Here is a 288,358-nt window from a genome sequence, read left to right on the forward strand (position 1 = left end):
TCTTTTCCTTCTTTCGCATTTTCTTTCTCTCCTTATTTCTTTCGTTCACCCTTCCTTCCCATTCTTTATATTTTTTTCACAAGTGTATAACACTGTACATGTGTAGCCTTCTATGTTGATTATTTTGTCGATTGTCCCGTATTTCATTTTGTGAAATCTGGTCACCCTGCTGCCCCCTTCCCCCGAGTTTTCCAGTCCATTATGTCTTCAGCATCACCTTGTTAATTTTTCGTGTTCCCATATTCCTTATTTGCCTATTTTCCTCTTTATTTCCATTTTTCATTCATCGGTGAGTAAATCAAGTCTCTATAATTCATCACATTAATTTTCAATAAAAAAGTGGAATTCATCTAGAATAATATTAATGATAATGCCAGACAAACCAAAATGGGGGATCTATCATGAAGCTCTAAACCAAAGAGAAGAAATTACATTAGATTCATTATCATTTCTTCCGGACCTAGGCTAGTTTGTCGACAATCAATTATGATAATAGCGATGATTGCCAAATAATTGCATGTGCGCGCAGAGGGAACTAATCAGCCCCCCATGGCTGACCTTTGACCGCGCGTATCCTGTTTTCAGTGCGCGTGTCGCCACTCTGTCTATTGATAACTCTGGAGATCAGCAGATCAGTGGTTGCTGCCCTCTACGTTCGTTGGTAGTACGGTATCGGTATTGTACAGTACGGTATACGGTATATACGGTGCAATTCGCATAAATTATAACATGAATCTTTGTACTTGGTGCTAACAAATAAGAGTCGTGGTGAAAGATCCCAAGCAACATCCATGGCAGTAAGTTTTAATAATGATTAATCTGATTTCTAATATGTAGTATCAATGACAATTTTTATGGTAATCCTTAGTTTTATGGCATAGGACTGTTAAGAGGACATAGTCTGGAGGAGGAAGAAAAAGGAAGAATAAAAAGTTACTCGGCCTCACTTGTTCACTGCAACCATCCCTGCCTGTGGGGAATCTACAGTACAGGTACCGTAGGTCTATGGCATGCCAATGATGTACAGAGCACACACTTCAAAAAATCATTAAAATATCACTTTTGTGACCAAAATTACTAATTTCTAAACAGTTGCAATTTATTTTTCATTAGTAACTTGGGAATAATTTTTGTATTCACTAGGGCGCTCAAAACCTTGAATTCTGGGCATATTTTTGTGTACGCCCTCTATTGGTGGAAAGTAATATGGCAAGAAAATTATATTTTTTTTATCTCTAATTATTTTTATCTTTAATTAAGAAAAAAATAATGTAAAGAATCAAATTTACTTAAGGGCCAAGTTGTATGATGAATAAGTGTAATGGAAACTGTCAGTGTAAAAAAATCAAGCATTTGTCCCAAAGAAAAAGAGAAAATAAGCCAAACATTGCCACCCTTATTTTGCCACACATGGAGATATAACTGAGAACAAGGTTATATCATAACCTTGTTCATTGAATGAGTGCTCGGCCTCAGGCTCTGCTCAGCCAGCTCAGTCAGCTCAGTAAGGTATCGTAAGGGCACTAGTATTCAACCCGTTTGGAGAGTTTCCTCAAATATATAGAAATATGGATTCTACCTTAATTTCAGACCTGTGTTATTTCCAAGACCAAATGCTGGTTATTCTTTTTGCGTTATTTTTTTTTTTTTTCAACCAGTCGACTGTGTGTGCGGGCGATCGAATTATACGGCAATGGTTTTTGGCACTAGTATTCAACCTAGCAACGAAAGATGGCCCTGTCTCTCAATCTGTCCTTGTCCCATCCAACTAAGGACTAGACCATTTGAGATGAGACCGAACAGGGAATTAGTCAAAGCCAGAGACTTACATAGATCTAGATCTAGTATTGCAGTCTAAACCATTTTTAAATTTGCTGTCTATCATCACTAGGTTGAATACTAGTGCAATTCAGTGCAAAAGGTCATTGCCGCATAATTCGATCCTCCGCGCATACAGTCGACAGATCGATAAAGAAAATACCGACAACAGATTACCCTGGAAATAACAGAGGTATGAAATTAAGATAAATTCCCTATTTCTAAATATTTGGGGGAATTTGTAAAAATCTTTGAATTATGCCGGGTTGAATACTAGTGCCCATACGGTACGGTAGCTCAATATAACGTGTCTGTAACCCAGAGAGCTCCGGACTGCGAATTAAGCCAAGTGGGCCGGCCGCCGCCGGGGCCCGGAAGGTAACCATACTAGCTGGCATAGCTATAATACGTCGGCGACTACTAGTAGCAAGAGGGTAGACTCAATGTTTTGGGTAGCCTGGAAGCTCCTAGAGAGTAAAAGTCATTTACTGACGTAGGCTTACTCTCCATGGAGCCTGGGACGGGATGGAATAGGCCAGTGACAGTGTCTTGTAGTCAAGCCAAGGGCCAAGGCTCAAACCAACGAACGTAGAGGGCAGCAACACACAAGCGTGTTGCTCTAAGGAAGGTCAACTCCGCTCGAATTTTGTGACCACTTTAAAAAATAAGGTGGTGTTTTGGGAAATTTGTCGAGTTGATTTTTTTTCATTTGTTAATTTCAAATATTTTTTAATGAACAATTATTAGATCGGTTATTCTGGGTATAAATATTAAAAATATTACTTTCATTTTTAAAGAAAATATTTAGCTTAAATAATCATGATTTTGACATTTTTCCTCATTTTGGAATATTAAGCCTGTGACGAGGATACCTCATATCTCTTATTTTCTTCTGCTGAATTTCGCTGCACCACTAATAAATGCATAGACAACCACCGTAATAATCGAGGTCATTTTTCTGGCCTGGGTGCGCCGAGTCTGGGCCGGTCGCGCAGCTAGCTAGTGACGTTGATGATGCGCTGGGGCTTCAGGCGACTCGTCATAGATCTAGCAACTTAGACAATGACATCTAATTTGCCTGGCCTGATTTGAAGTGTAATGGCTTCAGGGCTGATGTTTATCAACGATGATTGTTCAAGGTTAGATTTCAAATTTTAAATGTCATTTGACTTTTAAGTCTATAAATCTGAAATAAAGGCGCTGTATCCCCGAAATCCGGGTCTAAATTTCAACTCTGAGTCCGAGACCATGGCATGGACGGCGAAAAAACAACCCATGCATCGGATGCATTGTATTGGCTGCGCGCTGCGCTGCAGCTGCACTGTGATGATGGGTTCAGCGAAGAGCTCAGAGAAAATAAGGTGGTTATATTCAATCCCGAAATGCTTTGCGAGTGGTCACAAAATCGTCTCGACGCAAATCACCTAATACAGCCGTCTGGTGAAATCGCTGATAACAACAATCACCGATTTGGTAATGATTTTAGTTTCTTGAAACTTATATTTGTAAAGTTTTAAATATCAAAGTATGTTTTTATATGTATGTATATTCCTCAACATATTTTTTAAGTTATCTTTGATATTGTTGTAGTCATATTCTTTCATATTCGTTTTTTGATCGCTACTAATTTGTTGTTGTATTGGATCGGCATTTGATTTCGTTGGCATGAACAATAAAATACGCGCGCAGCTCAGCTGCATGCGCGTATCGAGTTGACCTTCCTTATAGCAACACGCTTGTGTGTTGCTGCCCTCTACGTTCGTTGGCTCAAACCTCCAAGCCAAGGCCAATGCTTTAATATAATACCCAAGGCCAAGGCTTCAATCCCCAACCAAGGCCATGACATGGCAACCCAAGGCCAAGGCCTGAAAACCTCAAGGCTAAGGCCAAGGCATTTCAAACTTTCGATATATGGAACAATGAGCCAACAATGCTTAGGCGGCAGACATGGCACACAGGGCAAAATGTATAAAAGGTGGGAGCGAGTGAGCGATCTGAGCGAGCAAACATTTTGACCCTTGTACATGTAAAACAAAAATAATTTCCTGATAGATTTAGACATAATATCAAAGTAATAATACTTTTTTTATTTTTCTAGGCGATTTACATTGCAATAATTATTATTACCACGATCATCTGATCCTGGCATGCCCATTCTCAACGTATGTTTTTCTCCACTACCTGGGACAGGGGCGGCAGAAAGTATTTTTGCCATTGACATAGCCCATTTGGATATGACAAAATTGAAAATTGTGTTCAAGTTTATCAAATCTTTTCAGAATATCATTAAGACTTAAAACATTCTTGTCGGCCAAAGAAAATAATAGAAGGAAAATCCTAATGGAATAGAAATCAACCTTGTTATAATTTTTAGAGATAGCTTTTTTTTAAGTATGAAAATTGGTATCAAAATCGCAGTCACATCTGTCAGAATTATTCCTGTCATCAAATCACTATAATCTTTATCATAATATTACTATTATCATTATTATTAATATTGTCAAATTATTAGTCATGATTACAACACATTACCAATAAATAATGTTATTTTTCATCATTGCAGCTGTTTTCTTTGTTACATATGAGATGTTGATTCTTGATAATGGTGATAATGATGGCACTGTAATCATACATACTAATGCTGCTGCTACTGCTGACTGGTAGTATCAACTGACCATTAGTGTCATTAAATAAACAGAACAATTGAAACATTTATAATTACTTATATAAAACAAATGAAAGTGCAAAATACAAAATGCCTTGAAAAAGCCTTGAAAATGCCTTCAAATTTCAAGGCTCAAAATCCTCAAGGCCAAGGCCCTCTCAAGGCCAAGGCTTGAATGTTCAAGGCCAAGGCTTTGAAAAAGAAGGCCTTAAGGCCAAGGCCAAGCATCAAGGCACTACAACACTGGACATACAAGTCATAATGGCCACTTCCATCTTGTTGAAAGGAATACCATTTGTTGATTTCAGGGATGGTCACAAATAGAGGTGAGTTCAAAATGAATGGCCATTATTAGGTCACTAGCAGTCAACCATGAGGCTGAACTGTTGTACAAAATTTAAGTAAACCTACAATGTAATTTTTATTGACTTTGTATCTTTATCGTAATAGCAACAGGAGCAACAGAAGAAGAAGAAGGAGAGTATTTTAGATTTGTCAAAATATATTGACAAACAAATACGTGTCAAATTCCAAGGAGGCAGAGAAGGTCTGTATATTATAAGATTCACATTCCGGGCTCCACACTAACCCTTTTTTTCTACTGGTCCAACCTATTCATGTCGGACCAGTAGATACCCAGTTTTTCAATTTTTTACTGGTCCGAACCTAAAATCTACTGGTCCCAAAAAATGAAGAAATGTTTTTAAAAGGCGCGAGTTTATTTTGCTGTCCTTTCTTGTTATCCCCCCCCCCCAAAAAAAAATGAAGGAATGAAAGACAAAAAGAAAGCAAGACAGACCTAAGGTTAAGTTTTTGAAATGTCATCATAACTTAGAAAGCATATGGACCTAGTTCACGAAACTTGGACATAAGGTTAATCAAGTATTACTTAACATCCTGCATGAGTTTCACGTTACATGACCAAGGTCAAAGGTCATTTAGGGTCAATGAACTTTGGCCAAATGGGGGTATCTGTTGATTTATCATCATAACTTTGAAAGTTTATTGATCTGACTCATGAAACTTGGACATAAGAGTAATCAAATATCACTGAACATCCTGTGCGAGTTTCAGGTCACATGATGAAGGTCAAAGGTCATGTAAGGTCAATGAACTTTGGCCAAATTGGGGTATTTGTTGAATTACCATAACTTTGAAAAATCATTGGTTTAGGTCATAAGACTTGGACATAAGAGTAATCAAGTATCACTGAACATCCTGTGCGCATTCAGGTCACATGACCAAGGTCAAAGGTCAATGAACTTTGGCAATAATGGGGGTATCTGTTGATTTACCATCATAACTTCAAAAGTTTATGGATCTGACTCATAAAACTTGGACATAAGAGTAATCAAGTATCACTAAACATCCTGTGCGCATTTCAGGTCACATGACCAAGGTCAAAGGTCAATGAACTTTGGCCAAATGGGGGTATCTGTTGATTTACCATCATAACTTCAAAAGTTTATGGATCTGACTCATGAAACTTGGACATAAGACTAATCAAATATCACTGAACATCCTGTGCGAGTTTCAGGTCACATGATGAAGGTCAAAGGTCATGTAAGGTCAATGAACTTTGACCATGTTGGGGGTATTTGTTGAATTACCATCATATCTCTGTAAGTGTATTGGTCTAGTTCATAAAAGGTGGACATAAGAGTAACCAAGTATCACTGAACATCTTGTGCGAGTTTCAGGTCACATGACCAAGGTCAAAGGTCAATGGACATTGGCCATGTTGGGGGTATTTGCTGAATTACCATTATAACTCTTTAAAGGGGAATCCAACCCAAATAAAAACTTGTTTTTATAAGGAACAGAAAAATCAGACAAGAAAGTTTGAACAACATTGGACGAGCAACAAGAAAGTTATGAATTTTTAAAAGTTGTAAATATTGGTAATCGCTGTACCCATAGGGACTTCAAATTGGCCGCATATGGGATGTCATGGTGATGTAAGGCAAGGACTACTCTTCCATGTACTCCAATACATATTGTGGCTAAAATGTCATTTTTCCTAAAAGTTTTATTTCAAATTATATTTTTCTTTGATGAGGACATAAAACAATATACTACCTGGGTTATATTTAGATTACTGCCCCAGGGAATGGGTACTTAGAAGAAAACCACAAATCCCTGATAATAAAGTACATGGCCTATGGGAAAGTTGTCCTTGTCCCTTGTCATAATTTACTTACTCAGTTGCCAATTTGAAATCTACATAGTATTAGTGATCTCAATTTTAAAGCAGCTATAACTTTCTTCTTGTTTGTCCGATTTCTTTCAAGCTTTCACCATTCTGTTTAAATTATTTTTCTCCTTCCCAACACAACATTTTATGGCCAAGGCTGGATTCCCCTTTAAGTATATTGGTCTAGTTCATAAAACTTGGACATAAGAGTAATCAAATATCACTTAACATCCTGTGCGAGTTTCAGGTCACATGATCAAGGTCAAAGGTCATGTAAGGTCAATGAACTTTGGCCATGTTGGGGGTATTTGTTGAATTACCATCATATCTCTGTAAGTGTATTGGTCTAGTTCATAAAACGTGGACATAAGAGTCGTCAAGTATCACTGAAAATCTCATGTGAGTTTCAAGTCACATGACCAAAGTCAAAGGTCATTTAAGGTCATTGAACTTTGGCCATTTTAGAGGTAATTATTAGATTACTGTCATAACTTTCAAAGTTTATAGATATAGTGTATAAAATGTGGATATAGGGGTAATCAAAGTATCACTGACAAGTTTTAGGTCACATGATCAAGGTCAAATGTCAATGAACGTAGTATTGTATCATTATATGAATGGTGTGTTTTGTGAATAATTATTTTATAGTAGTTTTCAAAGTCAGCACTGCTGCTATATTGAATTGCGTGATGCAGGTGAGACCGCCAGAGGCATTCCACTTGTTACTTTCAGATCTCGCGCAACATTTGAGACCAAATTTGCGATGCCCAAGTACATGGTTACGAAATTACGCAACATTATGTAAGTGCATGTCAGACCCAAAACTGCTCAAAACGTGAATTCATGTACAAATCCAATGCAAATTGTGTATTTAACCAAAATTCATAAATGTATCATTATTTCTACTTTTACTGATTGAACTTAATTGATTTTGTCTTATTTATTATTAGAATTAAGTCTGCAACAATTTGCATGGAAAAACATTAAAAAACAAATAAATACATAAGAAATAAAAATAATAAAATAAAATAAGAAAAAAATTGCGATGCCAAATTTTTTTTGAAGTATATTTGATTTGGATCTTACAAAGAGTCTGTGAATAGAAAATTAGCAGTTTTGAGGCAGTATGATAGTTGATTAGAGCAAATGTTTTATTTCATGAATGAATTAGCATAATTCATTAAATGAAAAATCTTATTCTTTCAAAAAAATTAACCATACAGCCTTGTAGATTATATTGCACACTGAGCGGCACTCGCACGATTGAAGGTCAAGATCTCGAGGGGGGATGGAATCCGCCCCCCCCCCCCTTGGCTTTGAGATGGGTCCAATTAACCCGGCTCTTTGGTTTTAAAGCAATTAGCCCTGCCTACAACTAGTCTGCTGTGAAAACCCTTCACTCGAGTTAAGGGTCTGAATTGCAGCCTACTCATGCCTTGTGTAAACAGCAAGTTCTGTATGTGCTAGTCTTTGTGTGGAGACACTCTTTTGATCAAAGTTTCAATCAGGGTCGGTGCCTGCAGACTAGCCTACAACTATGCATATTAGCAACAACAAAAAAAAGCTTTATAAGCTAATAGCACCAGGTTATGGTATTTTGATCATCAATCTTTTTAAGATTTACAAGATTGTGAAAACCATATTTCCTCCAAATTTCCTTGGTAGAGAACCCTTCCCATTATGTCATGACTCGGTTGACCTGCAAGATGGAATATATGTCCCCCACACATCTGTTAATAGTTATCAGAAAAATTCAGCAAAGGTTGAATCTGGATAAAAATTACTTTTATTTTTGATTGGGTGAGATCCAACTCATTTTCAAACTTGACTGGCAATTACAAGAGATGTGGTATGAATTTTGTGATGCTACCTCAAAATCAAATCTCCAGGTGAGACAAGCTTAAGCCAAAGGTGATCACTACCAAGACAAAAGAGATTATGTCTGATGAAGTCTGCTAATGACAATGATGTTGTGTGTTGATGATAGTTATGATGCTTTTGCTTTAGTTCTTTTTCAATTATGTCCCACTTGTACAGTGAAGGAGACGAGATGACTCTTTTTTTTTTCATTTTCACTGATGGCGCTGTCGCTGTCAAAGACGTGTTGTAATTACATAATTTGTTTCTTTCACATTCCATAATTCACTATTATTTTTTACATTCCCTTTGCTTATTACAGTGACAGGGATTCTGAAAGGATTTGATCCACTCCTCAATTTGGTACTAGATGGAACAACAGAGTTCATGAGAGGTAGGTCCTTTTCAAAATATATTTTGTTAAGGACTTTTTTTAACAGTATCATCTCTTAGGGCACTAAGTAGCAGTTTTAAGTATCTGCTCTCCCCCCCCCCCCCCCAAGTTTAAAGTATCTGCTCTCCCCCCCCCCCAAGTTGCAGTTGTTATCCTATTTTTTTTTATACAAGTTAGAGTAAATTGATACAAACAATACTCTCTGTCCGGAGAGAATATAGGAAAACACTTTCAAAATTACTCCTTATTCTGTCATACTCATAAATATCTTTGAAAGCAATGCCCATGTATATGTCATCCTGACTTGGATTCTTCCAAAAAAAAAATCATATGCTCATTGATTGGGCTCAGAGGACGTTACATTGATGTTTCTTATTCCCAAGACTTGGCTCATGGAATGATTTGTGTGTAGAGCTAGGAAGTTCACTTCATTACAAATATATGTAGTAACAGAATTTTGGATGTAATTAAATCTATGCATATCAATTTTCTTTATTGCAGATCCAGATGACCCATTTAAACTGACTGATGATACAAGGAATCTTGGTATTGCTGTGTGCCGAGGGACGTCAGTAGTCCTTATATGCCCAGCAGATGGCATGGAACCTATAGCCAATCCTTTTGTACAACAAGATGGGTGACATATTAGAAATAGGGGTTGTTAGGGTGCTACAAGTAGGCAATGTATATATTGGGGATGGAGATGTACAGGAGGGTTGGGTTAATCTTTGTTCAACAGCTCCAGTCCTTTTTCTTGATTAAGAATTTGCTAAAGATTATCACAGTTTGTAATAATTCAATCATTATCATTCCTTCTGATTTTACTCAAATAATTTTTTGCTGTAAAATACTTCTCAGTAAGTTTTTTCCTCATGCTTGACGTTTCCCAAATGACAGATTAAAAAAAGAGAGAGGGGTAGTTTGAATGGTATTCTTACCTGATTTAAAGTGTTATAGATGATGAAAGCCACACCCTTCCCCGTATTCATTTACAATGGAAGAGTTCTTTGGTCAATCACCAAAGATGATCGTTTAAGATTGCCCAAATGACAAGGGTACAGAAAATATGTTGCACATTAATTTGAGCATCTAATGATGTGAGGATTGTGGGTTATATCTATTTAAGGAGGTATTCATTCTTATCTAATTGTCTCTCACAAATAGCAGCAAGGATTATTTGACTGTTCATTTTATCTCTTCCTGTCCTGATCAAGAAGAATGCTTTGAAAGTCCTTATACGAAGTGTTGATATCACAGACCATGCATTTTGTCTTTGGAGCATAACTTTCTTGTGGAAAGAGCAGAAGGTAAAACAGTTTGTTTGCATTTCAAGTTCAAAAGCTGCATTTGTTTACAATTAAATGTGTAATCAGTAAAGAGAATGCACTTGAAAAATAATTAGCAAAACCAGGATGATTTCCTTTTTTGTTTCGCCTAAATGAAGTTCGGCAGAGACAGTGATCAGTTTTCCTGTTGATCTGTTCGAAATTGTTAAAGTTTTGGTTCATCTTGTTCTCATTTCTTTATTTTTGCAATAATTATATTCATATTTGGTACAAATGATCCTTGGCTAATACCACATGTAACCTTAAAGTTGAATTAAGAAGGGGGGTGAGTTTCCATAAATATAGGTTCTACATACAATATATAGTATATATAAGTTGTTCAAACACATAGCATGTCACAATAATCCTCTGCCTTCTCAATATTTTGCTTTGAAAGTCTATGAAATTAGCCACCTGTCAGAGCCCGAGAGACGAGTGTACAGAAAAGTCACTCGGAGTGTGACGTCACCGGGGGGAATTTAGTATAAGAGGTGCCTGAATGTCATACAGAAATGCTATGCAGAGAGAGAAAGATATTTTACAATTTTTTTTCAAAGCAACTCAAATCAAACAAATAGGACTGATATGTACAAATCTTTACTTTCCCTGTATAAAAAACAGTATGAATAACCACCATGAACTCTTCAATCATGATGTAAGATAGCAAACAGTGAGTTATTGAATGATATTTTCACTATTTCTCATTTATTTTATCACGATGTTCAATCAAGTGAGTAGCTGGAAAGTAATTCCGGCGGCTAGCTCAGCGCGCGCTGAACGCATAATACTAGTACACACAACACCCAGGCATTGAGTGTACTGTTATGGTCTGGTATGTCGACTTAGTTCATGGCCGTGCAGCGATCCCCTGGCGTTTTTTCTTCTTTTCTTTTGTCTTTGACTCCACTTTTATATCCTCTGGATCATTTCCACTCATAGCTCATTCCACAGAACAATCTTGAACCAAACGTATAGTATTCTTTCTCGGCCTTCTGAGTTGTTTTCTATATTTAATTACGCTAGGGGTCACCGTCACACATACAAACGCAATTCGGAAGTGAGTTGAAGACAGAAAGATATATAGTAATTAGTATACATCTCTATGGTTGAAGACAACAAGAACGGTACGGTAGCTCGACAGCTAGCTGCGCCGGAGCGGGCGGCCGGTCGGCACAAAGCAATTCCGCAACCAACTGTGTTTTTTTGCAAGAGCCGCGTCACACGCGGATAAATATGTCATAATAACACGTCTGCTACGTTATCGACTGGTGAGAAGATCTCGATCAAATTTCATATTATTCACCTTGAAATTATTCCTTTAGGGTCTATTCTGAGGGAATTCACATATTTGGAATAATAGTACGGCCACAAATATTTTAATCATTTCCTCTTTGCAAGTTCTATGGCTCGCAGATACAACTTCAACTGCAGTTATTCCATAGTAGTACACAAAACGGCACTGCCTTGTTTACTAAACCGGGACCGAATACCCCCCGGTGACGTCACACTCAAAGAACACCCGTCTCGGTAGGCATTGCAGGAGCGAACTCAGGGAAAATGGGTAGGGATAAATCGTTCAAATTCACTATTTTGAAAAAAGAAAATGGGGGGTCGAATCACCTATTAGTGTTTGGGGGGTTGTAAGGTTGCTATTAATGTAAATATCTCAATATTTGGAATCGTCTTCTTAATTCAACTTTAAGAGATTGATGGGGTCAAAGGTCATCTAGGGGTCAAAAGATCAAATGATATGAGGTCATGCTCATCCTTTCTTTTAAGTTTTTGTTCAAATTGCTCTCATCTCTTTTTTTTTGCATCAATTATGTTCATACTTGGTACATATGATCCTTGGGTAATACTAGTTCAATTCAAATTGGTTTGTTATATGGAGACTTAAAAACAGTCTAAAGTTAACAGGAAAAAAACAGAAAAAAAAGAAATGAAATAATATACCTACGAATTAACAAAAGATAATCAAATAAGAAACATAAGAGTAAGATTAAATATGGTACTCGAGGTCATACCCATTACAGAATTATCATTAAGAGGGGATAATGCTATATAAATAAGGAGAAAATAGAATTACCCCCCAAAAAAAAGAATTTAAAAAAATAACAAAACAAAAAAACATTGGGATATGTTGATTGATTTCATTGTAAATTGAGGAAAAAAAAAACTTGTAAAACAGCAGAAATATATTTGTGCATGACAAGAAAACGGTTAAGATTAAACGAAGGATAATTGGAAAGTACATTGAGAGTCAGCGATCTATGACAGCAACGGGGCCAGAACAATGAAGTCACTTGACCATTTCATTGTTCCAGCTCCGAGTACCACATCTGACAATATGATAATGATGGGGTCAAAGGTCATCTAGGGGTTAAAAGGTCAAATGACATGAGGTCATATTCATCCTTTTTGGAAGTTTTTGTTCAACTTACCCTCATTTCTTTATTTTTGCATCAATATTGATCACACTTGGTGAAAATGATCATAGGGTAATACCACATGTGTGTTGTTGAGAAAGATGGGGTCAAAAGGTCGAGTTTTTGTTCAGATTGCTCTCATTTCTTTATGTCTGCATCACTTATATTCACACTTAGTACAAATATTCCTTGGGTAATACCACATGTGTGTCCTTGAGGATGATAAGGTCAAAGGTCATCTAGTGGTCAAAAGATCATATTGCATCTGTTATTGATCATGAAATCAGGCGAGACTCGTGGTTCATGAACCACCTTGTCTTCAGAGTGCAGACTAGCTACATTAAACTTGAAATAAAGGAATTGAAAACCACCTTGGAATACCACCCTGGCTTATAATTATAACCAAACTTTTCAAAATGTAAAAAAAAGAAGGTTGAAACCATTGTCTTTGATTCTGATAATGTAACTCTGTATCAGCATATTAAATTTTCATGCATGTGTGACCAGTGTTTCCACTTTGAAGGAAATTACCTGAATTCCGGATCATTTTCAGGTAATTTTCGGGTAGTGAAAAATTCCAGGTAATCTGAAAATTACAATAAAACATTGCAACTTTTAATATTAATGTTATATTTAAAGAATTTTTTACCTTGAAACGTAGCTCAAAATTTTCCGCTTGCGCTTGGATTTTATAATTTTGTTCCTATTTTTAAAGAGGGCATGAACAAAAAAATGTTAAATTCCTTGATTTTGGTCACTTGGACCTAATTTAGGCTTGCTGAATAATTGTCAGATTTAAAAAAAAATTGAACTTGAAAATTCCAGGAAATGTCTATGAATTCCGGGGAAATTTGGGATTCAGTTTTGGGAAATTTGTTTTGGATCTGTGGAAACACTGTATGTGACCATTTATAGGACTTGTCAAAGCAGTAATACATGTATGTCTCCCTCTCTTGTTGGTATTAGTGTTATTATTTTTGCCATGAGGTGCAGGGTGTTGGTCAAAACTTGGCACTTTTGCTGTGTGACAGCCAGTATGAATTTCATCCATGATAGGAATACATGTTGAATAGGTACCATTAATTAGGCAGATATATTCAAATGCATGAAAAGATGGCACATTGAGTGATATATGTAAAGTATAAAGAGCAAGGAAGTGTTCCTTTACATTATAGAAAGGGAAGTAATGCCCTTTCATTTTTAGATTTTTGTTTTCTATGTGGATAATAAGGACAATATATGACACAATGCAAATACAATTTGCTTTAAAACAATTATGGAAAATGCCAAGTTAATGATTTATTCAATCATGATTATGTTAGTAAAAATTACTTTTTTAAAAGTCTATAAGGAAAGATGAAGTAAGTTCAACTTCAATCAGTGAGGGCAGAAAACTAAGGTTTTGATGTCACTTGTTTTACCATTCTAACTGCATATGCAGGATACTCTTTAAAGAATTGGAGCTGAGCAAAACGTTTTATAATAAAATGTTGAAAGCCGATATGCTTTGTCAATTATTCTAATTTGCATCAGAATGAAATTATGGTTGAAGAAAGATAATAAATATGCAGAGAAAGAGAGCAGTGAGAGAGAGTGAGAAAGAGAGAGGGGGTGGGGGAGGAAGGGAAAAAGAGTAGTGAAAGGGAGGTCAGTTATTCTGGTAGTGTTTATAAGATTTATTTTAAGATAATTTGGAGCCAATTTTCAATCCTTTTTTTTTGTAGGCCCATGAGCCATTAAACTTTGTACTTCTACTATCCAAATTGGTTAAAAACATACTTATGAACATTTCTGAATCCTACAACATGTCAACTGAAAGTGTGATTGAAATGAAACCTTTAAAATATTAATATAATCTGCAATTAAGTCCATGATGCATAGTAAAATGTTTGTTAATTTCTGGTATCAATCACAAAAGGCTCCCAAAATACTTAAAGTTTCCCTTCTTGGTGAATATTTCTATTCCTGTATTATCCTCTTGGTCTGATCAAGATTGCTAAGTGCAGATGTGTACACAGGGTAAAGGAAGTCAAGAACTTCCTCTCCTGAATGACAAAAATCCCTATGGCAACTGGGTAATAATCAAGTTGACCTCCTATTCATGACGACATGGCCCCTCTATATCATGCCAAATCCATCACGGAAATACAACCCTCCACAAAATTTGCCATTTCCCTTTCAAATCGGAACCGCTCACTCCTTTAACATATCTCCCAGCCCCTCAAAGGCTGGCCCCAAAACAATGTTTTTCATACAAAGGGATAAATATCCAAATTGGTTAAAAACATACTTTTGAACATTTCTGAATCCTACAACATGTCAACTGAAAGTGTGATTGAAATGAAACCATAAAAATATTAATATAATCTGCAATTAAGTAATTAGCAATACGTGGTGCACCTACATTGAACAAATTTAAGTTTGAGTTTAAGCATTCCATTATTAGCACTTATTTGAGTTAAGATATTGTTCTATCATCAGTTTCATCATATTGCATACTATATTTTTTGTATTATTTTATACGACGTATCTATGTTAAACATAGTAATATTAATCGATACACGGCTGGTGTGTTATTATCATTTGATTTATTCTTTCCTTTTGGCCCTGCTTTAATTGTTTAAATATGACTTATATTGATTTTATTCAGGGCCGTAGTCTTTCTTGAGGGGCGTCCTTTTTCAAGCCTTTGTGCTTATGACTGGCCCCTCCCATGCAATGATTGTTTATTGTTATTTTACCGTGAAATATTGTCAATATATTTTCTGTTGTATGATTTATCTTTTGAATGGAAATAAAGAATCAATCAATCAATCAATAAATGGCAAAGAGAAAAGAAAATTCAGCTTCCCCCTCCCCCAAGCACCCATTGGGAACAAGTATGTGCAACCAAATATGGCACAGATTATGCAAATGAGTATGGGGTTAGAGGGTAAGGATGATTAGCTTACTGCTGAATGGAACCAACACTTGCACATAGAGGATGTGCTCGTTCAACTCGCTTCCTTCTTGACGTCTATGTACATTGGTATGGCAAATAGGCTACTGCATGTAATGCATGGTTGTTAACCTCTCGGAACTCGTGTCGCAAACTGGATTTCGACATCAGCATAGTTTCAACATTAAAACTAAAATATAATAGGTTGAAAAGTTTTAGAAAATAAATTAGAATCAATAGATGTGGTACACTGTATAAGGATGATGACATAATACATGCATAGAGGGTAATGGAAAGTTCATTTATGCTTTCATTCTCTTCGGCTACTGTACCAATGAAGGGTTTATGCCAATGTTGGTTTATACACATAAATTTGAAGTTACTTTTTTATTTGTCTTAGAATGAATCGCTTTCTTAACGTTGATTGTTCCATTCATGATTATGCAATATACAAAGTAACATGATTAAGCATCATTTTTGTTTTTAAATACAGGAAGAAATAGAAATGGTGATACGTAGGAAGCATGAGCAGATTCAATTCAAGGCTTCATGACTGAATGCTATGAAAACAAGAGAAGGAAACAAACATTACACAAAGGGAAGAGGAAGCAAGGAATAGATTATAAATTAACCATTCAGCAGACACTTGTGAGTCAGATTACACCAAACAAAGGATCATTAATCCTGTCAAAGATTGCGAAACATTCATTCCTTCATAATTACGCTTGATGGATATTAATCATCAAACCTACAAACTTTTAATAATTCTTTCCTGTGTGTATAAAGACTTATTTCTTTTTAAATAAATTATCAGCAGGTTTTGACTATTTATTTCCTAAAACAAAACATGTGGTAGGGGATGTGGGTATTTTTGGTCTCAACCAATTATTTTGCCATGACTTTTTGGCTGGAAATGACAAGATGGATGACCACGTATTACGATTGCTACATCAATGTTCAATCATAATAGCAATACTTCCTTCTCTTCCAGAATGAATGACTTAATAAATGTTACCACACCCTCTTAATGGCGCCAAGCATTAAGAGGGTGTGGGAACATTTTTTTTTTTTTTTCAATTTCATTAATTAAATTGATGACCATTTATTTATGTTCGTTTTCAAGCCAATGAGGAACCATGGTGAAAGTTACGGTAACTTTCACCATGGTTCCTCATTGGCTTGAAAACGAACATAAATAAATGGTTATCAATTTAATTAATGAAATTGAAAAACAACATTTTTGACAAAGTGGACATGCATGGAATTATTTTACTTCTAAATTTCGATGAGCAGTTTTGGATGTTGGAGAAAAATTACAACAAAATCCTATAGTCTTATGTAAAACCTGCTACACAAAGCTCAGTCTTAAAACAAGTGGAGCGCCTCTGGCAGTCTCACCTGCATTACGCGATTCAATATAGCAGCAGTGCTGACTTTGAAAACTACTATAAAATAATTCACAAAAAATACCATTCATATACAATACTACGTACATTGACCCTAAATGATATTTGACCTTGATCATGTGACCCAAGACTTGTCAGTGATACTTGATTTCCCCTATGTCCACATTTCATAAGCTATATCCATAAACTTTGAAAGTTATGACAGCAATTTAATAATTACCTTCAACATGGCCAAAGTTCATTGACCTTACTGTGACTGGTCATGTGACCTCAGTGAACTCAGTGATACTTGATTACTCTTATGTCCAAGTTTATGAACTAGATCCATACACTTTCAGAGTTATGATGGTTATTCAACAAATACCCCCACATGGCCAAAGTTAATTGACCTTAACTGACCTTTGACCTTGGTCATGTGAACTGAAACTCGCACAGGATGTTCAGTGATACTTGATTACTCTTATGTCCAAGTTATATGAATCAGATCTATACACTTTCAAATTTATGATGGTAATTCAACAAATACCCCCAACTTGGTCAAAGTTCGTTGACCCTAAATGACCTTTGACCTTCGTCATGTGACTTGAAACTCAGGCAGGCTGTTCAGTAATACTTGATTACTCTTATGGCCAAGTTTCATGAACTAGGTCCATATATTTTCTAAGTTATGACAAAATTTCAAAAACTTAACCTTAGATTAAGATTTTGATGTTGATTCCCCCAACATGGTCTAAGTTCATTGTCCTTAATGACCTTTGACCTTGGTCATGTGACCTGATCTCAGGCAGGATGTTCAGTAATACGTGATTAACCATATGTCCAAGTTTCATGAACTAGGTCCATATACTTTCTAAGTTATGCTGTCATTTAAAACACTTAACCTTCGGTTAAGATGTTGCGCCGCCGCCGTCAGAAAAGCGGCGCCTATGCAGGTGAGACAAAAACTGCAGAGCAAATTGCAAGAAAATAACAGGAAGTTTATTCCTTGAAATGATAGATAAATCATTGGAATGTTATCTTACATGAGTCCCTACATTGTGCCAAGGTTGGAATAGGACAAAGAACTGCAAGCGCAAATAAGTCTTTAAAAAACTTTGTTCAAACTCCATTTCCAGACTACGATCTATTTAATTCCTAATTAGTAAGATCATTTTGATAACTTTTGTGTCTAAATACACATAAATTATGATGTTGAATTATTGATTATGTAATCATTTTTATTAGAATATTATAAGACTGCCCTAACTTGTGAAGAATCAGTGTCTTTTTGCAAAAATTTATTACCAATGGTTACTTTTCTTACCATCAGTGGTTAACCCCCGTGGAAACCGTAATTAGTCATTATTATGGTTACAATGTTACCATGGTAGCTACCATCATTGATAGCAGAATTATCATTAATAAAACTGTTTCTGTAAAAGGCACAGGATGAACAATGGACGAATCAAAACATACATTACAAATGCAGGTTTTCACCTTCGTATACACTCAGCATCAACATATAACTACTATTCATAAAATATTCAAAAGAGAAAACTACATGCTTAAACTCACACAAAGCATTCAACCATCTCTTTTCACATTCTGAATAATTGCACATTGGAGAAAAATTCAATGACTTGTTTCAAAATATTATTGCATTAAAAAGCAGCTTAGTACAGAAACAAATGAATCATTTGACAGTACAACAAAAACCTACAGAAACAAAAATAGTCTACATAATACTTCATCACACTAACGCAGGAAAGCTATTTTATCATAACAAGCCTCTAAAATTAAGACAATTAAAAACACAACATTATAGAAGGAATAGATTCTCTGTCCAGAATTACTATGGCTTTGTTAAAAAGAAAACAAACAAGGGGGACAGGCACAGAGCTTATTTTGGAAGCTTAGGACAAGAAAAATTTAAAGGAACAGACAAAGTAAAACAGATTTAAGTCCAGAAGCTTTTGTTCTTTAATTTTATTAATTTGAGTAAAAGTTTGAATAGATGAATCTTGGCAAGGCAACATATATGGATTAAATATATTCCATTTCAAATGTGGTCCCAATATTTCTTCGTGTTAAAAGACACACCCATTAATTTTTTTCTATTCAATGTTTCTCACTCAGAATATGATCAAATTCAGAAGTATTGGTCAAGTGTTTGTTAGTCTCAATTCAAAATTCAATATGGCTTGAAATTCAAAAATTCAAAGAAAATATACACTATCCCTAAACCCAAAATATCATACACGAATTAACACATGTATAGCTGGTGCTGTATATGGTCATATGTAAATAGAACCTGGGTATGTGGCAGAATGTACATATCAATGGCATATTGCAATTTTAATTATTTCTCAAAAAGCCAAACTATATACATGACCTTCTTGCACCCATGCATCGTTTTTCTTGCAAATTATTCATACATCAATCAAAGCTAATTCTTTATACACATATCTCCACACAAATTATAATGATATATATATATTTTCCTATTTTTCATTTCTTGGTTGGAGTAAGTACACTTAAACATTTACATATATAGATAAGATTACAATCAGTGCTAAAGATAGATTTTAAAATTTCTCTTCATTTCCAAGATTTTCAGTGATATATTATATATTTACAAATTTCCTAGCAAAACAATAGTATGAAAACAGAATATACAAAAGTAGATATGAGCAATGAATATATGATCATTGTCATGAGATGTTGGAAGTAATATAATGATTATTTTCTGACAAGACTTTAAAATGACAAGCCAGCATCCATAACATCATGATTTGTTTTCTGACTCTCTTCACATAAAGAGGATCAATGAAGCAGAATCTTCAAATAAAATTTTTGTTGTTTCCTTGGAGAATGAAGTATATTAACAGGGTGTAGTGAAGTGCAGTGGACACCAAACAAATTTATTGATTAAGCACACTCAAAAGATGGACTGCTCCCCATTTTCATTTTATTGATTTTGATGCCTTCAGGTTCAGTACATGGTACAACATATTACAGTCAGAACAATTTCATCAGTATCTGTATCTTTGTTTCAGCTCTTGAGTGCACAAATTATTTGTCGGGTATCATCATTACATGAAAGAGGGAACTGACCTGCTTAAAGTATTGGGGCCTAGTTAAGACCAGTATATTTTTCAAAGATTAAAGGGGAAATCAAAATGGAGGTGTTAATAAGGCTGGATCCTCTCAGGAACAATAATGAACACACTGATAAAAAGTGCTAGGTGGTGTTTGATAAAGCTGTTTGTAAGATTCACACAACTGGAGCATGTTCTTAGGTGTCATAGTGAGTTCTACATAGGGATATACCATTTAGCACAAGAACAGGGGGGTGTTTCACAAAGATTTAAGTATGACTTAGAGTCGCACTTAAATATGCAATAGGCGATCTTATTGATTGATACACCGTAGTGTGCATCCTCTGCATGATCTGACCAATGCGGTCATGTCTTTTATACCGCACACAATTTAAGTGGGACTCTGTCATACTTAAATCTTTGTGAAACACCCCCAGGTCACCAGCTGTGCATGCATATCTTATGAACAGCTTTCTGAAGTGGCCCCCTGGTTCTGAGATTGGTTGTGTCTCAAACTAATTTATTTTTCATTACTTAACAAAAATTATGTGTAAGATGTTAGAATAAAAAGTTCTAAGAAACTCCCTCATGTGACATGTGATGGGAATATGCATGTAGGGGATGTTTTATCATTTCTGAAATTCAGAGTATTCAGAGGAGTATTATAAGGATGTGAAGGCTTTTGAAAAGCAAACCTTTGCATTCTCTTCCTTTCCCTGCAACTATAATTCCTTTCAGAGTAAAATTAAATATCAAGAAGTGTGAACCTCCTGTTGTCAAGAAATTAAGTAACTGAGTTAACTATTAGCATATATATATATACACACTCATGATTTACCAGCATTCATTAACTCAGGAAAGAAGTACCTCTATACTTTCCTTACATCATGTTGTCAAAATTTGTACAATCCTTTCCTGTAGGATTTGGCTATAATCAATTACATCCATGCTTCTTACAATTCAAGAAATTCAAATAAGCTGGAAAGAATTACATTCTGGTTCTGGTCCAATCTTAAAAGATAACCAATTTCTTTATGAAAACAATCTTTAAATGAAAGATAAAACACAAACCTTTGTATAACATTTTAAAAATAGCCTATATAACCCCATTTTAACTTTTAATTTCAGTTATATATCATCTTCTTTAAAAGGGGGAAATATAAAGGAATTTAAAAACACAAATTTGAATTAAGACACATCTACTATTGGGCTTGTTTACTTGTTTAAATTTTCATAAATTTTGCACTGAATAAAACAATATGGTCCCTCAAATCTTTGCTCAGTGTACTGCTATGAAGACCAACAATATACATGTACCAACAAAGAAAAACAAGTCAAGCATTGTACAGACAGGTTCAGTACATTTAAACAAGAGAATGCAATTCGAAAAAAAAAACAGCTTTATCTTTTCTGTGTTGATTCATAAACAAATACTACATTCATTTATCATAAAAGAATTCTCTATTCATTGTACAAACTGTCCACAGCAGGGGCCGCGGAACGGTTTTCAAAGGGGGGGGGGGCTGACCATGCAAAAAATCACAATCATATGGTAATTTTTACGTTTTTGTACACGGTTTTGGAAAAAAGTGGGGGGGGGGGGCTGAAGCTTCCACGGCCCCTGCACAGTATTTGTGAAACAAAATGGATATTATTTCAATTGTGTGCAAATACCTGCATTTGATTCCCTATGAAATTCATAAACAAAATTCTGTAAAATGATTTGAAAGAGCAAAGTATGTACAAATAAAGACCTCCTTTGATGTATATGAGAGTTCAAATAAAAAACAACCCGTGGTAACCAGTCTCTACAAAGTTGAAGCATCAGAGATTGCAAAAACAATTGCAACAGAAACAAGAAATTACATGATGAATATAGAATGAGCAAATATGATCTCACAGCCATGAGTAGGCATGACTTTCACTTTCCAGTCAAGTTTGGCTCATTAAAATCACCATTGTGGCAATGTGTCATTCACTCCTGATAAAAATATAACTTAGATCATTAAAAAACATTTATTTTAGAAAAGTGTCTTATTGGTTCAAGGTTTGTGTAATCACCAAGTACAATATTGAGTGAATCAACTAAAATCAATGAAACCCAATGTTAAAACTATAAAATTAAATCAATGATGATGATACAAGTTGAAGTACTACATGTACTTATCAGCAATCTAAAGATACGCTGATACGGTTTCTTGGACCCTGTATCACAGGACACCACTGTTCTTAAAAATGTTCTTATTAGGTCAACTAAAATTGCAGATGAATCACTCTCAATGTACTGTACATAGTACAGGCAAATTGCTTCAAGGAACTGCCATTTCGGTTACACTTCGTAATTCCGAAGGTTCTTTATTCCGAAGGTTCGTAATTCCGAAACACGCAAATTGCCTATACCTCGATGTTCGTTAATCCGAAAACGTAAAAGGGTTCGTTAATCCGAACATTTGTGGCGTTATTCCGAAGGTTCTTTATTCCGAAGGTTCGACAATCCGAAAACGAAATAAGGTTCGATGTTCCGAAGGTTCGTTAATCCGAAAACGAAAGAAGGTTCATTGTTCCGAAGGTTCGTTTATCCGAAAACGAATTAAGGTTCATTGTTCCGAAGGTTCGTTAGTCCGAAAACGAAATAAGGTTAGTTAATCATTTAGTTTTCGGACAAACGAACCTTCGGAATTACGAACCTCATTTCTTTTTCGGATTAACGAACCGTCGGAATTACGAACCTCACTTTGTTTTCGGACTAACGAACCTTCGGAATTACGAACCTCATTTCGTTTTCGGACTAACGAACCTTCGGAATTACGAACCTTCGGAAATACGAACCTTCGGAATAACGAACCTTCGGAATATTCGAACCTTCGGAATAACCGAACCTTCGGAATAACGAAGCTTCGGAATTACGAATGTATGCGGCCATTTCACATGCTTGAATTGAAATTTCCTCAATATTCTTGCAAGCAAAATTCTGAAGTAAAATAAAAATCAGAGAGAAAATCTGGAGAAAGTCAGAAGATTTTTGTTTTTGTTGTCCCATTTCTTTCAGTTTTGAATGTTCACTTGTGACCTGCAGCTTTGCATAATTTACTAAATGAGAACTTAAAGACAATTCCAAGTCTTTTCTATTTCATATTGAAAAAATGCTAATAATTTCAATATAATCATTGGAAGCACTATTGATCAACTACATATTAAAGAGATTTAAAGATATATTTTCATAATAAAATGCCACTTGATAGTCAAAATATATTTGTATGAAGGTGGAAGTCTGTGACATATTTCAAAATATTGTTTGTATCAATCAATATCTAAATACATTAAATTTGAAAATATTCAAAATCATCAATAAAAGAAACGAATATTAATACGACCTCAAAAGATATGAGATTGGGGGAAAGGTTTATATCTGTGTACATGAGAAGCTTGTGACCTAAAAAATGTGGGATGAAATAAAGACAACTTTATATAACTTTAAATGAGAATGAAAGACATCCAATTCACAATAGACAATTTAAAATTTGATCAAGAAGGAAGATACGTTGAAGTGAAATGTTCTCTTTTACAGTGGTTCTTAACCATCAGTAATGTACATGTATATGTAGAAAAGGAGAAAAAGCACATGTACATAGAGTAAATGAAATTGATAAAAATGATTAAAACCTACCCAAACTTCTCCTGCATGTAGCAATTGTAAAACATGGTATGTCATATGACATGTTGGCACACAAGCTCTGCATGTATATCAATGTTAATTTGATAACAAGACTCCTTTTGCATTTTTTTTATTGAATATTGAATTTCTATGTATCAAATAACATAATCGACACAAAGTGGGCCAAAATATTAATTTTATTGCTATTACAAAGGTATATTCATTGAGAAACAAACCACAATACAGTTCTTTCCATTAACCCTATCTTAACTGGGCTATTTCTTTACCAACATATACTGGGGGGGTCAATTTGACCACCCCTCAGATCTCGGCCATTGATGTAAACTACAAGAATGTATAGTAAAATTTTCAAAAAATTGATTGCTTATAATTTTTCAATTTATTATTCAAATAAGCGTATGAAGTTTGCCCTAATTTTGGTTTACTGTGTATGTTATTGATTTAAACTCACTTAATATAGTTAGTAGAATGCTAATTTTTGGTGGACATATATTTATACATTTCTAACAAAAATCTCCAAAAAAATTGCAGAAAAATAATTAATTTCCTTTGTATCTTATTGTTTTTTAATTGTTATGTATTTCTTTGTTTTTTATTGTTTTTCAATGAACTTTGTCGGGGACGCTTTTGCGATCATAAACAACATAAAATAAATCCATCTAAACCAACATAAGTGAAAATAATCATACATTTATGATTTTTGGTTGAAAAACACAATTTGCTTTGACTTCAAACACATAAACACGTTCTTTAGCAATTTTGGGACCAAAATGCGCTTACAAAATATTGTGTAATTTCTTAACCACATACCCGGGCGTCGCAAATTTGGTCTCAAAAGATGCACAAGACGAAAAAGTAAAAAGTCAGCGAGTGGCGCGGTCAAAAAATTTTGTGTGGCGGCATAGCGGTGAAATTTGTCGAGGAAAGTGACCCCTCCCCCAGTTTTAATAAGGGTTAAGCTAATCAATACACCATTTTATAATAAAATTATATCCTTTTTGTGGTTGATGTAAGTCCTGTCTCAATATTCAACATGCAAATTGTTCGCCATAGCTGGAGTATGCTAGAAATATGAAAGTTAAAGATATTTATCAGCTTTATCTAGAAAAATTCAGAGCATTAACAGAATGAATGACTTAACCACCAATTTCCAATAAAACATTACATATTATATCCATCATTAGACTCTACCAACTAGTTGAAAGCCTGATCATGGATTTGGATTATGAGTTAATGTTATTCACGCTCCAAACATACATTTTTCCAGCAATACCAGTAAAACACATTGTTATTGGCATTTAGGTTTATATTTTACAATGTATCCTGTTGACTAAAAGTAGAGCAATATCTATATAATGGTTTTGTCTAAAATGTTAATAACCTTTACTTTGATTTCCTGTGTAAAAACGAATGATGTTATCACATGCGTTCAGTTCAATATTGCTGGTACTTTTGATGTTCAACTTTGCTCTTATACTATGGGTAGTTCCAACTTCAAAATGGCAGGTGCTCACAGATTAAAAAAATCATATCGTTGCACTTTCCAAAAAGGTGAAGTCAAAAGGCTTTACTCCATACAGATCATCACTAGAAGCATTCCACTTGATGCTTGACAAGGTACATGTAGGTTTCCAAGTCCATCATGGATTTCCTGAATGAATTCCACACACATCATCCTGAATTACACTCCTCTATTGTCTCTGATTGCATATGCTTCCAAGAATTCAGCAATGATACAGAAAGTCATTTCATTCTTTACATATTTACACACACACACTTTGATTTCTGTTGCTCTTCATGATTTCTCAGTATCACCAATAATATGAAAATAAAGTTAAAGAAATTTTTCTACCATCTTGATTGCTGTAATATATAATTCTTCTCTCTCTCGCTCTCTCCCAAATTTTAAAAAATAGTGCTCAGTCAGTTTTGGCCTTTATCAGACCATTCAGGATACGAACTGTACAGGTTTATATAAAGGTGTCCTATGATGTGCATATTGCGTCACTCTTCTGTTGTATCTGCTGCTGAAAAAAAAAACACAGAGATAAAAACAATGTGTTATAGGACAGTAATAATGATATAATCTTAGTATAGTGAGAAAGTCAAAATAGGGTCCTTTAACATTGTCAGACCACTGTAACGCTAAAAAATCACCTGAATAGGTATTTTATGATTTGATAGAAAATCAACCAAACCAACTTAATCTTCAATTAAATGTAAAATGGTGAAAGGGTTAGAGAAATTTGTTCAACGGGGACAAAACCTGGTTTAAAAATACAATGGCCTGAATTCACAAAGGTGGTTTTTAAAACCATCGGTTGAACCAATGGTTTATGCAGATTTCCTGTACTAATTACGCTTATTTACCGTGTATATAAAAAAATGTCCATTGTTGATGCGCGCTTTTGGCACAGTGCGTGAAATTGACGCCTGTTGCCGTGGTTATCTACACTTCATGAGTCTACTGTTTTGCATTAATGAGTCCACTCTTTAAATAGTGGACTCATGAGTAAAATAGCGTACTTAACCATGGCAACAGGTGTCAATTTGGCGCATTGTGACAAAAGCGTGCATCAGCATTGGACATTTTTTAATATACGCAGTAAATAAGCGTAATTTATACAGGAAATCTGCATAAACCATGGGTTCAACCGCTGGTTGAGAATTCGGGCCTAAGAGATTGATCAGGCCTCCCTCAGTAGTTATCATCTGTAAAAAAAAATCTTGAATCACTTGACCAATCCCACAGTTAGTACAGATTTTAGTATGGTTATGGAGGTACATCCTAATAAAAGATTAAAACTTCATAAAAGAGGCAACAATTCAATCGTAACTAATGACAGAACCCATCCATTTCATAATCTCATAATTGTGTGAACACATCTGAGCTCCATCTTAAGAGTTGTGATTGACCCATTCTCAACTATTGACTTCTTCTTGGAGAGCACTAGTAGTCTCTATCCCTATGTTCACAAAATGAGCAAAGCTGATTGGTCAGAACATGGACCTATTCGTAATAGGTCCATGGTCAGAACAACAACACATGTTTGCAGTATATGTCATATTATGTGAGCATTTTGAAGAGACATAGATGCATTCTACTTCATGGTGTCGCTGGTTTTTCATAGATGAGATTGAATGAATTAGAACTCTTGGTTGGACAGGGAGGTAAGAGGCATGTTGTTAAAGAGAAATTCCAGTAGTTGCAGTAAACACTGATTTCATGAGAATTAGGCTTAATTGTCAGTATATCATCGAGGATCTAGATCTGGTACAGTTACATAAACTGAACTTTGTGAAATCTTGAAATCTACGCTGAAAAATGTTCAGACTGAACTTCCCCAACACAGATAAGCGCACGTGGGACAGTGTATAATTATTGCTTTGAGCGTCGGGCCCGACGCTCTACCCGAATCCTGTGCTTATTTGCTGATTTCTCAGCAATTACACAATTTCTTCCAGAATCCTTTGGCACATGCGTTTTATTTATACAAACAAGACACTTTGGTGGTCATTTCATTGGATTCTGTATGAACTCATTTTGATATCGTTACCAAAACTAGCATTTACCTTTAAATTGGTGACACAACATTTGCTCTAGTCTTTATCTCAGAGGGCATAGGGTTAGAATTAGGATTGTAATAGTTTGTGGTTCAAAATAATATAAAGAAAAAAATTACATGTAGGGTTCATTTAAGGAAGTTAGGTTTTATGTACATGTATGGCTTAACACACAGAATTTTCATAAGAATTGTCGCCTGAGCAAATGTCATGGAACTGTATTGTTGTTATGAAACCAGTAAAGCACAGATTTATTGATGCATCGTACATGACCATTATCAATGAGGTCAGGCCTTACAAAAGGAAGGATGTTAGGTCCCAGTTAATGTGTGTCTTCTTTTTCTACAAAGCTAACAACTTACATGTAAATAATTCCTGATATACAAGTACAAAATGATCTTTGGAAGTGGTATACTAAAAGCAACATGTATTCAAACCATGAAACTTTTGAAATTTGACAATTTTTCTACATAGCAGCATATGTACACGTATGATAAAAGAATATTTATTTCACAGGAGAGTCTAGATGTCACTATTATGATTAAGACATTATCTAACACCTGTGAGTATTTGAATCCATAGCCAATAATGGCACGTACAGTGTACATATTCCTCTAAATCAACAACTATTTCTAAGAAAAAAAATCATTTATCACTTTAAACATAATAGTGTTTAGAAAAATAAAATGCTTTTCAAAAGTATGAGATTAATAACATTGTTGGGAAATACATGTAGTACTGTAGGTTCATGGTATACATGTACATGGACAATACAGTACATGTACTTTAACACAGCCCCATCATGTTGAAACTCATGTCATCAAAATTAATTATGATGATAATTTGGTGTTTCCTTTCCCGAGTAGTATTTATAGAAATACCTGGAGATACACACTAACTATTACATTGTTTCATTCACACTGTCTTCATTAAATCATGGGGAACAAAACTAGGGTACAAACTGTGATTGCTATTTTTATGGTCCAATTTAAATGATTAATATTTTTCAGAGCTGGAATTTGAAGAGGAAACTGTTGCAGAGTTTGGGAAAGGGTTCACCCACTCCCAGAGAATGCTGTTTGATTTTGGGAATCACTGAATGAAAAAAAAAATTGATTCTTTCTGTTGAGAGTCACAAAAAATGCACCTGGACCCAACACACATAATCAGCTTTACATTTTAGCATCTTATATTCATTTATTCATTTTATTGAAATGGTGGTAAAAAAAAGAAGCAAATTTGAGATGAACATAGATTATTATGTAGGTATATGTATATGGTTTGTGTCTTTCCTTATTTTGCTATCCTTTTACAATGAAAATAAGCTGTAAAATGAGCTGGTCTGAATGAAAGAGAGGAATTTCCTCATTATAAATGAGTATGAATTATTAACATTAAAGGTCAAGTCCACCCCAGAGAAAAGTTGGTTTTAATAAATAGTGAAAAATCAAACTAGCATAATACTGAAAATTTCATCGAAATCGGATGTAAATTAAGAAAGTTATGACATTTTAAAATTTGGCTTATTTTTCACAAAACAGTTATATGCAAATGAGACAGTCGATATCCCTCACTCACTATTTCTTTTGTTTGTTTTTTTCAAATCATACAATATTTCATTTTTAACAGATTTAACAATAAGGGCCAACTTGACTAAACAATATAATATTAAAATAATGCTAATTTCACATGTTCAGGGAGGAATTAATCTTTGTTTCAATTGACAGTGAGGAGAAAATGAGAATATTTGATATTTCATATAAAAAATACAAAATAAATAGTGAGTGGATGACACCATCGGTCTCCTCATTTGCATACCGACCAGTATGTGCATTTAACTGTTTTGTGAAATCAAGCGAATGTTCAAAAGTCATTACTTTCTTATTTTACATCCAATTTTGATAAAATTTTCAGTGTAATGCTTGGATTTTTCTCTTTTTACTCATTTCAATTTTTCATTGGGGTGGACTCGTCCTTTAAATACATGAGCATGAATTTCTTGTTGCGCCTCGAAATTGCACTGGCATTGGGAGATATCCCATCTGATTTGTCTTTGATTCTTTCTTTCCTTATACATAGCATCTGAATTAAGAATGAGAATGAGTGAGAATGACAGGTCAGGAATTTCATCTGAAGTCAATCTAATAGCTACATGTAACTTCACATGACACCAAGCTTCCTGGTTAAATTCAGAAGGGTATGTTGTGATAACACCTATCCTTCATGTATTTCCTGGGTATCAAAGCAATCTAAGTACCGGTACACGATACAATATCTTAGCTGAAATATACTAATTTCTAATCACTAACTATTCTGCTGCCATTTGGTTTAAACTAGAATTATGAATCCTATCAATTCTCTTTATAAAGTTGGTAAAGGTATCAATAGAAATATATATAAAAGGGTTATTTGCAAAATCAGACAACATAGGAGTAAGGACCTAAGTTTTAATACCAACATGTGACAACCAACATTATTTTCATGGTTCATAGCTGATTATGTGACCCTTTAATTTGAAAACAGTAACAGGAATCAAACTAGAACTAGTCATGATGACCAAAACTTGTTAACTTTAATGAAAGAAAAAACTGAAATATTTCAAGAAAAAAAATTAGAGTTACTTTATTTTGTCAGAGGATGGCAGTATCTCTCCCTATTTTCTTTACTTTGTAGTCCAAAATACAATTGCTAGAGCACTGCTAGAATTTTAAAAAGAACATAATCTCATAGCAATATTTGTATAATTTTTCTCTTTTTTTTCTTTAATTTGTACTCTTCAAGTACCAACTACAACTCATTTGGCAATGACTTTCTCATTCCTGCCTTCATTGATTTGTAACAAAAACATTGGAGATTAGACTAAATTACCCCCCCCCCTTTTTAAAGCAATAAAAAACAATATCAAACCCTCTAAAATTATATTGAACTATTTGACATACATTAAAAAGTACACCAGTCATAAGATTTATTGTGATAGATACATTTACATGTCTATCAATGGATACTTGTAAGTATAATGGAAAGATAGTCTAAAGACAAAGTAAACTTTTCTTTGCTCAAACCATGACCCTTTAAAACACTCAGTATTGCCTCTAAACACATTAAATGCAAAGGGTGCTCTTAGTTCACAAGATCATAGGTCTTGGATAGCTGGGGTGCATACTGTTACCTTTCTTCCAATTACCATACTGACCTAACTGTCATACCTCATTTCAACATAGATTTTGTCACTGAGAAGCTTCAGTCAAAGTTACACTGTAATTGGCACCGATGTATTTACCATATTTATCTATTGTAGTTTTCTTAATTTGCAAAAAATCCAGCATGATACCAAGTTGGTTGTAATTGGGATAGAAAAGAGGTCCGTAAAATATTCATGAGCAAATTTGAAATGTCCCTTACAATACATTGTTTAAAAATGTTTTGTCCAACAAAGAGAACTCAGTAACCGATCCCCCAGGGGTGTGAGTGGTCACAAATAAAAATATCTGAAAAAAGCTGAAGAAAGTTGAAAAAGTCTGAAATAGAAAGAGCTCCCATACTTTTTGTACAGAGGAAGGCCAAAAATAAGCTGAAATTAAGCTGAAAATCAAAACAAAACAATCTGAAATCAGATAAAAATCTGAACTCTCACACCCCTGCTATCCCCTACCATTTTTGCTCTTAAATGCAAAGGGAAATACGAACAAATGTGTGATGTGCTACAACTGTACATAAAGATCTTTAATCATTACACTACGATTTTGACCATACCATACACAATAATTAAAGCACATTAGTCAATCTTTTAGCCCTTAGTTTTACCCTTTGCTATTATTTTATAATTAACTCTGAGTACTCTTATCTTCCCTTTTATAGTACATTACCTGATCTTTGAACATCTATTAGTTTTCTGTTGACAGCTATGGGGGATAGATGTTCATAACCACCTTTCGATGACATTTGTACTTGGATTGAGTTTAACTGTAAGGAAACAAAAACAGATGGATTATAAAAAATACTTAAAGGGGAACCCAGCCTTGGCCATAAAATGTTGTGTTGGGAAGGAGAAAAATAAATTAAACAAAATGGTGAAAGTTTGAAAGAAATCGGACAAGCAATAAGAAAGTTATGGCTGTTTTAAAATTGAGATCTCTAAGACTATGTAGATTTCAAATTGGCAACTGAGTAAGTAAATTATGACAAGAAGCAAGGACAACTTTCCCATAGGCCATGTACTTTATTATCAGGGATTTGTGGTTTTCTCTTAAGTACCCATTCCCCTGGGGTAGTAATCTAAATATAACCCAGGTAGTATATTGTTTTATGTCCTCATGAAAGAAAAATATAATTTGAAATAAAACTTTTGGGAAAAATGACATTTTAGCCATAATATGTATTGGAGTACATGGAAGAGTAGTCCTTGCCTTACATCACTATGATATCCCATATGCGGCCAATTTGAAGTCTCCATGGGTATAGTGATTACCAATATTTACAATTTTTAAAAATTCATAACTTTCTTGTTGTTTGTTCAATATTGTTCAAATTTTCGCCTATCAACCTTTCTGATTTTTCTTTTCCTTATAAAAACAAGTTTTTATTTGGGTTGGATTCCCCTTTAATGAGCCAATTAGAGTTACATGTAACATAGGGAATTTCACCATATCATATATTCCTGAAATCCTGAATACATAAAGTGTGATGAGTTATTTTTCTAACTACACTGTAATTTCGCAAATAAAGATTTCACATTCACACAAATTTGGTATTTAAAGTGCTCTTTGCTTCAGAATGGACATAGTAATAATACAAATTTTCTGATGCTGTATTCATCATAAATTAACTGCAAAAAAACAATATTGATGCTTAGGCTTAGCCTACTGAATTTCTGATTAAACTGAATTGAATAGATTGGAGGTAGAAGAACTGACCATTAAAGTGAAAATAAAAGGGAGACATGCCTAAATGCAGTTTACTACATTTACATTCTACAGCAGTTTATGTTTGAGTTTGGTATACACTTCAAATTCACAAGATCATATTACTTTGAAAGTTGAGATCAAAACTAAAAGTTAGTTTCATGATAAGTTTGGTGTATAAATGCTTAACACACATGTAGATACAGATATGATACCCTTGTTCAAAGAATGCAGATGTTAATAGCATGAGCTGTTCTACACCATCTGGTTCTAGTATATAACTCACATTGCTTTGTAATGTAAACCCCTTCATAACATTTTTTGTTTGTTGTGTTTTTTAATGCTATAAAAATCATGCTGTAATATAACAAGGCAAACACCAAGCGTTGTCTCGCCTGCATATTGCAGTCATGAAGAGACTGCATGTCAAAACTACATGTATACTATATGACTTAGATGGACCTCTGTTACGAGTTTGGCGATCCCACCTCGAAGCTATAGAAAGTTATTGTGTGTACAACACAGCAGTGCCAGTCATGGAAAGTTCATTGACCTTTGACCTTAATCAAATTCAACTCACATTCGAACTTGACCTGCACCTTCAAGAGATGGACCTCTTGTTTGAATTTGGCAATCCTACCTCAAAGATATAAAAAGTTATTATGTGTACAACACAGCACAGTGCCAGTCATGGAAAGTTCATTGACCTTTGACCTTAATCAAATTCAACTCACATTTGAACTTGACCTGCACCTTCAAAAGATGGACCTCTTGTATGAATTTGGCAATCCTAACTCGAAGATATAGAAAGTTATTGTGTGTAAAGCACAGTGCCAGTCATGGAAAGTTCATTGACCTTTGACCTTATTCAAATTCGGCTCACATTTGAACTTGACCTGCACCTTCAAGAGATGGACCTCTGTTATGAATTTGGCGATCTCACCTCGTAGCTATAGAAAGTTATTGTGTGTACAACACAGCACAGTGCCAGTCATGGAAAGTTCATTGACCTTTGACCTTATTCAAATTCGACTCATAATCGAACTTGACCTGTACCTTCAAGAGATGGACGTCTGTTATGAATTTGGCGATCTCACTTCGAAGCTATAGAAAGTTATTGTGTGTACAACACAGCACAGTGCCAGTCATGGAAAGTTCATTGACCTTTGACCTTATTCAAATTTGACTCATATTTGAACTTGACCTGTGCCTTCAGGAGATGGACCTCTGGTATGAATTTGGTGATCCCACCTCGAAGATATAGAAAGTTATTATGTGTACAACACAGCACAGTGCCAGTCATGGAAAGTTCATTGACCTTTGACCTTATTCAAATTCGACTCATATTCGAACTTGACCTGTGCCTTCAGGAGATGGACCTCTGGTATGAATTTGGTGATCCCACCTCGAAGATATAGAAAGTTATTATGTGTACAACACAGCACAGTGCCAGTCATGGAAAGTTCATTGACCTTTGACCTTATTCAAATTCGACTCATATTCGAACTTGACCTGTGCCTTCAGGAGATGGACCTCTGGTATGAATTTGGTGATCCCACCTCGAAGATATAGAAAGTTATTATGTGTACAACACAGCACAGTGCCAGTCATGGAAAGTTCATTGACCTTTGACCTTTGACCTTAATCAAATTCGACTCATATTCTAACTTGACCTGTGCCTTCAGGAGATGGACCTCTGGTATGAATTTGGTGATCCCACCTCGAAGATATAGAAAGTTATTATGTGTACAACACAGCACAGTGCCAGTCATGGAAAGTTCATTGACCTTTGACCTTATTCAAATTCGACTCATATTCGAACTTGACCTGTGCCTTCAGGAGATGGACCTCTGGTATGAATTTGGTGATCCCACCTCGAAGCTATAGAAAGTTATTGGGTGTACAACACAATTGTTGACGATGACGCCGACACCGGAGGTCATAGAATCATGATTGTAATCACGATATCGTTTATTCGAACATTTTTGTACGTGATTCTGCAGAAACGTCTTTCCAAACGCCCCTTTTTTCGTGTTTCATGTTTGTGATTCTAATCATGATTATATTCAATTTCGACTAAACGCAATCGTGATTCTGCAGAATCATGGTTTGAATCATGATTCAGATCATGATTCTAGGGTAAAAAAGTGGCGGACAAACGCACCCTATTCGTCGAAAGTGGAAATAATGTCTTTCAAATCACAAACATGAATTACGGAAAAAGGGGCGTTTGGAAAGACGTTTCTGTAGAATCACGAACGAGAAAGGTCGTATAAACGAAATCGTGATTTGAATCATGATTCTAAGACCTCACTGTGTCTGGCTTTTTACGGTTTGACTCTTGCCAAGCTAAAGGAATGATGCGCTATTCACGTGCTATGCAAGCATTTCTTGTCACATGCATTTACTTCAAGTTTTGTGTTGGTCATCGCATCGTCCACTGCTTTTCATTTTTTTGTCATGGCTTTAACTCCCGCTTTAATTTCAAGTTCTAGTAAATGAACTAACTGTGGACAATGATTTCAGTTGTTGTTGAGTTAACAGTGTCAATGGGATCTACGCTGAAATTCACTTCCGAGCACCATTTTCGATAAACCAACAAAATTAATAGGACAAAGTGAGGTACTAGTAACAGACTGAATTCTGGAAACAAGATTGATTTTTTTTTAGAGCCGATAAAAGCGCGAAAAAGTTGACCTACATGTATACTTCAGGTGTCAAACTACGCACTGTGATGCGCACTGGATTGGCTGAATCCGACGAGAAACAGCATTAGAATGAAGGTCGTCTAAACCCTGATTCTGTGGTATCGTGATTCATGTTTGTGTTTTGAATCATGATTCAAATCATGATTCTGGCTTGAGGTCGCATAAACACAGCCTAAATCTATTTACATAATTTTGAATATGATATGATATTTAACACCTACATGTACCCGCCCCCCCCTGAAATATTTGGTTTTTGTTATGGTGTACATGTACATACAGGTACTATTATTTTTTTCCTTTCAGTCAGACGGCAGGTCCCAAGAAAGTGGCTTCTTTCATCCAAATGATATTCATGACTTGAGATGTTTTGCATATTTAATGAGCTTGATGCGGACCAAAACACCTCTTTTCATTCGGTCATTACTGCTCCAATTGTGCATCGAATTTCATGAATTTGGTATCGTTGTAAAGAAGAATAATCACTCTTTCAGGTCATGTGTTTGAATTTACTCAAAGATTTTGTAATATAGGTTAAAATTTTGATCAAAAATATGCTACAAAATAATTATTTTTACCTAACAAAAGCTACTATTTTCACACTTTATTTTTGTTTGAGCCCATATGATTTTTAAATCATGATAAAGCTGAATATGTATGCTTTAAAATGGTTTAGGTTTCAAAATAAGAATTGGTTTAATCGGGTCAAGGGCACACTTTTCATTGGCCAAGTACATAAAGCAGCTTGAAAACAAGAATACTGCACTCTGATTGGTCAAAGAGACCACACACTGGCAAATTCCAACGGTTCCAGTGCCTGGGTTCATGGGAAGGTCACACTTCCCAAGCGGTAATCTCCTCAAAAACCCCGCGCCTGTTGTTCTGTGAACCTTATCCAGCCAATCAGAACTCTGGATTTCATGCAAGTACAAAATTTCAGAAATCTCGTCTTGTACCTTGGTGGGAAAAGTGTGATCTTGACCCGATAAAAGGTGCCGCATATTAAGAGTGGCATTGTGAGAAAGTACAGAAGTTCAGCTTTATGGTGATATAGATATCATTGAGGCTCAAAATAAAAAGTTTTGCACTATTTGCAAAAGAAAACAGAGGAAGAAAATTCAGTTTTGAGGCACATTTTCAGGCCAGAAATTTACTTATTTAACAAAATATTGTATACAAAATAAATGACCAATATGAAAGAGTAACATTTACTCTATCTGATGGTGCAATAATATTTCATTTAACTTGAGGTTAAAACAGGTAAATTCTTAGAGAAAGAAAATCTCACGAATCACGAGATCTTGCAAGAAGGAGGATTCAGCCACGAGATGATTTGGATGAATCTGGCCTTTTTGCTCATTAGCATAGGGACCTGCGGTCTGACTGCCTTTCTGTCTGTCTGTATACATAATAATATGAATTTCCATTTCTACACGAAGGTGACACCAGGGTATAATGATAAGGGGGATGACCAAAAGTTGACATCATTTATATTCCTCAATCATGGAGTTACACAACCAAGACCACTTAAAACATATTTTATCTTCTAGTTCTATCTTCCTTTTTCCCCCTTATTTTTCACTATTTGAAAAATCATAAAGAGATAGTTGCCCCCCCCCCCCCCACCCCAGCATCGCCCCTGTTCACATATACCTATCTCGTCTAAAGTTTGATACTTACATGATTATTTTCTGTTCCTGGTGCCATGTCACCTGAGCCTATGTGCCCAGTGTGAGTGAAATTTGTTGGAAGGCCTATCATACTCCTGTCAATCTTCCGCCTCCTCTGTACACAAGACAAAACAAATCAAACCAAATTCAAAGAGAAGGCTATATATACACTTACTATATATGCACCACAATTTTCCTTTACAAAATGTATGATTAAGTACTTTTGCTTCATTCTGATTTTTTCTTAGGCAAGGTATACTGACAACATTTCATTAACCTCTAGATTGACACAATGAACAACTCCCGGGGGGGGCCACTTACATTGACGAGTGGATACCATGCGCGACCAAAAAAACACGTAAAAAGGATGTCTTTTTCACGATAGGGCACGTTACGTACGTAACGTGATAAGGGTGTCAAAAACACAAAAATAATGAAAAAAGGGTATCTATTTCGCTAGGAAAATTACGTGTTTAGGGTCGAATTCGCGGGGATGATAAAACAAAATTAAAATGTTTTATAAAGGATGTCCTTTTTGCCCCAACACTTCGTGTTTAGAGTCCGATTTGCGCGAGGTGTAGAAGGTGGGGTCGTACTAAACCAAATAAGGTAAAGCCGACGACCGAAGGACCCGTAAAAATAAAACATTCCTGTACTTGTTTAGGGGTTCATTTCAGGGAACATTTGCCTACAGTATCGTTTTGTTACCAATACTTGTTAAGGGTAGGGTTTCACACGCCAATACTTGTTAAGGGGCGCATTTTCAGAATATGGAAATTACGTGTTTAGGGTGCTTTTCGAGACCCAATGGTCGCGCATGGTATCCACTCGTGAATGGAAGTGGCCCCCCCGGGGAACAACTACATGTATTCGAGGTTACACTGCAATTTGCAAATATTTTTTCATCAAATAAAACAAAAAATGAATCTGAAGATAATCAAATATTGCCATGTTTTGGGGTGCAAAATACAAAATAACCATTCATGAAAGAAAATATAAAATTCTGACAGAATTGCCCCCCCCCCCAAAAAAAAAAAAAAATGAAATAAAATTAAAATAAATAAAATTAAAAAGCAGGGAACTGTAACTTCAAAATTCATCAATCATCTTGCAATGAATCACATCACACACACAAATTCAGAGTGCAATATATACTAGTCAGGGGGGGGGGGGTGAGGCTCAAATCACATGATGGTGCAGTAATGATAATTCTGAAGTGAAGTGATGATGTACATGTACATATACAGAGCACTCAGCAGTGACAGCAAGTCCATAAAGGACAAGAGTACTATACATGTAGTAGTCAGTGGCAGTGTACATGTACAGGGCCTAAAATATGGACTTCCATTTCACAATAATATACGTATCTCAATTTTCAAAAATATTTTGAGAAGGTACATGTAAACGTATGTACATATGTACAAAGCTGTTTCAGAATCTAAAAATCTAATTAATCTCTGTATTTTATTACTCATTTCATGTGCATTCACAAATTTCAACGAACCACTGATATTGCTTTAGAAATTTACAGGCCCGAAGCCATTGGTTCCTCTTCTAGATAGAGCACAGAAAATAGTATCATGAATCACATCTGATTATTTGACATCTAGATCATAAATTGCTCTGTTTCCATATACATGTAGCATGACTAGATGTCACAATGGACTTTAGACCATGTCATGCTACATGTACATGTAGTTACACAGAGCAAGATGCAAGGTAAATTATGATAATGAATAGAAAGAAAGGCAACTATTTATGTACAAGTAAGGTGTCTTGACAACTGGGCGTGAAGAAATAACAAAATCATTTGTTGATCTTGTGTATTAAAGTTGTGTCATTCAAGAAATTGATATCACAGACAGCCAACTACATATACGGGTATGATTATTGTTGTTCATTTTATGTTTCCTACATGTATGGGGGGGGGGGGTACATATAAACAATTGTCATCACAAGAGCTTCAAACCGATACTTAAGGGGGAATTCCACCCAAACAAAAAGTTGATTTTAACAAAAAAAAGATAAAAATCAAGCAAGCATAATGCAAAAAATATGACATCTTGAAATTGTGCTTATTTTTTCACATAACATTATCCTCAACACAGTGATGAAAATGAGACAGCCAATGATGTCACCAACTCTCTTCCAAGAAAACCAAATCTTTCAAATCATGAGAAAGTCACAATATGCATATTTCATATAATAAAATTCAAAAGAAATAGTGAGTGGGTGACATCATCAATTCTCTCATATTGACTAGTATGTGCATACAACTGTTTTGTGAAATTAAGTGAAAATTAAAAATGTCATAACTTTCTTATTTCATGTCCAATATCGATTATATTCATTTATATTTTTTTAATCAGTATATTTATTTATATACATGTACATGTATAAGGGTGGACTTCCCCTTTAGACTTCAAGTACATCAAGATTGTTTTATTTAAATTAAGAGAAACTTAGGCAATATAAAGAGTAGGCCTATTAGTACATGTACACAATGTTTCAAAGAGAAGAAGCCAAATTTAAACTTGAATAAGGATGAAGTATCATAATTATCAATCTATTAAAAATAACAACATAATTCTAAACTTGGTTGAAATTATTATTTGCAATTAAGAGAAGAAGAGCTTTGGAATGGTATTGGAGGCCATTCTTTCTCATTAGCCTTAACTGTAATTTGCAGAATTCAGACCAGGAAAAAGGTCTAGTTTGAATACTTGTTTGCAAATTTTGAACAGACACCAAATCAACATTTGGGACATACTTGTAATACCCTAACTGAGCTGTTGCTAAAAACAAAAGTAATAATTCATTACATATAAGCATGAACAAAATGTTAATTTATTCTGTTCATTGTTAAATTAATAGAATGGGAATTTGCAAAATATTACTAACAAGTGGAATGCCTCTGGCGGTCTCACCTGCATCACAGGATTCAATATAGCAGCAGTGCTGACTTTGAAAACTACTATAAAATAATTATTCACAAAAAACACCAATCATATAATGATCAATACAATACTACATTCATTGACCTTTGACCTTGATCATGTGACCTAAAACTTGTCAGTGAAACTTGATTAGGCCTACCCCTATATCCACATTTTATACACTACATCTATAAACTTTGAAAGTTATAACAGCAATCTTATAATTACCTCTAAAATGGCCAAAGTTCAATGACCTTTGACTTTAATCATGTGACCTGAAACTCGCACAGGATGTTCAGTGATACTTGATTACTCTTTATGTCCAAGTTTCATGAATCAGATCCATAAACTTTCAAAGTTATGATGGTAATTCAACAGAACCCCCACTCTGGCCAAAGTTCATTGACACTAAATGACCTTGGTCATGTGACCTGAAATGCGCACAGGATGTTCAGTGATACTTGATTACTCTTATGTCCAAGTTTTATGAACTAGACCAATAAACTTTCAAAGTTATGATGGTAATTCAACAAATACCCTCAACTTGGCCAAAGTTCATTGACCCTAAATGACCTTTGATCTTGGTCATGTAATGTGAAACTCAAGCAGGATGTTCAGTAATACTTGATTAACCTTATGCCTGGCCAAGTTTCATAAACTAGGTCCATATACTTTCTAAGTTATGATGGTAATTCAACAGATACCCCCACTATGGCCAAAGTTCATTGACCCTAAATGACCTTGGTCATGTGACCTGAAATGCGCACAGGATGTTCAGTGATACTTGATTACTCTTGTATGTCCAAGTTTTATGAACTAGACCAATAAACTTTCAAAGTTATGATGGTAATTCAACAAATACCCTCAACTTGGCCAAAGTTAATTGACCTTAAATGACCTTTGACCTTAATCATGTGACCTGAAACTTGCACAGGATATTTAGTGACACTTGATTACACTTATGTCCAAGTTACATGAATCAGATCTATAAACTTTCAAAGTTATAATGGTAATTAAACAGATACCCCCAATTTAGCCAAAGTTAATTGACCTTAAATGACCTTCGACCTTGGTCATGTGATGTGAAACTCAAGCAGGATGTTCAGTAATACTTGATTAACCCATGGACCTATTACGAATGGACATTCAACGAGAGTATTTTATGACCACCACCTGTTTCCAGCTGTCAAAATCGCTGTCTAACCCTTAACTTTCTCTTTACGCGGTTTTTACGACCACCGCCCGGGGCGATTGTTTACACAAGCTCCTTTCGCCCATTGATCGTCACCGATCGATCACTGGCCCTCTTTCGACCAAAGGCGGTCATGTTTTAGCCCCGATTGCCAAAAGGGAAAGTCCCTACATTACCTAGAATGCAATACGCAATTCATATCCGGTTTTTCAGTACATTATTTTAGGCTGTCTATAATGTGCGATTGTCGTCTGTCCATCAAAAAAAATCCTGTTAAATTTCATCAATCCTGTGGAATTTTATGCCCAAATGAAAATCAACTTCTGACCGAAGGTAAGCGCTACTATCGACATCAATACTGTCCGAAAAAGATGAAATTTTAACGTTTTTCCGCAGATTTTTTCGTCGAATTTCAAGTGCTTTTTTGCCATAGATATACGGATCTGCAAGGTGATGTCAATGCATTTCATTTCCGGTTGTTAGCGATGTACGTAAAAAATACGTTTATGCACGCCTGTTTTCTTGTTTCTGCTATCATTTTCATAGCGCTAACGTTCGCTGCTGTGCGTTGCTGTTGATAAAGTGAACGAACAACATCGCAATGTGTAGGAGCAGCGTACAATTGATTTCCGCTGTCCATCAGTGAGAGCATGGTGAGAGCGTTTTTTACGACCGGCTTGATGGGTGTCAGCTGCCAGCGCTCTGTTTATAAAAGGATTAGCGGCGACGGTCTTTGTGTCAAAGGAGGGGATTCGTTGAATGTCCATTCGTAATAGGTCCATGATTAACCTTAAGTCCAATTTTCATGAACTAGGTCCATATATTTTCTAAGTTATGATGACATTTCAAAAACTTAACCTTAGGTTAAGATTTTGAGGCTGATGCCCCCTACATGGTCTAAGTTCATTGACCCTAAATGACATTTGACCTTGGTCATATGACCTGAAAGTCAGGCAGCATGTTCAGTAATACTTGATTAACCTTATGGCCAAGTTTCATAAACAAAGTCCATACACTTTCTAAGTTATGCTGTCATTTCAAAAACTTAACCTTTGGTTAAGATTTGGTGTTGACGCCGCCGCCGTCGGAAAAGTAGCGCCTATAGTCTCACTCTGCTATGCTGGGGCCCGTTGCAGAAAGAGTTGCGATCAATTGCAACTCAAAAAATCTTGCGCAACTTGATTTTCAGCCAATGAAGCGTCGTATTCTGGACTTGCGCTTGATATTTTGACTTGCGTTTAAACGCAACTCTTTCTGCAACAGGCCCCAGGTGACTTAAAAAGACATGACATCATGTACATGTATGAGCTTATACATTACATACATGTACATGCTTTGCAGATCAATACTACGGTACCTTTTCATATAAAAATACAGATATATTAAGCTCCTGGAAACTTTGAAATGCATTTTTTTTCCAAATACAGTAACCGTATAGAATCCCCAATCACCATAACAGTCATTATTTTCAACATGCTTTATGTGTAGGGGAGACCGGGTTAGTTGGAATGCGGGGTAAGTTGAAACATTGTAATTTTCTTTAACGTCTTTAAATAAATTTCTGCAATACTGCCCTCAATTTATTGTCATTATCAACAGCCATCCACCATATTACAGACAACACAAGTGCAACAAGCCTGGTGAAGTTAGAAAGGATTTTTTGTTTTTTGACCTTCTGAGTAATTTTTCATTGTTTTATTATCTCAGAGAAGTTTATAGATCAAGTTGGCCAGTTTGGGGGTATAATAGACACTTGTACCAAGCTACAAAATTAGGTTATTAATACGCCATGGTGAAGTCCATTTTTTGTGCTATAAGCTTATAATTTACGTCAAATGGGCCTCCGGGGGTTAGTTGGAACAAAATTGAAGGGGCTATTTGGAACATGTTCCAACTTACCCCAAGCATAATTATGAATAAAAACATTGGATATGAGAAAAAAATATATAAAGTATTTCACACTCTTCTGAACATATATTGTATACCATGCTTGTTTTGTTTATCAGTTAGGTCCGAGTGTGCATTTAAGGCCTATTGTAATCCCCTAATGCAATATTAACCCTTATCAAACTGGGGGGAGGTCAATTTGAGCCCCCCCCCCTCGAAAAATTTCGTCACTACGCCGTCGCGTGAATTTTTTTTACTACACCGCTCCTCGCTGACTTTTTACTTTCAAGTCTTGCGCATCATTTGAGACAAAATTTGCGATGCCTGTGTGCACGTTTCGAAATTACGCAACATTTTGTATGTGCATGTCAGACCCAAAATTGCTAAAAAATGTGATTCCCTGTACAAGGTCGATGCAAATTGTGTTTTTCAACCAAACCTCATAAATGCATGATTATTTTTTACTTTTGTTGGTTCAAATAGATTTATTTTATGCTATTTATGATCGCAAAAGAGTCCCGACAAAGTTCATCAGAAAAAACAAAGGTTAAAAAAAACAAAGAAATACATATAAAAAAAACAGAAAGTACATAAGAAATGATATTTTTTGCAATTTTTGGTGGATATTTGTTATAAATGTGAAAATTGATACTCTCACCAAAAATTAGCATTCTACTAGCTTAACAAATAGAGTTAAAGGCAAAAACATACAAGAAAAAAAAATTAGGGCAAATTTCATATATGCTTATTTGCATAATAACTTAATGAAAAAAATATGAACAATTAATTTTTGTCTTGTAAATTTGATGCAGAAGTACATGATATTGCTGATAGTGCACTTAATTGCATGTAAAATCAAACGCACCCAAATATGCGGAATTCTACTACACAGTCTGCTTGCGTGAGTGGCTGTATAATAGAAAACTTAAAAGTTCAACAAATCCACACTTTAAATATTTTGAACTTGAAAAAAATAAAGTAAATAGGCTAAAACCATGTAATATTACAGTTTTAAGTAGTTTTAGTATAATTCTTAATTGACCATGCAGTGTTCCAACTTACCCCATACCATGTTCCAACTTACCCCATATTGGGGTAAGTTGGAACTCTTGCGATGGTCTTGTTCAAGGTGGAATTTTTCAGTAACCATAATAGAGTTACAAATTTTATGGGGTACATTTGAAGCCCTTAGATATATGCTTCAAGCTGATATATTGTTTCTCGAATAAAATCTATTTGGATTTTACAGCCATTTTTGTCAAAAATGTTCCAACTAACCCTGGTCTCCCCTACATTTTACTAATGATAAAATGAGTGCAAACAAATAGAACCTTTAAAACATATATCCCTTTTGAGAAAGTGCAGATTACCCAAACCCATAACAGTATCCTACTTACCGGAGGGGGCTGTTCGGGTATACAGCAGGTAAAACACACCAACATGTCGCTCATGACTGTCTTTCGTTTCGCCACTTTTGCACTCTGCTTGTCTCAGTGTTCAAGCGACTTGTAATATCTCTTTCTTCTTTCTTCTCCTTTTCGCTGTTATTACCTCTCTTTAAGTTTTTATTCTTTAAAATTATCTCCAGTAAGATCTAAGTTGTCCTGTCAATGGAAGTGATAACAAGCTGTTTCCTGACCTGCAGAAGATTGAAAAATGCATGATATACAGTATCTTCAATTAATTTCATGCTCAAAATAATTAGAGACTAACAACAGTAAGGTCTGAATCTGCTACAAAAGTGATAACCCTATATCAAGGGTCAGTTTTTTGGTGGAAAGTCATATCTATAGGTAAGAATAGATTAAGAAAACATGAAGTGTATATGTACATGCCCTGAACATGAATAATATCTGGATAAGTTCAAATTGCCACATGAATTAAAACAGAGAGGCACACTTAACAACCTCTTAGTCTTGGCATCAACTGCTCATTTTTGGTTGCACATGTGGTGATTTCTTCAAATTTGTTGTTTACTTTCCTTCTGAAATAAAATAAAATAAATTTTACCATTTTCTTCACGTGTATTTAGTCTTAGATTAAATACAAACAAATATCAACAGCAATAAATTGGTGCTTACTAGAGTTTCTCACACTACAAATAACTAAACAAGGTGCTCCATAGCCACTGCTCAGGTAAGTATCCATGTATCACTATCAAGTTCAGCACATTTCAGTCTTCAGTAATAATGAAAATCATACTTGGCAAGTCAAAAGAATATCCTGTATCTTCCAATGAGAGGAATACTAATTTCAATGTGTTTTTCACTTCATGATGAAAGCACTCACTTGTGACTGTGACTCTTTGCTAATCAATGAACAAACACACACTGCTTGGATAGACCATGAAGGTACCTCCATGGATAGACTCACAAGAAACCTATGTTTATTCTCACATGCATGACTAATTATTTTGTCCCACATTCAAATAATACCCTCCACTGTCTATTGTGACAATCAAGCAAACGTCTCTAACATGTAGGCATGCAAAAGTAGTACGTATTCAATTTCCTTGTTGAGGAAATCATAAATGGTAGATAAAACCGGGAGATAAAATATGCAATTAAGAAGTCAAATCAATAACTGATGAGGGTTGGGTGCAAATGTATTTTTACCCCCATTTTACACATTTTAGTTCTGGTTGTGAGATAAAAGAGATTATTTCAAACTGAGAAAGAGAAATGTTGATTGTAATTTAGAATCACCAAAAGAATACGAAAATGACTCAAGACTTAATTCCCCCAAGAGCTGCCACATGCACTGCAGAATGCATACATTGGACCATACAAAAATATTTGGCCCTAACATCTTGGTTGAGTTTGCTTTTTTGTTTACATTTTCAATTCAAGGGCATCTGTAGAGTACATGTATACCCCATGGATCTTTTTATAAATTCTTTCTAAATTATGATCTCAAAAATATTAATTTTGCCTAATTATTGATTATTGGCTACTATTTCCCCACTCCCCAGGGTAGATGACTTAAAAATAGTGATTTTAAATGCATGTATACACATTGACAATTTTTTTTTTAATGAAAATATGCAAATATACATGTAAAGTATGATTTGCATGTAACTTCAACATCAGGATTCAGGCATACATGTTTGTGCTTCTGAATTAAAAATATCTGAACATGTGTTGTACATTATTCCAGTTTGATACTGGTTTCATATACGGTACCAGTTGACTATAAAAACAGAAAATAGAAATGGGCTCTGTATAAACAGGAAATGATACACAACACTCGGAACTCAGATAAAGAATGTTGCTGAAGCTCACAATCTGTTCCTGGCCTGTAATAGCACAATGTACATATGCCATAGTATATGCCATGTAATGTTTTCAGTCAAATGTCATATTCAAGTTAATGTATTCTGCAATAACATTGTCTGTATGAAGTATTGACAAAGTGCTTGTCATGGTTAAAGTTGTTTACCGATAGGATCAACCAGGCCTCATAAAAAGCAATCACTCCCACTCACTATCCATGCATTCATGATTATAATAGAAATCTTTTCAGATAGTTCAGCTATTTAATATGACCTTGATTTTTATATTGAACTTTGGTTCTTTACCAGTGTGGAGTGTTCACATCACACTGGGTCATCACGTGATACAATAGTGGGGGAATTATTCTCCTTAAAGTGTTTGTTTTCCGCTTTTGATTCCTGTGTACTTAACTTTCAGTGATCCCTTTTTCTTACAATTCTCCTTTTCATCTCAATAAGCTCCAACACGTTTTCAACTGCTTAGATGAATAACTTTACTTTTGTTTGGCTCTGAAACAAATGTTACATTAAGCATACAAATTTAATTGTAATTTCCATGCCCATATTCAAGTCAGTGTATGATATGGTATTCAGGATGAAACAAACAAGTGGAACACCTCTGGGAGTCTCGCCTGCATTACACGATTCGACATAGCAGCAGTGCTGACTTTGAAAACAGATATTGAATAATCATTCACAAAAGAAAACACTCATATGATAATAAAATACTATGTTCATTGACCAACAATGACGTTTGACCATGATCATGTAACATAAGATGTGTGCAAAACAATCATTTATACTTGATTACCCTTATGTCTATGTTTCATGAACTACTGTAAAAGTGGAAATTTTCGCAGTGTTGAAATTTTCGCGGTTTTTGCGGCAAGATCAACAAGCGCAAATTTAAAAACACACAAATTTATGAGCATCTAAATTTAATGCAATATTTGGCAAAGAGACTGCATAATTTGACCTATAGAGGGCGACAGTTAAGGAAGCAAGCTGGAGCTCCAAAATCATATGCATCGCGATAAATTGTTCCAATGCGATAATTTTTTAACAGTCACAGATCGGTATCTAAATTATGATTTTGCTTGAAATATTGCTTTTGCCGTTTGATTGGTAAATTAACCCCGCGAAAATAACAGCGTACAGACAGTGCAGATCCATAACCTTCCTAAGTTATGATGCCAATTCAGCAAATACCCTGAACATGGCCAAAGTTAATTGACCTTAAATGACCTTTGATCTTGGTCATGTGACCTGAAATGTACATAGGATGTTCAGGGATACATGGATACTCTAGTCTCTTATGTCCAAGTTTCATGAACTAGATTACTAGATCCATACAATTTTTAAGTTATGACGACAATTCCACAAATCACCCAACATGGCCAAAGTTCATTGACATTGACCTTTGACCTTGGTAATGTAACCTGAAACACAGGCAGGATCTTCAGTGATACACTATTACCCTCATGTCTAAGTTTCATGAACTACATGTAGGTCCATACTGGATGTCTCCAGATCACTTATTAATGGACTTCGTAGTGTTTCACTTGTAAGCATCATTTGTACATTGCCTACCTCTTTCACAATGTGTACCCTTCATTTGCAATCTCAGCTTTGTCTCATAAATCATATTCAATATAAAATATGTACCTTTGTACATGTATACTCATTTAAGTGTAAGACTAAGTTATTGGCATGGAAATAGAATTAATGAATAGTTCCTGCATTAATCTAGAAAAGAAAAGTGAGTCCAAGAAAATACAATTAGAAGGCCAATCGCCAGATCAAAAGCGAAAAATGATGGGAGAACAAATAGCAAAGATTGAACTTAAATTTCATGATTAAAGTATAACAAGTGGAGCGCCTATATTAGTCTCGCTTGCATAACACGATTCAATATAGCAGCAGTGCTGACTTTATTGAATAGTTAATTTACCAAAAAAAATCAAATAACAATAAAATGCTATGTTCTTGACCCTAAATGACCTTTGACCATGGTCATGTGACCTGAATCTCGCACAGGATGTTCAGAAATACTTGATTACTCTTATGTGTAAGTTTTATGAACTAGGTCTATTATGATGACATTTCAAAAACTTAACCTTGCATGGGTTAAGATTTTGTTGTTGATTCCCCCAACATGGTCTAAGTTCATTGACTCTAAATGACCTTTGACCTTGGTCATGTGACCTGAAACCAAGGCAGGATGTTCAGTAATACTTGATTACTTTTATGTCCAAGTTTCATGAACTAGGTCCTTATACTTTCTAAGTTATGTCATTTCAAAAACTTATCAACTGATGTTGATGCCGCCGCCGCCACCGCGGTTGGAAAAGCGGCGCCTAATAGTCTTGCTCTGCTATGCAGGCGAGAAAAAACTACCTTTCAAAGCTTTAGACATGCTTTTTGTGCTCATGTACATGGACATATATACATGCATACGTACAAATGTCATAGTTATAGAACAATACATCAAATCAAGTTTGCTATTAAGCCTTTAAAGGGGAATCAAACATTCAATAAATTACATGCCATTTACTGTAGGGGAAGGCAGGGTAAGTTGTGACACTTTTTGCTTTTTTCATGTTAGAATTGATATGATTAATAATCTTGTAGAAATAAGTAACTTGCCTAAAAATTTAATTCTGAAATATTTTTCACCTATATATAACTTTCTACCCCCACACTGAAAGTCATTGTCACCTTTGAAAAAAGAGATGTCAAATGGCTCAACTTGCCCCATCTGTGGGGTAAGTTGAGCCACAAAAACTATGTACAAAATGTATGGGGGGAGAACCAGCATGTCAATATTTTTCCTTAAAGTATTTTCACTTGCTAATTATAAACATCCTCTAAAAGGAAAAGAACAGTCATGTAAATTTGCTCCTTTCTGCCTGCATATCGATGGCTTTTAAGGTTTTTTTTTTTATATATATACATTACCATAAGAATTACCATGGCTCAACTTGCCCCATGTTGGCTGCCACAACTTACCCCAGTCCGAACTTAATGCGATAATTTCACATCCACACATTTCTTATGCATCCCTCATGTAAAAGACTATGACAAGAATGAAGATCCATACCTGGACTAACAATGTTGTTCTTATGTCTTTATTATATTCAAAGACGTGTGTGTGTGTGTGTAAAAAGCACATCTATTTCACACCCTTTTTACTTTTTTGGCTGAAATTTGTATTTTCCCTCTAAAAAAGTACTTTATGTTTCAAAGTTGAAAACAATGTGGTGGGTTTAGGGGTTATGCAATGGGTCATCAATACATGACACCACCAAAATGTCTGACTCATTCATTATTGGCCTGGGGGTGGTGGCTCAACTTGCCCCTATGCTCAACTTACCCCACCTTCCCCTACATGTATGTGTAATGAAGTGACTATCACTGATTGATGTGATAAATTTTATTCAGATTGATTATGTTAGATTGGAGAAAATTTGGATCCTCCGCGGGGCACTCAAATCTATTGGTGATACAGGGACATGCCGCTTTGATGACCCCCTTTTTCAGACCTAATTTTCAGTTCTCTAGATCTCGGGAAGGGGGGGGGGGGCAGTCAAATATATTGCTGTACCCATGCATGACCAAAAAAACATGTTTAAAGAGGTGTTTTTCAGTTTAGAAGCGGGCCGCCCGTGCACTCGTTAAGGGTTTTTAAAAACACTGATTTAAAAAAAAATGTGGTATTTAAAGACTGGTCAATGGTCAATCGCGGGGTCAAACGTATTTAGGGTATGTTTTTTCCCCGAGCTTTTTCCTCGTTTTTGAAAAGTGTTCAGGTTCTTCCTGATGGGGGGCATGCAATACCCAGCATGAATATAGTTTTGTCTGTTTAAGCCTATTGTTAGCAAATAGACACAACTTGTTTAGGGCTCATAATTTGGCAAACACTTGTTTAGGGGCCAAAATGTGTAAATGAAGCCCGCAAAAAAACTTGTTTAGAGTGTCATTTTGCACACAGAGAAAAACTTGCTTAGGGGGTGTTTGGAAATAATTTGGTCACACATGTGTACAGCAAGACATTTGACTGACCCCCCGGCTCTAGATACTTTGAATGACAAAAGTTTCGTTCAGAAGCCGCCCCGCTCGCAAGACTCCCATTACGACACATCTCAGTTCCCCAGCCCAAAAATTGTCCAGCGCGAGCACAGCATGGGAGAGCTGCATGCTCGGCTTCAAACTTCCTCCTAAGTAGCCGCTAGCAGCCCCATGCACTGGTATTGCCCACATATAATACATGCATGCACAGTGCTATGGTGCATCGTACCTACAGCCCGGGGGGGGGGGGGCACTCACATATATTGGTGGTACAGGGACATGCTGTTTTGATGACCCCCTTTTTCAGACCTAATTTTCAGTTCTCTAGATACTAAGAATGACAAAAGTTCAGTTCAATAGCCGCCCAGCCTCGCTTGCAATTCCCCCGTTACGAGACATCTCAGTTCCCCAGCCCTGCCAAAATTGTCAAACGCAAGCACTGCATGCGAGAGGATGCAACTCCCTACATGGCTAGCGCATGCACAGCGCCATACCTACAGTGCCACGATCCTGTTCCGTAGAGCCTGTTATTCACACACCGCAGTATATATTTAGTTCCCAAGACCCCATACTTTACCCTTTTAGTAAGTTCCTTAGACCCCAATTTCAGAGTTTCGTGAGGCACACCCCCCATCAAAAAAATAATTTGAGTGCCCCCCCCCCCCCCGGACCTACAGTACCGTGATCCCATTCTGTAGACCGTTCTTCATACCGCCTGGTATATATTTAGTTCCCAAATCCCAAGACCCCATATTTTCCCTTATAGTATGTTCCTTTAATAGACCCCCATTTCAAGGTTTTGTGAGGCACACCCCCATCAAAATATAATTTGAGTGCCCCTCTGTAGAGCCTCCCATTCATGTAGTCCATGTACCTCTTTTCACTTTCATATAGATGTTGCTAATGGAACCCATCAAGGATACAACCGGAAGTTCAATCAAATCTCCTTTCTCCTTTTTACTTTGTATTTCCATTTAAGCATCCTACAGTACACACAATTAGAGTGCGTGTGCACGGTCATCCTTGCAGTGAACTTTAAAACCACACGTGTGCAAAGATTTAAAACTAGTTTGTATTGATCTTCTACCTTTTCAATCAATACAGATGCTCTACTCTAGAAAAACTTCATAAACAAATCAATATTATCAGACTAGTAAATTACTAAAACAACTGTATATTTGACCCTACTTGTCTGGTCAGTGACCAATGGTCAATGCCCATACAAATTACAATCACAATTAGCATATGAACACATCTCATTCTTTTTATCATTTACTTTATACTTTTTTTTTTTAAACATCTAATTTGAAAAATCCACTCACATTTTGGTTTCATTGTAATAAATGTAAAAGCCTACAATATACTTCGGAGTCCTATCCTTTTTTAAAAAGGATGGAGCCCAGGGGGTGGGGGTGGGGGGGGCACTCAAATTATATTTGATGGGGGTGTGCCTCACAAAACTCTGAAATGGGGGTCTAAGGAACTGACTACTACGGTAAAGTATGGGGTCTTGGGAACTAATATACCGGGCGGTGTGAAAAACAGGGTCTACGGAAAGAGATAGCGGCACCGTAGGTACGGTGCATGCTCTGGCCATGCATTATATTAGGAGCGGCTACTAGTAAATGTACTGTACATGTACATGTAGTTATGATATGGAGGGAGTTGCGAAGCCGTGCATGCATGTCTCGCATGCCGTGCTCGCGCTTGACAATTTTGGCAGGGCTGGGCCATGGGAACTGAGATGCCTCGTAACAAGGGTCATGCGAGCGGGGCTTCTGAACTGATCTTTTGTTATTCGGAGTATCTAGAGAACTGAAAATTAGGTCTGGAAAAAGGGGGTCATCAAAGCGGCACATCCCCATACCACCAATATATGTGAGTGCCCCCCCTCACCGGAGGATTGAGATTCCACAAGAAGAATATCACACCATGAACATACAGTAATGTACATGTGTATCTTCGTGAAATGTTGCCCATACATGTAGAAAGTATCATAAGGTGAAATGTTTACAGGTATTGTAGTAATACTTTGATAATTCATAGCTTTCCAAAAATTTATCATATGTTTTTTTTTTTTTCCTTTGGGTGTTTAATGACATGGAAGTGATGGAACATCTAGGGCTTACATGTATGGACAGTGTACGGTACACATTGAGCAAGTTTTACATTTTACCATCTTTCAGGATCTTGGTTCTATCCTTGTCATGCACACACCTCCTACCTCTCAAGTGATTATCTTTGTTAGCTTGATATTGCAAAGGTGATCCAGCAGACTCTATTATTGATATGAACTTTCTAATGAGATTACAATGATCCCATATCTCATAATAAGATCACACCCTTGACTGCTCATCCCTGCCAAATGTCTTGCTAATCACCATGGGTTGTCTCAAGTGATTGGAGGTGTTCACACTTCATATTAGAGAGCTTTCGTTTTCTGTGACGTGCCATGTGAACGTACGAGATTAAGGAATTTTGGGAGCGCTGCGCATGCGCGAAGTAATCTGTGACGAGCCTTCTCGTTCACTGCCCAAATCTGTGACTCGTATTTGAGGGTTTTGACGTTCGGTGTCATAGTGCTCGAACGAGCGTTTGTTCGTACATGATGACGTCATCCCAGCTTAGCAAAAATGAACGAAGCCGCATCAACACTTGAGTTTCGTTGATTCAGCAGGGCTGGTAAACTGCAAATTACTGCTTGTTACCTGCTTTTCCATTACATTTAGTGTGTCCTGTTTTCAGACACTACATATCCGATAGGTAACTGATGTTCTATTTCCAAACAACTGTGTTTTTTCGGCTTTTTGCGCAAGAGTGCAAATGTTGCACCCACAGTCGCCCCACTGGTTCGTAGCGTGATGCTACGCCTGATTTTCCGGCCGAGCATCGGCCCGCGGCCCGCTCGCTATCACGCTGGTATATGCTGTGGCCTGGTACGGGTATACGTCGACTTAAATCGAAACTGTTTTCATCAATGTACGAACGTAATACTGAACGAGCTGTGTCACCACTTCCGGTGAACTAGGAATACGTTGCAGTCGCAGACAATCGAAAGCTACCTATTCTCATCAGTCACACAGGAATGTGTTTCTACTATGTATGAAGTTCCAATTAACCAAAATTAAAATATCGCACAATTCAAATTAAGTTGTAAAAATGGAAATAAAAATTATTCATAGGAAAGTCATGAAACTAGATAATATCAAGAAGATTTTTGGTTAGTTTTTTTTTCAATCAATACACTATAAATTTGGAGTTTCATATCTGGGATTGGTTGATTATGAAATGTAGGCTATAGTAATATACACAACAAAAAAAGTAAGTCCCCCCTAAATCAAATTGCTGTAACTTTTGAACGGAATTATTTTGAGATATGATATTTCGTAGGTGGATTTCTACACTCATTCAGCAACTCCTGGGGAAAAATAAGATTGATCGGTTGAGTCATGCATGAGTAATAAAAGATTGAATTAAAAATGACAATTTTTGAAAGTCACAAGAGTCGTTTTTCAGATTGTGCAAATATAAAGTTGGGCAAATGTTGTCTTTAGGTGAATTTTATGGTGTTATGCTGTTTTACTATCCATCATTTAGCCACTCCACACACAATTTTGATATCATTATGTTCATGGTTGAGTGAGCACAATGTATTGCAGGGGCCACGGAAGCGGGGGGGGGGGGGTTGGGTGGGGAGCTTCAGTCCCCCCCCCCCACTTTTTCCAAAAGCATGTACAAAAATGTAAAAATGACCATACGATTGTGATTTTTTGCATGGTCAGCCCCCCCCCCCCCCACTTTGAAAACCCATCCCCGGCCCCTGTATTGTGACGTATCATCATAGGGGTTTATGGTAGTATCCTCTACAATTTGTTAGATCATGTTTAAATTTGAAAATGTTGGTGGCTCCCCCAATTATAGGCCCCTCCCCCATTTTAAAATTCTGGACCCACCACTGATTTTCCATACATTTGTAAATTAAACTGATCATGAGAAATTGTTATTCACTTTATTACCCTTTAAAATGAGTCTGTGACATTGAAAATACCAATTTTCCCACTTTGATGCGTGCTCACTCATCCATAAATAAACAAAGTGATTTCATTTTTGCACAGAATTCTGCCCATAGGTTGATAAACATTACTGCCTAATGACAATGCTAAAGACAGCCGTGAAAAAAAGTTCCACCATATTGAGTAAGGGGTTACTTATTCTTAAACATGTGCACCCATAATGTACACAAGTCTATGGGAGACGAAGTCAAAATTTTAACAAATATGAAATGAGGGTTTGTTTCATGGACGGTTTTTGTTACTTCTGCCAATATTTATTTCATGAAACTTCGTACATGGCTTCAGAGTAACACTATCCAAAAGGCGCGCACACCAAAATAACCATTCGATACGACACAGAGTGGGGCCAAGGCCTTGAACTTTCTTCTCATTTGCATAATATTCGAATATTGTATGCTCACTGATGCATTAAACATCGGGATTTTCATAAAAATCAAATCAAATGAACTATGCAAGGTTTGTGACAGATATCCATAGTACTTAACAAATTGCATTTTTTCCGATAACGTAAAAAAGAGCTAATCGCATTCCACATGTTCATTCAAGCGTGGATATTTAGTTAAACGCCTTTGAATCATTGAAGCATGTTAATTGGTCATGAACATAACGAAAAAGTTGAGAAAAGATAATTTTCAGCTCCCAAAATAAACCGATACTTGCCTATGATATTTGAAAATCGTATTTTTTGTTTTCAATAAATGCTCATTGAACCGTGAAACGATGAATATTGTTGAAGAAACTCTTCCAAAAATAACTGTCATTTTTATTGATATAAATGTGTAAAAATCCAATTATAGCAAATTTTGACTTGTGTTTATTCAACCGTGAAATTTAGCCAAAAAAATTGTATCGTCTTTTAGAGAGTACCTTTTACAAGCCTTCTGACTATTTTTTATGATGAGAATGTGGAATTAGTTCCAATAAAATGGAATCAAAGTCATGATATTTGGCTTGTGACTTTTGAAAAGTGACTATTTTGCCTTCTGACGGTGCTCACTGAAGCATGAAGTGAAATACGTCCATAACGTTTACTCAGAGGGTAGCTTATAAAATTACCTACACGCTCATGTAGAAATACATTAAAAACTCGCATTGGTTCGGAAATTATTGATGTTTGTTTAAGGGGGGACTTACTTTTGTTGTTGTGTATAGTTTAATGGCTAGTATCATGATCTACAACTGTAGCAAAACAATATACTTTTCACTCAGACTGCATTTTTCCCCCTTTACCCTGGACAACACTATACATTAAAGTAGGACTGGGGGGGGGGGGGGGTCTTTGTAATAGGTCAACGGCCCAACCAAGTTTTACAGGGATTGGCTCAGACCACTTTGGTTTCAGAATTAATTTACAAAAGTGGAATAGCAAAATACTGCTGTATCTGGCCCTGCTGAAAAGCAGGGTTAGCTGGCTTATTGCAGGGGTTGCAGGGCGTAGTCTGGAACCAAACTGGGCTGAAGCATTAACCAATCACCAGAGTCCAAAATTCATTTCAAATGCACATTATGTGGCAGAATCATCAACAATCAAATAACATTGATACTTGATTACCCTTAAATCCACAAACTTTCAAAGTTATAAAAACTTGTACATGGTCATAGAGTGCACAATGACATTTCCAAAAACTAATTAACCATGGTTAAGATTTTCAACATTGATACCACAACGAGGTCATAGTTCTTTCACCCTAAATGACCTAGACCTTGTATCCTGAATCTAATCTAAAGCAAGATGATAAGATGTCCAAGTTTCATGAAATAGATCCATATATATACTTTCAAGTTTTAAAGTTCTGAAATTGCAAAAACTTAACCTTTGTTAAATAAAGATTTCAATGTTATACAGTGCGTCCCACAAAAAACGAAACCGAGATTTATCATAACTTAATCACAAATACAATAGACAAATGACCTACCATTGTAAAGCTTAGAATCTCCTCTTTCATCTGAAATTACTAAGATTATTTCTCATTCGTGAATGCGTGAATGAGGAATAATCTAAGTAATATCAGATGAAAGAGGAGATTCTAAGCTTTACATTGGTAGGTCATTTGTCTATTGTATTTGGGATTAAGTTATGATAAATCATCGCTAAATCTCGGTTTCGTTTTTTCTGGGACGCACTGTACAACATGGTCAATGTTCCCTGACCTTTCATATGACTGGAAACTCTACATGCAGGTCTACAACCAGTTGTAAAGAGTAGAAATCACATCAATAATAGTACATGTAGATACTATATACTATTTACCTCAATAGATCAGTCTTTACTTGCACAATAATCCAACGTAATCCTTTTATACAAGTGCATGTAGTTCAGGTTCAGATATCACTCTTATTCCTCCAGTATGCTGCATCTCACAAGAAACAACTCGCAAACTGATCTACAATATGAATCAATCCATTCTCTATAAGGTGCACAACACATGAACGTCCTTCCGCTGTGAAAGAATCACTTCTCACTCCTATACTCAGGAAGTAGGAGAGACTCTGTACCAAACAGGGGTCGTTAACTTTTAGTGCAGTCAAACTCTATACATGCATGTGAACGCAGATTTAAAAGATTTTTAGAAAAATGACATAAAACACTGTTAATTTGAGAAATCGTTGTCACCTTGCAAAATATAGTTGACATGTATGTCAGTCAGGCAGAACAAGTTACTGCACACTGTTCAGGAAAATTTTAACTGAAATGACCAATTCTGTAATTGTCTACAAATAGTGGCTAGACAGACAGATAGACAGCAAGTGAGCTTGTCGGCTACTGGGGTCGATAATGACTGTGTCCTGTTATTGCTCTTAGTTTGTATCTCAACATGTGTACCATACAACCATCTTAGTCATCACATGACTACAGGCATCACAGTTTCCCGCTTCTCTGCAAATACCTCAGTCGTCATTTCCTTGTTTACTGCCTTCGTTTCAGTGCATACTGTAGCCGCCCATTTAAAATGGATAAATAATACCTTTAGTAGCCAAGAGTGACTTGTACATTTTGTAATGCATCAACATCAAATAAAAGATAAGGTGCATGGGTAGAAAACCTCAAGAAAGCAGAAGATCAACACTCACAGCTCTGTAGATTATTGATTAAACATAACTAATAATCTACACGTAACTTGTTTCAATTGTATACAAATAGCGAATAGGCATGAGTGCGATGGTGCAAGATTTCGCATGAGGTGGAAGAAAGATGCTCTATTCAACGAGGCGTTAGCCGAGTTGAATAGAGCGTCTCTTTCTTTCACCAAATGCAAAATCTCGCACCATTGCACGAATAAGAATATTCGCTATTTGTGTTGTACAACGCCTCGGAAATTAGCGAAAATATGAAAAAACAAGAGTTTTTCCCTGCAGTAATCAATGACAGGGAGCACAAATATTGGAAGCAAAAAGCAAATCCCACAAGCGCACATGACCTTGGGCAGCTTTGCGCATTTAATCAGTTTCTTTCTTGGCAAAGTTCATCCTATTTTAAGTCATCTACATTTAAAAAAATTAAAATTCCGTCAGTAGGAAAACATCCAGAGAAACCATTTGACTGATATCCTCAGCGGAAGAGATGAGAATATCACTGCCAATTACTCATCAGCCTGTTTTCAAATTACTATTACAAGGGTCAAGCAGGCTGCCATTACTCTTTCACATGGTGAAATGCTAGAGCATGTCACTCCAAATTTGATGCCTAACTAAATTATTGATGATGAAATTAAAGGTAAAGATAAAGGAAAAAAATATTCTTAAATCAACATTTTGAAATCAATTCAACATTTTGAAATCCCTGAACCAAAGTATTACACATGATAAATTTCAGCCAATAAAAAACAGCTTTTCAATAGTCTGGCTGCTCTGACAACCAAGGAGAGATACATTGGAACAGAACATGGACTCATATTATAACATGTAGGACAATTCCTGTTCATCAGTCACTTATTAAACATTTCCATCTCTTTGAAGGCATGGGCCTTATCAAGTCTTATCAGCTATATTATCTTTCAAACATACGATGAGTATAATTAGCCTCATAGAATACAAACTAAAAACATACCCTAAATGAACCTGTAAAATGCAAAAAAACTCAAATTCCAAAAAATAAAGGCCTACAACAAAAATGTTAGAGTCTTTGAATGCCTCAGCAGTACTAATTTTGAAAATAACTAATATGCTTTTCACACTGCACATATTTTCCTTAACCCCAGGAAATTGGTGGGGCTAGGGGGGGTCTTAGCCACACCAATTCTCGGGGTTAAGCTTAGCCCACTTCGTTTTCACACTACGTTTTAGCAAAGTGGGCTAGTACGGTACCATCTGGCCCTTAAAAAAAGTAGGGTTAGCTGGCTAATTGCGGTGCTAAGAGATGCAGTGTGAAACAAAACCAGGCTAAGGAAAAGTGGGGCTACATGTAAGCATTAGCCAATCACAGCAGTCAAAATTGCAAGTTAATCACACTCTGTGTGTCAAAATCATCAATATTCATGAGCTGTACGATAGTCCAGGGTTAAGGTGTAAACCCCGGCTACGCACATAGTATGGGGTTAAGAAAGACAGTGTGTAACAAAAAAAAGATAGTATGGGGTTAAGTAATTGAAGTGTGAAAAGCATATAATATACTTTTCACACTGCACATATCGTCTTTAACCCCAGGAAATTGGTGGGGCTAAGGGGGGGAGGTCTTAGCCCCACCAATTTCCCAGGGTTAAGCTAACTTTGGTTTTACACTACGTTTTAGCAAAGGGGGCTAGCACAGTAAAAAGTATGGTACTATCTTGCCCTGCAAAAAAGCAGGGCTGGCCAGCTAATTGCGGTGCTAGCCCCATAATTGCAGCGCTAAGAGATGCAGTGTGAAACGAATCTAGGCTAAGAGAAAGGGGGGCTAAGCATTAGCCAATCACAGAAGTCAAAATGCACGTTAATCACGCTATGTGTGGCAACATCATCAATATTCATGAGCTGTGGGAAAGTCCGAGGTTAAGGCGTTAACCCCGGCTAAGCGAATAGTATGGGGTTAAGAAAGAAGTGTGAAACAAAAAAATGATAGTACATGGGGTTAAGGATAGTATGGGGTAAAGGAAATGCAGTGTGAAAAGATTAAAGCATATTAATGACTAATTTTTACAAAGGGGGAAAAACAAACATTCAAAAAATTTGATAAAATACTAGTTCATTGAGCTCAAAATCAAATGACCTTTGACCCTGACTGAGATGTAATTTTTGATAGTACCCAATAGCAATCTCATGTACATGTAAGTTTCATAAATTTGATCAAATATTTTTTAAGATAATGAACAAAATACATTTTCTCATCAAAATGAATTGGTCTGAAATGACCTTTGACTTTGACAAAGTAGGCCTAATCTGAAATTATACTAATCTAATTCCTGATAGCCAATAATCATCTAAATTTAGACTTATAATTTTAGAATAACCTTGACTTTTTTTTTTTAAGTTGATGATCATAAATGATCTTTGACCTTCCACTATTGTTCTGAAATTTCATTCATATATTTGCCAATTCTTGGTAACCATTATAAGTTTTACAATAGGGATTTATCTTGACAATTTAAAATCATTACCTTGATTAAGATTTCAATGTTTATGACACTGAAACATGGCCAAGTTCATTGACCCTGTTTATGACCCCAAATTCATGCAAAATGATCTTTGATATTCAATTTCCCAACTGTTTAAGTTTCATGAAGCAGATACATTTACTTTCAAACTTATTTACATTTTAAACACTTAATCTTGGCAGAGATTTCTATGTTAATGATGCCACTATCGCAGCCACCAAAAAAGTCTATAGTCTCGCTCAACTACATGTATGCAGACGAGATGAAAAAAAAATAGCACATCAATGATGTGGAGCTCATCCGGCATCTTGCAACAAAATTTAACACAATTTTTTATTTCAGCCCAGTTAACATTGTAGTAAATTATATTGGTGACATAAATTGAGGAAACAGAATTAAAACTGATGAAGAAATGACAGGGAAGAAGCGATTTTTGTGATTTAGAATAAATTTTATATAAATTTGCATAAATAATTTTCTAGTCAAAATTTCTAAATTCTGTGTAGAACCTTGGTAATCTCAAAATCAGTCAATAAATAGATAAGAAGCATTTTTTGTAAGTTTTGAAAAATATACATGAATTAGCATATTTAATGAGTTTCAAACTTCATAATTTTGTATAAATCAGCATAATTTTCTAGTCAACATTTCTAAATTCTGTGTACAAGTTTGGTGAACCTCATGCAGCTCTACCAGATGGAAGAAAAATCAAAATCAGTCAACAAATGTAGCAGAAGAGGCATTTTCTGTGATTATGAATAAATTTTGCATATATTAGCATAAAAAATTTCTACTAAAAATTTCAAAATTCTGTGTACAAGTTTGGTGAACCTCATGAAGCTCTACCAGATGGAAGGGGAAAAAATAAAAATCGGTCAACAGATAAAGTAGAAGCATTTTTGTGAATTTTTAAAAATGCGCATGAATTAGCAAATTTAATGAGTTTCAAATTTCTGTGTAGAAGTTTTGAAGCCCCCACCTAGCGCTATCATGTAAAGCAAACAGAATTGAAATCAAACTTGAAATGACGAAGTAGAAGCATTTTGAAATTGTGGACGGACGACAGACGACGGAAGCCACGCCACGGCATAAGCTCATCTGACCCTTTGAGCAGGATGAGCTAAAAATTAACTCCTAATCAGCAGCAAAAATTGTTCCAAGCTTACAACATGCACATTACTCCAAATACTGTCGTGAATAGGGACCAGACAATCTCTTAATGAGATAGGGGCCTCAGAATGGGAAAGCAATGTAGATGCTTATCAGTTATCAATCACCATGAAGATGAGGCAAGAACCAATCCAGTCTTCAAAATGAAGTGCTATATTGAAACACTACCACTCAGGGGCCTGTATGGCCTATTATATATAAAAAAAAGGCACAATAAAGTGCAAGTTTTCAAAGGAGAAAATTAAAGATTATTATACCTTACGTGGTCCTTGCACCCTTATAGATAAAGAATTATGAACATTTGATTTTTTAGAAAAAAGTTCAAGGAAATTAAGTAAGCTTTAAGCCACTTAGACATGTGATGTATTTATAAGTAAAATCACCCTGATCAAGAGATAAATACTGGACACCATGTACATCATAAGATGAGTTGGGACTTGGGTAGCCTCTTGTTGAGGCCCTGTCGGCTGCTTTCCGAGCGCAGCGAGGGATATAGCGAAGCAGAGCGCAGCGAGACAGGGCCTCTTGACATCTGAGCCGAATTTCACAGACTTCCTTTTGTTTATTGTTTTTACCAATATTCCGACCAAAAACTGGTCGGTGAATATCATCCAATGAGAGCGCGGGCTGCTATGACCTCATGTTGAATATATATGAGCTAATCTTGAATTGACCGATTTAAGGATTTGCAAGTCGATGAAATTAAATCTGCACTGAAATGACGAGATGTTTTTGTAAATCTACCCACAGGATATGGAAAAATGTAATCTTTCATGCGATTCCACTATGCGCCGATTATCGATCTCCACGTGGAATGCTGGAGTCGAGTTGTTCAGTTAGTGCTTCCCCTTGACTCCAGTCTGACCAGGCCGATCTCCCGGGAAGTTTCGGAGCAGTGATGGGTCAGTTACGGCTAGTACTAGTAGTAGTAGTAGTACCACTACTTGTAGAATTTTGCTTGTTATATCCCCTTTAGTGTCCCGCAATTAAATGAGTCCCCTGCAGAATAGTCGCTGAGAATAGTGGACTACTAGTATTCTGAACCCCGGATGAAACAGCTTTGACATTTCATTGTACTAGGTGACCCGTAATATTTATGACTCATGTATATTCATTAGGAAGACGTTCCTCATGAATATATAATTCAACTCAGATGTCAAGAGGCCCTGGCTCGCTGCGCTCGCCAGGCCGAATTAGGAAGCAACAGTCAGGGCCTCGACAAGAGGCTAGGACTTGGGAGACCTACTGACCATGAACATTAAAGATGCCACTCATGATTTCATTCTCATTTGCATAATTTTTTCTATTTTGTCAGGGCATGACAGAGCAGTGACAGCACTCAACTTCAAATCCAATACGCATGAAGCCTGGCCCTAAAAGCTCGCACAGAGATAAGCCTAGCCAAGACAAAAAAAAACCCGTCAATTTTAGTCGGGATATGCTCTGCTTGCTTCGCAGCATCCCACCCCTCCATAGACAGAAGTATACCATACACACCCCAATGGTGGAAGATATCATGCATGAACGTGATTGGCTGGCGCACGTATTGGTAATCCGGTATGTTAGCTGCGCATTAGATATATGACGATGAACAGACCTGACAATGGGTCTTTTGAATCAATTTTTTTTATTTTACATCACATATTATCAGAAACTGGTAAACTGATTGTATTCTTAAAATGTTAATTTTCATTCCAGCACTTTGTTTCTCCCATTAAAAGAGGGATTTAAAGAAAGTGAGGTGTCATAGTCTGACACCCTGTAAGCCTCGAGCGAACTACATGTACCCCTAGGGGGCCACTTCCATCGACTAGTGGTTACAAGGCACGACCAAAGAAACACGTAAAAAGGATCTCTTTTTCAAGATTGGGCACGTTACGCACGTAATGTATTAAATAAGGGTGTCAAACACACTAAAATACTGAAAAAAAGGGTACATATTTCGCAGGGAAAGCTACATGTTTACAGTAAAATATGCGAGGCCAAATAAAAAGACTAAAATGCTTTATAGGGCAAGTCCAAGAAAAGGTCACCCTAGAAGGCAAAATTTCATCATTAATTTAAGAAGTTATCTTTGGTGGGGTAAGAAAGCCCAAATGTTAAATTTTAAATGTCATTAAGAAAAAATGGATAATATGCATATTTATGCTAATTTTGGGCACCTAATTTGCATAATTGGTAAAATGGGCATTACGTATGGGACAATTATAAAAACTCATAGAAAATTAAAACAAAACTTGTGAGATTTAGTCATAGGTGGGACATGGACCCCCTAACATCTTATTACTTTTGGGGGTAAAAAATTGTGTCATCTAATTAAATATGCAAATTACATCTTTTCCAAGGATGTAATGTCCCATACGTAACATTTTGAGGATGTTTTTTTAAAGTTATTTCTCGTAATACAATACTTGTATTGTTGCATCTCTGGGAAGTTATTATTTATTAAGTATGAAAATGTTATACCACAAAAAGTTTCAAAAATATAGTTTACTGTTTAATTTAAAGTCACCGGTAATTAAAAAATTGTTATGTATGGGACAACATAATACATATGGGACATTTACACACAATGTCAATGGGGAGATTTGTGTACAAAGTGAACGGAGAAAAACAAATTTCAAGAGTGTTCTAAAAGTGATTATTTACCTTTTCTTTAGTTTTAAAGACTGTTTTGTTATGAATACTGATTAATGAAAACAATCGAAGAGAAAAAATTGTGAAAATTGAAAAATATGAAAAAAATAAAATCAATAGAAATACATAAGAAATTCATGAAACCATGAAAAACAAGAAAAAAAATTGTTGAAATGGCTAATTTCCTTTTCAGTCATAAAAAATATGTCTCAATAGAACATTTTAAAAGAAAAAAAATTGTTATTTCCATATTTTAAATTATTTTAATTTTTCAAATTATGGGGAAAATTGTGTACGTTCTCTATGGGGACAAAATGTCCCATACATAACATGTCATTAATTTGTTTTTAGAGTCTGTAATTAGATGGTTTTGGCTTATGACATGAAACTTGCCTTAGATATACTAGAATGCTGTGAGTTCTATCACACTAAGTTACAAGTTGTCAAATGAAATACTTTCAGAGAATTCTCAACTTGAAAAAAATGTTTGAAAAATTGTTTTTTTTTCTGCGTCCCATACGTACCGGCACATTTTTTCTCTCTAAAAGGTCAAAGTCATATGTCACCATTTTTTGCATGATTATTCTTCTCCTAGATATCTACCACCATGAGGGTATTCAATCTAATCAAAGTTATTTAACACTATTTTTCAGGTCATTAAAACTTCTGAAATGTCCCATACGTTACGCATGCGAATTCTTGGACTTGCCCTATAAAGGATATACTTTTTGCCCCAACACTATAAACTTTACTGAAGTTTACTCTGAAGTAAATTGAATTTTTTAAATTATTTTTTCTAGATAAAAAAAAATAGAGATTGAAAAATTACAATTTCTTTAAATTTCACTTTCCAACAATAGAGGGCTACACAAAAATATGCCCAAAATTCAAGTTATTGAGCATCTGGTGAATACTAAATGATCCCCAAGTAACTAACGTTAGTTAGATCTCACTCACACAAGTGCGAAGTTAGTATGCTATACTAACCTCGTACACTGAACCGCATTTGGCCCTGGATTTCTATTCTAGTTGGCAAACATCGCTTCATTACAGAAGTAATATTTGCCGAAACTCCTCGCTACTCACCGGGGCTCTTTCCGGTGAGTAGCAATACAATCATTTTTTTTTAATTCAAAAATAAAAATCATACAAAAAAGAGCAAATTTGCTTACCTCGGCCTGGAAAGTGACTTCGCATGTCTCTTCTACGGAAATAAAAGGAAGCCCGATGGTGGCGCTAATAAATTTCACAGCCTTGATTCAGCTCCTCTGTAATTTACTGAGTCTAAATTCTTTGAATGCGCAATTCTTATGATTATATGATTAAATATGGGCACCAATAAATGAAATACCTTCAAAAACATAATTTAAGATTATTTGGCAATGATTACATTTTGCAAATAATTAAAAACGATGACTAATTCAAAAATAGAAAAAATCTACTTACCTTGAACGAAACCAGCAGTACAAGCTTTATTCGTTTGTCAATAATACCGTCTACCAAAGTCTTGTATCATAATGAAAAAATTGGACACTTTACGGACTTCGCATAATGCTTTGCAACGATTTGCGTGTAAAATAGTTAAGGTGCCTAGGCGCTAGGCCTAGGCCCTAGCCTTTCCCTTGTCGTGTCTTTGAATTGATATGAATAAATCACGCGTCGTGCCCTTTTTAGGCAAAAAAATTGATGTTGTCACCGTGGAAAAGGCAGCGACATCAAGAGCAAGAAAATATGAGGAACAGGTATAGTGAGTGATTGTATTACCGAATGCGCGCATCATACGCATCAGAAAATAATTTCATACGCTCAAAACTTTGCAACATCCTTCCATAGAGAACTTGAATAGAAAGATGATGAAAAATGGTAAAAAACACATTTTCAAAGTCTTAATATTCTAAAAATAATAAAATATGGTCAAAATAGCTTATCAGTGATTTTGTTGTTTTCTCAACTTTTCCCATAGAAAACACACGTTCAGTAATACGATACCTTTTTCAAGTGACCAAAATATTTCACATGCGAAGAGGGGTCCGATTGGAAGCTATCGTAAAAAGGAAAAACGATTTCGGCAAAATTTTTAAATATTTATATTTTGTAGGTAATTGTGTATTTTATAGTGATGTGTTTGATATGATTGAATTCATGAAAAGTGTTTGCTAAGATCCACTACCATACTAGTAGGCCTAGATGATAGATCGATTTAAGGTAAAGGTATAAAAAGTAGACCCTCCACTACACAGAACGTTTGTGAACTTTGTCATAGTCATATAGCCACATGAATCCCCAGCCACATACCCCGGTACCGGTAGACCTGTATTTTAATAACCCAGGGAGCTCCCCGGGTTACATTAGTACCGGTATATAGACTATAGCCTAGTACCGTACTAGTAGTAGTAGCACTTGTTCACTTCAACCATCCTGCCTGTGGGGAATCTACAGGTAGGACTATGGTATGCCAATGCTGCATGATGGGGGGACCTAAAGCTACGCACTTTGTTTTCAAACGATAAAAACTATGCCAATTATAATATTTGAACAATTTGTCTTTCACTAATTTGTAATTAATATTCTAATAATCCTTAACCAAGAAGAAAATATCACAGAATTCACTAATACGAAAATCCCGCCGGGTTTTCCGAACACCTCTTAATTTTGCCACCCGATGTAGAAAGGGTCCTAAAGCTACGCACTCGATTTATCATGCAAAGAAAGAGTATTTCCTGTGCCTCAATTTCTAAAAAATGTTCGTATTATAGGGAAATATGAAATTAAAGTGAACATAAATAAAAAATTCCAAAGACCAAACATTTGCTGGTTTTCTCTGCATTCAAGAATTTATTGCAGCCTCTGCAGAAAAATTGAATAGGATCGTTCGTCACTCTGCAGTCACAGCTTCACACACAGAGCTCGAGTGCGCATTTATTTTCCCATTGAAATTGCATGCGCAATGGAGTGGTGCGTAGCTTTAGGAACCCCTACCATACACAGCACACACTTTAAAAAAATCATTAAAATGTCACTTTTGTGACCAAAATTACTAATTTCTATACATTTGCAATTTATTTTTCATTAGTAACCAGGGAATAATTTTTGTATTCACCAGAGCGCTCAAAAACTTAAATTTTGGGCATATTTTTGTGTACGCACTCTATTGGTGGAAAGTAATTTGGTAAGAAAATTTTCATTTTTCAATCTCTACAGACTCTATTTTTAACTAAGAAAAAATAATTTAAAGTCGAATCAAATTTACTTTAGTTAAGAGTCAAGTTATATGATGAATAGCTGTAATGGAAACAGTGTAAAAAAATCAAGCATTTGTCCCAAAGAAAAAGAGAAAATAAGCCAAACATTGCTACCCTTATTTTGCAACACATGGAGATGTAACTGAGAACAAGGTTATATCAAAACCTAAACCAGGGAGCTCCCGCCCGCACAGCGGGCGGTAGCCCAGGGGCTTACCGTGTATTTTACCATACTCACAGGACTAGGGTGATTTATGGTCTAAATATTTCTCCAAATGAATTGTGAAAACAGAAATTATGCAATTCATAACAAAAATGGCCGATCGAGACGGGTAGTAGGAGAGAACTTTTCGTTTTTTGAGGTTCCAGTCTGTGCCCAGATGTCAGGAAACTGCCACTCGTTAGACCTTCATCCATATAATCGTGGTAAGTCATGTAAGTGCATAATTTATGTTTTCACAATTCATTTGGAGAAATATTTAGACCATAAATGTTTTGAAATCGGCCGTGAATAATACGTGTGAGGAAAAAGATATTGGCCCAAAATCACCAATTTTGAGGATAACCGGAGGATGGACACGGAGTGAAATACGGGTGTAAAGTAAGATATTAAATTAAGTCATTCATATCCCTCTTTATATTTTTTTCTTTAATTTTTACGATAACCATGATTGCCATCCCACCTTTTATAACTCGGAATATCCGATCTAGTTCACTGTCCCGATGTTCGTGTAGGTGGAGCGTAGTGTAGCGGTAGTGAAGTGGAGTGGAGCCTGCACGAACATCGCCTGAGGTAGATGGGGGAGGGGGGGGGGGTTGGGTGTCCAGACTCCGGACACGTAACAGAAATGAAGCCTTGTTTTTATCTCAGGAATAAACCAAAAAATATAGGTTGAATAGTTTTGTTCACCATCAATATTTGTTCTTTATAATATTTTCTTATATTCTGTGCTAAAAAGAATTAAAGACATTGCTTGTAAACTTTTCAAAATTGAGAGTAAAAGTCATGTGTCCGGACACCCAACCCGTCCGGACACACAACTGGGTATTACTACTACTACTAGTAGTACCGGTACTACTAGGCCTTGGTCTTTTGATTTTGTGAATCCAATTGTGGAAAAATCTACCCCTCGTGTAAAGACATGGTGTTTGAACAAACTTACCTCCTGATAATATTTTGATATTCCTTGAACCAAGAGCCAATATGCATATATCAGTCTCACCACTGAGTTCGCTTTTGCTTGAATGTAGTTTTATTAGGGTAGATGCATATAGGCTAGGCCAGGCAATCCCGGAAGTAAACGTGCGCTAAATACCGGTACCGTATACCGTATATATTTTTTGTCAGCGCTCGCGTACAATACGAGCTAGGAGGCCGAGCGACTCAAGATCTACAAAATCTACCGGTACCGGTTTTTTATTGATCTTTTTTAGATTTCAACCTAGTAAATTCTTCTTGGATTTGGCATATAGGCCTATGCATAATTACTTCCATGTCAAATTTATGACAAAATTGATAATGTATTTTGAAATATCCGTAGTTTTATATCATTTATGTGATGTTTGTTTATTTTCTTCGGGGATTATTTTATTCTATTCACTTGTATTTAAACAAAATTATAATTTTTGCCATTCATGTGATGAACGAAAAAGAGTCCATATTTTACCTCGCTCACTCTGCAGTAGATATAAAGCACAGACAGGGTCCATGTGAAGTATTTTGTAATAGAGGGTGCTGGTTTGGAGGATGAAAACTTAGTATTATTATTTAACCATTTGTTGTATTTATGTACCGGTACTGTACATTGATTATTTTTCATTTATAGACCATCCTTACAATACGAGAAATAGAAATAAGCGAAATGTTAATGACAAAAATAATACAGAAAACAATCAATTTCATTTTCTGGTCCTACTTTATGGAATCATCTGCCAAGTAATATTAGGAACATCCCGAGTCGCAAGATATTTAGCAATCGTTAAAACTAATGCTACTGGAAGATTATAATTAATTTAATGGTAAATACTGCCTGAAAAAAAATAATTCTATATCAAAGATTTAGTGAATAATTAAGATATTTTTTCTTGTAAATATTGTAAATATGTTCACTGAAAATGATCGCAATTTTCTGCAACAGTAATAAGTAGAATTAGTACTGAATTTGATGTACAATATTGAGATTTAGATAAAATTATTGTTTAAACTATGATAATGACATTATTTGGGGCTATAACCTCGATTAGCATCTTGCTATTATGTTAGCTCAAATTACCAAATGTTTTGTTTACATGTGATGTTCTATTCCTTGTAATTGTACCTGAAAGTGATATTTGGTAATAAATTCAATTCAACTGTGCTGTAATTATATTATTTTCTTCTTCTTAATTGTTATCTTACTGTGTATGATCGTGTTTGATATGTTTTGCTATATGCATGCATTCTCATCGTCATCTTTTTTTTTTTTTTCTTTTTTTTTTACTTTTCGACATGCACTGTTAATATTATGCTTATTTTCATTTACATTATTTACCTTTTTACTTGGTTCTGTTTATGAAAAAAATGGACAAACATTTGGAAATGAATATCATATCATCAGAACAGAAATGCGCAATTAATGCACCAGTTTGTATAGACTATAATGATCTGACCATAAATGGCGCTACATGACTTTTAATTCATAAAATTTTATAATGGGTTGATTCTCAATTTTAAAAAAGAAAATCATGCCACGGTTATCTTTAAAACGAGAAAAGGGATTTCTCTTATGCCATGTATTTCATTTGATGGCGATTGAGACTCTTATCAAAACTATGCAAGTTTCTTAAAATTTATTTTAGCAACTATAATGTTTACAACTACAGTTGGCGCTATGCTTCTTTCGAACACAGGACCATGTCGTTTTAACTGACCGTTATTATTCATCAAGTCATCATATTCTATAGCTTGACTGCACACTTTAACCTTTCTCCACTCCCTGTGCAGCATTCCAGAAAGAGTCATCACATTCGTTTAAACTCTTGTAAAGCTTGTCATAATGTGGTGAGAGTCTGTGGAGGGGGTCCACGAATTCGTTCTTCGGAAGACTTCTCCATTTCCAGCTGCAAACATGAGATTACTACATTCTGTCCCGTATTCTGAATTCAGGTTTAATTCAAACTCTGGTTTAAAATTTTGAAATTTTTAGGTTTAACTATGGAATGCCAAAGGTGACACAAAATCTCTCAGAGTCCGATTTCATTTGTTCATCACTTTTTACATGGTAAAATTATTCATAATTAAATGGGAATGAGATTCACCAGCAAATCATGAGGAAAAACCCGGGGGGGAAACCGCAGCAAACATAATAATGAATATTGACATTTTTGGTTCTCCACAATTTTAGAACAGATTTAGACGAAGGCCTAATTCAAACTGAACTGTAGAATACGGGTAATAATTATAGAGGCCTAGTGCTTAAATTCTGATTTTTTAAAAATACTGTATGCATTGATCTTTGAATGTTTTTTTGTTTATATACTTTTGTATTTATTAGTTGGAAATATGAAGAAAAACAAATGAAACCGAAACTGAAGCCAGACGAGAAAATAAAATAAACCCTATTAATACAAACTTTGCAGGACGTTTACTTCTCAGGATTTAATGAATGACATTTTTTCCCTCTCTCTTTCATTCTTCTTATAGTTTCATTTTCATATATTCTTTGCTTCGTAATTTTATTCCTAAATAATCCTTTTCATTATGTATCTACTACACGTCAAACTTTATCCAGCCCTAGACCATTAAAGTCTTTATCTGCAGGCATATGTTAGTTATTTGATTTTTGTATTTATCAATACTACCTTCTATTTGACGTTAACATTGCTGATGGATGAATTATTTAATCATTCAAGTTATTCATGTAATCAAGAAGATAAGAAGGAACAAATATATTGAGATTTTGTCATTGTAAGATATCTGTTAATCTGTCTGTAGATTGCATCATTTTTTGCATCTAGTCAATATACCTGATGGCAAACATGGCAGTGTAATCATGAACGGGTTTTAATATATTTCTTTATTCACGAAATGGAATTAATACATTGGAAAAAAGTATGTTTAGCTTTTGATATTTGAAGACTTCCAATACTGAGCGGGGTAAAAATAAATCTAACACTGGACAAAGATATAGTTAATCAATGTAAACCCACACCTCAAATCATCAGATTTGAAAAATTTGATCGCAAACAATTTCAAGGAATATAATAATAATAAATAATGATAATAACGTTTTATTTACCCAGGGTAGCACTTCAGTATAGGAAACTGCTTTATCAGCGGACCCTGCATTATAATATGTTATCATTACCCTTATTATGTCATGAAGTAGGCCTATGTAAATATCTTTAACCATATTCGCTTTCTTATAACAAACTTCATTGCTTACCAGAAATATGTAGAAGTATACCATGTGTAAACAAACAAGCCAAAATAATGTATTTTCATTATTTATTTCCGACAGCATAAAAACTTGAATTAAAATATGGAGATTCAGTTAAACTGTAAAAAACACCGAACATAATGTTCCTAACTAGAGATGGCGCTAGACCGTTTTTTTTCCTTTCATACAATTTCCCGTTTTCGCTTGTTTGTATAATGCAAGAGAGAGATACATATCGGAATGTGATTTTGCTATCATTGTAAAATGAAAAGAAAAATCGAATTAAATTAAATACGAATTTTGGGTATTTTGATTTTCAATTAAGTGGTGAAATGATAAAGAAATATTTAACTTGAAAGAAAGAAAAACCACCTCAAAGAATATTTAACATCTTAAAGAACCAAGAATATCGATTTGGTATGTACACCTGTTCTGAAATAATCACTTAAACTGATCTGGACGATGTGTTAAAATATATTTAATTGTTTTGATATTTGAAATTGTGGGGTTTGATTTTGCATTGTAAATCGAATTCATGAAACAAAATCACGTTATGATTGATTGAAAATAAACTGGGAAAAACTAACAACTTCTCCCCCTATTTTCTAAATCAAATCATTATCATGATTTCTGTCGATGGGGATCTTATTTAGTTTATGTGTTCCCTTGAAGAGAAACAAGAATTCTTTTTTAAAGTCCCTGAATATTTTCTTAAATAATTGATTTTGGACCAAGTCCCATTTTGATTTGAATGTATGCTAATATATTTTGTAATATGTGAATTCGTTTGATAGGATGAAAACAAAAATCATTGAAATGTTGAGTGAAGATGATTATTGGGCCTTTTTCTAAAATGATAATTAAAATAATTTCATAAAAATACTTCTCCCGAAGAATCTTTATTCAACATTTTCCGGGAAGTAATGTTACACCGACTTAGTCAAGCTTTCTTTACAAAACTGACAAAACTGGTCTAGCGCCATCTCTCGTTACAAACATTATATTGTTTTAATAAACAGTATCAAAAGTGCTACTTTAGTCTGATAATTGTTTTCTCAATATGAAAATTGTACTTAATGATGAAAAGCAAGGTGATTTACCTCTTATATACCTTTGTTATATTTTATTGTTTATTTTGCATTAAATATTAAAATTAATCACATTACTGGTCTGAAAAGTGATTTATTTGAAAGAGACTTGATTTTTTTTTTAAATCAAGGTTTGTGAAATAAATACGAGTTTATCGTTGCGCTCTTTTCCAATAGAAAACACTGTGAGATTTTTTTTTTTGGGGGGGGGGGGCGGGGGATGGGGATCCCTGAACATTTTTTTTTCTATTTTATTTCTTTGTTGACCGAATTGAGTATGGATTAAATATAATTTTAAAGGGGGATCCAGCCTAATTGGTCATAAAATGTTGTGTTGGAAAGGGAAAAAAAAAAAAAAACAGAATGGTGAAAGTTTGCAAGAAATCGGACAACCAATAACAAAGTTATGGCTGCTTTGAAATTGAGATCCGTAAATGGCAATTAAGTGAGTAAATTGTGACAAGGGGCAAGGACAAATGAGGTCATGTGCTTAATAATCAGGAAAAGTACCCATTCCCCTGGGGCAGTAATCTACATATAACCCATATTGGTTTATGTCCTCATTAAGAAAAAATCTATAATTTGAATTAGAACTTTTGAAAAAAATAATTTTTTAGCGATTTAATGTATTGCAGACATGGAAGAGAAGTCCTTGCCTTACATCACTATGACATCACATTTGTGGCCAATTTTAATTCTCCATAGTGATAACCAATATTTACAACTATTAAAAATGCATATCTTTCTTATTGTTCATCCGATATTGTCCAAATATCTGCTATCAACTTGTCTGATCTTTCTTTTTTGTCTAAGAATAAGTTATTTGGGTTGGATTCCCCTATAAGTTTGAAAATAATTCTTCTAGATTTTGTAATTCGAAATTCGTGAATTCATTTGAGTATATAAATAGAAGATCTGTTAAATTTTGGGTGAAGTTGGTTATTAATTGTACTTTTACTTCAAATTATTGAAATAATATTTTCACGCGACGAATTTCCATTCAAAATTCAACGGGAAGCATTGTCACAACGCCTTAGAGAAAGGAGAAACACAATTCTCATTCAAATCTTCAGAAAATTGTATATAGCGCCAACTCTAGTTACAATCATTATATTGTTTCCATAAACAATATCAAAAGAGATTTATCTGTATGAATGGTTTTCATAGTAATAATGATAATGATAATAATAATGATAATAAAAATAACAACGTCATATTTTACCCAGGGTATCCACTTCAGTTCCGAAAACTGTTCTTCCAGCGGACCCTGCTTAACACGATAATGTTTAGGTTTTCTCAAGATGAAAGAATGGAGTAAATGATGAAAATAAGGCGATTTAGCTGTCCTATACCATCGTTGTAGTTTTTAAATTGTCTTTTAGTAACTTCTGCTTTAATTTACTTTAACTGAAAGTTTAAAATGGTATACCGCTAGCTACATCGTGTGCAAAGGACAGGTTGAATGTAAAGGGTTGATATTCTGAGATCATTTAATCTACAAATTTTAAAATTACCTTAAAAAAAATGAGCATTTTGCTAGCTTTACGTTGATATCTAACTTGATTTTGTCGTCACGCCTTACAAAAAAAATCAAAATTAAATTAAATAGGTACGAAAATTAGCTATTATTTTTGTTAATAATTATTTTGGCAATTTGTCATTTTTCAGTGAGACATTCCCAAGAATACATCTAAAAAATATAATGTAGCTTAAATGAAAATGCATGTTTTATATTATTTTGGCCGACATGAAATTACTTTTCCACTTGATGTATGTAAGGATTTATTACATCTAATTGTTTTGAAAATTATTATCAATATTGATTTAATAGATTGATTTGAAAAAAAAAAGAAAACACAATAAACATAAAAATATTTAAACAGAATTACACTGTTATTCATAAAATAAACTAAAAAATATAACCTGTTTGTTGTTTCCATTCAAGCTTTGTGCAAAAATTTTGGTTACACTTCGTAATTCCGAAGGTTCGTAATTCCGAAACACATAAATTGCCTATACCTCGATGTTCGTTAATCCGAAAACGAAAAAGGGTTCGTTAATCCAAACATTTGTGGCGTTATTCCGAAGGTTCGAAGTCCGAAAACAAAACAGGGTTCGTTATTCCGAAGGTTCGATAATCCGAAAATGAAATAAGGTTCGTTGTTCCGAAGGTTCGTTAATACGAAAACGAAATAAGGTTCGTTGTTCCGAAGGTTCGTTAATCCGAAAACGAAATAAGGTTCGTTGTTCCGAACGTTCGTTAATCCGAAAACGAAATAAGGTTCGTTAATCATTTCGTTTTCGGACTAACGAACCTTCGGAATTACGAACCTCATTTCGTTTTCGGACTAACGAACCTTCGGAATTACGAACGTTATTTCGTTTTCGGATTAACGAACCTTCGGAATTACGAACCTTCGGAAATACGAACCTTCGGAATAACCGAACCTTCGGAATAACGAAGCTTCGGAATTACGAATGTATGCAAGATAGCTTATCTTGTTTATAACAATAAAAACTACCATATACTTAAAACTTCAATCTTTAGTTAGGACTACCCCCTGAAAAACCAACAAAAAAAGTCAAATTATAGCGGCCAATCGAGAAAAATGTTGATGAAAATATTTTTTGGCCCCCCCCTATTGGCGAAAGCTGGATCAGCCCCTGTTATATGCAGGGCCGTAGCCGGGGGGGGGGGGGGGTTCCTTGAGGAAAAAGTGAAGGAGAGGAGGAAGGTACAGAAAATAATAAAAAAGGTATATCCCATTTTCTAGTCAATTTAAACAGATTATTATGCTCACGATTCGATTTTTGTAGCTTTCAGCGAGATACGCGATTACGCATCCTGTTCATGATTACAAAAACAATCTTTGAAATATCCACTTTTCATGTCAGTCGGCCACTTTGCCTATATATTATATCAAATATTTAAAACTATTTGCATTCGCACTAATTGGTTAGTTAGATACTCACCCTATATTCATGATTACAAAAGGAGTTTAAGTTGCTAGAGCTAAATCGCCCATGCACCAAAATTCTGCTCGCTTCACTCAGGGGTGGCGGAACCAGGGGCAGGGGGGGGTACTTGCCCCAAAAAATCCCGTAGGAAAAAAGTGCCCTTTTTCAAAATGGAAAATACCCTTTTTTCAGAATAAAATGTACCTTTTTTCAAAATGGAATACCCTTTATGAAGTAAAACATAATCATTTTAGGTCAGAAAATCACAAAATTTTGGGCTCGCGCTTATTAGCACTCGCATCAATTATTTTTTTTAGAAGAATGCTTAGAATGTCCAGTTTTCAGGTTGGAAAATCGGAAAATTTTGGCTCACGTACATCAAGTATTGTTTAGTAAGGAACTCATTCTATTCCTGGTTACCAAAAAATGCATAAAATGTCAAGTTTTCAGGATGGAATATCACAAATTCTAAGCTTGCGCTTCGTGCTCGCATTATTTGACTCGTTCTCTATTAAAAGTGTGCCCAAAAGCACGGTTTTCACATTGAAATATAAAAAAAAAATCAGAGCTCGCTTCGCGCTCGCATCATTTCTTAGCAAGAAATTCATATTTTTCATGATTAAAAAGTGAATAGAATGACCCATTTTTTAGTTCTCGCTTCGTATTTGCAACAACTGTTTATTGTTCTTTATTAAAAACGTCCATAAACTGTCAATTATTTTCAGATCGAAAAAAAAAAAAAATAAGTTCGTGCTTTGTGCTCGCATCAATTGTTCTTTTAGATACTCATCTTGATCATAGGTACCAAAAATGCTTAAGATATCAAGCTTTCAGATCAGAATATAAAGAAATATCAGCTCGCGCTTGCTTTATCTGTTTGATGAGATACGCCTCTTTATCCCTCTCATGAGTCACTATAAACAATCTGAAACTCTTTTCCTGTCTTCAGGTCAGTACATTACAAATTTTAGCTTCTGCCTTCTGCTCGCAGTAATTGCTTACTTAGATACGCATATACAAAAATTACTATGAGAGTTAAAATTATTGTTCAGGTGTGAATGCATACAATATCCAAAAATTTGACCTTGCCCTGGCATTATTCATTTAAGCGGCCGATCGGGGAAAATGTAAAGGAAATCCCCCCCCCCCCCCGCATTGGGGAAAGCTGGATCAGCCCCGGGAGTTAAGGGAACTGATCATGAACTACAAAGGGTTCACTCTTTTTTTTTTTTATTAGGAACCCCCTCATAGAAAATCATGGCTTCGGCCCTGATATGCACGAACACACAGCACCAATATATGAGCATCCCTCACGCAACCTACACACACATAGGCCTACTGTTCGGTGGATACGAATTGAAATGCATTCCATTTTTAAATTTTACATGGATTATGATTTAAAAAAAAAGAACATTAAATGTTAAGCTGTTATCATTTTTATCGTCATTAACATTGTCAACACTAGGCGTAACGATCAATAAAATTTTATCAACATTTATATTCTTTATTACCATTTTTATTTTGATCATCGTTTGGATTATTATGATCATCATTAGTATTATTACCAGCAGAAGATGTTAGCTGTTATTAAAAATAACATCCCCTCCAATACAAATCCTATTATCTGGAGGTTATACTCACACTTAATCCCCTGCATCCTTAAACCATTTGCTTAGGCAGCAATTGCTCAGATAAAATCGAAATTAAGCCTATGCTTGATCCGGGCGCCTATTCTATGCTTTGGCCACAACACACACACATGTATCATCGTTCGTTATTACTATTATTGCATAATATCGTGTTATCTTGTAATGACAACACCGTTTTTGTTACCAAAATGAATTAATTTCATTTTCGGAAATACGAACCTTATTTAATTTTCGGATTAACGAACCTTATTTCGTTTCCGGACTAACAAACCTCATTTCGTTTTCGGATTGACGAACCTTCGAAATTACGAACCTCATTTCGTTTTCGGACTGACGAACCTTAGGAATTATGATTCTCATTTCGTTTTCGGACTAACGAACCTTCGGAATTACGAAACCTTATTTCGTTTTTGGATTATAACGAACCTTCGGAAATACGAACCTTCGGAATAACGAACCTACGGAATACCCGAACCTTCGGAATAACGAAGCTTCGGATGTATGCGAATTTTTGTTTTGTTTTGTCGTTGCGTCTCTATTGAATATAATATACTAACCATTTACTTTTGGAAATCCATCAACACTTTTTATCAAGATCGTTCTGGATCAAAACTATTTTGATTATCAAGATATGCTTCTAGATTTTATAATTCGAAATTCATGAATTTATTTGATTGTATAACAGGAAATCTTTGAAATTTTGGGTGAAGGTAGTTATAAATTGTACATTTCCTTCAAATTATTAAACTAATATAATCACGTCATCTCCGTTTAAAATTTATCGGGAAGTATTGTCACAACGCCATGGAGAAAGAAAACAAGTGGAACGCCTCTGGCAGTCTCGCCTGCATTAAGCGAATCAATATAGCAGCAGTGCTGACTTTGAAAACAGCTATTGAATAATAATTCACAAAAGAAAACACTCATATGATAATAAAATACTATGTTCATTGACCCAACATGATCATGTGACCTATTAGACGTATGCAAAACAATCATTCATACTTGAACACCCTTATATCTATATATTTATGAAAATAGTTTTCTCAAGATGAAATAATGAAATGTATGATGACAATAAGGCGATTTAGCTGTCCTATACATTTGTTGTATTTTTAAAATTGTCTTTTAGTCATTTCTGCTTTTATTTACTTTAACTGAAAGTATAAAATGGTATAGCGCCAGCTACAATCCAAAACATTATAGCAATTTAAACAGCTATAATGATATAAACATCTTATTTTTGTTTTTAGTCTTTTAGTGGTTTTCATGGGTTTTGAGACTTGAGCAAGTACAGTCATAGAGCATGTACACAGAGATAACAAATTTCGGAGACTGATGAAAGAATCAGGGGAGCGTTTCATCAATATTTTCATCCGACAAGTTGTCAGATCTGACATCTTTCCATGATTTTGATTGGCAGAGAGGCACTGTTCCTATGGTAACTGTCGGATAAAATGGGACTTGTCGGATAAAACGTCCGACAAGTCCTTTCATGAAACGCCCTCCAGACCTTGTCAATTTTTCGCTTTTTCTTTTGTCATTAAAGGATCTCCATCCTATGAAGGCCCAATTTCATTTTATTTTTTACAAATGAATTATCGGAGTAATATTGGGTTAGACAGTACAAGCCTCCCCTTTTTATACTCTTCCTCCTTTTATCTTCCCTTCTCCCTCTCCCCATTTTTTGGTCACTACTTGAAAAGTCTTAGGGGGTGCTTGCCCCCTACCACCCCCCCCCCCCGTAGAACCGTCCCTAAATTGCAAATATTTATGCTTATATTGAACAAATTTACATTTATATTGATTGTCTTCATCACTGGTCCGATAACCTTATATCAAAAGTCACTTGAATTACATTATTTATAATAAATGATTAAAGGACGAGTCCACCCCAACAAAAAGTTAAATTGAGTAAAAATAGAAAAAAATTCAATCAGCATAGGCCCTAATGCTGAAAATTTCATCAAAATCGGATGTAAAATAATACAGTTATGACATTTAAATTTCGCTTAATTTCACAAAACAGTTATGTGCACATCTTGGTCGGTATGCAAATGAGGGGACTAATGACATCACTCGCTCCATATTTTTTTTGTATTAAATTTTCTCTTCATTGTCAAGTGAAATAAAGTTTCATTCTTCCCTGAATATGTGGAACTACCACTGTTTTAACATTTTTTTTTGTTCAGTCAAGTTGGTCACTTTTGTCAAATCTGTAAAAATTGAAATATTTTATAAAATTCAAACAATAAAAATAAACAAAAGAAATAGTGAGTGAAGGATATCATCGACTCTCTCATTTACATATCACTGAGTTGTGCATATAATTGTTTTTTTTAGCGAAACTTTAAAATGTCAAAAAGTTCATTGACCCTAAATGACCTTTGATCTTGGTCATGTAACGTGAAACTCAAGCAGGATGTTTAGTAATACTTGATTAACCTTATGTTCAAGTTTCATGAACTAGGTCCATATATTTTCTAAGTTATGATGACATTTCAAAAACTTAACCTTAGGTTAAGATTTTGATGTTGATTCCCCCAACATGGTCTAAGTTCATTGACCCTAAATGACCTTTGACCTTGGTCATGTGACCTGAAACTCAGGCAGAATGTTCAGTAATACTTGATTAACCTTATGGCAAAGTTTCATGAACTATATGTCCATATACTTTCTAAGTTATGCTGTCATTTCAAAAACTTAACCTTCGGTAAAGATTTGGTGTTGACGTAGCCTCTTGTCGAGGCCCTGGGGGCTGCTTCCCGAGCGAAGCGAGGGATTTCCTAATTCGCGAAGCGAATTTGGCCTGGCGCGGCGCTCTGCTTCGCCCTCTCCCTTGCTTCGCTATGTTCGCTCGGAAAGCAGCCGACAGGGGCTAGACAAGAGGCTAGTGTTGACGCCGCCGCCACCGTCGGAAAAGCGGCGCCTATAGTCTCACTCTGCTATGCAGGTGAGACAAAAACAGATGACACAATGTTTTAACAAACCAAACGTATTTATGCAGTGATATGTAACGTAGAATTACAAGTTAAATGTAAAACAAAGTAAAGAATAATAATCCGGCTGTGTAAAAAATACAAACGAACTGTCGTGTTTTTACGTTAATTGCAGTGCATCGATCCTATAAATAGTGTTCGTATTTTTAAATTAACGGCGATTTTCATTTTAATGAATGTTAAAATGGTGTGTGTGTGTGTGTTTTTTCTCAGTTATCCAGTAGTTATGCATTTTTACAGCCCATCGTAATTTAACAGTTCATACTGTTTGTGAGTCCCAGCTGCCAGTAATAAATACAGTTTTTTTTACAGCTTTATTTTTAACAGTGTGTGTTCTTTTCAACAGGAAAAGATACATGGAATGTGAAAACTTTGAAATTCAGCGTTTGTATAACATTTGTCATCCGACAAGTTGTCAGATCTGACAACTTTCCCTTTTTTATTGGCTAGTAGAAGCAATGTTACTATGGTCACTGTCGGCTAAATACGTCCGAAAAGCCCGCCGACAAAGCCTTTCATTAAACGCTCCCCAGGGGTGACCTGCATGGGACCATTCATGGTTGTGCTATCATGCCACTGTATTTTTCCTACATTTTTACATCCTCACTATAATCATTCACAATAATAAACAGACTTGCTGATACAAATGAAGGTAAGTAAAGAGATCGACATGAATTTACTAATGTGACTGTTTTTATTTCAGCGCATTGGTTCAAATTAAATTCAAACTGCTAATTTTGCAAACATTATTCTTTATACAATGACACAGGTACATTTTCACTTCGGTATAATTCTTTCAAGATAAATATAATATTGTGTATATAAATATTCATTCAAATATCATCTAAATAAAAATAATCTGTGCTATATTCTTGAAAACTTTCATCATGATATAATATGCCTGTAAGACCTTCATACTTTATAATATAACAGACCTCATAAATCAAATTATATCTTCATTCTGGTCCATTCCTTGGTCTTGTGAGATCGATTTTTATTTTCTGTCGTGAATGTCATTCTAATTGTTTTCTTTGAAAAGTTTTAAATCCCTATATCTCGAATGTTCAACAATATTTCCTAATTTATTTTCTTCAATTTGAGTATACTAATCCATCATAAACAAACAATTCTAAGTGTATATTTCACAGGGTAGTCAATATTATAGTCACACGAGGTATCAATAATTACTATTTAAAAAGCGGTTTATCTTTTACATCTACATTATTCTTGTTTTGTCAGAATTTTGTAAAGTATTGTTAATCAATGTTCCTGATTCTGGCTTTAATACGATGTATATTGATCGGATGAACTAGGTGATGTTTATTTAGGCATCAAATGCTCGATGGAGCGGTTTTTCTCCAAGAGTTTTTCCATCTTGATAAGAAGATCGACACCATCTATTACGCGCTGAACTAACTGGACCTGAAATTTAAAAAAAAGAAGAAAAAAAGGAAGATTGCTTGATGAAATTATCTCAGGATAAAAATCATTATCATAATCCAAGACGGTTTAATCTGCATCAGTTGCGTATCAGGGCAGAGACATAAAACTAACTTGAAATAACAATCACCCCCTAAATAAGCTTTCAAATTAATTTATAAATTCTGTCGTAGGTATGACATGTACAAAATAAACTAATACAGATATTCAAAGAAATAATATGAAAACACTATGGTATTGAAAACAATACATTTCACAAAATACAATAAAAATTATTCTTTTCGGGAGAGGGATCCTCCATCTCCGTATTTTTACACCAGCGTTCTAAATTTGAATAGACAAAAACAATAAGTGGAGCGCCTTTGGCAGTCTAACCTGCATCGCGCGATTCATAGCAGCAGTGCTGACTTTGAAAACTACTATAAAATAATTATTCACAAAAAACACCATTCATATAATGATACAATATACTACGTTCATTGACAATAATTGACATTTGACCTTGATCATGCGACCTAAGACTTGTCAGTGATACTCGATTACCCCTATATCCACATTTTATAAACTATATCTATAAACTTTGAAAGTTATAACAGCAATCTAATAATTACCTCCAAAATGGCAAAATTCAATGACCATAAATGACCTTTGGTCATGTCACCTGAAACTCGAATGAGATGTTCAGTGATACTTGATTACTCTTATGTCCAAGTTTCATGAATCAGATCCATAAACTTTCAAAGTTATGATGGTAATTCAACAGATACCCCATTATGGCCAAAGTTCATTGACCTTTGACCTTGTTCATGTGACCTAAAATTCGCACAGGATTAGTGATACTTGATTACTCTTATGTCCAAGTTTCATGAATCAGATCCATAAACTTTTAAAGTTATGATAGTAATTCAACAGATACCCCCTACATGGCCAAAGCTCATTGACCTTTGACCTTATGTTACCTGAAACTCGCACAGGATGTTCAATGATACTTCATTACTCTTATGTCTGAGTTTCATGTATCAGATCCACAAACTTTTAAAGTTATGATGGTAATTAAACAGATACCCCCAACATGGCCAAAGTTCGTTGACCTTTGACCTTGGTCATGTGACCTGTAACTCGCACAGGATGTTCAGTGATACTTGATTACTCTTATGTCCGATTTTCATGAATCAGATCCATAAACTTTTAAAGTTATGATGGTAATTCAACAGATACCCCCAACATAGCCAAAGTTCATTGACCTTTGACCTTGGTCATGTGACCTGAAACTCGCACAGGATGTTCAGTGATACTTGATTACTCTTATATCCAAGTTTTATGAACTAGACCAATAAACTTTCAAAGTTTTGATGGTAATCCAACAAATATCCTCAACTTGGCCAAAGTTCATTGACCTCAAATGATCTTTGAACTTGATCATGTGACCTGAAACTTGCACAGGATGTTCAGTGATACTTGATTACTCTTATGTTCAAGTTTCATGAATCAGATCCATAAACTTTTAAAGTTATGATGGTAATTCAAGAGATACCCCAAACTTGGCCAAAGTTCATTGACCCTAAATGACCTTCGACCTTGGCCATGTGAATTGAAACTCAGGCAGGATATTCAGTAATACTTGATTAATCTAATGTCCAAGTTTCATAAACTAGGTCCATATATTTTTTAAGTTATGACATTTCAAAAACTTAACCTTAGGTTAAGATTTTGATGTTGATTCCCCAACATGGTCTAAGCTAATTTACCCTAAATGACCTTTGACCTTAGTCATTATTAACATTGAAATGTCGAAATCACTTATGCAATGGAGCATTATGGAGATCCTCTTCTTGGCAATGGCTCGAAGATTTGTGATGCCATACAAGTCATGTACAATTCTCCTCTTTGTACACTGATAATATACCCCCAAATATCTATTCTTGCTCATTCTCTTTGTATGTACAAAAAGTAATGAGGGAATGTTACATCACATAGCTTGGTGGTAATGCCTATTTGAGAATGTCCATTACATCAGTGATCTCTGCATTACAATGATGATATAAAGTTTCTTATTACTGAATCGATTTCTCTCAAACTTTGATTTGTTTCTTTGATTTTCTTTTGTGAATACTTGCCAACTAGCGTGAGGGGCTTCGTTCTACTTTTAAAATAACATATCTTTTCCAAAATGATCGAATTAAAATTGTGAGAAGGAAATTATATTTTACAGAACTAGCATTATTGATACCTCTGATTGCCCAAGTCGATCATTGTTTGAGATGTCAAAGGTATCACCAACAGTTGCCGTATCAACACCTCCAGTTCCACGCTTTTGAAGACGAAGTTTATCAAGGATATCATCTAGTCGTTTGACATCCTAATACAGATGAGAAAGTGGATTGTCAGCGTTATGGAAGATTATATCAAAATTATTGATTTCACAAGTGACGGAATCGGGATCAGGGGATTCGAAATATGGGAGTTCCCGCAAATAGGGCCTACAAGTACGGACGTTTTTAACAAAATTTTTATGATGGGACTGTTTTTTTAAATGGGGGGGGGGGGGGTAGACGATAGCCAGAAAACAAGGGGCGTCGATCCATTTTTCAGATTGGGGGGGGGGCAAAATCATGAATTAAAGATCCAAAGGCGCTCGATCACACAAAACAAACAAACTCACCCACACACACACATAGATCTATGTATATATATATATATATATATAGTGTGATGATAAGTTTACTTCTACCAATCGCTGTTGAGTTGTGAATATTAAACAGAGATGAGGCGAGGCCAACTCAACAGATGACGCAGGACACCATTATATATATAATTATATGACGCAGGACACCATATATATATATATATTATATGACTCATGAGAAAGAGACAGATATCTCACCAACAAATTAATGCGAGCGCGAAACGCGAGCTAATTTTTTTAATATACTGACCTGAAAACAGGAAAAATGTACCTGTATACAGGTATAGGACTGTGTGTAGTAACTCATGAGGAGGATACATATCTCACTACACAGATAATGTGAGTGCCGAGAGCGAGCTGAAATTTCGTTATATTCTGACCTGAAAGCTTGATATTCTAAGCATTTTTGGTACTAATGTTTAAGATGGGTATTTAAAAGAACAATAGATGTTCGCGTGAGCTGAAAATTTTGATATTTCGATCTGAAAATAATTGACAGTTTAATGGACGTATTTAAAAAAGAACAAGCTATAATCCAACAAAAGATTATTGCAAATCAAAGCGGGCGTCCTTTTGAGGTTTAGAACTGAAAACGGGACATTCTATTCACATATTTAATCATGAAAAGTATTCGTTTTTGCTACAGAAATGATGCGAGCGCGGAATTATTGGGGGGGGGGGGCAAAACGATAGTTTGCCCTCCCCCAATATTTACATGGGAGAGGCGATTGCCCCCCCCCCCCCCCGGATCGACGCCTCTGCAGGAAACAACAGTATAAGGGAGATTCGCGCCCTTGTCCGGACGTGTTATTTTTATACAAGGGTTTTTAAATTAATTATAATTCAGCAATTCATTTGTTCAGACGATAAGTCATAGTGATCGCTAGTGCCAATTCAGTCGGCATTGTCAGCCATCTTAAAAAATGTCGCAAAAAAAAAATGCTGCCATGACCGGCAATTGGGTGAGTATCTGGGGAGTGTTTCATCAACATTTTCATCTGACAAGTTGTCAGATCTGACATCTTTCTCTGATGTTGATTGGCTGAGAGGTACTGTTACTATGGTAACTGTCGGATAAAATGAGACTTGTCGGATAAAACGTCTGACAAGTCCTTTCATGAAACGCCCCCCCAGGAGTATTGATCACAAGCATCTAATGAATGCCCTCTTTGAAATTGTTTACAGAAATTTTACACCACTATTAATAGTAGTATTATTTCTGCATAATGAGCAAAATAGCAGTAATCTATTTTAACAATTCAATAAAACACGTTTGAGGATTTGTATCACGTGTATTTTTAACGAGCATCAATGTATAAGGCTTGAGACCATCACCCGTCTTTCGATGTAAAGCAAATATAGGCTTATTTAGTATACCTTCGAAAGATGGGGAATTTTGAGATGTACTCCAGCTCGAAGTCCAGTACCAAGATTAGAAGGACAGCTCAGGATGTATCCAAGATGCTCATTCCACATGAACTCCCATCCTTTAGATTTGATCAACTCCTCAACCTGTTAATTCCGGGAATATAATAATGGAAGAAAGAGAAAAGTCTAAAAATAACGATCGTTTAAAATCGAAAATGTCAAACAGTACCGGGGGGGGGGGGGGCACTCAGTATATAATGCATAGTGGGTATGTGCCGCGGAGGGGACCCCCATTTTTACACTCAAATTTCCGTTCCAAGGCATAGCATTTTTGTCTTATTGAGAAAAAGAACAAAGAAAGCCGCTCCAAGGCATAGCATTTTCTTCTTATCGAGAAAAAAAGAAGAAAGAAATCCGCTCCAAAGCTTCGCAGATTTTCCGTTACGCCGTTCCGGTCGCATTGATCTGCTACGATGAGCCGCAATTTTGGTGAAAAGCGGCCGGAGAGCGCTTTCCGACCACCGCCTCTGCGCTGGCGCAGCCGGCGCCCGTGCGCCGTGCTAGCTGCATGCACGTATGCTCGTTCCATTGGGATGCACACGCAGGCGACCCGTTCCAAGGACCCCCGTTTTCACAAACATTTGTAGTTCCGAAGCCCGTTCCGAGGACCCTCCTTTTTACAATAAGCCCGCTCCAAGGCCCCCGTTTTTTGTCTCGTCCGCGGCACACCCCTACCACTTTTTTGGTCGAGTGCCCCCCCCCCCCGGGAAACAGTAGGCCCATCATGAGAGTTATACCACCCTGTACCATTATTGGGCAGAAGTTTGGAGATCATTAATGTTACAAGTATTGTACATGTATAATGAGATTCTCAAAGGTATTTCATCTTTATTAAACCCAATCAATTGAAGATTTAACAAGAATTGCATATAGAAACTTGGGTCCATATAACACAGCGTATAGCACAAAACTAAACAATTCCATTTAAAGGGTAAATCAGATAGAAGAAAAACGTTAATAAAGAATAAATGACAAAGATTCATCCAAAGTAATTTACAGTTAAAATACATCGAACGCGATCAAGTACAAGTTGTGACTACTAGTACGTATCATAATATATCATCGTTGATGTAATTTTATATTTCTTTTATCATTGATATAAACATAAATATACAAATACAAATACGCTATATAATCATAGCGGCATAAGTTTATTTCATTTTTTATTCTGATGCTTGAATCAAACTTGGGTTTACTTGGACCACACTTTAATGGGGTACCAGTTGTATATCAATTAAAAATAATTCTTATCCTTCTGAAAAAAAAATCTCAAAAAATTAACTGAGTCGTGAAATGGGAAGAATGGAAAATACAAAAATATAATGAATTTTAATGATTTATCATAATAATAGCCACAGATATTGAAGAAATATTATGAACTCAGTACTCCATAAGTGCGGTTTAAAATGCTAGGTTTAGCCAAGGGTAAACCTAGGTTTTCTAATTAACAGAATACCGCATATTTTGTTTAATACTATTTGTTTCTGTTCTCAAAACAAACTAATGAATGCTTTATTTCAAGCCATGATATTATTTCAAGGAATTGATTATCTCCAATGTTATTCATGGGACCCTGTGCTCAAAACAATTTTGTTATTTGTTCTTATGATTTTGTATGGTAAAAAATAAAACAAACACAAGCGAGAACAAGGTAAATAGAATACATTCGGCAGTTTTACAAATAGCATTTTAAAATCTTAAAATTTCAAATTTTAAAATGTAACTGAAGTACATTAAATTTAATAGTGCTTTCATTATTTTATTACAGTTTTTCTTTATCATTGATGAGCATTCAATCGTGGAATATAAAAGAGAATGTACTAAAATTTGAACTAACTCCAGTCATGTCTCTCAATTTGTAATTTAACTGAAAACACTGAAATTGATAAATTGCAAATTTGTATATTTTCAATCACCTCTTGTAATTTCATTAATCCGATTTGAGCGCGTTATATAATTGATATTTTTATAAACCGGGTAACATTTTTATGTTTTTTTTCTTTTACTTTGGATTATTAACTGATATAGTTTCTCCTACATACTTTTCCCCATTTTGACTTAAACTATTATACCTGATTAAGACCAGAGCAGAATCTATCGAAGACCCGTTTCATGTTACCGCCCTTTTCCATCGAAATAACTCGAGTATGATCCTCTTCGTTGATCCATACCAGGAAGTTCTTATTGTTGTTGTGCCTATTAATATAAGAGTCAGTGGTGCACATGTAATGATGAAAACACAATAACATGGAAATCGGAGGGAAAATAATTATTAGTCGCGAGGTAGCGAAGCGATGATGGGCCGTTTCTTAGATAAAAATCTTATTTTGTGACAGATTTCTAACATAGTAAGAGAGTAATAATTCCTAATATTTATTCCCTTTTCTTTCTTGTATGTTTTTTTTTTCGGCTTGGTCGTGGATTTTTTTTTCGGCTTGGTCGGGGGTTGGGGGAAACTGCTCCCTGGGCCAACTCTCCATCTGTACGCCAGTGAATAAAGACATCACCACCTACAGCCGAACTATTTCTTCGTTTTAGTACTCTTCTGCTTTCGTGTTAAGGGGCCGGGGGGGGGGGGGAATTAACGATAACCAAAATAATATAAACATTAACAAATAACATACCATATGCCTCGTGCGTCGGGCCAATCTCTTGCCATTCCTGCACATGTTAGAAGAGGAGAGACTGGTTTGTCGAAGAGGAAATGATCATCAATGAGCAGTTGTTGGTCTTCTTCTGACATGGTAACCAATGAGTAATAATGACCAGCCAACTCGCCTTTCAGACCGCCAAGAGCATCCGCGACAACCTGATTTATCAACAAACAAATTTATTGAAATGTTGCATTTTACTTTTTGTGAAAGCGAGAAATGCTTTCAATTCACAATTTCTCAATGATTAAAAAAAAATCGTCATCCTTTTACGTGATCTTTAATTCCCTGTTTATACTCCGATGTTTAGTGTTACATTTTCTTTTATTTCATATTCTTTTTTTTATTTATGAAAATAAAAAAACAAAAAAATATTCTAAAAATTACAACACATTCATTTGGAATGGGATAAATCATGTAGCATAATGATCTTCATTGATATCTATTTGTTTCAGTTCGTTTTTGTTTTATCGCAGTGAAAATATGACATATATGGATGTTACATTCCAGCTAATTCTATCATTGTCATACTACATACGCGTATAAATTTATTTTATCGAATGGAAATAATACTGTATCGACTACTGTACCTTTAATTTACATACCAGTGGGGTATAACATGCTTTATGACAATTCCCCCAAATAATGGCACTCATTGTCGGCACAAGGGGAGTGTTTCATTAAAGGACAGTCAAACGTTTTATCCATTGACAAGTCCTGTTTTATCCGATGGTTCCCAAAGTAACAATGCTTCTTAACAAATCAAAATCAAGGAAAATTGTGAGATCCGAAAACTTGTCGGGCATAAGGTTGATGAAACGCTCCCCTGGATTTTAAGGGGGGGGGGGGGAGTGGAGGGCAAAAGAAATGTTCAAGGGGGGCTTGGAGATACAAGAAAAAATGTGTACCGCAAAATCATCATTTTTTAACACCCCCCCCCCTTCCCCGTACCGCAACTTAAGGCATTTGATCGTCCTATCACCAATGACATCTGTATTTCTCAATTGTATTGGTTCAGATAAATCATTTGTTTGTATTCAATATATTTTTCTTTATGATGACAAGGATGTAAACATCATGAGAATAGGCCTATACCTGCTCAACCATACGTCTCTCAGCCCTGTTGCATGCTGGGGGAAGGCTGAGTCCTCGGATACTGCGGCCTGTCCTCACACGAGAAGAAAGGACATACTTTGAGTCCAATACCCCACCACGAATCTTGGAAGAATCCAGATCTGTTGAATGTATATCGTCTGGACCGTATCCATTGTGTCGTTCGTCGATGACGGGGTCCATCAGTTCTTTGAACACCTTTTAATAATCCACAGAATAATAAAATCGTATGAAACTCAGACTATAATTTGATATTTTCACGTTTTATATTACAATTATGTAGTTTTGTATTTTATAGGCATTTGACTAGAAATCTCATTGAAGGTGATTAATACCCCGCCCTACGTCGTTACCATAATAACAACACAATTTCCCAACGCGTTTGGAAATGGGTCTTGCATGTCTTTACTTCAAGACCGTGCACTGTGTGTGCTAAAGTTCATGAGCATTGGTCAAAATCTGAGAAAGTTTTTCGAACCGCAACATATAAAACACATTATACGAATTTGTTTAATATTTCATCATTCAAGAAGAATGAAGGATTTATCGCCAAATACTGTAAATGATATTTCTTTAAAGTACTCTTCATGATTGAGTTGCATGATGTTTTGTATTTTATTCAAGATGCAAATTAAGCCCAGCACACAATATGCGATCAGATGCGACGCGTATTTTTGATAACTCACAGTTTGCATTAATGTGGAAGTTCCAAGAAGTAAGATTATTTCATTTTAAGTTCGGCATAATGTTAGGAATAACAAAATCATAATTTTGCTTTGCGGCAAGCCCTTTGGTCGGAGTAAAGTCCTAATCGGCTTCATGTCGCAGCCGATGATGACGTCATTACGATTTGGATTTGAATTTGTTTTATTCCTACAAGGAAAGGCTCACACTAGATTGAATTTCGATTTCAGTAGTCCTACCACTATTCTGAACTCTGATCGTTAATATCTTATTGTTTGGAATGTCCATACCCAATGTTATTACAATTTATTTGAAATTTGGATCGCGACGAATCGCAAAGTGTGCGCCGGGCTTTAAATGGGAAGTTTCCCTTGTGGTAATGCTGGTTTTGATAAAAGCAGAAATATTATAGAAATATATTGAAGGTTTGATGAAAATCAATCGAAGAATAAGAGTTATCAAATCTGCAAGTCTGCAGTATATACTCTATGATATAGAAATAGATGTCGAACAAAAAAAAATGACCGACCTGAATTGAATTTGCAGAGCTATACACTAAAAGGCATGATGGGCAGAAAGAATGAGGAGGAAAAAATAGACTACCACATTTGATAAGAGCTGAAAATAAGTTGATGGGAGGTGGATGAAAAAAATTGACTAAAAATGGCTTTCCAAGAATGAATTGTGTACCTCGTATGATTCCTCGTCTCCTGCTACCATACCAACGGTCTTGATGAAAGGATGACCAGGGTTATCTACTCCTGTTTGAATACACTGATCAAGGGTGAAGCCATTGGGTGTGGATAAGGGACTTAGACGGCTGTAGATGCCTGGTGTCAGATGGGATGCCATCACGTTATTGTGCTTCGAGAGGTCTGGGAAGTTAGCTGAGGGCGGAAAGTTGGACTTCTGGCCAAAGATTGGGGTGTACGTGCCATCCTCGCACAAGGTGCAGTTGACAGCAGCTTGGGTGTCCCGTTGGGGTGATGAGAAATAGGTCATTCCGATTCCCACTCCAGTGGCCGCAGCTGCCATGACAGCCAGGCCACGGGGTCCAAGTTTCTGCCACACTGCGGATGCCATTGATGATATTGAATCCACGACTGCTGTTCTGTTCACACATGCAAAATAGACTCTGGTTACTTCCACAGGGCATACGTTCGTTGTTTAATCATTAGTAATTTTTTTTTCTCTCTCTCTTAAACGAATTAATTAAATTTGAATTAGAAATTTGGTAACTTTCTTAAAGACGAAATAAAATAAAATCAAGTACCTAGAATGCACATTTACCAATACAATTTAAGTTCAAAGCCTTTCAAAGCTTAGTCAATGACCTTTTTGCATTATATACCATACTGTATAATGGTATCTCTGAGATGAAAATGTGCAGGTCGGCGATCATGGTATCAAAATGCACAAATTCTTATGGCAAGAAGATAAAAAAAAATTAAGTACCTAGAATGCACATTCACCAATAAAATTCAAGGTCAAAGCTTTTCAAAGGTCAATGACCTTTTTACATTATATACCATACTGTATAAGGGTATCTCTGAGATGAAAAGACGCAGGTTGGTGATCATGGTGTCAAAATGCACAGATTCTTACAAGAAGATGAAATAAAATAAAATTAAGTACCTAGAATGCACATTCACCCACAAAATTGAAGGTCAAAGGTCAATGTATTTTTTTAGCATTAGATACCATATAATGGTATCTCTGAGATGAAAATGTGTAGGTTGGCGATCATGGTGTCAAAATGCACAGATTTATACAAGAAGATTAAACAACACAAAAATAAGTATGAAGAATAAACTTTCACCCTTGAAATCCAAGATCAGAGGAAAAATATATATATATATAAAACCAGAAATTTATCCTTTATGTTCATATTTTATTTGTGAATGATGTTAAGAAAGATGGCAAATTTTTTATGAAAACATAATTTCAGTATGAAATCATGGAGAATGTATTTAGGGGTCAGAGGTCAATGAACTCTTTCCAAATTGTCAGTGGAAATTAAGTTAAAAAAAGGTTGATAACCAAATAACACTTCTTCATAATTAGATTGCGATGTGTTGCCAAAAACAATGAAATAATAAATGAAATCAAGTATATAACTTGAAATTATTTCATCTTAAATAGCAGCATTGAATGCAATATAATATCTAAATCAAGGTTGTCATGTCTTTTTCTCTCCAGCGATATGCCACTCACCTCAATGCTATAATAAATACTATAAACTATTAGCTTAATCTTCTGAAAATGGATAGGATAGGTCTAACTCTCATGTCACAGCTAGCATCATCTGAAAGGCCATCATTAGAGCTAAAGCTTCTGTCATAGTAAATGGCATAAAGTGTCTGACACTACGTATCTCAACTTCTACAAAGATGAATTCCCTTATTAGTATTATTAATTACCTCTCATTGCAAGCAGCTAGAATCTCTTGAGATGCTAATGCTGCAGGACAAAACTTCATACATGTATCTGCTCTCTGCCTTACACAGTGGCGTACCGTGGGTCACGGCATGGGGGGGGGGGGCACCAGCAACATTTTTGAGTCACTTACCGTGTTTACACTTAATCGGCAATTGGTTCTGAACCAAATGCCGATGCAGAATCGGCATTTGGATTGCGTTTACACGTTGTTACAGCTCGCGGTTCAGAACCGCGAGCCGATGCAAAAACCTGAAATGATACGCATACCTACAATATACGTCATAATAAAGACAACGCTGGATCAGTGCGCTTACAATTACGTCACAATGGTAAAGTAATTGAAATGCGCACAAATTGCCGGTGCAGAATCGGCTTTCTGTTTACACGTAGTAAAAAAGCCGATTCTGCATCGGCTCGCGGTTCAGAACCTACTACTTTGGTGGTGCAAATTGCCGGTTCTGAACCGCGAGCCGATTCAAGTTGCTCGCGTTTACACGCTATGAAAAAGCCGATGCTGAATCGGCTCGCGGTTCAGAACCGCGAGCCGATTCAAATGCCGATTAAGTGTAATTATACCGTGTTTACACTTAATCGGCATTTGAATCGGCTCGCGGTATAATACCGTGTTTACACTTAATCGGCATTTGAATCGGCTCGCGGTTCTGAACCGCGAGCCGATTCAGCATCGGCTTTTTCATAGCGTGTAAACGCGAGCAACTTGAATCGGCTCGCGGTTCAGAACCGGCAATTTGCACCACCAAAGTAGTAGGTTCTGAACCGCGAGCCGATGCAGAATCGGCTTTTTTACTACGTGTAAACAGAAAGCCGATTCTGCACCGGCAATTTGTGCGCATTTCAATTACTTTACCATTGTGACGTAATTGCAAGCGCACTGATCCAGCGTTGTCTTTATTATGACGTATATTGTTGGTATGCGTATCATATCAGGTTTTTGCATCGGCTCGCGGTTCTGAACCGCGAGCTGTAACAACGTGTAAACGCAATCCAAATGCCGATTCTGCATCGGCATTTGGTTCAGAACCAATTGCCGATTAAGTGTAAACACGGTAATAATCTACAAAATTGTATAGTAATTTATTTCATGCAAATTGTTATTAAGTGATTATGCTAATTTATGCATAATTAGTATGCGAAATCATACTTTTCCCTCTAACTCCCTAAATAAAGCTCCAAATGTTCTAATTTTTGGTTTAGAAACTCTTTGTGGTGTTCTTAGCAAGTAAACATGAAAAAACACGGTAATAATACGCGCATGCAGCTGAGGTACGCGCATATTTTATCATTTATGCCAACGAGATCATACGCCGATCAAATACAACAACAAATTAGTAGCGATCACGAAAACAATATGAAAGAATATGACTACAACGATATCAAAGATAACATTAAAAAATTATGTTGGAGAATATACATACATATAAAAACATACGTTGATATTTAAAACTTTACAAATGTAAGTTTCAGAAACTAAATCATTACCAAATCGGTGATTGTTGTTATCAGCGATTTCACCGGGGGAGCGTTTCATCAATATTTTCATCCGACAAGTTGTCAGATCTGACATCTTTCCATGATTTTGATTGGCTGAGAGACACTGTTCCTATGGTAACTGTCGGATAAAATGGGACTTGTCGGATAAAACGTCCGACAAGTCTTTCATGAAACGCCCCCCATAAATACGCAATAATTTTAACGCGCGCAAGGTGGTCGGTTTCAAAAGAGGTGGTCGATATGTGGTAAGGCCACCGCACACCTTACGACTGTTTGCGATCCGATTTTGGAACAAATCGCACTTTGCTCATTTTTTGAAAATGTGAATGGAACACGTCATTTTATTTGAGGTTAAAATTAATTGAAAGAATACTAATATAACCATTTTGTAAGATTGTAAGCCTTTATTTTGGAGTAAAGGCCAAATTAGTTTCAAATCGTAGCCAATCGTAAGACTGCTATGACGTCATTACGACTAGATATTAAATTTGCTTTTATTCTAAGAATGATGATAGCATAGCCACAGAGTTGAACATAGGGATTCGTACGATGATTTCGAACATTACACAGTAAGATATTCCAAGTCTCAATATTAGCATCACATTCTACTACGTTTTATTCCAAAATTGAGTCGCAGACCAATCGCAAGGTGTGCGGTCGCCTGTAGTCTCACCATACTAGTAGGGTGACTGCACACAGAGCAAAAAAATCACCCTTTTCATCGCTTTCACACAGCCAAAAATGGTCATGGTTTTGAGGGAAAAATCAAAGTTCAGCGCATTTCTAACATTATGATCCCGATATCCAAATTTTATGATTTTGGTATCAAATTAAAGGGGCCGCGGAACGGTTTTCAAAGTGGGCGGGGCTGACCATGCTAAAAATCACAATCATATATATATATATATATATATGGTCCTTTTTACGTTTTTGTACACGGTTTTGGAAAAAAGTGGGGGGGGGCTGAAGCCCCCTGTGCCCCCCGGTTCCGCGGCCCCAGAATTAAAGATAATAAAATGCTCCAAATAGCCTACCGTAAGGGCACTAGTATTCATCCCGTTTGGAGAGTTTCCTCAAATATATAGAAATATAGAATTTACCTGAATTTCAGACCCGTCTTATTTCCAAGAGCAAATGCTGGTTATTCTTTTTCCGTTATTTGTTTCTTCAACCCATCGACTTTGTGCGCGGGCGATCGAATTATACGGCGATGGTTTTTAGCACTAGTATTCAATCCGTCGGCACTAGTATTCAACCTAGCGATGAAAGATGGCCCTGTCTTTCAATCTGCCCTTGTCCCATCCGACTACGGACTAGACCAATTGAGATAAGACCAAACAGGGAATTAATCAAAACCAGAGACTTACATAAATCTAGATCTAATTTGGCAATATAAACCATTTTGAAATTAGCCATCTATCATCACTAGGTTGAATACTATAGTGCATTTCAGTGCAAAAGGTCATCGCCGCATAATTCGATCCTCCGCGCATACAGTCGACAAATTGATAAAGAAAATACCGACAACAGATTACACTGGAAATAACAAAGGTATGAAATTAAGATAAATTCCCTATTTCTAAATATTTGGGGGAATTTGTCAAAATCTTTGAATTATGCCGGGTTGAATACTAGTGCCCATACGGTACTTAGTTTACATTTGGTTACTAGGCCCCCTACCACAATTTTGATGTGGCATTAAAAAAGGAAGTTCAAAGTCTCGTATCTTGTGAATAAAAGTATGGTCAGTTCCCCCATGTCTGCGCGGTCTCCCAAGTCTGCGCACCCGCGTATCTGCGCGATTCTAGTAAAAGAAGATACGCAACGAGCACGAACTTTACACATGCATTACATAGACAGGTATTCATAAAAAAATCCGACTCAAAACGGTGGAAAAATAATGAATTCAGGGCATTTCATGTGACGGCCTCAAAATGCAGCCTTTGTCATCAAAATCCCCGAATCGTGTGCAAAGTGAATGAGTGCGCAGACATGGGGTACCATTTTTTTTTTCAATCTGAAAATGACTGCCCAAAGGTTTTTCAAGAAAATTTATATTTTCTTTCATTTTTTAATGAGAAATTTGGTACACTTACTCCAAAAGATTTTGTGAAATAAGAAGAAATTCATGTTAAATCTTAACTCAAATTGTTAGGTGCGCAGACTTGGGGCCCACCATCATACCAGTTGTTGTGTGTCCGGACAGGTTTACTACAGAGCCTATTGGGAGCATTTGGTGGAATTTCATTCAAAATTCATTTGATTATTACTCTATTATTACTACTCAAAAACTGATTCATGGATTACTATGAAATTTGGTAGATTTCTGTTTTGCACTATTTTTATCAAGATATGAAAAAATCAGACAGTTTAATGAAGTGGTTGATGAGATAGAAAATTCTTGCGGTCTCTACTAGATCTGAAAATATTAATTCAATAGCCTAGTTGTAATCATCTTCTATTTTGTTGTCTATATTTCCTAAAATTGATGAAACTTCTATGACTTTCAAAAATTGATTGTCCGGACAAATGACCTGTCCGGACACAGAACAACTGGGTATAGAAAGTGGAATTCTGATCTGCTCAATTTTATGCACAAATAAGACGAAAACTATAGTGAGACCACGACATATCGAAAGTCAAAGTCAATTTGAGAAAATTTGCTACTCACCACAATTATCCGCCTAGGCCCTACTTTTGATTTATTTCAGCAGCCCTCAGTTCCCCCTCTTTGGTTTCAAACAAAAAAAAATAAGAAATGTGATTTAAAAAAAAAAATAACATATCGTAGTAGCGCGAACATAATTTTACGCGCTTTTCTGATTTCGTTACCAGGGTTTTGGCGCGCTGTGTGATGCAAGTATTATACGCAGTTGTTACGTCATAATCAACGAACGTAGAGGGGAGCAGAGTGGCGACACGCGCACTGAAAACAGGATACGCGCGGTCAAAGGTCAACCATGGGGGGCTGGTTAGTTCCTTCTAGCTCTGCGCACATACAGTGATTTGGCAATCATCGCTATTTTCATTAAATATTATTCCTGATTAATTGATTTTCGGCAAACTAGCCTAGGTCGGGAAGAAATAATCATTGAGTTTAATTTGTCTGCAATTGCTAAAAATACTATGAAATTTCTCCTCTTTTGGGGTTTAGAGCTTGATGATCGATCCCCTTTAACATTTTGGTTTTTCTGGCATTATTATTTATTAAAGATCAATTCCATTTTTGTATTGAAAATTAATGTGAAGAATTATAAAGGTTTGATTTACTCAATCGATAAATAAAAAATGGAAATATAGAAGAAATAGGTAACTAAGAAATTTGGGAACACGAACAATTAACAAGGTGATGCCGAAGACATAATGGAGTGGAAAACTCGGGGGAGGGGGCAGGGCAGTTTTCTACTTCTGAAACACTACACTGAAATTTTGTAATCACAACGCCGGTATCGTACGAGGATAATAAACAAGAGGCAAAATATAAGTGATCACAAAATATATAGGAAAAGCATATATTTTGACGATATATGTTTTATTTAAAGTTAGAGCATAATTTAATATAGTCCCCTGAAAAATATGGGCTATATAATCTGCGGTGATTTAGGGGGTAGTGCCCAGGTGGCAACTCCTAGCTACACTATTTTCACTGACTGTCAATCAATTATAGGAGCATTGTACTCAGATCGAATTTCATGTCTTAAAGTGATCTCGAATAATTTCAACGGTCTGAATATTAAATATTAAGGTCGAAGCTCAATTTTAGTAGTGTAAGAATTATCACTAATCAACAGAACAAAAGGATGAGAGAGAGAGAAAGAGATGGAGAGAGATCAGTGGAATATTCTTATTCGAATCTCTTTGTTTTTTTCACGTAATTCAGAATGACTTTATAATCTGCATTTCTTCCCAATAATGTTGCCAGATCTGATATTGGCTTGTTTAATTTCAGGCTTCTTTGCATAATTCTTCTTTCACTTTCATATTTCTTACATTGTAGTAAAAAATGTTCTATTGTCTCAGGAACCTGACAATGGGAACATAGACCATTTTCATGTTGATTAAATTTATACAGATAATAATTCAATTTACATTTTCCGAGTCTTAAACGGTGTATCATTGGTCTCTTCAAACCGAATGAGTTTGAAGAGTTTGTAAAAGCAGGCCTTATATACTCTGTCGAAGTGCCGTATGCACGGTATCTCGCAGGGTACATGTCTCTGATTGGCTAGATAGGTCACATGACATCCACATATGCGGACGTGGGTGACAACCGTGACAACACACAAATTGGGCGCGCAAAACCAGCGACGACGCGACCGGAAATGCTGTCAGTTATCATTCCCGCTAGGATTAGCATGAATGACAAAAGTCACCACTTCCGCCCATGCACTGCAGTGCTCACACGTGTGTGGAACGTCCGGGTAGGCTAATTAGGCAAATTAGCCTCTTTGTCTAGAACGGTAAGCCAGATATTGCTGAGTTGGAGGCCGCTGTCTTGAGGAACAGTGTTATGTTCCTCAATCTCCAACGCTTCTCTGACTCTCCGCTGATACCAGTAGGGGACACGGGTGACCAGTCTACTCTCATCCCAGAGAATCCGGTGATCATGCGTATGGGCATGATCGATGATTGCAGATTTTTCCCTCTCGTCTCTCCTACCATGGGCCTTGTGTTCCTTAATCCGAGTGTTGAAGGAACGACCCGTCTCACCGATGTAAACTTTACCGCATTCACAAGGAATTCGGTAAACTCCAGGGAGGTCCTTGGAGTTGCGCTTGTCCTTATGGGTAGTGAGGGCAGATTGAAGCTTATTTGAGGAACTATGACGAACCTCAATGTCGGCTTCTCTCAAAATCCTCTGAATTTTGTGAGAGGCTGCTCCCAGATATGGAAGAACGACTCTCGCCTTGGGTTGTCCTACATGAGGGTTCCGCGAGGGGGGAGCTCAGTGCAGATCTTATGTGAGGGGTAGTTGTTACATTTCAAAACACGTTTGATATGCTCAAGCTCACCTCTCAGGTGGATCTGGTCACTAACCTCATGCGCTCGTTTGACTAACGTCTTGTTGTTGGATCTCAGCACTGATGGGTGGTGGAATGAACGATAGTTCAAGTACCGATCAGTGTGAGTAGGTTTCCGATAAACCTGATGGGATAGGGATCCCTGTGCCGTCCTCGTAATCTTTGTATCAAGAAAGGGGATAGACCCCTCATTCTCCATTTCCATGGTGAACTTGATACACTCGTGTTGAGAGTTGAGGTGCTGTAAGAAATTGCTAGTTTCCTCAGCACCGTGTTGCCAAACCACAAAAGTGTCGTCCACATATCTAAGCCACACTTTGGGTTTGTGGGTTGCTGACTGGAGAGCCGTCTCCTCGAAATGTTCCATGAACATGTTGGCTACCACTGGGGACAGGGGAGACCCCATGGCAGCCCCTTCCGTTTGCCTGTAGAATGTGTCTCTCCATCTGAAAGAGGTGGAATTGAGGCACATCTCAAGCAGGTCATGGATCTCTAGAGGAGACAGCTGAGTCCTGTCAGGGAGAGTTCTGTCAAATTTCAATCTCTCAAGGATGATGGCGCAAGCATCCTTGACTGGTACACTTGTGAACAATGACTCAACATCAAAGCTGATGAGGAGGTCATTGTTAGAGACGTTCATCTGACAGATCTGCTCAACGAAATGTTTAGAGTTTCTCACGTGGTGCACGCCCTGACCAACACGAGGCTGTAAGATGTAAGTCAAATGCTGAGCCAGTGCGTACGTGGGAGATCCTCTAGTAGACTAGGTCTGAGTGGAGTGTCTGGTTTATGAATCTTCGGTTGCCCAAAGATTATGGGATATGGACCAGACGAGCTCCGGAGTTGTCGGTAAATGGGTCTAGACAAGACATCCTTCCTCTGGAGAGAGAGGAGCTTATCATTAACCCTACGTTCGATGGCCGGTGTGGGGTCTCTAGGAAGTTTCCTATAGGTCCCCGAATCCAGTAGTCTTTGAACCTTGGTCTCATAATCCAATCTGTCCATCACAACAGTAGCATTACCCTTGTCTGCCTTGAGAATATGAATGGAGTTATCCTCTCGGAGACTAGCAAGGCCTGACTTCTCGGCTTTGGTGAGGTTGGGCCGAGGTGGGTTAACCGAAGTCAGTACTTGTGAGATTTGGATACGCACTGTGTCTGATTGAGACCGAGTAAGATGTCTGAGGCTGGGTTCAATCTTCTGGATGAATTCTTTTCGGTTTACTTGCTTAGGAGCCATAGCAAAATTAAGTCCCAATGAGAGGACCTGATGTTCATTCTCAGACAACTGACGTTGACTGAGGTTGACAACAGTTTTGCTAGGATGCAAGTTGTGTCTAGGCTGGCGGTTGTGTCTCGGCTGGTGTTTGTTGAAACGGGAAGGACGGATCAGTTTCTCAAACTTCCTCACTTGTTTGGACTTAGTTGTCTCGAAAACAAAGTGGCTGGAAGATTTGATGAAACGATCGATTTTACCCCAATCATTGCTCGAGAGCTTTGACTTTAGGTATTCTTCCGATGTTTCAACACAAGGTTGAAGTTGTCTGAGCTGGTTATGGACGTGTCTGATCCTCTCTCTGATGAGACTCTCAGAAGCATGTCTAAGAACCTGCTCCGCTCGTCTGGAACGGACAGGTGCATGGAGCACCAATCCGCGGGGGATAACCCCTGAATCCCTGCACCTTTTGAGAAAGGTGAGATGGTTGACAAATCTGGCTTCCTTGATCCTGTTCCGTTCATTACTATTACCATTATTATGACGATCATCATTGTCACAATTGATTATTATCATTGAAATCATTATTTTTATTATGATCGATTGTCATCGTTATGATTACCATCATTATCAGGGCGGCGAACGTCATACTTTCTTTCGCTCCTTCTTTAACTAAAAAAGTTGAGGCGGTTGTTGCCACCCCCCCCCCCTCGCCCCCACCCCCTTGGCGATGCCCTTGATCAGCACTATCATCGAGGCAAAGAATCGAAGCGTTATCGCTTTTTATCAAACGAAAAATAAGGGGTATAATTAGAGTGACAATACCCATACAATCGGACACCGTACTAATTCCCTTCGATTTTCTCTTCTTTGTTTGAACTATTTCAATAAAAGTTAATCGCCTTTCAACCTGTGGCGCCCGATCATCATTGTCATAATATCTTGTAAATATCTGAAGAAATGTAATTTATAGTTGTTTCTATCCTAACTTTCATCAGCGGCCGCCATGTTTTTATTCTAAGTGAAATGATGTAGGCCTTTTCTGAAATTATTGTATATTTAAATGCTAATTATTTTCCTTTTATTTTTGGCACTTTTCATTGGGCTTTTTCGATAATACATAAGACGAAAAAAATTTCATGAATTTCTGATAATTTAATTGTCCCTTTTTCATAATGGAATATTGACAAATTTCATTTGGCGCTTAGGGAGAGGAATAGGAAGATGACCATTTTCATATGACAAAATGTCCTTAGAATGTCCCGGACCTAAGTTAAAATAATTCAAGAAATATCAGCTCGTGCTTCACGCTCGCATCAGTTTAAAAAGGGCCTCTATATATTTATGTTGTTTTGTAAGAATGAAGCGACTGTTAGGTCTACCCCTTCAAAGAAACAAACACAAATAAACTTTGAGCAGTCGATTTGGGAAAATCTTGGTGAAAAAATTCTGCCCCCCCCCCCCCCCCCCCCCCTCTTGGTGAAAGCTGGATCCGCTCCTGATAACCTGATAGGATTCATTTGAAAGAGAAAACAACAATAAGATATCATGAGTGATTTCCATGTAAGAAATACATTTCTCTATGCACAATAAGATGGATCCAAACAATACTTTGTTTTTAATCTTGCGTTACGCCACTCGATCATTCACATCCACTAAAGCTCATAAATAGCTTTGATTTGCGCATGCATATCCTATATATAAGTCTATTGAGAATGACGATAAGAATGAAATAAATCTCAATCAGAAAATCATATCTTGGTAAAAAGAATAAGGGTGAACGATTTTTTTTCCCCATTTACATTATCACATGCATTGGATTAGAAAACCAGGCTGTTGAATCAATTTTAAATAAACTAGATTTTTTAATAATGAATTTCAAATTTGAATAACAGACACTATATGGAAATGCATTTTGATATAAGATAAAAAAGAAGGGTATACATGGAAATATAAATGTACATCCTAACACAAGGTGATAATAAGGGAATTTTATTGAGAATGTTATACAATAGTCCCAATGACATGATGCATTTGTAAACAAAAAAGAGGAAATATCCTAACAATACATTTATGAAAATAAAAAACCAATCATACATAAAAATTATATAAGTTGTTCATTCTTTCCAAATTGCACAATTATAAGGGGGAATGAAAATATATTTTACTTTCAATCTTGCATTATTTCCTGATTGTGTTAACTTTCATTCCCTGATACATTGTTTTAAAACATTATCAGCTGAGATGTTGATTAGATTATGACTTACCAGAAACCACCTTTGAAATAAGTAAACTCTGTTCAGCTAGTTGTTTCCAAAGTTGATGCTTAAAACTTGTAGTCACTGAAGTCATTACCTTAATTGCATGATCTTTCAAAACACATGCAATTATGATAACAAAATTAGTGAGCAAGTACAATTACCAGCAGATAATCCATAATGAAGATATGAGGTGCTACAATGTAGCTACACAATAGACCTGTGCCATTTCCATCATCAGTCCAAGCTAGCATTGTTGTCAGTCTTATTAAGGTCAAAGCACATGTTCACACTGACGTACACTACAGTGCGTATAAAAAAAACGGGACAGATTTGAAAAGTCTATAAAATTTTTGTTTCAAATTATGATTTCTATATTTTGGTGTCAATAGATGCTCTGAGGTCTTATCCTTCAAATGCCATTAAAATAATTTAGTTTAGTTCATGCTTGAGCGAACACGGAATGTTTTTGTATGGGGTTAAAAAGGAGGCTTGCGCCAAAATGGCATAAAATGATAAATATGATGGTTGGACTTCTTGCTAATCAGCAGACTTCCTCTTAACCTTTTCATTATATTTGCCATTATTTTCATATTACGCGGTCAAAATTAATTTTCAAATCTACTTATTTGCTTGAATTGTTCTGTTGTTCCTTTTTAATATGTTCCCTTTTAGCTTTGAATATTCCTTCTTTGGGCAAGAACAATTTTTTTAAACCAAAGTATGGGAGAGCGTGTTGTTTTGTTGCGATAAGCCCGCCAGTCATAAGGACCATAAGTCATAATACTAACTGGTCATAAGGACCGCTAGTCATAACGATAACGTGTAAAATCTTATACCCGAAAGTTCGCTAGTCATAATAGGGAAAAGGGGTCACTAGTCATAAGGTCATAAGGACCATGAGTCATAAGGTCCGATTTTCATAATGCAAGATAAGGGTCACTATTCATAATGGACCATAAGGGTAATTGATCATAAGGATCGCTAGTCATAATCAACAATGAGGATCGGTATTCATAATACTAGATAAGGGTCGCTAGTCATAAAAAGGAAGAGGCTACATTAATCATAAGGGTCGCCAGTCATAATAGTAGATGAGAGTCGCCAGTCATAATAGAAGAAAGGGTTCACCAGTCATAATAGTAAAAGAGGGTCGCTATTCATAATAGTAGAAAGGGTTCGCCAGTCATAATAGTAGATGAGCGTCGCCATTCAGAATAACAGATGGGGTTCGCCAGTCATAATAATACATGAGGGTCGCCAGTCATAATAGAAGAAGGGGTTCGCCAGTCATAATAGTAGATGAGGGTCGCCAGTCATAATAGTAGAAGGGGTTCGCCAGTCATAGTAGATGAGGGTCGCCAGTCATAATAACAGATGGGGTTCGCCAGTCATAATAGAAGAAGGGGTTCGCCAGTCATAATAGCAGATGGGGTTCGCCAGTCATAATGGTAGAAGGGGTTCGCCAGTCATAATAGTAGATGAGGGTCGCCAGTCATAATAGAAGATGGGGTTCGCCAGTCACAATAGTGGATGAGGGTCGCCAGTCATAATAGTAGATAGGGTTCGCCAGTCATAATGGTAGAAGGTCTTCGCTAGTCATAATAGTAGAAAGGGTTCGCCAGTCATAATAACAGATGGGGTTCGCCAGTCATAATAGAAGAACGGGTTCGCCAGTCATAATAGCAGATGGTGTTCGCCAGTCATAGTGGTAGAAGGGGTTCGCCAGTCATAATAGTAGATGAGGGTCGCCAGTCATAATAGAAGATGGGGTTCGCCAGTCACAAAAGTGGATGAGGGTCGCCAGTCATAATAGTAGAAGGGGTTCGCCAGTCATAATAGTAGATGAGGGTTGCCAGTCATAATAACAGATGGGGTTCGCCAGTCATTATAGTAGATGAGGGTCGCCAGTCAGAATAACAGATGGGGTTCGCCAGTCATAATAATACATGAGGGTCGCCAGTCATAATGGTAGAAGGTCTTCGCTAGTCATAATAGTAGAAAGGGTTCGCCAATCATAATAACAGATGGGGTTCGCCAGTCATAATAGAAGAAGGGGTTCGCCAGTCATAATAGCAGATGGGGTTCGCCAGTCATAATGGTAGAAGGGGTTCGCCAGTCATAATAGTAGATGAGGGTCGCCAGTCATAATAGAAGTTGGGGTTCGCCAGTCACAAAAGTGGATGAGGGTCGCCAGTCATAATAGTAGAAGGGGTTCGCCAGTCATAATAGTAGATGAGGGTCGCCAGTCATAATAGAAGAAGGGGTTCGCCAGTCATAATAGCGGCCCAGGACCAAAATCCAATTGAAACCAGTTGGATTTCCAACTGGTTTCAATTGGTTTCAATTGGTTTCAACTGGTTTCAATTGGTTTTAACTGGAATTTAACAATTTCCAGTTGAAACCAATTGAAACCAGTTGGGCAACTGGAAATCCTAACTGGAACCAGTTGGGTAACTGGAAATGACTTCCAATTGGGAATGATTTCTAACTGGAACCAGTTGAGTAACTGGAAATCCCAACTGGAACCAGTTGGGCAACTGGAAATCCTAACTGGAACCAGTTGGGTAACTGGAAATGACTTCCAATTGGAAATGATTTCTTACTGGAACCAGTTGAGTAACTGGAAATCCCAACTGGAACCAGTTGGGCAACTGGAAATCCTAACTGGAACCAGTTGGGTAACTGGAAATGACTTCCAATTGGAAATGATTTCTAACTGGAACCAGTTGGGCAACTGGAAATCCTATCTGGAACCAGTTGGGTAACTGGAAATGACTTCCAACTGGAAATGATTTCTAACTGGAACCAGTTGAGTAACTGGAAATCCCAACTGGAACCAGTTGGGCAACTGGAAATCCTAACTGGAACCAGTTGGGTAACTGGAAATGACTTCCAATTGGAAATGATTTCTTACTGGAACCAGTTGAGTAACTGGAAATCCCAACTGGAACCAGTTGGGCAACTGGAAATCCTAACTGGAACCAGTTGGGTAACTGGAAATGACTTCCAATTGGAAATGATTTCTAACTGGAACCAGTTGGGCAACTGGAAATCCTAACTGGAACCAGTTGGGTAACTGGAAATGACTTCCAACTGGAAATGATTTCTAACTGGAACCAGTTGGGTAACTGGAAATCCTAACTTGAACCATTCAGTTGTGTAACTGGAAATCCTAACTGGTACCAATTGGGTAACTGAGATGACTTCTAACTGGAAAGATGGGTAACTGGAAATGAATTCTAATTGGAACCAGTTGGGAAACTGGAAATTATTTCCAATTGGTTTCCAATTGGAAATTTTCCAGTTACCCAACTGGATCCAATTGAAACCAGTTAATTTGCATATTATTTGCCAGTGTGCACAGATTAATGTTTTATGAGATTAATCATCATTAACAATGTATCTATTTAATTCTTTACAATTTCAAGTACCACACTTTTTAAAGATTAGTATTTAGAATACTTAGCAGTGAAAACCATGTTCATAAATGTTATAGATTATAATTAAAACAGATTAAAGGATAATTAGTACACCACTAACTGTTACCAAATTACATCAAATAAAAGTACATATATTTGAAGATCTTCCATATAAATATATATACATGAAAGTCTGTATTTTATCAATGCCCTTTACATTGGTATTAATAGACATATAACACTGCTTCTGTGTTGGCATGAGAAATAGTTACTGCAAATGCTAATTAATTTGTAACTAATTAAGTTCGTTCCAACTGGAAGTTCCAATTGGATCCAGTTGGAAACCAATTGGTTTCAACTGGTTCCAGTTTAAACCAGTTGCCTCCAATTGGTTTCAACTGGAACCAATTGAAACCAGTTGCCTCCAATTGGATTCAATTGGTTTTAATAGGGAAATTGGAACAACTGGAACCAATTGACAACAATTGCCAACTGGTTCCAGTTGCCCAATTGGTTTTAACTGGAACCAATTGGCAACTGGTTTTCAATTGGTTTTTAACTGGAACCAATTGGCAACTGGTTTTCAATTGGAACCAGTTGTTCCAATTTCCCTATTGAAACCAGTTGGCCAACTGGTTTCAATTGGTTTTGCCCTAATTGGTTTTAACTGGATTTTGGTCCTGGGGGATGGGGTTCGCCAGTCATAATGGTAGAAGGGGTTCGCCAGTCATAATAGTAGATGAGGGTCGCCAGTCATAATAGAAGATGGGGTTCGCCAGTCACAATAGTGGATGAGGGTCGCCAGTCAAAATATTAGATGGGGTTCGCCAGTCATAATAGTAGATGAGGGTCGCTAGCAGTGTTGTATAGTCAAGGCTCAAACCTCCAAGGCCAAGGCCAAGGCTTTAATACCCAAGGCCAAGGCTTCAATCCCCAAGGCCAAGGCAAAGGCCAAGGCATGGAAACCCAAGGCATGGAAACCCAAGGCCAAGGCCTGAAAACCTCAAGGCCAAGGCCAAGGCATTTCAAACTTTCGATATATGGAACAATGAGCCAACAATGCCTAGGCGGCAGACATGGCACACAGGGCAAAATGTATAAAAGGTGGGAGCGAGTGAGCGTATTGAGCGAGCAAAAATTTTGACCTTTGTACATGTAAAACAAAAATAATTTCCTGATAGATTTAGACATAATATCAAAGTAATAATACTTTTTTATTTTTCTAGGCGATTTACATTGCAATAATTATTATTACCACGGTCATCTGATCCTGGCATGCCCATTCTCAACGTATGTATTTTCTCCACTACCTGGGACAGGGGCGGCAGAAAGTATTTTTGTTTAAGGTGGGGGGTCAAAGCCAAAACGGGCACTTATATGTCAAAATGGGCATTTTGGTGCAAACAGATATTTTCAAAATGAGATTATAATCTGCGTGAGGTAGTTGTGTGTTATATAGAAATTTAGTTGAGCAAAGCCTTTTTTGAGTGATTTCTAAGTGATAAGGTAGATATTTTGAATTAGGCATTACTTTTCCGCGAGAAAGCGCAGCGAAAAAAAAAAGAATTGTAAAAAATCAATTCTAAATTGTAGAACTAGATTTTTGGTCAATTATGGCGCTAATCACTGTTAAAAGGACATCCTTGCGAGATGTTGCCAGCGCGAATCACGAGCTCAAACTTCTGGACATTTCGTGTTAAATAAAAAATGAAAATTAAATATTCCGAGCTGTTTTTGTAATCGTGAAAAAGATGTGCATCTCACTACCGAATTGACGCGAGCGCGAAGCGCGAGCTGAAATTTTATAATATACTGACCAGAAAAGGAAGCTGTTAAGGACTGCATTTAGTGACTCATAAATATGATACATATAACTTACCAATCAAATAATGCGAGCCAAAATTTTTTTGGCTCATCATGCCATTGACATAGCCCATTTGGATATGACAAAATTGAAAATTGTGTTGAAGTTTATCAAATCTTTTCAGAATATCATTAAGACTTAAAACATTCTTGTCGGCCAAAGAAAATAATAGAAGGAAAATCCTAATGGAATAGAAATCAACCTTGTTATAATTTTTTAGAGATAGCTATTTTTAAAGTATGAAACTTGGTATCAAAATCGCAGTCACATCTCTCAGAATTATTCCTGTCATCAAATCACTATAATCTTTTTCATAATATTTCTATCATCATTATCATTATTATTAATATTGTCAAATTATTAGTCATGATTACAACACATTACCAATAAATAATGTTATTTTTCATCACTGCAGCTGTTTTCTTTGGTACATATGTGATGTTAATTCTTGATAATGGTGATAATGATGGCACTGTAATCATATACTTACTAATATTTAATGTTGAAAGTAACAATGTTCTTGTACTATAAAGCTTTGCCTATTGATATTTATAATAAAGCTACAGTTTAACGAAGCAAATATCGAGTCCGGAATTGATTTTGATTTGCAGTAGGGTCTGCGTAAGTATACTATATACTAGCGGGCTAGCATCGTCTGCTACGTAAACCAAATGAGCGAACATGACCAAAACTAACCATTATGGTATTTTTCCCTCTAAAAAAATAGTTTTTGTTTCAAAGTTGAAAACAATGTGGTGGGGTTAAGGGTTATGTAATGGGTCATCAATACATGACACCACCACAATGTCTGACTCATTCATTATTGGCCTCGGGGTGGTGGCTCAACTTGCCCCTATGCTCAACTTACCCCGCCTTCCTCTATACAGTGTAGGTGTAGTTTAGGGCACTTATTTCAAATAGTCTTACCACCTGGGGTGGTATTCTGAAAATTGTCTTAACTTTTCTCTTAACTTTTCTTGTAAGTCAGCAAGATAACAGCGCGCTAAAATTCTCTTAAATTAGTATTCTGAAAATTGTCTTATCTCTGTAAGGGCGTCCCCTATTTTATCTCTGACACGCCCAATATTCTGTCATCAACCAATTATTAAGCTTGTTTAATATGAGGCGCCGAATGTACCAATATTATATAGAACAATTATTTGTTATATAATCATTATTTATTAAATAATAACTATTATTTATATATAATTTACATTTTATTTGTAAATAACTACTATTATATAAAATATCATTTCTAATTATTTATATATAATTCCAAGTAATACTTCATTATTTGTAAATAATAATAGTTCGACAATCCATTATTTATAAATAATGATTATTTGTTTTTCATTATTTATAAATAATGATTATTTGTTTTTTATTATTTATAAATAATGATTATTTGTTTTTCATTATTTACAAATAATGATTATTTGTTTTTCATTATTTATAAATAATGATTATTTGTTTTTCATTATTTATAAATAATGATTATTTGTTTTTCATTATTTACAAATAATGATTATTAGTTTTTCATTATTTATAAATAATGATTATTTGTTTTTCATTATTTATAAATAATTTGTTGAGTTTTCCATTATTTATAAATAATGATTATTTGTTAAATAATGAAAACGTCTATTTCATTATTTATAAATAATTTTTTCGAGTGCACCATTATTCTCATTATTTATAAATAATCATTATTTAATGTTCGAGTTTTCTATTATTTATAAATAAAGATTATTTGTTAAATAATGAAATATCTACTTCATTATTTATAAATAATAATTTTGTTTCAATATCCCATTATTTATAAATAATCATTATTTATAAACAATTTTTACAGTTTGCCATTATATACAAATAATCATTATTTATATACAAATAACCATTATTTATTAAATAATGCCATTATTTATTAAATAATGCCATTATTTATTAAATAATGGAAAACTCGCTATAACATGCAAATGTGGGACCGCCCATGATATGAATATTCATGATGCGATTTCCTTTTTCGTGATTTTTCTTCACGAATTTTTGTCCATTTCCTCTTCATAATGACATTTCTTGAAGCAATTTTCTAGGGATATGGTCTGATTGTAATATTCTTCATTTTCTATATAACTTCGTCTTCGTAGAAATATCAAAAAGTGTAATTTTATACGATTTTTCCTACAGTTCACAATCCCCATAGGCGCGCGTGTACGGTAGGGACAACCGGTGAATCGACGGAGTGCTCTTCATCGAAATACTACGTTGGTTGGTCCCCGGAAGTGGCGGGCGGAATTTAGCCCGAATCCTCGATGGAAGTCGATCAAGTGCATATGAGCTGAGAGAGTGAAATATCAGTGTACTTGTACAGGCCCTTCTACTTTTTATAAATATTTCTTGTTGCTTTTTTTGTTAAGTTAATTTTTCCTGGTGTAGAGATAAGTTTCAGTTCTAATAATGCACTTCAAATACATTTTGGAGTGTCTGTTTGAGGCGTTTGGGGCGATTTCACCCTGGCCCCAAAATGCTCGCAACGACAATACGGGGGCATGATGACCCCTAAATTTTTAAAAACTTATTTTTCTATTGAAAATTATCACAAAATTCACCAAAAGTGTGCACGAAAGCCTTTATATTTCACTTTTAAAACTCAAAAAAGTGCCCAAATGACAAGCTTGGTCGCTTCGCTGTCGCTTTCAACTTGAGAACATTTACGCGTCTGCTTCAATATATCCCCCCCCCCCTCCTCCGAAAGAAATTCTGTATACGGCCATGCTCTAAAGAGCCTGGCACATTGATTTATGTATACTTTCATTTTCATTATTTTTTATCTCATTATCAACATGGCCTTACGCAGAATTTTTTCCAGGGGGGGCGGGGCCGGAGCATGACGCGCGTAAACTTTCTCAAAAAAATCTTGAAAGCGAGACAGCCACGGGACCAAGCCCAAATGACAAGCTTGGTCGCTTCGCTGGCGCGCTTTCAACTTGAGAACGTTTACGCGCGTCTGCCCCCACCCCCCGAAAGAAATTCTGTGAACGGCCATGCTCAAAAGAGCATATGGCACATTGATTTATTTGTACTTTTCATTTTCATTATTTTTATCACCGTATCATCATGGCCTTACACAGAATTTTTACCGGGGGGGGGGGGGGGGGGAGCAGCTATAGGACGCGCGTAAAGTTTCTCAAAAAAATCTTGAAAGCGAGACAGCGACGCGACCAAGCCCAAATGACAAGCTTGGTCGCTTCGCTGTCTCGCTTTCAACTTGAGAACGTTTACGCGCGTCTGCCCCCACCCCCCGAAAGAAATTCTGTGAACGGCCATGCTCAAAAGAGCATATGGCACATTGATTTATTTGTACTTTTCATTTTCATTATTTTTATCACATTATCATCATGGCCTTACACAGAATTTTTACCGGGGGGGGGGGGGGGGGAGCAGCTATAGGACGCGCATAAAGTTTCTCAAAAAAATCTTGAAAGCGAGACAGCGACGCGACCAAGCTCAAATGACAAGCTTGGTCGCTTCGCTTTTTTAAGATTTTTATGAGAAAGTTTACGCGTGTCCTGCTCCCCCCACCCCCCCCCCCTTGGAAAAAATTATGCGTAAGGCCATGATGATAATGTGATAAAAATAATGAAAATGAAAAGTACAAATAAATCAATGTGCCATATGCTCTTTTGAGCATGGCCGTTCACAGAATTTCTTTCGGGGGGTGGGGGCAGACGCGCGTAAACGTTCTCAAGTTGAAAGCGCGCCAGCGAAGCGACCAAGCTTGTCATTTGGGCTTGGTCCCGTGGCTGTCTCGCTTTCAAGATTTTTTTGAGAAAGTTTACGCGCGTCATGCTCCGGCCCCGCCCCCCCTGGAAAAAATTCTGCGTAAGGCCATGTTGATAATGAGATAAAAAATAATGAAAATGAAAGTATACATAAATCAATGTGCCAGGCTCTTTAGAGCATGGCCGTATACAGAATTTCTTTCGGAGGAGGGGGGGGGGGATATATTGAAGCAGACGCGTAAATGTTCTCAAGTTGAAAGCGACAGCGAAGCGACCAAGCTTGTCATTTGGGCACTTTTTTGAGTTTTAAAAGTGAAATATAAAGGCTTTCGTGCACACTTTTGGTGAATTTTGTGATAATTTTCAATAGAAAAATAAGTTTTTAAAAATTTAGGTGTCATCATGCCCCCGTATTGTCGTTGCGAGCATTTTGGGGCCAGGGTGAAATCGCCCCAAACGCCTCAAACAGACACTCCAAAATGTATTTGAAGTGCATTATTAGAACTGAAACTTATCTCTACACCAGGAAAAATTAACTTAACAAAAAAAGCAACAAGAAATATTTATAAAAAGTAGAAGGGCCTGTACAAGTACACTGATATTTCACTCTCTCAGCTCATATGCACTTGATCGACTTCCATCGAGGATTCGGGCTAAATTCCGCCCGCCACTTCCGGGGACCAACCAACGTAGTATTTCGATGAAGAGCACTCCGTCGATTCACCGGTTGTCCCTACCGTACACGCGCGCCTATGGGGATTGTGAACTGTAGGAAAAATCGTATAAAATTACACTTTTTGATATTTCTACGAAGACGAAGTTATATAGAAAATGAAGAATATTACAATCAGACCATATCCCTAGAAAATTGCTTCAAGAAATGTCATTATGAAGAGGAAATGGACAAAAATTCGTGAAGAAAAATCACGAAAAAGGAAATCGCATCATGAATATTCATATCATGGGCGGTCCCACATTTGCATGTTATAGCGAGTTTTCCATTATTTAATAAATAATGGCATTATTTAATAAATAATGGTTATTTGTATATAAATAATGATTATTTGTATATAATGGCAAACTGTAAAAATTGTTTATAAATAATGATTATTTATAAATAATGGGATATTGAAACAAAATTATTATTTATAAATAATGAAGTAGATATTTCATTATTTAACAAATAATCTTTATTTATAAATAATGGAAAACTCGAACATTAAATAATGATTATTTATAAATAATGAGAATAATGGTGCACTCGAAAAAATTATTTATAAATAATGAAGTAGACGTTTTCATTATTTAACAAATAATCATTATTTATAAATAATGGAAAACTCAACAAATTATTTATAAATAATGAAAAACAAATAATCATTATTTATAAATAATGAAAAACTAATAATCATTATTTGTAAATAATGAAAAACAAATAATCATTATTTATAAATAATGAAAAACAAATAATCATTATTTATAAATAATGAAAAACAAATAATCATTATTTGTAAATAATGAAAAACAAATAATCATTATTTATAAATAATAAAAAACAAATAATCATTATTTATAAATAATGAAAAACAAATAATCATTATTTATAAATAATGGATTGTCGAACTATTATTATTTACAAATAATGAAGTATTACTTGGAATTATATATAAATAATTAGAAATGATATTTTATATAATAGTAGTTATTTACAAATAAAATGTAAATTATATATAAATAATAGTTATTATTTAATAAATAATGATTATATAACAAATAATTGTTCTATATAATATTGGTACATTCGGCGCCTCATAGTTATATGCTTAGGTCAACCAATAGAAGCGTCTCTTCTGAAAAATAATGAAGCGCATTGTTGTTATGAGGCGTAATTTCCTTGCGCCTCCGACGCTTATGCTTGTGCGCTTCTGTGCTAAAAATACACGTGGCTCTTTTCAAAGATTATTTTCTCTCGAAAGATTCATCGTCTCGAACACCAATTTTTAATTTCTGAAAAGTCTACCAATCCGTCGTTATAATGTCTTTGGAATGTCTCCTTTTGTAAAATATGATGTTCTTGCGGGATGCAGCAAGAAATAATTTTTGCGGACGGTCAAATATCGCATGCAACAATAAGTTACAATAGCCCCCCACCTCTTGTAAATTTCATTGTATTTTCCAAGGAAGTTAAGAGAACGCAAAGATAAGAGAATTTTCAGAATACCTTGTAACTCGAGATTTTATCTTGCGCACAGACATAATGTGCGCCGATTATATATTTACGCATCATTATAACTCTGACATCATACGCGCTCAGTGAAAGTTACAAGAAAAGTTAAGACAATTTTCGGAATACGGATTTTATTGTAACTCTTAAGATACAAGAATATTTCTCTTAAGACAATTTTCAGAATACGGCCCCAGGTCAGCCGCCATCTTAAAATCTAGGATGGCCGCCATGAAAAATCACTAAAAATAATTTTCTTTAATTTTACGTGTGCTCTGAACTTTGGCAAATAGAGTGCCTATTTTGGGGTGCTGATTTCAAATATTGCCAGCCACAAGTGATCTGACCATCAGTTCAACGGCAAGATGGCAGCCATGAAAAACCATATCAAAATAATTTTCTTGGATTTTACATTATATATATGACACCAAAATTTGGCATACAGAAGTACGTGGCACTGATTTTTGCCCGCCACCAGCAATGTAACCACCGGGTTTCGGCATAATGATTTTTTTATGGCAGCCATCTTGGATTTAAAGATGGCTGCCATTTTGCAGCTGAGGTATCACGGACCTAAAACATTTCCCATAGACTCGTGTGTTAAAGAGGCGCTCTAAAAAAAAAAGGATGAAATTCGAGAATTGAATGTTTACTACCAGTGGATAGGATATACATGTATGTCTGACATTCCATATCTGACCAGAAAAGGGTACCTCGACCAGCTCATTTTAAAAATAAATCGGCATTTATGAAGACTACACCTGACAGGATCAAATTCATCACTTGAGACAGTAAAATGGCAATACTTCTTCCGCCAGTATAAAAATAGTTCCAAAGTGGTGATACATCTTCCCAATTTGAAAAAAAAGAAGTTTAATAAAGTTACCCTCCCTAGAATCAGTGTTAGATTATCAATCATATTCATTCATTTTTGTCAATCAGCAATAACAAAATTAAAAATTGAGAATTAATGGGTTGGCTCGAATGAATATATTTGGCCTGCCAGTTGTAATTACGTATAACCGTATAACCCTGACTCAGGGGATCACATCGCTGAGGGCCAGCAATATTTGAAATAAGCTCCCCACACTACTTCTATATGTCAAATTGCAATAGCGCAGATCATATAAAACTCAACGAAATAATTGCAATATTTCTATGGCAGCCAGCTTGGAATTTAAGATGACCAGTCAGAGCGCCACGCGTATGCTAATGAGCACGATCGCTGAAATTTATTCAGAATCCCATCCGCCCGAAAATCATCTAGCGGGACTCTCGTAGATCGCGAGATATCACGAGAGTCATGCAGGTCTCGTTTTAATGACGTCATACTCTTCACTGGAAAAGCCAAGATGGAAGAATGCAACCGTAAGTAAATCTTGAAATCTTTAGCTTTATTTTGATATGAAATATGTGGTAATCCAGAAAAAAATTGAATCTGAAATAATGCTTTAGATCTAGGCAATATTTTAGCCGGATCGGAGATCGAATTTTTCATTAGAATGTTGTTTTTTACGTCCTGACCCTCCTCAGAATTTTTGGCTTTCGTGAAGCCTCCGATGTTGTAGAATATATTTCAGTGATGAACATGTGTAAATATCTCTGGGACGCAAAATCTCCTTCGTACTCGTATTTTACGATGAAACTACCTCAAATTTTCCATTTTGTCAACTGCACTGACGCTGATTCTTCTTTTGTACTTGTTTATTTTATTGAGTGATGACGTCAGCCATGGTCTCGCGCGGAGTAACCAACTGGTGGGTCAGTCCCATTAGTGTATTTTTGTGTCTTGTTTAAAAAGCTTGGTGCCCAATTCTCTCACATTGATTGTGCGAGGGCCAAATCATTGCCATGCGAACTTGAAATAAAGATTAGATCTAGTTTGAAATTATTTTGTAATTATTCCATGAGGTTGCAATCTAATTTTGTGCCTTATATTCTGATGCATTTCATCCAAATCAGACTATTATTTGAGACTGAGATAGAGCTCGAGAGCTGTGACACTACTCACTAGTGTCAGTGACATGACACTGTCAACAGTTGTCTAAAAAAAAGGGAATTGACAGATTGAGATTGACTGACTTCTTGACTAGCCATGAGGCTCCTTGAGAGTAAATATCATTCATTAACGTGTGCTTACCCTCCTTGGAGCCAGGGATTGCATCCCATACATTTGCGTGTACCGCGAAAAAAAACCCAGAAATTTTATGCTCTCGAGATTTCTACTTTCCATATAAGAGAGGTAGATCTAGTCCTAAATCATGTGAATGGGATATACAACTTCATCTCTGACATTTTTACATTTAAACAAGAATTCATTAAAAAGACAGAAAACTTTCAACGATGTTCATGTCACCATCATGTTTTTTTTTTTTTTTTTGCCAAGGCTACAAAACGCCTATTGAGGAAATGAAGTTGTATCCCATTTACATGATTTAGGTATAGATCTTTTAGAAGGAAAGTAGAAATCTTGGGGAGAGTATGCATTTTACTCTCTGGGTCAGGAGCCTCCTGGCTACAGGTATTCTCTCTAGTTGTCAGTACTAATAGATCTCTATTGTAATTGATTATTGAATTAAAGTTATTAAATAAATTGAAAATGAATTATGGAAACCTCAATAATAAACCTTGGTTAACAAAGGTGTCATTATAGATTTTTTTTAAATTCAATTTAATCGTAGAATCTAACGTTAGATCTAAGCTTGATCTACTTTCTTTGAAAATTTAAATTCAAGACTCGGGCAATATACTAATCAAGAAGTTAACGTCCATGGGAACTCATTCATTTACTCATATTTTGTGGACTTTGAATTTTGATGAGACAAAAAGACATTTTAGCCCAAGATTTATTCAAGAAAGTTTGCATTTTTCAGGTGACAATCTGACATAGACTCAGATTTGAATTTTATTGCATTTTTAAAAACATGTATCATTACATGATTAATTGTGCAGATGGGTGAGGCCTGAGGGGCCCTGATATGGTGGGGGGGGGGGGGCTTTCATTATCATAACTGCACTTTTTGCTATAAATTTTATTACAAACAGCTAAAACTTACCATCCAATTATGATTTTTTGCATGATCCCAGGCTATGTTCTGCTCAGTCCTCCCCCTTCCCACTCCAAAAAAAAAAAGAAGAAACATTCTGCGGCCTTTGGGTATCCACACAATGTCTTTGTACAGATATTTTTAAGAAGTGCCATACTGATACAGCAACGCTTTGATAATTGAATTGTCACACTGCTGATTTTATTTTCTGGGGGAGCAGCAAAATTATTTTTTGATGGAGATGTGTCCCTCAAACCCTGAAATGGGAGTTCAAGAGGGAAACATACATGAACATGTATTTGTTTTTAATATAGTTAGGAAATATGAGCAATATTTTGATAAACTAAAATATGAATCTATGCATTTTATTTATTGTAAATTACTGAGCCTGCAAATTCTTTTTGCTTTGGGCAAAAATATTACTTGGATGGGCGCTTCTATTGCTATTTCAATAGATTTGTTTGCTATTTTTTCCACCGTGTCCTTCTTCATTAAGTGCTGACAAATTTTTATATGTGAACATTGTAATTTTGCTCTGAGTAAATAAATGATAGGAAGTTAAATGTTATGTTATTACATATTGCAATTATTTTCTTTGTAATGACATTTAACTCTCTGTCCTTTTGTTTTATTGCTTTCCTAGTTTGGAATTTATTTTGTTGTAAAAGCAATCTTTTCTTTTTTTTTCTTTACAGATCACCTTCACATCTGGCTGGATGCCAAGTTCTTTTGATAGGAGACTCAATTGTGCGACACGCTGTTTTTAATGGACCCTTTTCTTCTGAAACTTTGTGCTTTCCAGGGGCTAATGTTACATCGTTAAGATCATCATTCGTCAAATCTTTCAGAATTACTTCGACTTTTCTACAAAGGCTGTTTTCATCCATATAGGAACAAACAATTTAGAACATAGTGTTTGGGAAAAGGATTCCAAAGCATTTCATAATTTGTATATTAGTGTTAGAGAGCAATTTCGGTGTGCAAAGATTATTAACTGTTTGGGATAAAGTACAGATTCCCATATACTATTATCCAGACATTGAATTATATGGCTTTGTTGTATCCAGGGATGATGGGGAAGTACATGTAGCATGCCAGTGGGACACAGATGAAAGTATTGAAAAGATTAAATCAAATGTTTTATATCTCACAAGGGGTTGTTCTTGTGCCAAGAGCAAATGTCATAACCGTTTATGTAAATGTAGAAAAGAGGGTAGATTTTGTGGGCCAGGTTGCCGCTGTAGACAGTGCCAAAATCTTACTGCTGTAGAGAAACTGGCAAGTGATAGCGACTCCAGTGAAGAAGATTCTGATATTGATCATTTTGATTATGATTCTGATTTTGATGAAGTTCCTTGTGATAAAACAAATATCGAAGGTACCATTGAAATCGACATTGATGGTGATTTATCTCTGTTTGAAGATTTGCAGGAAGACTGTTCAGATTATGAGTAGGCATTCTCTGTGTCATGTTCTTGTAGCCCTTTAAAATCATTCATCAGTCATTTAATCAGTCTATTATATGCCAGTATTCATTGGCTGCTGTGAGGGTGAAGTTTGTTACATTGAATCAATTCATGATAGCTATTACTTTTATATTATGTACATGTTTTTTTAATGGTTATAATTTTTGTTTAAAGAACATTTATAAGAAGGCATGACAGGCAATGTGGAAATGTTGGTGAGCATTTACACATGTTTTTTATGCATGTGATACCTTTTTATTTGTATATCATTAAGTGTCTGCAACATTACACTATTTCCACATTATGCATAACAGAAGAAGTTGAACTATTTTTTTTTTCACAAGTATGCACATTTTTCATATATTTAACGTACCTTGCCATGTTATGTTTATTCTTGCTTTTTACTGCAATACATATGAGTCAGTGTATGTATACGTTTCTTGCCAGTTCCATTGAGGTCTTGCAGGTCAATCATTTTGGTAGCTGAAATAATAGTTGTCGTAGTTGTATGAAACAAATGTGAAGTTTCTTACGACAATTGTGAGGCTTAAGCAGAATACATGATGGTTACATGTATTTTGTTAGATTGGCTAATTATTTCATTAGCAATATATAGAGGTGCAGTACATGTATTTCCTCTTGAACTTTGACGCAGCTTTTTTCAATATGTGTGTGATTTACAATATCCTATAAAACAGTTGTGTATATTATTATTATTATTTTGCCCTGTTGTTGCTTTGCTTTTGCTACTTATGATTATGATTATGTAAATGTGTAACTTTTTTTGCTTACATACATGTATTGAACCTTTTGTACAAGTTGTCATGATGGTGAGCATTGAACTACCCTTGTTCCTACTTTTACATGTACATTATATATATTTTCATGATCACCTCTTTATAAATTGTTTTTCCTTGTCATTTAGATAGTGCATTGTGGCAGTTTCTTGCAGGTCAATCATTTTGGCAACTCAGATAATAGTTTTTGTAGTTACATGTATATGAAACAAATGATAAGTTTCTTACAGCAATTGTGAGGCTTAAGCTAAATACATGATGGTTACATGTATTTTGTTAGATTGGCTAATTATTTCATTAGCAATATATAGAGGTGCAGTACATGTATTTCCTCTTGAACTTTGACGCAGCTTTTTCAATGTTTGTGATTTACAATATCCTATAAAACAGTTGTGTATATTATTTTACCCTGCTGTTGCTGTTCCTACTTATGATTATGTAAATGTGTAAATTTTTTGTTTATATGTTGAAGCACTTGTACAAGTTGTCATGATGGTGAGCATTGAACTACCCTTGTTCCTACTTTTACATGTACATTATGTATATTTTCATGATCACCTTTTTATAAATTGTTTTTTCCTTGCCATTTAGAGAGTGCATAGTGGCAGTTTTAACATCTCATACACATGTTAACAATGGGGACATAATTACAGTTGGTGATACGTATATTGACCCCAGTAATTCCATATATTGTAATATGTATTACCTAGATATACATGTATGTAAACGTATGGCTGAATTATTTCTTTTATGAGGCAGTTTTGATGGCACTGACTTCTGTATACAAAGATTATTTCACTTGTTTCCTGTCATGACTACCAAAGTAATTTCACTGATGACGGGCTTTCCTAAACAATACATTCCTTGTTTATAAAATTGTTTTAACTCATATTTACCTCAACTACTGTCTGCTTGCCAAAGACATTCAGGGAGCATTAGATGTAAAACTGCCTTTATCTTTATTAACATGTTTGATTGTAAAACAAAAACAGTATTCACTTATACTCTCTTCATGTACTTGCCTTGAATGATATTAGGTGCCAAAGTTTTTTGTTTGTATTTATATGTTTTGTAAACATGAATTTCAAGAGTTTGATGTTGGAAATAAACTCTTTTTTTCTTGTTAAAATTGATCAGATATTGAACATGCTTTCAATTTTTTTTCTTTAGGAATATCCATTTACTATGAGCTAGATTTTGAATTCATGCATTGTATTGCACTGGAGATCTGAATATGAGAATATAGAATAATAAATGAAGAAAGAAATAGAAAAAATCAAGATTTAAAGAAAAAGAAGAGAATATGTGTATGAACTTAAGTTACAGTTACACAACTGTTTAAACACGTTTCTGTGCATGACAAAAAGAAAAGATGTGTTCGATTAGAAAGTCGGCTGGATGTGTGAGGAAAATATTACATGTAATATCAAGAGAGAGAGAGACAGACAGAGCAACACTAATAGAGAGGGAGAGAGATGGGTGTTTCCCACGGAGAAAGGTGTTTGAAAATGAATAAAAAAACACAGTAGTGGGACAAGATTTGTGAATATGAGGAATTGAAAATTGAGGAGGAAGACGAGATCTGTTGAACAAATGATATCCAAGTATCCCACTGCACGATGGAATGTAATTGTTCAGAGAAAAGGGTGGATAATGAATCGTGATAAATAGAAATATACATCGCACCCAGGGGGGGGGGGACACGTGCCCCCCCCCCCTTGAGAGTATTGAGAGCAACTTGTTTATTTTTTTAAATGTAAACATACCGTAAATACACAAGTGTCCCCCCCTTAGAGTGGCAGCAAATATTTTAAATGGGATTATGTGGTTCCTTTACAAGTGAGCCCCCCCCCCCCTTTTTTTTTTTTTTGGGGGGGGGGTTGTTAATTTCAAATGTGGCAAAATGTCAGTCATTTTTGGAGGGAAAACTTTTGCTTGTCAATATTTCCTACGAAATATTTGCCCCCTCCCCTTTTGGAAAATCCTGGATCTGGCCCTGATCACACCCCCCCCCAAATAAATAAATAAATAAACAGAATACTAGTGAATAAAACAAAATCAACTAATGGGAGAAAGAAAATTGATAAAATGGATTGATAATGATTTAGAACAGTAAAACAAAACACGTGAATTATGGAGGGTGTCTTCGCATTTTTGTATTTTTTATGCTTTTCTAAACTTCCAAGCATGTTGACATTTATTAATTATTCTATCCATTCTTGTTTGTTTCTGAAAACGGGATGTGTGCATGTATGTAATTCTTTTCAACAAATCTTGGCAACAAAACCGGCCGGGGGGGGGGCAGCATCAATAAGTTAACTAAGTACATACCGGTACATGTAATTCAGAAAACGCAGAATTGCATACATGGGACTGAGTTTATTGATAAAACACAAATACGACTCTACTCACTTAGAATGGCTATAATAATGAATGCAGAGATATAAGGAAATATCCCATAAAATTTCTTGCATTCTTGTCAGTCTTCTATATTGAAAAATCTATCAAAAATAATTTTACGTCTATAAACTTTGTATAAAAGAACAAATACTCTATGAAAGTAGACGACGTTGTTGTTCGGGGTTTCGCTTCGAAAGTCGATGTGTAGAAAGGTCATGACCTGCGATCACGCGTTGAATCCATGGAATGCTTTGACCAATCAGATTGCTCTATTTACGTAACTCGTTTGAAGCTCGTTTTGGACAGGCCCTCATAATGACTTGGCGGTATGTTTCCCTGGTTCCTGACTCTCCTCATTAATGAAAAACCATGAATTATGTCTCATTTTAAAGAGTGATAATTCAGCTTTACAACTGTTATTAAATTTGAAGGACGCAAGAATTATGAAATGGTATTATACGTCGTTAAAGCTGAATGATTTGAATTTTTCCGGGGGCAAAGTTCTAGGGCAGTTTACCTTACTAAGTTAATGAAATATGTCGATAATTATGGTATATATCGAATCCTTGATTCTTTCCCTTTCTATCGATATAATGTTTATGGTTTAAAACAGTAAATTAACCCGGTAAAACGCAGAGAAACTAGACCCTTGCGTTCCTCATTACGTATTCATGAACCGAGCGGTCACGAATACGAGCTGAATAAATACGTGCGAATTAGCTCGCGCGGCGGAGTGACAGTGACGGCCATTTTTCCGCCGACCAATTGTCAGATTGCTTGGAGCCAGCAATTTTTTTAATGAACACACCCAGATACCGATATACTACAAACTTCAGTGGCACATAATTATTATGTAAAATTCATGAAAATGAGTTAAATGATTTTTCATGGCGGCCATCTTGGATTTCAAATGACGGCTGACCCGATGGTCAAATCGCTTGAGGCCGGCAATATTTGAAATCAGGGCCCAAAATTAAGCCTATATGCCAAATTTCAATACCGCAGTTCATATAAAACTTGAGAAAATGATTGCAATAATATATCATGGCGGCCATCTTGGATTTCAAGATGGCGGCCATTTGGCCGCCGACCAAATGGTCAAATTGCTGGGGGCTGGCAATATTTGAAATCAGTGCCTAAAATACCCCAACATACCAAATTTCAGTGTCACACGTCATGTAAAACTCAAGAAAATGACATTAATGATTTCTCATGGCGGCCATCTTGGATTTCAAAATGGCGGCCGACCCGATGGTCAAATCACTTGGGGCCGGCAATATTTGAAATCAGCACCCCAAATTAAGCCTATATGCCAAATTTCAATACCGCAGTTCATATAAAACTCGAGAAAATTATTGCAATAATATATCATGGCGGCCATCTTGGATTTCAAGAAGGCGGCCATTTTGCTGCCGACCAAATGGTCAAATTGCTGGGGGCCGGCAATATTTGAAATTAGTGCCTCAAAATACCCCTATATGCAAAATTTCAGTGTCACATGCCATGTAAAACTCAACTTAAAATGACATTTAATGATTTTTCATGGCGGCCATCTTGGATTTCAAAATGGCAGCCGACCCGATGGTCAAATCGCTTGGGGCCGGCAATTTTTTAAATCAGCGCCCAAAAATACCCCAGTATGCCAAATTTCACACTTTCTGCCAGATCCAAGCATCTTGGTCATTTTTTGTCACATAACCGCTCCACTAATGTGTGGTATCAGATCAATCAGAGAGCGCATCCTCAATAAAATGTTGCTATGATGACTGGATGAGGGTACGCGCCCTTCACAGAAACAAATATAGTAATAGTAACGCTTGTTTGTGATGATCATATTGTTACGTAACAGTAACAAAAATATTGCGCAATAACATTACTCGTTAAGTAACAATAAGAAATTTAAGCGATTGGATGATAGAACGAAGATCAAATTGGTTCAGAGATAATGATTCTCCCCCGAAAAATATTAAGTACGAATAGCTATTTTTTAGCAATAAGAGAAATATATATATAGGCGTAAAATAATCCAGGCATTGACGATAGACGTAGCTTTCAAGGTATCTCATTTAATGCTAGCTTTCGGCCAGTAGGGCCTTCATCAGGCCTATATGTATTGAAACAAACAAAACAAAATAGAACAAATCCATACAAATAAAATTATTGTAACAACAAAGTAAATAAAGGGGAACAAAAGGATAACAGTAAGATAACAAAACAAAGAGGAGGTAATGAATTAAACGAGATGGTTGGGTACAATAGAACAGGATTTGGTAACTTAAATTGTCTTTCTTCACCACATTATATATATATCAATGTTTTTCCCAGATTTTGGGAGCATCTCTCAGAGGCAGACAGAGACTTTTGTGTAGGAACCAACGTTTTCCCCCTTCCTCAATGTGTTACGAAATTTCCTCTTTGAATTACCTCCCCTCGTAGAAGCATATTAATTTGTTAGCATCCATAGGCCGGTTACACTTCGTAATTCCGAAGGTTCGTAATTCCGAAGGTTCTTTATTCCGAAGGTTCGTAATTCCGAAACACGTAAATTGCCTATACCTCGATGTTCGTTAATCCGAAAACGTAAAAGGGTTCGTTAATCCGAACATTTGTGGCGTTATTCCGAAGGTTCATTTTTCCGAAGGTTCGATAATCCGAAAACGAAATAAGGTTCGATGTTCCCAAAGTTCGTTAATCCGAAAACGAAATAAGGTTCGTTGTTCCGAAGGTTCGTTAGTCCGAAAACGAAATAAAGTTAGTTAATCATTTAGTTTTCGGACTAACGAACCTTCGGAATTACGAACCTCATTTCTTTTTCGGATTAACAAACCTTCGGAATTACGAACCTCATTTCGTTTTCGGACTAACGAACCTTCGGAATAACGAACCTTCGGAAATACGAACCTTCGGAATTACGAATGTATGCGCCATAGGTTTAGGCCTAGGGGAAGGCTGGGTAAGTTGGGCATAGGGGCAAGTTGAGCCACCACCCCTAGGCTAATAATGAATGAGTCAGACATTGTGGTGGTGTCATCTATTGATGACCCATTACATAACCTTTATCCCCACCACATTATTATCAACTTTGAAACAATAAGTACTTTTTCAGAGGGAAAAATACAAATTTCAGCCAAAAAAGTAAAAATGTGCGTGAAATAAATCAGTGCTTTTTACCCACACATGTCTTTAAACATAACAAAGAAATACGAACAAAATTGTTAGCCCAGGTATGGATTATCGTTCTTGTCATTAGTCTTTCACATGGTGGATGTATTAGAAATGTGTGGATGTGAAAATATTGCATGAAATTCGGACTGGGGTAATTTGAGCCAGCCAACATGGGGCAAGTTGAGCCATGGTAATTCTTATGGTAATGTATAATTAAAAAAACAAACAAACCTTAAAAAGTCATTGATAAGCAGGCAGAAAGGAGCAAATTCATATGACAGTTCTTTTACTTTTTGAGGATGTTAGTATTTATAGAGAATTAGCAAGTGAAAAGGCTTTAAATGAAAAATTGACATGTTGGTTCTTCCCGCATATACATTTTGTACATAGTTTTTGTGGCTCAACTTACCCCAGAAGGTGGCACAACTTACCCCACAGATGGGGCAAGTTGAGCCATTTGACGTCGTTTTTTTTTCAAAGGTAACAATGACTTCCAGTGTGGGGGTAGAAAGTTATTTATAGGTGAAAAATATTTCCTAAGAATTAAATTTAAAGGCAAGGTACTTATTTCTACAAGATTATTTTTCATATCAATTCTAACATGCAAAATGCAAAAAGTGTCACAACTTACCCCGCCTTCCCCTACCCTAATAACGCTAGTATCATTTTTAATTTGTACAGTCTCACGCAGTATCAAAATTGTCTTCCCTTCTATAAAGGCTTTCCATGTCTTAGATTTTTTTTAAATATTTTTTTACATTTAATATGTCACACTCTTGTATGTATCTTGATTAATTATTGGGTTTTCTAATAATTTGCCTTCTTGTATTTCAATCTACTGAAATTCTTTATTACACCTTCATATAATTAATTAATTACCATTCTCCATTTCGTGTAAAGCTTTTAACTTGGTTCATGTCACAGACCAATTCTTTGAATGTGTGTTTGATTCGTGATTGATTATTTGATTTTCTAATGCTTTGCCATACGATCCCATTCTTTATATTGCTTAATTTTTCTGTTACACATAAATTCAATTACTTTTCTTTATATGGTAGCTTAAATTCAGTTGATATCTATAAGTCGTTTCCTTAAATAAACTTTGGGTATGAATCTTGATTCTTTTTTTTTCTGTTATATACTTACTTTGCTGTTTTTGTTTTTGTTAAACCCGCACATAACCGTGACTAATGTCATGTACAACAATTCATTTCAGACTCTCAAAATTCAATAAATTGACCTACCATCTCTGTCTCTAATTTGATAAATGACTAATTCCTGATTTGACACAATCTGCATTTTTTTAAGTATAAAATTCGATAACCTTGTTTTTTTTTCTCTCTTCATATTACGATGAATTTTAATTTATATAGAAGTATTGTAATTACATGTTTGAATTTATTGCTATTTTGTGTTATTCCATGTAGGCACCAGCCAATGTGGAGAACCTCTCGACAGAATTTTCAATTCTTTTAGGTGATCCCCAGGCATTGGCTGGTGCTCAATTTTAAATTTCTTCTGTAATGTTTTTATTGTTGTCATGTTTTCTTGCCTGGAAAGGAAATAAATGAATAATATATATATATATATATATGTGTGTGTGTGTGTGTGTGTATATATGTTTGTGATCCTGAACAAGATGCGTATATAACGAAATAATTACTGTGAGCGCGAAGCGCAAGCTGAAAAATTTTGTCACCCCGACCTAAGAACTGGACATTCCAACCACTTTTTGTAATCATGAACAGGATAGGTATATAACTAAACATTTGATGCGAGCGCGAAGCGCGAGCTGGAAAAATGAGATTTAGTCCTAAAATGGAACACTTGTTCATGTTTTGTAAATCATGAAAAGGATGGGTAAGTGTATTTTCCTACATTAATAATGGGAGCGCGAAAGTGGATAATTCAAGCAAGTTTTAAATAAAGAACAAGCTGTGTATCTCAATCGTGCGCGTGTTTTAGATTTAGACCTAGAATCTGGGCATTCTAAATACATTTATTTTATTTTGAAAATCAATAATGCGAGCACGAAGCGTGAGCTGAAAAAGAAGAGATATTCCGATCTGAAGGGTCAATTTAAGCATTATTAGGTAGTAGGTATAGGTAAATTAGGTGTAGGTGTAGGTAAATTGTGAAGTGGTTACGGTTAGCATTTAATAAACGGTGCGAGCGCGAAGCGAGAGCTGAATTTTTTAATTATTATTTTTGCCCTAGGATCGGGACATTTTGTCATAATATAAAAAATAATGACTACCTTCCTATTTCTCTTCCTTAACTCAAGATGAACTTGTCGATATTACATTCTGAAAAAGGGATAATGTAAGTATTAGGAATTCATGGATATGTTATTATCTTATTTAATGAGCCTTATGAGAGCGCGAAATTTGTTGATATTAAGACCTGAAAACTGGACATTTTAAGCAATTTTTAATTATGAATAGGATGCATGGGTTCATAAATTTTTAAACAATGAGAGCGCAAATCGCGAGTCGAAATTTATGATACTGTCATGAAAAGGGGAATTTTAAGTATTTTTTAAAATCAACTAAGAGGTATACATAACTCACCTGGATCCGCCCATAAAAAAGCATTTGCCATTTTCTTGTTATTCATTGGCAAAAAAGAATGCCTATAATATATTGAAATTCCTGCGTAAATGTACCTTAACAAAAATTCCAATGATAGATGGAATCATTTCCGCGCGGAGCGCGCGGAAAATCATAATTTTGTATTGTATTATAAATGTAAAAACCAAATTTTATACTGTATTTGGAAATTTGCCAATTTCTATGTAACTTTATATTTTTATTTTCTTTTTGCACTTACGGAATTATTGGGGTGGCAAAACACTATGCTTGCCCCCCCCCCTCCGAATATTTTCGTTGGTGGGGCGATCGCCCCCTGCCCCCCCCCCCCCCCCCCCCCCCCCAGGATCGACTCCTCTGTGCGTCATTACTGTTGTGCGTTAAAGGGATGGTCCAGGCTGGAAATATTTATATCTCAATAAATAGATTAAATTTCACAAAGCAAAATGCTGACAATCATTTACAGTGTGACAATTTTTCATATTTATTTTAATGTTTGATATTACAAATATATAATTTTAGAGGATTATTTCTAAGTGTAAAGTTTGTTTTGATACGCACTGTATTTATTGTCCCACTGTCACAATCGTTCCGTGCAAGCCTTGCGTGTGACTTGCGGGTGGCTATTTTTGCTATACCAGCAGCAGGTCACCGCATTGACGGTATCTCGCTTCTATTTCACAGGCAGCTGCCCGCAGAGCCGCAACGCAGTTCTAAACATGCTCAAAACTTTGTGGCGGGTGAGTTGCAATGGTGTAACAGGCGGAAAGAAAGAAAGAAAGAAAGAAAGAAAGAAAGAAAGAAAGAAAGAAAGAAAGAAAGAAAGAAAGAAAGAAAGAAAGAAAGAAAGAAAGAAAGAAAGAAAGAAAGAAAGAAAGAAAGAAAGAAAGAAAGAAAGAAAGAAAGAAAGAAAGAAAGAAAGAAAGAAAGAAAGAAAGAAAGAAAGAAAGAAAGAAAGAAAGAAAGAAAAAGAGAAAGAATGAAAGAAAGAAAGAAAAAGAGGAAAGGGGGAAAGGAAAGGGAAAGGGAAAAAGTAAAAAGTAAACTAAAACAAACATATTAAAAAAGTGAAAACGGGAAAAGCCAAAAGAGAGAAGAACGTGTGAGAAAGAAAAAAAAATCACCCTGAAATACTTTATACAGCATGATTAAAGTAAGAGAGAGAAAGACAAGGAATATCGGGAAATGAATAATGTAGAATGGAATAACCAAAAGGTAAATTGAAAAATGAATTAGTTCAGGTGCGGTTCCAGACTAAAAGTTTTTATTTATTTCATTTTTTTTTTTTTTTTTTTTTTTGGGGGGGGGGGGGCTTCTGGGGGCTTGAGACATTTTCGACGTTGGTTTATTCAATACAATGAAAATAGCCTATTGTGGGTAGCTTTATACTGACCAAGCAGGTAGTCCCCCTCCTCCAAAAATATTTCTAATATGCAAGGGCGTAGCGACCGAGCGAAACAAAATCACATTTTCAAAATGCTTGTGATTTTTTTATATACATGCATCAGGCCCTGATGGGTGTTATAAATGTGATGAGGGCATTCAACCGATGACTTTTAACGATGATAAGGGGGGGAGGACTGGTTATCAGGAAACGGGTTTGTGTTGTTACTCTCTCCAGGCGTTTTTTTTTTTTTAAGAGCGATTTTCTCAAAATTAGAGAGTTTGAAAGTAAAAAGTATAATAGAACATGGCAGGAGATGGGTTTTAATGTCTATGCTATGACACCTCTTAAAATATTACGAGCAAATGTGGTGACTAGGGATATTTTTTTAAGTGATCTAAACCTTGCATTTTGAGCTCTTAATGAACTTCCAAATAAACGTAAATAAATCTAAAACATCGTTAAATTATTGAATGGGATACTCCACGTGCATATAGGCTGTAAAAGAATACGACCTAATGATCACTGCCCTGTAAAAATCCCCACAAAACTCTATACACAATAGAGTATTGTAGAGAATAGAGTCAAATCATTCAACATGTTGCTTCTATTGTGGGGCAGGGGCAAGAAGCGATAGCCATGAAAATATAGAGGATGCGGCAAACATATCGATTTGCCCTGCCCAATAATTTAGACAAAATTAAAAATTTATGAATCTATCGAAAAAAATGTGTTTCAAGAAACATCTGAAAGCAAAATAAAACCAGCAAACTTGACGTAAAAATATTATTAAGTATATAACATTGTATTTTTTTCGGTGAGCTTCACGTGCAAAAATCTTCATTTTAATTTGGCGCGCTCTTTGTCTTTACTCCCTCTCGCCATCCGAAACATGGATCGACACTTCCGACTCTAAACTATATGATTCAAATAAGTTTAGCCTCAATCAGGGAGTATATAGCGACAAAGCCATTTTCTAAGAAAAATATCATAATTAGGAATGAAAACAAAATCGGATTTCGGACAGTTTTAGAGTTAAAACTTCAATTTTGATTTTAGAGCACTTGCACTAGCGTACCTGCAGACTGCCCCCCTGACGAGTCACGAAGAAAAACAAAAAAAGAAGGAAGCGAAAAAAGGGAAAGAAAAAAGAAAAGAGGTAAAAGGAAAGAGAGAAAAGGGGAAGGGAAAAAGAAGAAAGAGTTTAAGAGAAAGGGGAAAACAAAAACTGGACTGCAGACTGTCGGAAAAAACTGTCGGGCACACGGGGCTGTTCAAACTGTTTCGGTTTTTTAGTTCCACCATCTTTGTCGGTAAATGTCAATTAAATTGTACACTTTTATCGGTAAATTGTGATTTTTACGCAATGCGACTTTTAGAGCTCTCTGTACCGATAGTGAGGACGGACTGGGCTGACCAGGGACAGGAAAAAGTTAGAGAACCACTTTTAGGTAATTTAATTATAACAATAATATGTAAAGTTTTCAGGTTTAGCTCGCGCTTCGCGCCCACACCAAATAATTATTTTCAACTACCATCTTGTTCATATTTTTTTAAGTGCTTAGAATGTCCACTTTTCAGGGGGGAATATCTCAAATTTTCAGCTTGCTCTTCGCGCTCGCATCAATTAATTATTCAGTTAGAAACCTATTTGTTCATGGTTACTAAAAGTGCTTAGAATGTCCAGTTCTTAAGTCGGAATATCAAAAGTTGTAGCTCGCGCTTCGTGCCCGCACGACTGTTTAGAAACCCATCCTGTAAGACTGCTTAGAATGTCTAGTGTCCAGTTAGGAATATCAAAATCCTCAGCTCGCGCTTCACGCTCGCATAATTTATTAAGGAAGATACCCATCCTATTCATAATTAAGTGCACAAAATGTATTGTTTTAGGTCTAGATTTTTAGAAAAAATTCAGCTCGCGCTTCGCACTCGCAATTATTATTTTTATATTATTATTTTTAACTGATTTCAATGTCAATACCTATTTTGTAACGTCTCCAAATGAGCAGAATTGGGAACATAATGTAAACACCTTTAAAAGAAAGAAGTATTTTAATATAAACATTGTAATTACCCACTTGATTAGAAATATATCGATCACGATCCAATACATTTCATTTCTGGAATGATATACAAATAAAGAATTAATTTCGACAATAAAGTGCAATCGCCCGATAGCAAATATCAGTAGTAGCAAGATCCCAACTGTTTTATTGGGCACCCCCTGGGTAACCTTTCCAACCCTCAGTGCCACTGCCAGACCTACACATCCAAACGTATATGGGGGGGGGGGTGGGCTGCAAAATGCAGGGCAACGAGGACTGCGAGGTGCCCAAATATCCTCGTGTATTGGTAATTTTATGACCAAATGTATAATTTCTGCACGTTTCACATCATGTAAAAAGGCTAAATAATAATTGAGAAAAAAAACTGAGAAGTTATTCGGGCAATGATTATCAGCCCCCCCCTGAAAAGTGTGCCTATATACGTCCATGCCTACTACCCCCCCCCCCCACCTTGCTCATTCTTGTCGTTTGCCCCCCCCCCCCCTGACGAAATATGCCAGGTACGCCACTGAGCACTTGACGATCATGGATGTAATATTGTATCAAACATAATTTGCTCAGGGCCTATCATTATCCTCATTGTATAGTGCTCGCATTGTCTGTTTAACGAGACCTATTATATCCTGTTGTACTAAAACCACCCGTTTTCAAGTCAACATACACCAAATGTATTTCCTCGCACTTCGAGTTATTATTGTTTTATGTAGTGACACATGCTTGTTTTTCATGACTACTTAAAGTGATCGCCCCAAGGTCATATTAAACATTTTCTTCCATGCTTGCGTTCGCATTAGTGGTTTGGTGAGATTATGTATTCTCTCCATGAATTCCTAAAATCAGCCTTAAAATGTTCCTTTTTCTGATCTAAATATAAAAAATTTTCAGCTCGCACTTCGCGCTCGCATCATTTGGTTAGTGAAATACGTATGGTCTTAGTGCATTCCTACAAACAAGCCTTAGAATGCCCCTCTTCACTATGAATTTCCTAAATTTTCAGCTCGCGCTTCGCGCTCGCAACATTTGATTATTATGCGCACTGGCGTAAATCCTTTCGTCACACCTATTGTTCAGGGGTGATGATCTATTCTTCCATCCCCCCCACTTGAATAGAATGACGTCACAGATTTACGCCCATGATTATGCGTATGATAATCATGATTACAAAAAGTGCTTCATGTGTTCAGATGTAATTCAAACAAAATCAGCAAGCGCTTGGCACTCGCATTAGATGACTATGGTGAGATATGTATACTCTTAACACTGCTTAATGGATTCCAAAAATATAGTCCTTAAAATGTCCCTGTTTGGGGTCAATGTATACAAAAATTTCAGCTCGCGCTTCGCGCTCGCATTGTTTAGCGAGACAGGTATCGTTTCATGATTACAAAAATTTGATTATAATGTCCCTTTTTAGCTCTGAATATCAAAAATATTTTCAGCTCGCGCTCGCATTATTAATAAGTGAGATACATATCCGTTTGATGGCACTGTCCTTAAAATGTCTCTATTAGGTCAGTATACCTGGCAACTGAGCACGCGAAAGCTCGCTCACTATAAGTGACTCAAAATATTTACTGGTACCCCCCCCCCCCATGCCGAGATCCACGTTATACCGTTATACGTACGCCACTGTCACTACATAAAACAATAATAACTCGAAGTGCGAGGAAGCATTATTGACTTGAAAATTGGATGTGCGAGCACCAGAAATAATGAACACATATAGGCCCTCTATAAGCAAATTATGTTTGATAAAGTTATGAAACTTAATATATGATAAAATAAAATATAATATATGATATACAATAATGATGATGAAAAAAAAAATGATGATGAAAATCCATATTTTATTGTTCGAAATATAGGAAATGAAATACTCCGAAAATTTGCTTTGCCCAATTGATCGTGGGCCCGGCAGCCGCTGTGCAGCGCCAGATCGACGAGGCTCTATCCCCTTAATCGTTGAACGCCAAACTGGGTAGCAGCAACTCCCATCTTTTAACGTCTTTTGGTCTGACGCGGCTTGGGTTTGAACCCCCGACCTCCCGGTTGTGAGACGGACGCTCTACCAACTGAGCCAACACACCGGTCCATAATGTACCATATGTAACGTGAGACCCTCCTAACAAAAGGTAAAATGCTGCCACCACATACTTTTCTAGGGGTATGAGCCCTTGGCTGTTCCGGGGAAATCCAGACAACCTATACAGAAATCTAACCTGACGTAACAATAGCTGGGACTCATACTGGGTAGACAAGGGGGGGGGGGGGTGAGGACTGGGAAGGGCATGACTCATGCTCGATCTCCTCAATCAGTCGCACGTGCACGACACTACACACATAAGCTCTGCACTCCACAATCATGCATACACGACCGGAGACCCAAGTTCAGCTGACTGACCAAACATTCGACTCCTTCTCCACTCTCGTTCCCAAGACCAGCATCACAACAATCAAGAGTTTATCTGGTAAGTCAACTGTAATAGTCAACTGATCATCCCTACTAATTAGCTAAACTATTCATGACTGGTCAAGCTCAACAATCAATCAATCTACTTCACTCACTTCGAACATTCACATTGTTCAGTATGCACACAACATTGTACACACGACCAAATTACAAAGAGTTGACACATGTTACGATGTGCACATTGATTAGCCATTGCACATGCACAGTGGTCGCTCGTTGTAACTTCGGTCAATACAACAAAAGCACTTCAATCACTCATAACAGTCTCGAGCACACAACAAGCACATCAATCGGCCATCCAAGAACATTTCCAGTAGCAAACCACAGACGCCCAGCGTACATCATGTTCATTCAGACTTCTCTCTAACTGACATTCTGTCTCACGGATAGCATGGTAATTAAGTCGAGGGTCGATGACGGGGACGTTTGTTCGAAATATACGAACACTCTATCTATAATTACTAAGACTTAAGACTATTTACTACAATTCCATGATTCACATCAACGACCACTGGTCACTACTCGATCTAATCAGACATTCGTGCAACTAAACCAGGTCTAAGTAATTTCTCATTTGGAAACCATCAAGTCGAGTTATACCCGATGTAAAACATTTATTAACAACAATAACTTTAACAATTCAAACTCTTGTAAATTCATGAATAGTAAAAGTGGCATTTTTATCAGATGTTTCTTTACAGTAATTGACATATTTACATGCTTAAAACTAAGTCCTAGGTTACATGGCTGACGTCTTAATTCAATAATTAGATGTTCACCGTCCTAATCCTATGTTACATGGCTGACGTCTTAATACAAATAATTAAATGTTCACCGAACATTTAATAAACCTACGCTGTAAATAAATGACAAGAAACTTCTGCTTCGTCACTCTTTGAATAAACTATCTTAAATTCTACAACATAGTCTGTTTGATTTGTGTTCAGTAAAAGTGTGAACTTTGTAAATATTTCCATCTATCTTCATCATTCCATAACCTTGCTGCGAGTAGGCCTATTCTATATTCTCTACGGTCTTCTGAACAACATTCCAAGTTGGTATAAAGGTGTCTTTGTTTCTACACCATCACTTTGCTTAACATATCTAATGCCTGCATCTAGATATCAAACCTTTTCTCCTAACTATAAAATCATCCTAAACTTCCCTGTTTCCAACCCATCGCGCCACTTCAATGGCCATTCCAAGGTCTCTCCACCCCGGCCTATTTCCTGCCACTAACTCCTAGTAATATCTGGCCTCGAGATTTTATCTCCCAAATATTAGACTAACAAAGTCCTTTTTATACCAACAACTTTCTATGTTCAACCTGGTCCATAACAAGACATAAAACTTAACATTCCAACCATTCTAACTCGTTGCATTAGAATCAAGTAATGTTCTGATTAAATATTTGGAAATAACTTTATAAGAATTAATACACTACCAAAATACAAGTTATTAATAATTGTATGTGTGCATGAATAACTTGGAAGGATGAGAGAGGGGGGGGGTAAGAGTCAAGAGGTTCCATGCTGTCGAAGAATTGAAGAAACATCGAAGCAAACATGGTGAAGACTGCTTAAATTCGTTCCCTATCCGGGATTGAATGTCAGAAATACTGAAGAAAACATGGTGAAGACTGCCTAAATTCGTTCCCTAACCGGGATTGAATGTAAGAAAGCAGCTATGAAGTCATCTCAGATGGACAGGGGTTTGGTAGACGGTGCCCAGTGTTCACTGGTGTGGAGTACTGAGTACGCGATGCACGATGAGAAGTACAGAGTACTGAGAGTACGCGATGCACGATGAGAAGTACAGAGTACTGAGACTAGAGTACCGGTGCACGATGAGAAGTACAGAGTACCGAGAGTACGCGATGCACGATGACAAGTACGGTACAGAGTACTGAGAGTACCGGTGCACGATGAGAAGTACAGAGTACTGAGAGTACCGGTGCACGATGAGAAGTACAGAGTACTGAGAGTACGCGATGCACGATGATGAGAAGTACAGAGTACTGAGAGTACCGGTGCACGATGACGTTCCTTACTCAGGATTGTCACTTGTCGAACCTCTCATTTCTGCCGCCGTCAATCTACCGTACTGAGTTCGAGCTGCCCTCGACCTCTCTGTACAACGCCAGCCAACTTCGTCGAAGGAAGGGGGGGGGGGGAATTCATATTCTTCCATGCACAATACAATAAAATCTAGGCCTACATCCACATTCTCTGACTTAAAAACAGTCTACAACATTTCCATAGACACATCATGAAATAACATCTAAATATTCATCTGTCAAGACGTAAAAGACTTAAGCCTAGATTTATAGGCAACTACGAGGTACAAAACAAACTCAAACTAAAGACTACATAACTACGAGGTACCCTTGCACTTTTGTCCCTAAGTTACCCCAATTTCCTTAACGTTACGATGTTTCATACTTCTGCGTTTATCAATTGAGAAAGAGGGAAAAACAAAACAAAACTCTCCTTAAATTCTGTTGTGTACCACATACAAAATAAAATCAGCAATCAAGTAATATCTCTAAGAGTAAGACCAATGTTAAGGGCAGACATAAAAATATTCATCTCATCGATCGGGCATCAAGCCTAAAATTTCTATAAAGAACTTCGAAATTCCAGTTCTCACAAATTTAATTAGAAATTCCTTTTTATAGAAAAGGGGGGGGGGGGATATTATATAACCTTAAGAAGTTTAAAGAAATATTCCACTCACGATTCTTGCTAAGGTCAAACGCTTACAAGTACTTTCAACTGGAAGACTGGCTTGGAGTTCTCTCTAGACAAATACTCTCAAAGATGCAAAGTGAAGAAATTTTCACCCTCTGCCCCTTTTATACCCCTAGCCATCGGGCCCCTATCGCCTGACAAAAACTTGATTTGCCCGCTTACGTGATTGGCCAAAAGTTTGTGACGTCATCACCCGCGAAAGACGAAATACAGAATGTACCATTTCCGGTAGGGAATAATCACTTCTAGTGACTAAAATAGGATCATTAAAGACATCATTTTATCATAAAAGGGAAAAATAGAGCATCAAGCTCCTCACCTAAAAGACATTTACAAGGTAAGTGACAATTTATCGAGAAAACTCGCTCCGTGCATCACCGTGCACGCCATTAACCTAACCTTGTCCCACGTACTAAATCCTATGTATTGCTGTGGTTCTAAAAATAGCACAATCTGCCTCCGTTACTATGCTCATTGACTGCTGTAGTAAACACACTCAGCTGATTTTACTACGTTCATTCAAGATTCAAAACAAACAACAGCTGTGAGTGGTGGCGTTGTATTAAAGTGGAATTTTTGATAGATTTTGGATACTAGTAATTAATTCTGGCTGAAAGTAAGCACAGATCTAAATAGAAAATATTAAAAGAGAATTTTGAAAAATTTTGGGGGTATTTCTTCACACTGCCCCCCTCTTACTAAATCGCTGTCCCAGCGATTCAATTTAAAACACTATTGAAAATATACAATTTTAACAGATTCAATCGAATTATTTTCTTAAAACATTCAGATCTCAGAATCATTTATCACTTCTTCAACAAACCATCTTATAGTATACTGTAATTCACATGTATATACAAAATTAAGATGATCACATCATTAAACTACTTCTGTTCATTAAAATAATATATGGTCTTCTTCTCCTCATGCACTCGCTTCTCTCCATATGCCGTTATGAAAGTGGTTGTATACACCTCCACTCTGTTCACTTGGATGTAACCTAACCTTGGCTTTTTCACTTTCAAATTTACGTCTATGTCCTCCTCAGTGGTTACAGTTAGTTCCCTTTTCCGTGACATGGAGTCCTCTTCCTCCTCCTCGGATTCCTCATCACCAGAGTCCCCCGACTTTTCCTCCGAGCTCTCATCAGGATGGAGGTCAAGTGCATCTCTACTGTCTACCTCTGCCTCCCCTGACTGGGTTCTTCTGTCTTCCTCCTCAGGCTGCTCCTCCTCAAGCTTCTCCTTCCTGTCCTCTTTCTCTTTCTTAATGTCCTCCCTGTCTTTCTTTTCCTTCCTGTCCTTACTTTCCCTCCTGTCCTTACTTTCCCTTTCTGTCTTCCTTTCTTCCTCTCCTTCATGCTTTCTTTCCTTCCTTTCTGTCTTCCTTTCTTCCTCCTCTATTTCACGCTTTCTTTCCTTCCTGTCCTTACTCTCCCTTTCTGTCTTCCTTTCTTCCTCTTCTACTTCACGCTTTCTTTCCTTCCTGTCCTTACTCTCCCTTTCTGTCTTCCTTTCTTCCTCTTTGTCCCTTCTTTTCCTCTCCCCTTCACGTTTCCTACTTAGATGTTCATTTGTCGCCGCCGTGTAGTTAATGTATTTAGCCTCCTGTTTTCTGCTGTTATGCATTCTTCCAAAGTGCCTCGTCATCTCAGATCTTCCCTCTGTTTCGTATGAACAGTATGTACACTGGAGCGTCATAGTGGCCTCATGTTCCTGCATATGCTGTCCATACTTGTAACCTTTGATGCTCTTCTTGCAGATGTGGCAGTACAAATAAGTCATCTGCAGTGAAGAAAAGAAAACACAGGTAGTTGTAGTAAATAGGTGCAGGTTAACGGTTATGAACTTAATCTTTATATCTATCTGGCATCACCCTTTTCCTAGCAGGGTTTCTCCTTCCTGGGTTTGACATCAACCAATTTCTCAATTTCGGACCAGTGTAGGCTTTCAAGCGGTCAATGTGAATCACTTTAGGCTTACACATTGCTGATTGCTGTATGCGGTACACAACATCTGACAATCTATCAATAACCATATATGGGCCATTCCATTTATACATCAACTTAGGGCATACCCCCCGTCTGCGCTGTACTCCATGCAGCCAAACCCAGTCACCCTTAGCAAATCTTCTTAGGACAGTATTACGATCATAAGATTTAGCCTGCTTTTCAGCAGCTAACTCAAGTTTCTCTCTCGCCATTTCATGTGCATCTCTGATTCTATCTCGAAGTTGCTCGGAATAATCCTGTTTCTCTCTTTCTTCCTCTACAGCTGATGGCTGGTTGAAGATAACATCTACTGGCAAAGTTACTTGTCTGCCTAGCATCATCATCGCTGGAGACTCGCCTGTGGATTCTTGGACTGCTGATCTATAAGCCAACATCGCATATGGAATCTGCTCATCCCAGTCTCTCTGGTGGCGGTCAGGATCTAGAATTGAAGATACCATGGTAACTAGCGTTCTATTGAATCTTTCTATATATCCATCACTCCTAGGATGAAGCGGACATGTCCTAGTTTTCTTTATGCCCATCATCTTACAAACTTCTGTCATAACATTAGACTCAAAATTCCTCCCTTGGTCTGTGTGTAATTCTTTTGGGATGCCATATCGACAGATGAATTCTTCCACTACAATCCTTGCCACTGTCCTAGCTTCTTGATCCGGAATTGGGTATGACTCTATCCATTTGGTGAAATAATCACCAATTACCAAGACGTACCGATTTCCTCTGTCAGTTACTGGTAAGGGGCCTAAAATATCCATCGCTACCCTCTCCAAGGTGGCTCCTACTCTGTACTTTTGTAATGGGGCTCTTGATTTCTTGGGTGGATTTTTCAGCTTAGAGCAGACTACACACTTGCGCACAAATGACCTGACATCAGCTGCTAATCCCACCCAGTAATATCTTTGTTGTACTTTGTGCAATAGCTTATTTACTCCCAGGTGACATGCTGTCTTGGAGCTGTGCAATTCCTGGAGCACCAGTTGACGAAGTGAATGGGGTAAAACTACTTTCCAGTTGACCTCTTTCCCATCATTAGATTCCCATCTCCTCATGAGGATATCATCCCGAATGGTCAATAAGTCCCAATTGACCCAGTACGACTTTGTAGCTGATGACAAACTGGACACATCTTTCCACTCAGGCTTCTGTCTTGCTTCTTGTTTCCACCGTATTATATGTTGCAGATCAACATCTTGAAGTTGTGCTCTCTTAATTTCAGCATTGCTTATGCCGGGTGAAAGGCTGATTGCCTGAACTTTCTCCACTATCTCATTTTCAACATCCATGACTATAGTTTGACTAATTCAGCTATCCATCAGTTTCTATAGTAATCAAAATGATAACACAATATTTACATATATTATTAACTCCTAAGAAAACAATTGCTTATTTACAATATATCTCTACTTGCAGATATCTTCCAATCTACCACACTGGGAACAGGGACGCCGAGACAATCCATCTGCATTCATGTGCACCCGTCCAGCACGATGAACTAAGGTAAGTCTATATTGGCTGATGACCTCTAACCATCTAAGAGCTCCATGATCAGTGCGTACGGTTACATTCTGTCCATACAAATAATGTCTGAAATGCTTCAGAAATGTGACAACAGCAAGTAACTCCCGTCTGGTCACACAGTAGTTTTGCTCTGCCCGGTTTAGAGTCCTGCTTGCATATGCTACCACTAATTCCTTGTCATCTTTCTCTTGTGAGAGTACAGCTCCCATTCCATACTTGCTTGCATCAGTGTCTAACAGGAACTCTGCATCTAACCTGGGGTAAGTTAGTATGGGTGCTGTAGTAAGTCTTTCCTTCAGTGTGTTAAATGCAGATTCACACTCCTCCGTCCAGACGAATGGGTGATCTTTCTGAGTGAGAGCAGTCATTGGCTTGGCAACATCAGCAAATTTCTTAATGAACCTCCTATAGTATGAGGCAAGACCCAAGAAGCTCCTTACATCAGTTGGGTTGGTAGGTGTAGGCCAGCTTGAGACGACTTCAATCTTAGCGGGATTTGTACTAACTCCGTGTTCAGACACCACATGACCTAGGTATAGCACCTCCTTCTGAAATAGGTGACACTTCTTTGGTTTGAGTTTTAGATTTGCTTCCCGCAGCCGTTGAAGGGTAGTCTTCAGTCTGTTAATCATCTCCGGTACTGATGGACCATACACTATGACGTCATCGAGATAGATCAAAAGTATTTTCCATTGCAATCCTGTTAAGACATTTTCCATTAATCTCTCGAAGGTGGATGGTGCATTGCAAAGTCCAAATGGCATGACTTCAAATTCATACAGCCCTCCTGGTATCACGAATGCTGATTTTGCCTTTGGCATCATCGTCTAGGGGAACTTGCCAGTATCCAGATGCTAGATCCAGCGTGCAAAAATATTTTGCACCATCAAGTGAATCCAATGATTCAGCAATACTGGGCAGTGGAAATGAGTCTTTTGCTGTGTACTTGTTTAGAAGTCTATAATCGACGCAGAATCGCTTGGTTCCATCTTTCTTGTCCACTAATACTATTGGAGAAGACCAGGCACTACTCGAAGGTTTGATAATACCCCGTGCAAGCATGTCTTGAATTTGTTTCTCAACTTCTTCTCTTTGTCCCATGGGATGGCGTCTCGGTCTCTGCCGGATTGGTCCAGTGCTTGTGGTGTGGATGCTATGTTTGACCCTGTCAGTACGTCCAATATCATGATCACCCTTAGAGAATCCATCACTAAATTCTGACAACAAATTAGCGACATCAGGGTAGTACTCCTCATCAATGCTGAGTTTGGTTCTATTGTAGATATCTATCAAATGGTCTGGTACTTCAGTAGTAGATTGAGTGACAGCTGCTGTTTGAAGTGGAAGTTCAAGTCTTCCTCCTGTGCGGTCCTTACATGGAATGATTTCACCATCGATGCTGATATGATTTTGTTCACAGTCGATGTTCACCCTTCTACTACTCAGAAAATCCAATCCCAGGATGCCATCATGTTTGATATCTGCTATAACAGCCTCCATCCTATGAGATAGTGTCCCAATCGTGATTATGATCCATGCTTTTCCAAATACTTCAATGGGTGTCCCGTCAGCTTGCAACAATTTTACATTCACATCATCTAGCCTATTGAATTCCTTCATTTTGCGATATGCCTTGTTAGATAGTATAGTAACTGTTGACCCAGTGTCGATTAATAGCAGCAATGTTTCATTCTTAACAACTCCTGTCACAAACATACTCTGATCAGTCTCGGTAATGGTGCAAATAACTGTATGCTGATTCTTGTGTGAGCTTAAACTCGTGGACCCTGTCTGAAACTCGGCCTGGCCGTGGCCCCTCGGAAAGACCGGCTGTCGTTTCCCTGTCTTGCATTGGTCTGTGGGCACTCCCTTGCAAAATGTCCCACTTGATTGCAGTTGAAACACGCTTTATTGTTCCTGTTTGGTTGGTGATTGATAGCCATATCCTCAATCAATGTACTTAGCCGTTTCATGTTCATCTTCAACTCCTCAATTTCCTTTCTTGTTTTCTCGTCCATAGGTACTGGTTGAACAGAATCCACTGCACGGACGTGACGGGGAAGTCTATTTCGATCTCTTGATTTCTCGGCCCTAAGGAATGACTCTGTTGCAAGACCAGCTTGGATGGCGTCATCAAGCGTCTGTGGATGGGCCCTGAAAATTCCAGCCCTAATCTCCGGGTCATCAATCGCATCGGAGAAATGTCCCCTTGCCAGTCGCTGTTGAGCTTCACTGCTTAGCTCTGGGTAGGCCAAACACGTCAGGTCTCTTATTGCCTGCCCAAGTTCCTGAAGCGTCTCATCCTTGTGTCTCCGTCGCACGCGTAACTCCAGGAGGAAATTTTCTGCTTGTTCTCCAGGACCAAATCTACTCTCCAGCTGTGATACAAGTTCTCGGTATGAGATGCGCCTTCCAGCAGGGAAATTATTCAGGATCTTCAACGCAGAACCTTGAAGCCTTGTTGCCAGAAATTGCCCAGCTTCATAGTCGGACCATCTATTCAAGTTCATGCAAACCTCGAAATGACGCTTGTAATCACCCCATGGCGTCTTTCCACCAAATTTCTCCGGCAAGACATCTTTACGGAATCCTGATTCATTCTGCTTCACTTCAGTGGTTTGTGTGCTCTGAACGTAAAGAGGGTTATCTCTGAATCCTTGTGGCGTGTAAACGTGTCCAGAATTCTGCTGAACATCTCCTGATTCTCCTACTGCGATTTCTGGATCGTCACTGACCACCGTCCAGTGTGACCTATCACCACCACCAGTAATGTTTTCTTGCTCACCTTCCATCCTAAGCTTGCAATTTTTGTTCAGTTTCTTTTGAATTCAGAAAAATTGCCAGGAACTTTTGTTACACATTTGTGTTTGTTTAATTTTTGAATTAACAATAATTTTTTTTTTTTTTAAACAAGGGTACCTCTTACAAAGTGTTTGATTACTCTTTCGAGTTTAATTGTTATCAACGTTACTACTTAAAATACATTTCGTTAAGAATTAACTAAGTTATTTCCTACTTTGAAAGATGCCACTCTTACTCTAAGATTTTTTTTAAATATTTTTTTTTTTTTTAACTTATGCCTGGTTTATGAAGCACATATCCACTTGAACTGATTTACAAGACCAAACTTGACTTCACACACTCAACTCTACTAACTCCAGACAAACAGACTCTTACTGTTTTCCAAGTAGCAGCTCTAACCTTGTCAATTCAGACCCATAACATCAGCTTCAAAATTCCAACTTCCTTTACTCCATACCAAGCAAACTCATTCTTATCAACTACTTCCTCAGATAAATTCTAATTTCAAAACAAACTCTGACAAATAATCAATTTTACTTCAAGTACATAATTCTTCATTAGTTTAATTACTACAAATAATGTTTGATAACAGATAGAGCTTAATCCCACCGCTGCTACACCAGAAAATGTAACGTGAGACCCTCCTAACAAAAGGTAAAATGCTGCCACCACATACTTTTCTAGGGGTATGAGCCCTTGGCTGTTCCGGGGAAATCCAGACAACCTATACAGAAATCTAACCTGACGTAACAATAGCTGGGACTCATACTGGGTAGACAAGGGGGGGGGGGGGTGAGGACTGGGAAGGGCATGACTCATGCTCGATCTCCTCAATCAGTCGCACGTGCACGACACTACACACATAAGCTCTGCACTCCACAATCATGCATACACGACCGGAGACCCAAGTTCAGCTGACTGACCAAACATTCGACTCCTTCTCCACTCTCGTTCCCAAGACCAGCATCACAACAATCAAGAGTTTATCTGGTAAGTCAACTGTAATAGTCAACTGATCATCCCTACTAATTAGCTAAACTATTCATGACTGGTCAAGCTCAACAATCAATCAATCTACTTCACTCACTTCGAACATTCACATTGTTCAGTATGCACACAACATTGTACACACGACCAAATTACAAAGAGTTGACACATGTTACGATGTGCACATTGATTAGCCATTGCACATGCACAGTGGTCGCTCGTTGTAACTTCGGTCAATACAACAAAAGCACTTCAATCACTCATAACAGTCTCGAGCACACAACAAGCACATCAATCGGCCATCCAAGAACATTTCCAGTAGCAAACCACAGACGCCCAGCGTACATCATGTTCATTCAGACTTCTCTCTAACTGACATTCTGTCTCACGGATAGCATGGTAATTAAGTCGAGGGTCGATGACGGGGACGTTTGTTCGAAATATACGAACACTCTATCTATAATTACTAAGACTTAAGACTATTTACTACAATTCCATGATTCACATCAACGACCACTGGTCACTACTCGATCTAATCAGACATTCGTGCAACTAAACCAGGTCTAAGTAATTTCTCATTTGGAAACCATCAAGTCGAGTTATACCCGATGTAAAACATTTATTAACAACAATAACTTTAACAATTCAAACTCTTGTAAATTCATGAATAGTAAAAGTGGCATTTTTATCAGATGTTTCTTTACAGTAATTGACATATTTACATGCTTAAAACTAAGTCCTAGGTTACATGGCTGACGTCTTAATTCAATAATTAGATGTTCACCGTCCTAATCCTATGTTACATGGCTGACGTCTTAATACAAATAATTAAATGTTCACCGAACATTTAATAAACCTACGCTGTAAATAAATGACAAGAAACTTCTGCTTCGTCACTCTTTGAATAAACTATCTTAAATTCTACAACATAGTCTGTTTGATTTGTGTTCAGTAAAAGTGTGAACTTTGTAAATATTTCCATCTATCTTCATCATTCCATAACCTTGCTGCGAGTAGGCCTATTCTATATTCTCTACGGTCTTCCGAACAACATTCCAAGTTGGTATAAAGGTGTCTTTGTTTCTACACCATCACTTTGCTTAACATATCTAATGCCTGCATCTAGATATCAAACCTTTTCTCCTAACTATAAAATCATCCTAAACTTCCCTGTTTCCAACCCATCGCGCCACTTCAATGGCCATTCCAAGGTCTCTCCACCCCGGCCTATTTCCTGCCACTAACTCCTAGTAATATCTGGCCTCGAGATTTTATCTCCCAAATATTAGACTAACAAAGTCCTTTTTATACCAACAACTTTCTATGTTCAACCTGGTCCATAACAAGACATAAAACTTAACATTCCAACCATTCTAACTCGTTGCATTAGAATCAAGTAATGTTCTGATTAAATATTTGGAAATAACTTTATAAGAATTAATACACTACCAAAATACAAGTTATTAATAATTGTATGTGTGCATGAATAACTTGGAAGGATGAGAGAGGGGGGGGGTAAGAGTCAAGAGGTTCCATGCTGTCGAAGAATTGAAGAAACATCGAAGCAAACATGGTGAAGACTGCTTAAATTCGTTCCCTATCCGGGATTGAATGTCAGAAATACTGAAGAAAACATGGTGAAGACTGCCTAAATTCGTTCCCTAACCGGGATTGAATGTAAGAAAGCAGCTATGAAGTCATCTCAGATGGACAGGGGTTTGGTAGACGGTGCCCAGTGTTCACTGGTGTGGAGTACTGAGTACGCGATGCACGATGAGAAGTACAGAGTACTGAGAGTACGCGATGCACGATGAGAAGTACAGAGTACTGAGACTAGAGTACCGGTGCACGATGAGAAGTACAGAGTACCGAGAGTACGCGATGCACGATGACAAGTACGGTACAGAGTACTGAGAGTACCGGTGCACGATGAGAAGTACAGAGTACTGAGAGTACCGGTGCACGATGAGAAGTACAGAGTACTGAGAGTACGCGATGCACGATGATGAGAAGTACAGAGTACTGAGAGTACCGGTGCACGATGACGTTCCTTACTCAGGATTGTCACTTGTCGAACCTCTCATTTCTGCCGCCGTCAATCTACCGTACTGAGTTCGAGCTGCCCTCGACCTCTCTGTACAACGCCAGCCAACTTCGTCGAAGGAAGGGGGGGGGGGGGGAATTCATATTCTTCCATGCACAATACAATAAAATCTAGGCCTACATCCACATTCTCTGACTTAAAAACAGTCTACAACATTTCCATAGACACATCATGAAATAACATCTAAATATTCATCTGTCAAGACGTAAAAGACTTAAGCCTAGATTTATAGGCAACTACGAGGTACAAAACAAACTCAAACTAAAGACTACATAACTACGAGGTACCCTTGCACTTTTGTCCCTAAGTTACCCCAATTTCCTTAACGTTACGATGTTTCATACTTCTGCGTTTATCAATTGAGAAAGAGGGAAAAACAAAACAAAACTCTCCTTAAATTCTGTTGTGTACCACATACAAAATAAAATCAGCAATCAAGTAATATCTCTAAGAGTAAGACCAATGTTAAGGGCAGACATAAAAATATTCATCTCATCGATCGGGCATCAAGCCTAAAATTTCTATAAAGAACTTCGAAATTCCAGTTCTCACAAATTTAATTAGAAATTCCTTTTTATAGAAAAGGGGGGGGGGGATATTATATAACCTTAAGAAGTTTAAAGAAATATTCCACTCACGATTCTTGCTAAGGTCAAACGCTTACAAGTACTTTCAACTGGAAGACTGGCTTGGAGTTCTCTCTAGACAAATACTCTCAAAGATGCAAAGTGAAGAAATTTTCACCCTCTGCCCCTTTTATACCCCTAGCCATCGGGCCCCTATCGCCTGACAAAAACTTGATTTGCCCGCTTACGTGATTGGCCAAAAGTTTGTGACGTCATCACCCGCGAAAGACGAAATACAGAATGTACCATTTCCGGTAGGGAATAATCACTTCTAGTGACTAAAATAGGATCATTAAAGACATCATTTTATCATAAAAGGGAAAAATAGAGCATCAAGCTCCTCACCTAAAAGACATTTACAAGGTAAGTGACAATTTATCGAGAAAACTCGCTCCGTGCATCACCGTGCACGCCATTAACCTAACCTTGTCCCACGTACTAAATCCTATGTATTGCTGTGGTTCTAAAAATAGCACAATCTGCCTCCGTTACTATGCTCATTGACTGCTGTAGTAAACACACTCAGCTGATTTTACTACGTTCATTCAAGATTCAAAACAAACAACAGCTGTGAGTGGTGGCGTTGTATTAAAGTGGAATTTTTGATAGATTTTGGATACTAGTAATTAATTCTGGCTGAAAGTAAGCACAGATCTAAATAGAAAATATTAAAAGAGAATTTTGAAAAATTTTGGGGGTATTTCTTCACACATAATACAATATACAACTAATTTATTCTTCCCCATTACGTTTCTCTTCCTTTCTCCCTCTTTCTCCTTTTCTACCTTGTTTCTTTTTTTTTTTTTTTTTTTTTTTGGCCAGCCGTTGGGGGGGGGGGGGCGTACTGAGTTACGCCACTTGATTTTTTTTTTTTTTTTCAATTTATTCCCCTCCACAGGGATTTTATTATTATTCAAAACATAACAAGATATCTTTTCAATGACAAATCAAATTAATAACAACGAAATACAGTACAACAGTAATTGCAACAAATACATAAATTGAACTGTCAGGTTCACATAATAGTAAACAATTTAAGGAAAAAGCAAGGAGTAAATGAACAATAATATTCATATGTATATACATGGAAAGGGAACTGAACAGATCACTTCATGTAAACATGGCACGTAATTGAAACCATTTCTTTGTAAACTTTACCATTTTACAATTTGACTCTGCGATATATTTTTCATTCTTGAAATAATTCTGAAGTGCAAATTTGATATTATCAAAAACAGGTAATTTATGTTTTACTCTGGAATTGTAAATCATCTGTCGTATCACTATCAATAAACAATTTAATGCATAATTACTTGAACCTCTTAAACCAAATAATTTTTCTTTATTAGAGAAAAATATTCTATTTCCAGTTTTAAGAAATATCCATTGTTCAAACCTGTCCCATATATGTTTAATACATGTACATTCACAAAGTAGACGAGTAACTGTTTTACGGTGTACATTACAAAAAGTACATTCTTTTTGTTGAGCTAAATTAATTTTAAACAATATTTCATTTGTATATAAATACGTTGCATTATTTTGAACTGAAACCAACGTAAATTCACATCGGTATTAGTACAACTGAATCAAATAGAGCAATACGACTGCCATTGCTTGTCATTCATATCGAATATACACTTCCACTTAAGAAAACTTTTACATTCCACTTTTCTTTTCTTTTTAAGAATCGTATAGATGTGTGAACAACCTTTATTATATTTCATAACAAGTGCTATTGTATCAGGGATAATAGGTTCTTGGAACTTGCTAAAGTGTGTGCCACTGCTAAAACCGTCTCTTATGGCATCACATAATCCACGGTAAAAAAGAAAATTTATTTGAACATTGTATTTTTCCTGAAGGTCATTCAAAGAGAGGAAATTGCCATCTAAAATATCATTAACGAAACGAACACCCCTATTATTTAGAGATCTACTGTGAATTGAGCTATTACCTATTTTGATAAAATCATTGTTCCATAAGGGTTGGCAAGGTATATTAAATTTAGTGCATAGATAACAGTGTGCTATACGCTAAGAACATTTCTTTCCAAAAAGGATTTTAATTTCGTGTGCCACTTTCTAGAAAAATAGCTATTTCCCATATAAAGATCCAAGTTTTGCGTTTTATGCAAAAAAAGACTGAAGAAGACAAATAATATTACCGTCAATGGAACCGTTTATCATTTTTTTCATCCAAGAAATTTTCAATGACTGGCATTGCAGATTTATGTCTATCATTTTTACTCCACCTTCAGAATAACTCTGAGACATTTGATTTCTACTTACTTTATCTGGTTTCTCTCCCCATATGAATCTATGAAATTGGGAATCTTTTAGAAATAACTCTCTTGGATTCGGGAGAGAAAGAATTAAGTATAGTTCAATTTAGACACAAACAATGACTTGACAACCGTAACTCTTCCAAGGACCGTCAGGTAACGTCTTAACCATGAAGTCATTTGACTTTTGATCTCTTTAAACTTTTCATTGTAATTATGCACTGTCATTTTCTGAAGATCTGTACAAAAATCTATACCTAAATATCTGAAGTATTCATCAAATACCCAATTCAAATTCCCATTGGCAAGAATACAGTCTTTCTTGTTCTTGTATCCTCCAATCCATATTGCATGCATGTGTCTTGGTTATATTAACAGTCAAACCTGATATTGTTTTATATTTTTACAAGATGTCAAAAGCACTACTCAATTCTCTTTCTGAACCGTTTAATGTCAGAAGAGTGTCATCTGCATACTGTAATATTTTATGACATTTACCAGAGGGCATCCTCAAACCATCTATTGACGTTGATTGTCGAAACAAGTATTTCAGCACATAATAGAAAAATATATGGAGACAATGGATCTCCTTGGCGACAGCCTCGCTCTATTGAAAATCTGGGAGACAGGTGTCCATTGATTAAAACACAAGATTGAGCATTTTCATAAAACACATCAAACCATTTAACAATGGTCGGACCGAATTTAAAGAAGTGTAGTACATAATGCGAATAATTGATTTATGAAACACGTACCCACCCGGTCATTTTATCGATAGTTAATCTCAGCTCGCGCTTTCAATTTTGTATAATCAAGCGTACAATAAAAGTGCCTTTGTAATATTTTCAAGTCATTTACCCCCCCCCAAAAAAAAAAAAAATAAATAAATAAATAAATAAATGAACCCCGGCGGTTTGCGCTCGCATTATTTTGTTTAATACTGTACAGGTTATGACCAGTCAATGAGAAATCTTATACCCTGGACTTGCTTTCGCTATATTATGTAGGCTTTATAGATGTTCCTGTGTGCGCTGGAAGTAATTACGACCCCTCACTTTTTTCGCAAATATAATATATAGATGCTTTTTATAGCAAATAATATATACAAACGCTTGTAAGAGGAATGAAAAAAAAAAATAAAACAAAGAGGTCCCACCGAGACTTGAACTCGGATCGCTGGATTCAAAGTCCAGAGTGCTAACCATTACACCATGGGACCTTGGCTGTTCGTCGGAGGGAACAAAAACATATTAAATTTAAAACTATCTTTATGTACGTCTAAACTTGTTTTTATGTTTTGTCATCTATAAACACTATATTCAAATTCTAGGAAAATTGAATAATGAAATGCAATAGAAATTCTGAGCCGAAATTCTTTTTATGCAGTGTTCACAAAGCCTCGCAGTCATAACTTTAGAAATATAGATATTTATAAACTAGTACTAGTATCATTTGTTGTGCGCGCTCACTCGCGAGCTATATTCACGGTGCAGGCAGTGCGCGCGGTGTGTGCACGATCGGTGCGCATGAAAAACATTAACAGACGTCCGAAATGGTACCGGTGATTTATCAACATTTATACCATTAAAAAACAACATTTTCTTCACAGTTCCATAATTCAATCGACGAAAGTTAAGGTAATTTAACATAGACCTCTTTCATGCTAAATATTCTAATTACAAATATATTGAATTTGTGGTTTATTAAGTTGTTTGGAGAACTCCATTGAATTGAGCTGGATGAACAAATGCGACAGATCTTGAGTCGCAGTCACAGAGTCGACAAGACTGCTCAGTCAGACGTCAGCTACACTCCCTACACTACGTCTACAGAGAGAGTGCAGCAATTTATATTCGATTGTTCTGTCGTGTAGATCTAGATAACATTTACATGTGATCATGTCGATTTTTCATGTTGTTTATTGCCAATTGCGTTCCTGCTGACAATGGCTGAGGTCAGTCAATGTCAGTGACATTAAATTTTAATTAAGTTAAGTCTTAATTGTTTAAATATCATCAGTTTAACTTTAACTTAGGCCTAAGTCTTTTTTTTCTGACTTATGATTTTCATTACAGATCGAGCATGCGATCTTAGTTAAACACATAGTCTCATAGAAGTAATGCCGAAAATTTGTTTACAAATAATTAAGTCTTATTTATTTTGACAATGTTTGAGCTGAGAGTGTGTGATGTAAATAGACAAAGACAAGTAGAATGAAGTACAGTCAGACTACGGACGGTGTTGTCTGTTGAAATCTGAGTGGTGTTGCCTGTTGTGTTTGTGTTGTCGGTGACAATGTCGTGCAAAATCGGATAAGTACAATAGATTAATATTAACTTTTTAGATCTAACAAAGTTAGATCTACATGTAGATCCCTCGATGTTAGATCTACATCAATTCATATGATGGGGTGACCATAATTTGCGCACATTTTAAAAATTATCATGAAGTTGATTTTCAATCAAAAATTTCTCACAGACACAGTTCACACAAAATTAATCAAAATCATAAATACCAAACAGAAGGCAAGACCCCAAAGTCAAATTCGCTTGACAGAATTATAAAGTAGGTCAAGGGTTTCGCTAGACCAAAAGCTTCGGTCTCTGTTATGTTGGTTGTTCAGCTGAACTCCGTTGGCTTCACTCACCAAATACAGAGACCGAAGTTCTAGCGCGATCTGTACAGGGGACTCAATGGCCATATGTTTATGTACTTAAGATCGGATAAAACGGGGAAGTGAATTTGCGCGACAGCCGAGGTAAGTCACTGTTTTTGTTCCTTTTAACTTGATTTTTCTCCATTTTTGGGCAATTAATGCCAAGAGGGAATATTAATTTGCATTTTGGTCGCGTTAATTTTCAAAATTTTTATTCATTAAAGACAAAAATTGAAGAGCCCCGACGGGGGGATTTTGCATTGCAAGTCCCCTAATGGTGGCTGCACGCTAGCGAGCCGTCTGTGTACGAGGAGAAATTTAAAAAAAAAAAAGTAAAAAAACTCCTCGAAACAGACGGCTGCCAGCTGTCTAGGGTTTCGCTAGACAGCTGGCAGCCGTCTGTTTCTAGGAGTTTTTAAACATTTTTATTTCTCCTCACAAAAGCCTCGCGATCGTGCAGCCGCCATTAGGGGATTAACAATGCAAAATCCCCCCGACGGGGCTTATCGATTTTTGTCTTTATTTCATAAAAATGTATAAACAGAACTGTACCAAACAAAGATTATTATTCTGTTTTGGCCTGAAATGCACCAAAATGTTGAAAAATAAACTTAAAACTTTCAGGACAAAAACAGTGATATACTTCAGCTGTCGTGCAACTCCCACATCCTTGGTTTATCCGAACTTAATACATTAACATATGGCCATTGAGTCCCTGTACAGATCGAGTTAGAACTTAGGTCTCTGTATTTGGTAAGTGGAGCCAACGGAGTTCAGCGGAACAACCAATTTAACAATAACAGAGACCGAAGCTTTTGGTCTAGGGTTTCGCTTGTATCGCGATCTTAAAATTCCATGGCGATCAACTAGTGCGTGCTCGGCTGAAAAAGTGTGATCTTCATTTGCGCACGATCGTTTTGCAAGGCTTTAGAGTTTAGTCTTAGAGTTGAAATCAAGTGCTCAGACAAAGGTAAGATAATTATATCAGATGGAAGTTAAAATGCCATAAATTCGGTTGGTACCACATTTTACTAACCGTACTTATTTGGAGATACTGCTTGCAAACTGGCGATTTCTTGATGCTTGTCCAGAAGATTGGACGCAAAAGGTAACAAAATTTGCTGATGTTTTGCCAATATTTTCACAAATAGACTTATCGAGACCTTACCTTGAACAAAATTACCATACTGAGTAATTTTAAGTCGCTCTTTCTATTGGTGATATAAGTTTTTTAAGATATCAATTAGATATTGAGATATTCGACCGTTCGCAAAATTGGGTAACGCGCAAATTAAGGTCACACTACCGTACATGATGTACATGTAGGGCCCCCTAATGTTAGATCTAACTTAGAACTAACGTTAGACCTTACCTATCATCACGCATTCACGGGGCCTGTTTTGGGAATTTTGGGGAATTTTCATTTTTTTACAAAAAGTGATCAATTGTGTTTTAAAATACAAAACCATAAATTGATATCCTCAAATCTAATACTTTCCATCATTCTTTAAATGGCCAAGGGTATAAAACATCAAACTGTACGTACATGTAAATACATTATACAGTATACATGTAGATGTGTAATGTGCATGTATATATGTATCCATTGTAAGTGTAGCATGATAGGCATTTATAATTTACAAAATGAAGCTTCTTTAATTGAACATTGAAAAATATAAAACCTTGCATTACACTGTTTTTTTAATGTCAAGGGTTTAACATATAAGAACCTGCCTTCCATTTACAAATTTTACGTAATAAGTTGGTCCTCACACAAGACTAGCACAAATACAACTTTCCGTTGAACAAAAGGACCTTCTGTACTAGGGCTGTTATCGATAACGCCTTTATCGATAGTCCTGTCAATAATCGCTTGTTTTTGCCACTTAGCGATATCGATAACCTTTCTATCTTTGTCGATAATACCCGCTATTATGTAGGGACACAGTGATTTTCCGCGAATTCACGGAAACGGCCCTTTGAAAGTGGCTTTTCAAATGGTTAATCATGGAAAACAGATTTTTCATCAAACTGCACAAAAAGCAACAGAAATTACTCCAAAATCTCAACAAAATACTAGCCACAAATCACGATCTCGCCCCACTTCGCTATTATTATAGCGAAATGAGGGTGAGATTGTGACAATCCAAACATCGTGACTGCACTCGACTCGCCATTCGATCGAATCGAAAACATCACAAGCGCAAACTCAACAAACGTAGAAGGCAGCTATATCACACAGCCTAGCCTTGTGTTGCTGCCATCTACGTTCAAAGATGTACAGCACGATATCAAAATGGCGGATAGGCAAAAGACTGCTCAGAACGATGTCCAAAAAGCCCCCAAATCATCGATAAAACTTCATCCAACCCTAAAATAATGCTAATAACGTGAAAGGTGAGGATGTATTTATATTAAAATATGTTTGTTGAAAGATGCTATGTAGTCATTTACATCCGATGAACGCGAATTTTAAAGCGTTCTTGGTACAGTCGCAGATACAAATTTTGACCAACGCGAGTATGTGACATCGCTATAATGCATAAATGCGTATTGATTATGTTCTTTTGTCGATAGTTATCGATATCGTTAAGATAGTTTTAGCATGATATCGATAGAGAATTTTCTCGACGATAACAGCCCTATTCTGTACACAAGTCATTGGTAGGGGCCTTAGGCTTCATATTCAGACCACTTTCCCATAGTAAAGGGTTTGCACTAGTCTGCTATGCAAAGCCTTCACTTGAGTCAAGGGTCTGAATGTGCAGCCTACTCATGCCTTGTGTACTGAAAACCCTCTCGCTCAGGAAGCAAGTTTTGAACGTGCTAGTCTTTGCGTAGAGACCCACTTGTTGATCACAGTTTAAATCAGGATCTGTGCCTGCAGCCTAGGTTTGCACAGCAGACTAATCCCACCAGCACGGCTATGGCACTCAGGACCAGGAACGAATAATGTTAATTGCTAATTCATTTCTGAGATACCTCCCTTCCCCCTTTTGGCAAGAAATAATATCATGGTTGATTTTGAAAACAATGAAGATGAATAATTTTTCACAAAAGGAGAAAAACATGCACAAATTTTATTGACCTCAAATGACCTTTGACCTTGATTGAGACTGAGAAACTTAATTAATTTTTTTTTTTATCTTTTTTTATATTAAAGGACAATCCAATTTCAGTTCAAAGCACAATCAAGCATCATCTGCCAGGGTACTCCTTTCAATTCCTGTATAAATATCAGAAAATTCCCAATAAATTCCTGTTTTTTTCCCATGGAAAGTTTCCACTGCGAAAATTCCTGGGAATTTTTCAACCCTAGTGAGAATCCATTTGATAAAAAAATCCCGGACTGAAAACGCGAGAAACACAAGATTTCATGAGACTGGTCCAATGCGGTAGTTGTTCATTGGAGTCTGCGGTATATATATGTAATTCACCAAAACATGAAAGAGACGCAAGTTTACACTGAGTTTATTTTGAAAAAATCATATTTGTTCATCATCATCAAGGACATAATTGGAAATGGTATGCAAGTACTATCTTCGGATTTACAACCATTAAATTATGTTTATTAAAGATTTTCTTTGCATAATAAAACAATTTACCAAGGCAAGTTTGTGTAGTGGCAGAATAGGATCGCTCTGAATCGTGATCCGTGTGGCTACGCTACCACAAGGTAACCATAGGCTTCCATAGGTAACAAATACTAACATGGTACCTTCTAGGTTGGGGTACCAAAAACACCCAAAATTAAAATTAAAAAAAGAAATCATGCACCAACCTCAATTCTATGGATGAAGGTCTAACTGACAACAGAATCCTGACATCGAGGCAGTAGCCAGGGGCCCGTTTCCAAACACCTGGACAAGTTGGTCATATCCTTATCCACCAACCATGGAGTTTGTTCCAATCTTAGTAAACCTGTTTCATGAAAGGCTTCGTTACTAGAATCCCTTGATCATATTGATACTATCGACAGAAAGAGCAGACAAGACGTAGCCTTAGAGTCCTATGTAAAAATATGCTATACCAAGGACTTTATGTATAGCAGTCTTTCAAAAATGTGGAGCAAATTGTGATGCGGTACCAGGAAAATTATTCCCTGGACTTAATAAAAAGTGTTGCCCCGGAAAATATGATGAGTTAGACTATAGGCGCTGCTTTTCCGACGGCAGCGGCATCAACACCAAATCTTAACCGAAGGTTAAGTTTTTGAAATGACAGCATAACTTAGAAAGTATATGGACCTAGTATATGAAACTTGGTCATCAGGTTAATGAAGTATTACTAAACATCCTGCCTGAGTTTCGGGTCACATGACCAAGGTCAAAGGTCATTTAGGGTCGATGAACGGGACCATGTTGGGGGAATCAACATCAAAATCTTAACCTAAGGTTAAGTTTTTGAAATGTCATCATTACTTCAAAAAATATATGGACCTAGTTCATGAAACTTAGACATAAGTTTAATCAAGTATCACTGAACATCCTGTGCGAGTTTCAGGTCACATGATCAAGGTCATTTAAGGTCAACGAACTTTGGCCAAGTTGGGGGTATTTATTGAATTACCATCATAACTTTGAAAGTTTATGGATCTGATTCATAAAACTTGGACATAAGAGTAATCAAGTATCATTGAACACCCTGTGCGAGTTTCAGGTCACATGACCAAGGTCAAAGGTCAATAAACTTTGGCCACGTTGGGGGTATCTGTTGAATTACCATCGTAACTTTGAAAGTTTATGGATCTGATTCATGAAACTTGGACATAAGAGTAATCAAGTATCACTGAACATCCCGTGCGAGATTCAGGTCACATGATCAAGGTCAAAGGTCATTTAAGGTCAATGAACTTTGGCCAAGTTGGGGGTATTTATTGAATTACCATCATAACTTTGAAAGTTTATGGATCTGATTCATGAAACTTGGACATAAGAGTAATCAAGTATTATTGAACATCCTGTGCGAGTTTCAGGTCCCATGACCAAAGTCAAAATTCATTTAAGGTCATTGAACTCCGGCCATTTTGGAGGTAATTATTAGATTGCTGTCATAACTTTCAAAGTTTATAGATATAGTTTATAAAATGTGTATATAGGGGTAATCACTGACAAGTCTTAGGTCGCATGATCAAGGTCAAATGTCATTTATTTTCAATGAACGTAGTATTGTATCATTATGTGAATGGTGTTTGTTGTGAATAATTATTTAATAGTACATGTAGTTTTCAAAATCAGCACTGCTGCTATATTGAATCGCGCGATGCAGGTGTGACTGCCAGAGGCGCTCCACTTGTTCAGAATTTTGAGGGCTGTTTTGATCCTTTCAGGGGCTGATCCGCCCTTTGTGTATTTTTTTGGCAGGAAGTCAGTGTTGGGGAAATTTGCTTGAAGTCGACCAGTGCAAAACTGCATTAGCGCCTTAGACTCTATCTCAGTTCACCAGGGCATGATTTGTCTTGGTTTTATGAGGACATTCTTGTTTTCTAGGATGATCCTTGTTTTTGCCTGGACCTACGGCATTCGCCCATATTGATAACATTGAACCATACTGTGTTTTCACTATTGACTCACTCAAGAATTAATCAAGTAGAACGTTTCATATTTGAAAATTTGACAATAAAAATGCAAATAATTTTGTTGGTTTTGTTTATTTTCAGAACAATGTCATCAGCATATGAGACTGAAGTTCTAGCTCCAAGGCTACAACCAGCAGACTAGATTAATGCATTTGCAACAGGTTCCTTATAAACGGTCGTTATTCACCGTTTAGTTTCCTTGTGATATTACTTCATATCTTGTAATCAGTCATTAACTTTAAAATGCAACTTTATGACTGCACTCTCCGCAAGAGCGATATTTTATACTGAGGATTGATACATTGCTATACTGAAGGCAACTTTTCCAAGAACCTCTGAAAACTTTCAACAGAAATGTCAAACAGACCAAATAGAGGTCCAAACCCTCATGGGTTGAAACTGACTAGCTTAGATCAGATATGGGATGATTTGAGAGCAGGTATTCAACAGGTCTACTCCAGCCAAGCAATGCCCAAGAAACGCTACATGGAGCTGTACTCGTATCCTTTGCTTTCACCAGCACAAAAATGTTGATTCTGTTATAGACTATTGTGCATCCATCTACAAGACAAGTTACTCAACTCTCTGAGATGTCATGTAGACTCATTCCCAAAATACATGTAATGTTGTGAATTGTGAAAGTATGTAATTCTCTCTGAGAATATGATTATGTTTGAAGATGAGCATGATTGAGAGCGGATCATATTTTGCTACATGAATGTCTGAATGGGCAATAAATCCTTTCAAAGTATTGCAATTACATGTTCTCCCAATCTCATTAATCTACATAACATGTACATGTACCTATTTCCCTCCATGCAAGATATCTGGTGAAAAAATATTTGGTACTCTATCATGCTTTTCAGAAGTGCAAATGTTGATGCAAAATTATATTTACACATGGAGTGCATTGGAGATAATGTTGCAGGCGAATATTTCAGAGTATTATATAAATGACCATTTGTGGTACAATGATGCAATAATGTGATATCATCCATGCCTACATGTAGGAGATATAAATTGAAATTTCAACCCGACAGTAACTTGAGTTTGATGAATAAAGAAGTTATATTAACAATTATATCATTGAAGCTGTCATCAAAATAAGATGCAAAATAAGAAAATATTTATGATTCAGTTTTGTGTCCATGATGGGAAATGTGCAAAATAAGTAAGACATCCAGCTAGATGTCTTGTCTTTTCCAAGCAACAACGCTACTTTAATACCACTTGCAAAAGTTTAAGACCACAACTCCATGAGACCACCTGAAAATTTGTGTGTATTGTGATATGATACCATAGTGGTTTTATTTTTTTTTAATGGCTTATATTTGTTGGTGTTCATTCTGTGTTTGATATGAATGGTTAAATGGAAATTTGTATAAAGAAATTTTCCAACCTTGACTTGAAATCCTTGTGTTAAAAAAAAATCTTGAAGTAAAATACTTTGGGAAACAAAAGGATTGGTCAAGCTATTGGAAAATTCCTTTCTACTGTCTTATTTTCCTTTAATCGTTTTATAATCAAACACAGAATCAACACCAACAAATAATATAGGCCACTTCTAAATGAAACTTTTACAGTACATTGTATAAATGTGTTACATACACAAATTTTTAGGTGGTCTTAAACTTTTACAAATGATGGTACTACATGTAGTGCTGGTTGATTTTTTATTTCAATGTTAGTTGATTATCGCCAGCAAAATATCCGAGTCTGAAAATTCTTTATAATGTTTGGGGTTCGATCCCTGACCATGGCATTTAATCAACAGTACTCTTTCAGAAGTGGGTTCCTAGTTGGAGTTAAATTCTATTATGCATGGATTGAAATTCTAAAGATATTTATCTTATCATGACCCAGACATCTAGTTGTTTTGGTCGGAGGAAGGGTCCAAGGAAGCCCAGTCGGAGGAAAGGTCGGGCAGGGACTCGGTTTTATAATTATAAGGGGAGCAATAAAAAGCTCTCCTAGAACTTTTAAGGAGAGCGGTAGAGGAGCACTTCAAAAAGCTCTTCTTCAACATACAAGGGGAGCTTTTTGCCCAATTAACAAAATGGATGGAGGAAATGTATGTACTATAAAATTACAATCAACAACCAAAGGAAGTATTTATAATTGTTTTACAATGTATTGTAATTAGATTGTGTGTTGTAAAACCTGTTTTAGTTAGGTTTTGACTTTGGCTAAAAGTTAAGTCACTGACAATTTTTTTTTTTTTCGGGGGCTCTATTTTAATTTTTTTGTCAAATTTCGGGGGCTCTTTTTAAATGCTACTTTTTTGTATTTTGAGGAATACCTGTTCACTTATTAAGGAATCATTACTTTTTGTTTAATATTGTATGATTTTTAAAGTTATTTATCATGTTTAGAATCTTGGATGTGGGTGTGTGTGGATGGGTGGGTGTGTGCGTGTGTGTGTGACTGTGAGATGGACTTGGATATAAATGAATTCAATATCTAATTTCTACTCCATTTATTCCAGTACAATACCCTAGTCAGCCATGTACATGTAATAAAGGCCCACTTACCCTAACTTTTCCTGAAGTTCTTTGAAAACGCAGATCTTCATGAAAATTTAATTTCTCTATGGGGGAGTCTAAATTTGGTGAGAATGTATTCATTAAGAACTTAAATATACATGACAATGAAGAAATCATCAAACTTTTTTGGCAGTTTTGAATAATATTCCTGAAATGTAAACTCTGTCTGAAACAGAAAATCAACATCATTGAGGCCTTTACTGAGCGAACTGTCCCCCAGAGCTCTGGCAGAGAGACAGAGCTCCAACTGGCTAGCTAGTAAAAGCGCCAATGCGTGAGCCTGCCGCCGTCCTTGTAAAAAAGATGGAGTTTTGTTTGATGATTTATTGTCTGATACAATACCTCATCCCCTAGAAAAAGAAAACAAATGATTTTTTAGTTATAATTGATAAATTAGATAACTTATTTTGGAAGTTAATAAGCCGTTTTGAAAAGCAAAGCCGAATGACAACTCACCAATGCTAGGTTACTAGACTCTGGGATTTATTTCCTGTGTAATTCGAATTATTTTATCACAGAATTGTGATATCTGTAGGGGAAACATGTGCATTCGAAATGACACACGGTGGTAGTCATAATGGACCCCTATACATGCAACTCTTTCCCGACCGTTGCGTTGATTTTTTTTTTCCATACCTGGTACCATGTGTATGGAAATACGTGGTACAGAAAAAATAACGCAACTTCGGAATTTGAAGATTTTGAGTGTGGATTTTGGATGGTTTTTTAATGGTAAGCGGAGCTCGAGCATATGGCACTAGTGGGCCGTTGAGTTGTTATCACTCGGCAATAATTTCGGGGGCGACATTCAGATTTTATGTCGCCCCCGAAAGCATGATTTTGGGTGATTTCGAGGGCGACTTTAGGCATTTTCGCGCAGGTCAGCTATCGCGAGGCGCGCTATTAATCGCGCTACCAAAAATGGATTAAGGCGCGCATGTAGCGCGCGATCGCTCTCGCGCGCCTTAAAATCGAGTCCCTGTCGGGGTAGTGCCCATCTGGAAAGAGTTACTCCAACCTTCCTCCGACCAAGATACTCCTACCTCCAACCAGGAGTATCTTGGTTGAAGGGACAGTGGAGGTCGGGGTAACTTTGTCCAGACATCTGTGTTTGTCCATGAAAAGCGGGCATTTGTGTACCAGCTGACAAACATCTGAGTTGGTTTAAGGCAATACAGAGCAGCTTTTCATAATCAATATTTTTTGCATATCGTGTTACAGTGATATATCAACATATATTCACAAAACCATTAACGAATATTCAATATTTTTTTCAATTTAACATTATTTTGATATCAAAATATTGCCCAGCTCTGTACATTACACTGATCCACATCATATCTATGTTCCTCATCAATTTAACTGTTTTCCAGCTTAGATTTGAGGATTTAACCAAGTTACATGTAGGTTTATGTTAATGTAACAGATCTAGTTTTACAATGATATGTTATCAATTAAGCTTGATATTGAAGAACAATTGCAACTACGTTCAATTAGCTTGAATGTACTGTGATGTTACCAGTAAGCAATGACCTATATGTACATGTACTATTATGTGATAATTACAATCTCTTTCATGCAAGTGACGCAACCCGTGAAATGATTGTGCACTGCTCTCTACTGATCAGATTGGAGTGATTTTTTTTTCATCCATTCCTTGAAATTGTACATATTCAATACATTGAGATCATATTGTCCTTAATTGTCTCTACTCATTCAGCTATGTATATAACTACTGTACAAATGTTAATCAGCTTCAGCAGGCTAGGACAAGTTCAGCTAAGAGCAAAAAGGGAACAGTGCAAGGTGGCGCACAATTTGTGGGCCTAGAACTCTACAAAAGACTTCGGGATTTTCTTAGAGATTATCTTGTGAGCCTAAGACAAGTAAGTAAAGACAACATCTCAAATAGTATCCTCCTTTTAACAAATGTTTTGCATTTGTAATTTACAATCAGGATCTAGGATTTTCTTTTTATGTAGATATATTCGCTTTTTTCCTTTTCATTCTCATGTGAATCTTTGAGTAAAAAACTTTTACAAATTCATCATCATGTACCTTATACCAGTTGTGGTAACACTATCAAAATAAGATTGAACAGAATCCAAATAAAATGACAATCCATGTTTTGTAGTATAGATTAATGAAAATGTAAAATTATTCTGTTAAAAATTGTTTTTATCCAGCTATGTTTGGGCCTTTTTCCAATGACAATATACATGTACTGTCACACATGCATGTGCTTGTCTGTGTTGGTAATTTCACTGATCATTTTCAGCTTAGATATCTTGGCGTCACTGAGTTTCGTTATTGTAAGATCTGTGATGATATGGTGATAATTAAAGGAAACCAAAATACAAGGAGAAAGTCTATCTTATCAGAAATAATAAAATGAGAGGAGCAATCTAAAGCTTGTTTTATCAAAATCGGTTATAGAATAAGCGAGTTGTAGAAGCTTGAAAACTCTTGTACTTGCTATGGGAATCCTCAAATTGGCAAACATGCTTCAAAATTGCTGATTTTGTGGAAAACTCCCCATTTGTTTTGTACACAAATTTTCAGATTTTTCTCATTATCTTTCTAATTGCATCTTGCCTACTTCTGAGCACAACATATGTCATGGGGAAAATATAATTCACGCCACACATGTGATCGTCAGGGGGAGATAATGTGAAATATGTAAAATAAACAGGAAAATCTGAAAATTTGTGTACAAATCAAATGGAGAGTTGTCCACAAAATCAGCCATTTTGAAGCACGTTTGCCAATTTAATGATCCCCATAAAAAGTACAACAAGACTTTTCAAAACATCCATAACTTGCTTATTTTATAACCGATTTTGTTGAAACTTGTTTTAAATTGTTCCTCACATTTTACTCTTTCCAATAAGATTGATTCTCTTCTTGGGTTTTTGTTTCCTTTAACCTTGATTTTAAAGACTTTCTCATGAAATCATTATTTACTTCAAAACTGGAATTTACTTTACCCATGTTTTTTATTTGTTATCCAATGTACATGTGCAGCAGTTAAGGGGGGGGGGTGTAAATTCTAAAATCAGTTTGGTGTAGGTCGTAATCAGCTTTACTAAAATAAAATCTGTCTACATGTATATTTCTGCTTCTTTTGGAGCTTAAAGTTAATTGCATGTTTGATTCAGGATCTTACTCCTTATCCGTTGGAGGCTATGCAATTTCCTGCCATTAAATAAATGAATGAGTCCACTGTTGGACTCCTGAAAAAAATAGCATGGCAACTAGCATCAATTTAGCGCAATGTGACAAAAGTGCGCATAAGCATTGAACTTTAAAAAAATAAATTTGTTACTGTATTAAGCAATATTTACATGTATTAAGGAAGTCTGCATAAAACAAGGGTTCAACTGATGGTATTCAAAAACACCTTTGTGAATTCAGGCCAAAAGGAGCTCCTATCAAAACTGTCAAATGTTCATGTATATTTCATATATTTAGGATGGCTCTGACCTTATGGATGAGAGTGTATTGACATACTACACAAAGCAATGGGAAGATTACCAATTCTCCAGCAAGGTATTGGATGGCATGTGCTCCTACCTCAACAGACATTGGGTAAGGAGAGAGTGTGACGAAGGGCGCAAAGGCATCTATGAAATCTACTCAGTAAGTACTGTACATTCATATTTATTCTATGAAATCTCAACTGTATTTCACATTTCTTTTTCAAATAATTTCTCCTTTTATTTGAGAATAAGTAACAACAATCATGTAATCGCTAGAGGGTATTCATTTGTCTCGCAATCTACTATGGTCAACAAGGAAATTCGTGATCACTCTCGCAAAAAGTGTTCACTAGCTTTCTAGGAAATTTGTGATCACTCTCGCAAAAAGTGTTCACTAGCTTACAAGTTCACGAGCTTTCGAGTGCCGCTGCAACTCTTTATCAAGTGACGAAAATTATCCGATACGGTACTCTGTTTATACCAAACCCCAGGACCGTACGCACGAACGCGGGAACAATAGGTGGGCACTGATCCGTTATGTGATTGGTCGGGCGTATATGCAAATAAGCCGGAGGTATATGCAAATACGCCGCGAGTCGGCAATATGCAAATAAGACAAAATTGGCGGGCTCGCTAGTTTCCCGTGGGTGGGGGTTGACTAGCTGAGCGGTCCCTCGCATATTCCATGAGGGCCGAAAGCATGTTTTACATTCTTTCTTGGAGTAGAAAACTTGTATATATTTCAAGAAAACATTTGTTAGAGAAAGTGAGCGTATACATGTACATGTATATTTTACAATCAGTGGCTCTTTTATTAACCCAAATACATGCATACATATGTGGGTCATTTCACCAGGTTTCACCACATTTCTTGAAATATTGTTCAAAGTATGACTACATTCAAATTCATTCATCCCACATAACATGCAGCTTGGTGCATTGATCAATTAGTTTGAATACCATGAAATATAGAAAACGAAACACATGACCTAATATTGACACAGTGTCAAATGTTACATTTCAACATGCCAGGTTGTTACTTGTCAGAATAATTGACAGACATGCCAACCGTTCCCTTTTTAGAGTATTGATCCTCTTTTTTACTATGAATACGCCAATACATTTTTGGTATGATTTGTAACTTTTCTTTAAATTTCTGATCATGGAGTATGTATTATATGCAGCGCACAACACTAGTGCCAGTCCGACGGTCCCAGACCGGTAAAAATCACTGTCGGGCCAGTAACTTGTTGCATGAAAAGAACAAGTAAATTCGTGCCTACGAGCACATGTTTAAAATGGTGAATTATCAATTTTTCGCATGTTTTTCACTGATCTCTCTACAACAGGCTGGCGATTGTTACTTTGAGACAAATTTTTAAAAATACTCTTTTTTTTTTCAATTTTTTTTTTCCTTAGAATAATTTTTTGTGGAAGGTTGGCAGGTCTGCTTTGATACAAGTATTTCATATGGCCAGGAAGTAAATTCAATTCATAATTTTAATGATGCATGCCTTGTCATGCAAATGTGTTACAACCTGGTGAAATGAGCCATGTACATTGCTCAATGAAACAAATTCAACTTCTTACAGACTGTATCTTGTTATTTTTCATTCAATTTCGATTTTCTTTCCCCCACTGGTAAGTGAGAATGAGTTTAATCAAATTGATACAAGGGTGGCCCTGGTCTTTAACAATTACAAGTTTCACCAATCCTGAAGTTAATCAAGTCAAAGATATATTTCTGGTCAGCCTCGACCTACAAATTGATATGAATCCCTGGGGATGTGACGTACAATAATAATATTTACATTATAATACTACATTACCATTGGTATTGATGATTCACCCTATGATAAACTCATGTACTATAAATAGCAGATTCAGTTCTTTAATTGATCATATCCTAACTACAGTACTAGTATATGACATGGATCGTACTATAAATCTGCACTTTAATTATTCCACCCTTTTAGATAGTAAAACCTCGAAGTAATCCAATCAAAAGAGACATTCAATTTTTTGACAACTTTCAATTTTCCTGTGTGATTTTAATGTACTTTATAATTATTATTTGTATCCATTTTCTGTAAAAATTTTCATTTTGATTTTTGATCCCACTTTGATGGGATAGATTAGCCTTTTGTTATCTTCTTTTTTTTACTACCCACACTATCTTCATTTTATATGAAGAAAATATTACTCTGTGTCAAATTCAACAAATCTCTTGGAATATTTGATATCAAGATGTAAAAATCAGGGTCCATGATTTAAATTGAATCTTATTATTGTTCTAGTTTTGCAATAGGAATAAAGCCTTGGCTTTTTATAGTTGATCTTCGCCTGGTGAGCAAACTGCCAAAAGAATTGGCACTTTGTTTTTTCAAGCGTGTATATGTGTTGAGGCATTTCAAATTGCTGCAAAAAAAATTTGTTCATTCTAGTGTCATTTCTACAGGAATGTTGCGAGTTCAAATGTAAATGTAAACTGTTGATGATATGAGTGATGTAATATCTTTTCATCCACAGCTTGCTCTTGTCACATGGAGAGAACATTTGTTCAAACCACTCAATAAACAGGTATGTATATACATGTAGAACTTAAATTTTGAAAACTCTTCATATACTTACTTTTTAGTTATATTTATATTCTTGTTGAAATATTGGAGCTGAGCATATATGCAGATGAGGGAAACTCAATCCCATGGTTTACTGTGCTGATAGAAGTGTTGTGAACTGTGGTCGCATTGCCAAAGACATGAAAATGTATTCCTTGGCCAATACTTCTGCTGAAATCAATACTATTGAAAAATGTAGTTATCACCTATTAATGTGTCATGTGGCCTATATAATTAGTTGGAAATTAGCTGAACAAGGCTCTGTGAATGTATGTCCTTATTGCTAGCTAAGTTGATACTCCAATGTGCATTTAGAAATTGATAAGGAATCTCCATTTTTCAATGAAGTAAGATATTATTTTGTGTGAATGGTGTTATGAAAAGATGAAAACAATGTGACATGTAAGAACTTAGGATGTTGGCATTAGTGTGGGAATACATTTGTCATTGTTTAGATGTATTTTAATTGTGTGGAGCTTTTATCTTTATCTTTAACTTAGCGTTATACCCGTTATTACCGGTGTGTTGGCCCAGTTGGTAGTGTGTCTGTCTCACAACCGGGAGGTTGGGAGTTCAAACCCTGGCTGCATCAGACTAAAAGATGTTAAAAGATGGGTGTTGCTGCTATCCTGTTTGGCATTCAACAATTTAAGGGATAGAGCAATGTCGATCGGGCCTATAATCATTTGGTCAAATTGAGTTTTCAGAGGATTTCTATTTCTTTTTGCTGTCTCGAACAATAAAAAGTGGATTCTCGTTTTTTGTATATTTTCATTTTCATTTCTCTTCCAGGTCACTAATGCTGTTTTGAAGTTAATTGAACGGGAGAGACATGGAGAGCCCATCAACACACGTCTGGTTAGTGGTGTGATCCAGTGTTATGGTAAGAAAATAATTGAGGCATTCTAATTTAATAGAAAAAGTACTGCACAGTAGGTCTATATGTAATGACCTCAACTCGCAAAATTAAATAAAGTCAAAATAAGTATTTTGATCAAGGGCTGTACATACTTAATGGAATTCTCCTCTAAGATCCTGGTTTGCTAAATAGTTTAGCTGCTAACTTATACGTTTGAATAAACAATAACTTTTGTCAACATTCTTAGTCCCTTGGATCACACAAGACTGATTATTTTGTCCATTTGTTTTGCAGTTGAACTTGGTTTAAATGAAGATGAACCAGCTACTAAAGGGCCAACATTGAGTGTGTATAAGGACTCCTTTGAAAGTCAGTTTTTATCTGAAACAGAACGTTTCTATACGTCAGAGAGCACTGAGTTTCTAAGACAGAACCCTGTTACAGAATATATGAAGAAGGTAAGAGTATTGGCCTTTTTTGTTAAAATATCAACTATATGCTGTAGTCGAAGTCAGTTCGTGAAATCTTAGCACTATGGACGGTGCAATAAGTTGACAATTATTGCTGAAAATGCAGTTTTATGTGAAGCTTTGTATTTATTTTTATCAATAACTATGTTAATACTTTTATATTATGCCTAGTAAGGCTTATTTCCACTGAAAGTTTACTGTCAGGGTAATTATAAACTCTACATATAAAGATAAAACTTGTTGTTTGTACAGTACACTAGCTTTTTCTGTCTTAAAGTGAGTTTTTATGAGTTAATATGAAGATGAACTTTTGAATTGCCCATCTCGATTTTCACCAAGTGTAACTTTAAGCAATTTTCTAATTTCTGTGCTATGTTCAATTCCCTTTGAATTTACTCAGGCTGAGACAAGATTACTTGAAGAAAGAAGGCGTGTACAGGTTTACTTACATGAGAGCACACATGATGATCTTGCTAAGAAATGTGAGAGGGTACTCATCAAGAAACATCTTGAAATCTTCTACTCAGAATTTCAGAATCTCCTTGATGCTGATAAGAACGATGGTGAGACACTGCCTTAAAACAAAGCTCTTCTGATTATCTTTTACAATGTTTATGCTATGAAAAGTATACATTTCCCACTTAACAAAAAATGAAATATTAGGACTAAATGATGATTTATTATATGAGATTTAAATGTTCTGACAAGTACCAATAGCTATAGGATGATTGGCATAAAACTGATTAAGATGTTCTTACTTTGTATAAATTCCCTGACAACGTCCATGTGAGACATCATTTGACATTCCACTTATGTAATCAGTTTACTTTTAAGTAAAATAGTTCAAATCTCATACCAACGGTTGCAGTCTATACAATGAAGATCACAAAAATTGGTTCTTAATGAATCATCATCATATTATCGGAGAAACAATCACATTCACTTTCATTTCAACTTTCCTTTTGTTTTGCTGTGGATGTGTTATATAATATTTTGTTTTGTTCCACATGCAGACCTTGCAAGAATGTACAGTTTAGTTTCACGCATACCAGATGGACTAGGTGAGCTAATGACACTCCTAGAGACCCACATTTGTAATCAAGGATTGGCTGCTATTGAAAAGTGTGGAGAAACAGCTGTCAATGTAAGTATCATCTATGATTACAACCATTTGGAAACACAGTAACGGTGTAGTATGATTAGTTTGTTTTGAGATTTAGCCCTAGCATGTAAATAATAAATTTATCGATTGAAGTTTAACAAATATATGGATTCGCCTATGAGATGAAAAAAGTCAGTTTGGTAATTAAAAGATTGGGGGTGTTCATAAAGCAGTTTCAAGTTAACTGCATTTTTCTTGGTGTTTAACAAAGTTTCAATAATTTTTCTTGTTATCATTTCTTTGTTTAGGATCCTAAGCTGTATGTACAGACTATCCTTGATGTTCACAAGAAGTATAATGCCTTGGTTCTCACTGCTTTCAACAATGACTCGGGATTTGTTGCATCACTAGACAAGGTAAACAACTGCATTTCTTTAAAAATCTTTTTCAGTATCATTTATCAGAAAAAAATATTTTGTGTTAATAATGGTTAATAATGATTGAAGAATCCCCATGTCTTTGGTGTATGGATTCTGATTCATGAAACTTGGACAAAAGAATAATCAAGTATCACTGAACATCCTGTGCGAGTTTCAGGTCACATGACTGAAGTCAAAGGTCATTTAAGGTCAATGAAATTTGGCCATGTTGGGGGTATTTGTTGAATCACCATCGAAACTCTGTAAGTGTATTGGTCTAGTTCATAAAACTTGGACATAAGAGTAATCAAGTATCACTGAACATCCTGTTCGAGTTTCAGGTCACATGACCAAGGTCAATGGACTTTGGCCATGTTGGAGGTATTTGTTGAATAACCATTATAACTCTGAAAGTGTACGGATCTTGTTCATAAAACTGCATACCATTGACTTGGTTTGTACCTTTGAATTGCTGCTTTATATATCAATCAAGTTTGAATTAGTGTTGACTTTCATTTTATTTATAGGCCTGTGGAAGATTTATCAACAGCAATGCTGTTACAAAGATGGCAAATTCATCCAGTAAATCTCCAGAGCTCCTGGCTAAGTACTGTGATTCACTGCTAAAGAAGAGTTCCAAGAATCCAGAAGAAGCTGAATTGGAAGATACATTAAATCAAGTGGTATGCATAATCATAGAATTCAGCAGAAGTGAGAAATATTATTTGGTATTACATCAGTTTATGTAATTTTAAAAAAGGCCACCTCATGTTGACAACAAATGAGATAGGATTTTGTTATTGAAATACTAAACTCTTATTGAAACACTTGTACAATTAATTACTGGTTGGTGTTGTTGGTCTATTGCTTATGACTTTATCCTCTTTTTGGAAGGCAAGTGAACCATCACTTGACTATCAGGTTATGTATTGTAGGTCTAGTTTTAGCCCATTCATCACATCTGCATTTTTATTGGAAAATAAAAGAAGATAAATAAGCTGAAGAGATTGTATGACTGGCATCCAGTGTAAAATTAGAGGGTCATAAAATAATCGCAATACCGACTACATATGAAACATCAAAATATCAAATTTTATTATTTTTATATTATTATATTATATTATATCAAGATGTTTTGGCCTAATTTCATGAAATCTATTTATTTATGATGACAGTTTGCTAGCATGTTCAATGGCTATTATCACCATATATTGTATTAGCGTGAAGACCAAACTGTGTCTAAATTATATGCATTTGATACGCTAATAATTGTGTTTCTTTTTATAATCGATATCCAGTTGAAAATTTACTGTGATGATTACCAGTTTCAAGTGATTTTCTTTGTAACTACAATCTCGTAATAAAATCTCTATTTAGTCATGATTACATGTACTCATTTTTTTTTGTAGATGGTAGTGTTCAAGTACATTGATGATAAAGATGTTTTCCAGAAGTTCTACTCCAAAATGCTTGCAAAAAGACTGGTTCATCATAATTCAGCCAGTGATGATGCAGAGGCTAGTATGATTTCAAAACTCAAGGTAATTATTCAGCTCCTCACCATTATTTTTATTGTTCATATTCCATATAAAGATTATTAAAGTTTCAATATTTTTATCTTTTCCAAAGTTGTCCTCTTTTCTTGATATCATTATTGCTATTGCAATATTTTTGTAGAGTTATTGATAGTAGTTATTGATATTGAAGGAAACCAAATTTTTAGGCATTTTACATGTATAACATGTAGAAATCAAACAAAACTTGAATAACTTTCTGTCAGTCTGAATTTGTTCAAACTCTGGGTTTTTTTAAGATTACTTGCTTGAGCTAAAAACATAGCAGTTGATAATATCATTGCATACAGCATGTTTTAGAAAGTTTCAATTATGTATTTTTCTGACTCACAGCAAGCGTGTGGATTTGAGTACACTTCCAAACTGCAGAGGATGTTCCAGGATATTGGTCTTAGCAAAGATCTTAATGAGCAATTCAAGAACCATCTTGCAAGCAGTGAAGCATTGGATATTGATTTCAGCATTCAAGTTCTTTGTTCAGGGTCATGGCCTTTCCAGCAAGGTTTTACCTTCATTCTCCCTAGTGAGGTAGGCTGTCTCTTCATTTGTAGCCAGTTCATTTATATTTATCATTCAAAAGTTGATTATACAAATTTAAAGAAATTATTCTATATGATTTGGATCGGAATAGTGAGACACAGAGGTGATGTGACAGATAATTGAAGTGAGGTTGTTTTTGATAATTATGGTATATAATGATAAACTGTTTATGGTAATCAGTCAAGCTCTGAGGGTCTTTCATGTTCTATTGTGATTATCAGTGAAGATAACTTATTGTAATCTAGGAAAGTATTTTCGGTATAATCTTTTCACAAATTCTCGAGCAACTGTAATCTTTATAGATCAATCTGGTGAATAAGTTTCAAATTATTAATGATGACCAAATACAGGGAAGTAAATTTAGGGGAAACGTGATCTGAAGTCAGGTACATAAGACATAATCTGATGATCTCTACCCATCGTTTCTAGGGATGTACATATGCTACTGAATGTTTTAATTTTTATTTTCTGAATGATGTATTTAACAATTTCTCTTACGAATTTGATCAATTATCAGTTGGAGCGAAGCTTTCAACGGTTCACCACATTCTATGGTAGCCAGCATAGTGGCAGGAAACTGATGTGGATATTTCAGATGTCTAAAGGAGAGCTGGTCACCAGTTGTTTCAAGAATAGATACACATTGCAGGTAAAGAAAGCATTTGATCCTAACTTGCGTTCTCTCAGGAATAGAGGAAAACCACGTCTTCTTGCTGAATACTTCGGAGTAATCTCAGAGCAATCCAGATATCCAGAGTCTTGAATGTGTATTGATGTTTATTCAACTTCATGGTTCATTTTAATTCCATCTTAAGATGTTTTCTTCATTGTCATATTGCAATCTTATGAATAGTCTTTCTTGCTGTGGCATCGTTTTGTTAAAAGAACATAATTCCCCACACATACCCTGAATGAGCATGTGCTATGTTTATTTGATTTCCATTCTATACAGGCTTCAACATTTCAGATGGCTGTACTATTGCAGTTCAATGTCTCAGATTCATACTCATTACAACAGCTCCATGACAACACACAGATCAAAATGGTGAGTCATAGAGGATATTCAACCCAACAAGAAAATACCCTCATTGATCAATTATGTGGAGAGAACTAGAGTAAATTCATGACTAGTTGTATTTTCTTTTGTAGCACTTTTGTTGGGTATATTATCTTCCATCATGTGCTACAAAATAGCCAATTACACACATTTCTATTTAATGTTTTGCTTATTCAAAGTGTACCAATTACCAACAAAGTGCTCTGTATTGTGGAGGTCCTGTGTCATTCATTATTTAAATTACAGTCTTCAAATATTACATCTTCAAAGAGGTATTATCAGGATTAATTGCACTGTTTGTATCAAAAAGCAACTCGATAGACTGCCTGTCAGTTTGAGGGCTCTCATTGAATTGCAATGAAAATGGAAACAAACTCTGGTTTAGTTATGTGTGAGCTCCTAAATGTTATCCTATATAACCTTTACGTTTCTTAACCCTATCGTAACTGGGCTATTTCGGACCAATATATACCAGGGGATGTCAGTTTGACCCCCCTCAGATCTTCGCCGCTGATTGCGCGAACGCCGCGAAAATTTGCACGCGCGTAGAACTGGATGTAAACTGCAAGACTGTATAGTAAAATTTTCAAAAAAATTAATTATATATTTTTATGAATAAATTATGCAAATAAGTGTATGAAATTTGCTCTAAATTTGTTTTTTGTGTTTGTTTTTGCCTTTAACTCAATTTATATAGCTATTAGAATGCTAATTTTTGGTGGGAGTATCAATTATTACGTTTCTAACAAAAATCAACAAAAAAATGCAAAACTATAATTAATTTCTTATGTATTTTATTGTTTTTTAAATTCTTATATATTTTTTTTCAAACCTATATTTTTTATTATTTTTTCTGATGAACTTTGTCGTTGACCCTTTTGCGATCATAAATAGCTTTAAATAAATCCATTTAAACCAACAAAATGAAAAATAATCATACATTTATGATTTTTAGTTGTAAAACACAATTTGCATTGACTTTGTACATGGAATCACAATTTTTAACAATTTCGGGTCTGACATGCACTTACAAAATGTTGCGTAATTTGGAAACCGCGTACCCGGGCATTGCAAATTTGAACTCAAAAGATACACAAGACTTGAAAGTAAAAAGTCAGCGAGCGGCGCGGTCAAAAAAATTCGCGCAACGGTGTAGTGACAAAATTTGTTGAGGGGGGGGTCAAATTGACCCCCCCCCCCAGTTTGATCAGGGTTAAGCATTGGTTTTGAAGATGCTAGCTAGTGTTCTGGGAATTCATAATTAACCTAGTTGGATACCACATCCCTATTTTTTTTTAGGTGGTTTATACATCTTTACCATGAATGACCAATGAATTGAGAAATAAATGAACAAATAACACTACACGCCTTCACATCACTGGAGACATGTGGGTGTGTGTGTGTGTTTAAGTATATGTATTAGTTCCAGTATGTATGTTTCTTTTTTGCATTTACCTTTAGCAGATAACCACACAAATACAAATTTAGACTCGATCTTGAGAGTGATATTCTCTTTATTTTGATACTATTTAAAAGATTTGTGTTGACAAGAGAATATCAGCCCAAAACATGTTTTGAGATGGAAATGTAGTTGCTGTGATTGTAGTTTATTTCCTTAATAAGTCATTGATGTTTCTTTTATCTTACCTTTCAGGACATACTGACTCAAGTAATTCAAATACTTCTCAAATGCAAATTGTTAGTTGGGGTAAGTGTATCATGAATTCTATTTTTTTTTCATATTTTTAAGGATTTATTCGATGAGAGAAAACATAGAAGAAAAAGACCTGACAATGAAATGTATGATTGATGCATGAGAGTGGATGAGATTACCTTATGAATATTTTCCCCCAAATAAGTTTGATCAATTTCATTATCTTGATAATTTAGAAAACCTCTTATTGAGTAATTAATGTAAACCTACTTCATTTTTGTAGAATGGAGATGATGGTGATGATGTGAAGCCAACAACAGAAGTCAAGTTATTCCAGGGCTACAAAAAGTAAGCTGAATATGTAGTAGCATTTGCTAAAAATATAATATTCAGTGTATTGACAACAGAAATTACAGCATTGTGTAATCATTGTTGGCAGTGGTTGCAAATTTAACATCTTTAGATTTAGTTTATGATTTTATGATTCTGCATTGCTTTTTTACAGAGCATTTGCATACCAGTAATTATATGAATGTGGTTTTAAAATGTGACTATGTATGACAGAATTGTGATATGAATGGATTTTCTTTTCAAGGTTTATTCGATGTTGATATTTTGCAGTATTAAGTGAAAGACCAATTAAAGTAATACTACATACTTTATTACTCTAGTTTTTATTCATTGATGATTTGTTTATTCACAATCCTTCCTGATAATCTGTTATTGATTTACATTGTTCTTTCACTAAACAGCAAAAAGCTGCGAGTAAACATTAATGTTCCAATGAAAACAGAACAGAAACAGGAACAAGAAACAACACACAAACATATTGAAGAAGACCGAAAGCTTCTTATTCAGGTATGACTCCAGACATATTAATTTAATTGATATTTACCAAGATCAATTGAAAAGGGATGCTGTAAGCTAAAATGCTGCCTCATAGTAGGTACTTATTATTACTCTAGAATATATAATTTGCCTAGTATGCATATTAAATATTATCTTGTCATTGCTGTATTATTTAAAGTTTAATATTTACATGTAGTATTTTTTATAAACTTCCATGCAATTATGTTATCATATCATAATGGAAAAATGAAATCTATGCAAGATATTTTTCTGACAGGAGTTTTTCACGAGGTGATGCAACATATGCTCCTGTGACAATTGCCCCGGGCTTTATTTCATATAAGATGTAAGGTTAGGGTTTGGGTTTTATGGTCGGTTTAGGGTATTATATAGTGTTACAACTATGGTTGAAGTTAGTCATTCATTTAGTGTGTGAAATTTATAGCAGTGCAATTGTTTCCAAAGCAAATGTCATGGAACCTTTTCACTCAGATGCAATATACAAACACTCTCAATTTCAAAATGTTTACATGACATAGGGACCAGGTAATGTAATAATGTGTATGAAATGTTCTTGAATATATTATTGTCCCTATTTCATTTTTGGCCAGTATGTTACCATCACGATTATTGCCATCATTGCATTTTTGGGCTCAGATTCATGTGGGTTTTTTTTTCTTTTTTTTCACAGGCTGCAATAGTTCGTATAATGAAGATGAGGAAAGCTTTGAGGCACCAACAGCTCTTGAGTGAAGTCTTGACCCAACTCTCTGGTAGATTCAAACCCAAGGTGCCTGTTATCAAGGTAAGAACTTGATCAGTCAAGAGTTAGCACTTCATCTATCCCTGGCACTTGCAGTATGCTCTATTGAGATCATCTACCCAACATTTCATCAACGGTCATCCGAACCGTCTTATCACACATTCGATGGTGCAAAGCTATTTCAGAGAAAATTGACTTCAAATTTTAATGTAATTTTCACACTTAGTTTCCCTTCCTTACAACATATTCATTGCTAGAAAAATACATTTTTGGAAAGACCAAGACAATTGATTGACATTGGTATCTTTATTTTCACACAAAACCAAGGATCAGAGAAAATATCGCAAAACAGCTACATGCTTGTAATTTCGGTTTGAGCGGTTTAGATAGACGATACAACAACCCTGACCGCGATTTCAATGTGTGCGGTCAGTCAAAACGTATCGCTTTTTCACATGCAAATTCAATGCAGTGCCGATACGACGGTTTGACTGACCACACATTTGCATATTAAGTGCACGTAGCTGTTGTTTGCTTTGCTATATTACACGTTTCCTATGGGATTTGCGCATTTTATCAACAATTTGCATGGCATTGCTGTGAAAATCCCCACATATCTCAGAAACTACAATATATTGCTGCCCAGAAATTTAGGTTATGAATAGAATAGGACTTGTACTTTCATTTTTTGCAAAGATCTCAAAATCATTTTTTTTAAAACCAAAACTGACTGATACGCTGGTTCGAATGAACGCCAACAATTTGTAGCACTAGATTACTTATACATGTATGTAGTGCCTTACAAAATTTTTTGTTATTTGGAACATCCAATTTTTGTCTCGCCTGCATAACAGAGTGAGATTACAGGTGCCACTTTTCCGATGGCATCGTCCACATTAAAATAGTAACCAAGGTTAAGTTTTTAAAATGTCATCATAGCTTGGAAAGAGTATAGACTTAGTTCATGAAATTTGGACATAAAGGTAATTAAGTATCACTGACCATCTTGCGTGAGTTTCAGGTCACATGATCACGGCCAAAGGTCTTTTAGGGTCAATGAACTTCGACTATGTTGTGGTATCGGCGTTGAAATCTTAACCAAGGTTATGTTTTGAAATGGTATCATAACACTGAATGTAAATTGATCTATTGCGTGAAACTTGGACATAAGGATAATTAAGTGTCACTGATAATTTAATACAAATGTCAGGTCACATGATCAAGGTAAAAGGTTATTTAGGGTTAATAAACTAAGTATGAATGGTAATTTTTATGAATAATTATTCATCTTGTTTTCAAAGTCAGCACTGCTGCTACATTAAATCATGTAATGCAAGCAAAGACTGCCAGAGGCATTCCACTTGTTAAATTGGGTGTCATAAAAATTGGATGAAAACTTGTATATTAATGACAGACTAGTAAGCTTGGTTTTGTCTACAAAGCAGTGATTTTTTTCATCTTTTTATTTTTTCATAATGGATACTATAAACAGCTTTTAATTAAAAATTGGTGAAGCAAAGTTAGATCATTGATGTAGTTATAATAATTATTATAATACAAAATCCACAGGTATTTAAGAACCAATATATATTGTTAATAGATATCTATAAACTTAATCATTCTCATTTGTGTTTTTACCCTAATGTGCATTTTTTTCTTGACCTGTGTATGTATGTACTTCTACCTAAATTTTACTTTTTATTTCACCTTCACCAGTTAAAGCCGTATTGATATGAAATCTAATCACATGTAGATTATTTAGATCATTAAACCTTATATTATGCTTTTTATCTTTTTCCATTCCTCAGAAATGCATTGACATTCTGATTGAGAAGGAGTATTTGGAACGTGTAGATGGTGAAAAGGATGTTTATAGCTACCTAGCATAGAATGCTTAATGCTTGGTATGAAAGAACAACTTGGCCTTCACACAAAGAACTCAAAGGACACATGTTTTTTCCCTGCTGAAATCTGTCTACTACTGACTTAATATAGTCATTGTAGATAGCCATCTTTGTGAGATGATTCGGACCTTGGACCATGCAAGACTTCAGTTTGTTCCAGTCAGGTCCTCACCACAAGTCACTTTGACCAAGCTTCAACAACCTTGAATTTACCCATTCATCATCAAGCAGATTAGAAAAGAAAGAACTTTAGATGTCAGTTCCGTGTTGAGGGGGATTATTTATAGATGTCTCACTGATATTTTTACTGGACTCACAAGACTTTGTTACATCTTCATAATATGATGTCATTTTTAACAATCTACATCTTGAAATGCAAGTCCATGTGGTGAGATTGTTTTACCTGTTCATACCAGAAATATTTTTTGCCCTGTATAGATATCATACATATTAAATCACGGATGTCATGATTGATTTCCAATGTCAATGTTATATAGTCTCTCTGGACCAGACTGCCTGAAAATTATCAGGAATGCAAAGATTTATAGTGGTCAGAACATATTTTATTCACTGCATAATTATGTTGTACAGTGTTCATTACACTATTTCCACCATCTCTCTCAAAAGAAATCTGGATCTTAATGCACGCATGTACCAATAGTTCATTTGATTATCAGTGTTTCATTGTTTGGTTGTATAATTCTGTTATATGATTTGTTTACTCATACTCACATAGTAAATATGCAATAGGTCCCAGTATGTTTTTTGTTTTCACACAAAATTGTTGTTTCCAATTTTTTATAAGTTAATTTATAGAACATCTATGCTAATAAGTTGTATTGAGATGAACCTGATGAATTAGTTGGAAGTTATGTTGTTGAACAAAATAACAGAAACACATTCATTTACATAATGTATGGTCTTGATATTTGCCACGTCACTTACTGTATTTGAAAAAATCTGTGCTCACAACAATGTAATTCACCATGAAAACTCAGAGTTGGCTTGTCTTTTTCTCATTTAAAGTCTTTACATTTAGCATGAAAGTTATATGTGATTTGTACTTCCATATGTGACTTTGTGATATTGTGACCATGGTCTAATCTGTCAGCAGCATTCAGAAGATCGTCATTTGTTCAACTTAAAAGCCTGCCGCACATTATACAATCCGACTGCGACAATACTTCTGAGAAAAAAAAATCACATTTTGCATTGAATATCAAAGTTCAAATAAGTGAAAACTGACTCATTTGAAGTTCAGAGTAATGCTAGGAATACTAAAATCCACATTCTGCTTTCCTGCAATACTTTTAGTCAGAGTAGAGTCTAGATCATCTATAATTTTAAAATCAAGATTGCTATGACGTAACTACAATATAGAGTTGACTTTGCTTTTATTCATACAGATATATTTGCAATAGACCTGAATTTTTATTTTATTCATACCATTATTTAGAACTTTGAGTTTAACAATTTTATTGGTTAGAATGTTCACATCAAATGCTACTACGAATATTTCCGAAATTGGATTGCAGCAGCTTGTGTAGTGTGCATTGGGCTCAAGAACAACTGCAGTCCTGGCAGAGGATCTATCAACTCACTTCTGTAAAAACTATAATTACATTTAAGTAAGTCATAGCATTTGACTACCAAGCAGTACTTTTATGATAAATCCTTTTAAGTGATTCTCTGTAGGTATAACATTAACTCTTGGTTACATGCAGCATGCAAATTACATGACAAATGCGTATGTAATTGTTTGTACCATTGTGTTCAATACTAGTAAATGATAACCAAGAAAAATAATTGCCATTATTTGTACCAGGGGGGAAATACATGGGGGCATGTGAAAAATCAGATAAGCAGGACATAAATTATTAGTGCTTTCTAAAAATTTCTTTTGAATTCATAATTGGAAGTGCTAAATTAATGATATAAGGAAATTTTGTTCTCATTTGTTATTTTGAGTTTTGGAGTAATTTGTAAAATTACATACCTGTGATAAAGAGGAAATGTCAGTGTCATTTCAATTGTAAACCATTACACTTTTGGTCTTGACATTGTGATTCACAACTTATATCCTATCCATTTCCTATTCACTTCCTGTTGGATAGAATGTACCGGTAATTTACATTTACATGATATTTTATTACATCAAACCTTGCTTAAAATGTGAATATTTATTGCACATTTCTGTAAGATCTTCACCATATGGCACAGTGTTCACCTCACCTCTCATGATAAGAAGAATTGGATTCAATCACACATTCTAAAGAAACAATCATATTATAGAGAGAAGAAATATTTATATAGAGAAAGTGTAATCAGAATATATAAAGACATATATTCAAAGATCCAACATTGGTTTTATGTAAATCATTATATTCTATACTGGTTCTACTAGAAGAGTGATCAAAGATGGACTTTAGGCACAATTTTTCCGTAGAGGTATCTGATATTGCATTGAAAATATGTGATTAGAAACATTTTTATTTGGAACATTCTCCTTTTCAGAAATTTAATTTGTACAGATACAAAACAGATTTCTGTGAACATGGTCTCTGTGATTGAAATTCTGAACAAATGGAAATATAAAGGATGATGAAACATTTGAAAAGTCAATATTTTGTGGTGAAAACTATCTTTTACGATTTATGATGAAATTATTTCCTCTTTCTTGAGGGGAGAATCATAGTTGGGATAGTAAAGTCTATATCATAAACACAGCATATTTTCTATCAATTGTGTTGTATTTATTGAATGAATTTTTATGTCTAATTTATTTTTGTTTCTTTATCAAAAATTAAAATGACCAGTAATTAAAGTGGCATTTTGTGCAAGCATATGTGTGCATCATATTCATGTTTTGCTTGAAATTTTATAAATTTAGTTGTCTTTTCTACACAACTTGATAAGTTAATATTGGTGCATAGACATTATTAATTTCAATTTTGTTTTCTTTATTTCAAAACTTTTATTTCAAGTGAATAGAAGATGTTATGTTAAAGCCTTTTATTTTGCTATGTCCAGTTTGTCTGTTTATGATATATAATTTTGAACAGCCATTATGATGCTTCTAATTGTTTTATAGTGATCCTATGACATATTTTGTGTTGCTATGGAAAGTGCAGTCTTCTTGAAATACATTTTTTCCAACAGCTGCTTGAAGCATTGTCACATCAACCATTTCCCTCATGTTCTTCTTTCCTGTGTATTATATCTATCAGAGTTTTTCTATCAATGATAAAACTTAGTGTCATTTTTCTGACTCAAAAGTACATGATGGATGAATATAATATAACTTCTGGAAGTTGAAAATAAGTTGAGGGGATTAGTTAATGAGAGTTTATATTCTTGCTCTGCTCAACCTTCCCTTGGTACATTCATTACAGATATGCTTGCTTTGTGTATTGTAGAAATGTATTGTACTCTGGGCAACACTTACATTGTAATATTTTGAAAATTGTTATTAACATGTATTATGAAATAGAGAGTCTTATCTTTGCCTGATTATTGAGGTGTTTTCATCGATGTATAGTAAACTGTAAGAAGTTATAAAAAAGAGATATAATGTGAAAGAGGGTAGTCCTAGCGCACATATTCTCAATATCTAAAGCAATGTTGATACATGGGCACACTAATCAAATGCGCAGTGAAAAAAATGTGGAGTTAATTCTGTGATTTATTGCAACGTGATAAGCTCTTGCAAGGGTGCTCCTTAACTTATTCTTTTGAGCCTTTTGCATATATACACAGACCAAAGTTTGCTCAAAAACATGACTTCATACATAATCCAATATCTGCTTTGCTTTCATATCTGAGATTGTATGAATATCATGAATTTATGTAACATTTGATTACTGAAACAACAAAAATAAAAAGGTTGAAAATGATAAAACACACAATAAACCAACACTTTTATACCATTTTTCATTATTTATATTTGTTATGCATATGAAAAAGAATATCTAGTCTAAAATTAGCATATTTGGGGCTTCATTTAATTATTTATTACGAAAAGTTTTCTTTTATACATAATTAATAGAATGAAATCATTTTGAAAAATATAATAATGCATTTTTGTAAAAGCATTGGCATAGAAAAAAATGCTGATTTTCAGCTCGATAACACAATCCAACAGTCCACGATCAAGACTTAAAATTTTGCAACTGATTCTGTGATATAGTGAAATATAGGCATCTTTAATCTATGATTTTTTTTTTTATTGAGAGATAAAGTATGAACTTTTAACCAGTGGCGTATTTAGTCAAAATAATTTAAGTGGGCCAGATAATTTATGGCAGATGGAGCAAAAGTTGTTGACCTTTTTAATACAATAATCCCATTAAAAAAATAATTAATTTAGACATAGTATTCAGGAAATTATATAATTTCTCACTTTTCCTTTCCCTGTCTTTCATTTTATTCTTTTTTACTGTGTTGTGAAACTTCTTTTTCGGTGACATGTCCCTCAAACCCCACCCTCTGTATGCATCAGTAGCGTAGGCAGGATTTTTGAAAGGGGGGGTCAAGCTGAATGAAAAGTTGACAACCAAAACTGAGAAATCAATAATTTATAGCGGGGTGTATATTGATGTACTTTACCTCCGATCTCCCATTTTTTTCCTCTCTATTTCTCTCTCAAAATGGTCCCGGGAGGCACTTACAATGACGAGTGGATACTACGCGCGACCAAAAAAAAAAACACGTAAAAAGGAAGTCTTTCTCAAGATATGGCACGTTACGTACGTAACGTAATAAGTGTGTCAAAAATAATGAAAAAATGTATCTATTTTTATATGAGGAAAGCTACGTGTTTAGGGTCAAATTTGCGAGGGTTAAAAGACTAAAATGTTCTATTAAGGATGTACTTTTTGCCCCAACAGTCAACACTACGTATTTAAAGTCCGATTTGCAAGAGGTGTGGGGGTTGGGCGCTCAATGATGTAGGTAAAGATAAAACCGACGTCCCTAGATATATAACAATCGTTTAGGGGTTCAATTCAGGGAAAATGGTCGGGGGAGTGCTTGGATAAATTAAAATTTTGGAGTTTGCCGCTCTAATATGTAATATTTTGGAAGAAAAAAACCCCAAGAAATATGAAATACGACTTTCAAATTTTACTGTTTATAGGAAACAAAATTTGCCCATTTCATCGCCAAATGTCGTGATGCATAAAGAAGAAAATTTGCCTTCAAAATGAAGAAAGAACTGTTACAATTAACTCTAAACTTCTCATCGAAAGACAGCTAGGATAAAATGGCAATTACGTGTCTTGATGCTGGCGCGTGTGATAATTTTAATGAAATATCTAATAGTGATTATTACTTTGCTCCATCATGACTTACTATTTCATCATAATTATCATTGTTGTTTTTAAATCGCAATTGTCCAAGGAAACTATACTTAAGACGCGATCAGAAAACATGTAGGCCTAAAGCCGATATTTTTTGTCTCGTCTACGTATAGCAGTCTACGAATAGGTGAGACACGACATTATTGGCGTCACGAAGTGGCGCCGCTACCGCCACTAAGTGACATTGAAATGTCATTATAACTTTGAAAAGAAAGTAAGTAAGTGGAGCGTTGTGGCCCAGTGGATTAGTCTTCGGACTTTTAGACAGAGGGTCGTGAATCCCAGCCATGGCGTAATATCGGTCTTTGGTAATATCCTTCGAAAAAACTGATCTACAATGTGCTGCACTCAACCCAGGTGAGGTAAATGGGTACCGGTAGGAAGTAATTCCTTAAAAGGCTGTGTGCGCTATGAACGCCTAGCTTAGCCGGGTAATAGGAGCGCCTTGAGCACCTAACAAGGTGGATATGTGCGCAATATAAATACCCTATATTATTATCATATTATTATATTAAAGGACGCATTAAAAGTGAAACGCAATTTCAAGGTCATTTAGGGTCAATACCACGATGTGGTATATCAACATCGAACTTACCTATTTTTTGGTCCATGAAACTTAGATATAGGCCCTATAGTTTGTTTTTCACGGCCGGGCAATCGGTATACACGCATACAGTGAAAAGAGTATCACATTTGCCAAAAACATGACTGTGAAAAGTATACTTTTCAACACATGAAAAGACTTTATACTTTATCTCATCATGCAAATATTATATTTGAGGAAATATATAATTAGGTAACATCAAAAGTACTGATTGGCCGCGGGGACTCGAGCCCCTTTGAGTAAAACTCTGGGATAGAACATAAAAGGATGACCACGGCTTGTTTAGGGACCATTTTGAAAGTCCGTGGATATGGTGCTGTCCATGCAAGGCCCTCTCAATGCGTGTCAGCTTAGAATTTTACTCAAATTTTTTGCCATCTTAGGCGTTAATATATGACAGGTGACACAAATCGTGTTTAGGGTATAGGCCTACTATTATAGTGCATGGGCCCTGTATAGGCCCTATATGTTTTTAAAACAATAATTATAATAAAATTATTGATTGCCTCAAATGGGAATCGGCCATGTTAACCAGGTACTTTTTCGATCAAAAATTTCTGCTCGATTATTTAGTTGCAAACACATCTTGTTCAGGATCACACACAGTGCCCATAATGTTCAAATTTATTAAGGACAAAATAAATATAATAAAAAAAAAATAAGATGACGATTGCCTCGATCAAAAGGCAGTCGTCATCATCTTTATCATCGATCACCACCACAATTCATCATCATCGCTTCATCATCATCGTCGTCGATCGTCATGGTCGTCGTCTACGACGATGACCACCACCACGCACCATTATCATCAACTTTATCATCAAGGTGCACCCGGCGGCCGAGTCATACCAAAGGCGATTATGGTTGGGTTGCAAAAATGGAAATGTCTGCCTTCTTGCTGTATAGGTACAGCCATATAGCACTGCATATAGATTGGAAGGGTAATAAAAACATTTTATATTCTGCAGTTTTGAAGTGGCTACGCTGGGTGAGTAAATGTTATCATCATGATCATGATGAGGGTGATATGATCATCCCCGTTGCATGATCATCATCATCATCAGGAGCAGCAGCGTTCGTCATCATCATCATCATCTTTGAATCATGCTACGCGTTAGATATTATTACCAATCAAAAACAATTAGTTAAGGCAGTGGAAAATATAATCAGAATATCATTCCCTGCGTATGAATTAAACATAGTCCGCGCGGGAGGCGCTCCCTGACTATGCTATCGAGGAACTCTTCCCTCTATTCTCTAATCGATCAGTCTTTGAATTGAATGGCCAGATTCAATCGAACATTCTTCTGATTATTGGAGAATTAGACCATACATAATTATTTGTATATGTTAAAAGAAACGTTAATGTATTCAAAATCATACTCAAATTGGTAATCAGACCTATTCATTTTCAAAATAGAGAAACAACTCTTTGCTTTTTTTTTCTTTTACAAAAATTGATTACTGCTCGCGAGGCCGAGAAGTCCTTATTACATAGTCTTATTTAAGTCGTCTACTGAAAATTTTCCCGTTAATATAAATTGAAACTAGCACATTTATGTAACTTTCATAGGAAATAATTCATAATTCATGGTATTTTTATTTCATATTTATCTATTTTTTGTATTTTTAACCATCATTTCTTTCCTTGAGAATATTATCTTAAAAAATTCCTACTATGAATTACATAAAGGCTAGAGTAAACATTCGCGCAAATCCTATACCTCGCGTATACAGTACATATGCAAGTAAAGTTTAGTCTTTACTCAGGATTGTGAAATAACGAGGAAATTCGGGACATTTGCATGTCAAAGAAAGACATGTTACAAGACTTTATACGCATTGTGTGAACATGAGACCGTAACATTGGTTTTCTGTAGAATTACTTTCCCAGGACAAGGCAAGGCCCAAGTTCTTTTCCAATTCACCTCAACTTCAGTCAGTCTCCATGGTCTCCGGCCAGGCCAAGGCCAAGAATCAGTGCTGAGGCCGACAGCGAGGAAGGTTTTGAGAGAGGTAGTGCATGTATGTAGTTAAATTAAGCTTCTTAATCTTATTTTAGGAATCAAAGTTGAGGAAGGAAGGGAAATGAATCTGTGAGAGAGATGTGTTTGATTGAGTTAGTAGGCCTATTCAAGGGATATCATATCATTGTCTCATTGTGTTTGCAATTTTGATTGTCACTTGAACACGCTGATTTTGACTCTTTAAGTTCAGGTTGAGACAGTTACAAATAGGTCTAGATCTACAACTACGGTACAAGACAAAATAATAAAATGGAGGTGATGGAAGAACCAGAAGAAGAACACTTGGAAGCCACTGCATCTTTGGTAGCTTCACAGTTACAACCTCAGCTCAGCCCTTGGGATCCTATCAAATGCAAGGATTGGGAATCTCAGAAACCGAGTCAGTTGTGTCTACTTCGAATAAAAAGGTTTGTATCCCAACTTTAGCTTGGTCTTGGAAGAGCTGCTTAAAGTTAAGGGTTAATTCTTCAAGGTGTCTGGACCGGTATTTGTCTTTGTTTGGATAAAAGCATATAGTGTCATTTTTTAGTGATTTTATTACCGACTGGCCTTGTAACCGAGCACATTCATTTACACATATCACATCTGAATTTCCAAAAAATAATTTCTTGTACATTGAACATTTTTCCATTTCTAAAAAAAATAATAAAATAGAATAATGATGGAAAAGAGCTAACAAATTTTCAAAATTTAAGTTGGATCTGTTTCCTAGATATATACATGTAGACAAAATTTGCTGATCAGTGATATTGTTGATTTCCAACTTTGACCACAGAAAACAAACATTAGTCATTACAATATGATACCACCTTAAAGTGACCAAAACATTTGACTTGCAATTGGGAGCTGATATTGTAAAATAGATGAATTAATCTGAGCAAAAATTTTACATCTTTATTTTTGTAGATATTTGTGTATTTATGGTGGAAGTTTCATGAATTCTAAGAAAATATTGTGTTTGATATAATTGAATTCATGAAAAGTGTTCAGTAATACGATCTACTGCCATATAAAATTGGAAGTAGTTAGGTCAACAAGTAGTTAAATCTATGGAATTGAATTTTTTATAATGAATGATCATGAGAATATGGACAAAATTTCTCTTCCATAAAATAAAAGTGAAATTCTGGGAGCAAGATGTTATTTTTTAGGGCACTCTTGCTGATGAAGGTTTGAGTTTTTCATATTCGTTATCACACTGTTACATGTAAAGTAACTAAATTGGAGCTTTATTTGAATACTGACTAAAAATTATTTTTACTATTCACTGCCCATTTCTAGCAGTCCTGTGTTGGATGACACAATTTTGTAGGATAACCAAATATTAATGAGTATTGTGAAAATTGTATCAGCAGAAATATTTTGATCTAAAGGCTCATATTTGAGTTGTGTTTATGAAAAACATACCGGTACATGGTAGAGACAAAAAAACATTACCTTATTAAAATTTGATAGTTAAGCCTATGGACTAAATAATATATTCCACAGTTATAATTTAATCAATTTACAGGACATTTTAAAACATCACATACTATTAAATCTGATGATTTTTCTATTTGAGTTTTGGTTTGCTATGGGGGGGGGGGTCATTAAATTAAAAAAAAATTATTAGTGTATTGTAATGTCTGATATTGTAAAACTTATTGCCTCTTATTCTCTTATTCTCTTTCCAGTTTCCACCTCTTGCTTTCCCTTTTCTTTTGACTTATCCCTATTTCTTTCCCTTTTCTCATCCTTTTCCTCTCCTCTTTCTTCCTAATTTTTCACTCCCCCTATTCTTCATTGGTGACACCTTGTAGTAATTATGTTATGGCTTTTGGCATTTACTTATGATACATTCCTTTTTCATCTGTATTTTATTTAAATATTTATTTGAATATTTTTTTATTATGTTTACTTTATATTTTGTTATGTTTCTATGTAAACAGTCACACATTTCAGTCTTTGACTGCTTGTGATTGTATTTTGATAGTTTTTATTGCAATAAAATCCAATATGATAATAACTTAATTGTTAATTTGTTGGAAAATAGAGTACTGTACTTGTGCAATCATATTTTGTTCAAATCATCACTTCATATTACAGGGACATCATGAACATCTACACTGAGCCACCATTGGGAATGTGCATTGTACCCGAAGAGGATATCACAAGGGTAATGGGAATAATCTTGTTTCTTCCTTTTTTTTTACTCCAAGGGGATTGGTTGGAACTTGCTGGTAACGTTTCTTAGATTGAGTGATTCATTGTGTGTCTTTTCAAATGGTGCTGGAAAGTCAAATTCCTTGAGATTTCACCGACACACATTTTTTTAGGTGTTCATCTACAGAATAAAAGGGAATGATATGGCAAAAGATAATCCTCATCTGAATGATATGGAATTGTAATTCATTTTTAATGTCACTATGTAAGCTATGATTTTTTTCCTATGAATTTAATGCTCTGATGAAAATCATTTTTCAAGTACTAGAAACTATGATAATGGTAAGTTGTTTTAAAGTAACAGTGGTAGTTGACCTCGTCTTACCTTGTAATCAAACTTTGTACTTTGTATTCTTTATTTTTTATTTCAGATACATGCGCTTATAACAGGTCCATTTGATACCCCTTATGAAGGTGGTTTCTTCCACTTCTTTATAAAGTTTCCCCCTGACTACCCTATCAGGCCACCAAGGATCAAGTTAATGACTACTGGAGATGGGGCTGTCAGGTTTAATCCTAACCTCTACAGGAGCGGTAAAGTCTGCCTTAGTATTCTAGGGTGAGTCTTACTCTATAGCACTGAGCAATGGAAGCACAATGCTAGGGGGAGGGGCAATGCCAATGTCAAGTGTGATTCGCCTTTAAAAGATTTATATATATATCTCTCTTGTAAGTTGTAAAATAGTTCTCATAAGTTGTATTAAAAAAGAGTTCTTGTTAAAATGCTTATTGGCAAAGACATCACAAGGGAAAGAATAGACACTCGGTAAAATGATGATATGCTGGGAGTGGGAAATAAAGGGTGCCAAACAGTATTGTATTCGCATTGTCATTTGGGGTTGTGTGTGGGAGAAATGAGAGAGCAATTTTGTCATATCATTGTTTGGCACCCAACAGATACTAACAGAATTGTAATATAGCCTTAAAAGCGGACATACTTTCAACATGCACTCGTCAGAGTAAAATCACAGAATTATAATATATCTTGAGGCCATCACAAACCTTATGATTAGTCTGTGACCCAATTTTATGTGAATAATGAGACATAGAACATCTTGGTGTGGAAAGTTCCAAATCATAGTATGGATGGTAAAATATGTGACTATGCTACCATCCTCATTGGAATAATAAAGTAATATCTAGTCATATTGACGTCATAGCAATTTGAAACCAATTTGGTCTATACTCCATAATAAAAGCTTGCAATTCTCCAAAATTGTTATATTAGAATTCTTACAGATAATTTGAATCTCAAAGAAAACGATACTCTCAGTGAAATTCTCAGAAAATAATAATAATGTAATTTTTTTTTCAAAATCGGATTGTGGACCAGTTGTAAGGTGTGCCGAGGCCTTTAGAGATTTCTTTGAAAGGAGAGGTGGAATTGGATTAGACGATAACCAGATAACCATATATGTAAAAGTGTTTAACTTTTCCTTTTTATGCAAATCCTTCAAGCATTATTTTATCAAGTAGATTTTTAGCAATTTTTTTTTATTCAGAGGGGATATTAAACAGGGGCGTATCCAGGATTTCAAATTAGAGAGGTGCTAAGAGAAAATTTGACATTAGAAGAGGTGTATATGACAAATTTTCGTACCGATATTAATATATATGTATATTATGGATGTTTTTGAAAAATATAGAAGGGACACTCATCCCTTGTTCCCAGCCTGGTTCCGCCACTGTTTGAGGTTGATAGACGTCATTCTATAGTTTGTTTTTTGTATTTTGTGATTTGATTAGTTCGTGTATCTTTTCATTTTGAATCATATTTTGAAATGTGTATGTGTGCATAACTTTGAGACACTGTTTTCTCAATTCCATTCATATTTTTTGTGTGTACTACTTTTTATTGTGTACTAATATTTTATAAATAAAATGAATTGAATTATGTTTTGATTACCAGGGAGCATTTTGATATTACCTAATTTCATTATCCCCTATATCATGTTCATAGAACTTGGAGAGGCCCAGCATGGAGCCCAGCTCAGAGCTTATCTAGTGTGCTCATGTCTATACAATCTCTGATGAATGAGAAACCATATCACAATGAACCAGGATTTGAACAAGTAAGATTTGACATGTTTACATAGAATAGAGCACACATACTATTCTAAATTACAGATGATTCATGCAGAAATATGACAAATATGTAATAATGTAGTGTACACTCTTCTAGATAGGAATGCATGTGTTCATCTGGTTTATTATGATTGCTTTTCATATTTGTAGTCTTATATAAAATTATTCATTATGCATACATGCATGGCCCTGGGAAGCGGGGGTTCTCCAGCACCCCCAGGATTTTCCCAGGGGGTGCTGTGTGTATTATTTTTCATAGGCAGCACCCCCTGGAATTCTGGTAGGTGTGTAAAATTTGAGAAATGTATGGAAAATGACTAACTTTTTTGTGTTGATTTTTTTTTTTTTTTTTTGGTTAAAATTTTAGGGAACCAGAACGACCTGCATTTTTGTAGTGAACGCCCTTTTTTTTCTTTTTTTTGTTGGTTTGTTGAATTTACTTCAGCACCCCCACCCAGGGCCCTGCATACATGTATTAAACTCCAGAGTCCCATTGCATAAAAGTTACCATTATGGTAACCCTACCATACAATGGTAACTTTCCTGAAACCCTTTTTTTTTATTTGCTGTTCATCACCGTTACCATGGTAGTTCATGGTAGGTCATGGCATGGTGGGGACACCAGCAAAAATTTTGAGTCACTTGCCAGGTATTCTGACCTGATTTTAAGGACTGTGCAATTAAACTGATATCGATAGAATAACGCGAGCGCAAAGCTCAAGCTATAAAAATTTATATTCAGACCTAAAAAAAAGGGACATAAGAACCCAATTTTTGTCTCACCTGCATAGCAGTGTGAGATTATAGGCGCCGCTTTTCCGACGGCGGCGGCGGCGTCAACATCAAATCTTAACCTAAGGTTAAGTTTTTGAAATGACAGCATAACTTAGAAAGTATATGGACCTAGTTCATGAAACTTGGCCATAAGATTAATCAAGTATTACTGAACATCCTGCCTGAGATTCATGTCACATGACCAAGGTCAAAGGTCATTTAGGGTCAATGAACTTAGACCATGTTGGGGGAATCAACATCAAAATCTTAACCTAAGGTTAAGTTTTTGAAATGTCATCATAACTTAGAAAATGAATGGACCTAGTTCATGAAACTTGGACATAAGGTTAATCAAGTATCACTGAACATCCTGCATGAGTTTAACGTCACATGACCAAGGTCAAAGGTCATTTAGGGTCAATTAACTTTGGCCGAATTGGGGGTATCTGTTGAATTACCATCATAACTTTGAAAGTTTATGGATCTGATTCATGAAACTTGGGACATAATAGTAATCAAGTATCACTGAACATCCTGTGCAAGTTTCAGGTCACATGATTAAGGTCAAAGGTCATTTAGGCTCAAAGAACTTTGGCCAAATTGGGGGTATTTGTTGAATTACCATCATAACTTTGAAAGTATATTGGTCTAGTTCATTAAACTTGGACATAAGAGTAGGGGAGACTGGGGTTAGTTGGAACATGGGGTAAGTTGAAACATTGTAATTTTCTTTAACGTCTTTAAATAAATTTCTGCAATGCTGCCCTCAATTTATTGTCATTATCAACAGCCATCCACCATATTACAGACAACACATGTGCAACAAGCCTGGTGAAGTTAGAAAGAATTTTTTGTTGTTAACCTTCTGAGTAATTTTTTTCTCTTTCAGAAATGTTTGATTATCTCAGAGAAGTTTATAGATCAAGTTGGCCAGTTTGGGGGTATAATAGACACTTATACCAAGCTACAAAATGAGGTTATTAATATGCCATGGTGAAGTCCCTTTTTTGAGCTGTAAGCTTATAAACGTCAAATGGGCCTCCGGGGTTAGTTGGAACAAAATTGAAGGGGCTAGTTGGAACATGTTCCAACTTACCCCAAACATAATTATGAATAAAAACTTTGGATATGAGAAAAAAATATATAAAGTATTTCACACTCTTCTGAACATGTATTGTATACCATGCTTGTTTTGTTTATCAGTTAGGTCTGATTGTGCATTTAAGGCCTTTTGTAGGCCCCTAATGCAATATTAACCCTTATCAATCTGGGGGGTCAATTTGAGCCCCCCCCCCCCCCGAGAAAATTGTCACTACTCCGTCGCTCAAAATTTGTTTACTACACTGCTCGCTGACTTTTTACTTTCAAGTCTTGCGCATCATTTGAGACCAAATTTGCGATGCCCGTGTGTGCGGTTTCAAATTACGCAACATTTTGTACGTGTTCGGACCCAAAATTGTTCAAAAACCGTGATTCCATGTACAAGGTCAATGCAAATTGTGTTTTTCAACCAAAAGTCATAAATGTATGATTATTTTTTTACTTTTGTTGGTTCAAATAGATTCATTTTATGCTATTTATGATCGCAAAAGAGTCCCGACAAAGTTCATCAGAAAAAACAAAGGTTCGAAAGAACTAAAATAAGTAAGAAATTATATTTTTTGTGGATATTTGTTATAAATGTGAAAAATGATACTCTCACCAAAAATTAACATTCTACTAGCTTAATAAATAGAGTTAAAGGCAAAAACATACACAAAAAAACAAATTTAGGGCAAATTTCATATGCTTATTTGCATAATTAATTAATGAAAAAAGTATGAAAAATTAATTTTTGTCTTATAAATTTGATGCAGAAGTACATGAAATTGCTGATAGTACACTTAATTGCATGTAAAATCAAACGCACCCAAATATGTGGAATTCTACTACACAGTCTGCTTGCGTGAGTGGCTGTATAATAGAAAACATAAAGTTCAACGAATCCACACTTAAATATTTTTAACTTGAATAAAATAAAGCAAATAGGCTAAAACCATGTAATATTACAGTTTTAAGTAGTTTTAGTATAAGTCTTAATTGACCATGCAGTGTTCCAACTTACCCCATACCATGTTCCAACTTACCTCGTATTGGGGTAAGTTGGAACGTTTGCGATGGTCTTGTTCAAGGTGGATTTTTTCAGTAACCATAATAGAGTTAAACATTTAATGGGGTACATTTGAAGCCCTTAGATATATGCTTCAAACTGATATATTGATTGTTTCTTGAATAAAATCTATTTGGATTTTACAGCCATTTTTGTCAAAAATGTTCCAACTAACCCCGGTCTCCCCTAATCAAGTATCACTGAACATCCTGTGCGCATTTCAGGTCACATGACCAAGTTCAAAGGTCAATGAACTTTGGCCGAATGGGGGTATCTGTTGAATTACCATCATAACTTTGAAAGTTTATGGATCTGATTCATGAAACTTGGACATAAGAGTAATCAAGTATCACTGCACATCCTGTGCAAGTTTCAGGTCACATGATCAAGGTCAAAGGTCATATAAGATCAATGACCTTTGGCCAAATTGGGGGTATTTGTTGAATTACCATCATATCTCTGTAAGTGTATTGGTCTAGTTCATAAAACGTGGACAGCACTGCTGCTATATTGAATTGCATGATGCAGGTGAGACCGCCAGAGGCATTCCACTTGTTGTAATTATGATACGTATTGTCTCTCTAGCAAGCAATGCGAGCGCAAAGCACGAACTGAAATTTTTGTATATTGACTTAGAAAAGAGACATTTTAAAGACTATTTTTAGGAATTTATGAAGAGCATACATATCACAACATAGTCATCTAAAGCGAGTCGCTGATTTTGTTAAAAATACACCTAAAACATGCATGGCATGAAGCACTTTTTGTAGTTATTGTAATTATTAACATGATACATATCTCACTAATAAAAAAAATGCAAGCGCGAGCTGAACATTTTTGATATTCAGACCTACAAAAAGGACATTAAAAGCAAATTTTTGTAATCATAATACGTATCTGTCTCTCTAAACAAAAAATGTGAGCGTGAAGAGCGAGCTGACATTTTTGTATTTATTTACCCCAAACAGAAACATTTTCAGGACTATTTCTTAGGATTGATTTTTTTTTTTTTTTCCTACTATATAGTCTTATGTTTTTTGCCATCACACCTAGCGGATTACAATATCAGTTACACCATATGTGTATTTATATATATTTTTTCATATACATTTCTTTTTTTAAATATTTATATACATATCACTTATAGATACATATTTACACTTACATTCTCTTAGTTTGTTTAATGCTTTATCATAGATACTTATATGTCTTTTGCACATTATCAGTTGTTCCCCCATCCTTTTCCTTTTTTCCCCACTCTTATGCACCAGTTTATTATGCCTTTCTTTGTAACCTGTTTGACCCACCTCTCACTAATTCTCTTGTTATTCACCTCTTCCTCATACCCTCTATCACTGTTTTGTTCCAGATCCTGTTTGATGTTGCCTGCCTCATTATCTTAATCCCTCTTGGCTTGAGGTCTTTTACTGGCCTTACACTAACTTCCCTTTGTGTCTACCTACTCCTTTTCTTTCATCCCCTTCACTAACCTGATTGGTCTTCTCTACTCACTAATGCCCCTTTTGTCTCCTTGTTTCTAGTGTTGCTGTAGCTTGTCTGTGGTCTATATTATGGTTGTTCCACTTTATATGTTTGTCATTTTGCCTCCGACGAAGATTCTGCTAGGATCAAAAGCTTAGGCCCCTTTTGACTTTCTGATTAATGAAGAGCATACATATCTCACAATAGTCATCTAATGCGAGCGCCAAGGGCTTTGCTGATTTTGTTAGAATTATACAAAAACACATGCATGACATGAAGAACTTTTTGTAGTCATTGTAATCATGAACATGATACGTATTACTATTTCAATAATCAAAAATTGCTAGCGCAAAGTGCGAGCTGAACATTTTTGAAATTCAGACCTGAAGAGGGGCATTCAACGCTTGTTTGTATGAATTAATCAAGACCATATGTTTTTCAATAACCAAATGATGCGAGCGCAAAGCACGAGCTGAAATTTTTTAAAATTCATCCAAGAAAAAGGGACATTTTACGGACTGTTTTTAGGACTCGGAATTCATGAAGCATGGACGTAAATGTTAAATATTAATACCTAAAAAGGGGCATTCACTTTAAGTAGTCATGAAAAAGAAGCATAGGCCTATGTCACTACATAAAACAATAACTTGAAGGGCGAGGAAATATGTTTGGTACATTTTGAATTGAAAACGGGATGTTTTAGTACGGCAGGATTATATATCTCATTAAACAGACAAGTCCATCCCAACAAAAAGTTGATTTGTATAAAAAGAGAAAATTCAACAAGCATAATACTGAAAATTTCATCAAAATCAGATGTAAAATGAGAAAGTTATGACATTTTAAAGTTTCGCTTAATTTCACAAAACAGTTATATGCACATCCTGGTTGGTATGCAAATGAGGAGACTGATGATGTCATCCACTGACTATATCTTTTGTATTCTATTATATGAAATATCAAATATTCTAATTTTCTCCTCATTGTCAAGTGAAACAATGATTAATTCCTCCCTGAACATGTGGAATTAGCACTGTTTAATAATATATGGTTCAGTCAAGTTGGTCCTTGTTGTCAAATCTGTAAATAAAATGAAATATTTTATAATTCAAACAATAAAAATACAAAAGAAATAGTGAGTGATGGACATCATCGACTGACTAATTCGCATGGCACTGAGTTGTGCATATCACTGTTTTGAGAAAAATAAGTGAAACTTTAAAATGCCATAACTTTCTTATTTTACATCTGATTTTGATGAAATTTTCAGGATTTTGATAGTTTGATTTTTCTCTATATATTCAAATCAACATTTTTCTGGGGTGGACTTGACCTTTAAACAGACAATGCGAGAACCCGGAATGATGAACACAGGCCCTAAGCAAAATTATGTTTCATAGAGTTATCTAGAAAATATCTAATATAATGTAATATAGCATAATATAATATACAATGATTTCTTCTCCACCAATATGTTTCTTATTCTTTCTCCCTCTTTTCCCTGTTTTTTTGTTTTTTTGGCCAGCTGGTTGGGGGAGGGCAGTGGGATCAGAAGTTCCTTGCGAGTCTTAACTTAGGAAGAGAACGTCATATTCATGATCATCATTGGCTTTCGAACATCTGAAATATTTAATGCAGAATATGAATTTCAGTATTGGTGATCAGGCTTTGAGACGATTTGAATCAATCTTTCAAGTCATAGCCATCAGTTTATTATTGGCAATGAGCTATTTTCCATCCACTCAATAGCTCTTGTCATCCTGCAAGGATCTCTGCTAGGCCCCATCTTGTTTACCCTGTACACCATATATACTTTGCCACCAGAATCTGTAATCAAGAAAATATGTCATGATATGATAATCCATAACTGTATATTACCTTTAGAAGGTGTGATTCCGACCACTTATTAAAATGTTGGGGTGTATGAAAATAATATTTGTATATCAGCTGTCAAAGGTGGTCTGAATGTAAGCTTATGTAACTGAACTGTGGAAATATTTTCTGAAGTTGTCCGTTTAGTTATTTACTAATGATTAAAAAATAAAACAATACAATTCTGTATTTTTATTTATAGGAACGTCATCCAGGTGATTGTCAGAGATATAATGATTGTATCCGTCATGAAACTATCAGAGTAGCAGTTTGTGATATGATTGAACATCCTAGTAAACACATACCACCTGAACTACAGTAAGTATTCAAATACAACATTGATGTTATTTGAGTTTTACATGTACATGGACCCCTAACATAATTTATTATGCCCCTGCAGAAGAAAAAACGTGTTATTATAAAGTGTTCTCCATTTGTTCTCCGTCTGTTCTTTCATCCATCCCTTGAATTAGTTTTAGTTGATTTTTACATTTTGATATGTGGATAGATAACACCAAAATACAAATCAACTTTGTATTTGGAGTTGTTGGTCAAAGGTCATAGCTCATGTATGTAAATTGATTTTCGTGTGGTAACTTTTAAAGAATGGATGCATAACATGCATTTTTAATATTTTGATGTATGGGTAGATGACATTCGAATACAGATCGAGTTCAAACTCAGAGTCCGCAGGTCGAAGGTCAAATTTATGGCTCATTATTATACCAGGTATTAAAATTCATTTCTGCACAGTAATTTAAAGTGCTAAACAGATTTTAAACTTGTTGTGTATAGGTAGATGACATTAATATACAGGTTAAGCCCAAGTGTCCAAAGGTCAAAAGACAAATCTCATAATGTATACAAAATTCTCTCTGTGTAAAGAAGGGAAATTTTTGTCCTATAAATACAATAGTTCTCAGATTTCTTATAACTGTTTTTTTCTGAGGAGGACTGTGTCTGTAAATAAAAAAAACTCATTGTTTGTTATTAAACTTTTATTAGAATTTACTAGTATTTTGACAATAGAGGTTAGAAGAAGAATGAATTGTCTTTGTCACTTAGCAAAAATACTATAAAGGTAGGCCTACTTATTGTAAATGAAATTGAAATACATGTACTTTGGCTTTAGTTTTCTGTTTTATCATTTTATTTCCTTTAATATTATGAAATTTTGATTTTTTTTTTTCTCCAGGCAAGTAAACCGGACATCATTTCCTGATTTTTATGACTATTATGTTACCACGGTACAGGAGAGGATGCATCTAACAGGCCAGCCTATGCAGGTAAATATGTCATTTTACAAGGAAACTTTGCTTTGCTGGTAAAGTAAGAGTTATAAAATCTCATGTACGTCTATCATGTATGATTTTTATACCAACCATCTTACCTTTCATTGAAATTAACTTATGAATTGTATTAGAATAAATTAAACCAAGAAAATAATATGCAGCACTTGGAGACATAAATTGAAATAAGTGTTATATTAATGTTGGATATCGTTATTAAGTGACAGAGCTGCCAACCATTACGTTTTTGCCGTAATCATTACGTTTTTTCATTCAAATTACGGCATTATGTTTTTTCTTTTCAAATTACGTTTTTTGACAATTTTGATAATGTGTGTACATAATTGTATATATGTGGAGTGCGTGTTGAGCCCGAGATGAGCCTGGTACTTGCGCGTGCGTAGTCGCCCGCCAGCCGGTTTTCCAACGCACTTTAATAATTTGATAGCGTGCACGCACATATACGTTAGTTGAATATGCGAGCGGCATGCATGGTACGAATCGCGATGTATAGCGACTGGTAAATACGTCTGTAAGGATGATGACGTCATCCAAGATGGCAACTTACGATGACAAACGAAAGGATCGAGGATGATTATGTTTTGATCATCATTTGAAAGGAAATAACAGTAACTGCGGTTTAAGGTACGATATTTCTGAATTTCATATATTTTATCTTAAATTTGCATGTAATTTCTTTCCTATAAAGTGATGTTTTATGTACAAAAAAACGATCCGAAAATCAGATTTCCGCCGTATGTTAGATCTAACGTTACTGCTAATACGTTGTCTTTACGCACGGGCCAACACTCTTCAGGTGAGTGGAGCCAACGTTTGTTCTTGCAGTGCAGAGCGAGGAGTACGATGAATTGGGTAGGGTAATTCCCCAAATGTAGTAAGAGAAGAGTCAATTTGTAATAGAGGGGGATTTGGAGGTTTGAGGGAAATTATTATTCCATTTGCAAAATTTTACAAAAATACTCATCATATATATTGAAGATTGAATCATCAAAAGATATTTTTCATATACTTTAAAATTAATTGTAGTGATAAAGAAATGAAATTTTGAGGCTATTTTCTTGAATTGATTAATATCAATTCCCTTCGGATAACGGTACTGTCTGGTTAATTTTCATCAACTCGTATCAAACAAATACGATGAATTCGGCTTTGAAAAGACCTGGAAAGCTCTTCATTGTCCCCTGAAGTAATAATTCTGGGTGATATTCAACATTTATTGATAGTTTCACAAGTCATGATTTATACTAGAGAGATGTCCTACTGCCTTTGGAATTCATTAAAAAAGTCGGCACTTGAGCATTCAGTTTAGCAGGAATGGGAAGATTTCTTCTCCGGTTCTGGCGGCCTAGATGTCTGCTCTAGACTATAGTGCTGTCACTGCTGGGGATGATTGAGTATGCGTGCAGTGTGATTGAGGCTGAGCTGTGCACATCGTGAAGTGATTTACGATGGGACTTTTGTGGAATGATTTCAACTTCTTATCTAAAGATCTATTTGAATTTTAGATTAGATTGATTTATGAATAATTTTTCTATATTTGTGGAATGTTACATGTACACTTCCATTTTATGACACTTTAATTTTAAACTAAAAGGGTACTGTTTGGCAAAAACAATGTTACTTGGGAAGAGAAGTCTGAATTGATGTCAACTTTTTTTTTATTTCTCTTAGTCTACAATTTGGTAGTTTTGTCAGGAAACTCAACATAAAACAAAGAATTATTTTAGAAGTGGAAAGGAAGCCCCAGAAAAATGGAGCCCTAAAAATGTTCACCAGAACTGATTTTGGTGCCCCTGAAAGAATTTTTCTCGACAGATCTTCACTTTGATAAGTGCCGGAGTAGGTTGCACTATAAAATGAAAGGCCTACTTGTCATTTTTAGAAAAATTTGCCTAGGTGCCCATTTGACTAGAATAAAAGTGGCCTTCATGCACTTTAGAATGGCCTTGATACCCCTTAAAATTTTGGGGCATCCAAGGCCACTTTGCCGGTTGCCCCAAGCTGAAAGTGCCCATTTAAAAATGGCCTTGCCCCTCTCAATTCTTAATTCAAGCCCTGCTACTGACTTAATTAAAGTTGGTAGATTATATCAAACAGCCCAAGACTAAGGGTCCAATTTGTAACACTCCGTTACTTAGCCCAGACTAGGCCTAGAGATTAACTTTTTTTAAATTGTTCACTGCATACATACTTTTTGCATTGGATGTTTGTCGCATGTGGTTTTAAGGTTCGTTTTGACACATTCCTTTTTTTTTGTTGGAAATTCCTTTTTTTGGCCATAATGATTCCTTTTTTTGCTTGCACAAGGTTGGCAGCTCTGTCTGATTAATCATTTCTATTGGATTTTTATCTCACTGCATACTAAAATTTGACATTGCTTTATAGTTTTGTGAATGTTAAATGTTTAACATGTTAACAAATGATAATTTGCCAAATTCCGTTAGTGAGGTTTCTTTTAATGTTTGCACAAATTTTCATTAGAACTAAGGTAATGTATATTTTTTTAAATCTCTAATATATATTTTAATGATTGCCTTGATTTGTTCTTAGGATCCATTTGGTGAGAAGAGAGGAATGTTTGACTACACAACTCTCCTGAAGAGACTCAAAGCCATCAAAGAAATTCTAGATGAAGCTGCCCAAATGGAAGTATCTTCAGACTCAGAAAGCAGTGGAGGGTCAGACCTAGATACCAAGCTCTCTGGACCAGATACAAGTAGTTGATATTTGAGAGAAATCTGTTCTCAAACTCATCTACATGTGTCATGGTCAAGCAGTTTACAAATTGGTGAAGCTGGAAAAAAACAGTGACAGAAAATAATTATGTATGGAAACCATTGGTAAATTGTATAGGCTGCTACTACATGTAGCTTCCTTATTTGTTTAACAGACCTTGGCTGCATCTTGAATTCAGCTTACTACATCATGGTTAGAACAAGGCCTTAAAGGTCTAATACCAATGTATTAAATTATGAAGAAAAAGTGAAATCTTTTCTATGTAGTATTGAAGCAAGAAAGCTAAATCTCTGCAGTAGAAAGAATGAGTTGGGTGAAATTCTTTTTGAAAATATTCTCAACATAATATGAGTTCAGCAGGGAAGCGATTTCCAAGGTTATTTTGATGCAGGAGTTACCTTGTTTGTTTATATATTACTTGCCAAATACAATTATCTGTTTTCCTTTGTTTGTTTTTTCCCCCTTTTTCTCATTTAGATATGAAGACTGCCATTTTTTTATAAGAAGATAATAACATATAGATATATGGATGACTTTTTGATCATTTTTTCAGAATTATTGAACTAAAGGTGTGCTTTTTATAGTCAAGGACAAAATGAGGATATTTTTTCTTTTTCTTAAATTTGATTTGTGAAGAATAACTTTAAGGTCAATCTTATGCATTTAAATCTGAAATGATGAATTATTACAGACACCTACACCCTTTTTTTGCCTAGACAAAGAAAATGTGTAGTCTGCCTCAGCCCAAAAAGGCGTTTACCGGAGGCATCGGCCCAGATTTAACAAAATAGTTTTAAACAGGAGGGGTATAAAACAAAAGACTAAGCAGATTGTATGCAATTGCACTTGATGCAACATGTGCACTGAGAAAGGTCCAAAATTAAATGTGTGATTTTTGCTTAGGGGTCTAAAGATGAACAATACACTAAATTAGGGCACTAAATATGAGCACAATGATGCATGAAATCTGTGTAATCCATGGTACCCCCTCCTGGTTTAAATTTCTTTTGTGAATTCAGCTCATTATGTTTTTGGGTTGTCTATCAGTATGCCTGTCCACCTGTCTGCCCTACTTTCATTCGCGTGATTTCTAAAGATTTCTCAAGAACCGTTTAGGAGATTCAATTCAAACTTGGTTCATGTATTTATAGGAGTGGCAATGATCTAACTACTTTGGGGTTATGAGGTCAAAGGTCCAAGAGGTCATTATATACCAGACAAAATCTTGTTCTTGCGATAACTAAAGAAAACGTTTTAGGGTTCCACTTCAAACGTAGCTGATATATGCATATATGAACTTAAGAAGGATATGATCTGATTACAGTTTGGGGTTAAAGGTTGCGTGGGTCATTACATACCATTGAAATATCTTATATTCACAATAACTAAAGCACCTTTTGAGGGTTCAAATTCAAATATGACTAATGTATGCAAATAGGGAGGATAGTGAAGTTGGGGGTCATGAGTTCAAAGGTCATATAATATTTTATACATTGAAATATATTGTTCTTACAATATAACTGGACAACTGCTTAAGCGATCGACTTTAAACCTCGTTCATGTATCCATATGTTAATGGCAAAGATCTGATTACATGTTGGGATCTTAACCCTAAAACCGGGGGGGGGGGGGGGGGGGGGGGGGTTGAATCAACCTCCCCCCCCCCCTTCAACATTTTTAGAGACCATTCCGCTGTGCGAAATTTTTTGACCGTGGTTAGACATGCCAACCGTTCCCTTTTTAGAGTACTGGTTCCTCTTTTTTGCTATGAATACGTCAATCCTTTTTTTGTATGATTTCTTACTTTTTGTCTCGCCCACCAGAGGTAAAGGCGAGACTTAGGGATCCAAATGTCGTCTGTCGTCAGACACAATCCTTATGACACATAACTCCACAACCGTAAGTCACTTTTCAACCAAACTTGGATGGTAGATGGACTTGGGGGACCTGCATGTTATGCTGCAGTCAGAGGTCACATGGTAAGTTCAAAGGTCATTTTCAGGTCAACGTTAAAGTTTGCATGCAAGACTCTTATGACACCTAACTCCGCAATCATAAGTCACTTTCAACCAAACTTGGATGGTACATGTAGATGTACTTAGGGGACCTGCATGTTATGCTGCAGTCGGAGGTCACATAAAGGTCAAAGGTCATTTTTAGGTCAACATTAAAGTTTACATGCAAGACTCTCATATGACACCTAACTCTGCATCCGCAAATCACTTTTCACCCAAATTTGGATTGTTGATGTAGTTAAGAGACATGCATGTCATGCTGCAGTGGAAGGTCACATGGTAAGGTCATTTTCAGGTCAACGTTAAAGTTTGCATGCAAGACTCTTATGACACCTAACTCCGCAATCATAAGTCACTTTCAACCAAACTTGGACGGTACATGTAGATGTACTTAGGGGACCTGCATGTTATGCTGCAGTCGGAGGTCACATAAAGGTCAAAGGTCATTTTTAGGTCAACATTAAAGTTTACATGCAAGACTCTCATATGACACCTAACTCTGCATCCGCAAATCACTTTTCACCCAAATTTGGATTGTCGATGTAGTTAAGAGACATGCATGTCATGCTGCAGTGGAAGGTCACATGGTAAGGTAATTTTCAGGTCAACGTTAAAGTTTCCGTGCAAGACTCTCTCATGACACATAACTCTGCAACCGTAAAATAACTTTTCAACCAAACTTGGATGGTAGATGTACTTAGGGGACCTGCATGCTATTGCATTGGGAGGTCACATGGTATGGTCAAAGTTCATTTTGAGGTCAACATTAAAGTTTACGTGCAAGACTCTTATGACAAGTGTTCTTCCATCCCAGTCATTTCACAATGAAGTTTCGATACAATTCTGTTGCGTGCCCTCGCAAATCACGATATTTCTGGTTATTTCCATAAGTGGGCGAAACACAAAATCGCTTTTGCCTTGTCTGAAAAATTTCCGATCATGGAGTATGTATTATACACAGTGACACACTAGCGCCGGCCCAATGGTCCCAGACTGGTAAAAATCACTGTCGGGCCAGTAACTTGTTGCATGAAAAGAACAAGTAAATTTGTTTATGAGCAGATGTTTAAAGTAGTGAATTATCAAGTTTTCAAGTAGAGTCATTTCACATGTTTTTTTATTGATCTCACTGCAACAGGCTGGCGATTGTTATGTTGAGACAAATTTTTAAAAATACTCTTTTTTGTAAATTTTTTTTTTCCTTCTAAGAATACTTTTTTTTTTTTGGTAGAAGGTTGGCAGGTCTGCCCGGTTATATAACACCCCAAAAAGCCTGGGAGCGGGAGCCATTTCATAAAGCTGTTCGTAAGTTAAGAGCGACTGGTGAACCTTTCTTGCGCGCTAAACCGTCGTCAATTTATTATACCATTACCACAAGAAAGGATCACCAGTCATTCTTAAAGTCGCTCTTATCTTACAAACAGCTTTATGAAACACCCACCTGGTCTGGTTAGGGTTCATGCTTAATGTGAAAGGTCAGTATTAGAACATAGATATGAAATATATTCTTGATTAGGCATTCGCAGAGACATAGAATTTGACGATGTAGTCAAGAATCCATAAACATACTGAGGTTTGGATAGTTTCCTAATATTTGTTTTCCTTGTGAAGTTATTTGTATTTATTAAATTTCTGTTTATATTGTTGGTATTGTACATACAAATTATTTGTAACAAGTATTACTGACATGTATCATCTATTTTCCATCTAAATATTCTTTCTTGTCGAAAGATTTCCTTTCATACTTAGGATTATGTTGGGCTTTACAGTACTTTTAGTTTATTGTCTATTGTATGTGCACCATAGTCAGTATATTATTGGTCTTTTGACTGAACTCTTGACTATATTATTAGAAATCAAACTCACATTATTAAACTAAGGAGTTTTTGTCATGTTTTATATTGAAGTTTTTCTCATTCATTCCAATCTTTGAAAACTTTAGCCTTTTCCCCAAGGAGTGACGAAAAATTACACCGTATTACTACCTAGGAATGAGAATATAATGTTATCATGCTAGGGAACCTAATGTAATTAGTTAATTCGATTGGAAACTGGTTAATAAAGCCAAGGCTTTTATAGTTATGACTGCTAGTATATTTATGATAATAAATCCTGCTTACTTTGTAGAGCCTGCATGTTTGGGGGATTTTGCTTTAAAAAAAAAATTGGGGGGGGGGTAAAAGATTAAGAAAATATTTTTCTTTTCTTGAAATTAGTGCAAATGAGAAAGATGTACATTCTTTATATTAATTGTGTATAGAAATTGTGTATTTAAGGGAAAATCACCACTCTACCTTTGTATTCTACTTTGCCCTGAAAATCAGAACTAAGTGGTTGTTACAGAAAAATATATATTCATGGTACTGGTACTTAAACAGACAGTCACAAAATATAGAGAAAGAGGTCTAACAGAATTTGCAAAAAGGCTTATTGACTTGCTTATTATACAGATATTGACTGATGGGGTGTGTAATATAAACATTCTTTGGACCGCCGGATTTATATTTTCCGGAGGGGTTATATTTTCCCAAAGCATGCAGTGCTGAGGGAAAATATAAATCCTTTAGGCGGTCCAAAGAATGTTTTTTTTAAACACCCCATCAGTCAATATCTGTTATATTAGTTAGCCTCGAATGATGAAGATGCATCTAACTTTAGATCTAAAGTTAGGTCTGCGATGCGTGCAGTAGATCTAGACCTAGATCATTTGTGTATAATATTCACAGTAACTGATGGAACTGGTATAAGTAACGTTAGTCTAATACAGTGGATGACCCTTTTCTAATCAAAATCAAGTTTTTTAGGCCTAGATCTAGATCTAATTTAGAGTCTGGTCCAGATCCAGGACCTAAGACAGATCAAATGTGCATGCTGAGCCATGATCAGGTGCAGATTCTGGTCTAATTAGGGATGAACATGACTAGGGAGGCGCGATAGCTCAGTCGGTAGAGCGGGGGATTCGTATTCCGGTGACCCGGGTTCGATTCTCACTTGGTGCGCTAGTGCCCTTTGGTAAGGCATTAATCCTCAGTACCAGGTCCTTCGGAGAGGACCTTAAGCCGTCGGTCCTCTGGTTGCTTGCTTACAAGCATTCATGCTTTCTTAGCAATCAGGTAAAAACTCACCACCACCAGATCTAGATCTGTGTCAGACTACTGACACTGTTGGTGGTGGTCCTGATCCTTTTGTTGTCAAACCAGGTCCAGGACCAAATCTAACAAGTTAATTGTTAATGTTTTGTTAATACTAATGTTAACTTACGTTGTCAATAGCAAGATTTAACATTAGACTTTTAACGATAGACTCTAGCCTAATGTTAGATCTAAAAAGTTAGATCTAGATCTTACCCAATTTTATCGTCCAAAAGCTGATCTTATTCCTCATTGCTCATCAGACATCATTATGAATATATTGAAATTAAAAAATTGTTTCAAAACAAACATATCACACAAATCTTTGACGTTAGACCAAATCCAAAAGTCTGGATCTAAAAGTTTTTAAACTAACTTAAAGGGATGGTCCGGGCTGAAAATATCTATATCTTAATACATAGAGTAGAATTCACTGAGCAAAATGCTGAAAATTTCTGAATTCTACTCTATTTATTACGCTATAAAAACTTTCAGCCCGGACCATCCCTTTAAGCTTCTTCAGTCTCTATCTGGCGATTCATTGGCTCCACTCAACAATACATATCCAGAAATTGTTAAATAAATCCCCAGAATTTCAGAAATGACGGTCATTCCTGTCTACACAAATCTATAGGCTCTATTTTAGTAACTGAAGAAGGCCTAACGACTTGATAGATCTAACGTTAAACCTAACTCGTAGTTGGCTCCTACGTTGTCGTAGGACTCACTTAATTTCTGCGGTCCGCTTCGAAAATTGATTGATTTCAATTGATATCGAGTGTTGATCGATTGCAAACGATCGCTACTTTAGTCCCACATATGTTATTTCCGTGTAATTGGTAACATCTAATCCACAAAAGGGTGCCATACATGTAGAAAAATATATCCATGGACAGGCTGGTCAATATATTCATCGCAGGTGGACCGGCTGGAAAAATACATTAATTTCGATCATATTACGTAACACGCTATGGACCAATAGCGCTTGGCTATCTGTCTTGGCTACATGTATCTAATATTGTAATCTATCCAACATGCAAACCTGTGAGATAAATGATAAAAATTAGGACAGTATAAATTAGACCGGGATTGTAATTTGCTTCTGGCTTTTGAAGTTTTCAATATCTGCAAGTCTTAGATTTTTACCAGTTCTCATGATTTTATACCCAAATAAATATCCTTTATTATGACAATATACAGTGCGTCCCACAAAAAACGAAACCGAGATTTAGCGATGATTTATCATAACTTAATCATAAATAATGTAGACAAATGACCTACCATTGTAAAGCTTAGAATCTCCTCTTTCATCTGTAATTATTTAGATTATTTATCATTCACGCATGAGTGAGCAATCACAATTTGAAGAGGGGATATCATGATACTTCAATTACAGAAAATGATCAAGTAATAACAAAGTTCTGGTTATTTGAAATAAGGCTTGAATTTCAATGATTTCATAAAATGAAGAGGTCTTACAGGCTAGCGTTCAGCCTCACTCGACACTCCGTTTTGTTGACGATCACCCATGCATTTAGTCTTTTGTTAACCATGCGATAGCTTCTGTGGGAAACCGATGAAAACACGTTTATTTAATGAAATTATGGAAATACAAGCATTGTTTCGAGGGAACAGAACTTTTTTACTTCTTGACCATTTTCTGTGATTAAGGTATCAAATAAAAGAGCAGATATTGAACTTTTTAGCCATGTGGTTTTCTTTTTGAAATTCAGATACCCCCCGCCAAATGATATCCTTTCTTCAAATTGATTTTGCTCACTCATGCGTGAATGAGGAATAATCTAAATAATTTCAGATGAAAGAGTAGATTGTAAGCTTTGCATTGGTAGGTCATTTGTCTATTTTATTTATGATTGAGTTATGATAAATCATCGCTAAATCTCAGTTTCATTTTTTGTGGGACGCACTGTATGTCAAAGCAACTTCTAGCTAGTCGGTCTATACTAATTTCACTTTCTTATCCCAGAAATACTGGTGCTGAATTGGTTTTTTGTTTATATGATAAGCTGTTTGATTGATTTCTCATTGTGCAAACTTGAACGATTTGGGCAATATATCAAAGCACTTAGCATATAAAATTCTTGTATCAAAGCAAAGCTGAGCAAGTTCCTAAATATATGTATTTTTCATGGACTTCTCAGTTCAAGGCATCTTTAATGTGAAAATCTGTTGACCTCAGTTTTCCTTAATAGTTTATAATTCATATAGCTGCCTAAAATTAAAACAAGTTTTAGACAAGAATTCCGCAGTCCCAAGAGATTCAACTTAGGCAGAGTCACCTTCCTAATTTAAAGAATTCTCCTTTCTAATTTAAAGAATTCTCCTTTGTTGCCTTTTCACTATGGTATCAAAATATTTCTTGTGTTATTTTTATTTGTATTGGAAGATATGATCCTATACAATAATTACTATCTGTGAACATTTCCAAAAAGTGAACCAATGCATTATCTTTGGTTTCTACTGCTCTTTCCTCCTTTCTTTCTTGAAAATCCCTTTTTTATGTACAGTAGTGTATTTCAACTTGATTTTCTAACTAAGATTTCATATATATTTTTGTCAAGTACAGGTTTGCACATGTACAGTGTATGTCTTTAAAATTTATGTGCTCTGATTTTTAACATATGTTATCAAAGTCAGAATATATTACTAGTACTTAGATTATTCTCAGCTGATTCTTGTTTTATTTTCTCTTCTGTATGCCAAGTATTTTTTTTTCAAATTTTCTATCCTTAATCCTATCATTTATTTGCTTTTACATGAAAAAAATGAATAGATAAATGTATATGCTGTAAATTGCAGAAATGTACTAATAAATACATTACAGTAGAATATAAAACATTATCTCTTAGTATGCCATATTTCTCATGAATTTTGTAATCTGATTGGTCAATTTGTTTGTGAGACAAACCTGTATTTACCTATTTTACTGGGTCTAAAAGATCAAACAGGTAATATGAGCCAGTATTACCCGTTTGTTGTTTAGCTGTTGTTGTTTTAATGCCGTTTTCATTGTTACGCGCATGCCCATTGTGCTGATTTCAACCACGTAATATGATTATGTGCGTATTAAGCATCGCGCTGGGCACTACTATCTGCACATTAATTCAACGGCAAAACGCGCATTCTTTTTACTGTGATCATTGTGATGTCACGAATGACTTCTTTTGAAAAAATCACTCTCAAAATGCAGGGTTCTGCAATTAGATTTCCCCTATTCTGCAGTGATATTAGGATACACTTACAGTTAAACCCTGCTTGTTAGAAATAAATACAGGAAATATCTACGTTCTGGTTCCATATTCCGTTCGGCTTCTGGCCTCATGGAATATGGAACCAGAACAAAGATATTTCCAGTATTACATCAATAAGCCAGTTTGTAGATACATACTGTTAAAGTATGTGCAGAAAATGTCATTTGTAATAAAATAAAAAATCCAAAGACACAAACAATACTCTAAAGGGGATTGCCTGACTTACCAACACCCTAATCATGACCTCGTCTTCCTTTTTCTCCCAACATGACAGTTCAAATAATATGTACACAATGCGCATTATAAGGGTAGGAGAAACCTTTTAGATTTTATTAAGTCAATGAAATGACTGCCACATAAAAACAGAATTCACAAAAGAAAAAAAATGGATCATGATGCCAATGCATGAGTGAAAAAATGCAACACTTCCTATTCAGACTGGGAAGATATGAACCAGTGATTGTCAAAATTCAATCCACCCTTAAATGTTCAATAATGTGAATTATATTTAATACAATTCTATTGTTTTAATCTTGCAATATTATAATGATCATAAGATCAATCTTCATTGATTGATTTTTAATGGAAAGGTGATTTGTTTACATTCATCAGTTTAAGTGCCCTCTCTCAGTAATGTTTTTATTTTCCTAAATAAAGGCCTTTTAAAGATCTATCTTACAGATCAAGTTATTTCCTATCAAAAGGCTATATAAAATGATTTAATCCTGAAATTCCCCCATTCACTGTTTGATTAATTTTACTGATGTAAGGATACCTTGTAAAAAGTCAAAGTTTCATCTTTCCTGCAGGAATCCCATAGCTTTTCATTACTAATCCTCATATTTCATCATAGACCAAGTATTGGAGAATGCAAGAATGAAAAGACACACTCTTAGAGTGAGATTCCTGCTAAAAGGCCCAGCACATACATTGGACTAGTTGCCTAAAGGTGTAACATTTGAAGCTTTTCTTATGGATGCAGTCTTCCTAAATATTACAGTTGATATGAGAAAATTTATCTAAGATCCTTATTGTATAAGAAAAAAATTATTACAAAATAAGCCAACAAAAAGGGAATAAATCCAATCAATACCATAAATTAGATTGGACCCCAATTCTTAAACACAAATGAAAGTTTGCACAGGGTAAACTCACAGAAGTAGGGGAGATCGGGGTTAGTTGGAACGCGGGGTAAGTTGAAACATTGTAATTTTCTTTAACGCCTTTAAATAAATTTATGCAATACTGCCCTCAATTTATTGCTATTATCAACAGCCATCCACCATATTACAGACAACACATGTGCAACAAGCCTGGTGAAGTTAGAAAGGAATTTTTGTTTTTTCACCTGAGTAATTTTTTTCTTTCAGAAATTTTTTATTATCTCAGAGAAGTTTATAGATCAAGTTGGCCTGTTTGGGGGTATAATGGACACTTGTACCAATCTACAAAATAAGGTTATTAATATGCCATGGTGAAGTCCCTTTTTTTTGTGCTATAAGCTTGTAAATGTCAAATGGGCGTCTGGGGTTAGTTGGAACAAAATTGACGGGGCTATAGTTGGAACATGTTTCAACTTACCCCAAACATAATTATGAATAAAAACATTGGATATGAGAAAAAAATGTATACAGTATTTCAAACTCTTCTGAACATGTATTGTATACGATGCTTGTTGTTTAATTCTCAGTTAGGTCTGAGTGTGCATTTAAGGCCTATTGTAGGCCCCTAATGCAATATTAACCCATATCAAACTGGGGGGGGGGTCAATTTGAGCCCCCCCCCCCCTCGACAAATTTTGTCACTACGCTGTCGCTGACTTTTTACTTTCAAGTCTTGCGCATCTTTTGAGACCAAATTTGCTATGCCTGGGTGTGCGGTTTCGAAATTACGCAACATTTTGTACGTGCGTGTCGGACCCAAAATTGCTCAAAAACATTTTCCATGTACAAGGTCAATGCAAATTGTGTTTTTCAACCAAAAATCATAAATGTATGATTATTTTTACTTTTGTTGGTTCATATGGATTTATTTTATGCTATTTATGATCGCAAAAGAATCCCCGACACAAAGTTAATCGGAAAAAAACAAAGGTTAAAAAAAATAAAGAAATACAAATTTAAAAAACAAAAAATACATAAGAAATTATATTTTTTTTTAAATATTTGTTATAAAGGTAAAAATTGATACTCTCACCAAAATTAGCATTCTACTAGCTAAATAAATATATAGAGTTAAAGGCAAAAACCCTCAACATTTAGGGCAAATTTCATGTTTATTTGCATAATTAATTTAAAAAATATAAACGATTACTTTTTGTCATGTAAATTTGATGCAGAAGTGCATGAAATTGCTGATACACTTACGGCAGTAAGTGCATGTAAAGTCAAACGCACACAAATTCTACTACATAGTCGGCTTGTGTGAGTGGCTGTATAATAGAAAACATGAAGTTCAACAAATCCACTTTTAATATTTTGAACTTGAAAAAAATAAAGCAAATAGGCTAAAACCATGTAATATTACGGTTATAAGTAGTTTTCTTATATTTCTTAATTGACCCTGCAGTGTTCCAACTTACCCCGATATGGGGTAAGTTGGAACGCTTGCGATGGTCTTGTTCAAGTTTGATTTTTTTTCAGTAACCATCATAGGGTTAAACATTTTATGGGGTACATTTGAAGCCCTTAGATATATACTTCAAGCTGATATATTGATTTTCTCAAATAAAATCTATTTGGATTTTACAACCATTTTTGTCAAAAATGTTCCAACTAACCCGATCTCCCCTACAATTACTACTCAAAGTTTGAGGGCTGGAGAGTGCCAGCCTTACCGAGACAGATGTTAAGAGCCTGCATTACTTGTCTTTCCAGGGACGTAGAGTCTTGCAGGAATGTCCTTGTGTGAATGATTTCTACTGTATTACATGCAAGTATGATGGTTTCTCCTAATATGATTAAAGAATATAGCAATTCTTTTCTTTTCACCAACAACATAACACTACAAGATTTATTACTAATCGATGTATAACTGAGTTTAAAGTCTAAAAGATTCTCCATTTCTTCTTTTTCTAATTTTTTTTTTCCACACATATTTAAAAGGTATATTCTATTTACAATGATGTATATAAACTTTGTAAATTCTCTTCATTATTGACATAAATGTACAGATTTTACACAAAATATATCAAGAATCATTTGTTACAAAGTTTGTAGCAAACTTTGAGTGAGCTTTGATTTTAATTTTGAATTCCTGTATTTCACACAATACAGAAGAGACTGGACTCATGAAAATTAGACACTAACTTCTACAAATATGTACATTCTTCGGACAAAAGAATCAAGGTGCATTAGTTATACTGATATATATATACACACACACATGTTTCAACACTTGGCATGTTCATTGCACTAGTATTTTGCTTGATAAACAACATGCTAGATCTAATCAATCAAGATAACATTTCTATGGTTATTCTGTTTTGAGGGGAAAAAAATCACAGGTGGTAGAGAATGTATACAAACATTGTACATCTGAAATACTAATTGAAACCGATGAGCAGGGTAATAATAATCTCTATCAAGTGCTTAGAGTATCATTGGTAGGCTGTTAAATCCTCTCATCTCAAAAAATTAGTTCTGGTCAGTGTGGCAATGATTCATGTGTCAAAATTCTACAATAGAGCTTTTTCTGAGCTGTGCTCTTTTCAAAAATAAATTTTGAGATACACAGTTTAAACAGTCCACCAACAATATACTTCAGTGTACATGTATGTCTTAAGTACCTTATAATCAACCAGATTATTTTTTTAATGAAGCATTTTCCCTTTCTTCATTCAAAAAGAAAAAAATAATATCCCTGTAAAAAAAAAGGTGCCCATAAAAATGTTATCATCTTGTAATATACTATGTTTTTCTTTGCAAAACAGTTGCCTTTCATCCATCTATTGTAACAATCCAAGTACATTTTGGTTCTTGCTCATATCACACTTTGCATATTTTAACTTTTCATATTCATATACAGTACTTTTTCTTCCCCATTTCAACAAATTCATAACTCATACTATTTGATAACAGATTAGTGTTATGAGGGAGTTAGAGAAATGGTTTTTACAAATAAGATGAAAATGAGAACGAGAAATTCAAGCATTAAAATTTCAGCTCTACTGCAGAATACTAAACTCTCAGGAATGAGATATGTTTTTCACATTTTGTTAAAAAAGATCATTTTCATGGATGAACACTTGCTGCAAAAGCACAGCCAAATGAAAATGAATCTCTTTATTGAATGAAATTTCAAAATATGACCCACTAAGGAATAGAAATTAATTGAAATAGGGATAAAAGATTGACATTACATGGATTAGGTGATCCTGAGTAAAAGATACATCACATTTCATGTTGTATAATAGGAGGGTTTTCAAACTGCTGCAAATCACTTAGAAAATGACATTAAACCAAGATCATCATTATTCTTATCTAACTTAACAGGGTCCAAAGTAAAGGGTTAGAAAATTGTAGACCCCAATTAGCTCTTTTTTCATCTGTTCATTGGAGAAGAATTGACACATAAATATACCTTTACAATTATTCATAGAGAAATATAATAATGATATCGCAAATGATGATAATCAAATACCTAAATTAGCAATATCATGTAGCCCTAACTTAAGATCCAAGGAAATGGTTTCATTGTATTTCTACCAGCAACCATCAGTAATATCTTCCTCATATTAGCTGCTGAAGAAGATCACTGAAGGCATCTAACTCACTTCCAATAGCAGATGAGAATCGCGAGTTGAGAACATGTACATCCAAAGAACCCATATTATCAGTGATAATCTGGTTAGGAGAACAAAAAACAAAAATAAATACATCAACCATGACAATAGATGGAATAAGAGATTATAAACCTCTTGATTACTTAGTTCTCTTAACCTCATATGATTGATAAGGGATAACTTGGTTCCAATAGGCTAATTGCTTGAGACCATGTATCTTTTCAATTTGTCATTTTCAACAAACAATGCAATATAATGCATATCCCTCCAAGAAATGCCCCAATATCAATAATTCCATTCACATATATGAATATACAATAGAAATATTAACTGTGTATCTACTATGTTTTGTCAGGTTAACAAAAACATTATGGTTTGCCCTTGCTTCAACATACATGTAATACAATTCTCTTTAACAGTAACAATACATTCTGCAAATTTGTATATCACCCTTTACACTGCAAAATCTATGATTACAAAATAAGAAAAAGACGTTTTCCACTTATATGTTGATAAACCAAACACGAATTTGCATTGTTCACACACCCACAATCTACCTATTCAATGTACAGTAGAAGTAAACCACCTGCTATTTTGCACCACCCTCTTTGAACAATGTTGTTCAGTGATGTATAGTCCTACACACCTAATATCTTTAGAATGTTGGTAAGTCAGTCTATTTAGTAAAATAAGTTTCATAATTCTTTTTTTTTCAAAATCAATCATAGCTGGATCTCCTATTTATTGACACACCCCATATATGTGATGAATGATGTTAGTAACACTAACATGTTGAGTTACTCACCATTTCTGGTTTTCTACCTGCTACACCCCATCCTGTAGCTGCATGATCATTGGCTAGAGCAAGAGCTGATAACCTGAATATTCAAACATTATGAAAATGATTCGTAACATATTGATAATACAAGTGGAATGCCTCTGGCAGTCTCGCCTGCATTACACGATTCGATATATCAACAGTGCTGACTTTGAAAACAGCTAATGAATAATTATTCTCAAAAGAAAATATTCATATAATAATAACATACCGGTACTATTATATGTCCATTGACCCAAAATGACCTTTGACCATGATCATGTGACCCAAGATGTGTGCAAAACAATAATTCATACTTGATTACCCTTATGTCTATGTTTCATGAACTAGATCCATAAAATTTCAAAGTGATGATGACAATTCCACAAGTACCCCCAACATGGCCAATGTTTGTTGACCCTAAGTGACCTTTGACCTTGGTCATGTGACCTGAAACTCAGGCAGGATCTTCAGTGATACACTACTACCTTTATGTCTAAGTCCACATACTTTCTAAGTTATGACGACATTTCAAAAACCTAACCTTGGTTAAGATTTCGATATTGATTCCCCAACATGGTCTAAGTTCATTGACCCTAAATGACCTTTGACCTTGGTCATGTGACCTGAAACCCGGGCAGGATGTTCAGAAATACTTGAATACCCTTTTCAAAAACTTAACCTTAGTTAAGATTTCGATGTCGCCGCCGCCGTCGGAAAAGCAGCGCCTGTAGTCTCGCTCTGCTATGCAGGCGAGACAAAAAAGTAATTTCAGACAAAATTACATTTTTTTTAAGTGAGAAAATAGGAATTATTTATGTGAATGCAAGTGTACACCTTTTAATTTTTATTTTCGACTAAACATTTCCGATTTTATATATATCATTATAAGACAACCACTAATTGCATATTTTGCAAATATCCCATGCCCCATCAATAATTGAATATGCCCTACCCACTAATATGTATGAATTCATTAGAATCAAAATCATATTAATGTATGATCTACAAACTCACTTCATGACAATCATGAACTTACCTTCCACGCGTAAACTGTTCTGTTTTGACCGGTCCAGAGTCATTCTCTAGTAGTTCCCAAACATAGACCTTGGATGCAATGTCCATCACAAAGAATACAGATGGTCTGGATCTGGACCATGATATTGCTACTATGGACATTCCTTGTGTGGAATTAGGCCAACTCACAAGAGGAGTACCTTGATAAACAAAGAATTAAGTGCATACAATGTATTGTTCCTTTTTCTAAAGGAAACTTCTATAGATTACTGCTTGTCTACATTTTATTTCCGAGTTTAAAATAAAATCAATGAGTACACAGTTTCAAAGTTAGAATGAATATTCTATTTTGCCCCTAAAATAGAAGTACAATGAAACTGCCAATATTGTTTCCGTAACAATATTTTTGGTAGATATTTCACATTTTTCACACTTTATTGACTATCATTTCTAAAATCATGCAATGTTTATTTATTCAGTTCCCCCAAATAGTTGTAAGCCATAAAGAATATACATGCTCAAATATACTCACCTCTTTCTGAACTGAAGAGCTGTATACTCCCATCTCCATTGGCAGCCTATGGTGGAAAACATGAAAGGAAATGAGAGGTATAATATATTTATCTTAGTAGTATAATTTAGTTTGAGGAAAGAAGTGACTTTGTTTGTAAATGGTTACATATAAGTCACTTGAACTGAATTTTATTGAGTAAAACCTATAAAACCACTTGCATAAATTCAAGCGGTGACCGTATTGTTCGGGTGGGGGCGGATTAATTATTGTTTCACCCCCCCCCCCCTCGAAAAGTATGATATCATAGATTTATGCCCATGTATAAAACTCAAAGAAGTTCAGAACTATTAGTAAGCAGTCTAATATACATGTAAATATGGACACTAACTTAACTTACCAAGAAGCATGGGAGGTTAAATGGTGAGAAGTCTATGCATTTGACTCCAACTGGAACACCTAGAAAGAAAGGTCAACAAAATTGACTTCAAAATATTATAAACACAGATCTTCCAGAAATCATAATCAAAATATATTTCCAAATGAGCAACTGCAATATGCCTTTTGCAAGTGGTATTTAATTTTTGGACAAAAAAAAGTTCTATACTGGTGTGTATCATAATCGTTTCTTAAAAAAATTGTTTTCATATAGGAAATTAGAGGTTGCCACTTAACGAACGTAAGTTCCATGCCCATGGGAAATGAAGGCAGTGTATTCTTTATTTACTTGTTGCTCTGCATACATGTAAATTAACCACATGATAACTTGTGGTAGATGGATTGGATTTGGGTTTTTTGTGTGTGACAAATATCACAAAAATACAAGATCTACTAATACAAATATAACTTTCTGGGATCCGTAACACAAAGTTTAGCAACTGATCAGACAACTGATTTTTAAAATTGACTGCACATAATTATCAATGCAATCAATCTAAAACCATCCCTTTAGTTTTTAAGCTTATGAGACCATAGACCTTATCACTGATGAAATCTGTCTTTCTTTTTTTTTTTTTAGTTTGACAGATACACTGACTTTGGTTTCATATAGAACAGTATCATTAAAAAAAAACACACAGATCTAACCCTCACCATCATTGGTCAAAAAGTACTTGGGGGAAACCCTCTCTGTATTCCGTGCCCCATGTGAGATGAACCCCTGCAAATAAAAACATCAAACATTTTTTTTTTAATTCTACCACATGTATGTCATCTATTTCTAATTCGTGGGATATAAGCACAAAGGATTAGATTAGATAATGTCATTGATACAAGAATTTCACTCCTGTAAATGAAAATGCATAACATGAATGTGTTTATCTGAGTTACAATATTCAACCCTTTCCTGAGTAAAACAGCTAACTCAACCAACACGAGGTTTTGACAAATGCCTGGCTCAAGTTCAGTAAGAATCCCTCGATGTCTGCACCATACAGCATCATGGAAACACTTTCTCTGTCACAGTGTATTCAATCAGGATCAAGAGTTGCTTTTCATTCTACCATTTTTCATATGGAACCTTCAGTGAGAAGAAGTCTTAATCCTCCCTTTCTCTGGGTGTATTCATGTATTGTTTGTATCAACAATGGTGACACTTCCTGTCAGTATGACAGCCCTTTCATAAACCCCATAGCTATTCTATTCAAAACAAAATCCCCAAATCATTCATTGGGATATTCCACATGAACAGCACACTAACTTCCATGTACACAAGTTTTCTATCACAACATTTGCACATTGGACTTCCACAGTCTTTTACTATTTATATTCATACCGGTATGCTATGATGAAAGTTACTCTAGCTGTGAATTATAAACATATGCTGGTTATTATCCCACATCAAGCAGCTCCATCCTTGAACATTTAGATATATACATACATGGAGACCAAAAGAAAACAAACACATGTAAAGCAGACTGAAAAGTTGAAGAAGCTCATAAACTGTTTGGTTTGTATACTTACTGCATCTGTTGCAACAAAGAAATGATTTGGATTGGAGGGCAGAAGCTGCAAATCAGTCACTTTCAGCTGATAGGTAGGTCCAAGTTCCCTGTAGTAAAAAACATATCAATTGAAATACAAAATTTATATGCATGTACAGGTCAAGAGGCATGCTTTATTTTCTGATGGCAGTAAGACATAAAAAAATATAATTTTAAGAATCAATTTGGTTGCCCCGATTCCTTTGAAAATAAATTTACAATAAAATTCAATTTTAAACTGTCAGAATGATAAGCATTCATGATCAAGGAACTCTGCTTTACTGATAACAATAACATCTTGAAATACTGATATGTTCATAATAAAACCAAATTTACTAAACTTTGCAAAGTCAACTGAAGTAATAGATCCTGACCTTCTTTTCAGACTTAAACAGCCCTTAACTGCAGAGATCATGAAAGATAGCTTCTGCAATGTACAAAGCATTTTGAAAATTACTCCTAACACATAATGTAGGTTTAATTCAACTGAATGGAGAAAGGCCTACCTCGTTGGAATCTGCAGTTGTATAGATGAACTTTTGATGAGTTTGACTCTACCCCCTGGTACCAAGCCTGTCAAAATAGATATCAAGATTATTTATAGCATGTCATAACTGAAAATTGCTATGTAAATATATCACAGGACCTCTATCCCATATATCTAAGAACTCGCCTCTTTATATTTATGTATAAATTTCAATATCGCTGGATGATCAATATCACAGCCAACCTGACAATATGGAACCAATTTAAAGGTCGCAAAGGTCACCCAATTGCATACTGCATATGTAGGACACTGGTAACTAATATTAAAGCCTATAGGCTGTAATGTCGATAGGTCTTGCTGCTATAAGGGTTGTATAACACTGCAACAATACACATATTCAAATAAACAACAAGCTCTAACAAGGTATATAGTATATGAATCACAGAGAAGACAGTATTACCTTGCTTGACCTCATTAGCAATAATTCAGGAAATTGCCAGATAGAATATGTATTACACTGGGTCCATCTGACAGTTTGACTTTCTTACTACCTAGCTTGAATGCAAATTGACTCCCGAGTCATGTAATCAATTACATAATTGGGCCTTTTATATAATAAACAATACATTTATGTATACTTACCAAGATCAGACTCTGAACCAGCATCATCAGGCTTGTCAATCTCTATGACAACCTACAATTAAAATTATAAAAATTTAATAAACATTGATTAATGATCCCAGGGGAAGCAGAAGGTGAGTCAAGTGAATGACCTACATTGCTGTTAACAACAACTTTTTCCAATTGCAGCTCAGAAAAGTTGCATGAAATAGATGGTTAACATAATTAAATTGTGTTGATTTCTTCTCCAATGTATTAGTTCTAAACAAATTATCTTACAAATTCTGCAGCAAAATAATTTATGTTTTATAGGCATATGATATGATAAATAGCAGAAAATATCTGAACATACCCAGAAACTGATAGTGCCTTTCTCATCCACAGTTGCCAACTGAAAGGAAAATCCCACTGAGTCATCTGGATGACAATAAAAAAACATCATAAACTTCTTTAATTATAATAACAATCAGAAGTTCCTTTTACACCCAGTTTTAGCAATAGCCTGAAGATGGAAAGATAGTAAATTCAAAGCAAATTCTAATAAATTGTGATGTTTACAAACCATTCAAATTTCAAACTTCATAAATGATGTAATCACATACTAAGATAGGGCAAAGCTGGTGATGGCCTATGTTGTTTGATAATCAAAACTATCAGAAGAAACAAATATGTACTCTTCACATCATTAGAATCACCTTACCCCATGGGGCAGTATACAACTCATTTGGTCTATTGATTACAACTCAACGCTCAATCTATTGTTCTGTATTGTAACTGTATTGGTCATCAAACCGAGCAATAAATGAAGTTCTTTGAAATAGGTAGATGATGATGATACTGGTATTGTACTCCAACCAAGACACAACATAGAACAATAGAGCTATTGCAAACAATCCATGGTCATGGCACAATGACCACTAACCTCAGTACAATGGTAAAATAGATTCTATATGATTGCTAATCTTGTCTCTTATGGTTTGATAAATAATGATACACCTGGTGGGTGTTTCATAAAGCTGTTCGTAAGATAAGAGCGACTTTAAGAACGACTGGTGATCCTTTCTTTTGGTAAATGCTATACATCATTGACAATGGTTTAGCGCGTAAGAAAGGTTCACCAGTCGTTCTTAAAGTCGCTCCTAACTTACGAACAGCTTTATGAAACACCCATCTGTAGTGGATCACACATACAGATATCTGAAATAAATCACTATTTTAGTTATTTTCTCTGAATTCAATATAATGGCTACTGGTGCATGTAGAAACAACACATTGTTGTGAATATACAGAGAGATAATAATTTATATCACTAATTCATTTTTATTTAGCATGTATATCCATTAAGGGATGATTTTTGTTTATTTTACATTAACAAAGTCATTGTATAACACTTTCCAATATAGTACAATAAAATATTTCAAAGATCCTGAAAATATATGTAAGCTGAATATCTGCTGAACCTATATTCATACCATTCTGCTTACCATTTAGGTTTGACTTGGATGTGGCTTTCTGTGCATCATCAGAGCTGACGATAGGTTGCATAGCAACCACTCTACTATGGTGACTCTCCTCAGGACAACCAGCCTCTGTACTATAGGTTGGTACTCTAACCATTATATGACCCCAACCAAACTCACACTTCTGATGCATACTGGGGGGTTCTCTAAGATCCCATACACATACTGAACCATCAACCTAGGGGGGGAATCATTTAAAAAATCCAATATTAAGCACTTCTGGAATAGGTTATCAACAGAAAATGTTTAACAAGCCATTTCATTACAATACAAATATGCTTCAAGTTTTGTTGAAGGAGAATGAAACTCTTGGAGCAAGTTAGCTTTTGTGAAAGCAGAAAAATCAAAAAATAAGATCAACAAAAGTTTGAGTAAAATAGGACTAGCAATAGAAATTTAAATTTAAATGTCGAGATCACTAATGCTATGGAGATCTTCCCATTGGCAATGCGACCAGATTTATGATGTCACAGATGAACAACTCTCCCTTTTGGACACGGAAAATATACCCCAAAACATTTCTTTTTGCTCATTCTAATCATATGACAAACGATTCATCAATGATATAATGTTGTGAAACCTCTGTACTTGTCCTCTCATAAAGAGAACACCTCACCTTGTGATAGACTCTATAAAAGTGAGAATATAAGTGAAATACGTACTAAAGTAATGAGGGAGTTGTACGTGTGTGACATCACAGATCTTGGTCGCATTGCCAATGGGAGGATCTACATGGCATTAGTGATCTCAATATTCAAATGCTCATAACTTTCTTATTATTCATTCAATCTTCCTCAAACTTTCAACAATATGTTTCTTTGATTTTTCTCTTTGATATGAATTCAGCTGGTTTCAAGGGTTTCATTCTCCTTTAATCAATTAAACCATTGCTAAATTCAAACAGAAGTACAGTTCACAATACTGTTCTTAAACTTAAGAGATTTTACTTGAAACGTAAAGATTGAAACAAACAGATATGCCCATGATGAAAACCTCCATTTGAGAACACTATACCCCAGTTTCCCTCAATCAATTCACTTCTCCAAGTATGACAAACCATAACTGCCCCAAGCAAGCAATTTAAGTATCAAAACACCTGTTTCTTGACCTCGGTCCAAAGATAACACAACAGCCCGAGCGCGGTCCCTGCAAAGCATGCCGTCATTTTAATTCACTTACTTTCCTTATTTCGAGGTCGATTTTCTTCGTTCGAAATTGAAAATTGACTAACATTGGATTTCTGAATACAATGTGCCTTTGAAAACGTGATTAAATATTGAATACAATAATTTCATTCCGAAGGTCCTACTACAGGCAGAGAAGTCTTACATAATAGCACAGCTATTGTTTATCATTTTGTCCTTGGCTCAACGCTCATAATCTGGCCTGTGGAGGTAAAATTGAGACAGCGGGGATTACCTGGCCTAGCGGGGTTGATCAGGCGTGTGTTTCATAAAGCTGTTCGTAAATAAAGAGCGACTGGTGATCCTGTCTTGCGGTAAATGGTACACACCATTGGCGATGATTTAGCGCGCGAGAAAGGATCACCAGTCGTTCTTAAAGTCGCTCTTAACTTACGAACAGCTTTATGAAACGGCCCCCTGGGCTTGAAAATGATTTTGGGATTTACAAACGCAAAATGGGGTATAGAACCGCAGTTTGCAATCTGAACTGCGGTCTTTCTCCAAACGGGGGTTTGACGTAATGTATGATCTAATAATGTTACTGTAAGTAGATATGATTGATATTGGGACTACCACAAATAGAGCCATCTATCATAGTAAGCTACATGACGTAGATGAAACCGAAATGAGGATAGAAGGACTTACTGTTCCACAGAAAGCCATTGTTGCCTTGGATGGACTAAAGGTACATGTTGTAGGAACAGACTTCAACACCAGGATCCTAGTGGTGAGCAATATAAAAAAAAATTGTCAGAATTATCATACTTTAATCACAGCTATACTTTATATAAGCTCTAATAAGCCAGAGTTTAATATTTTACTGATGATGAACAAACAGAGAGAGATACTATAGAACAACTTTGATGTATAAATATCAAATGTGATCAATGAATGGTGATTTGCCAATCATGGAGATTTGATGTTGGACCATATGGAAATACCTGTATATTCATCCAAGATTTTTAAAAAAGATAAATGTCAAATAGAACAGTATCATGAATATGATACAAACATATAAAGAGTTATTTGATGATTACTTACTTTTGTGGTCTTGAAGGCTCATTAATATTCCAAACACACAATAGCCCTCTATTGGTTAAGCCTGCTTTCTCTAGCACTTTCTACAAATATAAAAAAATAAACAATTGCATTTCAGTAGAAATGTAATCATGAACTGGCATGGAGTATATATATCATCCCTTCTTTACTGACAGGAAGTAAGTTGACTGACTTGCTGGAAAGGTTCTTTGATGTCCATCCCAATTAAAAAGATTTAAACATTTACTTTATCAGATTTTACATTTTTATTCTCCTTAAAGAAGATGGACAAATATATGATAGATGGTTCAACTTTGAAGAGGAAATAACAAATTTAAATAGTTGAGGTCTAGAATCATCAATAAATCACAAGTAATACTGATACAAATAAACAAAATAAACCTTTTATTTGGTTCCCAGAAAAGTCCTAACATCACTTCCAATTTCTAGCAAATATTCATGGAAATTCTGCTAATAATACATGTAATCTATCAAAATTTCTAACAAAATAACTGAAAAATAAAGCTTAATGTAGATGAAATGATATTTTAAAGAATCTGGGATAAACATTTTGTTTAACTGAAAACTGCATCTTCATCTTTGAATGACAAGGTATATATCATTTTTCTGTAATCTCATAAGTTTTTTTTCATAATTAAATTATATAGTATGACAATACCCTGTTCAAATATATCATATATGTATTAAGGTACACTGTTATATACACCATCTCCCTCGAAAAAGAAAAATATATTATGTTAGTCAATATGTAACCATGGTCACTCAAGTCATGGTAATAATTAATAATGCAATTATATAATTTTCAAAACATATACATTATATATATACCCAAAAGGAGGAATGCAATACTATATTATTTTCTACTATCCCATGCAAATGAAGATAACATGCATATTCTATCTACATTTATTATCAACACACATTCTGTAACATTGCTACAATGAATGTACAGTAGTGCATCATGATGTTTCTATCTATATTCATGCTTTATATGAAATATAATGTTGATGTACACGGAGTGTTGATAAGAAATATGAATGAAGTGTCCACCTCTAATTCCACGCAAAATATGCAGTCTGAATTAAAAACTAATCGGCAAAAAATTATTTTGAATCTTCAAATCCTAAAATCATAATTTTCTAATCATTTCTTTCTTTTTTTTTACAAAAAACATTGTATATCCTTTGTTGAAATGATTTGATTTTCCCACCAACACCTTTACAGCAACATAGGACAGTTTAAATTAGAAACCAGACAACCCATATCTGTTATCTCTTTCTTACAGCTCATCTCCAATTTTAGAAGCAAACTGAAAATGGTTCTAAAACTGATTAGAGATGGTGTTGTATTATCTGCATTGGATATGAATATACATGTACAAGCTCATACATGTACAACGATCAATATTTCAAGAAAACTTCCTTGTATTTCTAAACTGCTTCCAATATTTATCAGTCAATTTTGACTTGAGCTACATGTGGAGCAATTGACCTGACCTGTTCCATTCACATAGCTAATCATACAGTTTTAGGGCAAAGGGTAATCTTATTAGTTTGACACAAGCACATCAGGAATGGAGTCAAGGCTGACAGCTAGATAATAGTTTCTCCCATATACTTTTTTACATAGGTGAATTACTAAAATAAATTAGTCCTTTCAATTTAATAAAGAACTTTATTAAAGACCCTATTTGCCTCTCTTTTATATTTCATTTAAGGCAGAAAAATTCAAATAATGTCAATTTTACAATTGCCTCACACATGACAATCAAAGTTAAATTATGATCTAAACATACGTGAGGTCCTATCAAACTGGAATGAGCTGTAACTTCAACTCTGCTGAAATCAATCCCATGTTGACAGGTTATTGTTAGAATTAGTACATTAAGCATCTTGTTTATATTTCAAAGAAAGGAGTAACTGACACTCACCAAATCTTTGTCATCAATGTTCATTAAATCCTGTGCAACACAGCACACACATTGTGAGTGGTGGAATGGTGTTTAACAGTTGATATGGAGTGAGTGGTAGAAGTGGGGCATTAATCACATTACAAACAAAAGGGAGTGAGAGTATTATAATAACACAGTAAAATATATTAGTTACATAAAATACATATGAATTGAAAAAGTAGTAGTAGTAGTAGTAGTAGTAGTAGTAGTAGTAGTAGTAATAGTAGTAGTAGTAGTAGTAGTAGTAGTAGTAGTAGTTGTTGTTGTTGTTGTAGAAGTACAAGTAGTAGAAGTACATGCAGTAGTAGTAGTAGTAGTAGTTGTAGTAGTAGTAGTAGTAGTAGTAGTAGTAGCAGCAGTAGTAGTAGTAGTAGTAGTAGTAGTAGAAGATGTAGTATTAGAAGCAGCAGCAGTGATAGAGTGACAGGATAGTTCATTGTTAGTATATCAGAAGTTTGATTACATAATTGTATGTAAAGACAACAAGGGTGATTTTCAAGAAAATATTATACGAAAGAAGAAAAATATAAGCATGCAGCTAACCCAGACCAAAAGAGAAGAAAACAGAATTTATATGTATCCCCAAAATGAATTTAAAGGGTAGAGAATAGACAAAAATAATCATAAAAGATGAATGAATGAAAAGTTCGGAGGGAAAACACAAGAAAAACATATATTAAAAACTGAAAATTTAATCAAAATTTGAACCAATTCTGGAAGTCATGAAATCTACAGTATTATATATAAAAAAAACAAGCATTCTCCCCTTCACAATGTAATTCATTACTACAGCAATGCTCATGCTGACAGTGAAATGCAATGACAGCAACAGTATTGCTGTCAGCAATGCTGACAGTGAAATAGCATCAGCTATTCTTTTGAGATCTTCTTTCTTCCTTTTTTTTTTTTGGGGGGGGGAATTTTCATCTTCGTCTTAGACAGGAAATTACCTTTGATCTTGAGTTCAATGACCTGAAAGTTTACTCATATAATCATTAATACATGATATTCCTTGCTTACAAGCTTCATAGAATATGAAAAATAATCTATACAATTTCATTTTTGTTTGTAATTCTTTAACTTTATTTACTGAACATGGTAACATTTCTGTTGGTTTCATGTGATTTCTTAAATCTCTGATAAACATCTCAAAAGACTTTTATTAAATATAAAAAATTGAATTAATTGACTTTAAAAAAAAAACTGAAATTATCATGACAAATTTTCATAGAAAAGGGACTTAAATTTAAAAATTAACTTCATAATCTAAAATCTCAACCTTTGGTTAAGTTCTTTATGTTTATACAACAACATGCCAAACCTCAAATATAATTACCAATATGTCCAAGTTTCATGAAAATTTGAATTGAATTAAAAATAGGTTTTTTACTTTCAAAGTTATGATAACATTCCAAAAACTTTTTAGGTTAAAATTTTGATGATGACAACGGTGCCAACACTGTGATAAGAAAGGAGCAACTACATGTATGTTCTACTTCTGCAATGCAGTTATAAGAACAACAAGTGGAATGCCTCTGGCGGTCTCACCTGCATCACGCGATTCAATATAGCAGCAGTGCTGACTTTGAAACCTACTATAACTCGCACAAGATGTTCAGTGATACTTGGTTACTCTTATGTCCACGTTTTATGAACTAGACCAATACACTTACAGAGATATGATGGTAATTCAACAAATACCCCCAATTTGGCCAAAGTTCATTGACCTTATATGACCTTTGACCTTGATCATGTGACCTGAAACTCGCACAGGATGTGCAGTGATACTTGATTACTCTTATGTCCAAGGGGTCCAAGTTTCATGAATCAGATCCATAAACTTTCAAAGTTATGATGGTAATTCAACAGATACCCCTATTCGGCCAAAGTTCATTGACCTTTGACCTTGGTCATGTGACCTGAAATGCGCACAGGATGTTCAGTGATACTTAATTAATTTTATGTCCAAGTTTCATGAATCAGATCCATAAACTTTCAAAGTTATGATGGTAATTCAACAGATACCCCCAATTCGGCCAAAGTTCATTGACCCTAAATGACCTTTGACCTTGGTCATGTGACGTGAAACTCATGCAGGATGTTTAGTGATACTTGATTAACCTTATGTTCAAGTTTCATGAACTAGGTCCATACATTTTCTAAGTTATGATGACATTTCAAAAACTTAACCTTAGGTTAAGATTTTGATGTTGATTCCCCCAACATGGTCTAAGTTCATTGACCCTAAATGACCTTTGACCTTGGTCATGTGACATGAATCTCAGGCAGGATGTTCAGTAATACTTGATTAATCTTATGGCCAAGTTTCATGAACTAGGTCCATATACTTTCTAAGTTATGCTGTCATTTCAAAAACTTAACCTTAGGTTAAGATTTGATGTTGACGCCGCTGCCGCCGTCGGAAAAGCGGCGCCTATAGTCTCACACTGCTATGCAGGCGAGACAAAAATTATTAGAAAGCAACTTTGTCCTATTGGAAGTACATTTTAGCCAAGTCTATGTATATTTTTATTGTTTGTTATTTGCACTAGAAAATTTTTTTTTTTTGGGGGGGCGGGTTAAAAGTGCAATTATTAATTCAAAAGTTGCTCACACAATCAGTTGACTGGAATTAGAACATCATTCAAACATCATTTCATCAACAACACAACAATTACAAAAAAAGTGTCAATAGATTTGGAGGCTATTTCAAAATGCATTTTGTAAAATAATGAGTGACTTTACAAATAACTTTAGGAAAAACGAAAATATTGAAACATAAAAATGGGTTTTTCAACCACTCAAATTTGAAATATGCAAATCTTTGATTTACATCCTGTAAAATTGTATTTCAGAACAAAGCAGTTTTTTTATTTTCCAAACTTCAAATATAATCATATCAAATTTATAAGTTGAATATTAAATAGTAAGGCTCACATATTGCCACATCATATTCTTGTTCATAAATCTTCCATACATGAAAGTTTTAAAAACAAATTTATGAAACAGCTTCCAGGTGATAAAAAGTGGCTTGACATTAATATCTATAAAGCAGGATTTGTTTTGATTACTAATATAAACATACAGTTGAGTTATCATAGTGCATAATATATAAACAATCTAAGAACTTTTTAATCAGGAAAAGTTCATTTGAATAATGAACATATTGCTCAGTAATTTAAATTACATATATAAGATAATTTACAAGTGGACTGAGACTTCCTTTCAGATAGGACTACAAACATATACATGGTGTAGAAATTGGTAAAAAATTGTATTTTACTGGGGGAGGGGGAGTGGTTATAAATACGATATACATTTTCATTTCATTATCAATTCTTTTCTTGATATTGTTTTCTTACAAGAAAATGATAAATGATAAAATTCATCCAATGTACCAGAACTCATTCAACCAAAGAAATATTTGAATGAATAACTTACTGCTTTAGGCATAGAATGCATGGTGATGATTAGGTTTGTTTGAACTGGGTGAATTACTACTCTGACGATAGAACGCCCTGCAAGAAAAGACAAAGATAGCTAAGAGTTTACGATAGTTGGCTTACTTACCCTTTGTGGAGAAACAATTGTATTCAAATTGGTAATAAGTCTGTATTTTTTAAATCGTGGTATGAAAAGGGCATTAGATTTATTAATGACTGATTGATGATAAGGGGCATTTACTTACTCATGATGAATGTGAACACAAATTTTATTTTAAAGTGAATTATTTGTCTTATTTTTCTATAAAATCAAACAATAAAGTGTCGATATCGAATAAATGTTGAAAATTGTGAGAGGAATATAGAAAATCCTTTGATACCTTCACATATCAAAATATTAGTACATGACAGAAAAGGATGTAAATATATCTATAAAAATTTGCTTCGAAAAACAAAATATGTTCCTTTAATATTTTCAAAATGGGATCGATATTTAGATGACCCTCCTGATAATACAAAAATTGAAAAATACCATATCATGATATTTCTTTTTACTTAAGACATATTTAAGATATATAAGATAGTAAATAGGATATTATTTCTGAATAAACAATTATATAAGATGAAGATTGTTAAACATGAAAAAAAATTATTTTGTAATAAGGAGTTGGAAGATATTGTACACTTTTATTATGAATGTAAATTTAGTAAAGAAATTTGGACGGAAACAGAAAATGAATGTTCTCAGGCACACGTCAAGTTTAGTTTGAAAAATATCATCTTTGGTTTCGATGAGAAAAAAAATGATGCATTGAACCTTTCAAAATACTAATGTTTGCTAAGGCTATGCTTGAATCTGTTTTATAACCTATTCTCATCTGATCAAGGATTTTGAGGTAGCAAATATTTTCTGTATGAGCACATGCTAGTGCTAGATAGGTCAAAGTTAAAGTATCCCTAGTTGCAATTGTAGACTACTACAATCCTGGTTATATTCAGAACCACAGTATTTGTTTTAGATATGGACTATTTCAATTTCCCAACACTAATGTAATGTTATAACCATCTTTATATGACACCTAGATAGATCCTTGTCATTTGATTTTACAATGTCATCATCCATACGATTTTGTCCATTGCACGCTTGCCGAGACCACTGGTGCTACACATAAAAAAACATTTGTGTTTGCAGTGCAAGAGTTGTACATATGCGACAATCAACAGACCACATTTGCTCTATATGCACTTTGGCATTCAAATTTATATGTCACTTTTAGGTGTCATATAAAATAAATAATGAATGTTCTTTTCATTAGTGCAATGGACAGAATAGTTCATTTGGTGAAATATGAAATGAATGATCCATTCAACTCGGCTATGTCTCGTTGAATGGATCATTTCATCTCTTACCTCATGAAGTATTCTGTCCATTGCACTCACAAGCATTCATTATTTGTATATTAGGTCATCACTATTTGTATATTAGGTCATCACTATTTTGCACATGTCTACTGAGAAATAGGAGAAGAATGCAAATATGCCATACTATTTGGCCCTCTGTAATCTGTATAAAAATATTTAAAAATACTGCAACGACAGCAATGTTTTCTGTCGTCATCAGATGCAAACAAGCTGCCCAATCAATATGAGTTGTATCCTTTGCCTAAGATGACAGATTTCTTATGAAAGCTGGTTAAAATTGCTAGAGTATGAAACTTCTTCTGAAAAATTATATGATGGACTATAAAAATGTATATGAATATAAAATTAACTGGTATGTAACTAGGATAAAAAGTTTAGCCTTGGCTGTCTGATAAAAAACTATGGTTGAATGCAGAATGGTACAAGCTTTTGCAAGGGAAAGGCATGCCATTTTATAACATTTAAAACACATATAGGTACCTGTTCAAAAAGTAAGCCTTGCCAGTGCAATAACTTTAACCCTAAAAAGAGTGTGGGGGGCTGATTCAGCCTCCCCTCGACATTTTTCGCAATAAATCCGCCGCTCGAAAAAATGTTACCGCGCCCCTCGCTGACTTTTTACTTTCAAGTCTCGTGCAACTTTTGAGACCAAAATTGTGACCCCCGGGTACATGGTTCTGAAATTACGCAACATTTCATAAGTGCATGCAGACCCAAAATTACTCAAAAAACGTGAATTTGTGTACAAATCCATTGCAAATAGTGTTTTTAGCCAAAATTCATAAAAAGTATCATTATTTTTCCTTTTGCTTAAAACCAATTAATTTTATCTTGTTTATGGTCAAAATAAAGTCTCCAACAATTTCCATTGAAAAAACAATAAAAAACAAAAAGTCGAAAAGCACAGAAATACATAAGAAATTTAGAAAACAATAGAATATATAAGAAAATAAATGTGATGTTGAAATTTTTGAAAAATAAATTTGATCAGATGCTTATCTAGAGTATGTGAAACAAAAATTAGCATTTTAGGGGCATTATTTTATTAATTAGAGCAAACTTATGATTTTATGCATAAATTAGCATAATTAATGAGCAATGAGATTTTTCGCAGAATTTGATATTATAGTTTTGTAGGTAATGCCATGGGTAACGCACGTGCCAATTTTCGTCGCAATCACGCGATCGACGGCCGAGATCATAAGGGAGGGCTGAATCAGCCCCCCGCCCCAGTCTTCTTAGGCGTCGAAATAGCCCAGTCTATTTAGGGTTAAAGCATTTTACAATTGACAGAAAATATATGTTTATAAAAATAAATTTCTTTGCCCACTGCTTCACACTTAAAAGGCAACTTGTTTCATAATAAAACAATCTAATAATAATCATAATAAATTTCAGTGTTTATTAATGTTGAACATAACATTTGTACAATTCATTTCATTGTAAGTCTATCATAAATGGCCCCAAAAAAATCACAATCATATTATTAAAATACTAATTGTATCTCTTTATATTAAAAGACCCTGATTACTTTTGCAAAAAAATAATAATAATGAATCAAACCTCAATACCTTGTAGTATAGGTGTACCAGTATTCATAAGTGTATAACCATCACTGAATACAATACTCCTCTTATTACTCTCCAGCTTGCCTCCTACTCTATTGGCCAATTGCTCATCTAACAGGACAGAGATCAGCTGATAACAAAAATATGGGGTAAAATGTGATAACATGGTCAAAATCTGAGGAATAATAACATTTGACAAAGTGAAAAAATTAATAGACAGAGGTAGTATTACTTTATTTCAAAAGTCAATACTGTGTATTCACATATTCTCAATGCCCCGTTTGGGAAAAGGGGTTCTAGGCATTTATGAAATTACAACTCAACTTTTGTCCAATTAAAAGATTAGTTTATACAAGATTCTTAACCCTATCCAGGCCGGGGGGTGGGGGGGCCCTCAACAATTCACGCTCGCTGACTTTTTACTACTAAGTCTTGCGCAACATTTGAGACCAGTTTTGCGTCACCCGGGTACGCGCTTCCGAAATTACGTAACATTATGTAAGTGCATGTCAGACCAAAAATTGCTCAAAAACGTGATTTCATGTACAAAGTCAATATAAATTGTGTTTTTAACCAAAAATCATAAATGTATGGTTATTTTTAGTTTTGCTGGTCCAAATGTATTTATATTATGCTGTTTATGATCTCAGAAAAGTCCCCAACAAATTTCATTGAAAAAACAGTGAAAAACAAAAGGTCCAAAAAACATAGGAATACATAAGAAATTGCAAAAAACAATATAATACATAAGAAATTGATCTGATATCGCAATTTTTTCATGTACACTTGCTAAGAACACCACGAAGAGTTTCTAAACCAAAAATTAGAACATTTGGAGCTTTATTTAGGGAGTTAGAGGGAAAAGTATGATTTTGCATACTAATTATGCATAAATTAGCATAATCACTTACAGTAATAGCAATTTGCATGAAAAAATTACTATACAATTTTGTAGATTATGTCCTAGACAACCTGCGTGCCAATTTTCGGCATGATCGCGCGGCCAACGGCCGAGATCTCAAGGGGGGGCCTGGGAGTCCCCCCCCCCCCGGCCATATGAACTCCCAAAATAACCCGGCCTAGATAGGGATGAAGAGATATGAATATTCTACCACCTAATGTGACCCTGAGACAAGTATCTCAAATCAGAAAGATTCTTTAGAGTTACTACATACAAACAAACAAAGATCAAATCTTTCTTTACATTACCTGAGTGGCATTCTCCATAAAGCGATTGAATTGTAATGAGTTTGTCTCTCTTTCTAGTGGTAATTCATCACCCTCTTCTTTAACATTGCTCCCTGTCAAAGATTTTTAAATAATCATATTATATCGACAATAATATAAAAAATAAACTGAAATCAGAGAACCTGGGGAAAAATACAAAATAATTTTTTCTCAGACGTTTCATCAAGCACACTCATTCACAGAAGATATGTAACAGCTTGTGAAATGACAATTCAATTCATCAATTGATTCTATAACCTTAGGAACAATCAAATTGATTGGGTAAAAGAAAATTGTAATCTTTGCAAAAGAGGATACAAACTGCTTAACACTGCTTAAAACTGATATTACCCATAACACACAAAAAAAACATAAGTTTCCATTGTTTTATGCAGATATATGTAGAACTAAAAATATATAACAAATGTAATATACAGTGAATAACATTTATCTCTTATAGAACTGGCAAGCTTTCACTAAATAGCATTGCTTGTAAATGAAAACCTACATACTTGCATCCAAAAAAATCATGTTGATAAAGGTATCTTTATGAAAACTAATTTACTAAGCCTAATGCCCCCTGCCCTCCCCCTCCTCCTCTTAGCTAGAAAATAGTTATAATTTGAATTTACCTCCTGTAGCAGCACTACCTTCCTGTGGATGTTGGGTCCATCTATCATTCTTATCAATCTCTTCAGTCTGTATATCACGATCTAAGTTATCATCATTGCACTGTACAAAAGCCTGAATAGAATGAGATTCAATGAACATCAATCCCTTGACCTTTGACCTCATACCTTTACAATAAATGCAAGGTTGCCACATCAACCAACTGCATCCCATTCAGCATTACACAATAAACCCACATCCATCATCCAAAAGAGATGCAAACTGTAATACATTCAAAAGCAATATCGAGGATGGAAATCCGTAAGAGAAACACACATTTAATTCACTGTTCAATGACTTTAAAGCCAAGTAATTATGGCTCAGTTGGAGTATCCGTCTCACAAGCAAGAGTTTCAAGCCCCGGCCATGTCAGACCAAATCGACATTAAAAGATGGGAGTTTCTGCTACCCTTGTTTGGCATTTAACGATTTGAGGGATAGAGCAACATCGATCTGGCACTGCACAGTGGCTGCCTGGCCCACAATGAACAAAATTAACGTCAGAGTATTTCTATATCAGATTATATTTTGAACAATGTAATATGGATGGATTCAATCTAAATTAAATCAAAATATAATTTTCATATACCTGTTAACTAAATATGAGTTTGGTGCTAGCTACAATTAGAGTAAAAAGTTTAAATACACCAAACTAATTCCATACATATTATCAATTGAATAATACTGTAAAATCTCCCATATCATAAAAAATATTTATCCTAGTATGAGAACTTGGTATCAAACAAAACTTAATAATAACAATAATAGCTGGACTTGAATAGCATTTTTTGGCCAGGGATACAAAGAGCTTGCTATTATTACCCCGGCCTTAGCTGAGCTGCCTATATATATATGCAATCAAGCATTTGAGTTTTGCCTGATATGTATCATTTGGAAGTAAATCTCAAGGTGAGTTTTTGAAAAGAAATGTCAAATACAGATATCATGAAATACCTGTTTAGTGTTTGAGCGGCCAAAGCTTGCAATGTAGCGGTCATATTCCCTAACAGGAGGCATATCAAAGATATCAAAACCTGTTGAGTCAAGGTCAATCAAGGTCATGAGTTCTTGACCTCTTTTCTTAGTCCTTTGAGAAACCTGATCACTAATCTCACGCTGCTTGGCTGCTACAAAATTAATAAAGGTACGCCCTGTTCGAGAAGTGGTTGGTCGGGTGTTTGCTGCAAAAAAAAAAAACAAGAATTAGCATCTGTCACAATTTTTCTCACAATGCAGCATTAATAAACAACCATAAGGTGTTAAATTCCACATTCCAAAATGTAAGACATCATTTTGCTGAATGCTATTTATAAACACTATTTATAAACAAAGATTACGTCACTGAATTTATTATCATACCTCTAATATTACTTTTCTTGTGTTAATAGCTATGACAAAAAATATTTCTAATTATTATACCTTCTTATCACCATCATCATCTGCCATTTCTATTGCACAGTCAGGACAATGAATGACATTTGCTGATTTTTAAAAACAAACACTTTATTGAGAACTACAGTGTAGATATCAACCAGATTATTTCAATGTCATTTTGGCGGGGAAAAATACAATTCGGATAAACAAAAGTAGAACAATGTCTAAAACAAGGAAATAATTGTATGAAATGGCAGCTCATGAAACTTACCACTTGATTGTTGTGATCTTGAGTCACGCTAAAGAAGGAACAATGTCAAATATCGTATATTAGATACATAATACATGTAATCCCTTATTTACAAATTCAATACGTGTTATGAATTAGTGAAAAAGCAGAGACATATACCTATAGAAAATATGACCAACTTCAATTTATTAATTTATATCTATTTCAACCAACAACAATTTACATGTTTATATTTTTTTTCATTCATATGCCTTCTGAAACTGCCAGGGTTCCCACAGAAATTTGAAAACAGAATTCCATGACTTTTCCATGACTTTTCCATGACTTAATTGCTGCTTTCCATGACTTGCTTTTCTGGCACGGTTTCCAAAATCAGACACATTATGATGGCCTCCATAACCTTCCCTCACAGCCATCCATTCCACCCACTACCTTACTCATGACATGTACATCTACATGTATTATCATTGGTATATGGTCTGTTTCTGACCAGGGTACAGTACCATTTTCGTTTCACCAACATCAAGATTCAAAATTGTCTTGAACACATACTCATGTAATTTCTTGAACTGACAGATTTCCATGAACTATTTCCAAATTTTCAGAGCATAGCATGCAGATCTTGTCACAAAAGTGAACTATACAATAGATGTAAATGTCAAATTTTCCAGGCATATTGAAATTAGGATCCTGAATTCACCTTTACTACAAAACTGCCACATAATAAAAGTCATGGAATTCTGTTTTCAAATTTCTGGGGGAACCCTGAATTATATGAAGATGAAACACTTTACATAACTATGTCACACATGAGCCAATTATTACAAAAGAGTGACATGTAAGTTTTACAATAAGGTGACATGAAAAAAAAGGCTAACAAAGACATCCTCATCCTAAAATTCTCAACATAGTGCTGCATTTCATTCTACATTACAAAAAATGAGGCCATTTGTGATACAACTTGAGTACACCAGCTAAATTAACAAGTGTATTTCTCTATATGCTCTAAAAATAATGAGGATATCTTGAAAATTGGACACTTGATGCCTATTTTGGTATTTCATTAAACTTCATTTTCAAGTAACTTTTCCAGAGAGGACACATTATTTGACGCTAAAATAGCAATTGAAACATCTTGTGTAACTAAGAGATTCAGAACCTTTTGAATGTATTGTGTTCTGATAGCCATGCTGGTAGTGCTTGATCAGTTGTGACTTGATATGTCAACTAATTGCCATGAATGTTGAGTAAACTTGTACAAAACTTGAAATTTAAATTCTCTAAAAACATCTAAGAACGCAAAACTGGTTACAAAATGTCCCAGGAGTTTTTTAGAATTTGGGATGTCACAAAACTGGGAAAAATGGAAATTATGAACACCAATTATAATAGCAGAGTATGATAATTGAGTATGAGAGAATTTTGTAAGACATGACAAAACGGAAAGCTGCCATAGCCATGAGTTAAATGCAATTCCATGACTTTTCCATGACTTTTCACAAATTTTCCAAATTCCCTGACTTTTCCCTGACTTTCCAGGACCACAAATTTTTCCAGGATTTTCCAGGATTTTCCATGACCGTGGGAACCCTGACTGCATTTAAATCAATGAGAATATTTGAAAACATCGCATTACAAGAGGAACTTTGGAAAATCCTTCATTCAAAGTCAGATTTTTTTTTAACTATAGCACCCAAGACCTTTGAAAAGATAATACAATTATTGGCATATAAACTTCAAACAGTTATTTCTAAAATTGAAAATCTCCCTCTGTCACTCCATATTCCACATCCATCATAGCTTGCTTCCTTTTATCCATAAAAATACAACGTTAATTGCTCATTTTTTAAATCATAAACATAAGATATCAAATCAATCAATATAACAGTATCAAATTGAACAGAAGATTCATAATAATTGATACAAATTAATATGAACTTGATTGATGTTCATATTGTATCCTTATGTATTTTGTTTTATTCTATGACACTGACATAGGACATAAAAATTAATCTGTCCACAACAGTCTATACTTATCATGCAGTTATCATATGGGCAAATCACAGTGGCTACAGTGCACAATGCACTTTTAGTAATCTCATTTGACTTGCATTTTGCTCCCACAGAGAAATGCGACACCTTAAATATTTTACAAGAAGTTTTGATTATTGTATATGGACTAGAGTGGAATATTAACAATAACACTGAAAATTCAATTTTCAATCAAATTCAATGCAATTTTGAAATTTGTGAATGACTTTTGGGTTGACCTATATGCAAATATCAACTCAATTCATACATAATGGAAACTCAGTAAAGGTATTCCAAGAGACCATCAATTACCTGTTTATAATGACAACTTTGTTTTTCTAGGGGAGAGGGAAGGGGCAGGTTTTGATAGAATATGAAACATTAGAACTGATTTTATCTTTACATGCAAAAAAAAATATATTAGATAGATCAAAGTTTTCACGGTAAAGCCAATGGTATTTCATTTGACTGTTTGTAAGTAATACTTACTGATTCTGCACTTCGTCTCAAAGCTTCATTCTCAGCAGCCATTGCCCTCCTTAGGTTATCAATCTCACTTGGCATCTGAGAAAAAAGACACAATACACAAAGCAAAGATATCATCATTCAAACCCAAGAAATGTCACAGCATTTCAATGAATATCAATAAACTATGTGATTTTAATAAATCAATAATCATTCAAATGTATATAAACAAGGGAAGCAATATCAAACTGTAGTAATTCAGTGTTTGTTCCAAAGTCCCTCCCCCCACACATATACACTTGTGTTTGAGAGGGGCTGGGGTACAAACACAGAATTACTACTACTAGTTTGTGTTGGGGAGGGGCTGGAAAACAAACAAAGATTTACTGCAGTTTAACATTGTTTCTCTGTGTAAATTGACTTGGTCTCTTCCTATACAGAAAATAAACAAAACATGTTATATTATATTCTGCGTCATTAAAATTTGCTTGGCTGCATAAATCTAGGCCATTCCATATAAACTAATAAACATTTTTTTCAAGGTCCAACCCCCATTTTTCTCACTGGTCCAGCAATGATTTGAAAGCATTACAATTTTTCACATTACAAAAACAGAGCCAAAGCATTTCAGGAAGGTTCCACATATAGGGAGTCAGATCTTCTCATGGCATTGCCCACCTTATGATATGCATCCAGAGATTTCACAGTTTATGTGAATAAGATTTTGGTGAGCATTTTACCCTAGATCACATTTGCAAAAGATTTCTTGCTACTAAGTAACCTGGATGGACCCAGAATTTCCACAAGACTACACAAAAGAACAGATATCAACAAAAACTTACTACAGGATCTTCATTTTCTTCTTCATCATCATCTTCAAAGTCATCATCATAATCCTGAAAACAAAAACAAAAATATAATCAAGCAGATTCTAAATAATTGAGCTGCATAGAAAAACCTTGCTAGATGCTATATAAAGGGTACATTATATATTAAATACATTATCAATATGAGTATCATTTTTACTATATTTGTTACTGACATTCTTCTTATATATACTTCTTATATTTTGATTTTCACTTTCACAATAACTATTATCATTATTATTGTCATCATCATCATCAACATCATCATCAACACAATCAACACCAACAATTTTGTTATAATTTTATTTCAAATCTTTTACAGTTAAATATTATGAGAATGAATAATACTTATCCTTCCAAACTCAATTCAGTGGTTATCATTTCAATATTTGGCATCTACAGGTACATACAATACACATTATAGATAATTTTCAATGAACTTTTTAATAAATCATATGATCAAATATGTATTAAGCACACTTACTTCAAAATCATCTTCATAGGCATAATGAGATTCTTCTTGATTTTGCTCATTGTTTTCTGGTGCATTGTGAATGTCCTGTCCTACATCATCCTAAATACAAAAGATTAATAACAATATCAGATAATAAGTGTGAATGATATATCATTAAAAAATGGTGTCTTGCTAACAAAGAAAATAAAAGCTGGCATTATCCAGCCACAATAAATCAAGCATCTACCAAATAATATGATCGTCCCACAAATCAGTTACCTATGTATTCAATTCAATTCCATTCATAGTCAAAAGACATAATTAAAATGAGATATAAAGAATAAAATGTGGATAGAAAGTTAGTAAAACTTGCAGAAAGTGAAGTAAATCCATTATAAGTCATGAGAAAAGTATGAGAGCATGAATAAGAGTATGAGAATACACCAAACAGTGTGGCCTGTACATATGGAGAAGAAGAATACAAATACACATTACCTCATCTTCATGATTATTTTCATGCCGTCTTCTTTCCTTTTTATCTTTCTCCTCCAGTCTCTCATCTCGGCCATTCTTATATTCTGATTTCCTTCTATCTTTCTCTTCTCGATGTTCCTTTCGATGTTTACGCTCTCCACTCCTTTCCCTTTTCTTCCTTTCAGCTGAGCCATCTTTGTCTCTATGTTTCCTTTTCTCACGGTCACTATCATGACTTTCCTTTTCTCTTTTCCTCTCTCTGTCTTTATCTCTGTGCCTTTTTTCCTCCCTTCTTCTATCTCGCTCCTCCTAATGAAAAAAGATACATGTTGGATTTCTAACATGGTGTACATAGAGTTATTTAGTTTAAAATTTGTTGGTGGGTAGGCAAAAGATCTCAATATGAGAAACAAAAAGGAAAATAAAGGTAAAGGTAAACTTTATTTCCAAATCAATTCAATCAAAATCTCTTTCCATTTTATTTTAAAAAGAGAAGTTTAAATCACATTCAGAATCTACTCCACAAGTTTCTTGTACAGCTTGCATGTTTGCATATTCTCATTAAAAAGTAGTAAATTTTATCCAAATATGATATAGCATGCAAAACGCATTTTTACATATATCCTTCATAAATCTGTTATGGACAATCCTAAACTTTATTATAATTGCAAACCTTGAAGTGGAGTACTGATCTACAATGCATGTACCCTCATGAAACGAAGTACCAGGAGTCATGAATATTCAAATAATTGAATAAATATTTTGTAATTTACTTTGGACAATTTCTTAGACTTGAAGTGTATAATGCCCATTTATTAGAATTGGTGGTGCAATTTTTCCACCATACATTGTATTTGAACAGTACAAAAAAATAATTAGCACTTCTTCAACACATTGCATCATCAACCTACATCTTTGGCTCTTGATTTATCTCTATCTCTACTGCCGCCTTCATTCCTTTGTTCTCTCCTTTTCTCATCTTTATCTCTGTGTCTCTCCTTTTTTCCAGAGTCTGTCCTTTCTGCCCTCTCTCTGTTATCTAATGAAGAACAAATTATTTAATACAAAATCAAATGAAAATTTACTGACAAGAATATCTTAAAAATCAATTCAATCTATAATTCCCATATATATTATAGAATAACACAACATGATATTACATATCATGCATTCAAAATTTGAATTTTATTTTTAATTATAACCCCTTCCCCCCCCAAAAAAAAAGATTAAAAAAAAAAAATACTCGGACTCGGACCATGGTGACTCGACTACAAGACTGGTCATGTGACCACAGGATGTTTAGTGATTCTAGATTACTCTTATTTTCAAGTTTTATGAACTAGATTAATACAATTCCAGAGTTATGATCGTAATTCAATAAATACCCCCAAAATGGCAAAAGTTCATTGACCTTAAATGACCTTTGTCCTTGATCATGTGACCTGAAACTCGAATGGGATGTTCAGTAATACTTGTTTACTCTTACATGTATGTCCAAGTTTTATGAATCAGATCCATAAACTTTCAAAGTTATCATGGTAATTCAACAAATACCCCAACTTGGCCAAAGTTCATTGACCCTAAATGACCTTTGATCGAGGTCATGTGACTTGAAACTCAAGCAGGATCTTCAGTAATATTGATTACCCTTATGGCCAGGTTTCATGAACTAGGCCCATATACTCTTTAAGTTATGACATTTCAAAAACTTAATCTTAGGTTAAGATTTCGATATTGACTCCCCCAACATGGCCTAGGTTCATTGACCCTAAATTACCTTTGACCTTAATTGGTTATGTGACCCAAAACTCAGGCAGGATATATATATAATATTGACTGGCCTTGAGGGGAACATCAAATATGTCGCCCGCAACAGAATCATATTGGCCTGAGTCTTTAGACGAGGGCAATATGGTTCTATTAAGGGCGACATATTTGATGTTTCCCGAAAGAAGAGCCAGTCAATATTATTATTATCACCTAAGGCTGTACAATGTGTAATTGAAGCTACTTTTTGGAACAATTTATATGCCTATTTGCTTATCACTACTTCTGATTTCAGGTTATTAACAAACTTAGCGAAGTAACCCTTAATAAGCAATTGTGACGTAATACCCTGCAGTCGCGCATCATGCATGGCGCGCACATACAACGCGTAGAAATCTTGCGCTTGGGTTACGTTTGTGTATGTTGTGTATGCACTGGCCGCGCCGCGCATTATCTACAATGCATTGGTTCATGAAGTGGTTCCAGCCAGATTTCTGAAATACTGAAATTAGTGATCAAAATTGGCTACTACTGCGCAAGCGCACTAGCAGAAATATGGCCAATATCGCCCTCTATTTTGTACAGGATTTCTATGGGCAAAGCCCAGGGAGGGCAACATGGCAAATATTTACCTCGTTGGTCTCGGATTGAAAGTAGCAAGCGAAATATGACTTTTATTTATCTCCTAAAATGTCTTGTATAGGTAATAATCAGTAATATCGATAAACTTATGTCTAAGTTTCATGAACTAGGTCCATATAATTTCTAAGTTATGCTGTCATTTCAAAAACTTAACCTTCGGTTAAGATTTGATGTTGACGCCGCCGCCACCGTCGGAAAAGTGGCGCCTATAGTCTCTTTGCTATGCAGGTGAGAGAAAAAAATGCAACTCACAGAGTAGGCCTAATGATCTGCAATCAAACTTATGTATGCTTTTTCTGTGAATATAAGAACTCAAGATTTATTTTCTAAATTATTTATCACAAGTAATAAAGTACTTTTCTTACCATGTGATCTTTCCTTTTTTTCTCTGTCTCTGTCCTTTTCCTTCTCTCTGTGTTTGCTTTTTTCTTTATCTCTTGATGAATCCCTTTCACGATCTTTTCTTCTTTCTCTGTTCTTCTCTTTTGAGGAATCCCTTCCATGGTCTTTTCTTCTTTCTTTGTCCTTCTCTTTAGAGGAATCCCTTTCACGATCTTTTCTTCTTTCTTTGTCCTTCTCCTTTGAAGATTCATTTTCACGATCCTTTCTCCTTTCTTTTTCCTTTTCTCTGTGTTTGTCACGATCTCTGTCTCTTTCCTGGTCTCGTTCCTTATCTCTATGCCTGTCTCTATCCTTGTCCCTTGTACGGTCATGTTCTTTATCTCGATGTCTTTCCTTATCCTTGTCTCTGTGTCTATCTTTATCTTTCTCTCTATCACGCTCTTTATCTCTCTCCCTATGTCTGTCTTTGTCTTTATCCCTTGTCTTTTCTCTTTCTTTATCAAGGTCTCTATCCCTGTGTTTGCTTTTCCCAGATGACCGTGCTTCCTATTAGAAACAAAACAAACAAATTCAAATAAATATCAAATTAATATGAAAAATAGCAATTTATCATTACCGGTAAATCTAATTGAACTCAATACTGAGTCAAGTATGTAATATTGCTGCAAAGTATGGAGATTTTTATATAATTTCATGTACAAATGTAAAAATTAAATCATTACACCTGTACTTATAGCTCATAGAGTGAGTATCCACATTAGGAGTCATTATCATTAAATATCATTATGGTTGAGTCAAAACGGGGTATTTTTTTGTGTGGGTGCATGTGTATGTGTATTGACTGCCAGTGAGACCAGTAGACTGATGAAATTCAGTGTCACCAAAGACTGTGATTATCAACCACTTTAAGGCCTACATATCATCTAGATCTACAGTATTTTTAAGCTTTTATGTGATATTATAAAAATCATAATAAACATGATTAATAATACAAATACAACTAAACTTTTAGCAAGAATGAAAACAACCAGAAGACACAATATGATGATGCTCCTATCATGCAAAAAATTTTCTCAATCAATCCCTAAGTCAATCTAAATAAAACCAACAAAGCATCACTTAGGTTCTACATGTTCTATTACAATTGCTATCAATGTACTCAACTAAATATACTTTTATTTATCTGTAATTTCTTCTCTCTATTAAAAAAGAAGATAAAGATAAATGCATCATAAAAAGTATAGATATGCAATGCTTCTGAGCATTAGACCAAAATAGTATGAGGGAGGCCCCCGATGTCTGAGCACCTAACAATTTTACTGAGATTAAACAGGAATTTATTTTACACAAAAAATCAGTTCATAATGTTCCTTATATTAATATGAGAAGTGTGCCCCCAAAAATTAGAAAAATATATGACTTTCTTTGGAAAACCAAGGTCAGGCATTTTAAGACTGAACAAAAAAATGGTGCCCCATGTCTATGCATTCGATCACTTTAAACATGATTTTGGGGTTATGATGAGAAAGGCGGTATTTTGAGGCTGTTACATGAAACGCCTGAAATTCAATATTATTTAATGAATATAGTGGCCTATGTCTATGTATTGTTTTATAAGAATCGCCCAGATACGTGCAATGTGCAGACAAGGGGCACTGCGCAGACTTGGGGCACCTTACCATACTTGAACTTACCAGTACCAGTAGATCTAGCAGTGCTTATTATTTTCTAATTATTTTAGGCCTAGATCTAATGTAAATATATATTTGTAATCTGTCTTTTGATATGAGTACCTTGATAGATTCAGTCAATTCCTTCGCTCCCCATGTGTCTTCTTTGCTCTGTAATAAAAAAAAGTTAAGTACAAATAACATTAATGGAAAGCTTGTCATTGAAAATTAATCAAGTTGAAGGTAAGATGACGGGTACCAAGTGAGCATATTATATTTTTACTAGGGCTCCGACTTATTGGTTTTTTAATTCATCTTTTCACTTGAAATCTTGTACAAATTTCATCAAATACCAAATAAAATCAATATTGATGATCATAGAGTGAAGTTTTCTACATTATTTAGCGTTATATTTGAGGATTATGGAGATTTATCCTGATTGTTAACTACTGCAACTGGGTATTCGAGTGTCAATGTCTACAGTGTACAGCCTCATAGACAGCACGTACATCACGTGTACAGCATACTAGTAGCGGGAAGATGCCATCTGCCTATCCTCACTCTTCCTTCACCTAATATACATGTATGTAACATCATAAACATCAAGTAAGACTATTTAGAACTTTACTTATTGCTAAGATTGCTGAATGTAATTGCTGACTTAAGGCTGTCCTGAAATGGTGATCTTGGGACTTAAACTCAGGAGTTGCTAATCTGGTTGCAGAGTCATACTAGTTGTCTTTCATCCTTCTTCAAGTGTTCAATTTTTTAATTAGAATATCAAGTAAGACTATTCATTACTTTGACTTTGAAATGCTGTTGATGGATGAATACTGAAAAAATTACTGCAAAATATGCCAAAAATAGATTTTTTTTTTTTTTTTTTTTTAGCGCTCGGTGAATACAAAAATGATCCCCACATTACCCATGAAAAATAGATTGCAACTGTATGAAAGTTTGTATTTTTGGTTACGAAAGTGGCATTTTAATGAATTTCTAAAATGTGTGTTGTACACTGCATCTACATTTAGATTCCCCACAGGCAGGGAGGTAGCAGTGAACAAGTGGCCAAAATCAATATTATGATCCCTGACCTGTCCCCTGCGCTGTTCCAATATGATTCCACTTCTCCCAAAATTACATGAATTTCAGGAAATTTTATACTTTTTCCTGGAAAGGTTTGAGTGATGAAAAAAAATCCAAGAAATTCTAGGAAATGCAAAGGCAGCCAAGAATTACATTTGAACAACAATTAAACATAGCAACTTTCAATATTCATGTTATATTTACAGAATTGTTTGCCTCAAACGTAACTCAAAATTGTCTGCTCACATTCCGCATTACCTCAGGCGATGTTCGTGCAGGCTCCACTCCACTTGTTCACTGCAACCACCCTGCCTGTGGGGAATCTACAGGTTGGACTATGGCATGCCAATGCTGTACAGAGCACACACTTAAAAAAATGATTAAAATATCACTTTTGTGACCAAATTACTAATTTCCGTACAGTTGGAATTTATTATTCATTAGTAATTTGGGAATAATTTTTGTATTCACTAGAGCACTCAAAAACTTGAATTTTGGGCATATTTTTGTGTACGCCCTCTATTGGTGGAAAATAATATGGCAAAAATTTTCATTTTTTAATCTCTATTTTTAATTAAAGGGGAATCCAACCCAAATAAAAACTTGTTTTTATAAGAAAAGGAAAAATCAGACAAGTTGATAGGTGAAAGTTTGAACAATATTGGACAAACAACAAGAAAGTTATGATTTTTTAAAAGTTGTAAATATTGGTAATCACTATACCCATGGAGACTTCCAAGTGGCTGCATATGGGATGTCATAGTGATGTAAGGCAAGGACTACTCTTCCATGTACTCCAATACATATTATGGCTAAATTGTCATTTTCCCCAAAAGTTTTATTTCAAATTATATTTTTCTTTCATGAGGACATAAAACAATATACTACCTGGATTATATTTAGATTACTGCCCCAGGGGAATGGGTACTTAGGAGAAAACCACAAATCTCTGATAATAAAGTACATGGCCTATGGGGAAGTTGGCCTTGCCCCTTGTCATAATTTACTTACCCAGTTGCCAATTTGAAATCTACATACTATTAGTGATTTCAATTTAAAAGCAGCTATAACTTTCTTATTGCTTGTCCGATTTCTTTCAAACTTTCGCCATTCTGTTTAATTCATTTTTGTCCTTCCCAACACAACATTTTATGGCTAAGGCTGGATTCCCCTTTAAGAAAAAAATAATTTAAAGAATCAAATTTACTTAAGGGCCAAGTTGTATGACGAATAGGTGTAATGGAAACTGTCAGTGTAAAAAAATCAAGCATTTGTCCCAAAGGCCAAAGAAAAAGAGAAAATAAGCCAAACATTGCCATCCTTATTTTGCCACACATGGAGATATAACATAATAACTGAGAACAAGGTTATATCATAACCGTAGTGTAGCGGTAGTGAAGTGGAGTGGAGCCTGCACGAACATCGCCTGACATGCCTGAGGTAGTTCCGCATGAACAAAGTTAAATTCCTTCAATTTCATTTTGGTCACTTATCTTGGTCTTGGACCAAGTTTAGGCTCATTGTGATATAGACCAAAAGCTTCGGTCTCTGTTATGTTGGTTGTTCAGCTGAACTCCGTTGGCTTCACTCACCAAATACAGAGACCGAAGTTCTAGCGCGATCTGTACAGGGGACTCAATGGCCATATGTTTATGTACTTAAGATCGGATAAAACGGGGAAGTGAATTTGCGCGACAGCCGAGGTAAGTCACTGTTTTTGTTCCTTTTAACTTGATTTTTCTCAGTTTTTTGGCAATTGATGCCAAGAGGGAATATTAATTTGCATTTTGGTCGCGTGAATTTTCAAAATTTTTACTCATTAAAGACAAAAATTGAAGAGCCCCGACGGGGGGATTTTGCATTGCAAGTCCCCTAATGGTGGCTGCACGCTAGCGAGCCGTCTGTGTATGAGGAGAAATTTAAAAAAAAATAAAATGTTAAAAAACTCCTCGAAACAGACGGCTGCCAGCTGTCTAATTGTGATATTGCCCAAATTTTTTTCAAAAATCAAGCTTGAAAATTCCAGGAAATATCTAAGTTATGACTTTCGTTTTTTCGAGAAATTTAGGATTCGTGACTGTCAGGACATTTGTTTTGGATCTGTGGAAACACTGCCCTGTCACAAATGTTAATATATGGGACTGTAGCAGTGACTGAGGGAATGAACAGCGGCGCGGTACCCGGTATGCAGTCTTTCCGAATTCCGACGCGACGCGAAGTGATGCGTACTCACCTTCCCTGGCATCCTGTAAAATTAAAAAACACTAACAGCTACAAATTTATTATCTTCATCAATCCTCTTGTAAAACTTGGTAACATCTGCTTCGAAAAATCACACGCTCCCATTAACCTGAGCTGACTCAGGTAAAATTTTGCTTGTTAAACGACTGTGAAAATATGTAGAATTTGTATACATTGGAAACACGTCCTCGTTCAAAATAATTAATATCATTACATAAATTATGTTTTATGGTATAGTTTTTCAGAATTATTCTAATTATTAAAAATATTTTTAATATAAATGATTTTAATTGAACAAAAAATATATTCTGATGAATGATATTTGCAATCATAAACTTTAATTTGACACTAAAGTCTTAAATTTTAGCGCAATCTCTTCGCCAGGAATAGATATAATCTGCAAAGACACTACATCTCAGTAATACCTTGGTCACATTTGCTCTACGGTGGCCGTACGGCGAGTCGAAAACAGCCTTTTTATTTATTTTAATTCAAACCACCTTTATGCAGATGGTACAAAAAAATGTTAACACGACTCTTTTTGACTCGCCGTACGGCTGCCGTAGAGCAAATGTGACCAAGGTATTACTCACATAATTTCGCCAATGACTATTAGTCCGGTCTGTTAGCGTCAAAAACACCCTACTTGTGGACACGGTGGACAAAAGCATGAATTTTTCTCCAGACCTTTGTTTATGTATAAGAATTAAAAATGGGGTATGCTCCAAAAAATCTGGCTGCAGGAACAGTGAAAAAATGGGTGAAAATGTCAGAATTTATGAGTTTAGATTGGTCTGATATATAGACTAGCGCTAGTGCAAAACTCAACAGCAGTGCATTATTTTGCATTGGTTTAGTTCTTGAATTCAGACCCTTTTTGAACAGATATTTTTTTTGTCCTCACATCTCAATGCACTAAATATCTGAATGCAGATGCTAAACAAGCCGAAGGGTGGCGGCGGAGGGGGTTGAATGTTGGTGTGTATGTACATATTTTGGTCTTGGTGTAAAGATGTGGAAGACACATTTTTTGCATGTGTTGCCATGGTAACAGTGTATTATGGCAAAATAAGGTTACAAATCTTGCAGTTAGAACTACTTCCTCTGTTTTCATCCGATTCTCATGAAATTTGGCACACACATTGGTCTTGAGGTGAAGATGTCTAAGACACATTTTGTGTGTCTTTCAGAAATTTTGTTGCCATGGTAACAACATAACATTTGGTGAAAATTGGGGAAAAAACCTTACAATTCAAACTGCTTCATCAGTTTTAAATCAATTCTCATGAAATTTGGCACACACATTGGTATTAAAGTAAAGATGTACAAGGCACTTTTTGTGATTGTTTCAGAAATTGTGTTGCCATGGTAACAACATATTATATGGCAAAATTTAGGTAAAAACCTTGCAATTTGAACTACTTCATCAGTTTCAAACCAATTCTCATGCATGATATGGCTCACACATTGGCCTTGAGATAAAGATGTGCAAGAACCTTTTTTTTTCATTTGTCAGAGAGTGCATTGCCTTGATAACCACATATAGCCAGAAATGCAGGGAAAACTCATCAATTGTGGATCAATCTACTTCTCAGTTTTCAGCCTGTGCTCAGAAAAGTTTACACAAATATTCATTTTGGGTAAAGATTCACATTCAGTCTTAAAGGGGAATCCAGCCTTGGTCATAAAATGTTGTGTGGAAAAGGAAAAAAATAAGAATGGTGAAAGTTTGAAAGCAATCGGACAAGCAAAATAAAGTTATGGCTGCTTTAAAATTAAGATCCCTAAGGCTACTAGTATGTAGATTTCAAATTGATAATGGGTAAGTAAATTATGACAAGGGGTGAGGCCGCAAGGACAACTTTCCCATTGGCCTTGTACTTTGATTTTTGGTTTTCTCCTAAATTTCATTGGGGCCGTAATATAAACCTGTTAGTATAATGCTTTATGTCCTCATGAAAGAAAGATACAATTTGAAGTAAAACTTTTGAAAAAGACATTTTAGTCAATTAATTATTTCTGTACATGGAAGAGTGGTCCTTCCCTTACATCATTATGACATCACATGTGCGGCCAATTTGAAGTCTTCATGGGTATATAGTGATTACCAATGTTTACAACTTTTATATATTCACAACTTTCTTATGGTTTGTCCGATATTGTTCAAACTTTGACCTATTGTCTGATTTTTTCTTTTCCTCATAAAAACAAGTGTTTATTTGGTTTGGATTCCCCTTTAACATCATAAAATAGCGCAGGGTATTCATGGTATTAATCACCTTCAATAATATTTATAGGTTCTTTTTTTTGGGGGGGGGGGGGCGGAGGAGGTCCTTAAAAACTGACAACATAAAAATATAGAAGGTTAAAGGACATGGCCATTACGAACTTAAACACTCTTAAAGAAAGCACCCCTTCCATTTTTTTTTGGGGGGGGGGCCTTTAGAAAATTGCCACATAAAGAGTAAAAGGAAATAATTACAACTAGGAACTGACCCCCCCCCCCCCCAAAAAAAAAAAAGGGGGGGGAAGAAAAATCCTTTACACTTCAGCGTATTAATTTAAAGCCTAAAACATTCTGGTTTGATAAAAGATCATTTCCGGTGCCCAATTAATCAACGTTTTATTCATCTCCTTCTACTCAGTCTTTGTTCATTTCAGTGTTTACTCTGACTTTCTTACATCACTTTTTGCACTTTTTGCACTTTAGAGCTTTACCATACCTTCTTGTTTTGTTTCCTCCCCCCCCCCTTTTTTTCTCCCTCTCTAAGTACATTTTTTTTTGCTATTTTAATTCATTACTATCTAGCAACAATTATTCCATTTCGAATGCTTACACCTACACTGAAATATAATACCATGATATTTATTCTTTTCTTCATAATCTTCTAAACTCTATTTTGGCTACACTCTGTCCTAAATAATACTATTAGCTATATTTAATGTCTAGTTTAAAGAATTGAAGAAATGGCTGTCATGAATCATGATATTATATTTCGGTAAAGGTGCATCAAATTCATAGTTGCAGCATTCAGAATGGAATAACTGTTGCTTGAAAAAAAATGGATTTAGTTGTTTTCCTAAAATCCTCTGTGAAAATTTTAGTTATATCACTGAGTTTTCCCATTCCTGCAGTTACCACCATCTGAAAGGGATATGACTAGAATATATGTAGAGAAATAAAAGTCATCATTTGCTCAATGAACAGTGAATACGTTCGTCCTTACTCCAATGCAAAATTATTTGCATTTTTTGTGACAGTCAGATCTTGCATCCAACAATTTTGCTACTGAAACATAATATTCATTTTTTGACAATTATACTGAAAAAATTAAATGAAATAAAATTGAAGGCAAAAAATTATTGTGCACATATGCATATTTTTGATATGGTATGCTATTGAGTCATGGATTGGCAAGTGAATTTCTAAAACAAGTGCAGAGATTTTTGTATATATATATATATATTTCTATAATTAGTTGCATGATTAAAGGTTCACTTTATAATATGTCAGAAAAAATATACCTGGAGAGAAGAGAGGGTAAAAAAAGGAGAGAGGAAACATAAGATGGTATGGTGAAGCTCAAAATCAAGAGTGATGTGATATAGTTAAAAAGAAAGAGTAGGAATGGAATATGAATAAAAGACTGAGTATGAGAATATAAATAAACAATGATTAATTGGCTACTGTAAACAATTTTTTACCAAAGCAGAATGCATTAAACATCAAATGAATGGTCTGAACTCTGAAGTGCAAATGAATCTTCTTACCTTTTAATGGGGGGGGGGGCATTTTTCTGCTAAAAAAATATATCAGCCCCATTTGTTTGGGGGGGGTTAAGTTCTTAGTCATAATCCTTTAACTTTTACTTTTATGAGGTCATTTTCTAAAGACCCCCCCCCCCCCAAAAAAAGGGAGTAATGTCTCGCTTTAAAATACAAAGACCCCTGAGGGGCAAAGGCGTAGACTGGTTGAGCATAGGGAGATAGAAGTGGTATGGGGAGGGGTGCACATCTTGGGAAGGTGGAACTAAGGTTTGGAAAATCAGCCGTTGAAAGTAGAAGGGGTACACATTTTGTTTTGCTTGCCAGTGTTGGAACTCCTTTGCCAGAGCGGAAGGTTTCACATTCACCCAGTGTACCCCCAGCCTATGCCCTTGAGGGGATGCTTATTTCAAGAGTGTTAATGGACACCGCCTTTAACCTTTATTTTGAGGTCAGATTTTAAGGACCAATCCCGCTCCTCCCCCAAAACCTAGAAATATTACTGAAGGTGATTAATACCCCCACACTCATATATTTTAATGCAGTTTAGAATTTAATATGAATCTTTACCCAAAGATGAATATTTCTTCCAACTTTTATGAGCACTGACAAAAAAAAGGGGAAGTTGTTTGATCCACAATGAGTTTTCCTGCATTTCTGGCTATCATATGTGGTTACCATGGCAATATACTCTGAAAAGTGCACACATAAAATGGTTCTTGCACATCTTTACCTCAAAGCAAATGTATGAGCCAAATTTCATGAGAAATGGTTCAAAACTGATGAAGTTGTTCAAATTGCAAGGTTTTTACCTAAATTTTGCCATATAGTATGTTTTTACCATGGCAACACAATTTATGAAACACATACAAAAAGTGCCTTGTACATCTTTACTCTAATACCAATGTGTGTGTCAAATTTCATGAGAATTGATTTAAAACTGATGAAGCAGTTTGAATTGTAATTTTTTCCCCAATTTTCACCAAATAATATGTTGTTACCATGGTAACAAGATTTTTGAAAGACACACAAAAAGGGTCTTAGACATCTTCACCTCAAGACCAATGTGTGTGCCAAATTTCATGAGAATCGGGTGACAACAGAGGAAGTAGTTCTAACTGCAAGATTTGTACCTTATTTTTGCCATAATACACTGTTACCATGGCAACACAATTTCCAACACATGCAAAAAAATGTGTCTTGCACATCTTTACCCCAAGACCAAAATATGTACATACACACCAACATTCAACCCCCTCCATCACCACCCGTCGGCTTGTTTAGCATCTGCATTCAGATATTTAGTGCATTGAGATGTGAGGACAAACAGAATATCTGTTCAAAAAGGGTCTGAATTCAAGAACTAAACCAATGCAAAATAATGCACCGCTATTGAGTTTTGCACTAGCGCTAGTCTATATATCAGACCAATCTAAACTCATAAATTCTGACATTTTCACCCATTTTTTCACTGTTCCTGCAGCCAGATTTTTTGGAGCATACCCCATTTTTAATTCTCATACATAAACAAAGGTCTGGAGAAAAAATCATGCTTTTGTCCACCGTGTCCACATAATTCCGCTAACAGACCAGACTATATAGTCTTTGGCTTTCATGCCAAGAGGCGTGTATCATTATGTAGTGGTATTGTTCACTGGGCGTTGTGGAGTGCGCCTGTAATCCAAGCTATATGGGGAAGTTATAAATTGATGCAGAGGTTTGAGGTTCGAGCCCTGGTCACGTCTTTCGGATGGTGACGTTAAACGTCGGTCCAGACGTAAATAATCATATCTGATTGATACACGTCTGACAAAACTCAAATACACACACACAGTGCGTATAATAAACAAATATATCGGGCTTTGAGAAAGTATAGTGGAATTATTTATCCGAGGTTGGTCTGGCAATTACTATTTTTTCCCGAGGGGCGAAGCCCCGAGGGAAATATAGTAGTTTTGCCAGTCCAACCGAGGATCAATAATTCCCACTATGCTTTCGAATGAAACGCCTGATATATTTGCTTTATATCCTACTTTTAATAATTTATAACCAAAATCTATGCGCTGAGCATGCAAAGTCCTGTTGAATTACCTACTTTTCTCCGAGCCACCGCGCCCAGCGGAACGCAGATTAGTGTCTGCGCTGACGCATCGCGCTGGACTTGCGCGCCCGGGAGAGAGAGAGCGCGCAAGCCGGTGCGCCGAGATATCCAGTTTTGTGAAATAATGACGTCAGAATATTGGTATATCCAAAAATATATCGAGGTCTGACGTCACGCAACATCATAGTTGAAATATATTCGGTCACATGATGCTACTTGAACCAATCACTATACAGGATTTACTCTATGTAGGATATAACATGCATTATAGAGGTATACAGAGGTGGCCATCCAGGGGCAGGGCCACATCCGGCCGGACATCCGGCTCGTGTGACCCCCTTTAAAAAAGGGAAAGGGAGAGAGTGGAGAAGGGAAGGGAAAAGAGAAAGATAAGCAAAAGAAAGGAAAGAAGGGAGAGGGAGAGAGAGAGTGGGGGGGGGGGAGAAGAATTAGCAGAATTAAAGGTCATAAAAATACCTTTTCAGGTTGGCGTAATCATTTAGCGACATTGCATTTTATACATACAAGTGCTTGTGTTAGTTTTATGTCAGCATATCACTTCAATATATCTGATTGATCTGATTGACCTCTCATCTGCCTTTGATACGGTAGATCACAAAATCCTTTGGGAAAGGTTGGCTGATGACTTTGGCCTAGGTAATAATGCTCTTTCCTGGTTCAAGTCGTATCTTAGTAACAGGTCTAGTCGAGTACACATAAAAGGGTCACTTTCAAGTGAGAGACCATTGGAATATGGTATACCGCAATGGTCAATTATCGGGCCTCAGTTGTTTACTTACTACATCGGTAATATTGGGAACATCATCAGTCGGCACTCAATTCAGTATCATGTTTATGCCGATGACATTCAGATGTTCACCACTTTTGATCCTACCAAGCCTGGAGATGCAGCCTGCGCGTATTTTCGGATTTCAAAATGTTTGTGTGACATTCAATCGTGGCTTGTAGATAGTAAATTGAAATTAAATTCTAGTAAAACAGAGTTCTTTGTTGCTGCATCTCCTGCATACCTTAATCGGTTCCTTGACCTTTCTTTTTCTTTTAATGACATAGATATTCCATTATCTTCAACCATTAAGGATTTAGGAGTTGTTTTTGATAGTGAAATGAAAATGACCGAACATGTAACATACTTGTGTCGCACTCTCAACTGGCAAATATATAATCTCAATCGCATTAGAAGTTTCCTGGATAAGGACACGTGTCATAATGTTGTAAGGGCTCTTGTGCTCTCCAGGCTCGACTATGGTGGTTGCTTGCTTGGGGGTATTAGTGAACAGGACCTTGGAAGACTTCAACGCCTTCAGAACAAATGTGCACGATTAATCTGTCAAAAACCTAAATGGTGTCATGCTACCCCTCTTCTTAATGAACTACATTGGCTACATGTTTCTGATAGAATACATTATCGAATACTTGTTCAAACCTAAAAATCTCTGTCAACCACATACCTTCTTACATTTCTTCGTTATTTCATCAACAAAGATCTACATACTCTCTTCGTTCTGCAGCTGCTCCTTCCTATGTCATTCCAAAATCCAGAAAACAGGCCGGTTTCAACTCCTTTCAATCTGTTGCCACCCGTCTGTGGAACAAACTCCCTCCATCTCTTCGAAACCTCTCTTCTCTTGACCTCTTCAAAAAACATCTCAAAACACACTTATATAACCATAAACCTTAACTTGTCTTATGCAATCAACAGCGCTTTGTATCCTCTGGAAAAGGCGCTATATAAATCCAATTATTATTATTATTTTTTAATAACGCAGGCGCTCCCCGTTTGCATTATTTTGCTTAGTGAGATGTGAATCATGTTCATGCTTGCAAATCATCTTTTCCGAGTCAATAATAATAATAATAGTCAGTTCTTGTATAGCGCATTACACATAATGAATAACGCCCCTATCTGCGCTTCCAAAGGACTTGGATATTATTGCCCTGGCTGTAGCTTAAAGGTCAAATCCACCTCAGAAAAATGTTGATTTGAATTGATAGAGAAAAATCAGACAAGCATAATGCTGAAAATTTCATCAAAATCGGATGTAAAATAAGAAAGTTATGACATTTTAAAGTTTCGCTTATTTTTCACAAAATAGTTACATGCACAATTTAGTCACATGCAAATGAGAGAATCGATGATGTCACTCACTCACTATTTCTTTTGTTTTTTATTTTTTGAATTATACAATATTTAAATTTTTACAGATTTGAAAATAAGGACCAACTTGACTGAAACACAAAATGTTAAACATTGGTAATTTCACATGTTCAGGGCGAAATAAAACTTTGTTTCAAAGGACAATGAAGAGAAAATTAGAATATTTCATATTTCATAAAATGAAATACAAAAGAAATAGTGAGTGAGTGATGTCACCAGTTCCTCATTTGCATACCGATCGGGGGGATGCATATAACTATTTTGTGAAATTAAGCGAAACTTAAAAATGTCATCACTTTCTTTTTTTACATCCGATTTTGATGAAATTTTCAGTGTTGTGCTTGTTGAATTTTTCTCTTTTTATTCAAATCAACTTTTGTTGGGGTGGACTTGTCCTGTAAGCAGCTTTTACGCGCTCGGCATTTCAAGGAATAAATTCCTGCCAGGTACCCATTCACCTCACCTGGGTTGAGTGCAGCACAATGTGAATTAATTTCTTGCTGAAGGAAACTACGCCATGGCTGGGATTTGAACCCACGACCCTCTGTTTCAAAGTCGGGAGACTAATCCACTGGGCCACAACGCTCCACTACTCAATGTAAACAGTTTTCAGCTCACACTTCGCGCTCACATTAATTGTTTAGGAAATATGTTTCTTTTTCGCAATTACAAAATGTGCCTTTTTCAGGTCAGTCATTGGCGTACCGTAAGTCAAGGCATGGGGGGGGGGGGCACCAGCAAAATTTTGAGTCACTTATAGAGGGCTATTAACTGGATATGTATCTCACATTCTCACTGATCAAATAATGTGAGCGCGAAGCGAGATCTGAAAATTTCTGATATTCAGACCTAAAAAGGGACATATTAAGGACTGATTTTAGGAATTCATTAAGAGAGCACACATCTCGCCAATATACTAATGCGAACGTATAAGCACGGACAGGAAATGTTTTATATTCAGACCTTAAAAGATGGTAATCACTTTAAAGTCATAAAAAAAAAATATGTCACTACATAAAAAAATAATAACTCGAAGTGCGAGGAAGTATAATTGGTATATATTAACTTAAAAATTGAATGTTTTAGTACAATGGACCCTAAGCAAATTATGTTTCAGAAAGTTATTGAAAAAAAATAATTTAATGAAATAAAATATAATATAACATTCTTCCACACTACTTTCCTCTTCCTTTCTCCCTCTTCTTCTCATTTTCCCTGGGTTTTTTTATTTGGGGGGTTGGGGTAGCCGATGGGGGGGGGGGCACGTGCCCCCCCCCCCCCGTAGTTACGCCACTGTGGTCAGTATTTCAAGAAAAATGTAGCTCAAGCTTCGCGCTCGAATTATTTTGTTTAGCAATATACGTATTCTGTTCATGACTTCAACGGTGCTTAACCCTAAAAGGCCCGGGGCGACCGTCCCCCTCCCTCGACATTTTTCGCGATTAATCCGCCGCGCGAATTTTTTTGACCGCGCCGCTCGCTGACGATTTACTTTTAAAGGGATGGTCCGGGCTGAAATTATGTATAGCTTAATAAATAGTGTAGAATTCACTGAGCAAAATGCCCAAAATTTCATCAAAATCGGATAACAAATAACAAAGTTATTGAATTTTAAAGTTTAGCAATATTTTGTGAAAACAGTCGTCATGAATATTCATTAGGTGGGCTGATGATGTCACATCTCCACTTGTTCTTTTGTATTTTATTATATGAAATTAGGTTTATTCAAATTTTTTCCTCCAAGAACTAGAAAATTGGATTGACAACTAATTTGGTGCATTAGGTATTTATTGCTGCAACTTATTTCATTATAAGGGAGACATATTATTCACACAAATATGAAATAATGAAAAAATTATGATTTTATGTAATAATATAAGAAAACGGAAAGTGGAGATGTGACATCATCAGCCCACCTAATGAATATTCATGACTACTGTTTTCACAAAATATTGCCAAACTTTAAACTTCAATAACTTTATTATTTGTTATCCAATTTTGATGAAATTTTTGACATTTTGCTCATTGAATTCTACTCTATGTATTAAGATTTAAATATTTTCAGCCCGGACATCCCTTTAAGTCTCGCGCAACTTTTGAGACGAAATTTGCGATGCCCGGGTCCGCGGTTACGAAATTACGCAACTATTACCGTGTTATTTTTTCAGAAAAATTAATAATACAGCCTTGTAGAATTATCGCACACTACCACTGGGCAAATTTTCACGGCGCTCGAGCGATCGACGGCCGAGATCTCAGGGGAGGGGGGCAGAATCCGCCCCCCCCCCCCTCGGCTGTGAGATTTATATACCAAATATATATATTGAAACCAATACGCTGGTTTGAATGTGGGAGGGGGTTAATATATATCCTGGCATCATTGTAGAAGCGGGGGATAATTTGCACAAAATAATAGGCCTTATAAACCCTATACTACCAGTTAAGTGTACGAAAGGTTTGCTGATTGCATTGACCAAATCAATGCCGTTAATGAAAAACAAAGGCATAGAACCGCAATATATTTACTATAAATTTATCCCGTTTTTAATAGGATACTTTAATCATACTTTCACGTCATCTGCTTTTTAAATCATTGTACTTTTATAGTTAATTGTATGTTTCCTTATTTCCTTAACAATGTACCTACCAATCTATTCATGCCTCTATTATGATGTTATGATGTTGCTATGTAAATGAATTGTTATAATTGTTATGTTGTGCTATGTGCATTGTCACAGGGCCACATGGGAGACCAACACATTGTTGAATGGGCGTCCATGTTTTTAAACAAATAATAAATAAATAAACATTAGCACAGCAATCTAATAAATATTTCAAATATTACCTTTACTCAAAATTTGAAAAATAATTTAAAGGATTATTCAAAATCATTGTGCTATTTCCAAATTGTTTTTTTTTTTAGTTTATATTGTGGCCTATAATCATTTGATAAGGCATCCTTAATCTTAATCATCATGGTCCCATTTATTCTCATTCTCCATTCAATTGAGCTATAATAATCAGGGGCAGCAAAGCGAAGTTGAAAGTGGGGGGGGGAGGCACCTTTTCTTTCGAAAAGGGCACTATCTTAAACATGGCCGTATGCATAATTTTTTCGCTGGGGGGTAGCAGCATGCGTAAAATTTTTTGAAAATGAAAGGGAGAGAAGCGACCGAGCTTATAATTTAGGCGCTTTTGCACTTTGTTAAGTGAAATGGATGGATTTTGTGCATACTTTTGGTGAATTTTGTGAAAATCTGAAGTGAAATAATGTGAGCTTTCAAAATTTCGGGGGGGGGGGTAACTGCCCCCGCTGCCTTGGTCTTAAAAAAAATACTTATCTACGGCCCACTCAGATGACTCATGAAACTTAAGGCACGTAAGATATATATATATATATATATATATATATATATATACATTTCATTCATTATGCACTTGCAGAAGGAAGCAGGACGTTGCTAAATAAAGAAACCGGGCGCTCATCGGGCCCGAAAAGAGTGGTTTTTCTGAAAAACTTATCTTTTATGAAGAACAGGCACCTATGAGAAGGCAAAGGAGCACTCGTTATACGCATAACATGTCCTTCTCCGGTGAAAGGGGCACATAACACGTTCGGGGAGCACTTTTCTTAGGTAAAAGGGGCACTGATACGAGAAAAGGCACCAGATAAAAAAAAGCAAAGGGGCACTTGCTAACGGCATAAAACAGATCCTTTTCAGGTGAAAGGGGCACAAGACATCGTGTGGGGCACATTCTTCGGGTATAGGGGTACCAATACGAAAAGGGGCACTTGCTAACGGCATAAAAAGGGTCCTTATCAGGTGAAAAGGGCATAGCCACATGATACGTCCATGAGGGGGGCATTTTTTTTTTGGGGGGGGGGAATTGGCACTCATACGAGAAACGGCACTTGCTTAGTAACACCTAAGACCTCTTCCGATGAAAGGGGCACAGTACACGTTCGAGAGGGGGCATTTTTCTTGCGTAAAAGGGCACTTTTCCAGTGCTTCTAAAAGTGGGGGTCCATCACTGTCATTTTTGACTGATTTGTTTTAAGAGTGTACCCCGTGATGTGATAATTACTCACCACTTGAAACACGTTTATGGAAACTATTCTGTTGTCCTACCACTGAAAATTCGGTTGAAAAATTCACTCACTCGCTTCGCTTGAATATTGATATCAACTGTAATTCATTAGTTCATATCATATCAAATTTGTTACAATCGTTGTAGACCTCTAACTGAAAGGTGGTTATGAACGCGGTTATAAATAGGCCTACACAGTTGCGTAACTACGTGGGGGGCATGGGGCACGTGCCCCCTAAATCGGCTGGTAAAAAAAGAGGAGAAAAAGAAGGAGAAAGGTAGAGAAACGTAGTGGGGAAAGAATAATTTATTGTTCATTATAAAGTTATGTTATATCATAATTATGTTTTGTTATATTACATAAGAAACATTTTTCATAACTTTATGCAACATAATTTGCTCAGGGCCTATGTCTTCATTGTTCCTGGTGCTCGCATTGTCTGTTTAACGAGATATATAATCCTGTTGTACTAAAACCTCCCGTTTTCAAGTCAATACACACCAAATATATTTCCTCGCACTTCGAGTTATTATTGTTTTATGTAGTGACATTTGCTTCTTTTTCATGGCTACTTAAAGCGATTGCCCCATTTTAAGGTATTAAGGTATTAATACAAAACATTGTTCCTGGTGCTCGCATTGTCTGTTTAACGAGATATATAATCCTGTTGTACTAAAACCTCCCGTTTTCAAGTCAATACACACCAAATATATTTCCTCGCACTTCGAGTTATTATTGTTTTGTTATTTGCTTCTTTTTCATGACTACTTAAAGCGATTGCCCCATTATAAGGTATTAAGGTATTAATACAAAACATTTCCTTCTATGCGTAAGTTCGCATTAGTGGGTTGATGAGATATGTCTGCTCTTCATGAATTCCTAAAATCTTTAAAAATGTCCCTTTTTCTGATCTAAATATAAAAAAATTTCAGCTCGCGCTTCGCACTCGCATCATTTGGTTAGTGAAATATGTATAGTCTTAGTTAATTCATACAAACAAGCCTTAGAATGCCCCTCTTTAGGTCTGAATTTCCTACATTTTCAGCTCACGCTTCGCGCTCGCAATATTTTGATTAATGAGATGCGTATGTTAATCATGATTACAATGTCAACAAGTGCTTCATGTGTTTAAAAGTAATTCTAACAAAATCAGCAAGCGCTTGGCACTCACATGAGATGTCTATGGTGAGATATGTATACTGTCAATGGATTCTTAAAAAATTGCCAATAATGTCCCTTTTTAGGTCTGAATATAAAAAAATTTCAGCTCGCACTTCGCGCTCGCATTATTTGATCAGTGTGATATATCCGCTTAATGGCACTGTCCTAATAAAATGTCTCTATTAGGTCAGTATATACCTGGTAACTGAGCGCACTAAGTGACTCAAACTTTTTGCTGGTGCCCCCCCCCCCCATGCCGTGACCCACGGTACGCCACTTGGCCTACATGATTAACCCTTAGTGTGGCGTGTCCCAAAAATTTCGAAATTTCTGGTCAATTTTCTATTACCCCCCATCCCAGTGCTCTGATCCCAGATTACGCCAGTGGTTTTCACAAGCTTGGCCTTGGCATCGAGACAGGCCTCGATGACAATGTGGCAGTGGCATTGGCCTTATCCTACGTCGTCTAGTTCTTGAGCTTGGTCTTTGTTTCGGACAGTCTGCATGGCATCTGCCTTGGATTTCTTCGAAACGGCGATCTGGCAGCAGAGGAGTCGACCCTGGGGGGGGGGGGCAGGGGCGTCAATCGCCCCACCAATGAAAATATGTGGGGCAAGCACAACACTTTGGCCCCAAATAATCCGGAAGTGCACAAATAAAATATAATTGTAATGTTACAGAGAAATCGCCGAATCAACCAAGCAAAATACAAAATTTGTTTTTTACATCAATAATATACAGCTATACAGTGCGTATCAAAAAAAAGTTTACACTTAGAAAAAATCCTTTAAAAATATATATTTGTAATATCTTGAAGATTTTTCCACTTTTTAACATTAATACAGATCCATTTAAGCGAATGACGATATAACTGTCGAAAAATATTTCCGCTTGAGTGAGCACCACTTACTTTTGAAAAGTTAGTGAAAAATGATTTGCGCAGAACTTGGAAATAGTTATGCGAATAAAAGTAGACCTTAATCATGAAGAACACATGGAATTTAGCTAGTAAAATTGATTTGATGATATCTTTTACCTTTTTTAACTTGTTTCCTTGCCCAAAACACTTCGGAGAGTGCATTGCGCCCCACCCCACCCCCCCCCCCCACACACACACCGAGGCCATCTTGACGATATTTGCTTTACACTGAGCTGTGATTTACATGAAATGGCTTAGGCTTCATTTTCATTTTATTAATCATTGTCAAGCTTGGAAAAAGTGTGGAGAAACAAGTATCAAATTCAAAATGAAATGTAAACCCACTTTAATGACACAAACTTAGTGAAAATGCTGGAGATGTCTGATATAAACTTTTGTTCAGATTCAGTTATATCCTCAGATCCAGCTGGCACACAAAAGGGTAAAGGTTGTGCTTACTAAGTGCTGACATTTCAATTTGGGTGGCAAAATTGTTACAAAATGCTGGAATGTATCCGTTTTATTTCAATCGACTAAAGGTGCAAGGGAAATGTATGAGAAATGTTTCGCAGGGTAAGTTTGATTTCGCCCTTTCCCCTTGACACAGCGTGAAAACGAGCATTTCTGCGCAAACAGATTTCTGCGAGCTTTACAAACATGGACAGTGCTCACTCAAGTGTAACATTCTGTCAAAACTTTTACTTTCATTAGATAGATGAGACCCAAACCCAAGATTATATGTGAAAAAATTACCCACATGTTGTATATTTTTTAATTCCCAGGGCTTTTTCAAAGTGTAAACTTTTTTTTGATACGCACTGTATAGTGCAAAATTATGATTTATCCGCGCGCTCAGCTCGGGAAATGCTTCCTTCTATCATTAGAAATTTGTTAAGGAATTTACACAGGAATTTCAATATATAGGCATAAATATATTTCTGTCAGTGAATAAACAAGAAAATGCCAAACACTTTAATGTTTTAACTCCACCTCATCTTGAAATATATAGGGTTATATTTTAGATTTTCACTTGTCAATAATGCGCGGGAGAAATGGTAGATTCGGCAGAACATCCATGACATCAGCAAGTATACCTAAAAGGATTATTTTACTAAATGAAGTTTGGAAAATTATGTTGTGCAGACAATCGATGAATCCTCTTGCATGATTGTGAAGTAAAATTGAACTCAACATATGCAATATCATTATATTTTTCCTTTGTATGGACCAGAACAAGCCCAGGGCCGAAGTCAGGGGGTTCCCTTGGATCTGCCGAACCCCGCCGCTTGCCAACAGCAACAAAGAAGGGGGAAAAGGAAAAAAGGAGAAAAAAGAAAAAAGGGATCGAAGGAGGAAAGGATTAAAAAGAATAAGAAAAGTTAATGAAACTAGGGGCTAGACAATTTGAACGGATCATTATGCTCGAGATTCGAACTTCGTTATTTTGTATCAGCGAGATACGCGATTATGCATCCTGTTCATGAATACACACTCGCATCATTAATTAGCGACATGCATCAAATTCCTGAATTCCAACTAATTGTTAGATCTAAATTCCCCACCCAAATTCTGCTTGCACATCGCGCTTGCATCACTTATAGTAACATAAAAAAATGTAGATTTGATCTTCACGCTCGCATTAATTTGTTCATTGAGACGCACAACTCGTTCTTTATTTAAAAGCGTGCTTACAATGCCCGGTTTTCAGATTGGAATTTGAAATATTTTCAGCTCGCGCTTCGCGGCTCGCATAATGTCTTTATAGCAATAGAATGTCCCGTTTTAGTTCTAAGCCTTAAAAAAAAAGAACTCGCGCTTCCGATTTGCAATAATCGTTTGTTAAATATATATATTATCTATATCTTGTTCTTTATTAAAATAAACTGTCAATTATTTTTAGAACGAAATATCAAAAATTTCAGCCCGCGCATCGTGCTTACATCGATCAGTTGTTCTTTTAGATACACATCTTGATAATTGGTACCCCCAAAAATGCTTAGAATATCAAGCTAACAGGTCAGAATGCAAAGAAATGTCAGCTCGCTCTTCGCGCTCGCATTATCTGTTTGTTGGAATATGTATCCTCCTCATGAGTCACATGCAGTCCGAGTAACAAATACCTTTTTCTTGTTTTGAGGTCACACTTTATACAATTTCATTCGTTTTAGGAGACCTTAAATCACATTTATTCCATATAAAAATCTAATAAATATTTAATGTATAAATATTACTCAAAATTTTGAATGTTGCACCATTTCCTAATATAAGCTTAAATATTGCTAAAAATATTTCCTTTGTGCAATATTTCCATTTAAATTTGCGTCACTGTACAATTTCCACTTTTTTTTGAAGTTTTTATCGTGACTGTGATGGCCTATATCATTTCATAAAGCACCCTTAATCCCGATAATCATGATTCCATTTTTTATCATTCTCACCTCACCTTTAACCAGTGAGCAAATGAGTTTCCATCAAATAAAATCTGGACTGTTTCATTCTCATCTGCATCCTCTGTAAATATGCATATCATTTAAACGACTAAAGCAAAACAACTTTTTCAAGGCTCGCTCACTACGCTCACTCGCTGCATTTCGCTAATAATCATACACACCTTGAAAGAAGATTTTGGTCATCATTCTGTCTTCCAACTATTGAAAATTGCTCAGTCGCTCGCTTCGCTCGCTAGCATGGTGATATTCACTGTAATATATTACTTAATATCCCAACAAATACGTACGTACATTAAAATAAAGCCATCGAAAAAATCGAAACAGGTCTTAACTGAAAGATGATATTATTAGGTACACATTTTTTACTTGATATATACTGATGTGATTCACACCACTTGAAATGAAAGAGGTTTTGGACACCATTCTGTCTTTCAAGTCTCAACAACTGAAAATTTTCTCGCTCGCTTTGCTCGCATATTGATAATTACATTAAATCCATTACAATATATATTGAAAAACAAAGGCCTTTAACTGAAAGATGGTAGTATTATGTAGACCTACACGGTTATATACCCTCGTATACACAGCCCTTGGTGTGTGTGGGTGCGTGTGTGTGTGTGTGTATGTGTGTGTGTGTATATATCTGTTGGGGAGGGAAATTAGCTTTAAGGAGGTACCATCAAGAAAAATATATGAATATTTTATTAAAGAACTGCAAAAGTCATATGATTTACAGATAAGAGATGGACAAAATAATTATAATTATACAGAGAAAGAAATTGGTGAATGTTTTTTTAGACCAAGAATAACATTATTAATTGGAAGACATAGGGAATTTCAATTTAAGCTTCTGCATGGGGCAATTTACACTAGAGTTAATTTGTTTAGATTTGGATTTGTTGACGACAATCTCTGTTCGTACTGTAAACGGGAAACAGAAACATATTCACATATATTTTTGTCTTGCTTAAAGGTCAAACTGATATGGGAAACTTTGATACAGCGATTTGAATTAGATGAAATAAAGGACTTGAAATGGCGGGATATTTTTGTTGGTTTGTCAGGCAATACACATAGAATAAAAAGTTGTAATACTATTATCTTTATGGTAAAATATATATTATTTATATTTAGAAAGGAGGGGGTATTACCAACCACTGACGATATACATAAACTTATTTTAGAATATAAGGATCAAGAAAAGAAAATAGCTATTAAAATGGGGAAATTAGGGCGGCATTTGAGTCTTTAAGCATTTTTATAATAACTGATTTCATTGTTTTCTTTAAGATATATATGATTTATGATTTTATTAATTTAGTGAAAAAAAAGTGAAAATATGAAATGTCAAGTATTATATGTGATTTGAAATGTTAATTTGAAATGTTATATATTTTTTGTTTTGTTCATGAAATCAGAATAAAAACATTATTCAAAAAAAAAAAAAAAAAAAATATATATATACATGTATATATATATATATATATATCAGAAATGCGAAAAAAAATGATATTCACGAGAAATACAAGTTTGCAATGACAACAAGTTCTTTATTCACTTTCACATATATATATATGGAGAAAATCAGGAGAAATTTCCGCCCATGTATTGAGGCCATATGAGATGTTATCTTGTTGTAAGAACATAGCTAAATGTAGTTAAAGGACAAATCATCCCCCCAAAAAAGTTGATTTGAATAAAGAGAGAAAATCCAACAAGCATAAAACTGAAAATTTCATCGAAATCGGATTTAAAATAAGAAAGTTATGACATTTGTAAGTTTCGCTTAATTTCACAAAATAGATTATGCACATCCCTGTCGGTATGCAAATGAGGGAACTGATGACATCACTCACTCACTATTTCTTTTGTATTTTATTATATGAAATATGAATATTATAATTTTCTCCTCATTGTCCTGTGAAACAAAGTTTTATTTCTCTCTGAACATGTGGAATTACCATTGTTTAACATTTTATGGTTCAGTCAACACTGTAAAAAATGAAGTGCTAATTTAGCACTTGCAGTGCTTGCATAGTGACTGCACTACGGGTGCTGATTTTCTAGTTCAAATTTAAACCAGAAAATCAGCACTCGTAGTGTAGTCACTATACAAGCACTGTAAGTGCTAAATTAGCACTTCATTTTTTACAGTCGGAAGTTGGTCCTTATTATCAAATCTGTAAAACTCGAAATGTTGTACAATTCAAACAACAAAAAAATAAAGAAATAGTGAGTGAGGGACATCATCGATTCTCTCATTTGCATGTGACTAAACTATGTGCATATAACTATTTTGTGAAAATTAAGCGAAACTTTAAAATGTCATAACTTTCATATTTAACATCTGATTTTGATGAAATAGTTATGCTTGTCTGATTTTTTTCTTTTGGTTCAAATCAACATTTTTCTGAGGTGGACTTGACCTTTAAAACGTTACTCTTTAGTAAATTAAGGGCAAGGGCCCTCTGCTCCCCCCCCCCCCCCCGCTTCCGGTGCCATTGCACTGTCCTAACTCTTAGTTTCCTAATAACAATTAAAGTGAAACAATGCATACAAAATAGGGTTACACCACGGACCCGACCACGGAAGTTTTTTTCCTCAATATATCCCTTTCATTAAAGGGATGGTCCGGATGAAAATATTTATATCTAAATAAATAGAGTAAAATTCACAGAGCAAAATGCTGAAAATTTAATCAAAATCGGATAACAAATAACGAAGTTATTGAATTTTAAAGTTTATCAATATTTTGTGAAAACAGTTATATGCACATTGTCATGAATATTCATTAGGTGGGCTGATGATGTCACATCCCCACTTTCCTTTTTCTTATGTTATTACATGGAATAATAAATGTTTCATTTTTTCATACATGTGTAAATGATGTGTCTCCATTATGAAATAATTAGTTGCGGCAATAAATATCTAATGCACTTAATCAGTTGTCAATCCAATTGTTTTAGTTCTTGGTAGAACATTTTTGAATAATTTCATATAATAAAATACAAAAGAACAAGTGGGGATATGACATCATCAGCCCACCTGATGAATATTCATAAAGACATACCTAGAACATAGGCGGATCCAGCTTTTGGCAAAGGGGGGGGGGGGGGGGGGGGCGCACTGCCGAGCGGCGCACATATTTTTGCACTTCACCGGCGCCATAAAAGAAAATGTTGAAAAAGGGGGTAAAGTCTGACCCTGTCAAATGCCCTTTTAATAATGTAGGATTTCCAGTCATGCCATTTTGCATGACCACACGCAGATAATATTTCCGGGGGGGGGGCAAGACTCGAAAATTTGGTGCACATCTCACATTTGCACATTTTTCATAGTTTTCATGAAATGTTAAGGGAAAAAAATGTTTTTCACAACAGCAGATCGCGAATGTGCCCCCTCCTTCCCCCTTGCTGCGTTCGACCATTCCCTTAAGTCCACTTAAACATATCTCATTTCAACAGAAATATACATCAATTTAAACATATAATCTTTCTAAAACATATTATATAGAGAGAGATTGAAAAACTTATTAAAGAAAGAAACAAGCAAAAAGTAACACAAATTATGCATGTTATGTGCGATTTCAAAATCTCGTGTATTAACCTTTTATTGCGATGAGGCCAATACTTTTGTATATTAATAGAGATACAAGTTTTTTTTTTACGATATGTATATATATATATATACGCAGGGGCGTCGATCCTTTTTTTAAGATTTGGGGGGCATAATCATGAATCAACTTTCCAAAGGCGCTCGATATCACACAAAACAAACAAACTCACACAAACACACACACACACATGCATATTTATATATATTTATATGACTCATGAGATAGAAACACATATCTCACCAACAAATTAATGCAAGCGCGAAGCGCGAGCTGAAATTTTTTAGTATACTGACCTGAAAACAGGAAAAAGGTGGCTGTTTAGGACTGTTTGTAGTAACTCATGAGGAGGATACATATCTCACTACACAGATAATGCGAGTGCCGAGGGCGAGCTGAAATTTCTTTATATTCTGACCATATTCTATGCATTTTTGGTATTAATGATTAAGATGGGTATCTAAAAAAACAATAGATGCAAGCGCCAAGCGCGAGCTTAAAATTTTGATATTTCGATCTGAAAAAAATGAGTTTAATGGACGTTTGTAATAAAGAACAAGATTTTATCCAGCAAAAGATTATTGCAAATCGAAGCGGGATTTCTTTTGACGTTTAGTCCTGAAAAAGGGATATTCTATTCACCTATATTTAATCATGAAAAGTATGGGGTTTTGCTACAGAAATGATGCGAGCGCGAAGCGCGAGCTGAAAATTTTTATATTCCAATCTGAGAAGCGGATAATTTAAGCACGATTTTAAATAAAGAACGAGTTGTGTAGCTCAATCTCAATATACGACTGGTTGCGTAATTATACACTCCTGGTACTAGCAACGGGTTTTAGCAAAGTTTTGGGCTAAAATATCGAATCATCTTCATAAAACACTATAGTAGCTGTCTTAAACTAAAGGCCATAGAGGTGGCACAATGTGGAATGTGTAAAGAAGAAAAGTGACTGACCTTCTTTTTATTAAAGCATTGGAAAATAAGATCAAAATTAAAGGATTTGCTCTACGCTTTTGTATGATTCTGGGATTTTTTAAATAAATTAAAGATTTCATGACATCTGTCATTCTGTGGGCAACTGCCCCGCCCCAGTCCACTCTGTAAGGGCATGCGATAAGCTTTGTTATGACCAATCAACAATAAAATGTATAACCAGGTGCCGCTGATCATTCTTGACCGGCGCCGATCTAGATTTGGTTGGCAATAGGCACTTCTTCATTATTCTACCGGCGCCTATTTATTGGAACCAGGGGACGCTGATTATTCTTGACCGGCGCCGATTTAGAACAAGTAGTGCTGATTATTTTTACCGACGTCACGTAAGATTCAGGCAGGGGCAATTCATAATTGACTGGCGCCGATTTTGAACCAGGAGGCGCCGATTATTCTTGACTGGCGCCGATTTAGATTTAGGTGGAGCTGATTATTCTTGATCGGCGCCGGTTAAGACTCAGGCAGCGCCGATTTATAACCAGATGGCGCTGATTCTTCTTGAGCAGCCCCGATTTAGATATAGGTGGCGCTGATCATCCTTGATCGGCGCCGGTTACGAACTCAGGCAGCGCCGATTTTTCTTTACCGGCGCCGATTTATAACCAGATGGCGCCGTTTATTCTTGCCCGGCGCCGATTTAGATTTAGGTGGAGCTGATTATTCTTGATCGGCGCCGGTTAAGACTCTGGCAGCGCCGATTTATAACCAGATGGCGCTGATTATTCTTGTCCGGCCCCGATTTAGATTTAGGTGGCGCTGATTATCCTTGATCGGCGCCGGTTAAGAACTCAGGCAGCGTCGATTTTTCTGTACCGGCGCCGATTTATAACCAAATGGCGCTGATTATTCTTGTCTGCGCCGATTTAGATTAAGGTGGCGCTGATAATTCTTGATACGCGCCAGTTATATGCAGGCAGCGCACTGCTGATTATTTTTAACCGGCGAAACTAGTTGTTGGGAAAAGGGTATAGTTCAAAGAAAAGATAAGGAAGATGATATGATTGTGCTTTGCTGGGGGATAGTCTTTCCTTATATATCAGTGTATAATTTTTTTAAGCGGCGCCTTTTCTTTTCTTTTCTTTCCTTTATTTTTATTTTTTCAAGCAGCGCCTTTTCTTTCTTTAACTTTTTATTTTTTGAGCGGCGCCGGGGCGCGCCCCCGGCGCCACCCCCCTGGATCCGCCACTGTAGAACTGTTTCACCGGAATAATGCAAATCTGTGAAATTCAATAACTTCATTATTTGTTATCCGATTTTGATCAAATTTTCAGCAGTTTGCTTTGTGAATTTTACTCTATTTACAGAGATATAAATATCTCCAGCCTAGACCATCCCTTAAATTCCTGAAGTCACTTAAACTATAACTAAAGGTCCGTTTCATCAGTTCATTAATAATTAATTCGTCTTTATTTTATTGTATTCAATTGTTTATTATATTGTATTTTATTGTACCAATTCTATTCTTTATATCGTTTTATATACATGTATGGTATCTCCTTAGGGTCAATACGCCTTTATTTACGCTGCATTCGGGTACGGTACGTCCTGAAGTTTTGCTGAAAAAAAATCCCCGGGAATGAGGTTAACAGTCTAACCATTTTGGGAGTTTCCCAAAATACTAGCAAAGGACCAGGGTTACGTATCGAGCAGCGCGCTCGGCGCAGTATAGTACCTATACCGTATCCGTATACGGTACTGTGCCTAGCTAGCTAACCCAGTACGCGTACTAATATAGGCCTACGTCGATGATTAATCGGACAAACCCCGAAGCTAAGTGGAGGAGGACTTCGACATATTTCGACGTGATCGATTGGATCAGTGCTTCAAACCATCCGAAGATTGCAAATCAAGTAGAAGTAGGATTGGTAAGTGCCATCGATGTCTTATAATTGTGATTGCTTTTTTTTTTATACTATAGTTTAAATCGGTGCCGGAGGTTTTCCGACTTTCGTTTCAGTTCAGTTCTCAAACGCGTTTTGCATCCAAAGGCAAAGTACTAAACTTCTAAAGTAGAAAAAATGGTTTTGACTTTTGTTTGGTCATTGGTAACCGAGTTCTTACTCTTAGACAGCTGGCAGCCGTCTTTTTCGAGGAGTTTTAAAACATTTTAAAAAATTTCTCCTGTAATTGGTGAGTGGAGCGAAAGGAGTTCAGCGGAATAACCAACATAACAGTTAACACTGTTCTGTTATTAACAGAGACCGAAGCTTTTGGTCTACCAGCAACCAGTACCAAGACAATTTCTGAACTTCCGACTTCGGGTCGGTTTTAACCTTTTTGCGCGCTGATTATGCAATTTTGCACATTCGGACAATTAAATTCAACAATTGTAATAATGCCTAGATTCTAGACTAATTACTATTAGTTTTCTCCTCTACATACCGTACATGTAAGAGAAGTTCATAAATTACAATTACTAGTTCTTGACTTCTTGGAATTTGGATAGCATTAGCATCTAACTTAGTTAGGCCTACAGTACTACTATCTAGATCTAGTAGATCTATTTGATAATCATATTTGGTCATAACTTAAGTGGTGCAATGCCAATGTAGAAATCTTCAATCAAATCTAACATTGAAACAGTTGTCATTATTATTTATCCCCCTAAAAAGGCCTAAAATTAATTCAGCGTGCATAGAGTTATATACCATGGCATTTCTGCATGCTGCCTTGGCCTCCTTGACAGTGCATTTCCACAGATATCCAACACATTTCCAGAAACTGATCCCAAATTTCCTGAATGTCATAATCATTCATATTCGCAAATTATGGTCACCCCATCAATCCATCATACAAAATGCGAGAAAATTTTGTCTACGTATGAGGCACACTAAGACACATTCCAATAACATGAATGATATTAGGGGTCTAAGTTGCTACATGTGTGTAATTTCTTTCTTCGTCCCTTTTTTTCTTATTTCTATTTCCTTTCTCTTTTATTTTTCTTTCACACATTCATTCATCTTCATTTCCTTTCCTTTTTGTCTCACCTGCATAGCAGAGTGAGACTATAGGCGCCGCTTTTCCGACGGCGGCGGCGGCGGCAACACCAAATCTTAACCTAAGGTTAAGTTTTTGAAATGACAGCATAAGTTAGAAAGTATATGGGCCTAGTTCATGAAACTTGGACATAAGGTTAATCAAGTATTACTGAACATCCTGCCTGAGTTTCAGGTCACATGAACAAGGTCATAGGTCATTTAGGGTCAATGAACTTTGGCCAAATTGGGGGTATCTGTTGAATTACCATCATAACTTTGAATGTTTATGGATCTGATTCATGAAACTTGGACATAAGAGTAATCAAGTATCACTGAACATTCTGTGCAAGTTTCAGGTCACATGACCAAAGTCAAAGGTCATTTAAGGTCATTAAACTTTGGCCATTTTAGAGGTAATTATTAGATTGCTGTCATAACTTTCAAAGTTTATAGATAAATGTGGATATCGGGGTAATCAAGTTTCACTGACAAGTTTTAGGTCACGTGATGTCGTGATCAAGGTCAAATGTCAATTAACGTAGTATTGTATCATTATATGAATGGTGTTTTTTGTGAATAATTATTTGATAGTAGTTTTCAAAGTCAGCACTGCTGCTATATTGAATCGCGCGATGCAGGTGAGACCGCCAGAGGCATTCAACTTGTTTTCTTTCTTTATTCATTTCAAAGTATAACAGAAACCTTTTTCTTTCTTTTCACTTTTTTTCCACTAGTTTTCTTTCTTTATTCATTTCAAAGTATAACAGAAACCTCTTTCTTTCTTTTATTCATCCCTCTTTTATTCTAACTTTCTTTAAAAAAATTTGTTTCCTTCATTTTCCCCCTCATTTTTTCTTTCTTATCAATTCATCACTTTTCTTTCTCATTCATTCTGCTGTTCACCCTCCCTTCCTTTTTGTCTCGCCCACCAGAGGTAAAGGTGAGACGTAGGGATCCAAATGTCGTCCGTCCGTCACAAACCTAATGACACATAACTCCGCAACTGTAAGTCGCTTTTCAACCAAACTTGGATGGTAGATGGATTTGGGGGACCTGCATGTTATGCTGCAGTCGAAGGTCACATGATAAGGTCAAAGGTCATTTTCAGGTCAACGTTAAAGTTTACATGCAAGACTCTTATGACACCTAACTCAGCAACCGTAAGTCACTTTTCAACCAAACTTGGATGGTAGATGTACTTAGGCAACCTTCATGTTATGCTGCAGTCGGAGGTCACATGGTAAGGTCAAAGGTCATTAACAGGTCAACATTAAAGTTTACGTGCAAGGCTCTTATGACAAGTGTTATTCCATCCCAGTCATTTCACAATGAAGTTTCGATACAATTCTGTTGCGTGCCCTCGCAAATCACGGTATTGAAAGTTGAAACTCCTTACTTTTTTCAAGTTGTAAAAAAAAAATCTGGAAAATAAGACAAACCATGTTGTTCACAAAAAATCTGGAAAATAAGACAAACCATATGGTTTCATGAAATGCAGAAAGGTTTATACTGTCAATCTATCTTGATATATGAGGCTTTAGAACAATACGTACAGAATGGTTGTAGGATGTACATTGTGGACACTGTGACGTCCCAAACATTGGTCAGTCGCATTACACAAAAAGGACATGGAAAAAACGTGACTGATTACTTTTTAATAGTTCTTTTAAATCAACACACTTTTGCCAATTTAAATACCTGCAAAACATTACTTACATATAGAAGTGTCAAATAAGACATTTCAATTTGGGAAGCAACTTTGAGTTTCACTTGTGGAAAGAAACTCCGGTCAGTCGCATTACACTTTGTCCGGCACCACAAATGTGACATTTTTTAACCATTCCCGCAACCTATATTTGAAAATTTTCTTTTAACATGATGTAAAATGATGACCTCCAGATTATCCAACTGAAAATGTCAAAAAACAAACAATTTATTTCTGTTGAATTGAATAAAGTAAAAAAAAAAATATATTGTCCCATGTATATAATTTTTGTATGGTTCAGATTCTCCTATAAGGAGATGCATAAAAAAGAAATTGATGCTAATTATGATCCCCCTTTGTTTTAATGAACTTTCATATGAGTTTTAATAGAAAATATTGATCCAGATTGGAAATAGAGCCAATATTTATTTTTGGAAAATGTCCGCTTTTGCTTGGAATCGCCCCATAGTTTTGATAAATTGTAATGTTTTCTATTGGTTCAGGCAACTAAATTTGCTTCGCGGGCCACCAAAATTATTAAATTAAGGATTTTGATGGACCGATCGGGCAACCAAGAAGAAATGTTAGTGTGGAGCCTGGGTTAGGACACAGCCGTTACTTTAGGAAGCGGCCTTCGCACTGAAATACGAGAGTATACATGTTAGGTCTGCTACTAAGTACAACACAGTGTGTAGCTTACATATATACGTACGCTGCAGTTTAAAATTTGGCATGAAACATGTGTCTCCACTGAGAGCGTTCCCATGGTCACAAGACCACTAAATGTGAAGTGGTTGTGGAAACTAGTTCAGGAGATAATGATGAGGACACTAGTGAAGCGATCTTCTGAACTGGATTCCTAAAACTGGTTTAAGAGATATAAAGCAGTTCAAGAAAGTAGATGAGAATGGGGTCATTGTCTTCTCAATACTCTTGTGCATATTTGTGAAACTTATGAGCAAAACATTTGTGCCATATTATTTTACCTATTGATGAGATTTTCAGTGTACTAGACTTGTTTGATTTGCCTCTCTTTATTAAACATATTTTTATGAGTTATCTTTAATAGGTGTTAATTCTGTCAAAATATGTGCACATAGAATCGATAGAAATAAAATTCTGAGAATCATCAGTGAGTCTTCATATATGTTGTTTTAATTTGCTGTAACCTAAGATTTCTGTTTTGTTGGAGAATTGATATCAATCTTACTGTGATCTTCCTTTATCATCTTTTTAGACATTATTTCAGTTTCTATTTCATTTTGCTGTTGGATGATACTATCTTTTTAGGATTTTGCCGGATAGAGAGTATCATTTTACAGGAAAAAGAAATTGAACATGCACAGGATTACACCATAGTACCTGATGTGATGACTTTAAAGATAACATCTCTTTTCTACTATACTTTACCTGATAGCAGGACTTTGTGCGTTAAGGCATTTTAAGTGCCTCAAAGTACATGTAGACCTACTCACATGTATGTTTATACTCAAACATGGAATGGTTATGTGTGTGTGTGTATTCTAATTCTCTGGATCCTACGAGACTTCACTTACTAGTTTTCTACTTGTAATTAATTTTTAAAAGTGTATTTCATATTATTGCTCATATTGAACAGTGTACAGTATACTTTAAGTGAACAACTTTTTAAATGACTCGTGGATAAGTTGGATAACTATGACAGGTCTTTATAGATCTGAACATTTCCATGTTTAGACCGGGCTCTTTTTCTCACTAAATTACCTGTTCTTATGAAATCACAAGCAAATCAATCTCTTCGGTGATTTGTTTGCTGCATTGAAGCAAAATTGATAATTTGCAGGTTAACAGAGCAAGTTAATTTCTTTGTCATTGAGCATCGAGAGAAGAAAACCTTTATAATTGATTCACCCTAGCATGGAAGATGACTTCCTCTTGCATGCTAATGTGGAATTATTATAAGATGTAAAAAAAAATACATATCAATCATCTAATATATATTTGGACTTCCCTTGATGATCACTTATTTTTTTTATATACGGTATTGAAAGTTGAAACTCCTTACTTTTTTCAAGTTGTAAAAAAAAAATCTGGAAAATAAGACAAACCATGTTGTTCACAAAAAATCTGGAAAATAAGACAAACCATATGGTTTCATGAAATGCAGAAAGGTTTGAAAAAGTAGAACCGCATTTCTTTAGAAAAACAATATTTTGTGTAATTACAAGTGACAGTTGTGACATATATCATGTATATATACATTTTATATGAAAAAATATACAATTTTAGCCCCATAATTTACACAAACAGTTTCATTCATTCATTGTTTAAATAGTGTATTGGAAATCATCAATTAATTCACTAAATATAACTTCACACGAAGCCTCAAGTTTTTCAGCTCGTAAAAATGCTGTGAACCCTTGTACATTTCCCATCATGAAAAAAAAATGATAACATATTGCTCCCGATTGTATATATTGAGGTTACTTAATTATATTGTCCTGAATGACTACTTATTAAAAGACTTTTCATTAAAAAGGAAGAATTTAGGGGCAATGCTCCCCTTCTGATTGATAAAAAGTTCATTGTTTTATTCAGGCTGCCCAGTACAACACGCAAGTGCCTGTACAACACGCAAGTGCCTGTACAACACACAAGTGTCCCGTACGACACACAAGTGTCCCGTACGACACATTATTTTGTTTATGATAATTGACAGAAATATTCAGCCAATAGTGGTTTCTAACATAATGAATGTCTTTAGTTTGATAGGATTATATTATCATCAGCCAAATAAAGTGATTGAAGAAGTCAAAGAGACATAAAGTAAGAAAGTTTGGCTTCAATTTAGAGATGTCCCGTACGACACATTTTGAGTGTCCCGTACGCCACAATGTTCTCGAAAATTGTAATTTGCTTTATCTATTCATGAATGTTTATTTTGCTTTCTTTCATAGATGTGTTTGTTCTTGGGTAATTGAATATCAATTTGAGTTCAATTTCTATGAAAATTATCTGTCCAACTCACAGACTTTAGAGTACAAACTTGAGGTTTCTAAAAAAGCCACTTTTTCTGCGTCCGTACGACACATTACTATTTCAAATCTGTATTATACAGGATGTGAATTCAAGTCATGTTAAATCTTGGTTTTTCTAACACTCTGGTAGTACTTGATGATCACCTTTAGTTACTGGAATATTTTTTGTTTTTCTTGTAAAAAAACTGTCAAATGTTCTCTAAATGTCCCGTACGACACGTATGGAATCCCCCTCATGTAGTTTCCAGTAAACTAGTTTTAGGACGGTAGTGATAACGGTGTCTAAGTCAATACTGATCGTGATGACAAAAATCACCAATTTTAATCTTGACAACTCATTGTAACTCGTTTGGGAATGATCACGAATCCTGAGCTGAGGCCGAGTCGCAAAAATTTGCAGCAAGCTCGAGAATAAGCTGGCTCGCTCATAATGTAGCGCTGATGTAAATGGAGCATGAGCACACAGCGAAATAAATTGTGCAAAATAGTAGCGCCTGCGCAAAGTGTATTTTAGAGCGTAAGATGTCAGCTTCCATAGCTATGAACTTTGAATGAGTTACCTGGCGATAAGTTATCGGTAAATTGGCGCTGATTTTACAGGTTTCCACTGTTTTTTTTATTGGTTTGACACTGCATGAGAGATAATTGACCAATAATTCTGATTTATCAAAAATATATTGAAAATTTACTGTCATATTATTTTTTTTGATTTTCAAAACAATCACTTGCCTGATTGGGCAATTGACTTTGAGAAATGCTTGCCCACACATCATTTTCACTTGCCTCGGGCAAGCGGGTTTGTCGTGCCCTGTGTACCTACATACGTGAGTACTCCACCACCAATTCATACCTGCCTTGATTTGTATAATAGTCTCCTTTAAAGAGAAACTCTTCCAGTTCTCAGACATTATCCAGAATGCGACTTCATGAAGTAATCATGCAAGTGGAATATCAATGTACATGTATTAAAAAAATGTATCTCATTCTTGAATTAATAGAATAATTCTCCCAAGTTACACATTTTAAATGATTTACAAATGATGGTAATCAGCAGCTTTTCATTCAAATCATAGGCCTACATTCCTTTTTACTCATTATTTTTCAAATTTTGAAAGTGGATAAAGAAGAAAAATAAATTGAGGAGCAAAACTATATTGATCCAGACCTTAGGATAGCTATATGTTGGTTTTATGTAGTCTCAGATTGTAGTATCATCTTCATATCATAGAGCTATAGCTTTATGTTCATATATAGCTTTGACTGGAGTCTACACTTTAATCCCTACATCCTGGATTAGGAAGTTTTGTGATCCCTCCAAGGTCTGCTCCAAGATATGTCTCATTCAAACAAGCATAGATAGCTATTGGATTAATTTCATCCTGAAGACTGTTGATTATATTCATGGCTAAATTTAAAAATGAATCTTATTTCCATTTAAATTTATATATTGTTTTTATACATATTTGATATTCTCTTGATAGATCACTTCCTCTGGAGAAGAATGTGTGTAGATTCTTCAAATATTGTTTGATATTTTTTAAGGTTCATGTTTGTTAATTTCCAGAGTTCTCTGTTGTGTGTGTACAGTAGTGTACAAGTGTGCACTGATGGTCATAATCATGTTTCATCTGAACTGAAGGCAAATCAACCTCTCGGCTCACAAATTTTTGAGTCTATATATGTAGCCTAGCTGACCTGTGAATACATCCCTGTGAGATGAGTTAGGCTGTCCGCCCCATTGAAGTGCCCTTATAAGTCCAGCCCATATATAATTCTTCTCCATAATATACATGCACATTTTCTCAATAGGTCTTCATCAATTTGCTACTTTGCCAAGCAGAACATAGAAAGTTCCTCCAAATGCTTCAACTGCCAAAAAAAAAAAAAAAAAAAATGCTAAGTTGTTAGCAGTGAATGCTTAATTTGTTTATAGAATGTGCTTGTAGTTGTAAGCAATTTATACATGTAAATACTAGTTTTGGTAACGATTTCAAAGTGAGTTCGAACAGAATCCAATAAAATTACCACCCAAGTGTTTGTATTTAATTAAAATGTGCCAAATGGCTCTGTAAGAAAATGTGTAATTGCTGAGAGAGGAGTAAAATAAGCACAGAATTACATTTATGTCAGATATTTTTTGCAAGCAATATTAATACACTGTCCCACATGTGCTTTTCTGCATTAGTTTTGAGCTAAGATTTCTTGATAAGTTTACATTACCAGATCTAGATATGGTAATATGGTGACAATTAACTTTGATTTATAAGACTTTCTCGTAAAAACAAAATATATATATATTTTTTTGGTGTAACTACTTCCTGCTACCTTTAAAGTATTTTGATATAGACCTGGAAGTTGTCAGTAGTGTGCTCTTTAAAAATATTCACTGAACAGGCATGTAATTCACATGCAATGTAATGTAATGTTGGATAATATTTATACCCCCCCTGCCAGTCAGAGTTTGAGGGGTTTTATGGGAATCAGTATATACATGTAGTGTGGCAGGTCATTCAGTCATGTGGTTTGAATTTGAACATGCAAACTCTTGTTCAGAATTATAATATTATTATAATTATATATATCAGTTACACCATATGTGTATTTATATTTTTTCATATACATTTCTTTTTTGGATATATTTATATACATATCACTTATAGATACATATTTACACTTACCTTCTTCTCTTAGTTTGTTTAATGCTTTATCATATGTCTTTTGCACATTATCAGTTGTTCCCCATTCTTTTCCTCCCACTCTTAAGGCGGTGCTGCACCATCCCGAGTTTGCTCAATCTCGAGATTTTAGCCCGATCGGCCCACTTCGCGATTAATCTCGAGATTCAAGAAACCCCGTCTCCACCATCGCAAGAAGAGCGATTCCTGCTCGAGCGAGGCAACAAGCCCGATATTACGAGCATGCGCACTTTCGGATCTTGAAGTTTCAACGGCCCGCGCTTTTGAATAACTTCCCGCGATATATGCAAGCAATGAAAATGTACTCCTTTCACTAGCACTTTCGCCGAATTCGACCGGTGTTATGCAACAATCCTCTCAGCTCAGCGAGTGAAGAAGTGATGTATTCTTTGTTAAATATGGTGGCGGAGTAGGAGGCAACGACAGAGAGAGAGAGAGAGAGGGAGAGAAGGAGGAAAGAAATGCTATTTGCTCACATTTTGCGAAGGAATAAGACAACACTGCTGTCAGAGTTGTTATTGAATATGACCATCGTCGATGAGCGCCTCCCCCTTCGGTCTGGTCTCTCCCAAAATCCATTCACTGGTGGGACACCATCGTTGCTGATTAGGCAATTGATGAACGCTATTCGCGATAATATCTATTCGCATGTATAAAGTTGACTTTCGCACGTGTTTATGTTTTGACCAAGGCGGAAGTGGAACGCGAATTGCATTATGGACTGACGTCATGAATAAATTACCCCGAGTCCAATCTCGAGTGCGTCTGCACCGACAAATTAGCGGGATAATTCGTAAAATAGCGCGCTATTTTGCAAATAAACCCGAGTTGACTTGGGATTGCAATCTCGAGATTAATCCTACGAACTAGCGCGATAATTGCGTCTCCACCGCAAACTCGAGATTTTTCAGATCGGGATAATTTGCCGGATCAGAAATAGCGCGCTAATTTGAAAACTCGGGATGGTGCAGACGGCCCTTTATGCACCAGTTTATTATGCCTTTCTTTGTAACCTGTTTGACCCACCTCTCACTAATTCTCTTGTTATTCATCCCTCTATCACTGTTTTGTTCCAGATCCTGTTTGATGTTGCCTCCCTCTTGGCTTGAGGTCTTTTACTGGCCTTACTTACACTAACTTCCCTTTGTGTCTGCCTATATACTCCTTTTCTTTCATCCCCTTCACTAACCTGATAGGTCTTCTCTACTCACTAATGCCCCTTTTGTCCCCTTGTTTCTAGTGTTGCTGTAGCTTGTTTGTGGTCTATATTTATGGTTGTTCCACTTTATATGTTTGTCATTTTGCCTCCGACGAAGATTCTGCTAGGATCGAAAGCTTAGGCCCCCTTTTTGACTTTCTAATTATAATATTAATAATATTCCGCATTTATATAGCGCTTGATACATCGGAACAACGTCTCTAAACGCTTTACAGATATTTTATTACCCCGGTCATTGGATCCTTGCATGCCCGCATACAATGTATGCACCTTCTCCACTCCCTGGGGAGCATTCCAACAAGAGTTCCAAGACTCAAATGCTAGGCATACTACATGTACATAGGCTTTCGCATCCTACCGAGTACCCATTTAACACCTGGGTGGAGAGTGGCAAATTGTGGAATGACACCTTGCCAAAGGACGCTAGGCCATTGTGGGATACGAACACACGACCCTCTGATTTTTTTTCATTTGAAGGGCTACTTTTTTTGCAACAATCAGGCAAGAGATAAAAAGGCAAATGTCATCATTCTGCCATTGTAGAATATAGATATTCAGTTCCATGACATTTGCTTTGGCGATAATTGCTCTGCTGCAAATTCTACACACTAGTAGAATGACCAACTTCAACCCTGGATTTACTAATATACCTTTTCCTAAACCTATATATTGTAAAAACCCTATTGCAACCCTAACCCTATATCTTAAACAAAATAAGATACATGTATTTGATAGTTGGGTCGATGCTAAAAAGTATGGTAGCCCTGGAGTTTGGGAAGTTTATGGGTGATTTAGGGCGTGTTTATACTTCCACATTTCCTGCCAGAATCAGCGTTTTCATATGTGATTAGTAAAAAACACGGTTGCGTCCATGCTTTCATTTAAACAAGGTTTCAGAATGCCGATCGTAAACTTACAAAAAGGTGCGTTTCATAACGTTGTTTGACCAGAATCAGGGTTCCTGGGGAAGTATAAACAGGACCTTGATCGTAAACGTGTTTAAATTACGTCATTTGGTACATGCTCTCGGTGAGATGAAAATCTGTGGGCAAATACAGCCGCGAGGTTCTAACAGGGAGTTACCTCTGGAATGGAATCACCTCTCAACTCCCTGGGGCCCGTTTCTCAACACCTGGACAAGTTAGTCATATCTTTATCCACCAACCACGGAGTTAGTTCCAATCTTACTAAACCCGTTTCACAAAAGGCTTCCTAACTAGAATCCCTTGATATCGATACTATCGGTAAAAAGAGCAGACGGGACGTAGCCTTAGTCACATAATTGCATAATTTTCAAAAAGAACTTAAGCATCATACATACTTAACCCATGACGACTGGAGCATTCAATAGCTGAGAAAATGAAATTTGAATAATTCATTTCAGGACTAAAAAATCACTTGTGGACGTTGAGATGGTTACCCCGGGATATCAAATTTTAATAGTTTATGAAAGTAAACCATAATGTTTTTTTGTAGAATGATGATAATTATACGGTTTGTTATGATTCCAAACATCATCAAATAATAGTTTAATATAAAATTGTTTAAATCTATAGATACTGAAAAATACGATTGGATAAATTCTATGCATAAATTAGAGATAGAATTTATCCGAATGTTAATAGGGGTCTGAAAACAACAAATACGACTCCAGTTTATGGATGGCCTGACATGGTAGAATCTTTATTGATTAAATTATTTTACTATTTTAAAATGAATGGTGGCATTTTGCTCACAGTTTTTATAGTTTCTTTGTGTTACAATTATAATTGAATGATCTATCCCACTTGTTTTGCAATGTAATTTCAACTTCTATGATTGATTGCATAAGATTATAATTTTCAAATTTCGAGGCACTTTTGCATGTCATAGTCTATCCCACGTGATACCTCTACGTGACGAAGAAAGAAGTTATGACAGGTTCAATGGTGTCATATATATTTAGTGAGATTGTTGTACCTGATCTTGGCAAAGAGGGCTTCGTGAAACGGTTTGCGGACAAGTAGTCCACTATCTCCGATTTAGTCAAGAAGTTAGACTTATGACGGTGTTTAGAAACGGGTCCCTGGTTCTAATTACGACCAATGTACATTTTGCATGATTATACAAAGACACCGTTCTCACTACCTTCATAAAACCACTTCGCGATGTAGTTTTCAATATCGCTTTGCCTCGTTAAACTGGTTTTAGCGTGAGGACACAACCGTTCTTCGGGAAGCGATCTTCGCACATTTTGAGCATGCTACTCCACACACTGTGTGTAGAATGCCGACGCTGCGGTTTTGAATTTCGTGTGAAACGTGTTACCCTTCTGAGAGCGTTTCCATAGCAACAAAATCGCTTTGCATGAAGTGATTTTGAAAACCACTTTGGTGTGATCAAATGGGAATGCTAGCAAAGCGATCTTCCAAACTGGTTTCCTGAACCGGTTTCCAGTAAGCTAGTTTTAGAAAGTGTAATGAGAACGGGGTGACATCTATCACTATTGCTACATGTACTCTTATTTGTCATCATGATGATTGTTGAATCAAACTGAACGTGAGTTATAATGAGGAGACATCGCTGAGCCAGAAGCCCCAGTAGCTAACATAAACAAATTGATATCTTTATCATTTTCTTATGTTTTTTATAAGGCCAACATTTATATTTTATCTTACTATTATCCTCACCATGGTGGAACTTCTATGACTATGTCACGTAGCTCCATACTAAAAGATTATAAATTGTTTCGAAGTTGAAATAAAAGTCAACCATAACAAAACTCGGAAAAAAAAGTTTTGAAAAAGGGCGTGCCAAATTTGACCTCGCATTCCTGCTCAATGAAAATTACGATGTGAAGCCAGCTGTAGATCGGGATTTCGCCTCTGAAAATTAAGCATAAACATCACTCCCAGAACCACGTTTGTGATCGGCGTTCTGAAACGATGTTTGAAAATGTTGATTCTGTCTCCACAATAGAAGGATAAACACACCCTTTTTCTGTAATGGGGCGAAATTCATGTAGCACAATCAGTCAGTCTCACATGTTTATACATTTACACTATATATATTACTGCGTACATGAATGATAATTTGAACTCATAAGGGGAAGCTAATCCTGACAAAAAAATATTTTAAAAATAGCAGAAAAACTAATAAAAAATATTGCAGAAGGTTTGAGAAAAATCTATCAAAGAATAAAAAAGGTATTAAAATCTTAATTATTTGATTTGAGACGTCATATGCTATTAGCTTCGTATGGTAAAAAAAATCAATGAAATGTAATTTCTCAGAAAATTGAAAAATGCTTTTACTGTATCTTCAGTATATCAATAGACTAATCATTTCACACCCGTTTCTAAAAAGAAATAAAAAATAAGTCCTCATGACCCATAAAAAATGGAATTTATGCATTTTATATGTCATGACATATGGGGCAGCTGCTCTTTTTAATGACATCACAAATCCAAAATTCAAAATTATAGTAACTTTCTTAATCTTTATTGGACTTCCTCAAACCTCCACCAATATTTTTCATTCTATTTTCTGGTATTTTTAGTTTTTTTTTACAACAAACTTTTCTTTAGGATGAATTTCCCCTTTAACCTGCCCCAGAGTAAACATGCTTTTTTAGATTTTCTGTGCATTGTGTTCATATTATTTTCAATATATTATCCTGCGCTACTAGATTTTCTAGGTTCGGGGGGGGGGGGGGAGGGGGGGGGGGTCTACATGTTTTTCCTCGTGATGCAATCATCCTCTGGTGTACATGTAACAACTTTCTAGGAGGGCAGCTACCATTTTTTAGCCTGTACTGTAAGCAATAGTCCATGTTCATGTATTATTTTTGTTTTCACTTTTTTTTTGTATCTTATCAAGTCGCTTATTATAATCAACTATATTTATAAAAAAGAGTTCATCTATTTAAAGAATATTTTACTTGCACGGTACACTCATTACATGTACTTGACAAACACAAGGTACGATGATATGCAAATGGCATATTACAAGAAAAGTAAAAAAAAAGATAGATGATTCTACTTTTAAAAAATGTATTTATTAGATTTTAAGTACTTTGTTCCTATATGTATTGTCTACACATACATGTAATTGTGTACGTAATACTGTACCGTATGTTCTTCTATTTAACAAGGACGTAGGCGTACTTGTTTGTGCATTATGGTAATTGATGCAAACCACACAAATATTTTTGGCCCTGAGGTGTACACATACATTTTTGTTTTTTTTTAATGTTGAAGACATTTGAAGCTGGTTTGTTATTTCAGGATTTTCAGGTATATGTACATGTATGTTATGGTGACAATTCAGATGCTGTAATAAGTGTTAGTATGACAGCATTTGCATTGTTACCATGAACATAATAGATAGATAAATAGATTTTATTGAAAACAACATGTATAGCAATACAAACTGAAATGAACATGAATGGCAAATATAAAAAATCATAAGATATTGAACAATAAAGAGTTTATAACATTGAACATTTAAGGTCATTTTCGCAGTGCACCTGAGACAGAAATAGAAACGGAGAGGAAAACAGTATTTAAGAAAATTAAACCAGGCACCCCATAAGGGGCACCTGGAGAAATTGACTAATACATTCACCCAAAGTGCACCTCCAAATGACCCGGTAGGCCTAGATACAGTGTATATTACAATTACATGTACATGAAATTAAACTATAAAGCGATTATTGATTATTAAACCTTTAGAAGAGACAGTTTGTAACTATTCTATTGGTTAGAGCATGCATTCAATCCTGGAGTACTATTAAAACTATCAAAATCCTACAAAAAAAAGAAAGCAACAACAAAATTACTTTATTAAACCATAAATATACAAAGAACTAGCATACAAAATATGTATACTAAAAAATATGGAAACTATTTACGCTTAAATTTTTTAAAACCAGTGAAATCAGGCTCATACAATGAGAACGAAAAAGTGCTTTTAAATGGGAACTTCACCCTGAAGAAAAGTTTATGGTAAAAATAGCAGAAAAAACAGTACAAAATATTGGTGAAGGTTTGAGGAAAATCAATTAAAGATAAGAAAGTTATTACAATTTTTAGTTTTGGATTTGTGACGTCATAAACGAGCAGCTGCCCCATATGTTATGTAATATAAAATGCCTAAATTTCTTTTTTTTAATAGTTCGTAATGGCTTTTTTTTCTCTTTGGGAACAGGGACGAAATGATTTGTCTATTATTATTCTGAAGGTACAATAAAAACCATTTTCAATTTTAAGAAAATGACATTTCATTGATTTTTTTAATGTACGATATGCAGGAAAGCTGCTCGCATATGACGTCACAAATCAAATAATTATGATTTTAATAATTTTTTTATCCTTTGATGGATTTTTCTCAAAACTTCTGCAATTTTTATTATTTTTTCTGCTGTTTTTACAATAAACTTTTTGTCAGGGCAAATTTCCCCTTTAAAGCACATGAATGTTTTGCTTGAAATACAGTATTACTCATTCAATGCTATTGCTGCTGAGATGTTTGATTTTTATTTCATTCTGAATTATTCTGAATGATGTATACAGTAGTTACAAATCAGTCCTTTCCAATGTATGTGGATTTCTGGGTTTTCTGTCTATTAAGATATTTTCTTGGTAGTGCAAATGCCTTTCTTTGTCTGTTGACTCCAATGCCCGGCTGCCGTTTGATTTTTACTCCCATGGGACTGATTGTTATTGATCATATGATTGGACAGCCATAGTCACTGCTCGCTCTCCAATTAACGTTGTTACATAATTACAGAGTGAGGTATCCAGGTCATCAATAATTCAAGGCAGAGATGAGATGAGGTGACAAACCAAAAAAAGCCTGTTAAAGGTACATTTAATTCAAGCTGGTATTAATTATATTTGTGAATGATTGGATTAGTTGTGTACAAGTACATCACTGTTTCTGTATTATAGTCAGGGATATGACATCTTGTTCCACAACAAAATATATCTGGCTTATTATGATTACTACATGTGTACTGTTGACACTTGCATGTACGTGTACAGTACTGTGAGAAATAATGATTATTAAAGGAAAATTAATTCAAAGAAACAGATCAACGAAAGTTTGAGAAAAATTAGCATTTGAAGTTAAGATCATTCTTGTTAAGTTATGTTGGTCTTCACATCAATTTGGCAATGTAAAAAAGATGTGTAATGTCACATGATGTGAACAACTTTCCCATTACTTTTGTATATACATGTATTTCACTGCGAGCTTTTATCATATCTACATCAGTAGATTATGTATTCTTTCTATGAGAAGGCATGTAATGTAGATTTTCAAAGAACACATGAAGAGTTTGGATTATAATAAAGAAAGAGCAAAAAGATAAATTTTGGGGTATTTTACATGTACACCTGTGAACTGGCTCAAACCTCGGCTGGTCTCCAAAACATGATTTCGAGATAATCGCGTTCAAAGTTAGGAGGTTTTTCAGACGTTCGTAACTTTGGCTTTGGAAGAAACCAGATCAATTATTTATACCAATTCAAAGCATACATTCTATTTTTTTTATTATAAACAATTGCCCGCAATTCATATTTATTCTTTTTATATTTGAAATGAAGCGCATGTGTGCATTTCAGAAGCTGATGATTTTTACTAAAAACATGGGGTTTTGAGTCACGTCGTAAAATCATGCGCACCATGTGCACTGTTTTTTAGCGGCACAAAGCACAGTTCGAGCCAGTTCGTAAAATCATTCTTGCCATGCGCATGTTTTTTTAGAGGCAAAAACCACTTACACCCTGGACACGGGCAGCATCTAGGTCAGGTCTTTGACCAGTGTGCACCCTTCCAGAGACTTAGTAGTACAAGAATGGTTTGAGCCAGTTTGTGAAATAAAAGGAGGAGGTTGAGGCGGTTCGTAAGAAATTTAAATATGTCCTTATTCTTTACTAATAGTCAAATTTTTATCTTGAATTTGGCAAATTAATATATTGAATCCCAGACTGTCAGAATATGCAACAACAAAAGAATGAAAATTGGACCGAAAATTAGGTTTGAGCCTGTTCGCAAAATTACTGATGATGTGACATCACAAATCTTTGTTGCATTGCCAATGGGAAGATATCTATACCATAAGTGATCGCAACATTCAAATGCTCATAACTTTTGTCTGATTTTCCCAAACGTTCTTTGATCTTATTCTTTGATTTTTTTTTGTTTCCTCACAATTGTTCCAAAGGTTTCATTTCCCTTTAATGATTACTACACAGAGACTTTGCCTGCCTGAATAATTTGTAATAGTATGGAGGTTTCGACATGAATTTTTTCTATTGTTATTGTTGATAAATATTGCTCTAGATAGAACTCTACCAAAATGTTTAACATATATATAATAAGCTGAGATCTGTGCCTGTTATCTTGGACACTCTCTTTAATATCCAGCAATAAAATGATAGTACAATTTTTTTTAAATCTGAGCTTGATGGTTACCTTCTCCCTTTAAAGCTGCTTGCTTAGATGGTATGCTTTAGGAATGCAAGGGATGCTGGGAGGCAGAGGTCAGAAACTGGTATGGGAGGTAGCAGAAAAAGTGGGCTAGACATCCACTCTGTACAATACAATGATGTACATGTATGCTGGGAATAACATTCGAGCTTGATTGTTTTCATTTCAAGGCATAGACTTACATACCACTAGTTGTATCAGAAAATGTACTACTGTGTAATGCTCTGATACTTTTCATCTCAAGTTGAATATTAAAGTAATAAATGCCGGAATAAATGTCCCTTGTCCAGGAGATATATCCCAGATGTACATGTAGATTAACACTGTTTACTTATTGTAAAGCCAGTGATAGTTCCTTTACCATGAAGATTGCTGTTGGATCACAAGGGGGGAGAGGGAGGGGAAGGGAATTGCCTGTAGGTTTGAATAAAAATGAACTAGTTTTTGTCTCACCTGCATAGCAGAGTGTTCCGACGGCGACGGCGGCGTCAACACCAAATCTTAACCTGAGGTTAAGTTTTTGAAATGACAGCATAACTTAGAAAGTATATGGACCTAGTTCATGAAACTTGGCCATAAGGTTAATCAAGTATTACTGAACACCCTGCCTTAGTTTCATGTCACATGACCAAGGTCAAAGGTCATTTAGGGTCAATGAACTTAGACCATGTTGGGGGAATCAACATCAAAATCTTAACCTAAGGTTAAGTTTTTGAAATGTCATCATAACTTAGAAAATATATGGACCTGGTTCATGAAACTTATACATAAGGTTAATCAAGTATCACTGAACATCCTGCATGAGTTTCACATCACATGACCAAGGTCAAAGGTCATTTAGGGTCAATGAACTTTGGCCGAATTGGGGGTATCTGTTGAATTACCATCATAACTTTGAAAGTTTATGGATCTGATTCATGAAACTTGGACATAATAGTAATCAAGTATTACTGAACATCCTGTGCAAGTTTCAGGTCACATGATCAAGGTCAAAGGTCATTTAGGGTCAATGAACTTTGGCCAAATTGGGGTATTTGTTGAATTACAGCCATAAATTTGAAAGTGTGTTGGTCTAGTTCATAAAACTTGGACATAATAGTAATCAAGTATCACTGAACATCCTGTGCGAGTTTCAGGTCACATGATCAAGGTCAAAGGTCATGTAAGGTCAAAGAACTTTGGCCACGTTGGGGGTATTTGTTGAATTGCCATCATATCTCTATAAGTGTATTGGTCTAGTTCATAAAACGTGGAAATAAGAGTAACCAAGTATCACTGAACATCTTGTGCGAGTTATAGTAGTTTTCAAAATCAGCACTGCTGCTATATTGAATCGCGTGATGCAGGTGAGATGGCCAGAGGCATTCCACTTGTTTATTATTTTTTTCCTAATTGACTGAAATTTAAGAGAAATCATGGGGTTAGACTATTGGATATCGGATTATCTCAATACATTGTACAGGAAAGGCAGGCAATTTGAAGCTTTAGGCCTATTGGTCAGTTTCAGATCAGTATTCTATTTCGCTATAAAAATGGAATACAGGCCTACATGTAGGCCTAAGCTTTAACTTTATTTATTTAAAAAGAAAATAATTGCTATAAGTTTTATTCCGGTCAATAAAAGCTCGCTTTGTTTTTACTAAATGAGATGTTGGCCTTTAAAAAAATGTAGATTGGAGAGATATTTGTACAATAGTACAAAGTCATGTAGCCTACATATATCTTTTTCAAATTATAATGTATCAGAGCCCATCTCCACGAGCCAGTATTATCAATGAAATAGATATGTTTTCTTTTTTTTTCAGCAATCAGCATTCAGCTCAGATCTCTATGTTAAGATAATCTCATCATTACAGTAATCCTAAGCTTATGATTTGCCTCTTGCAGTCAAGTACATACAGTCAGTGATAACTATAATGATCCTCTTTCCATCATCAAATTTGATCCAGACTTAAAAAGCAGTCTGGATTCCAGCCTTTCTTATTATATGTTAATATTCCTCACGATAACACATTTTTAGTAGACTGATACATGTACCGGTACACCAATTTTCATAATTTGCTTTTAGTGAGTGTTCATCTTGATTGATACCATTTTGATATCCATACAAATATGCTTAAAGGAGAATGAAACTCTTGGAGCAAGTTAGCTTTTGTGAAAGCAGAAAAATCAAAAAATAAGATCAACAAAAGTTTGAGTAAAATAGGACTAGCAATAGAAGAGTTATGAGCATTTGAATGTCGAGATCACTAATGCTATGGAGATCCTCCTATTGGCAATGCGACCAAGATATATGATGTCACAGATGAACAACTCTCCCCTTTTGGACACTCAAAATATACCCTAAAATATCTCTTTTTGCTCATTCTAATCATATGACAAACGATTCATCAATGATATAATGTTGTGAAACCTCTGTACTTGTCCTCTTATATAAAGAGAACACCTCACCTTGTGATAGACTCTATAAAAGTGAGAATATAAGTGAAATAAGTACTAAAGTAATGAGGGAGTTGTACGTGTGTGACATCACAGATCTTGGTCGCATTGCCAATGGGAAGATCTACATGGCATTAGTGATCTCAATATTCAAATGCTTATAACTTTCTTATTATTCATTCAATCTTCCTCAAACTTTCAACAATATGTTTCTTTGATTTTTCTCTTTGATATGGATTCAGCTTGTTTCAAGGGTTTCATTCTCCTTTAAGAATCAACATCCACAAATTCAGGAAAAGAATTCAAATGATGCAATAAAAGCATGATTCTGCACGAATCCAAAGCTAGAACTGAGCAGAATGATTTTTAAAATGATATTGCAAAAGACAAACATGAATTGTGATTTACATGTAGGGATGTAGGCCTACATGTACGCCTAAGCATGTGTTTCTCAGCTTAAATGGGCATAATCACAGTCACAGAGGAAGGCAAGTACCATTTCCTGTAAAATGTGTAGGCTGTAGGGAATTACATTTTGATTTGCATTGTGTACAGTATAGGCCTATGT

At 35.5% G+C, this 288,358-nt stretch overlaps 9 protein-coding genes, 1 long non-coding RNA gene and 1 other non-coding gene across 22 annotated transcripts; 4 read left to right on the forward strand and 7 right to left on the reverse strand.

The window, feature by feature from the left end:
* The first annotated feature begins 657 nt into the window (after positions 1-657).
* Positions 658-14,180, forward strand: LOC129256861 (U6 snRNA-associated Sm-like protein LSm7). 2 transcript variants are annotated; one of them, XR_010293136.1, is made up of 5 exons: positions 658-797; positions 4,934-5,030; positions 8,857-8,928; positions 9,430-10,521; positions 11,957-14,180. XR_010293136.1 is itself a non-coding variant. In XM_054895060.2 (4 exons), the coding sequence occupies exons 1-4, from the start codon at positions 792-794 to the stop codon at positions 9,567-9,569; spliced, it is 315 nt and encodes a 104-aa protein (XP_054751035.1). In that variant the 5' UTR covers positions 678-791; the 3' UTR covers positions 9,570-14,180. The 2 variants fall into 2 exon arrangements, 1 of the variants encoding a protein (XP_054751035.1); XM_054895060.2 differs by having other exon boundaries at positions 678-797; positions 9,430-14,180.
* Positions 14,181-18,633: 4,453 nt separating this feature from the next.
* Positions 18,634-45,162, reverse strand: LOC129256859 (CDC42 small effector protein 2-like). Of its 6 annotated transcripts, none has more exons than XM_054895059.2 (5): positions 44,713-45,162; positions 44,029-44,270; positions 36,627-36,731; positions 31,207-31,303; positions 18,634-25,800 (listed from the first exon to the last, which is right to left on the reverse strand). In XM_054895059.2, exons 2-5 carry the CDS (start codon positions 44,080-44,082, stop codon positions 25,781-25,783), a joined length of 276 nt encoding a protein of 91 aa, XP_054751034.1. In that variant the 5' UTR covers positions 44,083-44,270; positions 44,713-45,162; the 3' UTR covers positions 18,634-25,780. The 6 variants fall into 6 exon arrangements, with proteins under 6 accessions (XP_054751034.1, XP_063953587.1, XP_063953588.1 ...); XM_064097517.1 differs by having other exon boundaries at positions 44,921-45,078; XM_064097518.1 differs by having other exon boundaries at positions 44,834-44,963.
* Positions 45,163-80,446: 35,284 nt separating this feature from the next.
* On the reverse strand, positions 80,447-90,879 carry LOC129256174 (creatine kinase U-type, mitochondrial-like). The gene is made up of 7 exons (XM_054894438.2): positions 90,467-90,879; positions 89,075-89,290; positions 87,953-88,137; positions 87,401-87,524; positions 85,278-85,412; positions 83,445-83,573; positions 80,447-81,196 (listed from the first exon to the last, which is right to left on the reverse strand). The coding sequence occupies exons 1-7, from the start codon at positions 90,857-90,859 to the stop codon at positions 81,095-81,097; spliced, it is 1,284 nt and encodes a 427-aa protein (XP_054750413.1). The 5' UTR covers positions 90,860-90,879; the 3' UTR covers positions 80,447-81,094.
* A 7,274-nt stretch (positions 90,880-98,153) lies between these two features.
* LOC129255441 (uncharacterized) lies at positions 98,154-99,388 on the reverse strand. Its single transcript, XM_064096040.1, has 2 exons — positions 98,740-99,388; positions 98,154-98,644 (listed from the first exon to the last, which is right to left on the reverse strand). Exons 1-2 carry the CDS (start codon positions 99,386-99,388, stop codon positions 98,154-98,156), a joined length of 1,140 nt encoding a protein of 379 aa, XP_063952110.1.
* Positions 99,389-99,468: 80 nt separating this feature from the next.
* On the reverse strand, positions 99,469-100,539 carry LOC135153452 (uncharacterized). The gene has a single exon (XM_064096041.1). It carries the CDS (start codon positions 100,537-100,539, stop codon positions 99,469-99,471), a length of 1,071 nt encoding a protein of 356 aa, XP_063952111.1.
* Positions 100,540-114,547: 14,008 nt separating this feature from the next.
* Positions 114,548-119,956, forward strand: LOC135153651 (uncharacterized). The gene is made up of 2 exons (XR_010293137.1): positions 114,548-114,881; positions 117,256-119,956. It is a non-coding gene; the product is annotated as an uncharacterized LOC135153651 (long non-coding RNA).
* Positions 119,957-133,492: 13,536 nt separating this feature from the next.
* Positions 133,493-145,782, reverse strand: LOC135153652 (uncharacterized). Its single transcript, XM_064097520.1, has 2 exons — positions 145,710-145,782; positions 133,493-137,430 (listed from the first exon to the last, which is right to left on the reverse strand). The coding sequence occupies exon 2, from the start codon at positions 137,428-137,430 to the stop codon at positions 136,531-136,533; it is 900 nt and encodes a 299-aa protein (XP_063953590.1). The 5' UTR covers positions 145,710-145,782; the 3' UTR covers positions 133,493-136,530.
* Positions 145,783-149,128: 3,346 nt separating this feature from the next.
* TRNAQ-UUG (transfer RNA glutamine (anticodon UUG)) lies at positions 149,129-149,200 on the reverse strand. Its single transcript has one exon. It is a non-coding gene; the product is annotated as a tRNA-Gln (tRNA).
* Positions 149,201-149,448: 248 nt separating this feature from the next.
* Positions 149,449-179,537, forward strand: LOC129256858 (cullin-1-like). 2 transcript variants are annotated; one of them, XM_054895056.2, is made up of 20 exons: positions 149,449-149,618; positions 156,297-156,715; positions 160,479-160,644; positions 162,230-162,397; positions 164,767-164,817; positions 165,648-165,738; positions 166,009-166,172; positions 166,585-166,747; positions 167,198-167,328; positions 167,595-167,702; positions 168,233-168,388; positions 169,115-169,246; positions 169,613-169,807; positions 170,337-170,468; positions 170,772-170,864; positions 172,531-172,584; positions 172,814-172,878; positions 173,283-173,388; positions 174,071-174,184; positions 175,951-179,537. In XM_054895056.2, the coding sequence occupies exons 2-20, from the start codon at positions 156,570-156,572 to the stop codon at positions 176,029-176,031; spliced, it is 2,316 nt and encodes a 771-aa protein (XP_054751031.1). In that variant the 5' UTR covers positions 149,449-149,618; positions 156,297-156,569; the 3' UTR covers positions 176,032-179,537. The 2 variants fall into 2 exon arrangements, with proteins under 2 accessions (XP_054751031.1, XP_063953591.1); XM_064097521.1 differs by lacking the exon at positions 149,449-149,618 and adding an exon at positions 149,720-149,935.
* Positions 179,538-183,771: 4,234 nt separating this feature from the next.
* Positions 183,772-200,029, forward strand: LOC129256857 (ubiquitin-conjugating enzyme E2 Z-like). Of its 4 annotated transcripts, none has more exons than XM_064097522.1 (8): positions 183,772-184,032; positions 184,225-184,441; positions 186,120-186,189; positions 186,608-186,795; positions 188,197-188,308; positions 194,801-194,916; positions 195,794-195,884; positions 198,459-200,029. In XM_064097522.1, exons 2-8 carry the CDS (start codon positions 184,284-184,286, stop codon positions 198,630-198,632), a joined length of 909 nt encoding a protein of 302 aa, XP_063953592.1. In that variant the 5' UTR covers positions 183,772-184,032; positions 184,225-184,283; the 3' UTR covers positions 198,633-200,029. The 4 variants fall into 4 exon arrangements, with proteins under 4 accessions (XP_063953592.1, XP_054751030.1, XP_054751028.1 ...); XM_054895055.2 differs by having other exon boundaries at positions 183,792-184,023; positions 198,459-199,886; XM_054895053.2 differs by having other exon boundaries at positions 183,931-184,023; positions 184,220-184,441; positions 198,459-198,727.
* A 10,900-nt stretch (positions 200,030-210,929) lies between these two features.
* On the reverse strand, positions 210,930-245,179 carry LOC129256856 (cytoplasmic dynein 2 intermediate chain 1-like). Of its 2 annotated transcripts, XM_054895051.2 has the most exons (28): positions 244,978-245,179; positions 241,782-241,829; positions 240,012-240,534; positions 238,149-238,276; positions 237,259-237,546; positions 236,794-236,883; positions 236,286-236,339; positions 235,468-235,542; positions 232,969-232,996; positions 232,278-232,504; positions 231,287-231,398; positions 230,637-230,728; positions 229,431-229,557; positions 226,436-226,512; positions 222,974-223,003; positions 221,026-221,105; positions 220,630-220,705; positions 218,765-218,978; positions 217,633-217,697; positions 217,302-217,353; positions 216,679-216,745; positions 216,153-216,240; positions 215,283-215,349; positions 214,591-214,649; positions 214,212-214,257; positions 213,702-213,879; positions 212,651-212,723; positions 210,930-211,906 (listed from the first exon to the last, which is right to left on the reverse strand). In XM_054895051.2, exons 1-28 carry the CDS (start codon positions 244,987-244,989, stop codon positions 211,793-211,795), a joined length of 3,090 nt encoding a protein of 1,029 aa, XP_054751026.2. In that variant the 5' UTR covers positions 244,990-245,179; the 3' UTR covers positions 210,930-211,792. The 2 variants fall into 2 exon arrangements, with proteins under 2 accessions (XP_054751026.2, XP_054751027.2); XM_054895052.2 differs by lacking the exon at positions 222,974-223,003.
* Between the last annotated feature and the right edge of the window lie 43,179 nt (positions 245,180-288,358).

The sequence above is a fragment of the Lytechinus pictus genome, chromosome 3, assembly GCF_037042905.1.
Source record: "Lytechinus pictus isolate F3 Inbred chromosome 3, Lp3.0, whole genome shotgun sequence".
NCBI lineage: Eukaryota > Metazoa > Echinodermata > Echinoidea > Temnopleuroida > Toxopneustidae > Lytechinus > Lytechinus pictus.

What these genes read in the sequence shown, in the direction of transcription:
- LOC129256861 (XM_054895060.2), top strand. An exon ending in ATTCCAAGGAGGCAGAGAAG is followed by an intron (nt 5,031 to 8,856) that starts GTCTGTATATTA and finishes TGCTTATTACAG; the next exon opens with TGACAGGGATTCTGAAAGGA. An exon ending in AACAACAGAGTTCATGAGAG is followed by an intron (nt 8,929 to 9,429) that starts GTAGGTCCTTTT and finishes TCTTTATTGCAG; the next exon opens with ATCCAGATGACCCATTTAAA.
- LOC129256859 (XM_054895057.2), bottom strand. Translation starts at nt 44,082, where the DNA reads ATGAGCGACATGTTGGTGTGTTTTACCTGCTGTATACCCGAACAGCCC. An exon ending in TACCCGAACAGCCCCCTCCG is followed by an intron (nt 36,732 to 44,028) that starts GTAAGTAGGATA and finishes TCTTGTGTACAG; the next exon opens with AGGAGGCGGAAGATTGACAG. An exon ending in AATAGATGTTCAAAGATCAG is followed by an intron (nt 25,804 to 31,206) that starts GTAATGTACTAT and finishes TTTTTTTTTCAG; the next exon opens with CAGCAGATACAACAGAAGAG.
- LOC129256174 (XM_054894438.2), bottom strand. Translation starts at nt 90,859, where the DNA reads ATGGCATCCGCAGTGTGGCAGAAACTTGGACCCCGTGGCCTGGCTGTC. An exon ending in CCCGACGCACGAGGCATATG is followed by an intron (nt 87,525 to 87,952) that starts GTATGTTATTTG and finishes TTATATTAATAG; the next exon opens with GCACAACAACAATAAGAACT. An exon ending in ATCGACTTGGGCAATCAGAG is followed by an intron (nt 81,197 to 83,444) that starts GTATCAATAATG and finishes TTTAAATTTCAG; the next exon opens with GTCCAGTTAGTTCAGCGCGT.
- LOC129255441 (XM_064096040.1), bottom strand. Translation starts at nt 99,388, where the DNA reads ATGAACGTCTCTAACAATGACCTCCTCATCAGCTTTGATGTTGAGTCA. An exon ending in TGACCAGATCCACCTGAGAG is followed by an intron (nt 98,645 to 98,739) that starts GTGAGCTTGAGC and finishes ACCCTCATGTAG; the next exon opens with GACAACCCAAGGCGAGAGTC.
- LOC135153452 (XM_064096041.1), bottom strand. Translation starts at nt 100,539, where the DNA reads ATGATAATAATCAATTGTGACAATGATGATCGTCATAATAATGGTAAT.
- LOC135153652 (XM_064097520.1), bottom strand. Translation starts at nt 137,430, where the DNA reads ATGACTTATTTGTACTGCCACATCTGCAAGAAGAGCATCAAAGGTTAC.
- LOC129256858 (XM_054895056.2), top strand. Translation starts at nt 156,570, where the DNA reads ATGTCAAACAGACCAAATAGAGGTCCAAACCCTCATGGGTTGAAACTG. An exon ending in GTGGAGAAACAGCTGTCAAT is followed by an intron (nt 167,329 to 167,594) that starts GTAAGTATCATC and finishes TTCTTTGTTTAG; the next exon opens with GATCCTAAGCTGTATGTACA. An exon ending in TTGTTGCATCACTAGACAAG is followed by an intron (nt 167,703 to 168,232) that starts GTAAACAACTGC and finishes TTTTATTTATAG; the next exon opens with GCCTGTGGAAGATTTATCAA.
- LOC129256857 (XM_064097522.1), top strand. Translation starts at nt 184,284, where the DNA reads ATGGAGGTGATGGAAGAACCAGAAGAAGAACACTTGGAAGCCACTGCA. An exon ending in GTCTGCCTTAGTATTCTAGG is followed by an intron (nt 186,796 to 188,196) that starts GTGAGTCTTACT and finishes TCATGTTCATAG; the next exon opens with AACTTGGAGAGGCCCAGCAT. An exon ending in CACATACCACCTGAACTACA is followed by an intron (nt 194,917 to 195,793) that starts GTAAGTATTCAA and finishes TTTTTTCTCCAG; the next exon opens with GCAAGTAAACCGGACATCAT.
- LOC129256856 (XM_054895051.2), bottom strand. An exon ending in AATTGACTGAATCTATCAAG is followed by an intron (nt 240,535 to 241,781) that starts GTACTCATATCA and finishes TGTTTCTAATAG; the next exon opens with GAAGCACGGTCATCTGGGAA. An exon ending in AAAATAATCATGAAGATGAG is followed by an intron (nt 236,884 to 237,258) that starts GTAATGTGTATT and finishes TTTTGTATTTAG; the next exon opens with GATGATGTAGGACAGGACAT.